The following is a 283,129-nucleotide window of genomic DNA, read 5'->3' as shown; positions in this document are numbered from 1 at the left end:
ATGCGCTAAAGGAGGCAATGGCTCCGCTTGGGTGTCCGCAGCTGGCTAGTACTTAGCATCGCACTCACGGCTGCTTCAGGCGAGGATGCTAGCCTCTCCCGCGTTTTCCTGCTACTGAAGAGAACAGGATTGGCGCGCTTACCCTGTTGTTGGCGCGGGGTCTGGGTCTGAGCCGAAATCCTCTGAGGTGCAGCCTACTGTCTTTCACTCCGGGAAATTGCCAGGCTGCCAGAGGCTGCCTGAACTAGATTTGTAATTTGCAATGAGGGGCCTCGCTTTGTCCCTTTCTCGTCTGCCCCTTCGTTTATATTCTTTGAGTTTCGTGTCAAGACAGATCTGTCACCTCGCACGACTCAAAATTGGTGACAGTTAATAACTTCAAGACATACATGCTCGTGCATAAACAGGGGATGGGTGGGTGGGGGTGTCTTGCTTTTCCTGTCATCCTAACTTGCACTCTAGAATCTTCCTAAATATTGTATTGTTTCGCTCCATTCAAAAACTATCAAATGGCTACCGACTTAGGAACGCAGTATCTTAGAGTTAGGTTTGCAGCTAGCTGTTCAGGGGCTGTAACATCAGACCTTAAGTCCCAGAAGGCACAGTGGAGGATGGAGTGGAAGCTGGAGAAAGATAAAGAGGCGACATCCTAAGCGGGTGAGAGTGACAAGGAAACCTCGGAGGAACATCCAAAAGGTGGAAGTGAATGAGGAAGCACCGAGTCTATGGACCAGCTCTGAAATCCACTGAGGCGGCTAACCCACTTACCACATGCCATTCTGTCAGACTGCCTTTACACGGCTAAGCTTGGTCTGACAGGCAGCGTTGGGAAAGCTCCAGGACCCTTAAGACTCTCCTCTAAACGCTGTTGTGAATAATACTAAAGCAACAGGAGTACGTTTACATCAGAAATGGATTTTTCATTTTCTTTTTTAATGCTATCTCGTTTAATTACTCAATAATCTTTAGAAAAATTATTATTCAATAAAGGATGCTCACATCCGTTCAGAGCTCACTGTTTTCAATGCAAACCTGCTGAGTTTTATTCTGTCAGCGTCTCACCTCTGCTTCTAGATTTTTCAAGCCCACCTGGAATTCGCAGGCCAATAGTACTGGGGTATTAATTCTCCTAGCCTTCAAAGCAATGACTGACTGGAGCTTACATGGAAATACCCAGGCTCTCTTTACACATCCTGGGAAGTAACTCTGGGGTGTCCTTTAAGCTCCAGTTTCCGACTGTGGTATCCTCTTGGTTAAGCACCATTTCCTGGCTTCTTTCCCTGTATCTCTTCCCAGCTTCTTTCTGATATGTGCTGGAAATAGCTCTCAAATAAATTATGTCCACTCTAAATTTTGCCTCAGCATCTTCTGAGCAATTGAGAATAAGTCCTGACTTATAAAATTTGAGAACTGAGATTTAGAAGGAGGAGGGGGAGCTTGTTTAAGCAACACAATAAATGGCAGAATCGCAATGAAAAATCCATTTAGCTCTCTATTCTTTTTAGACCTCTGAACTTTCAGGGGGCCGGGGGGAGACCATCTTCAGTATAGCTGGAATGCAGCAAAATCCACACAGAGAGAAGAGAGCTTGCTGGCCCAGCAGCCAGAATCAAATGCCAAAGAGGGTATCGAGTAAGCCCGCAGATAATTTCACTCATCACCTACCCTCTGACTGGTCTTTGGAGGCACCTTCACTAATGCCATCAGAGGCACAGATGAGCTGTTCCACATCACATAGGCACGGATTGATTAGTGCCAGTGTTTCAAGCTACAGGGTTGGGTGATTTGTTACACAATAATAAATAACTGAAAATCATTTACTGTGGTACAGACCCGCTGTTTCAGTTTAGATAAGCCATAACTACACATCCCTGGGCAGTAACGAATTAGCAAACCACAATGAATGTTCGCATGATATTACAGAGTGCCAGCGGTTTCCACACTGAGAGCCTTGTATATGGGAGCTTATTTTGTCTTCACACCAGGATAGATCACAAGTTGGACTGTAGGTAAATAGAAGCTTACAACAGCACAGCCCTGTAGAACTTCACCTATGTTTACATTCTGTACAATTTATTAATTTGTTCCTAGAGTCTTCTGCCCAACTAAATGGTAAATGGAATACATCTCATTCTGTGATCGCTTCTGTAACACTTCTATGCTTATAAAAACAAAAATCTACTTGACTAAGCCGCCATTGGGTTTAGGAGCCAGAATAGAAATAATTTTTACTACTACATGGACAAAGTTGCTTAAAAACCACACTTCCAGGCTGGAGAGATGGCTCAGTGGTGAAGAGCACTGACTCTTCTTCCAAAGGTCCTGAGTTCAATTCCCAGCAACCACATGCTGGCTCACACCATCTGCAATGTGATCTGACGCCCTCTTCTGGTTTGTCTGAAGACAACTACAGTACACTAATATACATAAAGTAAATCTTAAAAATATATTTAAAAACACACACACACTTCCACACACAGCCTACTATTTCTCATCTTCTCTCCTCAAGTCTTCAGGGATCTCAGGGCTCTTTTTTTCTGCCTCAGTCTGGAACTATTCTGCTTGAGTTTTAGCGTGAGTTTCTATGTCCTCAAGCCCTTACAATGACTACTCACAACTTTGGGCAGATTCTGTATAACTTTTTATCACTTTTGTGTAAATGATCCTGTACCCAATGAAGGCAGGTCCAGAGTGTGCAAATGACACTTTGCATCCAAAGAAGTTTCTTGTGATAAGACAGATTTCCATGACAATAAGAAGACAAACATTTTACTGTATTCTCAAAGCTTAGCAAGTTAATAAAATACAACTTCAGTAGAATTATTACTTAATCAATTAATTGAGAAGCACAAAGGAAAGATGAATCAGTAAAACTTAAAGCTTCAAAATCATTGATTCAAACGTCAGCATACATCAAATCCCCTTGAAGAGCGGGCTGGTAAGATGGCTCAGCAAGTAAAGGAGCTGGGCAGGGAAGTCTGGCAGCCTGAGTCTAATCTCTGGAACCCATATAAGCCCATATAAAGGTGGAAGGAGAGAACTAGCTCCACAATACTGTCCTCTGACTTCCACATGCATGTTGAACACACACACAAACACACACACACACACACACACACAGAGAGAGAGAGAGAGAGAGAGAGAGAGAGAGAGAGACTGTTTAAAATTTGCCTGAACAGTTTATTAAAAAAATAAAACAAAACAAAACAAAAAAAAACCCAGGCTATCTCATATCCAAAATTTCTTCAATATGTTGGACGGGAGGGGCTGAGATTTTGTATTTCTAATAATTTCCCAGGAGATATTGATGTTTCTGGCCTATGGACTATGCTTTTAGAAGTGCTAAAAGTGCTGGGCGGTGGTGGCGCATGCCTTTAATCCCAGCACTTGGGAGGCAGAGGCAGGTGGATTTCTGAGTTCGAGGCCAGCCTGGTCTACAGAGTGAGTTCCAGGACAGCTGGGGCTATACAGAGAAACCCTGTCTCAAAAACAAAACAAAACAGAAGAAGACGTGCTAAAAGAAAAAAAAGGACCAATCAGTTTCAGTTATCTTAAAATTTTCTAACCTACACTTAACTGAGGTTGTGAGAGTGAGTTGAGAAAAAAGGGAAGAACAGATGTTCGAAGAAACAGTGGGCAACAGCTTACGATTTTGATTAAATACGTGAATCTAAGAAGCTCAACCAATCCCAAGTAGACCACCCTCAGAGCTATGTATCAAGATGCAACATCATCAAACTATGAAAAGACAAAGAACCTTCTAAGTGGCTAGAGAGAGGAAGCTTATGGCTTACAGGCCATCTTGGTCGAAACAAACAGCTGGTGTCTCATGAGGAACCATCAAGACCAAACACAAACTGGAAAACTTCCAAAAGTGACAAGAGGGAAAAATCTGTCAATAAAATGTATATTCAGGGCTGGAGACATGCTCAGCGGTTAAGAGCACGGACTGCTCTTCCAGAGGATGCAGGTTTGATTTCCAACACCTGCATGGCAGCTCATAACCATCTGTACATAACTCCAGTTCCTGGGGATCTGACACCCTCTTCTGACTTCAGGGAGCACCAGGCATGCAAGAGATGCATAGACACACATGCAGACAAAAGACCCATACACAAAATAAACCTAAATGGAAAAAATTATATCCAACAAAATTACTACAAAACAAAGTAGCCAATCAAGCTTGTCACCAGGAGGGCCACACTACCTGAAATCAGAGTCCTCCGGGCTGAAATGAGAGAATAGTAGATGATACTTCAGACCAGATGACAGAAAAGCATATGTAATGCCAATGGCATTCGTGTATTTTTGCTTGCAATTTTGGTTTTTTTCCTAATCATACTCGAAAGACAACTGCAGAAGACAATAGTTATGAATCTCCATTGATAGACATACAATGAATAAAGCTGTGGTTTATCATAACAACAGCAGAGAGAAGAAGAAGAAAATGGTAGAAGTAAAGCTTTCTCTATGTGATGGTTGTCAACTTGACTGCAATGAACTAAAACCCCAAAACAGACTGTGCAGCTGTAAGGAATTTCTGCTTAGTTTGCAGTGAGCTGATCTCCTTCTAAAATGGATCTTTAAAGTAGAAAAACACTTCTTTAATCCAGATCTTTAATCTGTATATAATCTGGACCACACCTTCTCCTGGAAGCCTAATATAAGGGCATGAAAGGAGGAAGATTTTGCTATTTGCCTACTTGCTCTAACCTTGCTAGCAAGCCCGTTCCTTCACCAGCATTAGAGCCTACTTCTTCAGGATCCCAGAGTCTACTGAAGACCAGCTGCAATATCCAGTCTCACGGACTGAGCCACTGCTGAATCTTGGACTTTCCATTCATAGGCTGCCATTGCTGGGTTAGCTGTACTACAGCCTGTAAATCATACAAAACAAAACAAAACAAAAAACCTTTCTACGTAGAGAAAGTTTTATTCTATAAGTTCAGTTATTCTCTGGAACTCTGACTAATATGCTATACTCGTGAAATTAAGTTACAATTAATTTGAAATAGATTGTTACGATTTGTTCCTGTTTATTTCAAGTGCAACCACTAAGAAAATAACTCAAAAAAAGTGTACAGTAAGATAAATGCCAAAAGAATTAAAATGATAGAATGTATGTAAATCCATGTAACACAATTAGATATTAATGTAAGAATTGAGGGGGAGACTAAGAGATATACAGATAACACATAACCAAAGGACACACGTGGCTTTCTATTGAGTAATTGTGCTAAACAAAAATGCATTGATGAAGATGGCTCAGTGGGTAAAGCTATTATGGGGTAAGGGTTGAGGATCTGAGTTCCAATCCCCAGAGCATACATTAAGCTGGGCACGATTGCATGTGTCTGTTTTCCAGAACTCCTACAGTGAAGACAGGCAATTCCCCAGAAGCTCACTAGTGCAGAATGGCAAGCAACAAAAAGATCCTGTCTCAAGCAAGGAAGAAGGCAAAGATTGAGACCCATGGTTGACCTCTGACCTCCACACACATGTTGTGGCATGCACTTGTCTACACTTACACAAATTCATAGAACTCTCTACTTAAATGTAGAGACTTACAGAATAAGACAAGTAATCTACCCAGGCCTAGGTTTCCATGATTAGATTAGATATGTAAAGATTAAAGATCAACACATCAAAAAGATATAACAATGTATATATGAACATACCACAGAGCTCTAAAATGTATGAAACAAAAGGGGTTTTGTTAGAAAAACAAAGAGACTGTTGTATCCAGAAGCTTCTATTCTCTATATCAAATAAGAAAATAAAAGTTAATTTGGTAATTCTTTTTTTTTTAAGCCTACAGAACCTGGTATTCCTAGGGGGTCTCCCATCCAAGTACTAACCAGGCTCGACCCTGCTCAGCTTCCAAGATCAGACAAGATCGGCTGCATTCAGGGTGGTATGGCCATAGACAATTTGGTAATTCTTACCTATAATTCCAACACTCAGGAGGCAGAGACAAGAGGATCACCATGAGTTCAAGGTCATCTTGAGCTACACAGTGAATTTGAGGCTGGCCTGGTCTACTAAAATATAGAAGACTTGAAGAATACACTAAACCAAGCAGAACCAACAGATGCATGTGAATATAGAATGTCTCACACAACTGTGATGAAATAGGGCTGGTGGAATTGTCTAGTGATGGAGCACTGAGCATGCTCTGGTTTTTATCCTATGGGGAAAATGCATTTACAACACATAGATAATGTGTGTATGTGTGTGTGTGTGTGTGTGTGTGTGTGTGTGTGTGTGTGTATGTCTGTTTATTCCTCTTAATACCTGGAATATTATCCAAGATAAACCTGCTATGGATCAATAACCAATTTTCAATAATGTAAAAAATAAAGAAGTCTCTCCTACACAAAGTATCTTTTCTGATAACGATTGTGGTGTTTTGAATGAAGATGGCCTTTATGGTCTCATAGGGAGTGGCACTATTAGTAGGTGTGGTCTTATTGGAGGAATTGTGTCACCAGGAGTAGGCTTTAAGGCTTCAAATGCTCAAGTCATGCTCACTGTCACTCTGCCTGCTGCCTGCAGACTCAGATGTAGAACTCTCAGTTACCTCTCCAGCATCATGTCTACCTGTGCGCTGCCATGCTTCCTGCCATGGTAATGGACTAATTATCTGAACTATAAGCTGGACCCAATTAAATGAGGTGGTCATGATGTCTCTTCACGGCAATAACAATACTTAGACAGTAATAAACTGAAATTAGAAATCGAAAGCAAAAGAAAATTTAAAAAGCTCACCAACCATATACTTTTAAACAACCAATCAGTCAGAAAAGAAATTATGATAGAAATTAGAAAATACTTTGAGATAGATGTGAACTAAAACAACCTAATAAGGGGTATTCCGTATAATAACTTTTTTTTTTTTTAAAAAAAAAATGAGGTCTTGACACATCTGCAGTGTTGATGAATCTAGAAAACCTTAGGCAAAAGGAAAAAAGCAAGATAGAAAAGACCACAAGATTTATGATTTCATTTATAGGAAATATATAGAACAGAACAAATATTATGTATGGTTCATGCCTGTCAAGCAAGCACTCAGGAGGCTGAAAACTGCCTGGGCTATATAATAACACCACCTCTCACAATAAAATCACACTATAGTGTATGAGATGGAGCAGAAGTACTCAGAGAGTTGACATGCAGAATTGCCTACATCTACTAAATGACATGACCTACTATGTAACATTAAGAAACCATAAGCACTGGCAGGGATACAAAGTAACTAGAACTCAGGCAACCTTGCAGGGACTGTAAAATATTGTGGCCGCTGTAGAAATCAGTCTGTATTTCTTTAAGAAGTTAAACACAGCAAAATGAGGTGGTGCCTGCCTTTAATCCCAGGATTTAGGGACAGAGGCAGGTGGATCTCTGAGAATTCAAAGTCTGGTTCTATGTAACAAGCTCCAGGACACGTAAGCACCGCATAATAGACTTTGTCAAAAACACAAAGCACAGCAAAGCAAAACAAAACAGCAGAATACAGTGGCATATGAGTATCATCGAGCACTTACGAGACTGAGGCAGAAGGATCAGCCTGAGATGCAGTGTGAGACACTGTCTCAAAGAGCTAAGGGCTGAGTCTTAGCTCAGTGGAAGAGCAACTATGAGGGATGTGCGAGGCCCTGGGTTCAGTCTCAAACACTACACACATCATTTGTCAAAACCAAAATGTGAAAGTAACTCAAATGTCCATCACCTAGTGAACAGGCAGGGGGCATGTTCCATATAATGATAAAGAAATGAGGTCTTGCCACATCTGCAGGATCGATAAATCTAGAAAACCTTAGGCAAAGGGGAAGGGGGAGCAAGATAGAAAAGGCCACAAGATTTTGATTCCATTTATAGGAAATGTACAAAAACAGAACAAACACATGGAAAGAAAATCAAGCAGCAGTAGTTCCCAGGGGGTAAAAGTTGAGAGAGATGGGAAGAGTGAAGTTGGTTCTGGGGTGTCAGAACTGCTCAGGAATTAAGAAAGTCATAATTGTTACAGAACACCGGGAATATACATTTTTAAAGAACACAACTGTGCACTTTGAAATCATAAAAGCTGGGAATTTTATGTTATGTGGCTTTTATCTCAATAAAGTGCGTAATTAGTGGGTTAGAAATTAATAAAACCATGGAAAGAACAGTCTAGTAGGAGAAACATGAGAAATGCCAGCGCCATTTGCTAGCTAAGTCAGTAAGCCCTGAAGTGTGTCAGCGTTGCTGTGGGGAGTGTTTGTTTCATCTCCAGAAGTTGCTACACTTGGCATTGCCACAGACAGTGTGGACTCTGCAAGTATTTATGTGCTGTTGAGTCACATTTATTAGGTCATGTCTATTATGACAAGGATGAAAAGAAAAAGAACAGCTCTTCTTGTAAGTGGCCTGACCCCATCTGTGAAGCTGGTGCTCACTATTCTCTTGACCCAGAAAACCTTACAAAAATCGTACGAATAAAGAGGTTCAAAGACTGGTGTCCACTTTAAGAACACCCATAAAACTGCTCAACCCATAAAGCGTGTATATAACCGAAAAGCCACCAACTATCTGAAAGGGTTTTTGTTGTTTGTTTTTTTCTGAGACAGAGTTTTTCCATGTAATGCTCACTCTGTATACCAGGCAGGCCTCATTTGCCTGCCTCTGCAGTACGAGTGTTTGCCAACACATGTGCCTTCGGAGGCCAGAAGAGGGCAATGGGCTGTCACGTGGGTGAGGGGAACAGAACTCTGGAGGGGCAGTCAGAGCCCTTAACTGCTGAGTCAGCTTTGCAGTCCTGAGAGATGTCATTTTAAAGAAGCAATCTGTGCTGGCAATGTGATGGTAGACTTGGTAGGCGTGCCAGCGCCAAACTGTGGAGCTAGACAGAGGGCTAGTGACCAAAAAGAGTGCTGAATTTTTTTCTGTAAATGCTTTAAAACGTAGAGAATAGTGCTGAGCTTAAGAGTTTAGATAATGATTCTCTAGTCTTTGACTCTATCACCTAAGATGCATTACTGAACTTACAGAGCTCATGGCTGGATTAATTCAGGGCATGAGCCACACTGAGATGATTCTCACTGAATAAGAACAAATTGTTCCAAAGCCAGAAGAGGAGGTTTCACAGAAGGAAAATTGCTACATGTCCTTCAGATCAGGAGGATCTGATCCATTGCAGGGGATTGAAGGAGCGATCTGCTACTGCACTTGTCCATGGGCATAGCTGGAGAGATGGCTCGGTGGTTTAAGAGGGCTCATTGCTCTTGCAGAAGATCTATGTTTGGTTGCCAGAACCCAAGTGGCATACAACTGCTTGTAACTCCAGCTCTAGGGGATCCAGTGCTCTCTTCCAGTTTTCCATAGGCACCCACACACATGTGGTATACACTCACACATACGAATAAATTTGAAAGAGAAGAAATTGTCTACAGTTCTACTATTATACAGAGCCATTTTTTCTGAAACATCTCTTTATTAGATCACAAATCAGAAGTACAACACAATTTAAATATTTGTGAATTGCTTTGATAAGGGATCCAACATATCTAGAGTATGACTAATTTGTATTCATACAACCAAAGTCATTCATCAGACCTTATCCTAACAGATGACATTATTTCTTGATTGAACATAGTTCAAATCTCCTAGGTGTGGTGGCTCACACTTGTAATCTCAGATTTGGGGAGGCTGAGATAGGAGGATTGCTGTGAGTTCAAAGCCAGGACAGTCTATAGGAAGAGGTATAGGTTATAGAACACTCAAGAAGCAGAGGTAAGTGGGTCTGTGTGTTTGAGGCCAACCTGGTCTACATAGAGAGTTCCAAACCAGCAGAATACATTGTAAGACCCTATCTTGAAAAGAAAAAAAAAGAAAAGAGAAAAGGAAGAAAAAAGAAACAAGAGGAAAAAGAAAAGAAAGAAGAGAAAAGAGAAAGAGAAGAAAAAAGAATGACTAGAGAACCAGGTGGTCCAGCTACCACAGACCTTTCCCACTCTCCTGGTTCCCTAAGGCAGATACCCCTTGCAGGCCATGTCTTCCAGAAGACCAGGTAGGTTGCCCACCCATGGACTTTCTTCACTCTCTTAGTCTCCCCACTCCCGTATATTGCCAATCCCTCCTCCCTTGCTCCTCATCGACATATTCCAGCCCCCAACTCAGGGGAAAACACTCTGTTGAACCAAAGGCCACACCAGCCACCAGAACTTCAGGTAGGCTGCCCACCCACAGACTTCATCCACTCTCTCGGTGTCCTTCCCCAATACTATCCCCAATCCCCCTCCCTCTTCATTGCCATGTACCAGCCTCCAACTTGCACAGACTCCCGTGCTGGATCAGAGCCCACACAGGCCACCAGAACTCCAACCCCCAATTTGGGCAGAGAACCCTGCTCAACATGATACCATGCCTGCCACCAGCTGAAGTCCAGTCTTCAACTCAGGTGGAGACCCCTTGCTCAACCATAGGCCACACAGGCCAATAGACCAAAGAGGAAACAAAAACCAAGAAACAAAACACCTGTCCAACAAAGACAAACCCACAAATCAGCACCTAGACCTGTAATTACCCCAAACCCAGATACCTAAACACCAGTGTCAGAACATAACCAGCAACAGCCAGGGCAATATGTCACTACCAGAGCCCAGCTATCAGATGACAGCCAGCCCTGAATATTCCAACACAGCTGAAGCACAAGAAAAAGAAGATGATAGAGGGTTTTAAAGACGTTAGTGAAGTCCTTAAAGAAATCCGGGAAAAGACAAAAAAAATAGAAGGAAACGAGGAAATTCTTTAAAGAAAGCCAAGAAAAAAAAGAAAAAGAAACAGTTGAATAAACTGATGAACAAATAGAACTATCCAAAACCTAAAAATGGAACTAGAAACAATAAAGAAAACACACCCTGAGGGAATTCTATGTAAGTTAGCAGGAACTTACTTACATAGAAGTTGACAGCATCACCAACAGAATACAAGAAATGGAAGAGAGAATCTTGGGTGTTGGAGACACAATAGAAGAAATAGATACATCAGTCAAAGAAAATGTTTAATCTAAAATATTTCTGACAAAAACCATATAGGAAATCTGAGGCACTATAAAAAGACCAAAGCTAAGAATAATAGAAATAGATGAAGAATGAAAATTCCCACTCAAAGGCCTAGAGAATGTTTTCAACAAAATCATAGAAGAAAAGTTTCCTAACCTAAAGAAGGAGATGTCTATAAAGATACAAGAAGCCAACAAAATACCAAATAGATGGGACCAGAAAAGAAAGTCTCCTCACCACATATTAATCAAAACACTAAACATAAGGAACAAAGAAAGAATATTGAAACCTGAAAGAGAAAACGAGCTAATAACACATAAAGGCAGACCTATCAGAATTACACCCAACTTTCCAATGGAGTCTCTAAAAGCCAGAAGGCTACTGAGACTACAGATGTCAGCCCAAACTACTATATCCAGCAACACTTTCAATCACAATCAATGGAGAAAACAGGATATTTCCTGATAAAGTCATGGAATATGATAAAGTCAATTTTAAACAATATATATCTACAAATTATAGAAGACACTAGAAAGAAAATTCCAATCTAAAGAGGTTAACTATACCCATAAAAACACAGGTAAAAAAAAAATCTCACACTAGTAAAACGAGATTGGAATCACATCTGTATGGTATGCATGCACACACACAGAGATACACACACACACACACACACACACACACACACACACACACACCACCACCACCACCACCACCACCACCACCATAATAAGAATTAGCAATTATTGATCATTGATATCTCTGAATATCGATGGGCTCAATTCCCGAATAAAGAGACACAGACTAACACAATGGATGTAAAAAGAGAATCTACCCTTCAGCTACATTAAAGAAACACACCTTAGCATCAAGGGAAGACTTTACCTCAGAGTAAAAAACAAATCAGGAAAGATAGGGAAGGGCACTACATACTCGTTAAAGGAAAAAAAATCTGCTGAGATGACATTTTAATTCTTAATATCTATGCCCTAAAATCAGAAACAAAAAGGAAGAAATAACAACAGACACTAAGGAAATCCAAAGAATTATTATGTCATACTCTAAAAACTTGTATTCCACAAAATAGGAAATTGACACTTATCAAAGTCAAATCCAGATCAAATAAACAACTTAAATAGACATGGAAGATGTCATGGAACAGAAACTTTGGTGGGCAAGTGAGCTTCCTAGAGATGACCCACCATTTTGTAATCAGTGGATGTATCCCAAAGAGGCACAGCCCAGGGCAGGAGGGGAGGGTTCATCTCTGGATTGCTTCTTGCTGCTGGTGTGCCTTCTTATGTTTGTCATCACCCTAGTCCTCCTGTGTGTGCATGGTATGAATGGGCATAGGGAGACCCTCACTGCCTATGGTGTGGTGTGATTGCTTCATGAGAGATAGCCCACCGTATCAGGCAATTTTCCTGAAGATCAATATGAAGATGAACTTTCCTAAAATAATACTGCTTAGGTGAATTAGTGGTTTTACAGAATTCCTGATTTGATTTAAATAATTTTAGGAAGTTAGTATAGCTGATAAGAAAGATTAAGGAGATGGTTTAAGTTGTTTTACCAGGAAAATATAAGAAAGGTAAAACTAACAGTAAGCTGTGCCCCTTTTTGGAGAGTAGTGAGTGTTACACAGTTTAAAAAGGCGTACGGTGAGCTTTCATGCATTACAGGCATGGAATTGTACTTGGAAGAGAAAGCATGCTTGGAACAAGTTAATGATGAAAGAAATCATTGATTCTAGGTTGGGTCTGAATTCCTCGATCTTGTGACCTAGGGATGTGGTTCCAGGTTTTAGTGTGTACTATGAAAAGACAGGGTTATGAACAAAGAGTAAAAAAATTCTATTATGAGTATAAGAATAGAGAGTAGATAATTAGCCAGATTAGCTCAGTAAGACATCAAAATTAAGATGTAAGGGAAACACTCTGTTTCTTGGTAAATACAAATTGTCATCAGCTAAACATAGAGAAAAACTTGCTACTGTAGACTTGGCTTGCTTAAACTTTGTTAATCAATGACAAAATTATTTCTTTTGAGGTTATGGTGAATTTGTAGACAGGTAAATTTGTAGACAGTAAATGTTCAGTTAGGTATGAGTTTCAAAAGAAGAATATATAATCAGTAATCTTGTTGTAATTTCCTCTTGTGTAATGAATTAAGCTGTTTGGAAGAATATGTTTGTGTGGTGAGTGTTAAGGTCTAGGAAAAATATTAATGCCTAGATGACATGTTAAGACCTAGGTAAAACATTAAGGTCTATGTAAAATGTTTAGGCCTAGGTAACCATTACCTACTTAGCCTGCCATTATAAGGAAACTTTCTTTCTTTCTTTTTTTTTTCTTTTCCGAGACAGGGTTTCTCTGTATAGCCCTAGCTATCCTGGAACTCTGTAGACCAGGCTGACCTCAAACTCAGAAATCTTCCTGCCTCTGCCTCCCAAGTGCTGGGATTAAAGGCGTGTGCCACCACTGCCCGATGGAAACTTTCTTACGTTTCTACTATCACTAGGAAACTTTCTCATGCCCAAGGTGATTACATATTCTGCTCTGTTCTGTGTTCTTGGAAATTAATCTGATTGAAGACAGTAGAACTGCTATGCATAGTTGCCCACAATAAGCCTGGACCCAAACCAATCCCCCAGTGGCACTTCCTTCACCTGTGTATAAGCTTTTATGGTATTTGCTTTTATAATCTGCATCTGGGATGGACCCCAACATAAGCAATGTAAGACACTATTTGGAACATGACTTCCATTTGAGTAGGGGTCAAGGGAAGTTTAAGTTCTCAAGACCTCCCTAACTGACATTCTAATTGGCGAAAGAGATTTACTTGCAACTGACACTCTGGTTGCAAGTTAAGACAAGTCCTATCCTGATTAACAGGTTTAGACATAACTGTTAGACAAGGCAAGTCCCCTGCCACACTTAAATACCCCAGTCAATGGGAACAGGATAAATGTACATCAAAGACATGATCCAAAGGAAAGCCCCCTATCCATAAGTCCTGATTGGTGAAATAACTTGGCACAAATGTTTGTAGATCTCAGGCTTAAAAAGTCCTGTTGGCCCTTAACTCTGGGTTATGGTTCAGCTTCTGAGCCTGAATCGTGTCCCTGATCAATCTGTCTTGAGGTGTGGTATTCAATAAACCATCCCTATTTGACTGAGGTGGGTGTCTGAGTGGTTTGTTTGGCAATTCACAAACCCCAACAGTGGTTGTTTTTAGAGAATGTGTAAGTTGTGACTATGAGGTAATCTTTTTTTTCTCACAAGGAGAATCTTTGTCACCAGGCAGTGGTGGTGCATGCCTTTAATCCCAGCACTTGAGAGGCAGAGGCAGGCAGATTTTTGAGTTCGAGGCCAGCCTGGTCTACAGAGTGAGTTCCAGGACAGCCAGGGCTACACAGAAAAACCCTGACTTAAAACAAAACAAAACAAAACAAAAAACAGAGAGAGAGAGAGAGAGAGAGAGAGAGAGAGAGAGAGAGAGAGAGAATTTTTGTCTTAGGTGGTTTAAAAAGGCTAAGAGAAAGAACAAAGATGTTGGAGCCTGTTGGAGCCTGTTAGAGCTTGCTTCATCCACCAAGTGTGTGTGTGTGGCTACTTTACATTAATCACCGACCCCACGTCCCCTCCCTGGATCACTGAACATACTGCTGGAGCTGACCCCTGACCTCTGACCTAGACCTATAGCCCCTAAGAAAATAGAAGTGGTCATTAAAAGTTCCTCAACCAAAAACTCCCAGGGCCAGATGGATTTAGTGCAGAATTTTACTAGACTTTTGAAGAAGAGCTAACGCTAATACTACTCAAATTATTCCACAAAATAAATACAAAAGGAACATTGCCAAATTTATTTTATGAGGCTATAGTCACCTTGATACCCAAACCACACAAAGATTCAACCAAGGAAGAGAATTGCAGACCAATTTTCCTTATGAACATAGATGCAAAAATACTTGATAAAATATTTACAAACAAAATCCAAGAACACATCAAAATGATCATCTATCATGATCAAGTAGGCTTCAACACAGAGATACAAGGAAGGTTCAACATATAAAAATCAGTCAATGTAATCCACATTTAAAAAAAAAACTAAAGAAAAACACATGATTATCTCATTACATGCCAAAAAAAAAAAAAAAAGCCTTTGATAAAATCCAACACCCCTTCATGATAAAAGTCTTAGTGAGATTAGGGATACAAGTGACATACCTAAACACAATAAAAGCAATATAGAGCAAGCCTATAGCAACATTAAACAAAATGAAGAGAAATTCAAAGCAATTCAACTAAAATCAGGAACAAAACAGGGCTGCCCACTCTCTCCATATCTATTTAATATAGTACTTGAAATTCTAACTAAAGCAATAAGACAACTGAAGGAGAGCAAGGGAGTACATGTTAGAAAGGAAGAAGTCCAAGTATCATTATTTGCAGATGATATGTTGTGCAGATGACATTAGCAACCCCAAAATTCTACCAAGTAATTCCTACAGTTAATAAACACATTCAGTGATGTGGCTGGATACAAGATTAGCTAAAAAAAAAAAAAAAAAAAAAAAAAAATCAGTAGCCCTCCTATAGACAAATACAAATGGAGTTGACTGAGAAAGAAATCAGGGAAACAACACCATTCACAATAGCCACAAATAATATAAAATATCTTGGGACAACCCTAACCAAACAAGTGAAAGACTAATATGACAAAAACCTCAAGTAGTTGAAGGAAGAAATTGAAGAAGATATCAAAAGATGGAAAGATCTCTCATGTTCATGGATTGGTAAAATTAACATAGTAAAAATGGCCATCCTATCAAACCAGTCTACAGATTCAAGACAATCCCCATCAAAATTCCAACACAATTCTTTACAGACCTTGAAGGGACAATACTCAATTTTATATGGAAAAACAAAAAACTCAGGATAGCTAAACCAATTTTAAACAATAAGAAAATTTTGAGGAATCACCATCCCTGATATCAAGCTGTAGTACAGAGCAACAGTAATAAAAACCTCATGGTATTGGGACAAAAAAACAGATAGATTGCTCAATTGGATTGAATCAAAGACCCAGACATAAATTTACACACCTATTGACACCTGAATTTTTATATAATGAAGTGAGAAATACACACTAGAAAAAAGAAAGCATCTTCAACAAATGGTATTGGTCTAACTGGACAGCTAGAACAATCCATACTTACCACCCTGTATAAAACTCAAGCCCAAGTGGATCAAAGACCCCTGAACCTGAAAGGAGAGAGAGTGGGGAGTAGCCTTGAATGTCTCTTGAGGTGACAGGAAGACAACTCCCTAAACAGAACACTGATACTGCAGGCCCTAAGATAGATAATAAATAAACGGGACCTCATGAAACTGAAAGCTTCTGTAAGGCAAAGGACCTTGTCAATAGGACAAAACCAACAGAATAGGAAAATATATCAAGAAAGTAGACATTAACAAACTAAATAATCCAACTTAAAAAACGAGGTGCAGACTAAAGAGAAAATTCTCACTAGATAAATCTCAAATGGTTGAGAAACACTTAAAGAAATGTTCAACATCCTTAACCATCAGGGAAATGCAAATCAAAATGACTCTGGGATTCCATATTATACTCCTGTCAGAATAACAGAGAGAAAAAACACAAGTGTTAGCTCAGGCTGCTGAGGATGTAGAGCAAGGGGAACACTCCACCATTGCTGATGGGAGCTCAAACTTGCATAGCCACGATGGAAATCAATATGGTGGTTCCTCAGAAAACTGGGACTCGGTCTACCTCAAGACCCATCTATACTATTGGGCATACTCCATCCTACCACAAGGACACTTGCTCAACTATGTTTATAGTGGTTTTATTCATAATAGCCGGGAAACAGAAACCACCTAGATGTCCTTCAACTGAAGAGTGGATAAAGAAAATGTGGTAGTACTCAGTGGTTAGAAAAAATGGATGGAACTGGAAAAAATAATCTTGAGAGAGTTGATTGACAGCTTCAGAATGACAAACATGATATGTACTCATAAGTGGATATTAGCTGTTAAGTAAAGAATAATCCCACTACAATCCACACACCAGAGAGGCTAAGTAGCAAGGAAGGCTTGGGGGAGGGGAGGTGGGGACGGGTGTGCATGAATCTCTCTCAAGGGGAAATAGAATAGATTTTGCAGGCCAACTGAGAGAAGATAGGAGTGGGAACAGGAGGGAGAAGGAATGGACAAAGGGTAAGAGTATGGGGAGAGATGACCAGAAGAGAGGGACATTTAGAGAGTGATGTGGAAACCTAATTCAGTGGATACTTTCTGGAATATATGAGGGTGACCCTAGTAAGGACTTCTAGTAATAGCAGATATGGAGCCTGAATTGGCCCTCTTCTATAACAAGGCAAGGTTTCCAGTGATGGGACTAGAACACCAACCTAGCCACAAAACCCTTGACCTGTCCTGCCTGCAAGATGTGCTGGGGCAATGGAGGCTCAGAGCTTATGGGAGTGGCCAACCAACAACTGGTCTAACTGGAGGGCCCACACCAGGAGAGGGAGACACTGCCTTGAGATCCAGGAACTGGAAGCTGGATGGCTCAGAGACCTAGGGTAGAACCAAACACTACTGACAAAAAAAGTTAATAAAATGATTCCTGTTATTCTGCTATGCACATTGACCAGTGCCTAGCCCAGTCGTCATCAGAGAAGCTTCCTCCAGCAGTTGATGGGACTGGATGCAGAGACCCACAGCAGAGCTCAGGGATTCCACAGAGGAGTGGGAAGAAGGAGCCAGAGGGTTTTGAGGTCACCAGGAGAATACAACCCACAGAATCAACTACACAAGGCTCATTGGGGCATACAGAGACTGAAGCAACAGTCATGGAGCCTGCATGGGTGTACGCTAGGTCCTCTGCATACATGCTACAGTTGTTTAGCTTGGAGGTTTTGTGGGACTCCTAACAGTGGGAGTGGGGGTGTCTCTAACTGTTTCGCCAACTTGCTTTTGGTCATAGTTTTTTTTTTTTTAAGACTTATTTATTTTATTTATACCAGTACACTACAGCTGTCTTCAGACACACCAGAAGAGGGCATTGGATCCCATTGCAGATGGCTGTGAGCCATCATGTAGTTGCTGGGGATTGAACTCAGGACCTCTAGAAGAGCAGTCAGTGCTCTTAACCTTTGAGCCATCTCTCCAAGACCCAGGTCATAATGTTTTATCACAGCAATGGTAACCCTAACTAGAACAATAATCAACTCAAGACAGCACCCCTCATGTTCTATGTTTTATACATTTTTTAAAAAAGTATTTACAATCGTCTGGGAACAGGGATTGGTTGTTTCTGTAGCAAAGATGTCTAATCAGGGGCTCCATTCTCCCTTCTTCCTGTACTTGTATGATCTGAGTAGGCAGTTGGCCATGGGTCTTTTCTGTGCATCTTTCTTTCTGAATGCAGGCTAGAGAGGCATCCCATGTCTGAACACAGCTTCATGGGACAGAGCAAAACCACAAAGAGTTTGTAAAACTGGGCAAGCTTCTGCCAAGCAGTGGTGGCGCACACCTTTAATCCCAGCACTTGGGAGGCAGAGGCAGGCGGATTTCTGAGTTTGAGGCCAGCCTGGTCTACAGAGGGAGTTCCAGGACAGCCAGGACTACACAGAGAAACCCTGTCTCAAAAAAACAAAAAAAAAAAACAAAAAAAAAAAAACCAAAAAAACAAAAACAAAAACAAAAACAAAAACAAAAACAAAACAAAACAAAAGCCTGGGCAAGCTTCTACTCATAAACTAAAACAAATCTAAAAATAAATAAATAAATAAAAAACCTTAGCCCATCCATGACACATGGATTCTTATTAGTTTCCACCTTTGAAATTTGCCTTTTCCTAGTCATAAATATTTATAGTTTAGACTACCTTACCCAGGGATTATAACTTCTGTCCACTAAATAAAATAATGTCGAAATTACTTGAGAGAACAAAGAACAAATTGTTCCAAAGCCCAATGAAACGTTTTGAAAGTTCTATTCATAAGGTTTTTTTTTTATCAAAAAATATTTCTTATGTGTTTGAGTGTATGCCTGCATCTCAGTATGAACATCATATGCATAGCTGGTAATCAAGAAAATCAGAAAAGGGTGTTGGACTCCTGGAACTGAAGTTACAGGGAGTTATTTGTAGTCCACTAAGTGAATTCTGGCAATCAAACCTGGGTCCTCTGGAAGAATATCAAGTGCTGTTACTGCTGTGCCGTCCCTCCAGACTCTGTCAGAGGAGAGATAGATAGATAGATAGATAGATAGATAGATAGATAGATAGATAGATAGATAGATCATATAGATCATATTATTGGTATATTCTTTTTATTTAACCATTAAAATTAGATTTTATTTATTTAAATTTTTGCTGCCCAAATGATTGTGTGACAGTGATGATTAATCTTGCTTGTCAGCTTGCTACACCTGGAATCAACCTTAGGGGTCCAAAAATTGCTGAAGGAAGACCTCAGACACAGATATTAAATATGTAAAGACAAAGACCATTCATTTAGCAGAAAGAACCAGCATGGGGGGGGGTGTCAACCATTTTCTTGAAATGGCATCCCCAGACAAAGGCACACAGACCTTTTTTTATAGGGAACCATGGGAACTCTCTAGAAGGATTCAGTAATCTAAACTTTCATTGGTGGGTGATATAGGGCTGTCCAGCAAATGGCCCATCCTGAAATACGATATTTCCCCATTTTTGTGATTATCCCTAGGCTGTTCTTGGAGAAAGGGTTTTATGATCATGTTCTGGATTTGATGGTCTGTCCCTGGAGCTATGGCCTTCTTTTGAAATCAAATGTGGTCCTTAAATGGAGACAAATGGGGTCCTTAAATGGGGACAATGGGGTTTATGTTGTCCTTTCACAACTAAAACCCAAGCAGCTGGGTGTTGGGAGCCAACTTTTGGCAGAAAGCCTTTGCAGCCATCTCGAGCCATATACCCTGATAGAGACTTGTTTTTCAACAACCTACAACAGCTGAGCACACTCTGACAAGCATCTAGTTTATTCCACATAGCTTGTTTTGTTGTTTAGTGACCTCAGCTGCATGGTGCACGTGGTAAAATGTCTTCACTTGTGTTCTCCTGCTTGTGCTTATAAATACCCAGGATTTCCTTGTAAGAGAGTCAAGAGGAGGTGTGAATATAGTCTATGGGAGACAGTAAAAGAGACTTGACTACAGATCCTCTGGCTTGTCTCTATTCTTCGTTGTCTCTTCCCCTTCTTCCCCCACTCTCTCTCTCTTGCTAGCAGCAGAGCAGTCCGGGACATTCTGATCCCCAGTGTGGAGCAGATCGGTCCCCAACATTTTGGCTTCCAAGTGTGGGGCAGGGCGGGTCTCAACATTTTGGCACCCAAAGTTTGGCTCCAGCATGGGTCTCAACATTTTGGCGCTCAACAAGAAGCAGCAAGAACGAGAGATCCAGTAAGGGACATTACTGGAAGAAGGGTCGACTGAAAATTCAGAAGGTGATCACGATCTGCCGCCTCAAAAAAGGTAAGTCATGATAATGAAAATGGGGCAAGAAATAAGTCAGCCTGAGCTCAACTCTCTGTGTTTGTTTTGTTGTTTGCTGCTCATGTGTGTTAATTGTCTGCTTTTGTTTCATTGTTTGAATGCTGTCTTTCATGTTCAAAATAAAAAGAAACGTATATATCCGAAATTAGAATCCAAAATACAACCAAAGGTTGATGACAATTTGTCAGAGCCAGATTGTGCCGACCTAGAGAAAGAGACAGTCAAATATTATGACCCTGAATGGCCCTCTTCCCAAAGCCCCTCTCCCAGGGCACCTCCACCTCCAGAGGCTCCCACTGTGGAGACAGTGGTTGTAGATCCCAGAAAGGAGTTACAGGACAAAATTTCTATTCTTAAACAACTAATAGGGTTAGAAGAAGAGTATCAGGACTTAATTAATCAGCTACAAAAATTAAGGACAGGGAAGATGTCTCGAGAGGCCAACTGTGAAAATCCCCCAATTCCTTTCGTTCCTCAACTCAGAGTCCAAAGGCAGCCCCTATCCTTTAGCTTTAGTTCAGCTGCAGATCAGCCAGAGGAGGGAGACACTAAGGCTTTCCCTGTATCAGAGACCAGAGACGCTCAAGGGGTTGCTTGGAGACATCACAGAGGGTTTAATTTTCAAATTATTAAAGATTTAAAAAATGCAGTATCACATTATGGTGCCACTGCTCCCTTTACTCTTGCAATTTTAGAGTCTGCCGCAGAGGAGTGGCTGACTCCTAGTGATTGGAATACATTAGTGAGAGCAGTTCTTATCGGTGGTGACTATCTTATTTGGAAATCAAAGTATCATGAGGATTGTAAAGAGACAGCTAGGAGAAACACTCAGGCAGGCAATGGTTGGTCCTTTGATGCCTTAGTAGGAGAAGGGCAATATGCTTCTAGTGATAACCAGATGCAATATGACCCAGGCTTATTTGCTCAAATTCAAAATGCAGCCATGAAGGCTTGGCGTAAACTCCCGGTAAAGGGAGACCCTGGCACATCTTTAACAGCAGTCAGGCAAGGGCCTGATGAACGATTTTCTGACTTTGTTCATCGATTAATGACAACAGCAGGGAGGATTTTTGGTAATGCAGAGGCAGGTGTAGATTATGTGAAACAACTTGCATATGAAAATGCCAATCCTGCCTGCCAAGCGAACATTAGACCCTACAGGAAAAAGACAGACCTTACAGGGTATATCAGACTCTGTTCTGACATAGGTACCTCCTACCAACAGGGCTTAGCTATGGCAGCTGCCATGCAAGGACAATCTTTTTTAAGATTTTAAGGCAAGTAGAGACAAAAAGGCCTGTTTTAAATGTGGCAAGCCTAGACACTTTGCAAGAGATTGCAAGGTAGAAAATAAGTTTTATATTTTCTTATTTTTAAAACACTAAACTAACTCCTACTGCAGTTTGTTTTTTTTTTTTTTTGGCAAACTGCACCTATATCATGGGTTCATCTTCCCTCATCCCCTAAGAAGTTTCTTTATCCATACTATGCAGCTGTAGCAGATATGATTATGTTAGGCAGAGATAACAGTCAAAAATACTTTGGAAAAGATCCTGATGTCATAGTACAACCCTATACAAGGTATCGAGTTGATTGGCTTATGCAGAGTTCTGAAGTTTGGCCTATTGCATGTGCCTCATTTGGTGGTCAGATAATTATTATCCACCAGATAAATTGGTTCAGTTTTGTAATCATCATGCATTTGTTTTTCCATCTCGTACTGCACATGCACCTATCAAGAAAGCATTGCTAGTTTTCACTGATGGTTCCTCATCAGGAACAGCTGCTTATGCCTTTAAAGATCAAGTAATCTCCTTTGCTACATCATCTGTGTCAGCTCAATTGGTTGAATTACATGCTGTTATTGCTGTGTTTCAAGCATTTCCAAATCAAACCATTAATATTTACACAGATAGCTCATATATAGCTCAGTCTATCCCTTTGTTAGAAACTGCTGCACAAATAAAGCATTCTCAGAAGCAGCTGATTTGTTTTTACAGTGTGAACAATTTTGAGGAGAAAGTGTAAATTCTTTATAGGACACCTGAGAGCCCACACTGGGCTACCAGGTCCTCTCTCTGAAGGAAACACCAAGGCAGACCTAGCTACTCGTGTAGCTGCAGTGACTTTATCATATTTGCCATATAATTTGGATCAGGCCATAAAGGCTCATGAGTTACATCACCTTAATTCTAAAACTTTAAAGGTTATGTTTAAAATTACCAGAAAACAAGCTAGACAAATTGTCAAACAATGTCAATCATGTGTTAAACTTTTACCAGTTCCTCATTTGGGCGTAAATCCAGAGGGACTGATACCAAACAGTCTCTGGCAAATGGATGTTATTCATTATAATGAATTTGGAAAGCAAAAATATATACATGTATGTGTAGATACATACAGTAGTTTCATTTATGCGACATTACAAACTGGAGAAGCAAGCAACCATGTGATCACTCATATGCTTGATGCAATTGCTGTATTGGGTGTGCCTAAACAGATAAAAACTGACAATGGCCCAGGTTATACAAGCTCCAGTTTCCACCAATTTTGTGAAAAATTGGGAATACTACATAAAAAGGGTATTCCATATAATCCACAGGGCCAAGGTATGGTAGAAAGGGCACATCAAACCATTAAATGTCAATTTGAAAAAATTTTAAAAAGGGGAATGGTATCCTACCAAGGGATCCCCCGAAATATCCTTCATCATGCACTCTTTATTTTAAATTTTTTAACTTTGGATTCTGAAGGAAAATTTGCTGCAGATAGATCCTGGCATCCTGATACCAAAAAGAATTTTGCAACAGTCCTCTGGAAAGACCCATTAACTGGAACCTGGAATGGGCCAGATCCGGTGCTTATCTGGGGAAGAGGTTCTGTCTGCATATATTCCCAAACTGCAGATGCTGCACATTGGCTGCCAGAGAGACTGATTAAACAAATAGACAACAATAACAAATCCAGGGAGGAGAAACCCCCTGAGAAGCGTATTTTTTCTTTGCAGGAAATATGAAGGAAACATGAAGATGCTTCACAATTGCCTTCAAACTGGAACACATCAATGAGCAAACCTGACTTGGGAAGTTCTCAACGCTGAAGGAGACATCACCACCCACATCTCCAGGATGGCTCTATTGGACTCTTGATTCCCTGACTTATGATTTAGTGGGGTATATTTTTTAAACCCACTACCACAGCTGTTATAGTTGTTTTTGGGGTTTGAGATTGACTGAGCAGGGACAGGGAATTTCCTTACTTGTTTTGTTAAGATCAAAGCTATGATCAGTTCTGTATTTCTGTGTGTTGCCCTTAAAAAAGAGTGTTGCTTTTATACTGACTATTTAGGCATTAAGTCTCTTGTCTCTCGGGTTGATGCTGTTCAACAAACTGATGGCTTTTGTATGGCAACAGATAGATGCTATTCAAATGAAACCCATACAGGTCTGATATTACAGGCTGGAAGTAGGGGACTCTGAAACCTCTGTCATCAAGACTGACGAGGATTAACCCCTAACTTATGCACTAAGCCAGATAGTCAATGATGGGTAAGAGAACTGGTCTTGTGTATTATATATTCAGATGCTGGTTTTTGTGCCCAGACATCTGTCTACAGTATGGATAACGGCATAGCCAAGCAGCTCTGGTCTCAAGGTTATGTAAGAGTTGTTTTCCATCATGTCTGATTGGTTAATTAGGAACTCATCAGCCTATGACTGGCCAAGAGAGGGCAGTAGAGATGGGACATCATCGATCGAATCCCAGTGAGAGGGTCCCAGGTAGAGAGAGAGGAACAGAGAGAAAGAAAGGTATGGTGAGATCACATGGAGATACCAGGAGAATTTGCCATGAGGTTTCCTTGAAGGAGCACAGACATGTAGCAGAGCAAGCAGGAGCAAGCCTCAGATGACAAGCAACAGGGCATTTAGCTGAATATTAACAACTTAGAGGGTTAGAATAACTCAGAATCTGCCCAGCATAGTGCCAGCAGCTTGTTAATAAAAACACCAGGTCTCTGTGTCTTTTATTTGGGAACTATGTGGGGTAAAGGAGTAGAAACACTCTGCAGATATCTGGGAGCAAACAGGGGCATAGAAATCCCCACCAAATACTCCAATGGGCAAACTCATGTATCCTGCTGCTGAGGCATTCCTTTGTTGGTATCAGAACCTATTTCTTTGGGATTCCAACATATACTAAAGACCAGCTGAAAACTCCAGCCTTGAGAACAGAACAACTATCACATCCCTAGCCTTTCTGTCAACTAACAACCATTGTTGGATTAGCTGGACGCCCTGGAACTGGCTGGCCTATAGGTCACTATAGGTCTATAGGTCACTATGGCCTATAGGTCCATTTAGCAAATTCATATATATATATATATATATATATATATATATATATATATATATATATACATATAGATTCACCCCATTAGTTCTAGTCCTCTAGAGATCCCTGACTAAGACAGTGGCCATGTGTTCAGTTTTTTTGTTTGTTTTGGATTGTTTTGACCTATAAAATATGAGCAGAAGTTACCTATGTCACTTGCAGACTGGAAAACTTTCCTTCTGCTAGGATAACCAGTATTTTCTGGTTAGAAGCTGCTTCATTAGCTTAGGTCCTGGAGTAAAACCCACCCTCGTGCAGCAAACAGTTCACATATGGACATAGAAGCAGGGTGAGAGATGAATCGTGGCTGTTTCTAGCTGCAGGGATGCGGGAGTTGCACTGCCTAGCCCAGTGGTTCTTAACCTGTGGGTTGAGATCCATTTGGGGGTCAAATGACCCTTTCACAGGGGTTACCTGAGACCATCTGAAGACAGATATTTACATCACAAATCATAACAGTTAGAAAAAAGTTGTAATAGTGAGGTAGCAAGTAATTTTATGGTGGTGGGGGGCGGATCACCGTAACAGGAGGAAGTGTTTTAAATGGTCACCGAATTAGGAAGGTTGAGAACCACAGGCCTAGCCTGACAGAGTCCTTAATGTAGCTCTATATTATGGAGACCTGAGACCTCAGTATAGTTGAAGACACTGGAAAACTGCTACTGTGAAGTAAGCCAGAGGCATCGGCCAGGTCTCCACTCTGTAATTGAAAGAACAACATGCAACCTGGAAGCCCAGCATTGAGGAGCTGAGGCATGAGGATCAAGAATTCAAGGCCAACTGGGACCACATAATAAGACCTTGTCTAAAAATAAAGGAGGGAAGAAAGGAAGGAAGAGAGGGAGGGAAGGCAGAAAGGAGGGACTGTAGGCTTCATCCCCTTGGGGCCTGTATCCCTGGCTAGGAGTGGCAAATGAATGAAGAAACGACATACACACAAATAGTGAAGCTGAGATCAGGTGGGGTTCTTTAAGGCTACCCCTACAGCCAAACCTGGATGGGTCTGGGTATCTATGGGTTCAGCATAGGGGGCGGGGCTAACTTGTCTCTGAAGGAGGTATCTGCAGGTGAGCAGTCTTAGTGCCCAAACATCCAGGAGCAGGAAGCCACACTTGCTAGTCTGCACACACTGATCAATCGTTCATAAGCTCTTATTTGACCCCCTGAGGAAAGCTGTTCCTGGAGCTGGACCCTTATAGGTAATGGCATTGCCAGTTTCGCACAGGCCAGTTGGCCTTGAGATTCTCAATAGGCTGTGCCCATCTCACATTACCCACTCACTCAAGACTTCTCCTACCCGGGACTTCTTCCACTCCGTGCAACATTAATGGCAGTCTACGGTTTTATTACTAATTATCAATGGAATCGTCCTTATTCAGACTTGTAGATGTTAGGAAAGACTTAATCCCCATATTCTATCCAAATTTAAGCTCCTCTCTATGTATCACCAGACTGTGGTCTTCCAAGTTCCTTTCGTAGCCTCAGTGGATATATAACAGGGCCTCCGACCTTATTAGCACAATGATTCCACAATGGAAGTGCCATTCCGGCTGTAAAACCCAGCATGTAGACAGCACCACCTGCTAATCCATCAAAGTCCATAGTTACAGCAAAGTCTCTAAATGTTGCGTTTTGGCTTCTGTAGTTTCAATTCTGGCTAACTGTTCCTGTTAACCGAAGTATGTCAACCCAGGACACGGCTTTTGTGCTTAAAAGCTCACCCTGAGTAAGGTTGGGGGCTAAATTGGGATCCTGAACACCCGGCGTAGTCACCAGCTGGCTAATAAAGCTTTCTATTAGCAGTCTTCACTGGTAAACACTCCACAGCACTCCCGGAGGTCCCAATGACATCCCAGAGACCAGACCACCCCGGCTCTCAGGGGCCCTTTGGAGTGAGGAAGAGTTTGATAGTCAGGGGATTCCCAGAGGACATACAATCAGAGATGTTCCAGGTCCCAGGATTTCCTTTGATAAATCACTGCTGAAAGAATACTGCAGAGGCCTCTGACACCTCCAACCCAAGAGGAAAAAAATTAAAAAATCATCTGGTCTGTCATTTCCAGAGGTAAGTCTGGTTAAGTCGCTGTTTGGGGTACATAGGAGAGGTCAGAAATGGCTGCTGATCCTGTGTCCCAGATCCATGTAAGATGTCATGGATTCCTCTGTCTGTTCGGGTGTATGAGTGTGTGGTGTCCATCCCTGGTTCCTGGTTGTCTTTACTGCGCACGTGTGTGTGTGTGTGTGTGTGTGTGTGTGTGTGTGTGTGTGTGTGTATGTGTGTGTCTTTCTATGTGTTTTTGTCAGTTTTATTTCTCTGTATTGACCAGTAGCTTTCTTTGGTGTGAGACCCTCCTCCCACCTGGCTTAAAACCTGTGCCCCCTTCTAATTCCTTTTAGCTCTGCCAGATCACCTGGAGTAACCAAAAAAAAACAACCAAAAAACCCACTCTACCTGTCCTACTCCAGGAGCCTCTTGTTTTGTTGCTCGACTGCTGTTCATGCTCAAGGCTGGTCCCTGAGTGTGAGGTGGGAGGGGCCTCTCATCCAGGCTTCCTGCCATCTAAGCAGAATGCTCAAAGGGGACGGGAGCCGCTTCCCCAGCTGAGCGTTGCCTCTGCTCTGCTTCACTCCTGCTGTAAGCATCCCCGGCAAAGGGAAAAAGTCCCCTGGGCTGCACCCGAAGGGAAAGAGAATGTTCCGCTCCTTTCTCTTTCGTGATCCGTGTCTCCTTTTAAACCAATAATCTGTAAAACCCACCATTCTCTGAAAAGGGCTGGCTTGAAGAGACAGGCGTCCTAGTGCCCTGCCAGTCACCCTGGAATGTGCCTCTCCTGCCTATGAAGAAACCTAGGACCTCTGATTCCCATGAGCCTGATTCAACTTCCACTCAAGCCCTAGAATTTCTAGATTTCTCAAAACATTTTCATCTCCTTGTCCATGAAACAGAAGACAAAGGGGGTTTTAAACCAAACTTTGGGGCCATGGAAACTCCGTGTGACAAACCTATCTAAGCTATTGGACCCTGTAGCTACAGGATGCCCTACCTATCTAAACTGTGGTGGCTATTGCTAGTTTAATGAAGAAAAGCAAAAAAAGTTAACTCTGGGTCAAGATCTTATCCATACAGCACCCCACAACATGGTTGAGGTCACCCCCCTCCGAGGAACACCTATCTGTCTAATGACTGTAACCCAGCACCAGACCCTACTCCTGGCCCACTCTTGAGTATGGTTTGAGAAACTCCCTGTCATAAATTGATCTACCCTCTTGCCTGTGACACAGTTGTTCATCCATGACTGTCAGGAGATGAAAGATGAAACCAGGTACCCGGGAGCTGCAATAGTTACTTTAGTGGAAACTATTTGGGCCCATGCCAGGTACCTTAGTCCAGAGTGCAGAACTGATTGACCTGACCCAGGCTCTCAATGGGGAAAAGGAAAGTCCACCAGAATATACACAGGCCATCAGACTATTGGGCATGTCCATGGTATGATTTGTAGAGAAAGAGGGTTTCTCACTGTTGGGGAAAAGGTATTAAAAAATCTTGGCTTGCCAGGCAGTAGTGGCACATGCCTTTAAACTTAGCACTTGGGAAGTAAAGGGAGATAGATTTCTGTGAGTTCAAAGCCTAGTCTGCAAAGTGAGTTCCAGGACTGCCAGGGCTGTTACACAGAGAAACCCTGTCTCAAACAAACAAACAACAAACAGAAAAATCTTGCTTGGTCCTCCTAGAGGCCATCTGGCTTCCCCTACAAATTGCTGTCCTCTACTGCTGGGCTTCTGACCTGGCCACACAAGGAACAGCCCTAGGCCCAGTGGGGCCTGTTGATATCCTGATAATACACCATGACCTGGTACTTCCTGAGACTCCATGATAAAGGAAAAAAAATGGATAGCTCAAACCCATAGGTTGATGGAGGACACCAGAGGGTAAGACCATTCTCCCAGAAACAACAGGCAAAACTGTTGGAAACTGACCTTCACCAGACTATTCATCTGGGGTCCAAAATCTTTCTGTGTTGTTTGGACCAAGGTATGTTATACCTAGACTGGACAGTCTAGTGTCTCAGCCAGATGTCAGGTTTGTGCTCAAGAAATCTCAAAAAACAGAGCCAAAAATGAAAACACAGACTTAATCCATCAAAGTCCATCAAAATCCAAGTCAAAGTTGTGGGAAATTCTCTACATGTACTAACCTTGCTTTTTGGCTTCTATAGTTCTGCTTCTGGCTGTTCTTGTTACCTGAAGTGTGTCAATCCAGAATATGATTTTTGTGCTTAAAATCCACCCTGAACATCCAGTATAGTCTCTAGCCAGCTAATAAGGACTTTCTTTTTTTATTAATCATTTTATTCATTTACATTTCAAATGATAGCCCCCTTCCCCATTACCCCTCCACAACCGATCCATTCCATCCTTCCTCAGCCCCTCCCTTTTGCCTCATGGGGGTGCTTCTCTGCCCACTTACCCACTCCTGCCTCACATTTCCCTATGCTGGGGCATCAAGCCTCCACAGGACCAAGGACCTCCCCTCCCATTGAAGTCAGATAAGGCCATCCTCTACTACATATGTGGCTGGAGCCATGGGTTCCTCCATGTGTCCTCTTTGGTTGGTGGTTTAGTCCCTGGGAGCTCTGGGTGGTCCAGTTAGTTATTGTTCTTCCTAAGGGGGTTGCAAACCTCTTCAGCTCCTTTAGTCCTTCCCCTAACTCTTCCATGGGGTGGGGCGGCAGGGCTGGAGAGATGGCTCAGCTGTTAAAGGCTAGGCTCACAATCAAAGATATAATAAAGACTTTCGTTGGCTTACAACCATGTCTGAGCATTCTTCTCTGGGGGATACTCCACCACAGATAGGAAGTTGGTATCAGATAGACCAGTGTGTTCCATTCTTTACATATCAAATCTATGCCCTCCTTTCTCTTATTTCGGTATTGGTTATCTGAGTAAATCTAATCTCTCCTTTTGCAAAACAGTCTACCTTTTTCCTCCGTGAAATATTATAATCCCTCGGAGAAATTATTTCCAGATCAGACTCTTTCACAGTCGCCCTCTCTGGTACCAGTTATTCCCTGTGCTCTTCCACCACCTTCCAACTTCACTGTTTTCCAAGCAGGATTTGGTAGACTGGAATCCTTAACACAGCAATGCAGAGATCATAAAAAGCCCCTTTGATGTAACGGTCCTCTATATGATCGAAACCACATCCGGAAGAAAGGCTAACAGTTAGCCCTGGGCCTGAAACAACAACAGAGGAAAACTCCCCAAAGTGCTCTCTTAGGGAGGGAGTATTGGACAACGGGCTGGTTTGTTGGATAATGTCAGCTGGGTAATTTTTGGGACCAAGGCTATCTGAAGGACAGACAGCTGCAGTGAATTCCAAGAAATCTTAAAACATGTGTTTGTTTGGGGTAAGGGGTAAGATTTCTAGAAACATTTGGTAATTTCTGTGCTTACACGTGTTTCAGTACTTGCCCAAAGATATTCACTCAGAACTACACAACAAAGTGAGTTTAGTTTCTGAAGTATTCCATTGACATATGCCATCCTAGAAGATTACTTAGACTTGGGATGGTTTGGCACACCTGTGAGGCTGGGGGATTACCACAAATCCAAGGATATGTTAAACTGTACAGTAAGTATCAGGCTAACCAGAGCTACACAGCAAAAGCCTGTCAGAGAGAGAGAGAGAGAGAGAGAGAGAGAGAGAGAGAGAGAGAGAGAATATGAGAATTTGGGAAACACAAGCCAGTTGTGGTAGCACATGTCTTTAATCCCAATACTGGCAGAGGCAGAGGCAGAGGCAGAGGCAGAGGCAGAGGCAGAGGCAGAGGCAGAGGCAGAGGCAGAGGCAGAGGCAGAGGCAGAGGCAGAGGCAGAGGCAGAGGCAGAGGCAGAGGCAGAGGCAGAGGCAGAGGCAGAGGCAGAGGCAGAGGCAGAGGCAGAGGCAGAGGCAGAGGCAGAGGCAGAGGCAGAGGCAGAGGCAGAGGCAGAGGCAGAGGCAGAGGCAGAGGCAGAGGCAGAGGCAGAGGCAGAGGCAGGGAGGCAGAGAGAGAGAGGAGGCAGAGAGAGAGAGGAGGCAGAGAGAGAGAGGAGGCAGAGAGAGAGGAGGCAGAGAGAGAGAGGAGGCAGAGAGAGAGAGAGAGGAGGCAGAGAGAGAGAGGAGGCAGAGAGAGAGGAGGCAGAGAGAGAGAGAGAGGAGGCAGAGAGAGAGGAGGCAGAGAGAGAGAGGAGGCAGAGAGAGAGAGAGGAGGCAGAGAGAGAGAGGAGGCAGAGAGAGAGGAGGCAGAGAGAGAGAGGAGGCAGAGAGAGAGAGGAGGCAGAGAGAGGAGGTAGAGAGAGAGAGGCGGCAGAGAGAGAGGCGGCAGAGAGAGAGAGGCAGAGAGAGGAGGCAGAGAGGCAGAGAGAGAGAGGCAGAGAGAGAGAGGCAGAGAGAGAGAGAGGCAGAGAGAGGAGGCAGAGAGAGAGAGGAGGCAGAGAGAGAGGCGGAGAGAGAGAGGCAGAGAGAGAGAGGCAGAGAGAGAGAGGCAGAGAGGGAGGCAGAGAGGCAAAGGCAGGATCTCTATGAATTCGAGGCCCCTCTGGTGTATATAACGGTTGTAGGCCAGGATTAGCTACATAGTAGACCCTATCTCAAGAGAACAACAACTTTTTTTAAAAAAAAGTAGATAAAGGGGAGGGAGGAGCATTTCCAGCACTCATTCAAGATGGCAGCGGCCACCAGCACCCACGAAGCTTCAGGGCCACTCCAAGGAGCCTGATAGACCCACAGGTGCTTCAAAGGGAGTTGTAGCACTGGAGGATGAGCCTGCAAGTACACAATATCTCCAGAACGACTTTTAAAAAAGGCAGGTCTTATGGGAAGATGTTTTTAAAACGTGGTTTCATAGGGTTAGGAAAAAAAGATGGCAGAACGGAGTGGTAGGGAGAAGCAGATCTAGAGATGCAGAAGTAACAGAAGGAACAAGGAATAGGGCTGGTCCTCAGGCCCCGCCCACTAGGCCAGGGCTGCCACTCAGGGGCAGCAGCTGGTGCCACTCTGCCTGCTAACCCTGCTGTGGGGATCCAGGGCTACCTCGCTGCCCTTGTGTTGCAGGTACGATGGTTCTGCCCAGGGTACTGACAGGGTAGCTAGTGCCGAGGGCAGGGTGGTGTACAGCAGCCTGGATTTTGCACAGGTCCCACCGCCAGACATACTGTCCAACTGCACTGACTCTGAACAACAAGATTACCTGAAATGAATGGTTCATTTTCTGGATTAAGTCTCCTTGAAAGACTTCTGTGGTCCATGCCACCTCCAGAGGCCATGTTGATGTCTATAATTCTTCCTGCTGCAGCAAGCCATGTTGATGTCTATGGTCCATGCTGCTGCGGGAGACCAGGTCCACGTCTGTGATCCAAGCTGCCCCCTGAAAACATGTGGAAGTCCCATGATCTATATAGCCACGGGATGCTATGGGCAATAAAGCTTTCTCTGCTGTGGTATCAATGACTGTAGATTCCTAACCAAGAATGAGAGACATTGAAGGCTTCTTTGACAACCTCTTCCCCCCACCCCCCCACCCCAAAAAAGAAACAGACTAGACCGGAAGCTATTGAAGAGAATCCTTAAAGACTGTGATAAAATCAACTTAAACAAATCAGTAGCCTTCCTCTACTCGAAAGATAAACAGGCTGAGAAAGAAATTAGGGAAATGACACCCTTCACAATAGTCACAAGTACCTTGTAAAATACCTTGGTGTGAATCTAACCAAGCAAGTGAAAGATTTATATGACAAGAACTTCAAGTCTCTGAAGAAAGAAATCAAAGCTCTCAGAAGATGGAAAGGTCTCCCATGCTCATGGATTGGCAGGATTAATATAGTAAAAATGGCCATCTTGCTGAAAGCAATCTACAGATTCAGTGCAATCCCCATTAAAATCCCAACTCAATTCTTCACAGAGTTAGAAAGAGAAATTCTCAAATTCATTTGGAATACCAAAAAACCAGGATAGCAAAAACTATTCTCAACAATAAAAGAACTTCTAAAGGAATCACCATCCCTGACCTCAAGCTGTACTACAGAGCAATAGTGATAAAAACTGCATGGCATTGGTACAGAGACAGGCAGGAAGATCAATGGAATAGAATTGAAGAAATGAACCCACATACCTACGGTCACTTGATCTTTGACAAAGGAGCTAAAACTGTCCAGTGGAAACAGGACAGCATTTTAAACAAATGGTGCTGGTTCAACTGAAGGACAACATGTAGACGAATGCAAATAGATCCATTCTTATCCCTTTGTACAAAGCTCAAGTCCAAGTGGATAAAGGACCTTCACATAAAACCAGAAACACTGAAACTAACAGAAGAGAAGGTGGGGAAGACCCTGGAATACCTGGGCACAGGGGAAAAGTTTCTGAACAGAACACCAATGGCTTATGCTTTAAGATCAAAAATTGACAAATGGGACCTCATAAAATTGCAAAGTTTCTGTAAGGCAAAGGGCACTGTCAATAGGACAAAACAGCAACCAACAGATTGGGAAAAGATCTTTACCAATCCCACATCTGATAGAGGGCTAATATCCAATATATACAAAGAACTCAAGAAATTAGACTCCAGACAACCAAATAACCCTATTAAAAATGGGGTACAGAGCTAAAAAAAGAATTCTCAATGGAGGAAACTCGAATGGCCGACAAGCACCTAAAGAAATGTTCAGCATACTTAGTCATCAGGGAAATGCAAATCAAAACAACCCTGAGATTCCACCTCATACCAGTCAGAATGGCTAAGATCAAAGACTCAGGTGATAGCAGATGTTGGCAAGGATGTGGAGAAAGAGGAACACTCCTTCATTGTTGGTGGGATTGCAAGCTGGTGTCACCCACCACTCTGGAAATCAGTTTGGCGGTTCCTCAGAAAATTGGACATACCATTACCTGAGGACCCAGCTATACCACTCCTGGGCATATACCCAGAAGATACTCCAACATATAACAAGGACATATGCTCTACTATGTTCATAGCAGCCTTATTTATAATAGCCAGAAGCTGGAAAGAACCCAGATGCCCTTCAACAGAGGAATGGATACAAAAAATGTGGTACATTTACACAATGGAGTTACTCGGCTATTAGAAACAATGAATTCAAGAAATTCTTAGGCAAATGGATGGAACTAGAAAATATCATCCTGAGTGAGGTAACCCACTCACAAAAGAACACACATGGTATGCACTCACTGATAATTGGATATTAGCCCCAAAGCTCCCAATACCCAAGATACAACTCACAGACCTCATGAAGCTCATGAAGAAGGAAGACCAAGTATGGGTGCTTCAGTCCTTCTTAGAAGGAATAACAAAATACTCATGAGAGCAAATATGGAGAGAAAGCGGGGGGACAGAAACTGAAGGAGAGGCTGTCTGGAGACTGTCTCACCTGGGTATCCTTCCCTTGTGCAGTCACCAAAGGTAGACAATGATGTGGATGCCAGGAAGTGCATGCTGACAGGAGCCTGATATAGCTGTCTCCTTAGAGGTCTGCCAGAGCCTGACGTACACAGAGGTGGGTGCTCACAGCTAACTATTGAACTGATCATGGGGTTCCCAATGGAGGAGTTAGAGAGAAGATTGAAGAAGCTGAAAGGGTTTGCGGCCTATGGGGAGAGCAATAATACCAACCAACTAGAGCTCCCAGGGTCTAAACCACCAGCCTGGGAGCACATAGGGAGGTTACCCATGGCTCCAGCTGTATATGTAGGGGAGGATGGCCTTGTCAGGCATAGGTGGGAGAGGAAGTCCTTGGTCTAGTGAAGGCTGGATGCCCCAGTGTGGGGGAATTCTTGAGTGGGGAGGTGGGAGTGGGCTGATGGGTAGTGGGGGCACATCCTCATAGAAGCAGGAGGAGGAGGGATGGAATAGGGGGTTCCTGGGTGGGGGGAAATGGGGCAAGGGGATAACATCTGAAATGTAAATAAAATATCCAATTAAAAAAAAAGACTGTGATAAAGATGTTGAGGTGTAGCAGCTCCAGGGGTGGGGGTAGGGAGGTTCTTTAAAGGGCTGGCCACTGGGAGCTTGATAATATTCTCTCTCTCTCTCTCTCTCTCTCTCTCTCTCTCTCTCTCTCTCTCTCTATATATATATATATATATATATATATATATATATATATATATATATATCACAAATTGGAAAAAATAGAAAACTGGGGGGTGGAGGGGAAAGGTAAAAAAAAATTTTTTTTTTAGTTTTTTCGAGACAGGGTTTCTCTGTGTAGCCCTGGATGTCCTGGAACTCACTCTGTAGACCAGGCTGGCCTCAAACCCAGAAATCTGCCTGCCTCTGCCTCCTGAGTGCTGGTATTAAAGGCGTGTGCCACCACTGACTGGCAAGAGTAAAAAATTTAACACGGCAATACTTCCTATATGCATACCCTATTAATGATCATAGCTAATTTAAAAATGTATAATTCAGAACTCCTTTGGCTAGGTCCTTACACTTTGTTTAGCAGGCTTTAGAATTTTGAGAGCTTTAGGGCCCTTCTTTCTGGTAGACTCGTGGGACTCATTTCAACTTGTTCATCTTTGAACAAGGACATTGGAACTGAGACGCTTGATCATGGAGTGCCTTACAAACTGTCAAGAGTGTTCCCACTTCCCGTCTTTCAGGGGTCCACATGGAACACCTGAGTCACCTCAAACTCCAAGTGTCTGAAAATGGAGCTCATCCTCCCCTCAGATGTGAGGTTCCTCCTTGATGCACCATCTTTATCAGAGAAGAGACAACGTTTTCTCTGGTTTACCAAACTTAATCATGTTCAAGAGGATGGAAGTTCGGGGGCAGAATGAAGGGGTGGGTGGCTTGGGGCTGAGTGCCCCTTAGGGTGTATGAGGCCCTACATTCAACCTCCAGCAACAGACACAAAGGATAAAAAACACAGGACATTCTGTGGATTTTTCTTTGAAATGTTCTCTATTCCATCCCAGCCTGACTTCTAGAATTTCATGCCAACTGGAGAATGGTCAATAAAGGGAGACCAAAATCAGTGTTCTTCAGCCTCCCCACCCATTCTTTTCTCTAATATGGTCCTCATTGCTTGGTGACACCAATGGAAATTATATATATATATATATATATATATATATATATATATATATATATATATATATATTCTATTCACTTCTATTCACTGTTGGATATGGTGGCACACCCCTTTAATCCTAGCACTTGGGGCAGAGGTGAGAGAATCTTTGTGAGTTCAAGACCAGCCTGGTCTACATAATAGAGCTCCAGGATGGCCCCGGACTACATAAAGAGATCCTGTCTCAAAAATCCAAATGAAAAAACAAAACCAAACCAAAAAACTCAAGCCTGTTTACTTACCTATTCTTGTAGGCCAGAGGGCAAACAGCCAAGAGTCCTTGTCCCACCACCGGGGCAGTCAGAGAACAAGATGAAGAATCACACTAAGATAAATATGTAAGACCTGACGGTCTGGAGCAGAGCACTGGGGTAGGAATCCTAGGGAGTATCTACTTTGACTACTGGGTGAGCGGCAGTTTGGAAAAGGCAGAGAGACCGCTTGGCGAGCAGCAGAAAAAGGCTGTTCCAACTCTCTGGGCAGCAGCTTGGACTTTGTGGAAGGGGAAAGGAGGTCATGGAGAAGACAGAGCTGTGAAGCAGCCATGAGTGGACTGGCTGATGGACTGAATGACAAGTGGGAGGGGCTGAGCTGGAGACCACACCCAGTTTCTAGTAAACAGTTTGAGCAAAGGGCAGTGCCAGTTACTGAGATAAGGAAGACAGAACGGAAGTGGAACTGAAGAACAGAAACCAAGGACTCCATCGTTGTACCTTATAAGGAAGGGGATGTCAGGAGGCTCCAAGGTGAGCCTTCTTCCCATTAGGCCATGGTCTCTCAGAGTCTCATGTGATAGCATCTGAGGCCTACAGCTAAGACCACTGGCTTGGCTGTAACTGCCTAATTAACGGACCACCAATACCTTAGAAATGGACCTTTATTTATGTATGATTGTGTTCTTGGTTCTGCTAAAAACAAACAAAGTGTATGAGCTCTTTCCACACAGGACAGGGATTTGGTATTCTGGTAGGCATTCTAGTTGGAATTCTAGTAGTCTGTATTCCTAGATCCTGGTCACTTCAGAACAAACTATATCTACCACCTTTGAGGCAAGAGTTGTGTTTTTGTGTCAATGCTACGAAAATTGGAGAAAATAGCAGCCAGGCACTGATGTGATACAGTTCCGCTTCATTCTGGTTCCATCCACTGTTCCCGTCACATGTTCACAGCACCAGTTCAGAATCACACACTACATGGGGTTGACGTTCATCCTTAGTTCATCCTTAGTTCATCCAATCTGGAAAAGTCCTTAACTTTGCTGTCGCTGTCGTTGTCTTTCATGATCTTGATCATTTTGAGACCACAGTTTGGTATTTTCTCATGATTAGACTCATGTGCTCTATCTTTCCGTGGCTGAACTACTAAAGAAGCAACCATGTTCTCACGGACCACTGAGCTTTGCACTTCAGTGACATCATTAAGGTGGCATCTGCCAGGCTTCTTGATTGTAAATCACTTTTTCCTTTTGTAATAAATACGCATTTGGTAACAATGAACAATGAATGATACTGGAAATCAAAACGCCTCTGTATTTCCTCAGATCACTTCATATAAATGTGGATGGTGAATTACAAAATCGCTTCCGTTGCTGTTCAGAGTGCCCAGCTTTGGCCAGTAGGAATAGCTGTGGCTAGTTTAGGCATCCTTCATCCTTCTCTCTGTACTTGCTGGCACAAGGTTTTCCAGGTTCATTTTTATTTTATTTTACTTAAGGTACTGGTGATTTATTTATTTTTCTTTATTTTTACAATGCTAAGCTTGAACCAAGGGCTTCATGCATGCTTGTCAAGCTTTCTCCCCTGAACTATATCCCTGGCTCTTGTTTTATTTCTCTACTTATTTAAGATTTATTTATTTAATATATGAGTGTTCTGTCTGCATGTACACTGACATGCCAGAGGAGGGCATCAGATTCCATTACAAACTGTCCTGAGCTGGGAATGGTTGCTGGGAACTGAACTCAGGACCTCTGGAAGAGCAACCAGTGCACTTAACCACTGAGCCATCTCTCCAACCCCTGTTTTATTTTTCACTTTGAGAAAGGTCTCCTCCTATCGTCCTGGAAAACCTTAAACTTGCAATCCTGCCTTGGTGCCGAGGAGCCTGGCCCAGCTACTTTTCTTAGTCTCACACTCAGCCATTCCTCCAACCTAAGGGATCTTGGTCCTTTTAATGATTCTGTTTAGAAACCAGAACGCAGCACTGTTGATCTCCCTCCCCGCCCCTCAAGTGCAGAAGATGCGGACTACGTGGACGTGACCATGTAATGACGTGGGCATTCCTCTAGATTTGTTACACACATGCACATTGTACCTGATGCTTCTCAGCTCAACCCCATGCAGCTTTCCGTACAGTTTTCTCTCTAGTTGCACGTTAACTCTTCAGGAATGAGAAGCTTTGTGTCCAGTAACCCAAACACATCTGTATGCACAGTCTTAAAGAAGGCTTCCTCTCTTCACTTAGACAGCAAAGCCCCACATCAGACTGCTTCTCTGTGCAGATACCCTAATCCCACTTGGGCTCTGGTGCTCATACCAGACTCCTCCAAACCAGACACCCCCCTACAAGTCAGTTTGGGTCACACTGGCTTCTGGCTGCCTGTTTTGCTTGACCCCTATCTAACTGTACATCAGGTTATTCAAGGAAGAAAAAGAGAAACTGTATCCACTCTTTTGTTATTTTAAATTGTTTAATTCAAAACTCAGCATGCAAGAAATTGAGTAAGGGTCTCCCTAATTTGGGGGTCTTCAGTATGTATGTATGAATGTATGTATGCATGCATGCATGTATTTTTGAGACAAGGTTTCTTTGTGTAGCCTTAGCTGTCCTGGAACTCAGGCTGGCCTTGAACTCATAAAGATCCATCTGCCCTTGCTTCCCAAGTGCTGGAATTAAAGGCATGCACCACCACTGCCCAGCCATTACAAGCATTTAATTTAGTAGATTCTCTCCTTCCCCTCCGGTCCCCTCCCTGCTCTCCTCTCTTCTTTCCCCTGAACTTTATGCTACTTATGGCTCTCCCTTAAAAGCACCCCCCCACACACCCCCTCAGTCTCTTTTAAACGCCCCTGTGGATTTATTACTGGCCATGCAAAACTTGATAGTTATTTCTTCCATGTGTGACCCCTAAACTGTGTGACCCCCTTGGACTGTGCCCTCGTGTACACGGGATCTGTGCTGTAGACTCCTTGCTTCCTCCTTCAAGCCCCCCATCTCTCTGCTTTGGGCTTGGAGCCTTGAAAAGACTGCAAGTGCCTCAGGACGGTTCCTCCTTCAGGGCCCCTGGCTGAAGTTCTGCTTGCAGAAGAAAACAGTTCAGCTGGGGCCTTGGCCTTGCCTGATAGTTGGCTGTTGGCTCAGGCCAGCCCTATCAGTCACTTGCACGCAGATGCCCTTTGGGGGAAGGGGAAGAGGCGTTGGCTATGGGCCCCAGCCTTTAACTGTGGGCTGACGTTCCACATCTCAAAAGACGACAGCCAAGACAACCCTTCAGACAGCTTTGTGAGGGAAATGATTTTAAAAGGTTAGTCCAATTAAACGCCCATAAAGGAAATAGTAGATGACTAACAGAAATTACAGGCTAACGGCACTCTTACTGAAATGGCAGATTCATTTGTGTCTTTGAGTAATTTCACAACACACAGTGCTTGCTCACCAGAGAATGAAAGCTAAGACAATTAGAAATGTCCATCCAGGCCCTTCATTGTCACGTTGCTTCCCCTGGCTTCTCTCATTCAAAGCACGCCTTCAGAAACCAACTTACTTATACAAGTGAGAGTTACAGACAAAATAAGTACGGAAAAATATAATTCAATCGAGCTGCGTTTGAGGCTTGAATTTCCAGTAAAATAGTTCCTGGGACTGCATTTACGTCGTCTCAGCGCCACCTGCTGGTAGGTGGAATCTTAGCAACTGAATTTCATTGGTCGGGCACTACCACGTGGGTAGGGTGGGGGCGGGGCAGCTCATGTCACCCATTCATTCTGAACGCAGACAAATGTGTTGGTGAAGTATCAGGCATTGTCCTCAGTGAAAGAAATACCATCACTGCCTTGCCTAGCGTGGTGCTTCTTAAACTAGGCACAAGTTGGAATCATCCTGGGATGAAATTCAGACTTTTAGCCTTTTAGTAGAATAGGTCCTGAGAGCCTGTATTTTAAACAGAATGTCTAGCTCAGCAGTTCTCAACTTGTGGGTCGCGGCCCCTTTGGGGATATTTCACAGGGGTTGCCTAAAACTATGAGAACACACAGATATGTACATTACGATTCATAATAGTAGCAAAAATACAGTTGTGAAGTAGCGACAAAATAATTTTATTGTTGGAGGTCATCACAACATGAGGAACTATATTGAAGGGTCACAACTTTAGGAAGGGGAGAACCACTTATCTTGGTGATTCCGGAAGTCCTTGAGGGACAGTTTGAGGGAAAAGTAAATAGAAAAGCTGAAAAATCTGTAAAAGCAACAGAGCCTAGGTTCCACTGCATCGGCGGGTAGCACGAGGAGCCACAGCCAAGGAGCCACAGCTGAGGAGCCTCAGCCGAGCACAGTGTGCACAGACACACACTAGCAGTTTTCTTGTCCAAAAACAAAGGATCAGGAAAACCAGACAACTCTGTCTTCAGAGCACCGGGATTGTAGACAGTTTTTACACAATTTTTACCAAAATTCCACAGGCAGCTAGACCTTAGGAAAAGAAGCGTCAGGGTCCTGAGGTGGGGTAAGGTAAGGGCAGAGAGTGAGGAGCAGGCAGATCTAAGGCATGAAGGAGCCTCTGACAGTAGCAGTCAGTGATGGGTATGTGGGCCAGGGACAGAGTGAGGGGCCTCAGCTCCGTGGCAGGAGATCTGGCTTGGGTGATAAAACAGAGCACAGTGGATGGGGCACGGCAGCAGCGGGAGAGGAGGACAGCAGAAGGAGAAGAAAGAGGAGAAGGGGGAGGAGGAGGAAGAGGAGAGGAAGAGGAGGAGGAGGAGGGGAAGGGGAGAGGGAGGAGGAGGAGAGGAAGAGGAGGGGGAGGAGGGGGAGGGGAGAGGGAGGAGGGGGAAGGGAGGAGGAAGAGAAGGAGGAGAAAGAGGAGGAGGAGAGGAAGAAGAGGAGGAGGGGAGAAGGAGGGAGAGGAGGAGGGAAACACAAAAGGGAAAATGAAAACGCACAATGTTCCTTTATATTTACCACTGTTGTCCTGTGTCACCGACTGTGTGATCTGTTTTTCCTTTCACCCATCTGTGTTTTGGTTGGCTGGTCTGTGGAATGTCAGTGTAACACCATCTCCCTCAGGGGTGCTGTGTCAGATGAGCTCATTTATTCAAGTATGTTTTTAAGGTGCCTAGCACAGACTACTCAATAAACGTTAGTTACCATTCCACAGCTTCATATACTATTTATAATAAATAAGGCACACTTATAAATTATGAATAGTTAGACATAGTGCGATGATTATGTAACTATATGCTACATTTTATAACATGTAACTATAGTCCCTATTCTAATAATACATTATTTGTAATGCCATCCGTTGTCATTTCACTAGAGGTACATGTTCCGATGCCGATATTTTACTCCAGTGTGTTTTGAACTCTTGCGTCCATGGTCCTCTCCCAAGCCTTGCCCGAGAACAGCCAGGACATCTTCCTCTGTTCAGTCCATGGATGCTGTTGACCAGTGTCACGTTAGTGGAGGCGACATGAGATGAGGCTTTGGGGATGCCAAGGAAACTCGGCCAGCTCACTGTTGCTCATGACAAGTATAAGTGTTGTCCTTGTCTCTGGGTCTAGACTCAAGAAGACTTTGAGGCAGACTCACATGGACCTGCTCTCAATATAGACGGGGCCCTACCTTCGCATAGACTTGTCAGCCAGGAAACAGATGGGTTCATTGTGGGCCACTGAGGCAAGAGTCACTCTGCCGAGCGCTGTTGCCACTTGCTGGAGCTGGGTGTTCAGACCCACAAACACAGATGAGAGCTTAGAGCCAGGGTAAACATCTAGGACATCTAGATAGGAGATGGGGCCCTCTCCAAGTCAGAGGAAAGGAGCTTCCTGAAGAAAGGCAGCTAACATGTGACGAGACCTCCAAAAGGCTCTCACTTAGGTCCTCTGTATTCCTAAGGTTCTCAACCTACCCAGTGCTGCAACTCTTTAATAAAGTTCCTCATGCTGTGGTGACCCCCAACCATAAAAGTATTTTGTTACTTCATAACTGTAATTTTGCTACCCTTGTGAATCATAATACAAACATCTGACATGCAGGATATCATCTATCTAACATGCAACCCCCAAAAGGGTGGAGACCCACAGGTTGAGAAGCACTGGCTAAGGGAATATAGGCATGAGAACAGGTCCAGCTCTGCCCAGCCAAAAATCCCAGAGCAGTTGTAGGCAGCTCACAGGTTTGGTTTTGATTACTAGTGTAAGATGGGGGCAGGGGATGAGTATGATGTGGGTGTCGTTGCCGTGTTTTTAACTCTGGCTGCAGATGAGCTCTGGGCTCCCATTGGTTGGGCCCTGGGTTGACTTGGTTTTGAATATAAGAAGCAGGTCTAAGTCCTGCTCAGCATCCTTCTACCCCGTGGGTCCTGGGGGTTGAACCCAGGTCATCAGTACTGGCAGCATCTCCATCTACTGAGCCATCCCTGGCCTTCTAAGTCCTTTTGTTTCCTATTGGTTTAGCATTCCTGGGAATGAACAGGGCTCTCCCACTGAGCCCCAGCCCAGCCCGTTGTTTTGTATGACATCACTCCCTGCCCGAATCTGATCTAATCAGGTCCCTGGAATTCCTTTTATGTCTGTGTGACTTTCTCCACAGATGTATGTTCTTGGCTGCTATTTGGAATCATAAACAGACTTCTGGATGTCCACTCTTGGAGAAATTTGTCACTCCCTTCTTCTGACATTGATACGAAATACAGTTCTTGCCACAAATGGGATAGTTTATTCTGGAACCAAATATGAGTGATCACAGCCCAGGAACATGGATCTAAGCAGACCAGAAAGATAAAGCCCACTGCAAAGGGCCACATGAGATGAATTAATTATGGAACAAAGTCATAAGTCAAGGCAGTTAGCAAATGCATGCGTGGAGACAACAGGTAAGCAGGCTACGGCAAAGCAGGGAAGCTTTGTTATAGGTCGCAGATGTGCTCTGATAACATCCTAACTTCTGGATTGGTGGAAACTAGTGGTCTGGTAAGAATACATCCTGGGTCAGACACGGGGGGGGGGGGGGGGGGGAGTACCTGGCTTTCAAAAGGACTGAAAATAGCCCAAGGTATTTTGCTTCAGTCTGTAACATTCTTTGTGTGTGTGAGGATGTATAGATTAGTGTACGTGTGTGTGTGTGTGTGTGTGTGTGTGTGTGTGCGTGTGTGTAGGCATGCCCTTGTGGGTACACAGAGGCCAGATGGGGATGTCAGGTGACTTCCTTATTTGCTCTCTGCCTTAAGCCCTTAAAACAAAGGAATCTAAACCTAGAACCCTCTGGTTTTCACTAGGCTGGCTGGACAGCAGGCCCTAGGATCAACCTGTCTCCACACTCCACCCCCACCTCCTCAGTGCTGGGGTTGCAGGTGCCCATACCTGGCTTTTCACGTGGGTGCTGGGGATCTGAACTCAGGTCCTCGGATTTGCATATCTGGTGCTCTTACTCACGAACACATCTCCCCAGTGCCTGGTCATCAACAGATTCACTCTCCAAGATCATGATGTTCAGTCATTAGCTTTCTAGGGTCTTTAACATAGGTGTGGCTGTCAGTTCTTCTTTTGGCTTGACTTCTTTAAGTATACAGGGTGTACACAGTTGTACAGGGCTATTTCTCACCTATTTTTCACATGTTATATAAATAGATCACTCACAGTCATCCATGATTAATAGATTTGGGGATTCCTCCTCCCAAGTCTCCCATTGTCTCAAGCATTGTTCATTGAATGGCTTTAAAGATGTTTTCGTGAGTGTGTGTGTGTGTGTGTGTGTGTGAGTGTGTGTGTGTGTGTGTGTGTGTGTGAGTGTGTGTGTGTGTGTGTGTGAGTGTGTGTGTGTGTGTGTGAGTGTGTGTGTGAGTGTGTGTGTGTGTGTGTGAGTGTGTGTGTGTGTGTGTGTGAGTGTGTGTGTGTGTGTGTGTGTGTGTGTGTTGTTGTTGTTGTTGTTGTTGTTGTTTTGCCAAGATTTTTTTTCTTTCAGAGACAAGGGACTCTCTATGTAGCCCAGGCTAGTCTTGAACTCTCAATCTTCTTGCTTCAGTCACAAAGTGCTGGTTGTAAACTTGTACCAAGGTGCTGAGTTTACTAGAATATCTTTGAGATGAGAGTCCTAGAAATGGGATTTTTGAATTAACAGATAAGTATCTATGAAATCTCGCTAAATGCTGTCAAATCTCCCTCTCTGTGTATTGTACCGTTTCTCATTTCTGTTAATAAAATATGAGCACCTGCTCTCCACTGCATTCTCTACACATGGCGTCCTTCACTTCCAGGTCTGGGCTAACCTGGTGTAATTCACTATCAGCGGGGCCAGGTCTTAGGCCGAGCCTCAGCACCACACTCCTGCTTTCTGTAGCCTGGGCAGTTGTGTCCAGAGGCCTCTCTCCTCCCAGTCTCAAAATGAGCCGATTCAAAACAGAGCCACAGTTTATTAAAAGAACCGCCCCCCTCACTCCGAAGCCCCAATCATCCTAGAGAAAAAAATCTAAGGCTTTGTACAGGCTAGGCATGCATTCCACCTCTGAGTTACAGACCCAACCCTAAAAGAGATTTTAAAATATAGACTAAAACGTGTGTGTGTGTGTGTGTGTGTGTGTGTGTGTGTGTGTGTGTGTGTGTGTGTGTAGAGGTTAACAGAAAGTTCAGAGAAAGAAACAGACACACCCAAGAGTGTGGGCGTTTCTTTCTCAAAGGAGTCATTGTCTTGACTAACTGCTATATATGTGTAGGAGTTTGGTGATTAAAAAGAGTTAATGTGTGGGGGTGGGGTGCACGCATACCGAAGTGTGTGTGGAGGTCAGAGTCCAACGTGTGGGAGTTGGTTCTCTTTTCCCACCATGCGGATTCCCGGGATCAAACTCGGGTCTTCAGACTACATGAGAAGCCCCCTCATCTGCTGAGCCATTTCATTGGCCAGATTTGGATGCCTTTTGATATTGTCTTTAAGGTGTCACTAAAGAATTTTAATAAGACCACAGGGTTGTTCCCGGGATGCTGTGGAAAGGGTTGCAGCTGGTGAGGTAAAAGCCTGGAAGTCCAGATGCTTTCACTGCGACATTAATTGTCTGGCCTGTGAGCGTTCCAGGAAATATTTGTGAGGAAAAGGGGGCTTTTTTTCCCCCCCTGCAGTTCGCACAGGCTCATGCTTTACAAGCGGTTCATGGCTATTTCAATGATCTCACTTGAAAGTACTTTTAAATACAAGAAGTAGTACGTTTCGATTGGCAGCCTTCAACGGACACGTGAACGGTGTGGAATTCTTGATTCTCAGCTGCTGAGAGGTTTGACAAGGCTCTACAGTCAGGGTTTATTTTCTTCCCATGTCCCTGTAATTCCCCATTTTTCTACCCTTACTCAACTACAATTTTAGTTGGGCATTTATTTCATTATGAACGCAGCTGACCATCGTTTTAAAATATTTATTTTTATTGTTTTTACTTATGCCCATAGAGGAGTGTGTGCGCAAGAGTACAGGTTACCCTTGGAGTCCAGAAGAGGGCGCTACAGTCTGTAGAGTTGGAATTTCGGGTATGCAACGTGGGTGCTCAGAAACCGACTGGGATCCTCTGGAAGAGCAGCCAGTGCTCTTAACCATTGAGCCATCTAGGTCCGTATCTGTGTATATGGAACTCCATATATACACATATATAAGCTTATTTTACCTTTCATTTTTTTCTTTCCCTCCCTTCTTTCCTTCATTTCTTTCGTTGTAATTGAACATTGCTTTAAACCTCTATTATTATTATTATTATTATTATTATTATTATTATTATTATTTTGTAAATGGATCTGTTGCCTGCAGATAAGTCTGTGGACCTTGTGTATACAGTGCCAAGGAACCCAGAAGAGAGCTTTAGGTCCTCTGGGACTGGATTTAGATGGTTGTCAGCCACCATGTGGGTGCTGAGAGCCTGGGTCCTCTTTCTCTGGAAAAGCAGCCAGTGCTTTTAACCACAGAGGTTATCTTTTCCAGCTGCAACCCTTGAGCTTTTGATCCTCTTTACTTCCGGGCGCCACCAAGCTCAGTTTTCATGTGGCACTGGGGATTGAACCCAGTGCTTCATGCACCGTAGGTAAGCTCTCTGACAACTGACCTACCCTCACCCCGTACCCCCAAGAAATCATTTTCTCCTCCTTCCTCCATTCCTCTCTTCCCTCCCTCCCTCCCTTCCTCCCGCTCTGTCTGTCTGTCTGTCTGTCTGATTGTTGGCTTGTCTCTTTCTTCCCCTTCTCCTCCTCTTCCTCTTCTCTTCCTTTAGACTGTAGATGGCGGCTTGTCTCTCTGGCCTGTTTTCCACAGCTGCTTTCCCTTTTCTTTCCATCTTTAAAAGCCCTGTTTAGAGACATCGGCAGCAGTGTGTTGGACCCGGGCTGCTGGAGTACGAGGACTGCTTTTACATTTTCAGAAACGTTGTTCCAGCTTCCAGCTCGTGTAGCACTGGTAGAGTGGGTGTCCAGTTACAGTTGGCTGCGCTGGGACTATTTACTCCATGGAAGTTGGAAATATAAACTGACCCTACCAAGACCATGCTCCTGGATATTTAACCCCTTTTCCATAACATAATTTGGAAATTTTTCCTCCAGATTTTCATGTCTTTTGACTTTGCTCATGATGTGTTTTGTTATATAAAAATTATATTGTTTTGTTGGTTTTTATACTTCAAATTTTGACTATTTCCCCCATCCCTAGAAATTTTCTTAAGAATTTTATCCCATTATCTTTTCTTATTTATGTAATTTTATTTCTTAAAAAAAAATTAAGGGGTCTCAGAAGATAGCTCAGTTAGCAAACACTGTGTAAGCATGAGGACCTGAGTTCAAATCCTGGTACCCACATAAAAAACTGGGCATACCTACCTGCCTGCTGTAATCCTGGAGCTACGGCAGGTACAGACGTAAGTATTGCTAGAGCTTGCTGGGAGCCAGCCTGGCTCCGAGTTCAGTATGTGACCCTTTCTCAAAGGGCTATGTTTGACACCTAATGCCCTCTTCCTCACATGTTCCTGTGTGTGCAGAAGCACCTGCACACACATATACATACACACAATCACATACATATACACACACTGACACACACATACACACACAGAGACACATATATACACACACAGACACATATATACACACACAGACACATACATGTGTGTGTGTGTATAAATACTGTGGTGGTTTGAATATGCTTGGCCCACAGGGAGTGATACTATTAGGAGGTGTGGCCTTGTTGGAGGAAGTGTGTCACTGTGGGAGTGGGCTTTGGAGGTCTCCTCCTATGTTCAGGCTACACCCATTGTGGAAGAAAGCTTCCTGCTAACTGCCCGAGGATGCCAGTCTTCTCCTGGCTGCCTTCCAATCAAGATGCAGAACTCTCAGCTCCATCCCCAGCGCCATGTCTGCTTGGACTTGTCTGGATGCTGCCATGCTTCCTTCCATGATGACAATGGACTGAACCTCTGAACCTGTAAGCCAGCCCTGATTAAATGTTGTCCCTTATGAGAGTTGCCTTGGTCATGGTGTCTCTTAACAGCAATGAAAGCCCTAACTAAGACAGACACGCATATATGTACATACTCCCACATATACATGCGAAGACACACACATGCACACATGTACACAAACACACACAGAGACACACAAATATACTCTACACCCATACATATATACCCATGCATGCACACACAGACACACACATACAATTAAGGAACTGAGCATTTAACTTTGTGGTAGAATACTTGCCTAATGTGCAAGCTCCTGGACTCAGTCACCAGTTACCCACCCACCCCCAAGACACACACACACACACACACACACACACACACACACGCACCCCAAGAGAATTCTTGTATAGAATGCTTGCCAAGTATGTGAACAACATTGGATTCAATTCCCAGCACAGCCAACAAATACAACAGAACAACAAAAAAGAACAAATATATGGTCTTTGATTCACTGGAATTCATCTTATAATGGAGAATGAGATAAGACTACTTCTTTAGCTGAGTGGTGGTGCGCATGCCTTTAGTCCCAGAACCCAGGAGACAGACGAAGGTAGATCTCTGAGTTTAAGGGCATCCTGGTCTACAGAGTCCAGGGCTATGCAGAGAAACCCTGTCTTAAAAAAGAAAACAATCCTCCTCCACCCAAAAAAACAAAACAAAAAGACCGCTTCTTTCTGTTAGCTGCCCCTTCACCCAAGGTTTATTAAGGCCTTTCCTTCCACTGATATGAAATATTGCTGCCATTATCACATATCACATATCTAGATTAAATTAATTTTGAATTTCCTATGCCTTTCATGTGTGTTGACTGTTTGTCCCAGCAAAAACTCATGGCAAGTTTTTTCTTTTCTTTTTTCTTTTCTTTTTTTTTTTTTGAAAAAAGATTTCCCTATATAGTCCTGGCTGTCCTGGAACTCAAAGAGATCTGCTTGCCTCTGCCTCTTAAGTATTGGGACTAAAGGTGTGTGCTATCATTTAATTTTATTTTGAGACAAGATCTTGCCATGTAGTACAGGCTCACTGCAGGTTGTCCTGTGTCAGCCTCTCTGCTGGGATTACAGGCTTTGGGAAAGGAGACTCCAAAGCTGCTGGGCGCTGGAGACTCCGCTCTCCAGGATGCTCCGCTCTCCAGGATGCTCTTGCTGCCTTTATAAAGTCCTCTGAGTAGGTGTTCTCCACCCGAGTCAGTGTTCTCCATGGTCCCTTTGCACTTCACCGCTACCACCTTACCCTTCCACTATCTGCCTCATGCACTTTGATCTTGGATTCCCCAGCCTCTAGAGCTGGGGGCCACCAAATTATTTGAATCACAGCAGCCCGGTTTCAGATTCTGTGTGACAGAGGCACGAAATAGACTAAGGTGAACAGAGGTACCACGGAGCGGACACACGCTGCGTGGAACTGGATAGTGGAGGTTGGGCTGTTTCGGCGAACACTAGGAAAAGCCTGTTGTGCTGTAATGGTCGTGAGGAGACCTGGGTAGAAGAGGAGGGTGTCGGGGACTTCTACTCTTCTTGGAGATTCCTTAAGTGATTGTGACCAGAACATAAGTGGAAATACAGACAGGAGACGCTGCTTGGAGAGGCACCACCCATTGAGGTATACCGTAAACTGAAGGATGCACCATCTTTTTATCGAGTGATCTTGGCTAAGTTGCATCTCTGTCCCAGGGATCTGCCAAAAGAGCCATCTGAGCGTGTTGTTCAGGAAGCTGTGTAACTTTTTTTTTTTTTTTTTTTTTTTGTTTTGTTTTGTTTTTTTTTTTTTTTTTGTTTTTTCGAGACAGGGTTTCTCTGTGTAGTCCTGGCTGTCCTGGAACTCACTTTGTAGACCAGGCTGGCCTCAAACTCAGAAATCCACCTGCCTCTGCCTCCCAAGTGCTGGGATTAAAGGCGTGGGCCACCACTGCCCGGCCGTGTGTAACTTTTTTTTAACCTCGTAGAGTAAAACAGAAGAAAATAAAAGCGATTTACATATGGAATTTGTTTATTTATTTATTTATTTATTGTTTTTCATGACAGGGTTTCCCTGCATAGCCCTTGCTGTCCTGGAACTTCCTTTCTAGGCCAGGTTGCACTCAGACTCAGAAATCTACCTACTTCTGCCTCCTGAGTGCTGGGATTAAAGACATGGGGCCACCATCGTTGGGGTGGAGTGTGTCTTTTAATAAAAGGCAGGCCAGCTGTTGCCTATCTGTGGGATATGTTCTAGCTGCGCTGCTTGTCTGGCCTCAGTGGGAGAGGATGCACCTAGCCTCACAGTGACTTGATGTGCCAGGGTGAGGGGTGATATGTGAGGACTCCATCCACCCTTTCAGAGGAGAAGGGGAAGAGAGAGAGGAGGAAGGATTGTGTGTGGGGGGGGGAAGGGTGATGGGGAGGAGGGACAGTGAGTGGGATGTAAAGTGAGTAAGTAAGAATAATAAATAAAGTCAGAAAAAATAAAATAAAATAGAATAAATAAAATGAAGAGGCAGACCATAGAGATGTGGTAAACTACCAGCCTAGTCATGTGAAGAATGGAAAATTAAACTTAAAAGCAAAGTGGGGCCGGGGAGTGAGCAAGAGCTCTAGCAAGGCTAGGAGGAGGCCATTGCTCAGCTCCCCTGCATTGGGAGAATGACCACCCTCAACACACAGTGGCACAGAGGTGAGCAGAGCTCTGCCCAGCACAGGTTCACCAGACCAGGCTCCTGTGGGCAGAATGGCTGGCTCTCTGGCCAAGGCAGTGTCACGATTCTGCTCTGGGTCCCCTGGACCAGCTGAGGCTCATGTAGCCCTAGCCGCAACTGAGGACGTGCACACGTGCACACGGCAAACCTCTGTGGCCACTTGGTGCCAATCCTGCCGGCTCAAAGGTTGCAAACGATGTGGAGACAGAGCTTCCTCACCTACATTTCAAAGGTCAGAGGACAGTGAGACTCGATTCTCTCCTCCACCGTGGGGGTCTCAGGGATTGAACTCAGCCTGTCAAACCTGGCTGAGCCTTTACCTGCTGAGCCACCTTCCCGCCCCACCCCCGAAAAGTGTTTCAAAAGAAGTCAGCATGGAAAAGAGTCAGATTTAGTAAGCAATGGTAGTATGCACTTTAAATTTAAGCATGAACATTTAGAGAGAAATGATCGTCTTAAGTATGTGTATGCATCGCCGGGCGGTGGTGGCCCACGCCTTTAATCCCAGCCCTTGGGAGGCAGAGGCAGGTGGATTTCTGAGTTCGAGACCAGCCTGGTCTACAGAGTGAGTTCCAGGACAGCCCCGGCTTTACAGAGAAACCCTGTCTCGAAAAACCACAAAAAAAAAAAAAAAAAAAAAAAAAAAAAAAGTATGTGTATGTGTGTATCTGAGCATATGTATATGGTCGTCTTAAGTATGTGTATGCATATGTGTGTATCTGAGCGTATGTATATGATCTTGTGGCTTTGGAAGTGACATTGTTCAAAGGATGTAATTTACAACCAATGTATAACCAGGTTCAAAGATTAAGCGGTATTAAAACTTAGTAAAGTTTTTAAATTAAGGTAGAAAATGAACTGGCTTCTGTCCTTTTTATCTTAAAGAATGTTCTCATTTAAATGCAATCCTGAGGGGGTGGACTTTCAGGTTTAAGGACCAGAGGGGAGTGCAGATAAAGTTAAGCTCAAAGGTCACGGAATACTCTTGGCCTTAAGCAACCAACGTCGGTGCATTTGTTTTTCTGAACTTTCTTGTTGGGAATATCTCCAACAAGAGTAAAACCTGTGGCTGTCTCTGAGGCAATCTTCCCAACTTTCTCAGTTGTGTTGTGGTTCTTGACTCTTAGCCAGTGAGAAATATAGACCAGATTTTGGAGCCAGGAGCTTTGGGCCCTTCTCATGTCTCCAGAATTCCTTCTGTCTTTCCAGCTTGCCTCAGCATCTCAGCTCTACTAGGAGAACTCTTAGTGGAATTGTGGAATTAGACTCCCTCTGAGACCCTAGAACTACAGAACCACCAATGGGAAAGACTGCCTAGTGGAGCCAGTCCTGACTCCAGCCCAAGAGAGATGTGTGGACTGTACCCCAAAGAGCTGTCCAGAGCCTCCATGTGCTGCTGTCCTCACGGTGGGGCAGTGAGACCTAGAGCCAAAGATTAGTTTTAGGCCTTGAGATCTCCTGTGGCTTGCTCTTCTGGGGATTATTTGGGATCTGTTAATTCTTTCTTGTTTTCTGTCTTTCCCTTTTTAAATGAGAATGACTCATCTCTGTCTTAACACTGATTTTTGAAAGCATGTAGCTTGTCTGATTTCACAGGTTCAAAGCTGGAGGGAACGTCGAAGTTGAAATGAATTAAGGCTTTTGATGCTACTTAGGTGGGATGAATGTGTTTTGTATCTGAGGCAAACGAGAGTTTTCAGAAGGGTGCAGAATGCACAGAAGGCGTTCCATGGTTTGAAGGGTTCTGCCTATAGAACTCACATTGAAATTTAATTGCCACTGTGATGGTACTGGATATTGGTTCGGCTATAGGACTCCACTCTCTAGGTGAATTTAAAGTCTTAATAAAAAGCAGTTGGTATGTGAGTTGTCAGTCCTACTACTGGAGTAAGGCATAAGAGGAAGGCCTATGCTAGATGCTGGCATTTTGCTTTTGAAGCTCCTAACCTCCAGATTTGTGAGACAACAAATTTCTTCTCATTATAAATTATCTTGTTTCAAGCAGTATGTTATAGCCACACAAAATAGGGTCAGGCGTGCCAGCACTACCTTATATTATAGAATTTTTAATGTTTTCATAACCCCTTTTCATTTTTATGTTTTAGTGATTGCCTAGTATATTTTTTTACTTATTTATCCTTACAAATAAACATTATAATAAAATCTCTTATTACTTAGGCTCCTCTTCTGTTGCTTTTGCAAATGTAAAATATTAGATCTTGGACTTTTGGGTTTCACCTCCTCTGTTCTATTCCCTACTTTGATCTGTATTCTTTGCCCCTCGAATCCCTGGAATTCTGATTCTATCAATTCCATCCTCAGGGAAGTCCATCCTCAAAGACAGCATTTTCTATCTGTAATTTTGAGCGTCTCTCACTGTGTGTGTGTCCATGGACATGTGTGTGCAGGTACTCGATGGAACCCGAGGACAGCCTCAGGTGCCATTTATCAGTTACTGTCTATCTCACTGTTGAGACAGGAGCTCAGGAAGTAGCCAGGCTGGCTGACTAGCAAGCTCTAGGGACTCACCTGCCTCTACTCGCCCAAAGGTGAGATTCTGAGCATGCGCCGTTGTGCTTTTTTGTTTTGTTTTTAAGAGTATTTTAAGCCAGGTGGTGGTGGCACACACCTTTAATTCCAGCACTTGGGAAGCAGATGCAGGCAGATTTCTGAGTTCAAGGGCAGCCTGGTCCACTGAATAAGTTCCAGGACAGCCAGGGCTACACAGAGAAACTGTCTCTAAAAAGGGGGTGCAGGGAGAGTATTTTACATTTGTGCTTTGACACTGTTACAGAAGTTTACAGTGAATCCTGGATGTATCCAAGAACAACTAACTTCCGTTTCCCACCTCTCCAGGCTCCTACCACGAACATGTCCCCTTCCTGCTTTCATAGCCCCTACAGACTCCAGGTAATGCCTGAATGTACCTGGGTGTTGGGCCGTTCACCAGAATAGGAATAGCAACCTACTAGAAAGTCCCCTGTCCACCTTCTACCTCCCCCATATGCACTCCTTCCCCCAGCTGCCATCAACTGTTAATAGTTTCTTAGCTGGGGTTGAGGCTCATGGCCCCTCCTCTCAGCTCTTGGCAGCATGTTGACTGGCTTAATCTTGTGCAGGTCTTATGCAGATAAGCACAGCGCTGTGAGTTCGTGGGTTCAATGGTCATTTCGTGTCCAGAGGACAGCATTTCCTAGCACTCCTCCCCTCCCTCCAGCTCTGTGTGCTTTCCTTCCCCTCGTCCATGCTGTTCCTGGAGCCTTGAGGCCGTTGATAGAGATGTCATAGTTAGAGATGAGCCCCCAACACACCTTTTCCCAGAACTTTTAAGTAGTTATGCATGTTGGCATGGACTGCTGCCCACTGCACAAAGAAACTTATTTGACCAATGTTGAGAGTACCATCAATCTATGAGTACAAGCGTATCTAGAAGGCAGTTTGATAACCTGCCCAAATACCAAACGAGCGGCTTCCCCAAGCAGGGATAACCTCCTTAGCCCTGGGCTTTTGACCAGATTTATAGTACCAGGCATGAATCCCCACCTGTAGAGTTAGTCTCAAAATCAAACATGGAATAGTTGGTTACTCCCATAGCAAATAGTTCCGTATCGTCCCTCGGGCACATCTTGATTGGCAGGATCTCACTACATAGTCTGGCTGGCCTAGAACTCACAGAAATCTGCCTGCCTCTGTCTCCCAAGTGCTGGGATTAAAGACGGGTATTGTCACATCTGGCTACCCAGTTCTCACGACCTGAGCTGCTGTACTGTCACTCGCATTAACACTTAAAAGCAGCACGATCGTTTTTTTTTTTTTTTTCTTTTGTCACAGTATGTTTGGGAAGGATTCGGCTGGATGGCTTTAACTAGAGGTGGCTTGTGTATCACTCTCTCTTTGTGGCTTCTCCATGTGGGCTAGGCTTTCTTACACGGCTGTGTCCCGGGGTAGTCAGATTTCTTATGCAGCTACTGCAGGTTTCTAAATCGAGTGTTGCAGCCAACAGTCAAAAAAAACTGAAGCTGTTTCATCTTTCAGGGCCTATCCTTAGAAGTCATAGTATCATTTACACCATACTCAGCTCATTGGAACAGTCACATGAGCCTACCCAGGCCAGAGGTTGAGGGAACACAGACTGGCATCTTCAGTGGGGAAGTGACAGAAACGGCACACGGGAAGAGCATGGGGTTTCTGAATTGGGTGCGAGCCGAGGCCATCTTTAGACAATCCCACTTGACCCCAGTGACTGATAAGGCCCTGTGGGATGTGGACTCTTGCTACCTCCCACACACTCCGGGTTATCTCCTCACTTGTTTGCTCCAGAGGTGTGACTTCCAGACTGCTTTCCAAGCCTTCTCTCCTCAGTGCCCTTTCTCTGGATCTTTCCATTCTGTCTCCAGAACGTTCTTCCTCTGGTTATCTAGCCGGCTTGTTCTTGACCTCAAAATGCTGACGTGTGTGACAATACCTCCTATTCTCTTTACATAACAGCACCAGCTTTATCCTAACCCCACGTCTCTGCTCCTTCTATATTTTTCTGTGGCACCTCTGAACACCCGCCATTCTGTGTATTTTTATGTTTGTGTCTCTTTTCCCCAGTGGAACGTTAGCACAAGGGAACAAGCAATGTATTTCCTTTGTCCAGGTTTGTGTGCTTGTCTGTTGTGTTGCTCGGAATCAAATCCAGGCCCTCATCCTCACTAGATAAAGACTCTATCACCAAGTTACATTTGCAGCCCCCGTTTTAGGGTTGTAATGACTCTCTTTGGCCAACAATCACCAAGGGCCTGAGATTTGCCAACAGCAACATCAGAGGTCTTGGAGATAAATCCTCTCTAGGTTGTGGTTGGAGAAGACGGTAGTTCCAATCAATATCTTTGCTGTAGCATTTTATAAGACCCTGAGCCAGAGGCTCCTAGCTGAGTTGTGCCTGTGTCTGTATTCCTGGTGGATGCTAACTATGGGATAATAGCTATCATTGTTTTAAGTTGTTAAGTTTTGGGATAATTGGTTAAGTTGTAATAGGTAACTAAGAGTCTTTGAGCAAGATAATTTTATTACTGGTTTTTTATGAAGTGTAGACACACACACACACACACACACTCACACAGGCTTGGCCATGGGACTCACTTTGGCCAATGAGGTGTCACAAGAGTCAGGCAGGAAGAGGTAAGAAGTATTTACATATCAACACACTCCCCTCCAGGAACCCAGGCACCATAGGTCTGCAGATCAGGAGACTGAAGAGCAGATGGACAAACACCCACTTCTCCAGTCTGTTCCAGCCACCCAGCCCAGTAAGCCATGAGGAACCAGAAGTTAAATCACACTGTGCTAAGCCAACAAAGGCTTGGCTGCTTCTCCTGCAATAGGTACCAGATACAACCTCTTCTTCCAGGGTTCTTTTGTCGTTTCCCAACTCCAGAGCTAGTCAGGGCTCCCCAGACACTGACTAGCACTGGAGTTCTGTCTAGCCTTCCTGCTCGCTCACAAAGTGCACACACACAGATTTCTAGAACGAGTATATTCATTTCCCAGGCCTTGCTGTAACAAACAGCCAGGGATATCAAGCTTAAAGGGAAGGAAGGGATGATTTATCTTATAGTTTGGGAAACTTTGAGCCAAAAGCAAAGTATTAGCAGGGTTGGGGGTTCTCGTAAGGCCTCTAAGAGAGGGCAGTGTCTTGTCTTTCTCTAGGCATCTGGTGTTGCCACTGCTCTTTGGTATTCCTTGGCGTGCAGCCCTTGAACTCCAGTGTTTGGCTGTTGCCACACACTATTTATGTCTTCAAAGCACATCTGGTAAATGACTGATCACCCCAACGTGATCTCCCTAACTATTCCCGTAACAGCTCTTCTCTAAATAAGGCCACACTCTGAGGCATCAAGACCTAGTACCAGCCACACCGCCACATTTTTAGGGAGACAGTCCAACCTATAATAACCACATACCTATAATCCCTGATCCACTCTGTACATTCTAGGGACTTGAAATATTCTGGAATTTAATGTGACAAAACAGTACTCCTTGGTGTCTCATCAACAGACATTTATTGAATGCCTACTACACAGAGGACACTCGTCTGAGCTTTCTTCAATACAAATGGATCTGTATAAAAACATTTGGCCATAGGTAGGTCAGGCACCCTTGCTAGACTAAAATTCAAATTAACTTTGCATTCCAGCATTATCAATAGTATAAGTTAAACAGGAAAACAAAGAGTCACATAAATAAATACCTGTGTGTGTCGAAATGACTGCCCTGAGCTCAGTTGCCAGGAGACTGTCCCAGTTTGGCAGCCTCTTACTCCTCTGTAATCAACAGCTTTGAGCGAAGCCGAAGCTGGCAAGCTCCTGTGGGCCTGTTAAAGTGACCACACACTGCTTCCTCCCACCCTAAATCTCTAACTACCTTACATTTTATATATTCATGTGTTTGTGTCTGTCTTCTCTCCCCAGTAGAACGTTAACTCCAAGAGAACAAGCAATATATCTTTCTGTTCAGGTTTGTGTGTTTGCTTGTTGTGGTGTTGGGAGGGGATCCTTAGCTGCTCCCCCCAACCCCATAATCGAAATTTCCAAAGATTTATTTTCAAGGCTGAAACCACAAATGTTCCCGACTTTGGAGACTAGAAATGCTTTTCTCCACCACCAGGTTTTCTGGTTCTGGTGTTGCATAACCTGTTCTTGCCCAGACCTTGCCATTCTTGTGTTTACTCTTTTCTTTTCCTTTCCTCAGGGTACTCTCATGTTCTCTTCCTAACTCCACACACAGGCATTGACTGTGTAATTTACTTATTTACTCCTTCTTCTGCAGGAATAACAACGTGAGAGCCGCTCATTTGCTTTTTTAAGTACAGGGCTGTCTGCCTCACCTTGCCAGGAGACCATGTCTTCTCTCTGAGCAAGCAAAGCTCCCTTGCCACCCTTCCCCCAATCCGGAAATAATTTTTACTTGGAAACTGCAAGTAGTTTTGAACCAGTCATTTGGTTGCCTCTGAGGGGCACACATGGTGTTTCCTTTAGAGACACTTTTCTGTTTTCCCCGTGCCCAGCACAAAGAAACCATATCACACGGACAGTGGGCAACGCTCACTGAACACTTTTCCCTAGTTGGTCATGTACAGGCCTCACACACCTTTCGACTCCACACTAATCTCCTGCACCTATTTTACAGATAAAATACAACTCAATCGTTTCTCTTCTGCTTCTGTTCCTATGTCACTCCCCCTCTGTATTTCATTCTGTTTTCAGAGCCAATGCCAGGCCTTCACGGTTCCCTCCCACATCTTCTGTTTAGTTGTTTGTTTTTCCAAGACAGGATTTCACTGTGTAGCCCTAGCTGTCCTGGAACTCACTCTGTAGACCAGGCTGGCCAGGAATCCAGAGATCTGCCTGCCTCTACCTGGGTGCTGGGATTAAAGGTCTGTATCACCACTGCCCGCTGGTTTGTTATTGTTTTTATTGACAGCACTGCTTCAAAAGGCCTTACTCATTTGCTTCCACCACCGGATAGACAAACAAGCAAGAAAACAAACCACCCAGCAGCAGAAACTCGGGTCTGTTCAGCATAGCCTTCTCGGAGGCCTCGAAGAACAGTGGCACACAATAGGCACTGGATGACTCTTCCTGAACTGAATGCATTTCTGAAGGAGCTAGTGTGTTTGACCCCTGCCGAAGTTCAAGTTGACAGTGGCAGCTACCTTTGGTTCTGAAAGTGCATTCCAGGAAATGAGACACATACTTCACTTGATGAAAACTTCAGTGACAAGGGTTCAAGGTCACCCCTGGAGGAGAAGGAAATGGAGTGAAAAGGGAGAGGGGAAGAAGGTCAAGGGAGGATTGGCTTGAAAAGGTAGGTGGGCATCTGGTGAACCAGGGGAGCAGAGGGGGACACAAAATGAGGCACCCTGCTTCCTGTTGGGTCTGAGCAGGACAAAGCCTGGCTCTTAGAAAAGACTAAGGGCGAAAAAAGATCAACACAGGAAAAAAAAAAATCCAGCCATTCAGAGAAGCCCGCGGGAGACTAGAGGTAAAAGGGGGTTGCTCAGAGGTTGTCCACTGGGGAAAATGCAGACGGGTGAAGCCTGCAGGCTGGGACCAGGCAGCACAGGGCATGAGGGTCTGGGGATGCCAAGAGGCGCGGGGTGGAGCCCAAGGGAGTGGGGTGCAGGGGCGTGGAGGGGCGGTGCAGCAGCCGGCGGGGCCGTCGTTCACTTCCGGGAGAGCCGGGCGCCCTGGCCACCGCCCGCTTGCAGCTGCCAGCCCTCCAGGGCCGCGGAGCCTGCGAGCACACCAGGCCAGGCCGCAGTCCGGCGTCTGAGCAGCTCGGGCCACCGCCTGCCACCATGGGGGCGTCCGGGCGGCTGCTGCGTGCCGTGATCATGGGGGCCCCGGGCTCCGGCAAGGGCACTGTGTCGTCACGCATCACCAAACATTTCGAGCTGAAGCACCTCTCCAGCGGGGACCTGCTCCGCCAGAATATGCTGCAGGGCACAGGTGGGAGCTGAGACCGAGGGCTGGCGGCGTGCGATTGTCCCGGCGGGGTTTTGCGGGCTGGGATCGAGGGTCCTGCGACGTGGGTGCAGTGCTCCCCGATCTCGCCTGGGGAAAGAGCCGCTGCACCCCGAAACCTGTGGCCTCTGTGGGCAGCTTCGGGTAGATTGAGGGGTGTGGGGAAGGGACTAGGAAAGGAAGTTCAAAGACTGAAGGAAAGCCCTTGGCTTTGTTTTGAGCTCACTTGACACTGCTGGCAGCTGTTGTGGGTGTCCAGCCCGGGGATCTGTGCCTGCCTTTCCACGTGTCCTTGTATGCAGAAAGCAGGCTTTGGCTCTGCCTTAGTTCCCCCCCCCGCCCCCCACCCCGTACATGGTAAGCTCCGTGGGATCTTTAAGTCTGACCTTTCTCTCTGCAAGGTCAAGTATTATTTATTTTCATTGCAGTCACAAAGTTGTCTTAGGTTTTGATGCCTCCAGACATTTCTTAGGCACTAAAGTTATCCTTGTATTGGTTACATAAATGATTGCTGTGTTTCTCCTGCCAAATTCTTCTAACTCAGCACAAAAAAAATCTAGTCAACAAACTATACTTTACAACGGGTGGGTTTGTGGTAAGTTCTATTTTAAGAAAAGCCTTTTAAAATTTATTTTTTGAGATAGTGTCATTCGATGTAACCAAGGATAACTTTAACTTAAATTCGACATCCTCCTGTCTCAGCCTCCCTAGTGAGTGCTGGGATTACAGGCTCCAGCCAACTAACAGCTGTAAACTATTTTTAAAAAGCTTACACCAGATGTGTCTCCACAATAGTGTTGACCTTCGGTTACAAACTAGTGCCTATTTTGAAATTCGTTTGAAGTTTATTTACACAGAAATAATACCTGTTTAAGGTTTAAAAAAAAGAAGAAGAAGAAGAAGACGACGACAGAGGTAAAGGTCGAGAAGGGAAACAGAAACGCATAAAACAAAAAGCAGTTTTCCCTTAGTCCCTACCTCAGCCGGTTCCTCAGAGAGAAACAATGTATTTCCTTCCGGAAATGTCTTTTTGTAAAGCACTTTTGTACCGCCTCAGTGTATCAAGTTACCATATATTTACTCTACCTATATCCGGGTTTTCGCACTCAGCCAGTCATCCCATATGGAGACAGATGTTCATTGAACTGTTTACCATGTGTCTGCTGAATCTTTCCCTATTTATTTACCTGCCCACTCCTTCCTGGTGGGTGTATAGCTAATTTCTAGGAAAGTGTGGTTTTGTCCTTGTTGTTTTTGTTTTGTTTTCGTTAGTTTAAAAGACACTGATATTCAAATAGGGTGGGGGGGGGAAATCAACCCACTGCTTTCAGTTTCTTCGCTGGATCCTCTGCATCCCTGGAGCATGTTTTCATTCTCTTCTAATGTTGACCTTAAGAAATAATAAAGATTGCAGTTAATTAAACTTTATCAAAAGGTTAAGTTGTTTGACTCTTGCTAAATGTTCTTAGTGCAACAGATTACAATGTTACTTACTGCAAACAGTCCCAAGTTCTGAAGACTGCCTGGTTCATTTGCTGCTATCCAAAGGACAGAAGGAGTCTTTAGGGGTGACCCGCATACCGACTCAGAGCTGGCCTGACTGTGGGTAGCAAAGAATGCTCGTTGACAGGAAAACACAGGACATTTGAAAAGAATAAATGAAAGGGTATTTAAATAAATTTCTGAAAATGAAGAAACAATGCTCCTTGCAGGGTGACTACTACCTGAAACTTGGAAAGAGACTAGAGAGACCAAGGAGAGGAACACACAAAGTTGTTCAGCTGCCCACTCAGCAGTTTTAACTGGCAGTTCTTTTTTATGACATAGAAAGACAAATACCACAAACTTTAAAGATTCATTGTTGGAAGCAGGTTTTAACAGGTTTTAACAGGGTCTCACACAGTTGCTCTGGCTAGTCTTGAATTTGTAGCAATCCTCCTGCCTCAATTTCATCAGTGTTGGAATTGCAGATCTGTCAGTCCCTGCTAGGAGAACTAAGGTTCATGAGAGAAGTCTTTACAGGTCAAAGTTCAAGGTACACACAGGCAGCTGGGTCTTTGTTCAGCTGGAAAAAGTTACAGATCTCAGAGAGAAGCCCTAGCCAGGCCCCTTGGGATGGTTTCCGCTGAGCCTGGCTCTTCTAGTTGATACTTGAAATCCAGAACTAGCAGGTCCTGGTTCGGGGTCACTTGTTCTTCAAAGAAGTATGGACAAGAACAAAAACAAAGCCTGGGAGGCGTCACGAGATTGTTCCCACAGATGTTATGGTTTATTGTGTAGAGCAGTCTTTACTAAGTGGTATCTGGAAGGTCCTGTGCAGGTCCTTTGCAAATTTATATTGGGAATGTAGCCTATATTCTCTCTATATATTGAGAATATAGTCTCAATAAATAATTGTGAATGGATTAAATATTTCCCACATAATCAAGCAAAGGAAATATAATCTTAAAAGAAAAAAAAAAGCAAAAAACTGAAAACAAAATCCAAAAAAAGTGCTTCATGTTTTCTCATACTAAATCACAAGGAAGGGAGGAATGAAGGAATGAACAGAGGAATGATCAAAGGAGAGAAGGAAGGAAGGAGAAAACAGAAAGGGAACTGACATCCTGCATTAACTGGCCTCACCAGGAGACACAATCGATTAACCCTTTGGTGCTCTCTCCTTCCCCTCTTTGTTGCATTTGTGTGCAGTTGTGCAATTGTTATTAGGTGCTTTTTGTTCTCATGTGTTGTGAGCATGCTTATATATCGTCTCAGATTTCATTTCACCAAGATCGCAAAATGGATTTAAACTTTGCCCCCCTTATCGACTTATTCCATTTTTCCAGTGCCAGAAACTGAATCTCAAGCTTTGTGCATGCTACTCAAGCTGCCTCTCCAGGCCCTGTTTACTGGAGACTTGTGTTCTCAACCATTCTTTGCTATAATAAATAGTGCTGTGCATCCAGAGAGCTGGCAGCGACTTTGCTTATTTTCTTTTGAGTAAATTCCAGGGGTGGAATTTCTAGGAAGGACCCATCATTTCATAAAAGTGCTCTTTATCACCCTGACAGAGTTTGGAATGTGTTTGGTGGCCGTGGTGACAGGCTCCATTCCTTCCAGCAGTAATCATGTCACCGGTTCCTACGTTGACTTAAAATGCAAGATGTGAAGAGTATTTGTTAAGACAAAAAGTCTATATGAGAAAAACAGTCACCTCAGAAGAGATGATAATGACTCTGGAAACACCAGTTGCCCTGTTGACAGCAGCAGACCTGGAGACCTTAGACTACCAACCAAGACTGGGCCGTCAAACGGCTACAGTCCGAGACTTAAATGGTTACTGTAATCCTCTTATTCCTTTCATGAGAACACTGAGTTCCACAGAGGTTGAAGAAGTCCCTCAGTGATGAACACCCTTTGTGTACCCCCCCAGGCAGCACGTATCCTGATGTGGACACGATACAGAATAATTAGTAAGGCTTAGACAATGAGGAGAGTCAAGTCATGAACTGCCCCTCTCATATACACACAAAACACAATGGAAATAAACTTCGTTTTCTGAGGTAGCAGGGTGGAAACCCAGGCCCTGAGAGGCAATTGTATATTTTTTCCACAGTTCAGGACTTCCCAAATTGAGGTTCATGGTGTAATTTTAGGTCGATTTTTAAAATTTTATTTCAAAGTGTATTTGCAGACAAAACAAAAAACTTGTTATTTTATGAACATTTTAGCTTGTTTATTTAAAAGGCGTGTTGCTTAAGGGAGACAGCAATGCATCTGTGGCAGACGTAGGAAGTTGAGCATGTGAGCAGTGGAGTCTGGTCTGGCTTCTTGATGGGTGCTTCACCTGCAATGCCAGACTGGAGGTCCAACCATTTAAATCTTGGGCTCCCAAGTGTCCATCTGGCCAAGTATCATTGTGTAGACCCATGAAGCATAGGTGTGGAGAACTATCTCAGATTGAGGGTAGAATAGGTTATTTTTATCAAGGTAATTTGTAATAGTCAATACATTTACATGGTTTGGAATTTAAAAAAAAATATCTAAATGAATATTTAGCCATGAGAGCCTTGTAAAATATTTCATGCACATGCCAGGCAGTGGTGGTACATGCTTTTAATTCTCGAACTTGTGAGGCAGAGGCAGTTGGATCTCAGTAAGTCTGAGGTCAGCCTGGTCTACAGAGCAAGTTCCAGGACAACCAAGACTACACAGAGAGACCTCACCTTAAAAAACCAAAATAAATAAATTAAAGTAAATTATTTCATGCACATATGACTTGATGCTAATCTGTCTTCCCTTAGTAGGATGGTTCTCACCCTGTGTGGGTGAAGATCCCTTGGGGGAAGTTGAGTGACCCTTTCACAGGGGTCTCCTAAGACCATTGGGAAAGACAGATACATTACAGTTCATAACAGTAGCACAATTATAGTAATGGAGAATCAACAAAAATAATTTTATGGTTGGGGTCAGCATGACATGAGGAACTGTATTCAGGTGTCATAATGCTAGGAAAGCCACTGCCTGTGTGTGATCTGTAAGTGGTAGCGCGGGGCCATAATGTGCAGAACCTCAGCAGCACATGTTCCCGGAGTGCACTTCATTTCTCTCCAGTGTTGCCTTGTTGAGATGACTCATGTAACTTCAACATTTAATGTGTATTTAAAATCCAGTGCACTTAGTATGTCACTGAGTTGGGTAACTGTTACCATAACAGATTTTAGAACATTTTTATTACCCACAAAAGAAACCTCATATGTATGAGACACTCCCATCCCCACCCACCCCACCCAAGCCTCTGGCAACACCGCTGCATGTTTCAATCCCACATTCTGGACATGTCCCAGGAATGAAATGATAGTCTGTGCGTTTTTTTTTCCCTCTAGCTTTTTTCACTTAGCATAGTAATATTTATTTACTTCTAGCATGTTCTTAGGGCTGTTTGGGGAAGGCGAGGGAGGAGAGATTTGAGGCGTGGCCTCTTACCTCCAAGTATGTGTGTGTGTATGTGCGCCACACTAAGTATGTGGAGGTCAGAAGGAAACTTGGTGTGGGAGGATTGTCTCCCTCTGTCATGTAGGTCCAATCAGTTGTAATGGTCAATTGTAAGCATCTTTGATCCTGAGCGGTGTCTGCTATTTTCAGAGTGTCTCACTGTGTAGCCCAGGCAGATGTGACCTCCTGGGCTCAGGTGACTCTCTTACCTCGGCCTCCTGGGTAGCCGAAATAGCAGAATTGTTTTTGGAGCCTAGATCCAAGATCAAGGCTCTGGAAGAGTTGGTTCCTGACGAGGCTTGCCTTTCTGGCAGGTAACCAGCCACCTTCTTTCTTTCTCCTCAAATGGCCTTTCTTTTGTGCTCAGGCACTCCCACTGTCTCCTTGGAGTTTACAGTTTAGTCAGATTGAGGCCCCACCCTATGACCCCATTCAACCTTAATTACCCTCCTAAAGGTAAATACAGTCTATGAATATAGTGACACATTAGGGGTTAGGTTAGTGTTTCAGTATATGGACTCGGGACAGAACTAGCTCAGTCCATAGCAGAATGTAGACCTGTGGCTTCAGAAGAGGGAGAGGGGGAGACAGAGATAGAGAGAGGAGCTTGTGAAATATGGAAGCCTAAAGAACTTTTGGTTACCTAGGAAGTCTTACCTAGGATGTCTTACCATAAGAGTCTGTGGTGGTTTGAATATGCTTGCCCCGGGGAGTGGCATTATTAGGTGTTACCTTATAGGAGAAGGTGTGGCCTTGTTGGAGGAAGTGTGTCACTGTGGGGGTGGGCTTTGAGACCCTCCTTCTAGCCACATGGGAGACAGTCTTTTCCTGTTGGCTTTCAGAACAAGATGTAGAACTCTTAGCTCCTCCAACACCATGATGGATAATAATGCCTTGATGATAATGGACTGAACCAATGAACCTGCAAGCCAGCCCCAATTAAATGTCCTTTATCAGAGTTGTCTTGGTCATAGTTTCACTTCACAGCAATGGAAATCCTGAGACAGAGTCCTTTAAAATAATGTCTATTTTCATTGCTATAATCAAAGACTAGACACTGAATAATTCATATATAAAAAACTGAAGTTTATACATATATGAAGTTTATATATATATATGAAGTGCACAGTTATTGGGTTTGGAAGTCCTGCCATCTTGTGGGCTATACCTGGGTCTGTGCTGTGTTATATCTTGCAGACAAGTGGGTACATGAAGAAGAGAGAAACCACAATAAGCAGTCACCTAGAACTCATCTAACATCATGAATCTCTTTATGAGGGTGGGGTAAGGACCCAAACCTCTCAAAGGTTCTACCAACTCTCAACATTGTTTCTCTGGGCACCAGATTTCATAACAAGTTTTGCCTCATGAAAGTCTGGCCACCCAACACATATTTATATCTTTTGTTTTGTTTATTCTGGACAAACCACATGGCTATGAATCAGACTGTCTATCAAAAGAAGGAGCAAGGGAATCGTGCAGAGGTTAGGAGGGCCAGAGTTAGGCTCCTGTTAAGGGGTATGCCTGGAGGTAAATGGGGTAATCGAGAAGGGAAGAAGTAAGATGAAGACAGACCACGTGGATCATGTGCATGCTAGGCAAGCGTTCGCCACTGCCAGACCTGTGGAACTGGGCTGAAATTCTGTCCTGAAGCACAGCAAGAAGGAAATAGGAGACAGATAGGTCTGGAAAAAGAAGCCGTCCAAGCTGTATCATCCTTGAAGGGAGAGGACATTTAGTAGCTGGAGGGAGGGATGATAGCCCAGGAAGATTTTTGTGTTTGTTATTTTTTTAAAAAAAAAAACAAATGTAATACTCATGAAATATTCAATACTTGGAAGTATAATAACTATGTAGGGGTATGGTGAGACTTAAAGGAACATTCATGGGCCTGGAGAGATGGCTCAGCTAGTAAGAGCACTACTGCTTTACCAGAGGACCAGGTTTGATTCCCAGCACCACTTGGCAGCTCATAACTATCTGTGACTCCAGTTCCAGGGCTTCTGAGGCCCTCTTTTGGCCTTTTTGGGAACCAGATATGCACATAGCACCCAGACATACATGCAGAAAAAACACCCATACACATAATTTTTTTAAAAAGTAGTCAAAAGAGACAAACGAGGTCTACATATATTATGTACATGGAACTTTCCAAAAGTTATTTTATTTAGTAACTATAAAATTTTATTTTTTTTATTCGTGTGTGTGTGTGTGTGTGTGTGTGTGTGTGTGTGTGTACACATGTGAATGTAATTCTCCTGGAGGCCAGAAGAGGGCACTGAATCCCCTGGAGTTACAAGGTTTTTGTTGTTTGTTTGTTTTGTTTTTTGCCACTCAGTGTGGGTGCTGGGAACTGAACTCAGGAACTCTGAAAGAGCAGCAAAGTGCTCTGAATAGCAGATCCACAAATCAAGCACCCTGCACCCCACCTCCCCCCGACCCTCAACGTTACTTTAATGAGTTTGGAGAACACTCTCAGAAACCATGTCCTTTCCTGGACATTGTTTTGTAAACTTGATGGTATGCTTGTCAAATGGCAGCTGGTACAGTAATGAAAAACTCTTGGTTAAAATTCATAGTGTAGGCATCATCTACCTTTTTCTTTGGGATGGGGCCTCTCACTGGCCTGGAGTGAGATCTCCTGCCAAGTGAGGTGGGCTCTCTGGCCAGCAAATCCCAAGACCCACCTGCTTCTGCTGTCTCCCTTCTGTATCCCAAACTCACACCACCACAGCAGCTTCGGCTTTATGCGAATCCTGGGGACTGAACTGGGGTTTTCTTGCTTTTGAGGCAAGTGCTTACTGACTGAGCTACCACCCTCATTAGCCCTGTAGGTTTTTTTCCTACCAAAAGATTTTAGAAGCTGTAGGAAAATATGTAAACATTTGTTTATATAGTTGTATATACATTATATGATGAAAAATAGCCTTACTTTTGTAAAAAAAAATTTTTTTTTGAGACAGGATCTCTTGTAGCATGGGTGGGCTGAGATCTCTGTGTAGCTGAGGATGGTCCTGAACTTCTGATGCTCCTGCTTCCACTAACCCAATGCTGGGATTACAGGCTTGTTCACCCACCATGGTCAGTCATGCTGGAGAGCTACCCCAAGGCTTCTTTCATGCTAAGCCAACACTTTTAACACTCAGCTAAATCTACGCTCTTACCTCTTCCTGCTTCTTAGGTCTTTTGATGTTTTTGTATTTTTTTGGGACAAGGTCTTTCTGTGTGTCTGTGTCTGCCTAGAACTCACCATGTATTTGAGGTTGGCCTCAAGCTTGCAGAAATCCTCCCGCCTTGGCCTTCTGACTGCACCATTCCCATTTTGGTTTTGTTGTTCTTTTGGGATGAGATCTCATTATATAGCTCTAGATAGTCTAGGACTTGCAGACCACGTGGGTATTAAACATGGGGTAATCCCACTGATTTGGGTCCTTTGTAGCACAACCTGGCCTCAAACCCATTTATGTACCCAGGGCTGGCTTTGAACTCCTCATCCTCCCTCCCTCACCTGCTGGTATTGCATGTTCATCATAACCTCTGCTTGTAGCAAAAAACAAACAAACAAACAAAAAGCTGTTGATAACACACTTTCCCATGGACCCAACTTCCAGAAGCATCCTATAGACAACTATTTCCTGAGATCTGACATGGGATACAGTAAACACACTTAGTGGCTTTTCCTTCTGTTGTAGAAATTGGTGTGTTGGCCAAGACTTTCATTGACCAAGGAAAGCTCATCCCAGATGACGTCATGACTCGGCTGGCCCTTCATGAGCTGAAAAACCTTACCCAGTGTAGCTGGCTGTTGGATGGTAAGAGCAGTGCCCTGAGCATCTCTGTAGCTGACGCAATGAGTGCTGGTAGGAGAATGTGCAGTCAATCACCTATGAGTCTATCTTTAAATTTTAATTAGTTAACTGATCAACTTATTTTGAGACAAGGTATTATGTATCCCATGTCGGCCTTCAATTTACTGTGGAGCTAAGGATGAACTGCAACTTTTGATTCTCTGGTCTCTGCCTCCCAGGTGCTAGGATTACAGGAAGGGGTGGCCAAGCTTGTTTATGTGGTGTTGTGATTCCGTGGAGCTGCCTGCATGCTAGCTAGGCAGGCACACTACCCACCGAGCTATACTCAAGCCTGTGTTTGAGCAGGTTGCTTCCTTTTCTGATAGGAAATATGGATACATGGGCCAACATTTTATTCTCAGGTTTAATAAGGCCTTCTCTGTGAGATGCTGGGAGTTAGATGCTTCCTTGGTGGTAGAAAGCCTATGTGAGTCTGTTTAGCTGAAGGAATGAGGTCCTTGCAGGTTGAGTATAGACATTGCCAGGACAGGGAAGTGGCAAACTTTCCAAGAGACTAGCCCATGGCCATCAGGGGAGTATATCTGGGGACTGGGCCAAAGACAGGGCACGGGGGGAAGGGCCTGGAATGTGGAATAGTTGTTTTTTATTTCTTCATTGTTGTACTGGAACAATGCCTTTTCCTTTAGAGAAACTGAAGCGGATGAAATGTATAAGAGAAGCACCCTGGGAGCGCTCAGTGATCACACCCTTCTACAGCACTGCTTTTAATTACCTCTGTTTAGCTCAAACAAGCATTTTCCAAAGTAATGAAAACACATGAATAGATAAACTTCCCTTCACTATTAGATGTAAGTTTTGATCTCCCTACCAAGTAATATTTAATATTGTTTTTCTTTATTATGTTAGGTTTTTTTTTTTTTTTTTTTTTTTTTTTTTTTTTTTTTTTTTTTTTTGCTGGTGTGACAAATACTTCAGAGAGACAACTGGAAAGTGGAATGATTTATTTGGGCTCCTGGCTCCAGAGTTTTCAGTCCATGTGACACACAGTGCGTTGTCTCTGGGCCTTGTCGAGAGTGTGACTGAGTCGAAGCTGCTTTCTTGGTGGTGTCCAGGGAGCTCTGATGAAACAAGAAGCAGCTAGGGACAGCACCCTTCCAAGGCACGCCCCCAGTGACTTCCAAGCAGGTCCTACCTCTCACACTGACAGCACCTATAGATTAATTCATGAATGGAGTCACAGCCATCTCTTAATGACTAGATCTGCTAACTGGGGACCATGACATACATCAACACATAAGCTTTTGGGAAATAAAACTTATTATCTCAACTGTAGCATACACACACAGAGAGCTACTTACTGTGATGGCTATTTTTGCACGTCAACTTGACTACATCTGGAATTAACCAACACCCACGAAGCTGGGTCAGGCCTACAACTGTATAGCTAGACTTATAACAAGACTTAAGGCTAAGCAGGCTCCTGGAGATAAAAAGTGTAGTCTGTGAGGAAGTACACCACACTACCAAATAGCTTAATGAACTTGTTAATTAATTCAAGCAGAATTCTGAGGAATATGTGTGGGAGTGGGAATGGATTTTAAGGGTGTGGGATAATGGTAAAAGTAACATAAAACTGGAGCAGGCTGAGTTTATTGACTTGGACCCTCTGAGTAGTGATTCTAGGTTAAATATGGAAGTTTGCGTAGTTGAAAGGGGTGTCAACATTTATTGGAATGATTGGCTGGAGCATTTCTCCAAAGATAGCTTACTACAAAGAAGCTAGAGGTGTCTTTGGCCTAGTGTCAATGAGTAGACTTTTAAGGCTCGGGGAAATTAGAAGGCTAGAGTGGGTACACTGTGTAAAACCTAATCCTCCACAAGGCCCAGAAGACATGCCTTTCACTAATCCTATAATATGCAAACTGGTGAGAGGGGCACCAGGACATTTGAAGAGCTCTGTTGTCGCCCTTTTCCTTGTGCCAGACCTTAGGGCTGGAGATGCTGCCGATAAGTCGTATAAATACAGTGCAATAGGTTTAACTGGAACCCAGAGTAAGAGGGGTCGGGCGGCGGCACTGAGTGGTCAATAGCAAGGTGACTGTAGTTATTATGATGGGCAGCACAGGCAAAGCGATGTCCGTAATGGCTGATCCTTTAGGATCAGCACATGCAAAGTGATTTTTATGGCGGCATGACTCATATGGACCTTTGGTGCTGGCAAATCAATCATGGGGTATGAAATAGATAAGACACCTACGGCATTTTTGCTTGATCTGTATAACTGGAAACATTCTCAAACCAGTAAGAAAGGCTACACTGGATGATGGTAAAAGATTGGAATCTTGGACCATGAACCAGTTTCCAGACTTGAGCCAGTAAGCAGACCCAGAGCCCCCTGTTCCCACCTGTGGACTGAGGAATAAATGCTATGGTTGGAAAGGGTAAATGGAAGGCTTAGAGTTGCCTCTACCAGGGAAAATAGTGACTCAAAAACAGTAACACATCCCTGAAGGAATGCAGAAATTAGTGCCACCATCAAGGACTAAAAAGGTGCAGGGGTGGTGGTCCCCGTCACATGTCCCTTTAACTCTCCTATCTGGTTACTGCAGAAGACAGATTATGGAGAATGATGGCTATCAAAAACTAAATCAAGTAATGACTCCAGTTGCAGCTGTTGTACCAGATGTGGTATCCTCACTTAAGAGACTGTGCTAGGGTTTCTATTGCTTCCAGGAAACACCATGGTCAAAAAGAAAGTTGGGCAGGAGAGGGTTTATTCAGCTTACACTTCTATATCAATGTTCATCACCAAAGGCAGTCCAGACAGGGACTCAAGCAGGGCAGGAACCTTGAGGCCAGAGCTGATGCAGAGGCCATGGTGTGGGGGGTGCTGTTTACTAGCCTGCTTTCCTTGGCTTGTTCAGTCTTTCCTATAGAACCAGGACCACCTGCCAGGGATGGCCCAGCCCATCCATCACTGATCACTAATTAAGAAAATGCCCTTACAGCTGGATCTCAAGAAGGCATTTCCTCACCTGTGGCTCCTTCTTCTTTGATGAATCGAGTTTGTGTAAGCTGACACAAAACCACACATTTCTTGGTATATGGTATGCAGCTCCTGATCTAGCAGATGTGTTTTTTTTTTTTTTTTTTTTTTTTTTTTTTTTTCTTTGCACCCATTTGTAAGGACCACCAGGAGAAATCTGCTTTCCTTTGCGAGGCCAGTCGTTTATCTTTATAGTTTTACCTCAAGGACAGATTAGCTCTGCAGCCATATGTCATAACTTAGTTTGAAGGGATCTTGATTGTATGTCCTATCCACAAAATATCACTATTGGTTCACGACAGCATGCTGATTAGACCCAATGAGTAGCAGGTAGCAACCACTGTAACAATAACTTTTATTTGCCTGATAATTGTTGTCTCCGAAGGCTTACTGCCTCTGTCTGCTAACCTAGTCCTAGTTTTGTTAGCGACTTGCCTCTGTACAATCTAATGTAGGCCTAGAGTGTTTTCAGCCTCTGAGCCTTACTGCTGAATAAGCTCACCCCTTTCTTGTTTTTTTCTGATCTCTGGCTGGCTGGTTCAACTAGGCTATTCTGTCTCAGAACTCCTCTCCACACTAACTGATTCCGTCTGGCTTCTCTGGGCTTCTTCTGAATTGCTCTGCTTGGCCTCATACTAACTTCCGAAATCTAATCTTCTGGCTCATCACTCTCTGGCTCATTCTGTCTTCACCCTGTCTCTGTAAAACTCTCTGGGTAAAACTGCCTCCTCCTTTTTCTTTCTTTCTCTCTCTCTCTGCATTGCTCTCTTAAACAGCTTCTCTTTCCACCCCTCACTCCCCTCTCATTGGGCAAATCCTATCTTTGACTCATTCTGTCAAATCTTTCTCTGATTTGTCACTTTTTCTGCCACTCAACTAGACATTACTTTCAAACAAGGGTGTTTCCCTCTACAAATTAACTTTACCTTCATTGTTTGGAGTTAGTGCATACTAAGGGTGTGTGTGTGTATTCCAGCCAGAAGGACTAAAGGTGTGTGCTAAGGGCTAAGCCACACTACAATTAGAAACGGTTTTGGTTATTCTTTTTTAAATAACAATTTTAGTGTTTAGTGTGATAAAATACTCTACAACTTTGGACTAGTTGGTAGCATATATATATACATATCAGAGGATGGGGAATAAACCAACCAGTGAAATCCTTAGGAGTCCAGTGGGGTGGGGCATGCAGAGATATCCCTTCTGAGGTGGAAGATAAGTTATTATACCTGGCCCTTCCCACCACCAAGAAAGAAGCGCAACGTTTAGTGGGCCTATTTGGATTCCGGAGACAGCACGATCCTCACTTGGGTGTGTTACTCTGGCCCATTTACCAAGTGACTTGGAAGCTGCTAGCTTTGAGTGGGGCCTAGAACAGGAGAAGGTTCTTCAACAGGTCCAGGCTGCTGTGTAGTCTGTTCTACCATTTGGACCTGGTGGTACTTGAGGTGTTGGTGGCAGATAGGGATGCTGTTTGGAGCTTTGGCAGGCTCAATATTTGAATCACAGAAGAGACCTTTGGGATTTTGGAGCCAGGCTCTACCACCATCTCAGATAACTCTTCTCCCTTTGAGAGAGAGCTTTTGGCCTATTTGTGCCTTAGTGTGAACTAAACATTTGCCAGTAGGCCACCAAGTCACCATGTGGCCTGAGCTGCCTGCCCAGCATGAGCTGGGTGTTATCTGACTCACCAGGTCATAAAGTAGGACATGCACAGCAGTAATCCATTATCAAATGGAAGTGATTTATATGTCATCTGGCCCAAGCAGGTCCTGAAGGCACAACCAAGTTAAACGAAGACGTTGCCCAAATGCCTATGGTTTCTACTCCCATCACACGCTGTCTGCTGCTAAGCATGCGCCTGCTGCTTCATGGGGTGTGCCCTATGGTTGCTTGACTAAGGAAGAAAAGACTAGTGCCTGGCTTACCGATGGTTCTGCACATTATAGAGGCAGAACTGGACACTTTATATACTCGAGAAACGGACAGCTGCAGCATTACAACCCTTTTCTGGGACTACCCTAAAAGAAACTGGTGAAGGGAAATTTCCACAGTGGGCACAACTTAGGGCAGTACACATGGTCATACATTTTGTTTGGAAGGTGTAGCTAACTGTGTGCTTGTTTACTGATTTATGGGCTGTAGCCAATAGATTGGCTGAATGGTCCCAGACTTGGAAAAAGCATGATTGGGAAATGATGAGAAAGACATCTGGGGAAGAAGTACGTAGATACTGCAAATGGATGAAGGCTGTGAAGATATTGTGTCCCATGCAAATGCTCAAAAGGTGACTTCAGTAGAGGAATTCAATAATCAAATGGATAAGATGACTCATTCTGTGGACAGTCAGCCTCTTTCCCCAGCCACCCGTCATTGTTCAATGGGCACATGAACAAAGTGGCCATGGTGGCCGAGATGGGGGTTATGCTTGGTCTCAACAACATGGACTTCCACTCACCAAAGCTGATCTGGCTACAGTTGCTACTGAATGCCAGCATGGTCTCTGCGAACAGCAGAGACCAACACTGATCCCCAGATATGGCACCATTCCCAGGGTTGACTAGACAGCTACCTGGTGGCAGGTTGACTACACTGGGTCACTTCCTCTGTGGAAAGGACAATGAAAACATTGTTCTTCCAGGAGTGTACTTATTCTGGTTATGGATTTGCCTTTCCTGCACGTAATGCTTCTACTACCAAAACTACTATCCAAGGACAGATAGAATCTCTTATCCACCATCATGGTATTCCACACGGTATAGCTTCTGACCAAGGAACTCACTTCACAGCCAGAGAAGTGCAACTGTGGGCCCACAATCATGGAATCCATGTTTCCCACCATCCTGAAGCAACTAGGAGGATAGAAAAATGGAATGGCCTTTTGAAGACACAACAGTGCCAATTAGGTGGCAGCAGCTTAGATGTCTGAGCAGGGTTCTCTAGAAGGCAGTATATGCTTTGAATCAGGGTCCAATACGTGGTGCGCTTTTCTCCCATAGCCAGGATCCACAGCTCCAAGGAATCAAGGGAATAGTTCCACTGTCGCCCCTAGTGGCTCACTAGGAAAATTTTTGCTTCCTGTTCCCATGATCTTAAATTCACCTGGCCTAGAAGATTTGGTTCCAGAAGGGGGAGTGCTCCTACCAGGAGCCACAAGTCTTCCATTTAACTGGAAGCTCAGATTTCCCCCTGGCCACTTCAGGTTTCTGACGCCTTTAAACCAACAGGCTAGGCTAAAGAACAGTGTTAGGAGGGGTGATAGATCCAGATTACCATGGGGAAACTGGATTGCTTCTCCACAATGGAGGTAAGAAAGATGACGTTTGGCGTGCAGGAGATCCTTTAGGGGTCTCTTGGTACTACCATGTCTTGTGATGAAAGCCAAGGGGAAACTCCAACAATCTAATCCAGGCAGGATGACAAAGGGCACAGACCCATCAGAAATGAAGTAAGGGTCACTCCTCTGGGAAAAGAGCCAAGACCTGCTGAGGTGCTTGCTGAGGGAGGAAATTGAGTGGGTGACAGAGGAAGGTAGTAAATATACCAGCTAAAGCTACACACCAGTTACAGAAATGATTACAACTGACATGAATGCTTCCATAACATTTTATTAAGAATGTTCTTGTACAGATTTGTTTTCTTTCCTCCATTTTTATCATGCAACAGCAATCAAGAGATTAACACTGGCTATATTTAAGTTTTGAGATAACTAAAAGAATGTCCCTTAAAGGGCATTTGCCACCTGTTCTAAATTTATAATGTGTTTGCAGCAGTGTGAGGGATAGTTATATCATGTTAATTATGACCATGGGGAAACTGGATTGCTTAAATATATAATGTGTTTGTGATTATATGTGGGATAGTTATGTTTAGGTATTATTATGACCTGGTTATTGTCTTCATTTGGAAATTAAACATGACATACAATTGAGAAAGGGTGGACTTGTGATGGCTGTTCTTGGTTGTCAGCTTGACAACGACATCTGGAATTAAATAAAACCCAAGTGGCTGGGTACACCTGCAAGGGATTTTATTTCCTTACTTCATTTGAAGTGTGAAGACCCTCTTTTAATCCAGATCTTTTGAGGTGGAAAGAACCACCTTTCATCTGGGCCATACCTTCTGCTGGCAACCTATATAAGACATGGGAGAGGGAAACCTCCTCTCTCTCTTGCCTGCTTGCCCTGGCTCTCCCACTGGCAAGTCCATTCCTTCACTGGCATTAGAGCCTAGCTGGCATATACTGAGGACTACCTGAGACATCTAGCTTCGTGAACTGAACAACTATTGAATTACTGGATCTCCAATGGATTGACTACCTGGACCACAGCCTATAAGTCATTCATACACACACACACACACACACCCTCTGTCATTGCCCATTGGGCACATGAACAAAGTGGCCATGGTGGCAGAGACTGAGATAAGACTCAGTAACATGTACTTTAGCTCACCAAAGCTGACCTGGCTACAGCGTAGGTTGAACCTGGGTTTTTAACGTTTGGAATGATGGTGTAAAAGAATATTTCTTTTCTTGTCACAGGGTATTTTGATTCAGTCTTTAATCTCAATGGATGTTTTGTTCTGAGTTATTGAAGATAAACATTTTTTTAAAAAATTATGTAGAGTGCTTTGCCTGAACCTCTGTATGTGTACCACATGTGTGTGACACCCTTAGAGGCTAGAAAGGACATCCGACCAAGCTCCTGGAAGTGGAGTTACTGGTGGCTGTGGATGCTATGTGGGTGACAGGAACCAAAACCAGGACCTCTGCAGGAGCAGCAGTATGAACACTGTAACAAGAATTGGGTCAATAGAGAGGCATTTCTGTTATGCTTTTTTTTTTAGTGCAAACCCCTTGGTTACAAGTGTAGGTGTTAGGTTAGACAGCTTGTGTTCACATTTCACTGTCCCTGAACAGCTATCTGAGCTACAGAAGGCATTTGCTGTTGCTCTGCCTCCTCTCCTCATTTATAAATGAGGATAATAACAGCCTGTCTTATGGTTATTGGGGCGGTTGAAAGAAACAGTCCCTGTAAAACATGTATTGTTCAGATTTTGGCATATGAAAGCATTCTGTGGATTGATGATATTCTACTATTCTCATAAAGCATATTAAAATTGTTTCTCTCGGATGACTTATTTCATTACAAAATTTATAGTAGGTGCTTGTTTTTTCCCCCTAACTTGGGGCTATGTAAAAGTTACAGGTTGAACCTCTTGCCATTACTTTTCTTTTGGAGGCTATTTCCCCTCCATCCAGGTTTCTTGTTATTTTATTACATTATAAGGTCTAAGTTGTGAACAAAGTTTCGCATGTTTGTTAGCAAGATATGTTTTTAGCTCCAACAAATCATTTCAAGTGCATTTTAACCTTTATCACTTTTGAAAAAATATGTATTATTTCCATCAGTTTTAGCTTTTCCGTGTGTTCTGGACACAATGTCCCCAGTCATAACATTGCAAAGTAAAAAAACTGGGATCAGAATACTATTTCAAATTCACCCACGTACTTGGAAATTCAGTAATCAAATATAGTTGCTTTTCTATTTTTGAACCACATTGTTTAAACTATGTTAGCTGCACTGGCTCAGGATCCTATTTCTCCAATGCCCCAGACCACATGTTTTCTATCAGGGTTTTTGTACTTTGGGTTGCACAGACTTTACCAGCTGAGCATTCCTTAACGCCCTAAATCCTAGATCCCAAATCAGGCACTTTGTGACGTTATTGAATCTAGATTTCTGGATTAGGGATGCTCAGACTGTAGAAATTGTTTTGCATGTTGCCTGGTACTTTGCTGTCATATTCTGAACACAGCCTCCTGGGGGTTTGAGTGCAGCTGACATTGTCCTCCTGATTCATCCATCCTCTTCTGTTTGTTTTCTTTTTAAAGATAGGATTTTCCTGTGCAGCTCTACTTAGCTTAGAACTCACAATGGAGACCAGGCTGGCCTCAAACTCAGAAATTAGTCTGCATCTCTACCTCCCAAGTGCTGCAGATAAAGGGGTGAGCCACCATTCCTGCCTTATTTAGTGTGCTTGTGTGAACTCACCATGTGTGTGCAGGTTGTTGGAGGCCTGAAGGTGTCAGATCCCTCGGAGCTGGAGTTACAGGTGGTTGTGAGCCACTGGATTGAGGGTACTTTGTGTTTGGGTGGTTTTGTTATTTTAGAGAACCAAGTGTAGTGACTCACACTGGTTCATCTCAGATGTGCTTTTAGGAGTGTTGTGCTTGCCTGTTATGCACGCGTACTATGTGCGTCCCTGGTGCCCCGGGAGGCCAAAAGGTAAAATCAGATCCCTCCAACTAGAGTTATGATGGCTTTGAGCTGCCACATGGGGGCCAGGGACTGAACCTGGGTCCTATGCAAGAGCGGCAAGTGCCTTAAATCACTGAGCCATCTCTCTAGCTCATTTGTCTTTGAGACAGTCTCATGTAGTCCTGACTGGTCCTTAACTAACCCCATTAGTGTGTAGCCAAAGCTTTGAACTCTGGGACCTCTTGTCTCCACTTCCCATGCAATGGGATTACAGGTGTGCCATCAACCCTGACTGGAGTTTAGTTTGGCTGGGAAGCATGAAGATTCTAGTTAGAAGGTGGGCAAACAGTCTTCCCTTACTCCTCTACTCAGGCTTCCAACTCTTTCAACTGAGGCTTTCCAACCCTGGGAGGGCAACGTGCTGTTTATACACAAATATGGTCACATGCACTCTCAGAATGTTTGAGCAAATATCTGAGCACTCTACAACCCAGTCAGGTAGACACCAAATTTGATTTCGGTTATATTACAGCTCTGGTCAATATGCCTGGTATCATTCCTTGGGTTCAATTTGCCTAACACGTTTTCTTTCTTGCCTTCCCGTCCCCTCTCTCCTCCCCTCATATAAAGGATTTCCAAGGACACTTCCACAGGCAGAAGCCCTGGATAGAGTTTATCAGATAGACACAGTGATAAATCTCAACGTGCCCTTTGAGGTCATTAAACAACGCCTTACTGCTCGCTGGATACATCCTGCCAGCGGTCGAGTATACAACATTGAATTCAACCCTCCCAAGACTGTGGTGAGTAACTCCAGCGACATCCACCCTAACAGGCAAAGTTCTGTGAACTTGTCATCCTGTCTGACCAAGACTACTGCTAGGGTATTGTCTCCTGAAGCTTGGTAGTAAAGTTGTGATCCTGCTCTGACAGGTCTGTTAGTCATTCAGAAGTGCTATGGTTGAAATATGAAATGGCCCCTGGCAGCTCAATGTATTGTCTGCTTGGTCTCCAGATGGTGACAGTGTTTGATGTGGAACACAACTGGAAAAAGTGTGTCACTGGGACCCCTGCAGCTTATGCATGATCCTTGGTCCCTTCCCCCACTGGGCTTTTTGTGCATGCTGTGATAAAAAGCCCACCCATCCACCCTCCTGCACCCACTCCAACCATGATTCATGAGCCCAAGCAGCCAAGATTTGGAAACTCTGAAACCATGTGCCCAAATAAATAGTTGCTCCCCTCCTAGTTGTGTTTCTCAGGTATTAGTTGCAGCAATGAGAAACCTAACACAGAAAAAATGCATTTATTATTTTATTGTGCCAGAGTATGAGTGAAGGGCAAAGCAGTAGAGATTGGCAACACTGGCTCACAGTTGGAATTTCTAGCACCTCCAATACCCCATGTCTGGGAGCCAACCCTTGAGGACTTGGGCCTGCAGGGGAAGGAGGGGCTTCCAGATCCAAACCATGCAGCACTATGCAAGACCCTGGAGTCTTGCAGCTGCCAAGATCTGCCTTTAGTTTGGATCCTGTTTACTCAAACATTAGCATGTGTTTGTGATTGGTGATTGCACACGGAAGCTATCTGCTTAAATAAATACGGTATTTATTCTGAGCTGACATTCTGCTGGCTGCTTAGGGCATTGATGACCTGACGGGGGAACCTCTGATTCAGCGCGAGGACGACAAACCAGAGACAGTGATCAAGAGACTAAAGGCGTATGAAGCCCAGACTGAGCCAGTCCTGCAGTATTACCAGTGAGTTTTTGCTTTTCTCAGCTTGCACGATCAAGGTTTGGATTTTCCATACTTTAGCTGAAATACTAAGCTACCAGAGGACCTGATCCCAGCTGGCTTAAGCAATAAGGAAATTTCTAGGCTTCTGTAAAGAAAAGAAGACCAGAAAATAGGCAGGGCTTCTGTCTCCTAGGTTCACCTGCTTTTGTGTATTTTGTCTTCCTTCTTCCTGCATGGTTGCAGTTCTTGCCAGAAAGGCTGCTCCTCTTTCATGAAGGGCTGAGTACATAATTGTTTTAGTAAGTAAACATAATTGTACTCACTGGTAGGGGAACCTCATACTTACTGTTGTAGGCCCGGGCTACTGCCAGTCCCAGCATCAGTCGTGGGGCTGGGGAGGGTGACTTCGGACTAGTCCACAGCCAAGACTCGGAGGCTCCTCACCCACATCCTGCCATGTAGTGGATGGCCTGGACCCAGTGCTGGAGCACTAAGTACAGTGGTGCCCACCAAGTGTGCCAAGAGAGGACACTTAAGCATAGAATTCCAAATGGCAGCCAAGCCTCAGGATCACGTAATGTGGTCAAACATCTTTGAAAGCTCACTTACATTTTTAGCTGCTCTTCAAGGAAATCTGTATTTTAGAGGATATGACAACTATTAGAGCTGATACCTGACTCAGGCCAAGCAGCAGTCTGGTCTCCTCAGCCCTTCCTTCTTCCAGGGGTGTGTGGAATTCCAGGGGATTTGCTTTCACTGTATCCTGCTAATAACGATCCAGGGGCAAGGCAGTACCTGCTGTTGCAATTCAAGCATAGATGCAGAGTCAGAAAGCCCAGGTTCAAACCCTAGCTTAATATCTAATTAACATGGCCTTCGCCTCTTGCTTAACCTCTGTCTGGTTTCTCTTTCATGAAATGTGGGTGAGGTTGGAGGCTTGAAAGTGAGTTAGTATGTGTTAACTCCTAAAACTGTCCCGGACGCACAGTACACACCAGACATACATTAGCTGTTCTTGTGGTGGCCATTACTGCTTCATTAGGATAAGCAGGAACATTCGAAGCCAGCCTCTGAACGGTCCTGATACTTTCAATAGTTTATTTCTCGAGGGTGAGGTTACAAGAGTTGCCAATTCCCTTTCTACAGCAGCCATTACTTTGTGTTTGTGTGTCGAGTCTGCCTCTGAAGACTGACAGCTCTATGACCCTGCAAGGCTTCTCATCTCTGTGCCACTGGTTCCTTCCTTACAGTCAGTCGGTATATAGCATATTGCTTTATAGAACTAGTAGGGGCTGCTCAGGAAAAGCTTGAAGAATCCTCAGCTACTGAATCAATGGTGGGTACTCTTCTGGCACTGTGCTAGGCCCTTGTCCATGCAGACAATCAGACTCAGTTCCTAAGAGCCTCCAAGAAACTCACTTTGTATGGAGAATGGGGAGAACTGGACAGACAAGATTTATCATGCAGTGAGATAGAGCATGTGTTGATTCTCATCAGAAACCACTCATGGCTTAAGCAAATAGTGCTGGGGTGGAGAGGCTGGCCCAGCACTACTGTTAAAGCTCAGCCCTTTCAGGTCCATTTCCTGTGTTGGCTTCAGTCACCAGAGGTTTCAATGTCTTCTGATTTTAGCTCAGCTCCTGCCAGCTCAGTTAACTGAAAAGACATTCTGCCCCACCCCTCACCCCCAGCTAAAGTTATGGGGCTGATGGTGATTAGCTCCAGCCATGCACTGTTGAGAGGGCATGGGAACAATCTCACTAGAACCTTATGTACTGAGTGTGGTCAGCTTGATTGTTACACAGGACACAAAACAGAGAATGCTTTGTGTCTGGGCACATAAACACTACCACCAAGGGACTGGGACAGGCGGAAGTGCCCGTAGGGATTAGTTCTGTCAAAATGTGACAAGTTGGGAAAAGCTATAAACCAGCGACTGGGGAGCGTGCACAGGGGTGGGGTGTCTTTTTGGGCTTCTGCCACTTCTTGCCATAAATTCAAGCTTTTCTGCCTAAGATCCCATACATAGACTTACCTCTGGGCTTACATGAAAATGGGAAGAGCCTTAAAAAGAAGCTAGTAATAGCCAGTATTGTTCTTTTAAAAAGCTTACAGTAGTTGCCCTATTCTTTGCAGCCATGGAATGTTCATCTGTTTGGAGACATGATGTTCTTACTCTTTGGAAGACTAACTTTTGTAGCTGGTTCCATTTCATTACAGAGAAATTATAATGGGCAGTGTTCACTTGGTGCAACTCAGGAGTGAACAGTTCGGCAATGCTGCACTCCTGGTACCACATAGCTCAGTGCTGAAGTGTCTCTCAGAGGCTTTCTTGTTCAAAGCTTGCTCTCCACAAAGCTCTACCTGCTGGTGAATTTAGACACTAAAGGACTTCCACTATGCAAATATCACCTTTGTAATTTTTCTCTGTAGCAGATGCTAGTTTACTTAGAAAGCAGCTGCTATTATTTAACCACACAAATGTTATGAGGTGCCAATAAAGGGGCGGGCCCTTTTGTCCCAGTGAGAAAGGCTGCAGAGTTGTCATAGCCTGTTTCTGGAAAGTAGTAAACCAAGTGTTATATGCCCCATGGGTGACTTGCAAACCAGCGTGCACACCCAAGAAATTGGTGTGGGTTAGGAAGAGTTCAGAACCTTAACCAAGGTGGTTCTGTGTGGTTTGAGAAGCAAATCCCAGGATTCTGAGGGCCACACTTCATCTGTCCCTCTACTGAACACTGGAACAAAATATTCAACCATTGGTCTGTTTAGTGACAAGCCAGACAACCCGTAAGGATAAACAGAGAACCCTGACAGAAGAAAGAGGTCAGGAAGGTAGAATAGCAGAGAAAGGGGAGCTTGGTCAAAGGTAGGATAATGACTGTTAAGAGACTTCTGTGGACAAAGCAAAGCCAAGGTGATATTCTGGTGGCTGATGGCCCTGTTTTGAACCTGCCAATCTGGGGATTGAGGCTGAGTATCTGCCTAGAAGACATATGTATCTGCAAGGAGGAGCAACAACAAATCTCAATATGACAGCTGACATCCTTTTAAAGAGCCCCTTTCTTTATGCCAGAGGGCAGAATATGAACTGATTTTGCAATTTCCAGCCAAGTTTCTTCCCCCTGGATCAGAGACCTAAACACATAGGAATTCTAAACTCACATGAACTTTACAAACTGTTTTTGAAAAAGTGCATTAGGCACATTCAGACCTGTGTAATCTACCTATTTTTGTTTTTCATCTTTAGGAAAAAGGGGGTATTGGAAACATTCTCCGGAACAGAAACCAACAAGATCTGGCCCCACGTATACTCCTTTCTACAGATGAAAGTTCCAGAAACTATCCCAAAAGCCTCTGTTACTCCTTGAGGAAGGCAGCAATTGGCAGGATGAAGCAGGGCCTCCTCTCCTCCTCGCCTCTGTATTTCGAAGTTCTTTTCCTAAGACTTCTCTAAAAATTATGATTTACTCCTAATGGCTGTGCCAAATGAGTCGGATACTAGGCCTGATCTGTTAAAATAGCTTCATGTGTTTAATCTAGGATCTAGCTGTCTTCTGTGGATGTGCAATTCGAAAACATCAGAGATGTTCAAACAAACTCAGAGCACAATTAAAGGAGCAGCTGGTAATCATCTAACCTGTTCAGTTAGTCAAAGTGGTTGATCACATTTTCATGTGTTTCTGGAAAGGTTCAAAAAAATTAGGTATCACTTGAGGCAGATAAATATCTCATTAGAGGCTTTTGCATAAATCAATGCCCACTGCAACCCAGAAAGATGTTTTCTAGTCCAAGGGGACGTGGTATTATAAGATACTGTCTATAGACAGAAAAAAAGCTGTCTTTAGAAAGCAAGCAACGGGCTTTACAGATGTTGCTAGATGCAAACTCACTGCTGCCTTTACAGGAAAAGCCAGGGCACAGGGCCACCATGCTGTGTCCTCTACTTATTCAATCTGCTATGAAAATGCAGCCACTGGCACTTAGGGACAAGTGACTTGGATATGGATTGTTTTTTCAAACATGCATGGACTGAGGTATATGATTTATGTTAACTGACTTAGGTTCTAGGAGAACATCAGCAACTGACAATGGAATTAAGCCCTAAGTTCTCACATGCCACTCAGGTTGAGGACCATGTTTTAGGACCTACCTGTCAGTTTCCCTCTTTGAGCGAGATGGACTGTCTCTCTTGATGAGCAAGATAGTAAACAGAAGACTAAAGACAACATCCATGGGCGTTTGCCACTGTGGAGTAGGCATGTCAGGGACGGTCCCTTGACAGAAAGACCAGTCAACTAACCAAGAGGTGTAGTAATCGAAGATTTGCATGGTGGGTTCAAAGGTACTGTAAAGAGCTTCCTTAAGGACATTTATACCTGTGTTGAAGTTCTAAACTCAAGCTCCTCTTGTCTCACTCTCTCTCAAATGCTGGCATCACTGTGTGCTACCACTGCCTGCCCTACTTTAAAGGGAAACAACTCTGCTGGTAGCATCAAAGCAGCCCTGTCTTCTACCTACAGCACTGGGATCCAATCAGGCCTGTATGCTGGGCAAGCATCCTACACTGTGCTGTCTCCAGCCCTTTTTGTTGTTGCTGCTGGTTCTGGTGGTGGTTCAGTTCTGTGTAGCCCTGGCTGGCTTGAGACTATTACATCATCCACACTGGCCTCACATCCATGGCCTCTTGTTTTAGTCTCTCCAGTGCTTATACTACAGGTGAATACCACTAAACCACCCCTGAGAACCCATTTTAAAATGGCAGTCACTTTAGATTCCTTAGTGGGACAAGGACCTGCCCTTACATTTTGTGGCCTGAAGGGACAAAATAGGAGAAGTTCAATTAAAAAGACATTTCCACCTTTCAGGAAGATGTTCTCTTATTTTACTTGGTGCTAAATCAAAGAATCAAGCCCCTGTTCGAGTCTGAAATTCTGGCCTACCTTATTTCAGACACTCAAAGTACAAATGCCAACAAATGCTTCCTTCTTATGTATTTGGGAGTGGGAAGGAATCTCTGATGTTTAAATTTCACTGATCTTCCAAAATGGACTAGGCCTTAGGATTACAATGAACATCTTGTCATTTGTCAATGTTTCTCTACTGCCTTATCTGGATGTTGATAACCACTTTCTAAGAACTGTTGTGAATTACCTAAACCTAGGAATGATCAGCAGGTGACATCAGCACTGTGCTGTTGCCCTTTGTCCCCAACAAAGGACCCTAAACCCCCTTCCCGTCTGCTCCCACCATGTCTCTCTGGCTTCTTTCTAATAAATGGTCTTCAAACAGTACCCAGGCTGTTTGCATTTTGATCTTCATCTCCGGCTTTAGAAACATAGTCAAAAGGCTTTCAAGACACTGTTATAAGATATGGAGGTTAAAGAGGGTTAGAGAACATGAAGTAACAAACTTTTTCCCCCTGTGACCAGATCAACCAAGATTTTCCATTTGGGAAACTTGTATGGCTTCTTTTCTATTGAAACAAACAAAAGGAAACTTGTCTTCTGCTGCTGGATAGGCTGGTGTCAGACACTGACTAAGAAGATCCTTTCTGGGGCTGGAGAGGTGGGTCAGCAGGAAGAGCCTTTCTACCAGAGGACCTGGGTTTGATTCCCAGCACACATAACGACAGCTCATAACTATCTGTATCTCTAGTTCCAGAAAATCCAATGTGCCTTTGAATCCATGGGCACCATGCACAAACACACACGCAGGCAAAATACCCATACACACAAAATTAAAAAAAAAAAACATCATTACTGAATACATTTTGCTAAGAAGCAGAATGCTGTGACAGCCAGTGAGAGAGCTTTATTTTTGTGTCCCATGGAATATTCGTGGGCTGAAGGCTCTGAGCAAGAGCACTGTTGGTTTCTCATTGACAAAATCCTCCATTCATAACTACAGCTTGGATTCAATTTTATTTTATTTTAAATAATTAAAATAGTCTAGCTGGGCATTAATAAAAGCCAGGAAGGTTTCTGAATCTCTAGCATTCTCCTAACATTTTTTTGAAAAAAAGATTTTATGTTTATGTGCACATGTATGGGTACCTGCAGAGGCTATAGAAGGCATTGGGTCTCCTGGAATTGGAATTATAGGAGCTTGTAAACCATCAGCCATGGGTGCTGGACACTGAGCTCTGGCCCACTGCTAAAGCAGCAAGTGCTCTTAACCTATGAGCCATCTCTCCAGCCCCCTGTTTTTTCAATACTTTTTAAAAGATTTATTTATATATTTTATGTATGAGTGCTCTATCTGCATGTGTACCTGCACACCAGAAGAGAGCATCAGATCCCATTATATATGGTTGTGAGCCACCATGTGGTAGCTGGGAACTGAACTCAGGACCTCTGGGAGAGCAGCCAGAGTTTTTTTTAACCATTTTTAACCACTGAGCCATCTGTCCAGCCCATAGCTCACACTTTTTACAGCTCCTTAAAGACCATGAGTTTTTCTGTATACAGCACCAAGTAGTATCATGCCAAGTATAGACTGGCCAGCTTCATGCTTTCCCACAGGAGTCCATATATCTGAAGAGTAACATGAAAAACCAAGTGAAAGATGCAAGGACTTCAAAAATAATCTTCTACCTTTAGAAATGATTAGTTTTCAAGGCCTATGAGAATATTTTCACTTTTGTTAATGATGATAGGCAATCTATACTCAAAATTTATTTCTCTTTGTAATTCCCCATTAAGTGACACTATAAGCAAATCAGTACCATATAGATCAGCTTCTTGGACAACCTATAAATAGTACAAAACACCCATTACAGAGGGAAACAGAATGCTGCAGGATTTAAGGGTCTTCTTGCTGAAATGTGAATGGTATGCTGGAAAAATGGAAATGAAAACCCAATCCAGACAAGCACCAATTTAAGAACTGAAATGTGACTCACTGTGAGAATAGTAAACTGACTTTACTTTTCTCTGAAAATAACCCAGGGTTAAGCTGAGAATACCTTGCTGACATTTCCACTGTAAGGAACACCACTTATTAACAGAGATGTGTGCTCTTTGGGGAAGCATGTTAATTTACTTTAAAAAAATTTTTAAAGTAAAAAAAAAACTTCAAATATTCATATGTGTATATATATGGTCTATACATATATGAGGGTTGGATGAAACTTGAGGAAGTTGGTTTTCTCTTTCCATCATTCCATCATTTAGGTCCCAGAGATTGTCAGGCTTGGTAGCAAACACCTTCACCAAGTGAGCCATCTCAACAACCCTTACTCACTTTTAAAATAGTATGAATGCTAGTCAAAAAAAAAAAAAAAAAAGCCTAATGTTTCTGAAGAGAAATTAAAGGCTATTATAAGCTCCTTTGGCAAAAATTTTGAAAGAACCATAGATGGTGTAATTAAAAGCGAATCTCAGAGTAATAATTCTAACCAGCATTTTCTCCACGACCATTCAATGGAATGGCAGCTCACAGGATGCATGGAGTTACAGCATCCTAGTCTTTCTGTCTCTCTCCTAAGACAGAGTTTCATCTAGGCAGAAGGCTGGCGGGGAAACTTGCTATGTAGCTGAGGGAAACTATGAGCTTCTAACCCTCCTGTCTTCCCATCCCCAGCACTAAGGCCACAGGTATGTGCCACCATGCCCAGTTTATGTGGTGCTGAGGATGCAATCAACAACTCACTGAATCTTAGGCAAGAGCTCTACCAACTGAACCGTATCTAAGTCCTCAGCTATTTCATTAAAATAAAGCAACACTCTTTGGGGGCTGGAAAGATGGCTCAGCAGTCAAGAGCACTGACTGCTCTTCTAAAATGTCCTCAGTTCAACTCCCAGCAACCACATGGTGGCTCACAACCATCTGTAATGGGATCCAATGCCCTTTTCCGGTGTGTCTGAAGACAACTACAGTGTACTCAGATAAATAAAGTAAATTAAAAATTAAAAAAAAAACCAAAACAGTCTTTGTTAAATACTTTGATGTCAACTATTTTTCATTGATTAACTGATGAGTTTGAATTTCTCATAGATTAGGGAAAAGAGATGAAATTTATTCTTGCTGGAGATAGCTAGCTCAATACTAAAAGAACATTTTCAAAATCAAGGAAATAGAAGGACTCCAATAGACTGTCATTTCATTTTGAGACTCTCTCTCTAGTAGCTCTGTGTGTCCTTGAACTCAGAGAGATATACCTGCCTCTGCCTCCCAAGTGCTGGGATTAAAGCCATGCGCTACCACACACAGCCTAATATATTATCACCTTAATCCTAAAGTCCTGCCAATGATTAAGTTACCATCCTTAAGTGCAAATTATGACATCCATTAGTGGTTCCTTTGGTAAAAAAGTTCCAGCCAAGCATTAAAAAGTTTCTTAAATCAATTCTCATCTTGGAAAACAAAACCAAAATAAACTTTAAAATTATACACTCAGTTTGCTAATACTTCTGTTGTTGTTGTTTTAGCCATTAAGAGCTTTAAATTATAGAAGACAAAAATGAAAGCCACAGCCATTTGGGTGACCATAGACAAGTCATGGGCAGAAGTGAAGTCTGAGTGGAAAGTGGTCAGTCAAGTGCTACTTCTGTGAAATCAGGGATTTATTTTGTTCTATTCTATCCATTTGGTATCAAGAGGGAAACAGACAGCATGCTCCAGAAAAGAAGAAAAAGAGAGAGAGAGAAAAAATAAAACAAATATATTCCATGACTAGGTCACTGATTAAAAAGAAACTTACAAGCCAGTGAGCACTGCCATACAAATTAGTCAGACATTTTATTATAGAGTATATATATATATTTATATCAAAAGCACAAAAAGACTTTTATTCTGGGAACTAGGAAGATTGTGACATTACAGGAGTATGATTCAGCAATTCCAGTCCATTTCCACAGTATTAGGTGCCCCATCGGCTGAAAAGGACACGGAGGTGGAGGTCACAGCTCTGAACTCTCCATGGCCACTTACCATGATTTCCTTACTCACACTGAGGTCTGCATTCCCAAAGCCCAGGTACCCATCTTCCAAAGATTTGCTACAAATTGAAGTAGGTACTGAGCCAAAGATTACACTCAAAAAGAACCAAAGCTGGTGCTCCTGTATGCTGGAAGATTAATCCTCAAATAATAAGGATATCATAATTGGCACTGTCATCTAATTCTAAATAAAAGAATCATCAAACATCCTGGTGGATCTGCAATGAATTACACAGGAAGAAGTAAAACTCAGAAGCATCCTCTAGTAACTGAGCTAGAAGCGAGTAGCAGATAGAGTGAGACCCATCACCGCCACTGAAGGAGACTGTTAGCTAATTCTTAGGCATGGCTGCAGCTCAGCTCTACATTTCTCAAGGCTTCACCACATCAAACAGTAATTGTGATGTAACAAGGACCTTACTCTTCCTGTCTGTTCTCACAGGCTGTTACTATTCTAAACTTACTCCCTGAGAGGTCCCAGACTATGTCAAGTAAATTAGGGTAAGCTTGCATTTTCTCTTCTTGGAAAAACAGAACACTGTATCGTTTTCTACACTCACTACCCTCCTTAATATTTAAACAGTCATCAGGACAAAGTCGACTTCTGAACAGTTTTGAGACTACTGGGGATAAATGTAATGTTTTTAATATCAAATTTATACTAGTCAAGGAGTTAACTGGTGGTGCCGAAAATACAAATTAAATATCTTAAACCAGCAATTTGTGCCATCCGGCTTACTTAACAGGAAAGCAGCTTATCACTACTCATTTATTGCTTTTAATGTGATGAATACCAGATCTGACAGCTGAACTTTGCAGTGGGACACAGCGTACTCTTATCTTTAATTCTTTCTGCGAAGTAGGACATGTATATATCCATGTAAAAAAGACTGTGCAGCAGATGTCTTCTCAACCAGTCTTGTAAACATTGCATTGTGCAGATTTTCATACTTTGATTCCAAAAATAAGAACAGTTAAAGGCAAATTTAGTAACTGAGGGGTGGGGGCGAATCCGTCCAGTGTGACTTCCTGCAACATATGGTTACCACTCCTCCCTTCAGAAACAAAACAACAACAACAAAAACCCTAGCAGCACATAAAAAAAGTTGCAAAACATTTCAGTACTCTTTCCCTCCCATCAAAACCGAACAAAAATAAAGTGCAGCACCCATAAAAGTGTCAAGAAAATAGCCAGGCTCTTCCTTTCTTGTAACAAACTAGTCCTTGGGCTCAGCACTCTAGCTGAGTCACACAGTGTCCATCATTCTGTCGTCATCTTCTTTGTGTACCACTGAGTCTACACTGCACAGAGGGGCAGGGGTACAACACTGAAGAGAATCTGGATTCTGGGGGAGAGAGAAAGAAAGGCAGACAGGGAACAACACTTGAAAAGCAGCTTCACACCACACATGCAACTGCGCACATGGCTTCACCTTCTAGTCCTCTGCAGCATAGCAAATTAGAAAAGAAAGTGGATTTTTGGAGTCCACAGACTTAAACCTGAAGAACTAAAGATAGGATGTTATTCTTTCTCCAAAGAGATGTGATTAAAAACAGAGTACATATACATGACCAGAAATGATAAAGGGGGTACCCTTTAACACTTTCAACAAAACTATAATTTTAATTCTTTAACCATACAAGGTTAAATTTCCTCATAAGCACTGTATTTAATAAATATGCCTTTAGGAGGCTGGAGAGATGACACAGCAGTTAAGATTAATGGTTGCCCTTCCAGAGGACCAGGGTTTAGTTCCCAGTATAGACACAGCAGCGCACAAACATCTGAAACTCCAGTTCCAGGAGATCTGACTGCCTCATCTGGCCTCTCTGGGCACTGTATGCATATGACACACAGACAGAGATTTAGGCAAAATACTCATACACATAAAATTTTAAAACTACATTTGTTAAAATACAGTTTTTAGCCAGCAGTGTATTCTTAAGATTACTATCTAATTACAAGAGTTAAGTACTATCAATGTAAAACATTGAGATAAAAATCCACCTGAATAAAATAAACTAAAGGAAAATCAGATTTTATTTTCTAAAACTAATAGATAACATAAAATATTGTCCAATTAACACAAAATTAAAGGCACTCTTTTTAAATTTTCCATAGAAAGGAGTTTAAGATTTTAAAACCCAAGACGTTAGGTGGCAATGTCCTTCCTTTGAAGTGATTTTTTTTCTACTCAGTTATTCTGAACATTTTCCAGCAACTTGGGCTTTTTTTTTTTTTTTTTTTTTTAATTAGTGAGCAAAGTTTCTTCTTCCCCTTTGAGATGTGCACTTACTCTGTAGCCCAGGCTGGCCTTTAGTTTGAGCTCCTGCTGCCCGATCTCCCAAGTGCTGGGATCACAAAAGTAAGTGGAAACAGAGGTCTTAAATGGCTCATCTCACAGAGAAACTTTGTTTTTGTCTTAATCCTAATAAAGTGCAATACTTTCCAGTCAAAATACAATGGCTCTCTCCTGTAATTCAGCAGTCTAGGAGGATCAAGAGTTCAAGGCCAACCTTGATTACAACAGTCAAACTTGCCAAAAAAGAACAAAACAAACAAAAACTAAAGGGAGAAAAACCCTACAACACTTTGTGGTTTCTTTAGTAAAAGGCAAAAGCTAGGTAGAATCTGATTGTTTCCAAGAGTCCTTTTTATTTTGCTTAAATGTTTCTATTTAGTATTATTCAAGGAAGAAAATAAATTCAAAGCCAGGGCAGAGAATAAACATGAAGCAGCTGCTCCTTTTATTCAAGAAGCCACTGCTGAGTCCTGTCAAGGCTAAGGATAGTAGTATGGTGTGTTTCAGAGGACTCTTCACTATAAAAAAAAAACCTAAAATCAAGACTGTTAGCTAGGCCGGGCAGTGGTGGCGCACGCCTTTAATCCCAGCACTTGGGAGGCAGAGGCAGGCGGATTTCTGAGTTCGAGGCCAGCCTGGTCTACAGAGTGAGTTCCAGGACAGCCAGGGCTACACAGAGAAACCCTATCTTGAAAAACCAAAAAAGAAAAAGAGGGAAAAAAAAAAAAAAAAAAGAGTGTTAGCTAAATTCTAAGCTTTATAGAACAAACTTGTTATATTACTCTACTTCCATGAAGTATTGCTAAGTCCTTTTTCTTGACTCCCATTTTAGATTCCATGGTCCTCTTCAAGACCAAACTTATAATAACTCTATCATGACAGAATTCTGAATATCAATACTGGCTGAAAAGACTCTCCAGAGTTCCCTGACCCACCAGTCATGGACAGACTTGGAAAACCAAAAGGAATCAGCATCTTTGCCCTAACTGATGCTGAAACCGCACTGACTGCCACGTGTCCATCAGCACCCTCAGCACTTTCCTGGTCCCAGTGTGCAGTTCTCCCTTAAAAGCACCTGATTACTTGTCATGTGACTCATAAGACTCAAGAGTGGGGAAGGACAGTCAAAACTAGAGTATCAGCCCCATCACTTACTGTGTTGGCTTTAGGCAAAGTAATTTAACCTCATGATTTTCAATTTACTTATCTGAAAATATGGATTAATATAATCATAGCATTTTTAAAAGGATTAGATGATACACATCAACATATTATATAACTCATAAAGTGATATAAAAATGGTATACCATTATTGTAGGAACATTGTTTTCAGACCTCAGAACTGTCATCTTAGTCCTCAGGTGGCCTCTCTTTCTCCCCGCTGCCTTCATCCAGTCACGATTTTATGTGACTAGAAAGAGTCCTGAATAGCACACACCTCCCTTGAGGCTGTCTAGATCAGGAAGCTTAAATTCTCACCCCGTAGGGAACAACTGGTCTATTATCCTTAATTATAAAGAGTAACCATAATAGAAATAATGCAAATGACAAAATTCTATGACTCCAGCCTTCTCTACCACAAATGGCAATGGAGGCCTGGCCACTGGTGTCAGCTGTTAACTTACTTCTCTCTAACCATCTTCTTGATAATACAGGTTGCTTCTATTTTAATGTGTATATGTTCTCATTTTATGTAAAGAACCAATGACATCCTATAAGTCTCTTTTTCCTCTGCATGTGTATCAGGTGACTAATTTTAGGTTTATTTACTGCTTTCAACATCATCATAAAACTCCCTTGGAAAAACTGCTTTCTCATGTGCTCCTTCAATACTGTACTTAAATGATGTTAAAGAACTGACTGGGGGCTGAGAAGATGGCTAAGCAGTTTAGAGCACTCGCTGCTCTTGCAGAGGTCTAGGATTAAATTCCTAGTACCCACATGGTGGCTCACAACCATTTGTAAGGAACAGGTCTAGGGGATCTAAAGCCCTCTTCTGGCCTCTGTGGGCACCAGGTACGCATGTGGTGTACACACATACATGCAGGTAAAATATTTCCATACATATAAAGCAAATCTTAAAAAATTAAAAATAAAGAAGAAACCTGGCAGGCATTCTTCAAAGGATTATTCCTGATGTGTCTAATTAAAGGAGAATGCTAGTATTTATTTAAAGCCAGAATGTAGATATTTATATCCTTAAAAGTGTTTTTGGCTGAGTTAAATGTGCTCAGCTGCATTCCTTACTAATTTATATACTATATTAGGTTAAAGGTTAATGTAAATCTAATAACTGTTTTAAAAACATGTTACTAAAATGGTAAAATTATAGTCACCTAAGGTCGAGAAATTGAAAATCTCATCTTTTTACCATTTTATGAGGCTTAAAGAAAAATACAGGACTCTCCTCATATTGTCTTCTGAATGACACTTTCCATGTCCCAGTGTAGACAACAGAATAAACTGGCTAAAGGTGGTCTTAAAATCTTGGAGCCTGGAAATGAGAGATAGCTGGGTTCTATTAAACTGCTACTTCTAAAGACACAACGGGCAGGGTCTGTCTGAAGCATCTTACAGTTCTAAAGCAACTCTAGGGGTTGGCTCCCTCTTCCCTTCACTGACTTCTTTTTCTCATGCTAGTAGCAGAGTTTTTAATCTTGATCTTGCAGCAGATTCTGAAGAGGTTAAAATAGCTGCCAACACTGTAACTACTACTAACTGGATAGATAAGACACAAAAAGGTCAACTTACCAAGGTATTAATTACAAAACTGCCATGCAATAGATCCCTTTAGCTACCACTCACATGGCCAGCCTCAGACTAAACCAACTGCCAACAGTGCTGTTTACTGAGAATGAGATGTTTATGGGAAGCCACCTCCAGTTTTTAATTGAGATGACCAATAGGTAGTGACACTTGACCTAAAGACTCATCCTTTCCACATTAAAATGAGAGAATTTGGTGTGTCTAAGAAATAGAAGAGACTAAATGCCAAAGCATGAAATAAGACTAAGGGTTATCAATCAATCAATCAATCAATCAACTAATTTTGAGATGAGGTCTTTCCATGTAGCCCTACCTAGCCTAGAGCTCACTACAGAGATTAGGCTGGCCTCAAACTCAGAGATTCATCTGCCTCTGCCATGTCCAACACTTATTTTTTGAGGCGAGAAAATTATGTGGTCACAAAATATTATGCACCAGTGGTCCTAAGGAACAAAATTATTTGACTACATTTATGAAATGAGTATTCCCCTTCCAGCTTACCTGTGATAAGGATTCTAAGGAGCCTATGCATCCAACACCAGAATGGGGAACATGATTCTGAACTGTCACAGGTTGAAAGCTTTGTGATTGAGCATAAAGTCTTACTCTTGACTTGAAAGCTTCAAGTTCATTTTTGAATGCTTCAAAATAACCTTCTTCCTCTGCCTAGAACATGAAAACAAACAGAATGTTTCTGGACTAGTAAACCCCAGAGTCAACTCTGAAAAGCACATAGCAGAGCTGGAACAGAGACAGTAAAGAATCATCAAAGTGCAGGAGCCAGCCGTCTCCTCGAAGAGCAGCACACACTGTTTCTTTTACAGGAACACTAACAACAGTTGGTCAGCTTCATGTTTCTTTCTTCTTCAATAAAATCAACTAATAGGAAACAACACTCCATATACATACACAGAAAATAGGAGTGCCCTGGTGGTACAGTTAATAAGACCACTTAGGAGGCGAAGGCAGGAGGAAAGCCAAGTTCAAGGTCTAGTAGGCTACACAGTGAATTTACAAAGAACAAACGGTGACTTATGAGACCCTATCTCAGAATAAAAAGTTAAAACTGGAACACACCACAGTGGTTGGGCGCTTGCTTGGCAGCACAAGGCCCTCGGCTCAGTCCCTAGCATTGCAAACCAACTGCATCAGCCTCTCATGTTCGCTCCAGTCTCACTTAACCAGGGAAGGGGAGCAGCATCTCCATCTAGTACATCTCAGGCCTTTTTAGATTCTCTTTGTAAATGTTATAAAAAACAAACTCAGCATTCAAGTTCATTATTGTCTCTTCAGTGCCCTAGCTAAACAAGTGTTTTTGTGGCATCTGGAAACAAGTATGATAACTTAGGCTGAGGAAGGGACTCTGCATCCAGTGATGCAGGAGTCTTCAGTTCTCCATGAAAAGCCCCTCTCTACTGACAGAGGCCTCTTTTTATAGACATGTCTTCTACATGTAACCGGTGTACATCATGACTGCTCACTCTCTCAACCCTAAGGCCTACAGGATTAAATCCAGAGAGATGTGACTGTTCAATGAAGTAACCTACAATGCAGAAGGATTTAATAAGCTAACCCTTCCAAAACACTTTAAACATGACAGAAACACCCGAAAACATTACTGCTTACTTTTTAATACTAAAACTGTTTAGGTTAAAGACTTTAGTCATTTTCAGTGGTTTTATCAAAGATAATATTAAAATGTCCCATTACCAAATTAAGTATCAGTTTAAACACATCCATCAAGGTATCACCAAAAGGTGTACTTTTTACTACTTCTATGAATCAAGTAAAAATTTAGTTAGCATAAGCCTAGCTAAAATTCTAACTCAGTCATTTGTTCATTAAAAGTCTTCCTAAAACTGTAGGATCAGACGACTACACCTTCAAAGAGGTTAGCACATTTAAGGTAACTGTCTTTTTACATTTAAAAGTAAAATTGGGTGTTTTTTTTTTTTTTTTTTTTTTGGTCTGTTTCCAAATAGGAAATATTTATTACAGAGTATCATAAAAAGTGAAAATAATTCTATACTCAAGAATAATCAAAGTTAAACTTCTGGTATATTTCCTTTTAACTTCTAGTTACATATGTTAAAATGTGCAAAAAATATGTATATGCAGTTCATTGAGCAAAAAAATGCCACTGTGTACCCAGAGAAGTCAGGATTCAGACTATCAGCAGGACTACAGAAAGCAGCTCCCAAGAATTCTTCTCTCCCTGGGTCTTACTCGTACCTTTGTTTTACTTTTCCTCAAACACGTAGCTCTCAAAAACATACTGTTTAGTTCTGCCTTTATAAATGCTTCATAAAATATAAAATAGCTAAACTACCAGCTTTATAAAACAGATCTTTAAAATTGATACTGGCTATACAACTAGCTTGTCCATTGTTTTTTCATCTATAATGATGACTGTATTAATGAATATACCACAATTTATTTAGGGTTAGGTTGCTATCATGAACAAATCTATAACAAAGCAGTGAGAACAGAGATAGGAGTTGCTCTGGGACATCTGCACTCTAAAAATTCATGTGTGCAATCATTTCTTTATGTAGGTTACATCGGTCAATTTTTACTGTATTCAAAATTTTATAAAAGTCCCAGGAACAAATCTATTCAACGTTGCCACTAGCAGTGTACTTTTATTTTACACTACTGTGTTTCTAGAGCTAAACGTGAGTACTTAAGACTCCAAAAGTGACCCGTAAAGTCCAAGAATGTGACAAGTCTGGGCAATAGTGACACATACTCTGAAGCATGAAGACCTGAGTTTGGATCCTCAGTTCCATGTAAAATCACAGCACAATGGCACACAACTGTAACCCCAGCACTGAGAAGGGGGAAAGCCAGACACAAGCAGATCCTGGGGACTTGCTGGCCTACCAGCTTAGCCAAAATGGTGAGCTCTTCAAGTTCACTGAGAGGCCCTGTCTTGGAAAATGGGATGGAGCATGATAAAGGAAGATACTCACTGTCAACTTCTGGCTTCCACACTGGATATATAAGTAAATCTGTACACGCAATACATAATAGTTAAAAGACAAAAACTGTTTTTTAAAGCACACTCTCTCCTTGCAAAGGCAGGAACAGTGATATCTGTTTTTCATCTCCACAAGAGAAGATAACAGGTTCTTCCATCTGATTCAGCATCATTACACTCATCTCATGAGTGGATGAGAGTCAGCGTAGCCACTGATAGCACTGCAGTACTATGGAGATCACTGTTCCTGAGGCCTCCTGACTATCAGGGCTCCTGAGTACATGCTGAGAACATGCTCTCTGTACATTCCTCACAGTGGTGTTGCTACCCAGATGTGCACTTGCTTAGTCCACTACAAGTGCTTCCAAAGGGTCGCTCTAATGTGGGCTTCAACTAGCACAGCTCAAGTCTCATTGCTTTGCTGCTTTGCCTTTTAGGAAACTTAATTATTAGTGATTCAGAAAACACAAAACCAGTGATCTTTCTGTACATATCTAGTTTCTTATGTTTATATCAACATGCATCTCTTGTTTTAAACTTGTAACACAAACTTTTTCTTAGATTATTAAGAATGTTCCATAGATATATATCAGCCACATACTATTCCAAGAACCAGTGCTTTCTGGACGTCATCCTGTGAATGTGAAGTACTGGCTGCTTGCTGGCTTCCCTCTCCTCCCTGTCCCACCTCCTCTGCTGTCTCTCAACAGGATCTCACTACTGTAGCCCAGGCGGAGCTGATCTCAGAATGCAACTCATAATCTACTCTCCTCATTTCTACAGGTTTTTCATTAAAAAAATTGTTTTTTCTTCTGTTTGTTTTGTTTTGTGAGACAGGGTTTCTGTGTGTAGCCCTAGCTGTCCTGGAACTCCCTCTGTAAATCAGATTGGCCTTGAACTCAGAGACCCACCTCTCTCTGCCTCCCAAGTGATGGAATTAAAGGCATGGCCACTGTTGCTGCTGCTACCATCACCCAGCTACAAATCTGGTTTCTTAAACAGTGAGTTATACATGTGGAGGACGCTGTGTCTGTTTTGCTCAACACTGCATCCTAACAACTGAAACTGCTTTATGTTAGTAAACAGTCCCTATACATTAAATGGGAAAATGACGAAGTACTCAAAACAGTCGCATTAATTCGAATGGGTTTCAATTTAAATATATGGTCTAGTGTAGCCTCTTACTTTTTAAGTGCCAATCAGCATGAAAATTTCAATACTATTGTGGTGACTTGGATAGGTATGGCTCCATGCACTCAAGTGTTTGAATGTTTGGTCCATAGGGAGTGGCACTATTAGGAGACGTGGCCTTGTTGGAGGAAATGTGTCACTGTGGGGGTGGGTGCTTTGAGGTATCCTATGCTCAAGGTATACCAGTGGTACACAGTCTTCTACTGCTGCCTGCAGATCAAGATGTAGAACTCTTAGCTCCTCCAAAACCATGTCTGCCTGCATGATGCCATGTTTCCCAACATGATGATAATAGACAAAACTTCTAAACTGTAAGCCAGATCTAATTAAATGTCTTCTTTTATAGAAGTTGCTGTGATCACGGGCCTCTCTTCACAGCAAAGAAAACCCTAACTAATACAACTGCGTTGTATTATAAATACTAACCTATACTATGTAATCTCTATAGTAGCTTACATATACTACGTAAGTACTAGCACTGGACCTCTCCTTTCACTAGAAAACCTACGGCATTTAGCAGCCTAAACAGCCTCCTGATGTGCCCAGAACAAGGCTCAGCTACAGCCCAACTTAGTCATTTAACAATACAAACTTACTACTTACTTTGGCTTTCTGGAAAAACAAACGAAAACAGCCTCTTGGATCCACATTACAGTTTTTGGCCATTTCCATAATAAACTGCATCACAACAGCTTGATGTGCTATCTGTTCCATTAGAGCGCCTTTCTGAAAAAGACACGCACCAAAGTTAAAGAAGACACTCTGGAAAGAGACTGAATTGGTACTGATGCAAAGTTTGAATTTTTAGAGTACTTTTAATTTTATTCTCTTTACTGTTAAGTAAAATATTCTATGAACATAATGTGAACATCTTACTGCTATTACATGGACCAGAATAACTACATACTTTTGGCTGTGTTCCTATTGTGATTGCTTTTTGAAAAGTTTAAACTCTGACTTTCTAACTAGTAAACAGGAGAGGAATGATTCCAGCCAGAGAACAGGGTGGTCAGAAGCAGCAAAGTGAGCGTGCTGGGAAGCAGCACAGTCCCTGCAGGGAGCTCCAAGGTTGGAAACAAACAATCAAACTTTATAATTCCTTCTAAAAACTTCCCTCCTTTCATTAAAAGTAAATAATGTAAGAAAATACAATAAAAATTAGAATTCTATTAAGGTTTCCAGACATTCAAGGTTCATACAATACCTGCTCGGCTTCTAGGTGAAAACACCATAAAATAAGATATTTAGCAGTTTCTTCACATACAAGGTATGGGTGGTCAGACAAAAATCTCTGACTATCATCCCATCGACTCAACATACCTGTAAAAAAGAATTGAATCACAAATGTCAAATATTTCCTTTCTTCCAGTGAAGCAAGAAATGGATTTTAAATGTTACTCTTTAGAGACAATTCACAGTTCCAGACCAGTGTGATACATGGCAGGGCAAGCTGAGAGAGCTGAACTTCCTAAAGCAATGGCCAGCAAGATTCACTTCAGAGAATTAGTTGGGCTTAAGGAGAGTGTCCAGTTGAAGTCTCCTGCTTAGAGGAATACCCAAAGTCCACACACATTGAGATACTTGATCTTCCCTTAAGGTTAAAGCTAGTACCATTACCTTAAGGCTAAATCAGAACCATTTACTAAGAGAACAGGATGGTTTTTATTAAAAAGATGAGTAAAAATCTCTGCTATTGCCTGACTGTGGCAAAGACTGCACACACAAGGGCTGTCTGGGCTATACAGCCCGGTCAAGGACAGCCTGAGTAACTTTGCAAGAGCCATTTCAAAAACAAAACAAAAACAAACAAAAAGATTGGGGCATGGTTCAGTGATAAAGTATTTGCTTATTATGCATGAGGCCCGAGGCCCAATCTCCAGTATAAAAATTTTAAAAAGCATGATTTCAAGAAACTATACTTGGCAAATGTAAGGGCTTACTAAAAATTCAGAATACTATATTATTTCTAATTTATATTTTAAAGTGTCCAAGATATAGTAAAATTTACCATTTCAGGAAATTTTATCAACTGGGAAACGGTAAGTCAGTACTGCTATCACGGATACGCTGGTTATTTTAGTCATGCTAGCCATTTACTAATGCTGTTAGTTCAGCTGTACAGGAAACAAGTATTCTTTAAAAACTAGGTGAACATATTTGAAAGGCTGCCATTTTATTTCAAGATATTAAGTGAATCCAAATACTACCAAGAAGTACATCTGCATCTTTACCTAATTTAGCAAAGTCAGTATGACCAAGTCATACGGCACCTGCAATGTGCTGTTCAGGGTTATCCTTGTATGTACTGAGTATCACAATGCCAAAAGCTCCAGGCTGTAGAGTTACACGTAGCAGCAAACAGTACGGATGTTATTAAACCCTCATGGACGTTTCCCAGGACTGTCCTGAGAGTATGACAATAAAACTTTGCTTTCAACACAAAATGAATTCCTACATACTAAATTTCACATGCGAATATGTGATCAAAACCAGACAAATAGCTTACTTGAGAATACACAGCAACATGTGGGAACCAATTGAAAATGCACTATGTGTAGAAAAGGGTTGTAGGCAATTTCAGCATTTTTTTTTTAATTAAGAAAAAAATCCCAAGGAGGACTGAGTTTCCCTATATAACACAACAGTCCTCAATCTTTAAACTTCTCCAGCTTCTGCTCCCAGCGCCAGGATTATAAGTGTGCACCATAGTTTTCTGACAATTGGGTCATTTAAGATTTTGAGACACAGAATGATTATGCAAATTTATTTTAAACTACTTCCCAGGAAATTAATGAATGCTGAAAGCCAGACTGATAAAAGCACAATCTTCCTTTCTGATACTGAAAGACATTGAGTGACTCCTATGCACAGCCTTGGCCCACCCCCTTTCCCTATGCTCTCACTCAAGAAGGTCCCTTGGAACCCAGGCTGGTTTTCCTCTCTCTCTCCATTGCTGGGATTATCGGCCCTTGGGCCAACAGGCCTGATTTACAGAGTGTGAGAGATGAATCCTAGGGCTCCATGCGTACCTGTCAAGAACTCTACCTAATGAGCTACGGAGCGAGTGAGTCCCTTTGCTGGCTTGCTTACACTTCTAAGGAGGCAATCCCTTCTATTTTTATCTACAATCATCTATTTACCTCAACATGGCAGCATTATGTGAATGAACAAAATCCTGTCCATTTGGATACTGATTAAAGATAATATGAAAAAGATAAGTAACACTTGTTAACAGCCACAGAGGTGAAATTACATGCTTAAGTTTTTATCTTTTTAATAACTAAGACTTTAACACTTGAGACTGGACAGGGGTTGTATCTAAGTAAATTAGATCTCAAATTAGTATGAAATTGAGAAGTAGTCCATACAGGTCTTCAGAGAAACAATGTGGGATTTTATAGGAAAATATTTTAAAAGAATCCACAGTTATAGGAGTAGAACGTATCTGAAATTACCATTACTTTGAAATCTGTAAACAGAGTAGCATAATCAAGGCAGACAGGCAGGGTACCAGACTCTAGAACTAAGCAGCCTGGGTCTGAACCTCAGCTTCAGCTTGGGCAAGTCCCTCCATATACATCTGAATCCTCCTCCACAGAGCAAGGCTAAAACAGTCCCCAACAAGAAGCATTGTTATGAATTAAAGACATTAATTCATATAAAGCACTTAGAACAGTGCTTCACATAGTAAATGCTTGCTAGCAGGTATTAACACAATAGTGAATAATTCACTCATACAGCAATCTTATTAAGACAATCTTCTGGTTAATAAGCCAGCCACTCAAACTACTGACCAATTCCTCTGAATGCTTAGAATAGCTTACTTTGACAAATTAAAATAATGTAATATTCCAAACCATGTGTCTTTCTGGTAGACATCTAAATGTCATCAATTCTCAATAGTCTACTTGATTTTTAAAACTGCTCCCAGTACACATGGTTTGCATTATGTTTACAGAATACATTTGACATTTTATACCACCTACTGTAACTCCACCTGCTACTGCTGTAAGCTGTCAGGTCCTTGGGAAGACTGTGTCTAGTTTTACTTGCTGAGCCCTGTACTTCCCGTGTTTCCCATCATCTATCACCAGACAACCACGGCTACAAACAAAGTCACGTGAGTTAAAACCAAAGCCATCCTTCTCTGTCACCTTAAGATGCTTCTGAGATTTCAGGTTACCCCATCAAGTATTTTACAAACTTCTCTGAAGTTCAGTGGTTATACATACATACAACATATTTTTTAATATTAAGCAATCCCAAAATTGTTAGAATAAGACCTTAAATATTTTTTCAGGTAATAGAAATGAAGTATATTTGTTGTATAGAATTTGGAAAGTTCAATTTAAAAAATTATGCAATTTTATCACAGAGACAATTTAATTCCTATAATACATATAATTTTCAGTTCATTTTACTTTATTCAAGTACTTCATAGCTTTTTTAAAAAATGGTTAAAAAGCACTTGGCTTTAGAAGGCAACGAAGGTGTTACAAGTGACAAAGAAAACAGCTCCTGTGCAAATGTTTATAGTGCTTGATAAAGTGTTCAGTGACCATCCTACACAGACTCAGAAAACGCTGAATCGAAGCCAAATATGGCCGAAGGGGAAAATGACCGTGCACTCAAATACCACTGCATGATTCAAAAAGCAGCTCTGAGGTCCACAAAGACAATGATATTAAAGATACAAACAACTGTAGGAACTACTTAAGAGTAAATACATGAGCTCTGTGTCTAAATCACCATTTTGTACTTCTAAAGCACAAGTCAACTAATAAACACAAATGTAAAGGAAAATCAGATTTCAATCACCCATGACACTGCAGTAGTGGACCATTTACCATAAACTGGTAAATTTCATCCAAGTGTTAGAGTAAAGACAGGAAAAAGAGTCATCAATAGTCTAATGGAGAGTTGGGAAGAACTCTGAAGAACACAGGTACGATCAGACGCTGGTGTGAGGTCCCTGCAGCCTACACTGAAGTTCCCATTCACCAGGGCCTCCTTTTCAGGAGATGAGAATGGAATCCAAGTCTGGAAAGCTTCACTTGGAAGCTTTGATTACAGCTGCCATTACAGATTCATGCTTAAGGACTTCATCAATATATCTCATCAGTTTGGCAAATACTTTACTAATAAGCACATACTAGCAGAAGTATGTGCTTTCTCCAAAAGTGGCTAACATCAAACCCTCAGACTCTTATCTCAGACCACTATCAACTGTGTTATCACTTTGTAAACATACATTTGATATCTCATCATCCCATGTAACTGGAAATGAGTCCACTCTATGTTGACGAAACTTGGCGAGCAGAAGTAGCAGGTACCCCAAGATGCCTATTTATATAATACACACGTCAGAGAGTGGGAAGTAAAATACATGAAAAGTTTGGCAGCCTGCGGAACATTTCTGTGGATCCAATGTGCTGCAGCAAGTAGGGGATCTCCTCCAAAGTGAAAAGCCCATGTACATTTCCACTAAGAAACAGGCACAGTGTGAGTCTGGGAGTGGCTAAAGTCTGGTTGGATTTGAAGACAGCAAGGGTCTGTTTAGTATGACAAGATGAGATGCTGGAAGCTCACAACATGCAATGGTAAAGCAAGCGCTTATAGATCATCTGGGATGTCAAGGCAGCCTTTTCTCCTGGCCATCTTATTAAACGCACAATAGTTTAATGAACTAAGGGGTTATGATGAACATAGGTTTGAGATTATGCACAGACTCAAGAGCATGGATTCTTTTCATCAAGGATGTTTCCGTAGCCTAGTCTAGAAAAAAAAAGCTGAAACTTCAATATGACACTATTCTACAAAATTAATTATTCCTCCACCAAATACCAGCTAGAGTATATTGTATATTGGTCCAATTTCTTCTTGGAAGGATCAATAACCCCTCACAGGAACAAGCCCATTCTAGAGCTGAAAGTGGTCATCTCTCCTTACCATGTTTCTACCAGTAACACATTTCTTTGATCTACTAGATGAATTGGTTAGTGTACATATTTTTTACTTATTTTGTGTCAAGATAAATGATAAATACGAACTCATGACATTCATTAGTCTTACCATGGAATACTCAGAAACTCAATTTTACACAGTGAGAAAAGAGCCTACTAATGTAGACTCAATCTTAGTATCAAGGTGGATTAAAACAACTTGTGAAGTTGGGATGTTTTTGCACACAGAATTGTCATTTAACCAAAGCACTCATTCTACAACGAAAGAAGGTACTGTTTCTCACATACTAGGTGGCACGGCTCCAAAACAACTGGCACACAGAATGCCAGGTGGGCAAAACAAAACCAAAACACAACAGCACTAGCGACACTCTTCTATCCAATGTTATGTGTGTCTAGAAAGAAGTACCGGCAGACGGCACATCACTTTCCTGCAGTAGACACATGGGTCTTGGTAGCAAGGACTAGGTAGGAATGGCAACTGACAACACAGGACTCATTGGCTAATTACTGTTTCTATCCCTTCTGTCCTTCCTGGTTTAAAGATTTTAATATCTACCCAAAAGAGGGCTGCTTATTCCTTTTATTTCCATATATGAAACGACACAATGATATATAGAGAAATGTGAACTTGGGTGTTTAGCTCTTCAGGTACGAGTCTCTGTTGTTGTTGTTTTGGTTTGGCTATTTGTGACAGAGTGTCATAGTCCAGGCTAACCCTGAACTTGTGATCTCCCAGCTTCAGCCTCTTCAGTGCTGGAATTACAAGCATGTGTCAACATGCCCAGCTTTCCTTGGGTACTATTCTTGAGTTAAATGTACAATTTCTCCTTTTGAAGCAAAAATACTTTGAGGGAGCACAAATGGAAAAAGGTTTCAACATGCCACTGATTAACAAAACATAAACAAGAACCGTGTCTATTCATTCACACAGTAGTTGAATGAAAAAGTATGAACCTTAACTCCTCACAGTTCTAAGCAGCATTTTCAATCCCACCGTATCATACTGCTTGTGTCTCAGAATACACCATGCAGATATTTTCTGACTTTGCATTTCTCACACTGTTGCCTAATCTTTATAGAAAATCCTGAAAATATGCCCCTCCTATACAAACGTAGACATTACCTCCTCTAGGAATCCTTCACGTAAATCAAGTTCATCCCTCGTCACCCCTAGAAACAGCCAGTTCTGGGGTCAGAAAGATGGTTTAGTCATTAGGAGTGCTTTCTGCTTTTCTAAAACCTGAGTTCAGATCCCAGCACCCACACTGGGTGGCTTACAACCACCCAGAACTCCAGCTGCAGGGGATCTGACACCAATCTTGTGGTCTCCATGGGCCCCCTATACATGTGGCATATACTTATATAGGCACAAACACATACATATAAAGATGTATCTTTACATCTTTGTATATACATTTCTGTTCTATTATCCAAGCAACATGTCAAGGAACTGTGAATTACATAGCATCATATGCAAACCTAAAAAAAGGCAAGTGAGCATCAGAGCTGGAGCAATGGCTTGGTGGACAAAGGCACCTGCTACCAAGGCTGATGACAGACATTCAATCCCTAGAACCCAAATGGTGAACAGAACTAACTCCAGCAAGCTGTATCTTGACCTTCACACATGTGTGTACCTGATCTCTCCCCACTGCACATGAAATAGATATATACATTTTTAAGCGAGTGCTAACCTTTTAATGTTTAAAAAAATATCAAAAAGAAAATCCCTTGCACAGTTAAGAAATACAAAGAAGTGATACTGACATACCAGCATTAACGAACTACTTCTCTTTTAACCTGAAAAGTCGGAACAGACTTGAAGACACTACCAGAAGCGCAACATAAGTTGTGTTGGCCACAAGTTTGGGGCCTCATTTTATAGGTTCATTGTTACACACATACCAATGATGTTTAACACAATAAAGAAGAAAACTTAAGTAGTGACTTACCAAAATGTCTGATTTTTTGCTCATATTTCTGCATAAATGATTGTGACTTATCTTCATCTTCTGTTTTTCTTTTATCTTGATTAATAAAACTCTGAAAAAATGTAGTGACTAAAATCAGTATTTTAACTAAATCTCTAAGGATTGAATGCTTAGCAATCTTTCCTATAGACCTGATACTATAAGAATACATCATTAAATTAATCTGCTAAACTCATCATTAAAAATTTAAACATTCTCATTTGGTAGTTTCATTAGTTTTATTTAAAAATACAAATTTAGACATCATACAGAAAAATATCTGAATGAATCTTTTTATTAACCAGATTACCCTATCAAAGACAAAGAATAGAAAGATTCTTTACATGTGTAATTTACATCTGCATAAATAAATACTTGCAACTGTAGCCTAATCTTTGGGTTTCTCAATTGAAGCAAACTCAGTAATCCAAGCACATAAGAGTCAAAGATATTCACTAAAAATTCTTTAAGAGGTAAAAAAAAATATGGCTTGATTGCATTTCTAAAAAAAAAAAAGTTCTCTTGGGAGGCTAGTTGAATCCTCCTTAAACTTCTAGTAAGAAAGAATTTGCATGTGGTAAGTCATAAAACAGACCAAGAAGTTTCTCATCTAAGCAGCAAAACACAACAGTTTTCCAAAGTATTCTCTGATACACTTATAAATTGATATTATCACTACCAAAACTGAAACAAATAAACTAGCTCCCTGCCAGCTTGTATTTCAAAATAAAAGCATCTTGTACTTTGTTACCTAGATCAATACTATCCTAGCTACAAATATATCTTAAATATTTTTACTAGTATTAGTAAAGCATTAAAAAGCAGAGATACAGATGAAGTTCATAATAGATTAAACATATCATTTAACATGAAAGAAAAACACACACAAAAATTAACAAAGTACTTCACTTTTGGTGTGTTTGGTATTGCATAATGGAATCTGGTGTATTTATTTTACAAGATTCAGGTATGTATCCCTGGGTATGGTACCACATGTCTGGGGGTTGGGGAGAGAAAGCAGAGTCTGACAGACAGATCTCCAAGTTTGAGGCCTGCCTGGACTATCTAAGAAAGTTCCAGATGGGCCAGGGCTACACAATGAGATCCCAAGTAAAAGAAATCAAACTAAAAACTGTCTTTAAAACAACAAAAAAAACCTATTAATTTGGCAGCAGTACTGTACTTTTTAAGAGACTCTACTCTCTAGATTATTAAAGGGCTGATTCAATGTTTCAATACTATTACTTAAAAGTCAAGACTGGCACCCAAATCAAGACAAGGGTGCCTGATCCCTTCACTCGTACTCAATATGGTGCTTGATGACTTATGCAAAGACAAAGAAGACACAAACAGGAAAGGAAGAAGTCAATGTGTTCTTATTCGTAATAATATAATTCTACAGGTCAGAGACCTCAATGACTGCACCACAAAATCTTTAATCTGATACACACTTTCAGCAAAGTGGTAAGATACAAAGCTAACATGAAGATATCAGTAGCTTATAAACTAACAACATGCTGAAAAATACGAAAAAAAAAAATCACATTCATGATTGCCTAAAGATCTTGAAATAAACTTAACTCTAGCAAGAAAGTAAAAAACATCTATAGTAAAAACCCTAAAATGCTGAATAAAGAAATAAAAAATAGAAAATACAAAGATCTCCATTGTTGATAGATAAGATTTAATATTGTAAAAATGGCTATGGTATCAAAGCCAATTACAGATACAATGTGATCTCCATCAAAATCCCAATGTGTTTCCTTCACAGAAAGCAGGAAGAAAAAAATTCAAATGGAAGCACAGAAGACCACAGATAGCCTGAACAAGCTCAGCTAAAAGACAATGCCAGAGGATCACTGTCCTTGACTTCAATTCAATTGTGTGAGAGAGCCACAGCTGACAAGGAGGGCAAAAATAAATTATTCATCAGAGAAAAGGAATCTTCTTCAAGTGGCAGTGGCCAATTGGACAGCCACACATAGAAGAATCTAGGTCTTTATCTCAACCAAATGCATCAAAGACCCCAATGGGAGACCTGAAACTCTGGTTTTACTAAAGGAGACAGTACAGAAAACACTTCAAGATAACAGCATAGGTAAAGACTCTGAAGAGAAGGGCTCCAGTTACTAAGAAATAACACCAGCAATTAACCAAAGAGACGTTACAGAAAGTCTCTACATAGCAAAAACAAAGAGATGGCCTACAAAATGAGATAAAAATCTCATTTTGAGCTGTACCTCAGAGGTCTAACACCTATTTTAAGATTAAACTGTTTTATTATATTTACTTGTTTGTTTAGTTTGCATGAATACAGATGTGTATGTGCTCTGTGTGTGTGTGTGTTTGTGTGTGTCTGTGAACATGCACGTTAGAACATAGAGTATGTGTGCTGGTCAGAAGATAATCTGCTAGAACTATGTCTTTTATTTAGGAGAAATGACAGAGGTTCTGCTTAGTCAACAAAATGATGGACTGGGTAGTATGTCTATCTTGCACCTTACTGACATAAATTGGTATAGTTATGCTCTAACTGTATTTTGAGAGAAAAGTTTTATTTTAACAGGAAGGGTGATATGTAGGAGGAGCTAAGGTGGGAGGAATAAGGAGAGGAGGGGGAGAAGGAGAGGAGAAGCTAGGTAATGAGAGAGAAAGAGGAGAGGGGGGCCAGACATGGAGGCAGATGTTCACATGTCTCCACCAGTCAAAGATAGTTGATATATCTAGGTTGGGTATTAGGTTACACTTCTGATTGATATTGAGCATTACCAAATTTATAAAGCCATTGGTTAACATTAAAAAAATTGTATAAAAGCAAAAAGGAGAAGGGGGTATGGGATAGGGTTTTTCTAGGGAGGGGAAATGGGGAAAGGAGATGGCATCTGAAATGTAAATAAAATATCCAATAAAAAAATTAAAAAAAAAAAAAAAAGATAATCTGCAAGTGTGTCTCCCTTCACCATGTGGTTCCTCAGGTCATTAGGCCTGGTGGCAAGCATATTTACCTGCTGAACCATCTCACTTACCCTAATATCTTTTACTATAGTACACAAAGAAGCAAAATACTAAATGATGAGAAATCAAACAAACCATTCAATAAATGGGCTAATGGAATGAGCAGACAATCATCAAAAACTAAATACAAATGGCCAATAAATATATGGGAAAATGTCTGATATAGCCATCCAAGAAATGCAAATCAAAACTGCACTGAAATTCCATTTTACCACAATCAGAACAGCAGTCACTACGAAAATAAATGCTCAAGGTTACAGACAAAAGGGCATATCTATACACTAACAGGAATGTAAGACAGCCCATCTACTATGAATGTTAGTATGTAGGTTTCTCAAGAAACTAAAAATAGAACCACCATATGTCCCAGCTATGTATACTACTCTTGGGTATTTACCTGAAAGACTGCCAGTTAACATATCAGAGACAGACATCAAAATTTGCTGCATCATCATTTTATTAGCTCTGGGACTAACGTGGATGCCCAACAACTGAATGATAAAGTAAAATTAAACACACACACACACACAGACACACACACACACGGATATGTTGTAGCCACAAAAAAGAATGAAGTTATGTGATTTACAGAAAAAAGATTTGTACCTGGATATAATCGTATTTCTATAGATGCACAAAGTCACTAAAGAACAGACAATATGAAAACATGTGAAACTAGGGGCACAAAGGCAACTAACAGGAAGGGAATGGGTGAGAAAAAGGAGCATGAAAGGGCACAGGGGCCAGGCATCTCAAAGTGCATTGTATACTTTGCACAAAAATGGCTTTATGTAATCTAATATGATAAAATTTAAGTTAAAAAAAAAAAGATTATCACCTGAGTTTACTAAACCCATGCTGGTAAATTGACGACTTTATTTACAAATTCAGTAACTACATGTGTTACAAAATCACTTGGCAGCATCAGGTAGTACTCACACCTCAGGTTCAGCACACAGGCCTGTGCTACACATCACCTTTTGAGCTGGGGTCTTCCTACCTGCCTCCCTCTTCCCAGCTACCGTATGTGCTGAAGGAAGCAAGGCTTAGAGATGTTGGCTGTTTAACAGGATTCTGGTGCTTTGCAACAGTTACTTTCAGACACTTCTGGTTTTCCTTCTTTGTTTTTATCTGCAGTGCTGGGAATGGAGCCCAGGGCCTCTTGCATGCTCCACCTCTGAGCCACATACCCAGGCCCCTTTAATCTTTCTTTATGGTCCGACAAAGATCATACCTTATTAAAAACATCCTTGCTAATGGCATCCATGTTCCAGAGACACATCCTCTCTCTCTGGACCAGAGCCTCCTCTTTCTGTCTCCATTCTTCTTCCCGCTGCCTCAGTTCTGACACCGCAGTCTGTGCTTTGGCATGTTCCTGATCCAAGGACTCAGAGTTATGCAGTGCTAAGCTGCCAAGTTTCTGCTGGGCTTCAGCAAGATTCCATTTGCACGCCACAGAGCTCTTTACAAATTCTTTCTGCTTTTGGCAAGCCAGCTCAATGCCATGGCTATACATCTAAATAGAAAGAACAACAACTGTATTAGTAAGCAATGAAGGCAGCAGCAATGACACAGCTTGTTGTTTTCCAACTCAACGGGTCTCTGTATGACGTTTTTGGTACACAGCATTTCTGTATTCTTTGTCTACAATTGCAGCTTACATCCATCGATTCAACTCTGAGCTTCTTTGTTCATCTATGCCCCTCCCTTGACAACTAATACCACAAAGGCTGGCAACTTTCAGTGGCTTGCAGAGCTGGCCCACAACAAACATCAGATGTGCAGGCTCCAGAATCCGTCACCAGAAGAAGGAAAGCAAAGCTTACATCCAGTTCATCAGTCATGGCTCTCCTTCCTGAAAACCACACCTTCAGAGCTTTAACCTGCAAGATCTTCCTGCAGTGAGCAACCTTCACTTCAAAGCAACCATTTATTGGCTCCTAGTTTCTTTGTGTCATCACAATCTGTGATGATATGAGAGCTCTTAACAAAAATGCTATTTAAATAGCATTTAATAACACAGGCACACCTTACCTCAATCCTAATCAAAACAGTGACAGTTAAATAGAGAAGTGCCAACTGATGACTGCTCTACTCAGGAGAAATTACTTTTAATATTACCCATGTAAATGCAATGGGTGTTTAATTCCTTATATTCCTTGTCTCAACAACAAAACTCGAAGGCATTTTGTTTTTTAGGATTTCTTGGTTAAATGTACAACTTCATACTACTTACTAAAAATCACTGTTCTTAATCTGTTCCCAGAACTGAATCGCTATTCAAGCCTTTATAAATTTACATCTCAACTGTAAAATATAATCCTACTTTTGGTTTTCATTACCCACTCTCTACTTGAGTGATCCTTCAAAGTAGGGGGCAGTCATGCTTTTTCCTAGAATCTGTAACTATAAAGTAAGGGATCCTTAGTTCCAGTAAGTTTTACTTACTGGCTTATTCTTCCCACCCTCAAGACCCTACTCTCCCTTTCATTGATAACATTCTGTCCTCCTAAGCCTTTTCTTATCCATTGTCTCCAAATCCAAGGTATACACATTGCTATATTGGAATATTTTTAACATTAATACATACTTATTTTCTCCCTGATTCCAGGCTTTGTAAGGAGTTAGAATTCGATAACTGTTAGAAGAATACACTAAATCTTTACTTCTTGAACAAACTGTTCTGAAATGGTAGTACACACGAGTTTTCTGGCACATTCAAGATTTCTCCTGGCTATCTGTGTACACTTGCCATTCTGTTTCCTTATTTAGGCGTCATTTGGATTTCAAGCCCAGATATCACCATGTCTCTAAATAACAAGTAAAAAATTGATTTTTACTTCTTGATACCCTAGAAAAATTATGAGGTTGGAGAGTTGGCTCAATGTTTGAGGTTGCTTGTTACTCTTGTAGAGGACCTGGGCTCTGTTTCCAGCACCCATATGGTGACTCACAAGGGTCTGTAACTCCAGGACATCCAACACCCTCGTTTTACCTTGGCAGGCATCAGGAATGCATGGGATGCACACACATGCATGCAACCAAAACTCTCATACATATAAAATAATAAAATGATTTTTAAAAGAATAATTATCAATGGTGTTACACACCTTTAATCCCAGCACTTGGGATGCAGAGGCAGACAGATCTCTGTGAGTCAGAGGTCAGCCCGGTCTACAGAGTAAGTTTCAGGACAGCCAAGCTACACAGAAAAACTTTTATCTGGGGGGGGTGGGGGGGGGGAGGGAGCCAGAAAAAGGAGAAAAATGAAGCTGTAAAACTTAATTTGTAAAAAACAAAGTTATACCAATAAAGGCAATTATTACAAGCAGGGTGCAGGATCTTGTCCTTTCTAACTATATAAAAGCAAATATTTCTCAAATCAAACCAATTACCAGAATTACTTATGTTTAAATTATTGTCCATAAACTACCTACCATATACCATTTGGTCATACTATCCAACATGCATCAAGATGACTGAGTATACTATTGGGTCTTTAAGAAAAAGAACCAACACAGGAAAGTGAGCCCACGTTAGGCATGCGCTGTCTGCTGAGCTGCACTCTGAGGCCATATCAAGTTTTATTTTAATCTGTGATCATATAAAAGTTCAAAAGGACATGATTTTAGTGAACAAAACTCTGCAAAGAAACTGTTATTGTTAAAGTCTACTGGAGCAACTTTACATCAAAAGTTCTCAAACAACCATCAACAGTATCCCAAGCACTGAGTGGCCAAGTGGACATGGACCCCACTCCTAACCAAGAATTAGTTTGCAATTGGTACCTGCTAGCAAGGGAAAATCACTAAGTACTACCACCCATCTCCAGGCCAGGCCGTACTATGCTGACAGTAGTTGGACAACACAGAATAAATTCTGGTGTGTGTGAACTTTTTGTTCCATTTTAGCATTTTAAATTATTTTTAAATTTTATTTATTTGGTCTTACTAGTTTTTTGCTTGTTTATTTTGATTTCACTTGGATAGTTTGTTTTAAAAGAGAGAGGGAGAACGTAAAGTGGGGTGGATAGAAAGGTGGGGAGGCTCTGAGAGGAGCTGGGAGAGTGGAAAACATGATGCAAATACATTATATCAACTTTTAATTTTAAAAAGATACAAGCTTTTTTTTTTTTTTTTAAAGTTCTCAACTTCTGGCTTGCCTTCTCACACATCACTTGTTACACTGAGATAGCGCGCTCTCTCTCTCTCTCTCTCTCTCTCTCTCTCTCTCTCTCTCGCTCTCGCTCTCTCTCTCTCTCATATTTAGTAAAAATTAAGCCAGTAATTTAAGATGGATTTTAAAAGTCTGTTGACTGATTAAACATTTTATTCTTTTTAAATACTCTAACCCCCCCAAAAAAGTCTTAAAGCTTGCAAGACATATAAGTACTATATGTTCTTAGAAGTAATGACTTTGCAAATTTTATCACCATTTAAAGGCCTGCTCATCCAAATAAAATTTTATAGTATTTTCTGGATAGGCAGTGCAAAAGTCAGCCAGAAAGAACACCGGACTGGGAGTCCTAAGTTCTAGTAGGGACTCTGCCACTATCTAACTAGATGATCCAGGGAGATCTCCTTTAATGAAGGAAATAAAAGCCTCTTTACCCACCCTCCCACCCCACCCCATCACCTAAACAAATGCACAGGTAAAATAAATTACTTTAAGATATTGGGTTTCTTGGATTACTTCTTTGAGTCGACCACAGTGCACTGAAATTGAGACGGTTTTCCCTTGCCTGTCCAAACTGACACCAGCAACTTGTTTTCTCCCTCTGTAATATATACGTATACACAGATGACACTAGTGATCTGTAATTAGTACGTGACTACTGACCCATCAACTCTCATTTTGCCTTACTTTCAACTATGACTAGCTGGATGACCGTAGTCTGTGGTTATCAAACAGCGTACTGTGTGTGAGCCCAATCAACTCAGCTGACTGGCATTAATGAACCACACCTGCCGGCAGGCAATTTAAACTGGTCATCTTTAAGAAAAGCTGTTATGACATTGGGCCAGTTTTGCAAAAACGCCTAGAAATCAGACACCTACAATCAATTTCATTGAAAAGATTAGTGTTTAATCTGTGCTTTTGAAATCTAGTTCTATACACACCCAGGTGAGAAGTCAGGAGAAGATGATGTACATAGCATAGCATCCCCATAAAAGCCTTAAGTGACACTTGACAATTTGAGGCAGGAAAGCTGGGTTGAAAAACACATGTAGTATCAGAAACTTCGAGTAGAAGTCTGAAACAAAAGCCAATTCTGTGGCTGTATGTTTTCACTGGCGACTGAGGCGGAATGAAACTATGAATACAGTGAGGGACCAATGATAGAAACGGAGGTGTGTTGCCAGTGTCAAAGACGAGGCTTACAGAATTTGCTGAGATGTCAGCGTGGGAAAGAGCACGTGAGATGTTTATGTCAGGACTCGGTGTACTATTATAGAAGTACAATCACTCTCTGTTCCTATCAACTGTGCACAAAGTAGCTGGCGCTCGTAATAAAGGCTCGGATGAAAGCACGCACAAGAGGACAAAGGGTCAATGTTATACAGCCTGGGCTGCCCCCAAAGCTCCACGCTGACACGAGAGAGGAGGAGGAGGAACCTCTTGCAAAGGTGAGGGGCAACCAGCCCAGGTGAAGGGGCAAGTGTGCGTGGACGTGGAGGTCGGGAATGCGCGCGTGGCCACCTCCTTTCTCGCGGAAGATGCTGCCAGAGCTGTGGCTTGGCATCAGGGCCCCCGCGATGCCCGCAGACATTTCCCATCCCCCGCCCCCGGCAAAACGCAGGCCGCTCTCACCTGGGCGCCGCCGTCCGGCACCGGAGAGTAGTGGGAAGAAGAAGGGGACACGTCTAAGTCACTCTCCTCCTCGGTCTCCCCGCCAGTCCTCGGGAAGCTCCAGGGGCCCGGTGGCGGCCACGGCTGCTCCATGTCCCACTGGCCCGGGGCCGACAACCGCCACCGCCAACGGCCCTGGCGTGAGTGGAACCTGCTGGGCGGAGCCAGCCGCCCCGCCGGCCACGGTCGTTACCCAGAATCCCTCTGCCACTGGCGAAGCTGATGCACTCCCGGAGCAGGCCTGGACTGTGCCGCCGGCGGACTGCGGAAGAAGAAGTAGCCGGCCAGAGCGTCATTTCCGGTGGGCGTGACAGGGCGTGGCTTGGTCTGGACCAAGAGGGAAAGTCTGGAGCTTAAGTCCAGGGAAGCCAACTAGGACTTCTGCGGGTTCGGATCCGGGCGGTCAAAGGCTGTTCTGACTTGGCCTCTTCTGTTTCAAAACTGCAGCTCCTTCGTGTACAGCAGTCGAGGGGGACCGTTTTAGGAAGCAGAGCCAACTTTCCTTTAACTTCAAATTACCCGCTACAAGACTGTTCTCCAAATCCTGGTACAGCAGAGGAGGACACTAAAAATAAAATACTGTGGAAAGCACGTTTGTGAAGAATTGAAACAAGTAGTAGACATATCAGAGAGCTTTCTGACTCTCGTTATCTTTTAGAATCGTGAAGGGCCGTGTGCTCATTAGCCCTTTTCTTTTTGAGACGAAATGACCCACTAGAGCCCGAGAACACATTTTAAGAGAAAAATCCAAAGACTGGAAATGTACCCTGGCGGTAAAGTGCTCACCTAACACAGGCAAGGCCCTAGTTTCAGTTGCTAGGACCAAGGAGTGAGAAACAGAGATATCTAGGAACTAGGAAAGTCTAACTTCACAACCTGCGTGTTTAACAATCAGGCTCGTTGTCTACTCACAATCAGATAAGACAAGGTAAGTATCAATCTTTCAACCTTTGATTGGCAAACTGTGGGGGTTGTGGGGAGGGGTTCCACAGGAGTAGGCTAGAGGACCACGTCAGTTTTCCTGCTCTGTCATTTTTCACAACAGTCCTTTGACACAAGGTTTCTCACTGAGCTTGGAAAACTGACCCCAAGCCTTCTGTCTCAGTCCACTTACAGAGCTAGGTGCAGGCTTGTTGGGGATTTGAACTAAGGTCTCATGCTTGCTCGGCTAGCATTCTTACCTACTGAGTCATCTGCCTTAGACCTGACTGGCAAACTCTAAAGGTTAGTTAATCCTAATGGTTGAGCAATACTTGAGAAAAACGCTGTGTAACATTTAAGGGAGAGGGATGACATGAGAGGCTTATATGCTTCAGTTCTGCTCTTTCATGACCAGGAAAATATACAACAGTATTTTTACAGCAGTATCCAAAGACGTATCTGCAAAGATGTTTTGGGGGTAGTAGAGGAAAGCTAAAACTAAATAAGTAGAAGCAATGGAAGAGTAGATCTCAGCGTGCTGATGTGGAAATATCTCGGAAATGAACTAGGTGTGGTGGTACAAGTCTGTAATCCTGGGAAAGACTGAGGCATGAGAATTATCATGTTCACCACCACCCTGGGCTACATAGATGGGGCACTGAGTTAAACCAAGTTGCAGAACTAGATTATGTAAAGTGAGAACTTTCAGTTTGTTTGTTTGTTTGTTTGTTTTACAGAGCAAGGCAGAGAAAGAACAAACTAGAAGATTAGGGCATATTGCCAGAGTTTGAGGCCAAGCAGAGCAAAAAAAGTCAGAGGTTTAGAGAGAAGTCAGATTGAATCAGTTAACTTGGCGAAGTGTTTGAGCCAGAACAACTGACTTGAACGAGCCAGCCACTGCTCAGAAAGAGCTAGAAAGAGTGAGCTTATTCAGCAGCAAGTCTCACCGGCTGAAAACATTCTCAGCCTAGATTAGACTCTGTGGAGGCTAGAAGCTTCCAGGACTAGGTCTATGTTAACAGATGGCAGTAAGCCTCAGAGATGACAATTATTCAGGAGAATAAAAGATACTTTTATAAAAATCTTGGAAGAGATAGAGGAGATGTAATAATTACTTCGGTGGCTAAGGCCAGGGATGGAAAATTCTGAGGGTCTTAATTTCCTATTTAGCCTTCCTGTATTGTGCTGATTGTTACAGGATATTTGATTATTGTTTATAGAAAACCTACTCGTTATAGATGCTGCCTTTTTCCGATGCAGTTAGGTGTGTCCTATATAGATACAATTTGATGTGCCACTAAAAGCCAATAGATAAGCAGGCTGAAGAATAAAAAGTTCCTGCCTACTTTAAGGCAAGTTGCTTGGAAGAGGTCTAGTGGTCTTTGCTCTATGACCCAATTTGCTCTATGACCTGAGGCAAAGTGGGCTGGGTGGCTTTGAGCTGCCCTGTCATAAAGATGAAGTGGTTCAGCCCCTACTCACTTGCCTTAGAGCCTCCCACCATGATGGTGCCATGGTTCAGCCCGCCAAAGTATAGAGGAGGAGCTAGAGACTTTTTAATTTTTTTTGTAGCAATTGGACCTTTTGCTCTCTCTTATGGCTTGGAAGAGCCTTCCTGAAAGAAACTCTGGGTAAGAGACAGGGATTCTCTCTTTGGACTTGTAAACCACAGAGAAGCAACTGGGAGGACGCAGGTGAAACAGTATTCTAGGAAAGAGAGCTAAGGAGCCCTCTTGGGTTTGGAGGAGCTCAAGAGAAAGGTAGACTAGCTCAGTAGAATGACACAGATAGAAAGAGACTTCTAAAGAGCCAGCAGGTTAGTTGTAGGATCAGGCTTGTAAATCGACATTTTGTTAAGAAAGTAAAGTCACTTCGCTGAGTTAGCAGATCTCTACCACAGGTTCCACTTTCTGTGTCTTTATGGATATAAATTATTAAGTAAATTTAAAAGGATGAATATTACAGCTGATAGAAGATTTTCCTACAAGTGTATAACTTTATAATCATAAATAAAAGTTGAAAAGCTTCTCATGCAACCCTTGTTGAGGTCAGGTATCAAATGTCAAGAAGGAAAGTGTAACAGGTCAGAGAAAATGAAAACACTTTATTTTCACTTCTTTATTTATTTGAAACCACAAAGTGCTTTGAGTGGTGCCTGGCTGTAACTTTAATTTTTTTCAAATCCTATTTTTAATGATGGCTCTTAAATGCTTTAACCTCCCTGGTAGCCCACCCACCCACCAGAGGTAGTAGAAAAGTAAGGATACGGGGGAGGTGGACCTGTTTAGAAAGGTCCTTTGGAGTGTAAGACTCTAGGGAGCAGAGCCTAAGTTTACTGGAGACCCCCTGAGAGAACCATGGGGACATGAGAGATCGCTGCAAAATACAAAAGGAATTTTATTCTGACTCATCAGGGTCACCTCACTCTCGCAGGAGGAAAGATTCTGAATTTCTGAAGCACACACCTTTTATACTTTACCACAGGCAGACTTTAGCAAGAGCAAAACTTGTCCAAACCTAACTGGACACTTCTTAGCCTTTAAACTTATTGGCCACACTCACTCAGGCAGTTACTTCTGGTGGGCTATGTTTATCTAGGGCTGTAGAGGACACAGCTGGTTACTAACCAGTACATCCTGCAGTTTTTCTCTGAATTTTTTTTTCACTTTCTCCCTGTTATCAGGAACAGCCTGACCATCAAGGTGGTCATGTCTTTTTAATTTGCCCTTTCCGTTCCCTTGGTTGTTATGGTGAATTTGTCAGGGTGGTCTCACAGGAGCAACTCCCATCTGTGTTATCTGGAAATCAGCAGTTTGGTTCACAGGTTAGCAGCAGCAGCTCGATCTGCTCAAAAACACTTCACGGATACACCAGCAGTCCAGTTTGGTAGAGTCTGCATAGCAAACACAAATCAGCAGTGGTGGCACTACCTAGCAGAGATAGCCAGGCCTCAGCCTTGCTTGAATCAGCAGGAGGGAGCCAGAGGAACATCAAGAGAAGTTCTTGGCTGTGCCTCTCTCTGGGAAGTGAAGATCAGCGAAGACTTGAGACCCACAAGCATTGCACAGCTGGCTCTAAAAGCAAGCCAAGCTCAGCCTCTGTCACTGTCCCTGGAGTCCTATTTATACCCTCCAAACATCACACATCCTCTATGGGTCTTGCCTCAGCACAGTGCATCTGTCTCAGCTTACATCACTCTGCCAGTCAACCCAAGTCCTCGGAAGTGACAAGAAACTGCAGCACACCATCAGAAGAAGTTTTTTGGTGCATTTCTCTCTATGAGTCCTGACAACTGCAGCTCAACTACGCAATGTAAGGTGGACCAATACATGCTTGTTAGCAAAGAATCCTTTATCACGTGTGCTTTCACGTGCTTATTTTAGCAGAACATCCTTTCACCTGTGTCTGCTTCAGCGAACCATTCCTTCACGAGTCTGCCTTAATCTTTCACCTGTGTCCACTTCAGGAAAACACTCCTTCAAGAGTTTGTTCCAGCAAAACACCATCCAGCCGACTTTCCAAAGAACCCTTAAGTTTCCACTTCATATCCCCCTTTCTGTTGTCCTTTACTCTAACATTAGCTGTCTATACACAATAGAAATAAGAATCATCACATTTTCAATAAATGGCTTATGTACAATGTAGTCTAACAAAAAACCTTATATTTCTATCAATATATAATGTCTATCAATATACAATAATTCAAACTAAATATGTATCAATATATAATAATTCAAACTAAATAGCTTGACTTTCTATCAATAAACAATAATTAAAGAAAAACTTAAAATTCTACTAATATGAGCTGGAGAGTTGGCTCAGTGGTTAAGAGCACCAACTGCTCTTCCAGAGGTCCTGAGTTCAATTCCCAGCAACCACATGGTGGCTCACAACCCTCTGTAATTGGATCTAATGCCCTCTTCTGGTATGTCTGAAGACAGCAACAGTGTATATATATATATATATATATATATATATATATATATATATATATATATATATATATTCTTTTTTAAAAATCTACTAATTTACAAAAATTAAACAAAAACCCTTAAATATCTATTGTTTTAGGGTTTCTGCTCCTGCACAAAGCATCATGACCAAGAAGCAAGTTGGGGAGGAAAGGGTTTATTCAGTTTACACTTCTTCATTGATGTTCATCACCAAAGGAAGTCAGGACTGGAACTCAAGCAGGTCAGGAAGCAGGAACTGATGCAGAGGCCATGGAGGGATGTTACTTACTGGCTTGCTTACCTGGCTTGCTTTCTTACAGTACTCAGGACTACCAGCCCAGGGATGGCATCACCCACAATTGGCCCTCCCACCCTTGATCACTTAATTGAGAAAAATGCCTTCTTACAGCTGGATCTCATGGAGGCATTTCCTCAAGGAAGGCTCCTTTCTCTGTGAGAACTACAGCTTGTATCAAATTGACACACAAAACCCAGCCAGTACCTCTATTAATATAGAATAAGCAAAAAACCTTATATTTCTATCAATAGAGAATACAATAATTAAAACAACCTACCACCCTAGATGATAACCGTAACACATCAAGCGACTGAAACAACCCACCCCAACTTAAGGGATTGGGGTGATGGCCTTCTTAGATATATTTGTTTCCTGATGAATTGGGGCAAAGAATTCCTGGTTTTGGACCCCAAGGGAAAAACATGGTTAGTCTGAAAACAAAAAAACAAACAAACAAACAAAAAACCCAAAAAAACTAGTTGTAGCATCTATTGCCCAGTCTCTGGGTTTATCCAGTCTCTGTATTGTCTGTTGTTTGGGCCCTAAGGAAAAAAATAAAAGGTCAGTCTGAGAAAAGCTAGCTGTAACATTTATTGCCCAATCTCTGTATTTATCCAGTCTCTATATCTCTTTGTGATTGATCACTTGGGCTAGCCCAAGTGCATACATTTTTTTTTTTTTTTGGAGATATCAGTAATTGAGACAGTCTGTGAATTATTCGGGCTATTTGCTTTGTGAAGACATCTATGTCTCAAGTGATAAGAGGGTTTCTTTGGTCAGATCTGATTTTTATAAGTTTTGTTGGTCCCATCTAATCTTTATAAGTTTTGTTAGTATCCATATTTTTTCATCCCCTGTAGATACATATGCATAACCATGTCCATGTCCCCATCTTGGTCTAGCTCCTCAAGTTTTTCGATAACCCATTGTCTATCAGTTGCTGTTGTTCCTTTTACACCAACATTAAGAAAATTGTGAGTTAACAAAGCATTATTTAACCTGTCCCTAGGGGTTTTTTAGTCTCCCTTTTTGTTTAATAAGCATCTCTTTTAATGTACGATTGGCTCTTTCTATAACTGCTTGTCCTGTGGAATTATGTGGTATACCATTAACATGCTTTATATTATAATATGCAAAAATGCTTCATCTTATTAGATGCATATATGGGATCATTGTCAGTTTTCATTTATTCAGGTATCTCCATAATTGTCGTTATTTCCAACAAATGTGTAATTATACAATCTGCCTTTTCAGATCTTAAAGCAGTTGCCCATTGAAATCATGAGAATGTGTCAGTGTTATGGTATATGTGCCTTTGCTTTCCAAATTCTGCAAAATGGAAAACATCCATCTGCCAGATGTCATTTCTTTTGGTACCCTAGGGTTCCTACCAGCAGGTAACAGAGTTTGGTTGTATAGAGAACATGTAGGACATTTTTAAAATTATTTCTTTGGCTTTCCAAGTGATGGAAAATTTTTTCTTTAAACCTTTCCCATGATGTTTCTCATGAAAATTTGAGGTTTCTAACATATTTCCTACTATTCATTTTTAAGGAATCATTTCCAAAAGAAATGATTTCATCATTTCCTTGAGCTAATGGACCAGGCAAAGTTATATGAGATGAAATATGAGTAATATATAATGGATAATTTCTACTTCTGATGACATTTGGTAATTGTATAAATAGCAAAGTTAATTCTGAGTTATTAGGTACAAATTCAGAAGTCTTTATGTGCAAAACAACTCTTTCTGCATATAAAGAATCAGTATGTTAAGAGGTTCAGGATAACCTAATAATACCATAAGGATAGCATACACTTCTGATGTTTTAACTGATTTATACAGACTTTTGACCACCTTGCTTATTTTGTCTGACTTATAACCTGCCACCCCGATCTTCTCTGCATCAGTATAAAATGTTGATGTCTCTGGAATTGGTGTTCTCTTTACTCTATGTGGAAGAATCCAATTAGCTCTTTTTATAAACTGCGTATGTTTGCTTTTTGGATATTTATTATTAATTTCTCCTAAGAAATTACTACAAGCTTTTTGCCATCCTCATTAATCGCCCATAGTGACATAACCTCAGCATTTATACAAGGTACCACAATTTCAGCTGGATCTGTTCCTGCCAGCTGACATAGTCTTATTCTACCTTTTATGATGAATTCAGAAATCTTTTCTAGATATGTCTTCAATTTTGTACTTTGTTTATGAGCTAAGAAAATCCATTCCATAATACTATCTTCCCTTTGCATAATGAGCCCAGTAGGAGAATGAGTTAAAGGTAAAATGACCAGAATATTATCAAGTTTAGGAACAATTCTATCCGTATATGCCTCTTGCAGTCTTTGCTCTACAAGAGTTAAACTTTTTCTGCTTCAGCTGTTAGACATCTCAGACTGCTTAAATTGGAATCTCCGTGTAATGTTTGAAACTAATTACTTAACTCATATGTACTTAATCCAATTGTAGGCCTCAGTTAATATCTCCCATTAATGTTTGAAAATCGTTAAGAGTTTGCAGTTGGTCCCCTACAGATCTGTACCTTTTGTGGTCAGATTTTTTGTTGACTGATTCTATAACCCAAGTAACTAAGTGAATCTCCTCTTTATATTTTTTTTCTGGAGCAGTCTGTAACCTCCATCATGGCAGTATTCTTTGTGTTACCTTAAACATATTCTCTAAAACATCTTTGTTAGAATCAGTCAATAGAATGTCATTCATATAATGATAAATGGTAGATCGAGGGAATTGCTTACAAATTATTTCTAATGGTTACTGCATGAAATGCTGACATAAAGTTGCACTATTTAACATTCCCTGTGGAAGTATCTTCCAGTGCTATCTCTTTAGTGGGTGGCTATCATTCAAAGTAGGTACTGAGAAAGCAAACCTTTCCCTGTCTTTCTCATGCAAGGGTGTTGAGTAAAAACAATCTTTCAAGTCAATTATTATTATAGGCCATGATTTTGATAACAAAGATGGTAAAGGAAGTCCAGGCTGTGAAGGACCCATTGGTTGAATTACCTTGTTAACTGCTCCTAAATCCATTATCACTCTCCATTTACCTGATTTCTTTTTTACAACAAACACAGGGCACTCTTCTATATGTTGAGCCTCCAGCTGCTCTTGGACCAGTTGTTCATTTTTCTTTTGTTATGGGCCACTGCTCTTGCCAAAGAGACTGGTTTGATAACCATTTTAGAGGCAAGGCTGTTGGTATCTCAGCAGTGGCCCCTTTTACAAATTTGGAAACTCAGTCCCTCTGAGGTCCTGTTTTTTGACCCCGGGCACAGCTTTCGATTGTTTGCTATCACCTGTGCCAATACCTTCCCCAGGATCTACCATATCACCCTAATTTCCTCATTTGCTGTTCCTGGAATTGCAGGAATATTAATTTGAGCACCCCATTGTTGTAAAAGATCCCTTCTCCATAAGTTTAGGGGTATGTCAGCCACATAAGGTCTCAACTTCCCTGTTTGCCCTTCTGGTCCCACACAGGTAATCCATTGGACACTTTGTCTTATTCCTGATAACTTACCAATTCCTATAAATTGTGTGTAAACCTTTTGAAGTGGCCAATCTGGATTCCAGGACTTTTGGAAAAGTGTACTAACATCAGCTCCTGTATTCACCAAACCTTCTATGTCCACACCATTCATTTGTACTATTAATTTGGGTCTCTGACCATTAACCATTGTTTGCCAGAACACAGGTTTTCCAGTACTCCCAAAAGCCCCTGTCCTTTCCACCTGAACAGCCTTGCCTTTGATGTGAGGAAACAGCAACAGTTGAGCAATTCTATCCCCTGCATCAATTTGCATCTCCTTTTTCACATACCCTATAACTTTTATTTCTTCCTTGCTTTTTTATTTCTTCCCCATCAACTATACCTGGATGCACAATAAATCCTTGAGAAGTTAATCCACTTCTTTTCTGACTGTTCCTCAAGGTAAGGGACCGCACACACCTGTGGTTAATTTGTAACATTCAACTTTTGGGGATAATGTCAGAGAGGTATCTGTAGCTAGATCCAAAGCCACACTTCCTTCTGTAGCATGCCTAAGATCAGAAATACCTAATTTTGGTTTTCTTGCCTGTTTGGTACCTCCTGACTGACCAAAGAAAAATGGTTGTATTGTTTGCTGCAGGGCCTCGAGCTGCCAGGCCCTTTGATTCATTTCCTGATGGCAAGAGGTTACCTCTTATACATCTCAGACCAGCAGTCCGTTGACCAGTGTTGGCCCTTTCCATAGTAGCTGCAATACCCTGGAAACCTTTGTGGTTCATAGGGACCAGAACTTGCTTGTTCTCTCCTACAATTACCGTATTCTCTAGAGTCAATGTACCTGTCATTTTGGGCTCTGAATCTTTTAGCCTTACAATTTCTTTGGAAATGACCAAATTCACAATTAAAACATCTAGTATTTTGATTCCTGATATATTTCTATCAATGACTGTCTGGTTTCAGGGTCCATTATGGCTCTCTTCACAGCTGAACTCAACCTCTGTAAGAATTCTGTGAAGGTTCTCCAGAACCCTGTATTATTTTAGTAAACGAGATAGATTTCTTCCTTAGGTTCTTCAACCAAATCCCAAGCTCTTAAAGCGGCAACAGGACATTGTTCAATTACACCACCATTAGATTGGTTTCGTCCTTCTAAGTCAGCATAATGCCCTTCACCAAGCGGCCCCAGCAAAACATCATCCAACTGACTTTCCAAAGAACCCTTAAGTTTCCACTTCACCTGGCAAAGAAACCAGCTTTCTGTCAAGACAGAGTTCACTGCTAAGACATTCTCCTTGACTTCCTTCTCTTCTTGTTGACCTCTAATGTTAGAAATCCTCAGATTTTGTGTGGGGGGAGGATTTCATCAATTACTGTAGCTTTCAATAACATCTGGATATTGACATTTCCCAAGCTGGAATCTAAGCCTTGACCTTAAACCCCATGCTTCAATCAGCCTCATATTGTGTATCTGTAGTGTGGACAGCATCATTTAAATGTATCATGCGCATTTAAAATTTGTACCTACCAAAATTAATCAATGGCTATTATATAATCTCCAAGTGTAACAAAAATGTCCTGCAATTCTCAAACACTGTTGGAGTTGGTTTGTTAAAATCTAGGTGTAAAACTGCCTCACCTATAATATTTGGTGATTGATATTTTTAAGCTCTATACGGCCAGCTCTTCCTTTGTTCTAACAATGCCATTGACTTTTGGTTGCCAAGTAGAAGGCTCAGCACCATATATGTGATTGACAGGGTGCCTTTTTTTGTGGTGCTGTTAGCGTGTTTCTCAGATGGCCATGCAGCTCAATGGTAGAGAACAAGGACTTAGGTTCTACCCCTGACACTGTGAAACAAAGCAAACCTAATGAAAACATGCTTACCCCCCACATCTCCGCTAAGAGCAGTTAAGTCTAGAGCAGTATTGCACACCAAAACACTGTTTGATGATGGGAACAGTCTCTGCACTGTCCATGTAATAGTCACTAGCCACGTGTGGTTACTGAGCAAGGGGAATGTGACTGGAGCAAGTGAGGAGCTAGACCTTATTATTATTTATTTTGCTTTAGCTAACTTAGTTATGTGTAGCCACTATATTAGACAATGCAGCACCAGTATCCTGATTGAACTCAGTTGTCAATTCTTTTCTGTCTAAATGCCTGCAGATTCATCCTGTGAGTCCTACAGGTAGGCAGTTACTACCTTAGTGATGTAATAAGAGCTGTGCAGTGGGTCCGTTTGATAGTAATAGCCTGATCCTTTTTGGGGAGTTCCCCCAAAGGATGCAGTTTTAGTCATTTTTAAGATATAAACTTCATGTTTACGGTTCATTAAAACCAAGGGAAGAGGCAGGTGCAGTTCATTTATTTATTCGTAGTAAAAGAAAGGTACAATTTCTTCTTGAAATATTAAACTATGCAAAAGCTGAAATGTTAAAGAGTGTTTTAAAGAAAGACGTTGGAAAAGGATAGACATAACATATAGTTTTTGTGTTTTGTTTTTCATATCTTAAGGCTGGGGTTGTGCACCCAAACAAACAAAATTAGTGTTCTAGAAACCCATCTTTGCTGAATTGGCACAAAGACCCTCTCCCGTGCTTTATGACACCAGCACTGAGTCACAGAGGCCCTGCGGTTCCTAGGTCCTGAGAAGCCCTGACCCCTTGGACAAAATTTTGTCCGCGTGGGGCTGATGGGGAAAGATGGAATTTCTTGGAACCATTCAGACAGCGAGTTATTGTGGCTCCAAGAAAGACTATGGCTTTCAGTGGCTGCCCTCTACTGGGCAGGACCCTATGGTACATGAGGGCCACCAACCCTTTCACCTGCCCTGGTGTCGCACTGCATGGAGGCCCAGAGTCTTATACAATATCGCTGCCACCCAGAAAAGCCCGGAAGATTGCGCAGGCGACCAGCGGCCGTCCACCACCCTGCCCTCGCTCCACCCTCCGCACTTCAGTCGCTATACCCAACGCGAATGGGACCGCTCCAATGATCTTCTGATGAGTGTTGCGGAGGCTTCGCGGCTCCGGGCCAGCCGGTTAACAGACGACTCCCTGCGGATCATGCAGGATAAGGACCAGCTGATACGCCAGATGCAAGAGGGAACCTCCCGGAACCTGTGCCAGAGGCTATCTGACATCCGCTTCTGGAAGTCCGGGTTGTGCCATGAGCGGGACATGCTTATGGCGGAAAACAACAGCATGAATACCCTTAAGAGGCGCTTGGAGCGCGCCGCTGAGGAGGTGAACTGTCCCCTGCAGCTGGCCTTGGACTGTCTGTACAATCAGGAAAGAAGGATCGGGATTGACTTGGTCCATGATAACATGGAAAAAAACTTTATTCGGGAAGCAGATTTACTAAAATGTTGCCAAGATCAGATGAGAAAATTAGCTAAACGAATTGATTTCCAGATGCAAGATAATCGAGATGCTCAACACGCCCTAGAGCAGGACATTGAGGACAAGAGCTCTGCACAGTCTATTGACGAGAGATGCTTAAACCTAAAAAACACATCCAACTTCATTAACTTCTTCCATGGCATGGAGAAGTTTGACGAAACGGTCTCCATTCCTGAAACTTGGGCCAAGTTCAGCAATAATAACATCAGACACGCTCAGAATATGCGGGCCAAGTCCAACCAGCTGCGGGAGGAGGCAGAGCACCTGTTTGAGACCTTGTCAAACCAGATGTGGAGGCAGTTCACCAACATCAACCTGGCCTACCCAGCTGCCCAACCTGAAGCTCTACAGGGATTTACCACAGTTCAGGCTCTTGGCAAACACCAAATACAACCCAGCAGCTGCAGACTAGTTTTCTAGGAAGGCAGACACCACTTGTGAACCAGCCGCTGTAGTTCAATCCTGAAGGAACCTCCACGCCTTTTCCTTTTTCTTTTTTTTTTATACTCAGTCACCTTTATTAGTTATGCCCCAGGTTATTTTTTAAAAATATTTCACACCATTAAAGCAATAGCATCACATTAATTAAATTCATGCATCCCAAATACATATGTCTTGATCTTTACAGGTGATAAAAAAATAACATCTCAATAAAAAATTTTTTCTTAGATGTCTTGCTTTGCTTTGATGTTCTCTTTAAGAGAATTATAATGAAACATCAATTCTTTTCGTTTTGTTTATGGGGGAAAGAGGAGGAGATAGCATCTCGTTGTATTTGTCACGACTCAGCCTTCTGGTGTTGTTCATGCTTACCAGAGGATAGTTCACTGGCAGAGAAGACAGCAGGGACCTAACAAATCAGGCCACAGAGTCCAGACATAAAGAAATGGATTTTAATAGGTGCTTCAAAGGTCTTTCAATAATTGATTATGGCATATAGTTGCCTTCAGAGCGACAACCAGCTCTAATAAGGTATCAATGTGATGGACTAGAGAAGGCCTCTCTCCTAACAGGTACTGTCAGATAACCCAGGTGGCCTCTCCACTTCACACACTTCACACAGGAACAAACTGGGTGTTAGCCCATCAAGCACTCAACTGTGGTCCTATAACCGGATGTGACTAACAATCCCCCCCCCCTTTTTTTTTAATGGACTGCTTCCTGAATTTGTGTGTCATCTTTGCACAGGGGCTATACTAATCTTCTCTGTATTGTTCCAATTTTAGTATATGTGCTAACAATCCTTTGAAACTCTGAAAAAAGGCAGCAGGCTTTCTTCTGGAACAGCACATCTGAATATGCAGGAAAGGTTGCCCACTATTTCAGGGGGTGTGACTCCTGAAACATCTGGGGACCACAGGCCACAATCCCCTGCCTTGGAAGTAGACATGGCAGACACATTTGAATGGCGTTTTTGTACCATGGAATATATAGTTGAAGAAGCGAGGGCTCATGAATTTCCCAATGTTTTCAGGCTTCTCTTTTCTATTCTTTCTGGTTTTTAAAAATTGGTTTAATTTGTTTTCTTTTTGATTCAGTAATGGAAATTGTGGGGGAAATAGCATTTAACAGCATCTAACATTTTTAAATGAAAAGCAAGATTCCCTTCAACTACTCTATCTGAGGCTCTTTCCAAAGGAATATATTATTAAGAGTCTCTCATGATCCACCCTCCCCACCGCCCCAGCAACACTCTAAGCATAATTATACACACTGTATTTTCTTTTTGAAATGGCAGTGTATTTAATTTATTTTCTGCACCACGCATTTATTTTCTTTTTAGAGATTGTTTACTGTTAAAATAGCTCTGCTTCATTTTTTTTAATGCTGTTTAATATCTGTCAGCTTTATTTGACTCTACCTAATGAACATTTGGTTCATTCCCATTAAAAAAATCATTTTAATGATCCAGCATGTGTCTTCGTGGTTTCTTTGTGAAAATATATCTACAGGATAAATTCCTAGCAGCAGAAATACTGAGCCAAGTTAAAATTTTTGAGAGACATTATTGAATCACTTCTAGGGAAGTTATATACTGTAAGCAGAATAATGATGCCAAAAGATGTCCATATCCTGCTCATAGAGACTGAAAGTAGGTTATCTTATATAATAAGGGGATATTCAGATTTCAGGTGAAAATGAAGTTAACTAACCAGCCTTAAAATAGGGAAATTATCTTGGATCCTTCGAGTGGTCCCAATGTGATCATAAAGGATTTATCTTATTTTTAAATTTGTGTGTGTGTGTGTGCATTTGAGTATGAGTGCAGGTACCAGCAGAGGCCAGAAATATCAGATCCTCTGGAGCATGATTTACAGGCCTCGGTGAGTCATCCAGCATAGGTGGTAGGAACCAAACATGTGTCCTCTGTGAGAGCAGTAATTGCTTTTAAACCTTACTCCAGCCCAATCATAAAGACCATAAGAAGTGAAGAACAGAGTCAAAAGCAGCATGAGCAAGACTTGATTTGGTATTGTTGGCTCTGAAGATGGTAGAAGGGAGCTTTGAGCCAAGGAGTAGCAGCAACCTTTCGAAGCTGGAAATGCAGAGAGCCAAACGGTGCCAAGGGCACTGCCCTCCTGCCACCTTCCTGGAACTAGCTCTCTAGACCAGGCTGGCCTGGAATTCACAGAGACCCAGCTGCTTCTGCCTCAGATTAAAGGTGTTCGCCACCATGCCCTGCTGATAATACATTTTTTTTTAAGGCTCCAAGAATACAGAAATTTGTTATAGTAGCCACAGAATACTCATACATTGAGTTTATTTCCATTCCCACCAATATGTGTTTCCTCACACCATTCCTTTTGTTCCTTAAAAATATGGTTTCTCTCCTCACATGACTGCTGTTTTTGTTATTTTAAAAAGAAGCATTTGTGATGTTGGGTTAATAATTCACTGTTTTAAGTTAAAAGGAACATCTCAATCATAAGGATATGTTTGTCACGTTCTTACTCCTGACTAACTTACTCTTTAGAAATTCCCATCTGGGGAATGCTTTTGTTTTCTCTTTTGTGACCAGGATGTGACCAGGATAGGTCATTTCTTCAGTGCTGGGGCTGAGCCCATCAAGTCACTCTGCGGAAGTACTCTGGGAATCAAAGCCACTCCCTGGGATCTGTTTATTGTCACAGAGACATACTGTCTTTAGGTCTCTGTTGTTGTAACAAAACACCACGAGCAAAATCAACATGGAGAGGAAAGTGTTTATTTGATCTTCCTTCTGACTCTAAGGTCACATCCTGTCACTAAGGTCAGTCAGAGCAGGAACTCCAGGCAGAACTGAAGCAGAAGCAATGGAGGAGCACTGCTTACTGACTTTCTCGGTTTGCTTTCTTAAACTCCAGACCACCTGCCCAGGATGGGCATCACGATGGATTTTATATCAATCGTTAATCAAGACAGGACCCCACAGGCTTGTTTGCAGTCCAGTCTTTCGAAGGAATTTTCTCAATTAAGTCTTTCCCAGTTATGTCTAGGTTTGTGTCAGGTTGATTTAAAAAAAAAAAAAAACCACCCAACCCAGTACAGGTACCTACATTGGAATGGATATGGACACCATGTGTGTATATATATATATGTATATGTATATGTATATATATACACACCATATATATATGTATACACACATATATATATATGTGTGTGTGTATATATATATATATATATATATATTTTTTTTTACTTTACTTGGTGGCATTCCCATCCTTGAGTGACTTTGCTTGGTCTCCAGCCAAGATGGCAGCATCATTGATTAAATGATCTGCAAGGTGGACTTGAGACATTATGAATGTAGCAACTTCCACTTTCTCTGTGGCCTGGGTAGCCTGTGTGAACTTGGATAATATGTTAATCAGGATTGGGAAGATCTAAAGAGACACCTGGTGGCATATGTAAACTTGTATACATATGGTAATCGGTATGTATACTGAGTATCACCTTGATAAAAGACATTGAGTTAAACAAAGGGTTATAAAAATACTACTTGGCCAGGTAAAGGAGAGAAAACACAGACAAAAAGAATGGCTAGGTAGTCCAAGGGAATTCAGAAGATTCAGGGCTCTGCTACCTTATCGAGGTGAGTCTGGTAATATCAAGAGTTAGGAGAGTCTAGTCATAACAAGAGGTAGAAAGACCAAAACTGGGTGTACAGATGGGACAGTTTCCAGGGACCAATAATCTCTGTGTTGTGGAGGCAGTGGGGTGACAGGGCCCTTGGACTCAGACATGACCATTGTGATAAGTTATGTAGCCTTGGGGAAAAGGCTGTAAAACACAGGTAACACTATTCTCAGAGAAGTACGGCTGCAATGAAACGACCATATGCAACACACCCACCTCTTTGCAGGTCTTCAGTTAGAATTGATTCTTCCCTTCTCTTTTACCTCTAGAAACTTAATTATCAATTTGTTTGGACACACTAGTATTATCATTGGTGCTCTCCTTGTGAAGATCATTGCAGGGCTTGTACCAGTCAACTGTCGTGACGAATCTGTGCTCTGGGCATCTAGACAGCCAGGAACCTATCTGTGTACGTCTTTGGGTACTGAGAGAGCACTAGGAACTGGGTATAGATGCAATGCTGTGTCCATCATCACACCAAGCTTTCCTTTACAGAGAAATAAACTGTAGCTACTGAAAGGAATGTCTTCAGCAGTATCTTCCTAGGGACATCTCCCTGTACCATTTCAACTACACAGATCCTCAACGTAAAGAAGGCATCAATAATAAATCACAAGATAATTTTTAAAATTCTATTTTGGGTCAGGGTCTCATGGAGTCCAGGCTGCCCCTCCAACTCATTAGATATTTGTGGTGGTTTGAATATGCTTGGCCCAGTGGCTAGCACTATTAGGAGGATCTCATTGTCCACTCCCACAGACACACATTTCCTCCAACAAGGCCAGCCCTACCTTCAACCACCACAATATTCTGGGCTAATTATGAATTTCTGACTCTGTTGCTTCTATCTTCCTAGTGCTAAGAGTGCAGACATGGATCAAAGACAGATTTTATATAGTTCTGATGAATCCTAGGCAAACACTATCAACTGAACCACATGGTCCAGCTCACATTTTTAAAGAATATTTATGTATTTACTTATTTCATTTTTTTGAGACATAGACCTTTCAGAAAATTTCTTTTTGTTTGGTTTTTTGCTTTTTTTTTTGTTTGTTTTTTTTTGTTTTGTTTTTTTTGAAACAGGGTTTCTCTGTGTAGTCCTGGCTATCCTGGAACTAACTCTGTAGACCAGGCTGGCCTCGAACTCAGAAATCCACCTGCCTCTGCCTCCCAAGTGCTGGGATTAAAGGTGTGCACCACCTGCCTAGCTTGCTTTTTTTTAAAGGAAATTTTTTATTGGCTAAAAACACCCACATTATCCTCCTGTCTGCTGTTTTTGTTGTTTGTTTGTTTGTTTTTGGTTCTTTTCGTTGTTGTTTTATAACATATAATGGGAAAATGTCATTTCTCTTGCTAGTTAAGAAGTCTTACTCTGCCTGATTTACAGTGTGACTGCTGTTTTGGCAAATACAGTAACTACCCCCTAGAGATGGTGCAATTCAACGCTTGCTTTAACTTACTAGGAAAGCTGAACAATGCAGGGAAGTGGAACGGACACTTTTTTCTAGACCTGAGATTCCTAACTTAAATCTCTTTAGAAATGACCTATTTATAGTTAGTACACTACTCAATTTATTGATGGTGAACATGTTTCCTGGGGCAAAGAAGAAGACAAGGCATTTAATAGGCAAGGGAGTCCCCTAGGGGACAAACAATTATGATTATGCTAAACAGGAATCCCACTGTCTGGGTGGGGCCCCGGGAGCCACTAAAACTGATTACACAACGACACTATGATCTCATTTCACCTTGGGGGATGGAAATTGTTAAACATTTGAACATAATAACTGGGGCCAGAAAGTGTCCAGAAAGAGACAGGACAAAACTCTTGGCATCTGCGGACACATTCCCAGGCGCTTAGACAGTCGCTGGGCCAGGCCACCACCAGAGAGGCTGAGAAGAGGTCTGGCTCCCAGCAGAGCATAACCGCGCCTGCGTCTCAGCCTCCAAGGAGTTCCAGAGGAGAAGGTTGAGCGTTTGAGTGTCCATGGCAACCGGACGCTTCCATCTTCTGAAAGCTTACACTCCAAAGCTTGTTGTGAGATACCCTTCCCAGTGGGAGGGACCTGGGCCGGGAGCATTGATGGGGGAACAAAGGGGAAGGGGTGGGGGTCAGGGAAGCTTCTGGAAAACACTTGCCTTGATGTAAACTAAGAAATAATTGGTTCAAGGCTCAGCACAAAAGGAGCTTTGCGGTGCCCAGGGAAGGATGCCTATGGAGGTGGTGGTGGAGCTCCAAATCCGGGAGGTAAGACACCTGCGAGCCAACCGCGTTAACCCGCGTTAAGTTCTCCTTTGCTTACTGCATACACACCTGCTTTGGGGACAGATCTGTCCTTCTGACCCTAAGATTTCACACATTTATTTCCCTTGGACCTCTTAGCCTTTAGTTCAGTATGTTTCATCTTTCACCTTTCTTTCCAAAACCAACATGGTTTTTGGCTTTTTTTAAAAAACAATTCCGACTTAGGTTCAAGCAGGATTTTCGTTTTAAAGATACTTTGTGAAAAAATTTAAAATTTTAAAAAAGTAATCAAAGAATATATAATTTTTAAAGCTCCACTTTTGATAGTGTCCCACCTCTATGAATCAAAGCTGTTTCCTTTAGCTTTGGACTGCTAATTTCAACAGGGTAATTGATCTAACAATAAACACTTTGTGATAAGGAGGATTTAACTCCTCCTTAAAAGAGGTGCAGGGGCACAGTGACTTTGCTATTTCCATTTGGGACTTAGCCGTTCCTTTTGCTTTGCTCTCCTGTCCTCCAAGACTGGCATGGGACTTGGCCTCCTGGTTAAAGAGGAGCTTAGGCCATAGTTACAAGTGGATGCTAACATGATACCTACCGAATGGAACTTGAACTAGATGATGCTATGCAATCAGTAAACCCTTAAGGTTTCACTGAGCATGTAGAAATGAAAGGAAAACAAAAGGGTCCTGGTTTTGGTTCCATTTTGCTGACAGTTCTCAGTTAGGCTGTATTAATTTTAAGTGTTCAGGATGAGGAAGGAACCCCCCAAGAAGCCAAGTGATCTCTCTTACAGCAAAGCAAAAATTAAAGATTTCACCTCATATCATTCAACATTACCAGTTAATTTATTTTGAAAAGGCATCCTTCATTGTACAAGTAATTAACAAAGAAATCAGTTTTTTACTCTAGAGAATTTAGGATTATTCATGAAGTCAGGTAAATTGATCTGATCTATATTTTTAAAGCCAGCAAACCGGGGTCCCAGCAAACAAAACATGAAATTTCAGAAGTGCAACTAGAAGTGGAAACTAGAAGATGGGCCCTCAGTTATCAGACTTGGGGACACTCTAAGAACAAACGTCACTTTCAAATGCCTGGCTAAATGTTATAATGAAAAGTGATCTTCAAAAGTTTAAACAACACACCCAGACCTCTTAGACCTCACAGCTTAGCAGATCTGATAAGGGAAGAGGTAGTCTGTGTTTAGGTTGTCGTGGGAATGTGGTAACTGTTTTGTTTATCAAAGGAGCTGTTCCTATTGGTGTCCCTGGTACCCACTCACAAAGGTCCTACTTCCTCCTACTGAGAACTGGCTTATCATTTCCCACAGTCCTTGAACATCAGACCATAGCCCACAGTCCTTTCTATTTATAAACGCCAGAACAACTGGCCATTGAGATCCTCCGTTCCACCGGCGATTTAAAGGCTTTCTTTCCAGACACAGCAGCACTTACAGATTTAATGAACATAACCTCTTTGGTCTTTCTAGGTCAGACAATAATCAGAGTCTACCATGTTATCTGGTCATCTTTGGTCTTAGGAGTGGGAGAGGCACCGTGAATGAACAGCTTTCAATGTAAACAGAAATTTAAGAGTTATACCTAACGCTCACCTTGGGCAATAGGCTCTCCTGAAAAGTTTCAAGTTAAGTCCTGTACCTAAAATATGCTGGACACAGCACAGTGGGATTGGTAGGGAGAGGAGCATACAGTCACCCTTGTGGTACACACAGGAACCCTATGTAGGCGCACTGGAAAGAACCACATCACTCTTCTATTTTTTTTACTTAATAGAGGATCATTTGCTCTATTCAGTAGAGATGACAGACAGCACGGCTTCACTTCCTGCCCCTGGCCTACTTCCTGGTCTGCCTACTTCTCCCCAACAGCTCAGCTTCTTGCCCCCTGATAGGCTACTTGTGAATGGGGTTAGGAATGAAGCAGCAGTCTCATACTTACATTTCTGTGGGGGCCTTAGACAAGCCCACCTTTTGAGTATGTCGTCTTTGACATCTTGGTTTGTTCTATGAGTGCTAAAAGATAATATTAAAGAGTAGTGGAAAGAGAATATCTAAAGACCGTTTGAGAGGTACAGGGAGAAGAAAGGGAAGTACTCCCTGGAACCTCTTACTACCAAGTCCACGAAGGTGGGAGAGCTTAAGGAAGCAGAAGGGAAAAGCTCCAATTATGGCAACAGATGTTCAGAGAGTAAACTGGGGGGAAAAATGTCTTAAACTTTTAAAATATTGTTTAAAAATCTATCACAGGTAAAGGGCTGGGAATAGCACATGGTTTATCTAGATAATGGCTCTTAAAATTCAATTTACAAATAACATTGGCTGTTTTTTTGGGGGGGTGCAATTACTCATTAACACTATTCTGTCAACTTTAAGTAAATAGCATTCACATAGTCAGCTTGATTTCTTTGCGTTTGTCTTAGTGATAAATAGCTGTCGAATACATACACAATAGACTTTGTTTCTCTAGTATGGCCCGTGTTCAGTAATAGCCAGCATGTGCTCCGGTCTAGGAAACTTGTCAAGACAGTGGGATCCCAGATTTCCCAAAGGCCGCCTAAAATGTCTGAGGGGCAACTGGATGGCTCTGGCTTAGGTCAGAATCCTCGAATGTGGAATCCTTCAGACCTCGTGGTGCCAACAATCAATGAGATGGTGTCACTGTTGATTCCACAGTACAAAAAGAACTGGAACATTGTGGGGTGACAGCCAGCAATAATCCACAATGCTGTACTGCATGTAGCCCAGAAAAAAGCCAAAAGCCACATCGGTGACGTTGTGCCGCCCAAGCATGACCCTGGAGAGACCCAAGACAAAGGCCCACAGGACCACCAGCACCCTGAGTGGAATGGCCAGTACCAGGTGGTTCAGGATGAACCGCGACACCAGGGCGGCCCTCGTGGCATGGCCCGAGGGAAAGGAGTACTTGTCCACCGAGAGGGTGAAAAACATGTCCATCTGATTGTGCGCGGGTCGGCGCCTGCGGACCAGCCCTTTAATCACAGCCACCAGCAGCAGGTCCAACAGCAGGGCGAAGAGCAGGTTCATCAGTACTTCGCGTCCGGCCCAGCTGTCGCTTCTAAGCAGGCAGTAGAGGGTGCCGAGCAACCAGGGGATGCCGTGCCCTGAGATCTCCAGCAGCTTCATCAGGGGCCGCACGCTGCCCCAGGTCGAGCTCTCCCCAGCACACACCCCCAGCTTCTTGGACAGCCACAGGTCGATGGCCAGCAGGGAGCGCAGGGCGATGCCCAGGAAGGACGGGTTCAAGTTCATGCGGGCGTCCTCCGGCGGCGGGGCCGGGGCTGCCTGTGCAGATCCCCCGGGGGCCAGCGGGAAGGAGCCGCGCCGGTGCACCGGGCTGTCGGACGCGCGCAGGCGGGCGCTGGCGGGATCCGCGCCCGCGCGGCAGTTCAGCAGCGATTGGAACTCGAACCTGCCGCCGCCGCCGCCGTGGGCCGGGCTGCCCGGGACGCTGCTTCCGCCCGAGGAGCTCAGCGGCCGTCCCTCGATGGTCCTCCGGGGGCTCGGCATCACGGCGGGCGGCCGGTCCCGGGGACCCGGCAAGACCGGAGACAGGCTTCCCGGCCCGTCAGCCTCTTCCGCTTCCGCACTGCCATCCGGGAGGGCGGGCCGAGAAGTCGCAGAGCACGATTGTGACACCTGGCGGAGACGTGGGAGGGAACCGGGATGAGCCAGCTCGAGGAGAGGTGGGAGGATGGAGAAGCTGGGAAGTGCAGGTGAAGGACAAAGTGAGGGTGTCACTACAGAGCTGTGGGAGGTTAGGATAAACAGCCCCGCTGCACAAAAAACAATCCCTGATTGCCTTCTTTTTCTTTTTAAGATTTCTTGCCCGGGAGTGTTCCTGCCGGACAAGGAAGTTGTTTACCTTGGAGTCTACCTTCTGAATCAGTACCTGGAGACAGACTGCTTTCCCTCTGTGTTCCCTATTGTGATACAACAGAGCATGAGATTTGAAAAGGTGATTTTGACCTCTCAGTGGGTTTTCTGTCTGAAACCAGTTTAATAGTCATAAAGAATAGCGGGTTTGTACATGGGTTTTTTTTTTTTTTTTTTTCTTTCCCTTTTTTAACACAGTGTAAAAAGTACAAGAGGCCTTGAGGCAAAAACCACAGTTTGGAAGTCTTGCTTTTTGTTATGCAGGCCTGAGCCAAGTTCTGTCAATTGAGTGCTAAGTACCCCGTGGATGCTTTCTATTCTTGGAACTCCCATGGCATTTTTTAACTGGAGCAGAGAGCGTTTCTGAATGTTCTTGGAGGTGTTAGAGACAGTTGCATTGCATTTATGAAAGGGGCTATTAATAAACTGCAGACCTTAAGAAAAACTTTCTTAAGCTCAGAAAAATAACTTAAAACTATAACCAAGTCAGCTGTACCTGGTAATTGAAAGCCTATAACTGCACAAGAAAGCTGTTCCTTTTTTTTTTTTTTTTTTTTTTTGAGTTTCCTTAAGTCATGTTCGTGTTATATAACAATAGTAGTAAGAGCTAGATTCCATTCCAATGAGTGCAATCATGATTTAAAAACTTGTAAAAAAAAAAAAACCCAAAACAAAATAGCAACAACAACGAAACACTGGACAGGGCTTCCCACTTCAGTACAGTGTAGACTATTCAATACTCTGCAATTATGGACAATACCCTAAGGCTTTGGTTTTTGGATTTGGGGTGAAATTGGAGTAATCTTTAGTAAGCCTAATGGTTTTGCCCAGTGTCCCCTAAGGTGGAATTTTGGGGCAGAGGGAAGACTGTATCACATCGATTCTAAAGTCTGGAAGATGCTTTCCAGAAACCCACCTATCTCTTTCAACCCAAGGACGAGAGAAAAGGTGAACACTGTGGCATTTTTTAAAATTGCAGCCTATTCATTTGAAAACGAAATCAATCTGGTTGGGGAAAAGTAAATGGTTAATATCCTGGAAAATACAGTCAGGACCCAGATGATTCTACTGGCCATATGTGGGTGATGGACATGGTGTGAAGTAGGTGCTGAAAATGAGGGGTTCCCCACCCCCAACATTTTCCCCTCTCATCAGTTGCTGGCCCTGTACAAGACTTCTAAGACAGAATTGTAAGAAAGCAGAAAGATACAAAAATGTGCAAACAGGGCATGATACATCCATGAATACCTTGGAACTTAACCTAATCCTGCCCTCCTCTGCTTTTGAAAAGGAGAATGTCCGAGACTCACACGTTCCATGTTTCTCTCCTGCTGGGTGGAAAAGCCTGAGATTACTCCTCAAACTTACCGTGGGACCATTTTGTTTTTTTCTTTTTCTAAAACATAAGGTTGTTTAGGCTCATATTCTAGTTTCTTCTAGTTCCAGGTTTCTGGTGATCTGTTCCATTCTTTAGCTGAAAAAAAAAAAAACAAACAAACAAACAAAAAAAAAAACGCGTGAAGCACATAGCAAGAACATTTTCTTTCCCCAGAAGCCCTTTGCAGGGCTTAGATTTGAATAACTTAAAAGCATTTGGGCAAACAGATTCCTCATAAAAATTTATGAGCCGTTGTATTTGATTAGACTAAGCTGACCATTTGCTCCCCAAGATCACCCTTGAGAAAACCCTTATGTGTAGATATGTTAGATTCTTAGAGCTGACATGCAGAAGTAACCCAGGAGCAGCAAACTTACTGTCTCACAGTACTGGAGACTGGATGTCAAAGAATGTTGGTGGGGACCATGCTACTTCCTGAGGCATGATAGAAGCTAGTTCTTTGGTTTATATCACTGGTTCTCAACCTGTGAGTTGTGACCCCTTGGGAAAGTTTGAGTCTTTCACCGGCGTCTCCTAAGACCATTGAAAAAACATAGATTATGCTGTTGTGATTCATAATAGCAGCAGAATTGCAATTATGGAGTAGAAATGAAAATAATTTTGTGGCTGCAGAGTCACCACAATATGAGGAGCTCTTTTAATGGGTTGCAGCATTAGGAAGGCTGAGAAACACTGCTTTATAGCATCGCAACTCCAGTATGTACCGTTTAACCATTTATTCTCCATAGCACACGGAATTCAAAGCATTCTGAGCATTAGCCAGAGAAGCTCCAGTTCTTTAAGGCAAAAAAAAGATATGTGTGAACTGTAAAACAAAAGCAGACACTTCATTGATCAGAATGTCAGGTGCCCTTGCTAGGTTTGTTATCTATGCTGGCTCTGTCTACTCTAACCAAGTAATTACATTTGCTTTCTCTGGGTTGCATGTCAGAATAGAAAACTTTATGCCTGATTTGTCCCTTTGAGCTCTGTATGGTTCCTGAATTTTTTTTCCTGCTCAAGTGCACTCATAAATGTATTTTAGTTTATTTTTTAACTTTAAAAACATGGAATTTTATGCTTAAATACTCACTTAAAAAAAAGACATCAGTCATGTGTTAAATGCCCAACCTGTTCCAGTAGGACCTCATTCAAAGTTTAACTAAGCATATTTGTATTGATCCTATTTGGAAATCAGATCATATTCTGAGAGACTAGGGTTCGATGTCAACCTGTGAGTTTTGACAGGGACACAATCCACCTGATGACAGTGTGAAATGGAAGGGTGTGATTATTGAAATAGTTGAGGAAAAAAAATGTTACCTGTATTTACTTAGTAAACACTACCCAATTTTGCCCTCAAAGGAGACCTGGCTTTAAGATCTCAAGCAGAATTTGAACCATGCCTAACTTTAAACATTGTTTAAATTAGAAGTTTAAAGGTTAAAGGTGCTACTGAGAAGAACAGCTGAAAACCTTTTGCTTTCAGAAGGTCCTGTTCTTTGTCAGCGATGGCTCAGAACCTTTTATTTCAAGAACAAAACCTGCAGATCTGACAATGTTTAAGGTGATATAGTAATGTTTTTCTTGCATTCGATGATAGAAGTCACTCCCAACACCACTTGTCTTTGGTGTTACATATGGGTAAAATCTGTTTGTCTTCCTGTTTAGCATAACCAGTTGTGTGGACAGAAGAGTCATCATCTAGCTACCACTTGAAGTGTACCTACTGTATGCAGAATGTTTTTCTATGCATTCAAGACCCACATTGATGCAAGACGTGTTTGCTTGTGGAGCAGGTCAAACTGATGGCATTTTAAGCATGTGATAGATTCAGCTAACTCAAATTTCTTTGCACTTAATCATTCTGAAAATTTTAATTCATCCATATAACAGCCATTTGTTGTACTTTTACCACATGCTTCTTAAAAATGTTCCTTTTGAATGCTAAAATATCACATGGCTTGATTTTTATATATGCTAATTCCATGACAGAACATAGAGTATGGTTTCTAGAAATACCTTTTGGTAAAACTTTGAACATTTCTTTTCCCTGTTTTTCTCTGTAGGTATTTGAAGAGGCAATAGATCCCGGAGCTGTTGCAGAACTTTTAGAAAGTAGGTACTTGGGAGAAAAAAAAAAAAAAAAGACTCCTATGTACAGAATTCTGCTGCTACTGAAGTGAGACGTTTGTGTTTGATCGATATTTAAACTTAGGGAAATTCTATGGTGAAATTTAGTTCATGTTTTATTGTTTGTGTTGCTTGATTAATTTTTAGGGACATAATCTTGCTACGTAGTTTAGGCTGGCCTTGAACTCTCTCCTCCTGCCTCTACTGTCAGGATACTGGGATTATATAGGCAGATGTCATCACATCAACCTTTGAAAATGTTAATTTATAATAATAAAATAATAATAACATTATTAATCATAAATATTTCTTATTTTAAAAATAAAAATAAATAAAATGATAATTATTGTTGTGTGCCTATGAATATGGGTATGAGTGTACAGCGTATGCTTGAGACAGAGGGCAATGTTGGGGAATTGGTTCCCTCCTTCTGTTTTGAGTTCTTGAGCTAGAACTTGGGTCCTTGGGCTTGCATGACTTTACCCCTGAGTCATCTCACCACCTACCTGAACCACTATCTTAAATTGCTATAAACATTCTTCTTAATACAGATGCAAAACCAGATGTGGTGGCACAGGACTCTTAACTTCAGTTCTTAGAAGGCAGAGACAAGAGGAGTTCAAGATTAACCTTGATAATCTAGCTAGTTTGAGGCTAACTTGAGGCTAGCTTGAGGCTAGCATGAGGCTAACATGAGGCTAGCTTGAGGCTAGCTTGGGCTACATGAGACACTGTCTTTAAAAACAAAAGACAATAAAATTTTGTAGTATAGACATGATTTTTCTGGATGACATTATTCTGTTTGGTTATTATAAACATTAAACTGGATGTTGTTGCAACAATCAATTAGATCATTTGATTAGAACATTTTCAATGTTCTAATCAAACAAAAAGAAATTTTATACCTGTTAACAGTTATTACTAATACTCTTCTTACTGTTCTATTGAATGCAAATGCCAGTCTATCCCAGAGCCCAGGCTAGCCTCTAACTCCTCTCTCTGTCTCCTGAGTGCTGAGGTTGCAGGCGTGTACCACCATGCCCAGTAAGCAGACATGTGCTTATTTTGCATATCTTACATGCAGGAGACTGTATAGTCTATGCTTCTCTATGATTGGTTGCTTTCCCTTAGCATAATGTTTTAAAGTTCATTTATATTATAGAATTTGCCAATACCCCACTCTCTAACATTCCATATATGACTTTATCACATGTGGTCTTTCCAGTCATCAATTAATGGATACATGGGTTGCTTCTGCTCTGTAGACTACAGTGAATAATGATGTTGTGAATATTTGTATTTTCCATATAAGTTTTTATATTGAACTGTGTTCTCAATTCTCTTGGATACACTCATGCACACATACATGTATACATATATACAAACATATACAAACACTCTTGTAAGTAGTACTGCTGGGTCACAGTAACTTACAATATGTGTAATAACGTTGTAAGCCTCCTGCACTACTTACAATAGCTGCTGAATCATTGGACCAGCAGTGTTGCAGGTTTCATTCTTTTCCCTGTTCTGGCCAATCCTTGTTTCTTTCACTCATTTTGATTGGTTGAAGCCTTGGGGCATGAAGTACTTTCTTACCATTGTTTTGCATGCCTCTAATAGCTAATGGGGTTGAGTGTACTTTGGAGAAATCACTATTCATATTTTCTTCTTACTTTTTAATTGGATTGTCTGTCTCTAAAACAGAGTTATACGTTTTCTTTATAAAGAATCCCAAGACTTTTAAATGAAAGAAAATACCTAATATTTGTCTGTGTCTGACTTTCACTTAACGTGGTGATAGTCTACAGTTACACCAATTTTCTACTGCTAATAACTTACATTTATTCTTCTTTATGTCTATGTGGTGGTTTGAATAAGAACAGTACCATAGGCTTATATATTTGAATGGATACTTGTCCCCCTGTTCTGGCACAAGGATTTAGCAGTGTGACTTTATTGATAAGATATGTTACTGGGGGATGGGCTTTGTGATTTCAAAAGTCCATGACATTGTCAGTATCTCCTGATCAAGATGGGAGCTCTCAGCCACTGTTCCAGCACCAAACCTGCTGGCCTGCCTGCTGCCTGCTACCATGCTCTCTGCCGTGATGGTCATGGACTCTAACTCTCTGCCACTGTAAGCCACAGATTAAACATTTTCTTTTATAAGTTGCCTTGGTCATGGTGTCTTATCACAGCAATGGAAAAGTAACCAAGACAGTAAGAATAAATCTCTACTGTGTATACAGTGTGTATACAGTGTGTACAGTGTGTCTTTGTCTGTTGAGGATTAGCTGGGCTGATTCTCTTGTCTTGACTGTTGTGAATAGCACTGCAGTAAACATGAGTATTTTGGTGTAGGTATTTTGGTGTAGGTATATTGCCTTGAGTTCTTTGGGTATATACCAAAAAGTGAGATAGCTGGGTCATATGATCCTTTTCAGTTCTTTTTTCGAAATCTCTATATTGAATGGACTAATTCACATTCCCACCAGTAATGTTTAATGGTCCTCCCTTTCCCAGATTTTTACCAACATTTGTTATTTCCTTGATATCTCGTTTGACTGGTGTGAGAGGGAATCTTTATGTAGTTTTAAATTTGTGTTCTCTTTATGCCTAAGGATGGTGAACATTTTCATTTTTATGAGACTAAATTTCATATAGGTCAGGCTGACTTCAAACTCACTGTGTAGTTGGCAACGGCCTTGACTCCTGATTTGCCTGTCTCCAGCTCCTAAGTGCTGGGTTGCAGGCCTGTGCCGTTACACCTGCCATTTCTCATGTGCTTATTTGCTAATCTGGGTTTCGTCTTTTAACTATCGTGTACCCCTTTCATTAGCTCACTTGTTGCTTGGGTTGTTTGATTTTTGGTGTTAAGTTTTAGGAGTTCTTTATACATTCTTGATATTAATCCTTTGCCAGATATATAGCAGGTGAAGACTTCTCTTCAGTTCTTTTTTTTTTTTTAAGATTAATATGGATATGAGTATACCACCATTGCTCTCTGCAGACACACCGTTAGAGGACAGCAGACCCCATTACAGATGGTTGTGAGCCACCATGTGGTTGCTGGGAATTGAACTCAGGACCTCTGGAGGAGCACTCAGTGCTCTTAACCGATGAGCCATCTCTCTAGCCAGTCTCTTCAGTTCTTTAGCTCTTTTCCATTTTCCCTTTCTATGCAAAAGACTTAATTTCAGGTGATCACTTCTGTTCAGTTCTTGGTATCACTTCTTGAGCTGTTGGCATTGTTTCCAGAAACTTTTTGCCTTTCCTTGTATGTTAAAGTGTTTCCCCTTATGGGCTCACTTCATATTAAGATCTTTGGTCTCTTTCTAATTGTTTTTTTTGTACAGGGCAAGAGGTAAGGATGGACTCTCAGTGGTTCTCTAGTTTCGCCAGCACCATTTGTTAAAGAAGTTGTCTTCCCCAGTATGTATTCTGGTTTCTGGACACTCCATTCTACTGTATTGTTTGACATGATCCTTTCTGTCAGTACTGTGTTGGTTTTGTTACTGTAGCTCTGTGATATGACTTGAATCAGGCATTGTGATAGTCCCAGCAGTGTGCTTTTTGCTTGGGATTGTTTTAGTTAGTGTGTGTGTTTGTGTGTGTGTTTGTGTGTGTTTGTTTGTGAGATATGAGTGTGAGTACACATGTAGAAGTCATTTCAGGAGTAGATATCTCTTGCTTCTGGGGGTTCTGAAGATTTTACTCACATCATCAGGCTTGAGTGACACATTCTTTATCTTGCTGAGTCATCCATCCCTCCTGGCCAAAATTTAAGTCTCAGTCTTGTCTTTACAGATGTTTTAGACAGCATCTTTAAAAATATTTTAATCTGAAGGAACATTGTAATATATATTAATATATATTTATGTCACATTTGTATAGTCAAATGGCATGCTTTTTAGGCAAGCTAAACTTTTGTATTGATTAATACTAGCACTTGGGTTTCAAGCTTTAAAATGAAAAGTATATTGCTATTATAGTACTTTATGAATATACATACTTTTATTTATGTGTGTCTATGTGCCCTATGTGTGCATAGGTGTCCACAAAGGCTGGAGAGGGGATCAGATTCTCTGGAGCTGGAGTTAGCTGCCTGACATGGGAGCTAAGAAGAAAACTTGTATCCCTTGCAAGAGCAATGTGTTCTCTTGACCCAGCCATTTCTCCAGCCCCTAACATACCTTTAAGAGCAAAATATTATATACTTTTCATGAAGCAAAATGCAAATTTTGTAGCTCACTCATCTTTGCTACACTCCCCCACTTTAACAAAACGTGTTTCATTGTTGCTACATTTTAAATTATACTTGTTCTGTGGTGTCCTTGTGAAAATGGTTCTAGTACCTCCTCACATACAGAGTATACAGGTGCTCAAGGACCATAAGTAAAATGATATAGAATTTGTTTATAACCTATGTGTGAGTGTCTGTGTGTCTGTGTGTGTACATCCCATATAATTTGGATTATCTGTATATTACATACTGTAAATTTTGTAGGAAGTTATTATTCTGCATTGTTTAGAGAATAATGAGATCAGAATATGTATGTTAATAAAGATACAATTACTTTTTAAATGTTTTCTGTTTGTAGGTAGCTGAAAGATCATTGTAGAATCTCCATTTAGGGAATCTGTGACTACAGAGGGCCAACAATACTGTTATTACCAGTAGTATAAATGAGATATGGCGGTTTTAATTTAGCATTTAATTCTCTGAAATAGTAAAATTAAATATTAAAATCTCATTTTCTTCTTTCTTAGGCTTCCTAACCAGGTTTGAATTAGTACAGCTAGTGTCTCCAGGTAATATGCTAACAAACTTAACTTCTAAACTAACCATTTCATTTTGAAAGAATGAATGGGGGACAGGTTTTCAGTTTTCTTTATGACTGAATCATTTCTAATGGCATACTTATCCAGCAGAGTAGAGCGTGCCTGCTTCTCCTGCTTTGGCTAAGCAGGGCATTATCATTCATTTGAATTTATGACTTTTGGGATGTATATTAATTTGTTTAGAAATGTTTTATTATATTATGACTGCTTATATTTAGATATGGTATGTCAATTGTGGGGTTTTTTTTTTTTTTTGGTTTTTTGTTTATTTGTTTGTTTGTTTTTTTACGATAGCTTTTCTCTGTTTAGCCCTTGCTGCCCCGGAACTCAATCTGTAGACCAGGTTGTCCTTGAACTCAGAGATTTGCCTGCCTCTGCCTCCCCAGTGCTGGGTGTGTGTGCCATCACTGCTCAGCTTCCTCACTGTTTTTGATTGCTTGCAGAATGAGGTTTGGATGCAAGCATTTCCCTTTGCTATAAATTTATATTTATTCAAGTCTTTAATCAATTATGATCAATACCTATGTATCTCTTTCATTGCACCATATAGATATTTTCTCAAGTGAACATTCTTTTTTCCTGAGAGTTACTGAGAAGAGAGTGGTGAGCTGGATAGAAGTCTCAGCTAAAGGGGGAGGACTGAGTAGAGGCTTTCCATGAAGGTTGTGATTTATAATTGGATATTCCTAGGGTAGGCCAGGGGGCTAGGAGTGGGGTGTAGAGCTAGCCATCTGCTTCTTGTTTGTTTGTTTGCAAAGGTAGCCCTGTAAACAGATAAGAACTCTACACTCCTAAGAATATAGGGATGAGCCCTTGAATTATTACAGTGTGAATCTAGCAACAGACACTTGGATATTACAGTGTGAATTAGTGATAGGCACTTGAATATTAAGGTTTGAATCTATACATAGATGCTCGAATATTGTGGTGTGAATGTGGGGATAAGTGCTGTGAACACGCATACAGATGTTCTAGTTTGAACCTAGGTGCAGCCATTCAGACATGACAGTGTGAATTTAGAGGAGTCCTTGCATGTGTGGGTTGAATATGGGAACACATGGACATGCAAGTGTTACTCTGTGAATCTAGGTGTCCCTAGCTTCACACGATTTTAGTGTTATGGTGTCAACCTAGGGATAAACAGGCACTTAGATACCAGTGTCTACAGATTATGGTGTGTATCTAGATACAGATACTTGAATAATGTAGTATGAGGCTATCTGTTCAAGAATTACTTGTTTTGGTAGATAATACAGAGCAATGCCTCCTACCTGCTAGTCAGAAATACTTACTGAATGATTTTTTTTTAACCAAAATTAAAAAAAAAAAAAAAAAGGGGACAGGCTAAAACCAGGTCATTGAGTTTTTTTCCATAATTTTTTTCTTGTTTGACCCAATTTTATGTTTAAACATATAACCCCGTGAATTGGCAAGTTACATTTTATGTTACTAGAATAGGGTCATGTTTATTTTGGTATTGCTTAATTTTTGTACTAATTAAAAAATACCCAATATCTAAATATTGAAAAAATTTCAACTAACAAATGATTATATAGATTAAAAGTAACTAGAACCCACTCATTAACAATTCCTGATAGGTACTTTATGACAGTTTACTGTGTATTGTTTTAGACTTTTAAAAACACACTTAGTATGTAATGGATTGGCATATGTACCTAGTGCTAAGGTAACACAGACATGCTATATACAATTATCTATACTATTCATAGGACACTGTGAATAGTATAGATAATTGTATATAGTACTTACTGTCTAGAATTTTATGTGTTTTTGGACCATTACATTTTTTTAGTCAAGCCTAGGCTGGCTTTGAACCCATGATCCTCCTGTCTGATCCTGTTGAGTGCTGGGATGTATGTGTTTTCCACGTGACACAGATATCTACCCGTGAGGTTATAAGAATAGTTGTTTGACTAGTCGAGCTGGCAGCATGCATACCATTTATAATGCACAAGTTAGTCCCATGCAGCATGGGAGCCTTATTGGGCTTGCTTTATGTTCACAGCCTTCCGGTTTCAGATTGCGAGTGTAGTGACACCCAGTCTCAATTGCTGAAAAGAACAGTTTCACTCAGCGTCAGAGGCTGTGCAGATAAATAAGTTAATTACACCAACGTGGCACGTGGCGGCAGCAGTGGTCTTTGGTATTAACTGAGTAAATGTAATTTGCATAAAGTCAAGTGTAGGGTCAAGTGCAGGGTCATATGGACCATGCTGGTTCTTGGAGACTGGTTCTTTTACCAGCTGGCCATTACTTTGTTTTGCTATAGATAGTATATTCTTGTTTGACAGTTTTCACAGCATCTGCAGATACACACAGGGCTGTGACCATCAAGTTAGGGACACGGTAGCCATGCTCAGAGCTGCGTGGAGCTTACTTTGGTGAATAATGAGAGTCAGTGACTTCACTCCCAGAAAATGAAGACCCCTCTGGTTGTTCAGTTTACAAAGGTGTGAAAAAGTGAGACACCGGGGGCAGTGTGACACTGTGCGACTGTGAGCTTGGTGCTTTCTTTTTATTAATCTCCCCAGGCTTAAGCTTTAATACTGTCTCTTTACCAAGTCCAGCTCAATTGTTCACCGCAGTTAGTAACGGCCATTAGAAGACAGTAAGAGTTTATGCAGACTTAGCTTTGAATGCCTACTTATCCCTGTGGCATCATGACAGGTATGCTAAACTCTTTCAAGGAGAATCAGTGAGGTACTCTATCTAGAAGCAAGCATGGTGACAACTGTATTATGCTCTAGAAACACAAGGTAGCCTTCAAACTGATGTAGTTGCTAGAATTTTCTTTTCTTTTCTTTTCTTTTCTTTTCTTTCTTTCTTTGTTTCTTTCTTTCTTTCTTTTTTTTTTTTTTTTTTGTTTTTCGAGACAGGGTTTCTCTGTGTAGCCCTGGCTGTCCTGGAACTCACTCTGTAGACCAGGCTGGCCTCGAACTCAGAAATCCGCCTGCCTCTGCCTCCCAAGTGCTGGGATTAAAGGCATGCGCCACCACCGCCCAGTTTAGAATTTTCTTTTCTTATAGTCCTTTTTTTTTTTTTTTTTTTTTTTGGTGAGGGGGGGAAATGTTTACCGAAGTCTCAATGATGTCATTGTCTGTGGCATCAGCTGATTGAGAATGCTGAGTGCTTTCAGCCACTTTACTTGACCTGTGAGATTCGGCAGTCTGAGCATGCTCATTATTTATTACCCAGGCTCTGTCACATCGCATCATGTGCTGACATTTTCACACTGGCTGCTGATTGGGTTACTGAAAAAAAAGATCAAACTTGGAAGACAGTTTTAAGATACTTTGGAGCTGCCCGGTGGTCGTGGCGCACGCCTTTAATCCCAGCACTTGGGAGGCAGAGGCAGGTGGATCTCTGAGTTTGAGGCCAGCCTGGTCTACTGAGTGAGTTCCAGGACAGCCAAGGCTACACAGAGAAACCCTGTCTCAACCCCCCCCCCCAAAAAAAAAAAAAACCAAAAAGAAAAAAAAAAGACACTTTGTTTGGAGCCTTCTGATTTTCTAATTGGTTAAACTAATTCCCATTTCAGTATTATTTTAATTACTTTTCTGTGATAAAGTCTCTAACAGAAGGAACCCAGGAAAGAATGGCTTATTGGGGCTTATATTCAAGGTAATAGTCTATCACTAGGGAGACGTCACAGGGTTAGCTCCACTCTAGTCAACTTGATATCCAAATACTTTTGCAAAGAGGTTTATTTGTTTATATATTATATGATTATGAGTGCTTTATCTGCAGGTATGTCCGTACAACAGAAGAAGGCATCAGACCTCATTATAGATGGTTGTGAGCCACCATGTGGTTGTTGGGAAATTGAACTCAGGACCTCTAGAAGAGCAGAGCAACCAGTTCCCTTAACTACTGAGCTATCTCTCTAGTCCTCCAAACACATCACTTTAAAAATTTTATTATTTTTATTTATGTGCGTGTGTGTATCTTTGTGAATATATGCTACGGATGTGTGGGTACCTGTGAAGGCCAGAAGATCCTCTTATCCTTTGGAGCGGGAGTTATAGGCAGTTGTGAGACTCTTGACACAAGTTCTGGGAACTAAAATAGAATCCTCTGGAAAAGTAGGAAGCCATCTTAATCACAGAGTCTCTCCAAACTCGTTATAACATGTCTCTTTGAATCACAATCTTGCGTCCCTTCTCTCCAAAGCCTCAAGTTCATCTCCCAACACAAACACAATCTGCTGTCAAATGTTTCTTTTGTCCTTAACAGTCCAAATGCTGTCTGAGACTCAAGGCAATCTCCTAACTATGAGTCCTTATAAAATAAAAAAACAAGCTGTGCAGTTCCAACATAGGATGGCCCCAAATTATCATCCCCATCCCAGAAGTGGAGGAATCAGAGTCTGGGGAGGATGATCAAAGACAGCATGGAGAACATCAAGCCCTGCAGCTCCATGTCCAGCATCAGGGCTCATAATGAAACTGACTGCTCCGCAGGGCTTAGATACCCATCCCTCCAGATACGCAACCTGTATTACATTCACTTCTTCTGTTTATTTGATTCTACTCCATGCCCACAACCACCCTTGGTTTGGTAGATGCCTTGCACTCACGGCCTCTCCAGCATCTTGGGGTTTGCATTAGAACCTAGTCTTCACATTTTCAGCTTCACCTCCACAGCCTGACACAGTGGCCTCTTATGGCTGCCTTGTAAGGGACTCTGACCCTGCCACACCTTTACTGGACTCAGCTGTTCTCCGAAACTATGGAGCAGGATTTCATGACACTGTCAATCTTGCATCTTTCATGACTCAACATCCAGTAGCATGTGGATGACATTTCCGAGTACCACTGCCAGCTCAAGGTGAAGCATGCCCCCCTTGGACTATAGCTATGTCAACTTAGATGTGATGACCTGGGAAACACTTCCCTAGCCAGGTGCCTTCAAGGAGAAGGGGACCATTTTTATTTTTTACTTCAGGCTTTCTTCCTTCAATTACATTTGAACCTTCATAAGACAAATCTTCCAAGGGGTGGAGTTTTGAGCTTAGGGTACCCTTCCTGTTGTTCCTGTGCAGTGCGGGAAGTTTCTCCTCAGTGACAATCATCCCTTTACGGATTACAAGGGCTTTCTCCCCAACAACCCAATCTTCTTCTGTCTTGACATTTCCTCCACAAAATTGATTAGCCTTTTACTTTTAAATTAAAATTCACTCAAGTTCTCAGGGTAAGCCCAGAGTGAAACTAGCCTTGCTCAGATTATCACATGAGTGGCCATCTTTCAGCTCCTGATAGAAGCCTTGTTGCTGTCTGAAACTTCATGGGTTGGGCCTTCACTGTTTGCCTTTCTTTTAGCATTTTTGGCTTCAAAGCTTTCACCAGAATGATCCTTTAGGTTATGCTTATTGTATCAAAGAGTTTCTTTCTTTCTTTCTTTCTTTCTTTTTTTTTTTTTTTTTTTTTTTGTTTTTTTCGAGACAGGGTTTCTCTGTGTAGCCCTGGCTGTCCTGGAACTCACTCTGTAGACCAGGCTGGCCTCGAACTCAGAAATCCGCCTGCCTCTGCCTCCTAAGTGCTGGGATTAAAGGCGTGTGCCACCACCACCAAGAGTTTCTAGTCAAAGATTCCAAACTCTTCTACAAACTAGTTTTAAAAACCCAAGAGCCACATAATCAGTTTATGGTAGCAACCATCCCACTCTGGGTACCGATATTCTGTCTTAGTTGCTTTTTTTGTTTCTTTGATAAAATACCCAGACAAAAGCAACCTGAGGAAGGAAGGGTCTATTTGGCTCATAGTTGAGGGTACAGTCTATCATATCTCAAGGACGTGTTTTCTCAATGGAGGGTCCCTCCTCTGAGGTGACTATAGATTGTGTCAACTTGATGTAAGCTAGTTGGCACGCCATCTGAGCATCTGTTTTCTTAAACTTGAGGGGTGTAGACGACATACACTTATGCCCTTTATTCTTTCATTCTAGCATGGGAAGAGTTGGCCTACTATGAAAAAAACACCCGCGATTTCCTATTCCCTGAGCCCAAGCTGACATCCTCGCACCTTGGCATGCAGAGGGAGATACTCATGAGGACGGCTCTTTGGTTTCCAGTGAGTGACCTTTCCACAGGGGCTTCTACAGGAAGAAAAGTTCTTGGAGAGTGAACATTTCATTCCTGACAGGGTTGGCCTTGGGCAGGTAGCTTTTCTTGCTTAGTTTCTTTGGTTCTGTTTTTATCCATGGTCAGATGCCCAGCTCACAACACTAAACTATACTGATTTCTACTCTTGATCTAAGAGATGAGAGTTTTATTATCTAACAAAGCTGTATCTTTCACCTATCCTGTTGTCACATGATGTCCTAGAAAGTTTCTCTTTCACTACTATATATTTGCAAGTTGACAGAAAAATCTGTTTGGTCATAGTTGTTATCACTAATTAGAGTAGCGACAGCAATAATATTATTTTACATTTGTTTTATGCCTTCAATCTTCTACACATTTTTTTAGAGGGTTTCTTTGTGTAGCCTTGGCTGTCCTGGAACTAGCTCTGTAGACTAGGCTGGCCTCGAACTCACAGAGATCCACTTGCCACTGACTGCCGAGTACTGGGATTAAAAGTATGCACCACCATCTCCAGGTAACCTTCTACATTTTTTAGTCACTCTCTTCCTAACAATCTCAAATTAGCCAAGGCTGATACTCTGTTCCCTTTATCAGAGGAGAACTCTTAGAGGCTGGAATCATTGGGGAACCATGCGTGGTGCAGCAGATAATCAACTGATAATCTGTTTGGAGGCATTTATCCGAACCCAAATTCAACACATTCATTTTGATTCTTTGAAGCAACCACTTTTAAAATGGATTTTTATGTCTCTTGGATGACATCCACTTAAAGGGCCACATCTTTGGGAATTATAAGAAGCACGGTTACTACTTAAGCTTTCTGCTTCTGTACTATGCATTGCTATTATTTAGTGAGATGTCACTGTCCTCAATCTTTCCCAGTACTGTTTAGACTGTGTAATCGGAAGAACCTCAATTCCTGCAATGCTTCTGATGACTGATACTCTAAACATAGATAGTCATCAAACCTTGTCCTAATCAGAATTCCAAATGCTGTAACTTTAAGCCTTTCCTGTTATCTTTCAGGGTCCGGAAAATTTTCTGGAAAGTACTTTTTTTTTTCCTTTCTCCAGCATTATCTTCATGTATGACCTAAGCCTGGGCTTCCTGTGAGGCACTTACCTTTATTGCTTCAAGTTATTGACATGTTGCCCTTCAGAATGTCACAGGGACTAAAAGTTCAGGGGAACCAGCCTGAGGAAACTCTTAGATCAACTTTGTTTTCCTCAAATTCCCAGTTAAATAAAAGCCACCTTCAAAATCAAAACAAGGAGAAACACTTATTTTTGTCCCCACGTGTCATGTGGTGAGTGCCCTGGGCACTAATAGAAAGACAAACCTGTAAGAAGTTGTATTTGTAGTTATTTGTGAATGAAGATGTTTTACCAGCTTTAAAATGCATCGGAATGCCCTCGTGCACCAGATGAAAAAAATATCAGTTCCTGTAACTGGCTTTATCAAACTCTACCAACAATTTGTAAGAAAAACAATAGATAGAAATGATTCAGCTCCTCTGAATCAAATAACAAATCAAAATGGAAGCCATTAAAGCTTCAGGAGCAGCTGATGCTCACTGCTGGTGCGTGCTGAGCTCACAGCATGGCATATCTTGTTCTGTCACTGTCATCCAGGAAGGGACTGCTGTCTCCTCCCCCATCAAGTGGAGGGGAATATGCTGTACATCGGGAATGTACCCGGGCTCACAGAGCCGGTGGGTGGCAGAGCAGGAATTCTTATGCTTCAGCTTTCTGTTCTTAGCTGCAAACATGATGCTAATTCTCCTAGATGTTTGCAGTGCACTCTTCCTGGTTGTTATTACTACTATAGAAAATGAGGGTGAATGAATTGTCTAGTCGGGCAAACCATCCACCTGCTCACTCTCTCTTATCAGTTCAGTAACAATTAGATTTTTCTCTTTCTTTTTTTTCCTTTCCTCCTTTTTTTTTTTTCTTTTCTTTTTGGTTTTTAGAGACATGGTTTCCCTGTGTAGTCCTGGCTGTCCTAGAATTCGATCAATAGCCTGGTGGGTCTTGAAGTCACAGACGCTCCTGCCTCTACCTCCTGAGTGCTAGGACTAAAGGGGTGTCCCACCTCCACCCAGCTTCCCCCACCCCCCTGTATTTCTATACATTGTTGTTTTATTTCATTTTAAATCTCATCAGTCATTTAGATGATAAAGCACCATACCGAAGTAGACATCTACTAGTTAAGATTTGGCCTGATGATCTAGGCAGTGGTGGTGCACGCCTTTAATCCTAGCACTTGGGAGGCAGAGGCAGAGGCAGAGGCAGAGGCAGTTGGATTTCTGAGTTTGAGGCCAGCCTGGTCTACAGAATGAGTTCCAGGACAGGCAGGACTATACAGAGAAACCCTGTTTCGAAAAACAAAAACAAAAACAAAAAAACAAAGAAGACTAGGCCTGATGAATATAAATGGTTTATATAAGTTTGCCAAGACAAGTAGATAGGGAAGAAGATCCTCTACCTGCCCCCCTCTTTACTAATTTTTTTTTATGATCCCATATTTTAGATAGAGTAGCTAATATCATAGACACTGTTACCAGATGCCTCCTGGGACCAGCTCTGCCACTGCCAGCCTGTGTCCGAGATCACTTTTGTCCAAGTGAAAATTGTATTAGGATCCACTTCACAAGGTTGTGTTAGGAGTATGTGTGTATTCCAAGTTAGGAGTATGCTTCATTGACTTAAACCTCAGCTTAATATAGAGTATACATTACGTAGGTGTTTAACCCAGTGGTTCTCACCCTTCCTAATGCTGTGTCCCTTTAGTACAGTTCTTCATTTTGTGGTGACCCCTCAACCATAAGATTATTTTATTGCTCCTTCATAATGGCAGTTTTGCTACTGTTATCAATCACTATATAAATACTCGACCCCTTAACCCACAAGTTGAGAGCCCCTGGTTTAGTACTTGTTTTAAAAAATGTATTCTGTGTATACAGACTACGGGACACTTGGGTTCTTGGCGGGTTTCCGGTGCAGATGAGATGGGCAAGCGAATTGTTTCCAGTAATTTTATTTGCTTCTCTTTATGCTGCCTTGTTTTTAGGGCATTGCTCCCAAACTAGAGTTTTCTACAAGGACAGCCATCCTAGAATGTGTGTTCCCGTGTAAAAACAGATTTTTTTCTGTAAGTATAATCAAGAGGGCTATGACAGAAATGACAGGAGCTCCCCCCACCCCCCAACCTCCACCCCAATTTAAAGACTGTTAATCTGAAGTCAGCTTGCTAAGTTGAAATGAAACGAAACATATAAATAAACTGGGCAGTTTGTGCTCGGTTTGGTTTCTGTGTTCAGACCATTTGCTTAGACCGCCACATTAGAGTGTGTTTGCTGTGTGTTCAGAACAGAGATGTTCAACTGGAGGCTCATGGGTAAATGATGGTATTTACCCATCATTTTACCATATCAGAATATGATATGATTTACCATATCAGAATATGAGATCACTAGCCTTCCCCACCCTGCACATCACAGATATGGGGAAGACAGAACGGCTGGGGGAATCAAAAGGAGCCAGACAGAGTTCTTGTTCTGAGTAAAAAGGTGGGATTTTCAGCGAAGATACTTATTGATTCACTGTGACAGCTAGCTTTACTTTTTAAAACCATTTTAAGCTGGTCGGGGTGATGCATCCCTATGATCCCAGCACTCGGGAAGAAGCTGAGGTGGGAACTTGCTTATAGGTTGAAGGGCAAGTATGGGCTACACGGTGAGACCCTGATTCTAAACAGCCTCCGTAAGCTATTAGAAATGCTTTCATTGCTGTACACACAGCAATGCTTAGTTCCTTTTTTTTTTTTTTTGGTTTTTTCAAGACAGGGTTTCTCTGTATAGTCCTGGCTGTCCTGGAACTCACTCTGTAGACCAGGCTGGCCTCGAACTCAGAAATCCGCCTGCCTCTGCCTCCCAAGTGCTGGGATTAAAGGCGTGCGCCACCACCGCCCGGCTGCTTAGTTCCTTTTAAGTGAGATGAATGGACCCATGTGTATACATATGCCTCCTGTGTTTCTCCATGTCTGTAATCTGCTTGAGCTTGAAGGATGTTGGTGTGTATCTGCTGTTTTCAAATTTTCCCCTAATACAAATAAGCCTCCCTGTTATTATTTAAAACATGTGATTTTAGTCAGTTATCCATACTGATTATGTTAAGCTAACTGGTAGATTAATTAGAGAAATACCCATCTTTAAAGATTTGTTTTATAAATTTGAGGCACTCTTCTTAGTTTTTAAATGTTCAATTAATTACAGTTATAGTCTTGACTGAATTATCTTTTTTTTATTCAATCAAAAGAATATTTTTGGCTACAGGTACAGCTCATGGGTAGAGTGCCTTCTAAACATACCCAAGGCCTTAGGCTTGATTCCCAGCACTGGAGGAACACAATGAGGCAGAACAACAAATCTTTGTTTGTTTTCTGCTCTCAGGATGAAAGGTGTACATTGCAAAGGTCTTTCTCACATGGACAAAGAGTCCAGGCAAATAACAGGAAAAAGAAGCCAAAGGAGAAAAATTCTGACCAACTCCCCAAAGGCACAGAGTCCCAGGAACCCTCCCCTCAACGCCTCCATCTCCATCGGCCGACTCAGCGGAACCATGGAAAAAGCTTCAAGTTCCCAGGAGAAAGGAAGCCTCCGTTTGTGGTTAGACATGTGAGCTGAAAGTAATTTTTTTTTTTCAGAGTAAATTCCTGCATGAGGATGTGCAGAAGAGTGGGAGAAAGAATTGTTGAGCCGTGCAAACAAGTGGGCAGTAGTAACTGAAGAGGGAATTCAGATGAATAATAACTGTCATTAAATTATGTTCACTTTCCAGTATTATTTTTTAGGAAATGTCTATAAAGGCATTTCAGAGAGAACTTGCTCAGTAACTGTCAATCAGATCATCTTTAAATTTCCACCATTATTAATAGAGTGTGATGTCTGTAGATGATAGCTCACCATTATTCAGAAGAGTGTGAGCTGCCAGGAATTGGAGATGTCCGTCCAAGGCTGGCCGGTAAAGTGCATCATTTCAAACTGAAACTCTATTATTTATAAGAAACACTTTTCTCTTTCTCAATGAGATCGGTGCTCAGTAGCCAAATGTTGAGCGGGGACAGGATTTCAGCACGGGAAGGTGGGAAGGAAGCAGTGACAGGCTTCACTCAGAAACTCTGAGCCTCAGTCGCCAGAAACAGTGGGCATCACTCACTAGTCTTTGTTGTCTTGAAAAATTGTTTTGAATTACTATATTATAAAATAGAGACATCCAAGATGAATTTACACATTGGCTCATCAGTGTAATAAAAAAAGAATATCTAAAGTTAGGTGTGGTGATGTGCCCTTTCAATCCCTGCACTTGGCAGGCTGAGGCAGGAGGATTACCGTGAGTTTGAGACTATGGCCTGGGCTATATCGTATGTCCAGGAAAATTTGAGCTACTAAGTTACACACACACACACACACACACACACACACACACACACACACACACTCACAAGCACACACTCACAAACATACACATAGCAGCCACAAATCATTAATTTGATTCATTTTCTTCGTTTTTGTACACATAGCCTTTATGTTTTCCACGAAGCTGTAATTATACTGTTATATAGAAATATTCAAGCTAATATTTTTTATTCTTTGTGATCTCCACCCCAAATTCCAGCTAGTAACTGTCTTCAGAATATTAGCAATTGATAAAATGCTAAATTAATATCTTGACTTAAAGATCACTAGAAATGATGACTGTGTATCTGACAGAGGCCTTGAGTTGGGGTTAGTCTTGGTCAAGACTGATGCTGATGAGATGGTTGTATGTAGTTTGCTTGTAGGTAGATTGAGCTTTCTGGGTAGAAAATAGGGACTGGCTACAATATTAACTATTATCTACAAATAAGAACTAGTCATAAACACAAAAATATTTTATGGCTGGTTTCTTTATGGTGGTCTTGGTAAAGATGCCTAGCAAAATGTAGCAATCTGTCCTTAAACATGGCCCCATAAGCAGTATTGATAGCTTGCATTTCTTTGACAATGTAGCTTATTCTATTCCATATAAATGATTATAAAATGCAGTCCCTGGCACTGTGGGTTAATTAATCTTAAAAGAAAATTGGCTAGATTTCTTAGGGAGTGAAAAGTTGACATTTTCGTTATTTGACAATTCATCACACTTCTTTGTGTGTTTAGCCTGTTTGTAGGTCATTTAACCTACTTGATTACCTAGAGACATTAAAACTTAGAGAGCTTGTGTCTGAAGAGGGGGCTCAGCAGGTAAGATCATGGGCAGGTGGTCCTGAGGATCCAGGTTCAGTTCCCAGCACCCACACAGCAGCTCTGTTTATACGTCCAGTTCCAGAGCATCTGATACCCTCTTCTGGCTTCTTTGGGCACCAACACACATGTAGTACATGGACATACATGCAAACAAAACACACACCTTTAAAAATTTAAATGAGAAAACTTCAATCTATTTCTTGACATACAATACAAATTAGCATTGTAGCCTGCCTCACTGAAAAAAAAAATTTCAAAGTCTAGCTTTATGCTGCAGAAGAATCTCCTTTTCGAGTATTTTGATCTGCTTTCACAGATTGTGTCTACCAATTCTGTTTTTAGGAAAGTGTGGTCTGTTGCTTTAAGTAAGAGAGTAGTTAGTGCTATTGTGCTTTAAAAGAATCTAGACATCGGACCCGAAGGGAATCTGGTCAGTCTCTTGATTTCTGGAATGCTCTGCTGTCCAATTCAAAGAATTCCAAGCTGGATTGGTAGCTCACACCTGTAGTCGTAACTCACAGGAGGCAGAAGCTTTGGGCTCTGTGTTTTCATCATCACCAGTTATAAGAACATACCTTGTGTCAATTCCAGTTCTCTATGCTCACAGTTAACACACACTCTCATATCTAGCCTCAGTGGAGATGGTGGATAGTTTCCTCTGTGGAGTAAACATAACATACCTGGAGACTGTGATTTAGGTTATTTCCCAAGATTCTCTTTGTCCGAGGTTGAAAGGCATCATGGGTAATAAGGTGATCCAAGCGACAATGGATGAGAAAACTTACAGGTCTCCTTCACTTTCAGGTGGACAGTGGAAACCCCTTTGGTGAAAATAATTTGGAGGACCGTTCACAGAAGTCCAGAAGAAAACCTAAGTTTATAAACTTGGATCTTTCAAAGAAAAGAGGTACTTGAGTTCTTTGTTACCAACATTTACCCAATGAACACCACTGTATTCCACTAAGCCTTTTTTGCTCTGAGGAACTTCAGGTTACACTGTAAACTGTGGGCTTGCTTCTCAAGGTCTCTCTAGCTGTGGCGTTCCCCTGAGGCAGAAGAACTAAGAAGCAGTTTGTTTTCAAGTTGTCCTGGGTACTTGAAGGGGGGGACCAAGCTGGAGGATGTGACTAACCACACATGGCTACAGCCTCTGGCTAGGCTGGCAAAGCCGACAGCAGCTTGTCCTCCTGTAAACTCTGCACAAGCAGCCCTGACAGTTAGCAAATATGTTGTTTGTTTTGCTGGGGGTTTTTTGTTTGTTTGTTTTTTGATGGTGGTCATGACACTTGCTGACCAGATCCTATGTTAGTGAGGAGGAAGCCAACTCTCTGAAGCGGTTAGGCTAAGGTAGCTAGCTGTCTTCAGTGCTGTGGATTTCAGGACCGTATGCATTTGTAAATGATACTGGGGGCTTTAAAGAGCTCTGGTCGATGTGGATGATGACTGTCCACATTTAGCATGTTCGAAATTGAAACCGAGTAATTGCAAAATATAATACACCAGCAGAGAAGTCGCTAACCATTAGACTAGTAATGTTATGACATGCCCCCATTACAACAGTCATGTTATGATGTGTTGTGGTGGCTTTTGTTAGACTATGGGAGAATGAGACCGAGGGGAATAAATCATGTCTTAGTGTAATTATGAATGCAAGCTTTAATTGGGAGGTTTCGTAAAAGGTCCTGAAGTGATCCCTGTCCCCCATTGAGGTTTCTGGACTATACAATTAATTAACAGGGACTAGAATGTGTGAGTCTGTCCCTAGTGAAGGTCATAGCAGCTTGCCCGGAGTTCTAAGTCTAGACAGGGCTAGCGATGGTCCCCTTTGTTACCATCTTGATAGGACTGAGTTACAATGTCCTCACACTGGAGTTCCTTGTGTTTGGCTTAATGGACCTGTAAGGGACTGCAGAGGGTTTTATGCTAATTCAGGCCAGTGTTCTGAGAGCAAAGTGACTGATCACAGTTAAGCACAGACAGAATGTGAGGCTGAGAGGGGAAAGTGCTTCATCACATCTGAGATTTAATTTAGGCCCTGCCATTGAAGGTCACTGGTGCAGCCTGTAAAAGCGGTGCCATCTTCCCTGTCACACTGAGTGCAAGCAGCAGCAAATGTCCCTTCCTAGGAGTGAAGGTCAAGCTTGATGCCAGCTTGCATCTGATGGTGCCCGTATACCATGCTTGTCTTGGTCTTTGCCTGGCAGGAGAGGAAGTTTGCAGAGGTCACAGTGTGACTACAAGTCACACATCAATCTGTTGGCAGAGCTACAACCTGCAGATTCAGATCTCTGGAATTACATCCTGGAATCCCGTGTTTTGTCAAGCTATCCCTGTGTTTAGGCCACCTCCAGGCCAGTGGGAGAAGAAAGCCATGCCTCCAAACTGCAGGTCTTGATACTGTGTTGGTGTGGGGCCTGAGTCCTTTTCTTACAGGCTTCTGGGTGGTCCTCACGCTGTTGGGTTATGGATTGCCCTTTGAGAAACAAGGGGTCAAAAGCAGATCAGATGCTGATGCACTTCTAAACTCACCGTGCAGAGGGGTGCCCAAGGGGTTCCTATGCCTCAGGATAGTTTTGTACCTATACCTGTAAGGGACTTTGCTGATTCCTTGCCCAGCTTAGGGTTGGGGGAGGGGCGGTTCAGGACCATGTGCATACACAGAGATGCCTGTCCTCAGGTAGGCAACATGTCAGGCTTTAAAAAGCTCTTCTTATGTCTTTCATATTACAACTGCTGCTGTAAGGTGAACCAGGGTCCAAAGAATGTTTTGTCACTAAACCTGGGAGGGGGGCAGGAAACCATCCACTTGCTTTTCGTTTTTCTCCATGTGTATTATTAATAGAATTGAAAAAGAATTTATTACTGCAATATTTGGCTTTGTTTTGGAACTAGGGTTTCATAACGTTAGGTCATTACTTTAGTTTCTAATCATCCTTTCCACTCACTGGTGTGAGGTCTGTGTATGTCTCATGGACATTTAGGGTAATGACAGTGATTTATGGTTTAGGTGCATTGTGCTTCTCATGTATCCATTGTCTCGACTTTATATTCACGTTCACCCTTGCACACGTATCCTCAAGAGCCAAAACCCAACAAGGATTCATGAGGCTGAGCACAGGAACTTTGTTAGACCCATATTGCCTTCTTCAAAGCTTTGCGTATCTGGGCAAATATGCTTTCTTTCTTTAAGGCCACTGTGTAAGGCTCTCAAACTTCTGACCCATGACCTGTTTGTCCCCCAACCCCTTTCCAGCTGTACTGTCACTGAAAGTACAACTTGACTGTGGACCCCAGGAAGACAGAGAAAGGTCTTATAGACTCACAGTACCCGAGGGAGACTCAGTTGTATCTTGGAATTTACAAGAGAGCACTTTAGTTCTTTTGTCGTTCATTTATGGTCTAAACACTCGTTTCTGCTATGGGATGAATGTGTCGGCAGTTTTATGGCTAACTGGTAATGACAAGTTCCTCACCCTATTCCTCTTTCTTCTAGCATCGTCTCTTGACAGCCTGGAGGCAAACATAAAGGTACGTTTATCGGCAGCATCTGCAGATGGTTCCTTTCCAGCATCTGTGTTAGGCCCCATGCAGTCGGTGGGGAGCGTGTGTCCCTAGCTGTGATGCTCACCTTAGGGCAACGTAGCTGATGTAGCTGCACTGTCTGCTTCACCATGGGGTTCACTTGCTTGCTCCCCTTCTTCCATCTGTGGGATCCATTACCAAGGAAGTGTTTATATAGAGTGATTCTTACTTTATCACCAGTCACTCATGTTACCTTTCTCCAACCAGATACCTCTCTACAGTGAGGTGGTAATAAACGTGGCCTCAGGCTTAAGCCGTTTGCTGAGCTGAAAGCTTGTGTGGTACACACTGAAAGAAATGCATGTGGAAGAAATTAAGTATATGCTGCATTGCAGATGTTCAGCACACACATACTTTGTCTAAAAATCAGATCTTTCCCAGAACCAACGAGTCTGTGTCTTCAAAAATCAAAGTTCCAAGTGTGAATTCAGTTTTGCCTTTTAAACATGCAGAGCCTTTGGCTGTGTTGTGTACCCCTGGCCTGGACTCCTGATCCTTCTGGACTACCACCCCTTTTTATTTACAGGAGGTCCCGGGCCATGTATTGTTAACTTACCTCAGTTTCTCTTCCTTGTCCTAGCCTGCTCCTAGCTATTATTATTAGGCAAATCAAACCCCAAACTATAAGTGAAGGATAATGCACATTGTCACTCAGGTTATCAGAGAGCCAGATGAGCGGATCGTCTTAAAGAGTCAGCCATCGCCACCATTAGAGTCAAGTGAGCCCAGAAAGCCCTTGCTCAGTCACCAAGGGGATGTCGATTTCCATCCCGAAACTTCAGTTACCACCTCCCAGATCACCAGACCTTCTAGTCATCCGGATCCGCCTCTTCTCCAAGAAAGGTCAGCAGCCAGTACCTATCAATCCTTACCTGAAGAATCTTGGGCTCTGTCAGGAAGAAAACCTGACTACTCTCTCAGTTGGTTTTGCTGGAGTATTCAGTTAGTGAATGTGACCATCCCTTTTCAAATCTGCATAAAACATACCATTAGCCTCTTCTCTTTCCTTGGGAAAAAGTGTTTGAGGATACCTGGTGGAGGCTTAGTGGTGTAGCTCAAGGATAGAGTATTTGTCTAGCCTTCATGAGACCCTAGGTTCAGTCCTCAGTGCTGTCAAAAATAAAGTCAAACTGAACTGGTACCGCAAACAGCAGCAGCAGAAACAACAACAACAGAAAGAAAAGGAAAAAGGAAAGGAAAGGGAGAAAGGGAGAAAGGGAGGAAGGGGGAAAGGGGGAATGGGAAAAAGGGGAAGGGAAAAAGGGAAAGGAAAGGAAAAGAAAAGAAAAACAGGCTAGAGAGATGGCCCAGTGGATAAAAGTACACACTTGATGCACAGCATGAAAACCTGAGTTCAGAACCCTAGCACCCATAGAAAAATGACAGATATGGCCCCACTGGTGGAGGTGGGTTGGGTTGAAGACAGAAACTAGCCCACTAAACAAACAAACAAACAAATGAACTTCAGATTCAGTGAGAGAGCCTGTCTCAAAAGGAATAAGGTAAAGCGTGATAGAGGACACCCAACATCTTCCTTCCTTTGTTGCACACACTGACATGTACACACACACTCACATGCACACACATACTCACATGCACACATGCACTCACATGCACACACATACTCACATGCACACACACTCTCATGTACACACGCACTCTCATATACACATACTCTCTCATGTACACACACACTCACATGCACACACACTCTCATGTACACACACACTCTCATGTACACACATACTCACATGCACACACACACTCAGATGTACATACATACTCTCATGTACACACACACTCTCATGTACACACACACTCACATGCACACACATACTCACACGCACACACTCATGCACACACACACTCACATGCACACACACATGTACACACACTCTCATGTACACACACACTCACATGCATACACACACTCACATGCACACACACTCACATGCACACACACATACACCCATACACACACATGCACACACAAACTCCAAACACAAAACAAAATCAGATGCTTGGTATAAACATTCTTCAAAACTAACAATATTTATCTACCCATTGTCTTCTGTCATAGATTTTAAAACTGAAGTTTTTAGTTTTACAATATGAAAGCGTTCACTAGACATTTTAGAAGCCATACACCAACAGAAAGGAGTCTGGGAAATAATCTGTGGTCCACCAGTCAACAATAAACGCTGTTAATATGCATATTTAATTTGCATAGGCATAGTTTTTTGGTTTGTTTACATGATTGCAAGTAGTGAAAACATTTGCATATGACTCTGTCTAGAGAGCTGAAGCAGGGATCTATATTTGCCAACCAGCATCTCGAATATGATAACTATACATTTAGCTTGCCTGATTCTGCCAGAATTAACCAAAGCCCTATGTTTTGGGTAGATTGACATTCAGGCAGACCAGCAGAGGGGTTAGTTACCTTCATTCCATGGAAAGGGCCCTGAAAAAAAATCAGACAGCTGCTTTGAAAGAAACATATGCAGGTCAGCTCTTCTCTGAATTGTTAGTGATGAACATTAGACATTCCCTTCCCCAGAAACACAATTGCTACACACAGAGACCCACATTAAATGGTCCCTAAATGGCCCTTGAAATTTAATAGAAGTTATACTTGAGTTTAAGGTTGTATAAGAAAGTAGCAATCAACTTTTTAGTACTATTTTTAGAAATGATAACACAGCTATATTAAAATGTTAAACTATTTAAGGAGATTAGATCAAACATTTTAATAAGCTAATAATCTATGGTCAATTTTTGATTATTCACTGTATTGGCAAGTGGTATAGAAGATGTGAAAATGCTAGGTTTGCCAGGCTCAGGTGGTCAGAGAGCCACAGTTATCCCTGTCCACAGCCTAGGTCTCTTCCCCTTCTGGTTTGTGCTTTTCCAAGGTTGACAATGAGGGGGCATTGTTCAGCATTCAGAGACCAAGAGCATAGGGAGGACCTCGAGATGTGGGCTCTGGTGACACTTGTCTCTTAAATGATGTGTGATCTCTGCAGTATTCTACCTTTAAACCTGTTTCATCGTGAAGATGACTTTGATGATCAGAGGCCCATTTGCCTCCAGCCACAGTTCCTCTGCTGCAGGAACTGGCATAGCCAAGGCTCCGTGTGTGCTTTGTTTAGATATAACCTCTAACTCCTAGAATTAGTACAACAGGATTTTCTGATGCTAAAATACATACAAACTTCTTGGGAAGCTATTTGCAATGATCACGACACATCTCTACTTTCTAAGGGCTCACAAACAAGACAGGAAGGTTGACATAACCCCATCCTGCTTAACATGACACAGGTGATGGTGTGCTCTCAAAAGTAGTCCAAAAGCAAAGGGGCACAGAGCAGATGGAAGTTAAGTTCCAAGGAGAGCAGAGGGACCCTGCTGCTTCTGAACGTGTCAGATGGCATCTGCATTTATGTATCCATTCAACTCCCCTTAGCTGAGCGTCTTCATGTAACTGTCCAGCTGATCCTCATGTTTACTGAGTCAAACAGAATTGATTGGATCGGACATTGAGTGTGAGAGTGTTAAGACTGATAACCTGTTTACCACGCCTGGCATGCAGACTAACTTAACATCTAACACGTGTCTCCTATTCTCTGACAACTTGCAACATAGCACAGAGTAGAAATATATGTGCATACTCATGTACACACAGAGACACATAGGTGCACACATGCATGCACACACACAGTGATTTCAACAAAGCAGAAATTTCCAGATACTTTTGGATAATACATGAGGAGAATGGCTTTTTCATGTGGGCCCTGAACAAGATTGGTTCCTGGTTGAGTCAGTGGAGGGTGGGGGATGGGAGGTAAGAAGACATCCGTTTTGTCAGCTTCCATCAATACGGTGAGTTTGTGGGGAACTGTTGGGTCCTAGCGTCCAGGATCTGAGGATAACTGTGGAGGTACAGTGGGGACTTAAAAGGCAGAAGAGGGTTCCAGAATGTTCAGTCAGTGGAGGCAGGGCAGGGAGCATAGGAAGGTAAGAAGGCACTCAGCCATCTCAGATGAGGCAGCAAATTCAGTGTCCCTGGTCATTCTAAACAGGTGACTTTGGAGCTAACTGGACTATGCTTATGACAATGACAAAGAATTGTGACCACAGAAAGGCCATCATCCAGTTGGGTTATGGCTGTCTTGGCTTGATTTCCCAAGGTCCTGCATTGTGGAAAAGCCCTGATCCTAGGGTATGCCAAGTTAGTTGGTCACCTTTCCACTAGAGGAGTGGCCTTAAATGCTGTCTTTTAAAGAAACTGTTTTCACATTGCAACATATGTTGACAAGGATATAGGGGGAGGATCCCTGCATTCACTGATGGCTGTGCCTTTCATGTGCTTGGGGGAGCTTCCACCGCCCCCTTGTTGTCAAGCTTAGCCGGTCACAGAGTCAGATGTCTGGAACCCTGGTGACTACAGTACCTTGGCCCAAGGGCATTTTAAGGTTTTTAAGATAACAAAGAACTGGATTTCATCATGACATTTTCATATATATATTGTTCTTCTTGTACCAGACTCCCCCCTCCCCTACACTCATCTATCTCCTTGCCAGTTCCCTTCTGTATCCTGCAACAACCCTCATGCTCTCATGTCACATGTTCCTCACTACCTTCCTCCCAGCAGCCACCCCAAGCTCTCTTTCTATCCTGGTTAGTGTTATCATTGCTGGATGAAACACCAAGACCAAAGCAGCTTGGGGAGGGAAGGGTTGATTTGGCTTACACTTCGTCACTGCTCATCAGTGAAAGAAGTCAGGACAGGAACTCAAACAGTGCAGGAACATGGAGGCAGGAGCTGATGCAGAGGCCATAGAGAGGTGCTGCTTACTGGCTTGCTCCCCTGCCTGCTTGGTTGGTTGCTTGGTTGCTTCCTTCCTTCGTTCTTTCCTTTGTTCCTTCCTTCCTTCCTTCCTTCCTTCCTTCCTTCCTTCCTTCCTTCCAATCCCATACCTCCTACAGTACCTTATAACTTACTTGTTTCTGTGGTTACTCATGCTACACACTCACATCTGGACATTGGGAGCTAGGAGCCTCTGATAAGAGAGAATGTGTATATGCCTTTCTGGGTCTGGGCTACCTCTCTGAATATAATCTTTTCTGCCATCCATTTACCTGAAAATGCCATGATTTCACTTTTTTTTTTTTCATTCCAACCAAACAGTATTCCATGGTATATGTGTACCACATTTCCCTTATTCCTTCATCTCTTGCTACTGTGAATGGGGTGGAAATACACATTGCTGGGCAAGTGTCCCTGGAGTGGGATGCCAAGTCCTTTGAGCCTATTCCAAGGAGTGGTATTTCTGGGCCATATGATAGACGGAATTGTAGGTTTTTCAGCACAAGATTTAATGGGAGATGTACAAAGCCTTTTGAATACCAAAGTGAAGAATGAAGTCTTAAAGGAAAGGGACAGCCCTGCTTCCCGTCTCCCCGCTCTGCAGCATGTCACCTGCCTTCACCACACGTTTCTGATGAGGAGAATCATAGAGGAGGTGGGGTGGCTTGGCACTAATCCTTATATGCAACCATAGCATTTTCAAGGCCTGTGTGTCCAGCTGGTGACTGTTTTTAAAGATGTGCTGTATTTCTCATAAGATTCTTGGGGAGGGCAGAAAGTATGTCTATAATGTTTTCTGAAACACAGCCGTGCATTGAGGGTACAGGCCCTTGCTGCATGTTGTTTTCCTGGGTCAGCAGTAGATGTATGGACTCAGTCCTACTCTGGGCCTCATGTTCTTAGGGACCTCTGAGCATGCCTACTCCAGAGAGGGGTGTGAAGGGAGAATGATGAGAGTGAACTACACACAGGCAGAGATGCCCGGGGTCATTAGCATAGGGGACCCACCAGCTACTCCAGGCTTCTAGAGTCTGCTGATGGACAGTTGTCTGGCTGTTCTCGATGTCCTTGTGAATATCCTAAATTCTCCTGCTGTTTGAGAGCGTGAGAACAAGCATTCATAGAGAGAAGGATTTTACCTGAATTGCTAAAATTCTTTGAACACCTTTAAGGAACTCGTGTCTGTACTTTTTCATCATCAGATTTCTGTGGGCGCCTTTAGCTTCATGACCTCAGAATTTAGGATTTAGTACCTAAATCCTATGAATGAATGAATTCACTACTCAAACAATATCAATTCTTAAAGATTCATTTCATGGGCCCCGAGTGTATGCATGCACACTGTGGAGGGCAGCAGTGGATCCCCTGGCACTGGATTGAAGATGGTTGTGAGGCAGGTGTACGTGCTGGGAATTGAACCTAGGTCCTCAGTAAGAGCAGTACATGCTTTTAACTAGGAATCCCTCCTTTAGCTCCTCAAACAATACTTTTAAACCCCACCATGGTATTCTTTTTTTTTTTTTTTTTGTTGTTGTTGTTGTTTTTTGTTTTTTTTCTTTTTATTCTTTTCTTTTTTTATATTTTATTTACATTTAAGATGCCATCCCCTTTCCACATTTCCCCTCCCTAGAACACCCCTGTCCCATGCCCCCCCTTTCCTTTTTGCTTTTATACTATTTTTTAAAAATGTTAATCAAAGGATTTATAAGTTTAGTAATGCTCAATCAGAAGCGTAACCCAATACCCAACCTAGATATAAAAACTATCTTTGACTGGTGGAGACATGTGAACATCGGCCTCCATGCCCCCTCTCTCTCTCTCTCTCATCACCTAGCTTCTCCTCTTCTTCATCTTCTCTCCTTGTTCCATCTCTTCCTCTCAGTACTCCTTCCCACTTAGCTCCTCCTACATATCACTCTTCCTGTTAAAGTAGAACTTTTCTCTCAAAATACAATTAGAGCATACTTATTCCTAATTGTACCAGTGAGGTACAAGATAGTCCTAATATCCAGTACATCATTCTGTTGACTAACCAGAACCTCTGTCATCTCTTCTAACTAAAACACTTACTTTTGATCCTGGCTTTTTGGCTTTAGAATGAATGTCAGCTGAAAACCATCTACTCAGATCTTTTCTCTCAAAGTAAATAGCCAGGATTGGTTATGAGACTATAGGTCTTCAACCCCATCAGAAATCCAGAATGACTGAGTTAACTGAAGTTACACCATGGTATTCAATACCTATTGTGAGCTGAAAAACCCACTGTGGTATTCAATACCTACTGTGAGCTAAAATGAGTGTTATTTTTGTCTTTTTTGAGACAGGGTTCTGCTGTATAGCCCTGGCTAGCCTCAAACTCATGATCCTTCCAACTCAGTCTCCTCAGGGCTAGGATTACACACTTACGTTGAGATGAGATATTAACCAGATATTAACCAGAGTCTCAGCCTGGGTTTCAGTCTAAGGGACACATTAACCAGCAGGGGCCAGTGTCCACTGTCAGAAGTGTTATGAAATGAACAATACAGGTCAGCTGGCCTCTATAGGTGTGGGCTCAGCTCCAGAAGGACTCCTGGAGAAATCAGCAATGGAGTTCATTCGAGGTGAGTGGTTGGGTAGGAAGGCCTCAGTATTCTGCACAGAGGAGTCTGGGAATCGGTAGCAGGGAGAAAGCACACTGTGTAAGAAGCTGGGAGACATTATCAGGTTCCTGCTTAGGTTTGGGCTCTGAGTGGCCAAATGGTGATGAGATGTAGAACAAAGTCTTTGTGGCAGAAGACAATTGAGAGTAAGTCTTTAAAACACAATTTGAGGGTAAAGAAGCAGGGTTTGCTCATTAGTGAATTCCCTAAGAACTAATGAAGTCCAAAGAAGAGCTGGTCATAGGCAGGCACCAAGCACAGCACGTTGTTGCTGTGTTGTTGCTGGTATTCCCACTTTCCTCACATGTAGGTGTGATGCGGGCATTAAAATGATAGGTGTGCCGTTTTAGTTTTCGGTTAAGTTTCAACCCATATTTTTAAGTGCTTTAGGTCAGTATCCTTTTTCGTAGCTACATAATGCTCCATTCCATTTACTCTGTTGGGCAGGTTCCAGCCTTCTTCTCAGTCCACGTGGCAGAAGATCCATGAAAGGGTACACAGCCTTCTGATATCCCACCAAGCCCACCCAAAGGTTAGGTGTTCTGGAGAAACTAGCTCCTTGATGATAAATGTGGGAACTAGAATTTGAAGTGCAGTGAGGGAAGTGGATATTAGTGAAATAACCATAGAGATAATATGAGGTTGTGACCCTCACCTGGGAGAGAACATGGTGGCACAAGCCTGACCATGGGTATCTGTGTGGTTGGGAGCTTGGGCAGGCTCCCAGAGGAAGAGACAGAGGAGATTGATGTGAGCACAGTACCCATTGGCAGAGGTCCTGGGAGCAGTCCAATGGACCATGTGTGCTCTCATCCTCTGTCCCAACACACAGAGGGAAGCACTTGTGTGAGAGCCGCCTATGGAGGGCCAGGATCTAGAAGAGACGGCTTCTAGCATTTAATATTGGGGCTATTGATGTTTTCTGTGATCTTAGGGAGCATTTCTGACCCCATGGTAGATGTGCCCAGGACTCACTGTTTCCTGCAGACACACAGCTTGGTGATCTTGAGCTGAATTTAAAGGCATCCCTGTGAAGTGTCAAAAGAGCCCTCAGCTGCTAGCACTGACCATGCCACACAGTCCAGCCTATACCCGACTGTCAAGGTGACACTTGTCAGTGGCATTGGTCATGATGCCCACAGGAGTGGCCAGTTTCTGTTCTTCTTCGCTGAAGAGCTCTGGCTTAATCATATTTCCCAACCTAAAGAAAATTCATCTCCTTAAGATGGGAAGAGGGAAGGAAATGCACACACATGCACACACATATGCATGCACACATGCATGCACACACACACACAACCCCATTTGTAGGGCACATAGAAGCTGAACACCAAAGACCCGTATGTCTGGGTGTTACCGATCTTCATTACGTCTTGGGTAATGCAATTGCTGGATATGTTTTGTCATAGGAAGACTTTATCTCTGAAACAAATTCTATCCATGAAAGACCAAGCTACCCTCTGAAGAAACACTTACTGCGTGAGCAGAGATATTTTTAACTACTATCTCATGTAAGTAAGCAGCTTAAGTACTTGTTTGTTACTGTGGTTTGCTAAAAGCAGTTTCCATCTCCTGCTGTCACTGAAGTAGCTAGGAAGTGTGGAGGAGGTTGAGAGGAACCCTGAGAACACCCCCACACCCTAACCCTGCTCAGTGGAACACTGATAGCAGCGGCCTGCCAGTTTTCACGTTCCTTGGCCCACACCTCCCTCCCTCTTTATGTAGGAGACCTTTGGGCTCCTTGACCACAGCCTCTGCCTTGGGTCTCCACATGCCACCTGGACTACCACTTCCTGACTTACACGAGCCCCTTCAATTTGTCCTTAGTTCTATGTCTCTCTGTGACTCTCTCTGCTATTGTAACACACACTCTTTAGCACTCTGCATGTTTCTTTATGAAGTAGACACAATGTATTATGGTTTATATTGGTCTTTTATAGGAGAAGGAAACCCAGCATTTGCTCGGTATAGGGAAAGCCACGCACTGGGCTTCCATCCTGAGCAAGGCCCTGCTTTCCCATGCTAACCCCACTACTGTCCTTACTTCTGTTGAGCCTCCAGAGTAGTCGTTACCAAGTGCACTTGTATGTGAGTGTTGAAGGCGGTGCTGAGGCAGGTTGAATGCTGAAGTATGGCACGGTATGTGGCCATAGGCTGGTACTCATCACTTCTTATTCTCTTAGTTTCCCTTCTTAATCCGTGCCCCGAATGATAACTGTGCTTTCTTCAAAAGTGGCATGCTTGCCTGTGAGTTGCTAGTTGGATTTCTGTGGATGGGACTGAGGCTGAGGAGCTTGGGTTCTGCTCTCATGGTGGCAGCTCTCCCCTCTTCCTTTTGTGTTTCTGACATAGGGTCAAGAGCTGGCCAAGTGCATCCCATGAACTGAACAAATCACTGTTTAATCTCTGACACCAGCCCATGAGAGATGGTACTTTTACTAAGTTCTGCTTTTGAAGGTAGTGAGACCAGATGCCTTGCTCAAAGCCACATGGTTAGTCAATGGCGTAGCCCACAGCAGGGCCAAGACTACAATTGATAGGACTCCTTGTTGCATAGTAGACCTGAGGTCATGCTCCAAATCACCATGTTCTTTTGCCTCCCTAAGACTAGGTATGACAGAAGAACACAGAGGAGTAGGTGCACGTGTAAATGGCAACCCTTTGGCACCCAGGCAGTAGGTGGCTCCTGCCTTTAAATGTTTCCCCCAGGAGTGATCATGCTATATCTTGTGGCCATCAGAAAGGAGTAGGCCTTTTTAAGCAATGATGAAGAATGAGATGACCTGTTAGATTTCTCCCCCAAGTCAGGCTCCCTAAAGTCTGGCTGGAGGGTCATTTATGCTTCAGGACATAAACAGCCTTGCCCTGGGGCTGGCAAAGATCTCTGCCTTCAGTACAGAGGAAGGAGGACATCTTGATAATTGCCCATCCCGTAGGCTCTACTTTAGAACGTTCTGCTTGGAAGATTAAAGGGTGGATTCTGGGCCACTTAATCTCTTGTTGCAAGACTCTCTATGCTTTTATTAAGTTGTTACATGGTACAGAGCACACATAATCACCAAATGCCAAATTCCTCCAGTTTCTACATGGATAAAATCAAGTTACATAAAGCTGTTATCTGAACACTGATATGAGGTGAGGGTCTAGGGAGGAAGTATAATAGACTCCCCCTCACCCCCTCTGCCCTAATAGACTCCCACCCCTCTTACTCCTCCCCATTGCCAAGTCTATTTTGGAAAATGGGTTCCTTTCATAACAGGAATTCCCATATAAGGTTTGGAAGATGCTTCTAGGCCTTTCCCAGAAGTACCTGTTCTTCCTGTGATTACTGTTGCTTCTTGGATCCTGGATCCCTGGTGAGACAAGGATCTCAAAGGGCAGAACTAGGGAAGGGTCTCCAGACAAAAAAGGAAGAACACCAAGCATGGCAGAGCACTCAGAAGCAAACTGAACATTCCTTATGAGTGACCCAGGAAACCTGGGGAGAAACTGAAGAGGCAAGGTCAGGGATCTGTGAGAGGAGAGCTGGAGCTGACTCTGTGGCCTAGGGAGACAGAGACCAGACACAGCAGAGCATCCTCAGTTCCTCCTATGTGCCCCTGCTCCTCGTCCCTGAGGATTCCTATGACAGACTCAGTCCTCCCTCCTCTCGTGGTCCACATCCACTCCTACACTGTGGTCAGCACACCCTGTGCAGGCTTCCCTGTGGTCAGTTTCCCAGAAAACTAGAAATGGAAAAAGATTCCTAGTCACAAACTAGCAAGAAACTTTTAACCCAAAGGATTCCCATTGACTGTCCAGGCAGGGGCGGAACGGAGAGGAGACAGTTAGAAGGAGGTGTAAGATATTGATGTCACTTTATCTGATGTGTCAGGACATGGAGCTCGGGACATAGGTGGATTATCTCTGCTATACTTTAAAATGAGAAACTTTTCTACCAAATAAATATGTCCCCTTGAACAAAGAGAAGAATCTCATAACCTCCCCAGATCCCTCAGGTAACCCAGGTCCCTGTGTTTTGGCTCTTAGTAAGCTAATGATCACGTCTAATGTCATGTATGAGAGTCCTCTATGGGAGTGGGCTTCAAAGACTGTCTATGATGGTCCCAGTCCCCCAGGCAAGTGCCAGGCCCTCATTCTCTGTGCATGAGGGTGCAGGTGTGTGTGTCCATCTGTCCATCCACATATCACATACATCAGCTTCAGTCTGAATGCCTGCAGTCTCTTCATCTGCTCCCAGATTTCATCTGGAGGTGACCCTCAGCAGGAAGGAGCAAGATCCGGCCTCACTGTTATGCTTCTAAATAGATGGAGGTCAAAGACCTCAAGTCAGAATTTCCTCAGACAGGGGAAAATTGTAGCCTCTTGCTGTTTGCTCTCTTTCCCAGACAGCAAGAAAGGAGAAAGGTTAAGTTGAGTTGAAGTGCTGGTTTCTGGTCCTGGCGTAGCCCAGAGCCCCAGCTCCCAAGACAGCAATGGCCATAGGGTTTAATCTCACCTACCCTAGAGAGTCCTTTATATCCACGACCACCACAGCTGAAAGCAAACCAACCCTATCTGACAGAGCCCAAGCTTCATCAGTTGGCATTTTCCATCTGGATCTGGGCCCCAGTACCTGAGGGACCAGCCATTTGATGGTTTGTGGGGGACTGATATATGGATGGGGGGATGATGATGGAATGATATGTAGTCTGTCTTCATCCTGTAAGCCCATGGCAGCATCCGACAGACCACACAGGCTGGTGACTGTGCACGTAAGGTGTGCAGCAGCAAATTCCTAGGCTACAGGCCACAAAGAGCCTTAGGTTCACCTTGGGGGCTCTGAGAAGGTACTCATACCTATGGCTCTATTTGGCAACAGTTTAACCCCAGTGGTGCCCATCACTGGGAATGGCACAGCGCATTGCTCTGTAGGAGATTATGTGCACTTTTAAGATGGATATGTCTACAGCAGACTTCAGCTTTGTGAGGGATCATGAGGAATTCTCAGGGCAGTGGATTGGGGTGATTGACATTCCCACTTAATGACCTCCAGCAGGTTTGGGCACATTTGCTGTGAACTGAGGACTTCATTAACTGCACCCATAGCATGGGGAGGGAGATGCTTTCAGTGCCACGGCTCTGCTATTATACAAAGAGGTCAGATGCTTTCCCTTATTCACAGGGGAAGGGGCTCAGACAACAGGCAATCCCAAGGCTGAGCTGGATCGAAGCTTAGGATAGTTTATTTCTCTCCCTGGCAGCGCCAACTACTCGCCTTTTCCTCAATGCCACATGTAGATGAATTTCACAGGGGAGCATGAATGAAGGATGAAGAGTTCACTCATCAAGACACTGACACGAGAACAGCATCTGCTGTTGTCTGGGTTGACTTACTGGTGCCTAGCCCTTGTTAATTCAAACCTTATACTCGGTCTTTTGTGCCCAAGGTAAGAATTGTTGATTAAATTCTGTCTGGGGCTCTAATTTGCTTGTCACCTGGAGAATTTGTGTCTTCCGTTGTGTTTATTTTGAGCATGAAAAATAGAAAAAACATAATAGAAGTATATCAGGGGCTTTTCCATTTGCAAATCATTTTTAAAAATTGTAACAAACATTAAAAATTAAAAAAATTGTAACAAAAATGTTTTATGTGAGACAGGGAGATTGATTATTTTGGGAGATAACCTGATAAGTCAACTGGGGAAAGGACCATCAACTTGGCTTTTTCTTTTTGATAAATCTGATTTTGTGTTTAATCTTTCATGTTAAGCTCAAATGGCATCAAGTCCCTTATTAAATCCCAAGAAAAAGAGTATTATCATCTGAAGAGTTCAGATCTCATTTTAACACTTAATTTTCTAAGATGAATTTGCAGGAGGGATTAATTTCTGTAGTTTAAACCATTTCCTCTCCCTGTCTCCCCTTGATAAATTCTTAATAAATATAAATCAGAAACAGAATCTTCTGCAAGCATTTTTTTTCCTAAGAGAAGTGCTTTAAGTAAAGAGATCCGAGGAGCGTGCCACCCAGGCAGGCTTCCTGTTCACTGAGGAGCCTTTATGAAATGATGCCACCTGAGGGCGCAAGAAGAGGAAGGGAGAAGCTGGGATCAGCCATGGGCATGCTGCCTTCCTTCCATCCCATCATGACTTCTGCATCCTCCCCTGCCTTGTTCTCTGCAGTAGGAATGTTTGTATCTCCTTGAATTCCTAACTTGAAAGTTGATACCATTAGATGGAGCTTGGGAGTGTATGGTGGTGGTGGTGGTGGGGGGGGGCGTGGATGAGTCACAAGAAGAGAGTCCCATGGGAGAGGCTGTGAAATAGGTCCTGGGACCGTTGACCCTCCTAACACACGAGGGCACACTTAGTGAGGGAAACCAAGCTAAGGCCTTTACCAGATTCCAAATTTGCCAGCATCTTCACTTTGGACTTCCTGGTCTCCAGACCTGTGAGAGACAAATTTCTTTTGTTTATAAGTTAGCTAGTTTAGTTTTCTTTTACACAATACGTTAAAAATCCTTTTAGTTTTTATAAGAGGCAGCAAGAACCAGGTTTGTTGTTTGTTTGTTTTCTGCAGAAATTGGTTTTCAAAAGTACATTGAGAATTAAATAAATAGTAAAACAAACTAACAAAAATAATCCTAAAACAAACTAAAACAAAAGTCATTTACTCTTCTCTTAGAATTTTAGCCTTTATTTTATTTAGTGCATTCCACCCTTGGAGGCAGAGTATACGCCTAACTTACATGTACTTATAAATGTTCACAGTTTGTTATTTTGATGTGAATTTTAAGTAGCCATCAAAAATAAAAGCTACTACTGTGGTGGTACAGTTCTCAGAAGAGGGCCACCTACATGAGCAGCAGAAGCAAGTCAGTCCTAATGAGTCTGCCTCTAATTTCAGTTGAAAAAAAAAGGCAGACACATTCAGTATTGATTTTCTAAAACATCTTATTTTTATTTTTCCTAATTATGTATGTGTGGATTCGTGTACATGAGAGCAGGTGCTTGCAGGGGTCATCCCCCTGTGGCCGGAGGATCTGGCAGGTGTAAGCTGCTGAACATGGGTGTTAGGAACTGAACTGGGGTCTTCTATGAGAGCAGTAAGTGTTCCTAACTGCTTGTCCATCTCTCCAGCCTCTGGTTTTCCTTTTTGGGAGCTAGAGGGGGAAGGTTTTGGGCATGACTTAATTTAATAAGACAATAAATGCTCATTTTTATATGACACACTTTTTTTGTTTTTGGTTTTTTCCTCAATTATTTTCCTTTCTCATCTTCTGATCTGATAATTTCATTGTTTAAATTATTTCATTTCTTGAGGAACTGTTTAAGTTTTGAGGCGCCCTTACAGAGGCAAGGATTGGTGCTCAGGTATCTCGCTTGTGGAGTCTTTGATAGCACATATCATTTTGTGATGGTTGGGGGTTTGGTTTCCTATAGGGAGAGCTGTGTCATTGTGGTGGCTTAAATAAGAATGGCCCCATAGGCTCAGATATTTGAAGGTTTAGTCACCAGGGAATAGGTGTTATTTGAAAAGATTAGAAGGATTAGTAGGTGTGGCCTTGTTGGAGGAAGTGTATCACTTGGGGGGGGGGTGGGCTTTGAGGTTTCAAAAGCCCATGCTAAGTCCAATGTTTCCTCTCGGCCTGTGAGTCAGATTGTAGCTCTCAACTACTGCCCCATTGCCCCAGCTCATGATGTGCTGCTGTCCCCACCGTGATGATGATGGACTAAACCTCTAAAGCTGTAAGCCAGCCCCCAACTAAATACTTTTATAAGAGTTGCCTTGGTGATGGTGTCTCTTCACAGCAGTAGAACAATGACTAGGACAATCATTGAATATAATGAAAGAGTTTCTACCTAGCCTGTTTCGGTTTATAATGCCTTTCTTGACTTTCACGGTGGCAGATCTGACAAATCCGGACTATATTTTACAAGTGCATCTCACGGTGTTTGAGTTTTCCTAGGAGCCTGGAACAGCATCCTTTTTGAACCTGGGCCTTCTAAGAATAGCCTCTATATGGCAACACTATCTTTCTCTACTCACCTAACTGGCTGAAGCCTACAGGATTTGAATTATACAAGATTTTTAAAAAGGAGGTCATGAAGGATAATGTCTGACCTAAAGTGTTTTTAGGTGCTAACTTGAGAAGCTTGATGTGTTACCTATGTGAAGTCAGCCTAGTCTGGATGTTGGGGCCCTTCTCAGTGTGTCTATGCCCCAACCCAGGCTCCTTTAAAGAGACTTGCTGTGGTCCAAACAGGGCTTGCCTTCAGCCCATGCTGTTCCCCACAAATCTGCTAGCCCTGCAGATGAAACCATTCTTTTTCTTGATTAGGGCACTTATTCTACCACCACTTGGGTCTTGGAGGGACCTCTTCTCCTTTGTCCTGCTGATAGTGAGAACGGTGACTTCTGTTTCCTTGGTCTGGGACTCTTCTTCCCTCCACCCTGGGTCTGGATGTCGCAAATTATGGTGGTCAAGTTACTTTGTCAGAAGGAAGAAGCTGTGCTTGGTTTAACCTTCAGAAGTAGGGAACTGGGACCAAACAAGTTGACATGTTGGCCCAATGGGTCCTTTTCAGGACAGAGCCTCTTCAGCAGAGTGAGTGGTTTCAGTGCTAGAGATTTCCACTTGAGATGCTGGAGAACCTGGTGGCCAGGTCCACTTTGTCCAGATTTGAGACCTAACACCACACCCTCTCCCTATCCCTTGTCTTTATTTTTAAACCGCTCTACAGCTCATAGTCAGAATCAGCCCTCCTTATATATGCAGAAAAATCCTGCTTGGGCAGTCACACTCTGTGATTTTATGGTCACCACAGCTTTGTCTTCTCTTTAAGGCTGGGCCAGCCATAATAATCAGCACAACATATGTGCTGTCTGGTTTGCTTTACATGGCTGAGGAGTGTGTTTCTTATCATCTTGTCAGTATGCAGCACCAAGGATTCCCATGGATGCCCCTGAAATAGTGATCAGGATTCCAGAGCTTGCTGGCTCCAAGACACACGTAGGTTAAGGACTTTCAGACAAAGACAAAGAAGGACGAGGATGTAGCTCAGTGGCAGAGTACCTGCCCCACAAGCTCAAGACTTGAGTTCTAAGCCCAGCACTGCACTTGAAGAGAGGGAAGGAAGACATCTGGCAAAGTAGAGACCTTGCTCTAAGTTGAGAGAGTTGGATCTGCAGAATAATCTGTAGAGTAGAAGGGTGGGTGGTTATTAGGCCTTTGGTTGCGAAGGATGGAGGGTTTTTTGAATCAGGCAGGGTGTGTCATTGTATGGAGTAGCCTGGATAGGTGTGGAAGGGGCCAGAAAAAGGACAACTTTAGGGTAATTGGAGAACCATGTCTTTCAGAGACCTTATTATCTGCCATAGGGTAGTGGGTAGGTTCTGAATACCATAAAGGTAGAGATGAAGGTTGTGTGTTCCCCTTTGCAGGCCCCTTAGCTGTTCTCTTGCATTCCTCTGCTTAGCTTCTCTGTTTTCCCTGAGCCTTCGTCCAGAACTTTTCATGAGCATTTCAACCCAGCTGTGAAGACTAAGCCCCTGGTTTTCGACCCAGGCTCTGCCATCAAAGGCGCGGGCCTTAAACATATAATATAACCTTGTCACGTCTCAGTGTCCTTCTCTATGAAATGGAGGCTGCGATACTATCTGCCTCATGATGTTGAAATGAAGACGACTCATTTTCAAAGCACGTTAAATCAGTGTCCGGCACAGAAGTAGAACCCTTCAGGTATTAGCCACTATTGTCTCCATCTCTTGTAATCATTTAAGGAAAACATCGTTGCCCCTCATTTTCTTGCTAAGGACATGAAGGCTTAGAAAACCAAATGTCAGAACCAGTTTTCAAATTCTTGTCTGTCTTGTTTCCAAACCACAAGGTTTATTTGTTGTTTTCTTACTTCTTGGTTGGTTGTCACAGGAGTCTTGTTGACCCCAAGGCTAGGATTCCTGGAGATCCACCTGAGGGCTAAAAAAACCTCATCATTAACTCCCCGTTTATCTCAAGTGACAGGCTAACTCAGTCTAAGAAGGAGGTTAGCCAACTCTTGTGTCAACAAGAGGCACTCTTGTTATTTCCTGGCCTTGAAATGTTGTATTTGTAAGTTCTCTTCCCCGCAACCCCCCCCCCCCCAGCAAAATAACCCTCCCCGTTCCTTTTCCTTCAGGAACTGACACTTAGATCCAGGTTTTGAACAGAGATAAAGATCACACCTGTTTCAGTGGAATGACTTCCAGGAACAGAATGTGAGCAGTAGGTGCTGTGGGTGGAAGTGCTTGACTCATTGTGGAAACAAGTCATGTAAGATCATCTGACTTTGTGTAAGGGAAGTTCAACCCCGGGCATCTGATGTCATCCTTTGTGCGCTGGGTCGTGTACTACCCTATCCCTGATCAACCTTCTTCCACAGCCTTGTGTGGATCCACCACTTTCTATTTACTATGTGTAATCAGGTTCCAACTCTGTGCTCAGTGGAGGACTGGATCCTGTGGGGAGGGAGAGGTCATGTTAGGGTACAAGATATGACCTGTCCCCTATTAGAGTTTCTATCCTTACTAGTGAATAAGATGTCCGAAGTGTGGCTCTCAGAAGGCATTGGAAGCTTAGACTTGATGGATAGATTTGTGATTGTCAGCCACAGTGGGATTTGAGATAGTGGTGGCTGGGAAACTGGAGATAGATGGACCATGCATGTGCATGTAACCCTTCTCCAGTCTCACATGAGATGTTCAGATTCTCCAAACCCAAATCTAAAACTACAGAAGTCTACACTGCTATGTGGAGCTGTACTTAGTCTATAAAATAATGATATGGATTTAAGTGAGGCCTATAGAACTCAAATTATTTTTTAGCCAAGTCTCATATTAACTTAATAAAACAAGGTAATATCTGGCCATGTGACAAAAATGTTGTTATTTCTGTATGGCCCTAGAATCTTTCCTGGGGAGGACCAGTGATTTCCTTGGGTGTTAAAGAATAGGAAGAACAAAGTGGACAGAAATTTGGGAGAAGTGAGCATTTGGAGAGAGGACATTGGGCTGTGTAGGGAAGACGATTATCCCCTGGGGCATCTTCTAAAGTGTCTTTGGTATTAGCCTTGGGCTTACTTGTGCCATGGACACTGAGGTTTAGGGGTGAGAGAGTGAGGTCTTTCTGATGATGGGGCTCCAGAGTAGGGAAGTGCCTGGTCAGGCATGGAGGTGGGAGGAAATCACAAGGCAACTTATCTTAATGGTGTTTCAAAGTGTATGCGTGTGTGGTGGGGGCCAGGATCCCATTCCTTTAAGGAGGCAGCGGGACCGGTGACCTTGGCTGAGTTGTAAGGCAAATACAAAATATGTAATAAGAGCAAAGCACTGGCCAAGAGGACAGTCACCTTGTAGGTAGAGCTCAGGACACAGCTCCTTCATTTTCAGCGTCTGTGTTTTCTGTGAGTCAAGATGAACTCAGAGACTAGAAGGTCACATAAAGTCTTTTGGGAAAGGATTTTTTTTTTTTAATAGTCTCTTTTTAGCAGGGGAACTAGAATAGGAAATACTCGGAATACTTGGTAGAGGGGGAGGGGTTACTGAATGGCACAACAGGGATTGTCATGCACCGAAGACTTTGTTTATCTTTCTGAATCTCATTCTCATTAGGAAGGTTTCACTGTTGTAAATAGGATTTAGAGGATTATTAACACACAAGTTGTTTACTCAAGGATTAGTGGGAAGAGGAAATGCAGGAATATTCAGCTTCCATTATTGTCTAAAGAGCAAAATCCATAGCAACTTCAGAGTCAACATGGTCCACTCAGGGGTTCCCTCACTGCAACACAGAGAGAGGGACTCAGATGATTGAACTAACCTCTGTAAACATGCTTACAACTCAGATCTTAGGTCCAGAGTCAGGAAGAACTATTACCACCACCCTAAGATAAAGGGGGCATAATGGTTATGTTCTGAAAATACTACACTCAGTTCAGGAGAGACTTCTGAAAAAGGTTCCAAGGTTGGTGTGGAGTCAGTTTAGTTTACAAGCCCAAAAGAAGTTGGAAATGGGATCTGGAGTGGTCAGGGTAGGAGACATAAGGGGCCACCAAAACGACAGCCTGCTGTTACATGGTGTGACCATATACTATAATCCTCTGTATAGAGTGATGGTTATGACAACGGATGGCTTTCTGGTGGGATGCACATAGAACAGAACGATACAAGGCAGGTTTACTCATCCCTCAGTATTCAAAGGGCCTATGTGCATTTAACAGAAGCAGAAAGAAACAGGAAGGCTACTTGGGAAAGTGTCAGGAAATACAGAGGGACAGGGAACTAGAATATAGGCCAATCAAAGGAGCTGAGTACAGCAAAAGACAGAATACTGGTGACTGGGGAAATGCCTGTTTGGACTTCACAAACAGGGCACTGGTTATCATGGAAGCTTGAAAGAGCTACTGCAGGGGATGGGAGGGGGGAGAGATAGATGGAGAGGGAGGGGAAAGAGGGAGATAGGGAGAGAGAAAGAGAGGGGGAGAAGGGAGGGGAGAAGGGAAGGGAGAGAGAAGATAGGGGAGAGGGAAGGGGAGAAAGAGAAGGAAGAGGAGAGGAGAAGAGAGAAGAAGAGAGGAGAGGAAAGGAGAGGAGAAGAGAGGAGAGGAGAATCTGCCTGCCTGCCGACAGATAGCCCTTCTGGAAAAAGTGGGCTCTGATTGAAGTACTTGGAGGAGACTTGGGTGGAGAGGGCTATGATACTGAGGATATCAAATCAGCCATAAAGAGGGGAAAGGTCAAGCCACTGGGTGAAAGGAGGCTTATAGACATTTTAAATTATCTATTGCCAGAATGGGAAAATGGGGAAAGAGAATTTGTCTAAGTAAATTTGGCTGTAGCAAATTAAATGACATTAGAAAGCACAGACAACCTTGAAGAAGGATGCTGATATGCACCCACAGGAAAAGACTTGGAATCATGTATGTTTCCTAGCTGGGTGAACTTGAGCAAGTTCTTAACCCTGGAAGGCCAATTTCCTCATCTGGAAAACAGCAATGGGAGGAGAGAGTGTTTAAAAGAACAGATAGGATTATACATGTGAACTACGTGGCCCTGTGCCAGCACACGGTCAACACCCGGCGTTGTGGGGATCATATTCATTTATTTAAATCACTTATCAAGATTCTTGTCAGACCATAAGCTGTATTTACTGTGTATAGCTCCATGCGACTGTCTGTACAGTCAGTCACCTTTGTCTAGCACAACCTTCCCTCCCTCCTTGATGCTAAAGACTTCCTTAGCAAAATTTTAAGTATTGCAATGCAGTATTTTTAATTACAGGCATTATGCTGCAAAGTCGATCTTTACAATGATTCTTAAGTGTTTCAAAATGTTCAGGCCACCCTAGACTTGAGTTAAAGTGAAGCACCAGCACCCTGACCTTTTCTGCCTGGCAGTGCCCAGTGAAGAATGTTGGCCCTGGAACTGAATTACTGTGTCTCTACCTCTGTTCCTTATGTGACCCTGGGAAAGTGTCTTAACCTTGTGTGCCAGGTTGTATTTGGGAGGTGGGGTCATGGTTGGGGGGATGGTGGGCGTGTCTTATATCACTGAAAAGGATTACAAAGGTAAGAAGGTACTGGAGTTGTGTGCTCACAGGTTGTGTCTTCTGTGGTTTCTTACCAAAAATTTACTAAATGCAGAATACCAGTACCCATGTACATAATCTTAGTGCTCTGCCAAGATTGTGGAGGTCACACTATTTCCCATGGTGACTCTAAAAACAGAGCTGGATTTTTAATAACCCAGAGAGCTTACAAAAATTAAAGTCACCTGTCAACAGGTAATGACACTCTTCATTTGGGAGATGGCTAAGCTCAGGGGTGGGCTTCTGCTCAGTTCCACCAGCTATTCCAAACTTTGTTCTAAATCACTGTGTTGTTGAGAATGTCTCCACCCTGCAGTCAAGACTCCTCCTGTGTTCCTGTGGCCAGAGACCAACTGGCATTTCTATGCTGCCTTTCCTCAGTGGGACCAGGAAATGTCAGGACACAAGTTAGTCCTGTTCTGGAGACCCTGCTGGTAACTGGGGTGCTTAGGCAGGAACATGTCATCTCTCTCACCGGCATCCAAATCCTGCCACTTGTAATTGGTAGTCCTATTTCAGAGGGTAAGACTGGCCCTTCAGTGAACCAAGTCATCACACTATTGAGATTCTGCTGACTTGAATGATAGCAATTTCTAGCAAATCCTATTTTCATTTCAGCCACAAAATAAGATCCCAATTGTCCATAATGGCCTGGCCTTTCAGTCTTGTAATCCTCACTGGTGAGTAGAAAGACTCAATGTGTCTCCCTCAAGTCCTGACTTTTTCATTCTCCGGGTGACAAAACATTTCCAAGACAATCTTCTCTGGTTTTAAAGCCAATGGTCTCAGAGAGGTGCTAGCACTAGCCCACAATTCACCTTCTCATACCTACCCAGGTAAATGAAAGAACAGACAAGAGGAAGAAAGATAAGGGGAGAAAGAGTGTGGGAGATGTTTATTGAGAAGGAAATGGAACATGTCCTCTTGAGTTAACAGCACAGTGTGTTAAGTGGCTGGTTACACAGATGACCCCAGTGATCTTGTGAACAGCTCTGCCAATTCACTGCCACTACTGAGAACCATCTGATAAGGGGACAGAACTGTCCATTCCTAAATAAAGTATTCACTCAACTCAAATTCAGATTTACTTCCTATAAAGAATACAGATATTTCTACTTCAATGTCTGGAGTCATGGGTCACTGTGATGGTCAGTCTGTAGCTTTCAGGTGGACGTGGCCAACACTGGCCATTTGTTTACCTCCCTGCTATCTTTGGCACAGTTTCTGGCTTCTTTAATATAGAAGCATGGGTTTAAGATGACTTAAGGGCACTATAGAAACACACTGTTATAAACTTGTCTCCATGTTAAGTACAAGTTTTTGTTGGGTTTTATTTACAGGACCAGGACAGAAGCATAGACTTTTAATAAGCCATCTTCAGAAATTAACAGGAGAAAGACAGGCAGAGGATTCTAAGCCACAAGGCTGAGATTCTCAGAACAGTCCTCTCCAGAGGACTTAAGCATTTCCCCTGAACCGCTGGTACCAGTAGCTTATGGCCTGGCTTTTATGCTTTTATTCTGTAAGAATACAGAATAGAGCTGGGCTTGGTGACACTTGCCTTTCAGGCCAGCAATAAGGAGGCAGAGGCAAGAGGATCTCTGTGAGTTTGAGGCCAGTCTAGTCTACATAGTGAGTTCCAGAATAGCTAGGGCTATGTAGAGAGACTCTGTTTCAAAAAACCAAAAAATTAAAAAAAAAACAACTGAAAGATAAAATAAAAAGACTATAGTATAAGAATAGCTTGGTCACCTTGCAATGAGGCTTATTCAATTTAGGCCACCCATTTTGAAACAGCTTAGGTGATGGCTTGCCACTGCTGGTTTGGCCCTGGGGAGCAGAGAAAACCAAGGGCAGAAAAGTGACAGCCTTGTAAAGTGGGTCTTGAAGTCTACTTGCAAATTGTGAAGCCTCTCTGAGCACATCCCGCCTTTCAGTGTTGTAAATGTACCTACTCCATGCTAACAGGAAGTCCCCACTCCAGGGAGCTCAACCCTAGATGTGGTACATGAATGGCTGGGCCATCTTAGAATTTCACCATAATATGTGTCTGCTTTAGGGCTTTAATCACAGTAACCCAGCAACTTGGTTTCTCATCCCAGAGTGCCTGACAGAGTTCTGGTGAGCTCCAAAGCACACCTAGGCTGGAACTATAGTTTTGATTCAAGTACAAGGAAAGCTGCTTATTTCACATTGATAGTTCATTACTGATCTCTGTCTTGCAAATTACATGAAAATAATAAATATACACACATATACATATAGTTCTATACCGAACACTGGCTAAACAGCTACCAGCATCTCAATACAGTACATTGAATAAAAAACCCTTTCCCTTCCCCACAACTATCTTTAAACTGTTATTGCAGAACTATGCTGATCCTTTTTGTTTTTGTTTTTGTTTTTTTCCAGAGTAGTTTGAGAGTGACTGGAGATGAGGTCAAAGTGGAAAATTTGGCACGTTAACCGGTGGGGCTTTTGAGATGCATTATAATCTATAAAAAGTAAGAAGTCAAAGGAAGTCCTGCCAATAGAAAGCCTGAGTAAAAATTTGTAGCCAATAATATTTTTTAAAAACCCCAAACACTGGTCTATGCATGAGAAAGCAATTCTCCTCCATATCTATGACCTAATCAACAGTTACTACTTCATATACTTCTAAGCTTTGTTTTATAGAATTAGAAAATCCAGATAATACAACTTTCTTAATTTCCTTTCAGTTCATCCCACCCCAAATCCCCAAACCCAGAGAACAAAGGCTATAAAGCCAAATATAGAAAATAATCTGGAGGTCTGTTTATCAAACTAAATGTACAGTTGACTCTTAAGTGTCCTTTTTGTTCCTTAATGTTGGAGTTTGCTAAGAGATGGCTCCTGTGGAGAGTCCTTCACAATCCCAGACATCAGAGGCCAGCCATCTAGAACTGTGAGGTCTGAGTGAAGGAGATGGTGTCAGATTTGTCTACTGCAAAGCCCCCATTGACATAAGACTTCTTGGTATCTGAGTCTTCACTATCGAGGATTGTGGGTTCCAAGGCAAAGGGGTTCACAATGTTGACTTCAGATGAAACATCCATCTGCTCCAGCTCCTTCTTTGAGAGCTTCTCCACGATACCCGTCCCAAATGCATCACCCAGAACGTTCACCATGGTCCTGAACCGGTCCCTGGGAAAGAGACAGGAGAGTCAGAATGGGCTCAGATTTCCTCTTCCTTCTCTGTCATATGGAGAAAGGAAAGGTTCTCATGTGCTCAGTTAAGCTATAAAGATGCGTCACTGGCCTGGAGCAGAAGGTGCTTCCTAAAGGGATGAATAAGAAAATGGGCCCCATTTGGTCCATGCTCCCAGTAAGTAGCAATGACATCTCGGTCTCCTGAAATCCCCTCCTTTCTTCCCAGATAAGAATGGTATCTCCAGATAGACACAGAGGGTTCTAAGGATGGCTCAGAACTCAGTAAGGTTTTGAGCTCAGACTTCTGTTTTATGGGTTTCCCAGGTGTAATGCCTGTGGTATAAGGAGTTCTCTCTTGACTAAGGTGAGAGAATCTCAGTATTTTGTTGAGGTTTGAATGGTGCCAAGTCTGTGGGCCTCAGGTGTATCCCTGGCGTACTCATTTCTTTACCAGTTAAGGTCACTCCATGGACAACCTGGCAGGGACATGGAAGAACAATGAGGTCCCCAAAACTACAGGCCAGCAGGGAAATGGATTCCTCCCTGATTCACCCTCCGTGTGTCTTAATCCCAGGCAGACTGGAGGGGAGGCCAATAGCAGGAAGGCCTATAGAGGATGTGTCCATTTTGATGCTGAGATTGGGTGAGGGACCTGAGAACATGGGCACACTTGTGGAGATGGTATTTAGGAAGCCAACGGCGGCTATAAATGCCAATGCGCATGCCCTCTCCAGGGACTACACTGGCCCAGCATCTTTGCATCCTATAGCTTGGACCTTTACTCATCTTGGGAACAAAAGTCACTGCTTCTAGGAAAGATCAGGGTTCAAGTCAGCCTGGTTTCTTCTTTTACTTGAAATGGCTGTTTCTTTGCAGTGATCACGGCTTTCACACCAGGCACATGCTTGGCACCTCCACAGCATGACCACGACCCAATCTTAGCTGCTGTTCATGAACCGTCCAACCCTGGTCTCTCTCTAATAGGAAATGAGGTTCAGTGTGGAGCTACACTTACTCGTATGGCCAGGCCTTGGAACGAGAAGGCAGATGTATAGACATGAGTATCAAAGATAAAGCCAGAGACCAGGCTGTTCCACTTTGAATTTTGGGTGTCAAGGAGGCATCTTCTCTCACAGATGTTCTGTATATGGGGTATATGTGTATAAGATAGGAGAACTTTCTGGGGATGAGAGGTTGGTTTGACTCATCACCATCATAACAATAGATTGCCTTCTGTTGAGCACGTACCGATTGCCAGCCGCACTTCTAGACACTTGGCTCATATGAGCCCATTTTGGTCCCTACAACAAGCTACTGAGGTAGGCAGTTTTTCCATCTCATAAATAATGCAATTGGGCCTCAGAGAAGTTAAGGAACATTCTCAAGATCCTAAACCTACTAAGATGCCAAATGAGGACTTAAACACAGGCATATGGTAAAACCTTTGCTCTTGTTACCAGCCCAGAAGATGCCAAAGATGCTTGGAAAAATGCACTGATTTTGAAGCATGCGGTTATGTTTATAAAGTTAACTCGGGACTGGGACATGTGGGGATAGGCTCACCCTGCTCCTTCACTCCACTGCTTCATGTCTAATATTGTCCCCCACCCAGCCCCTAGCCTTAAGTGTCACTAAGTATACCAGGAACCGATGGAATCCACTGACTTTTGAAACCCCCAGCTGAGGTTATGAAGAGTTAACTTTAAGCATGTTACCAGGCAGCTTTGCCAGAAGGAAATGAAAGCAGTAACAGACGGCTCATTAGGTAACTCGAGGAAGAAGGCAGGGCACAGCAGAGAGTCTGCATGGCTAGGAAGCTGCCCACCCCGCCAACCAAGGCAGGGGCATTTGTCCCAACTCACAGGAGCCAGTCAACAGCAATGATCAGGGTGACATCCTCAGCAGGCAGCCCCACAGCACTCAGCACGATCACCATGGTCACCAGGCCAGCCTGGGGCACACCAGCGGCTCCAATGCTAGCAGCCGTGGCTGTAATGCTGTAGCCAGAACACAATGGCAGGAGAGGGTTAGACATCCATTTCTCCCATCAAGGCCTCAGGTCTGACATAGGCTCCGGTGGCTGTTATTACTGTTATATGTTATATTCCCCTATTGCACAGTTAGAGCCCATTTGCTCAATAACCAGTTTTGGTGTGTGTGTGCCTGTGAGATCCACCCATCCATCCAATACGCAACACACACACACATACACACACACACGGACTGTAGGGGCTTAAGAGGAGCAGGATATCATGGCAGGAGGAGAGCATGTGGCAGACCACTCTAAACAAGGAAGACAGAACAGCAACAACCCCCAAAACCAAGGCAGTCATTCAGAGGGAGGGTAGGGATTTACCAATTTTTTAATACAAGATTTTCATACAAGGCTTTATCTACCCATCAAGTGCCTTCATAAGTGTCAGATCCCTCTCCCCTTCCTTCCTTCCTCTTCCAGTCTCAGCTGCTCGGTCATTTATAGAGCACCTAGCATGTGTCAGGAATTTCAGTTGTCTCGGGATGGTGAGCAGAGGAACGGCAGTGTGAATGGGCAAGGATGTCTGACGTGAAGGCAGAGGGATAAAGCGATGGTCATGTGGGTTTTACATAATGTCTGGCCATCACAAGACTCTCGTCTTCCCTAAGAACATCTGTTTGAGGCACTGAATTGAGAAATTGTGACACCGTCCAAGGTACAAGCATTCCTGACTGTTCCTTCAGGCCAGCAGATGTACTTTGTACAAGAGGAAGAGCGGTTTGGAACCTTGGGTAGGTAGCCAGAAGAACTTCATTACCAAGTCATTGACAAGATTCCTCCTGAGCTCACAGCATAGGGCATAGGGATGTTTCTCCTGGCATTATGCAGTTTCTTGCCAGCAGCATGTTTATTTTAATTGGGCCATTCTGGAGAAATCGAGGCTCACCATGCCCTGAAAACCGAATGGGAAGAGCAGGCAAGTACACCCACCGTGCTTTTGGGAGCTATAGCCTCACCTGCAGGGTAAAGTACCATTTTCAGATGCAGGTGAACTGAAAGGCAAAGGTGCAGAAACTGCTGATGTAAACTAGATGAAGCCCAGATCTCGCCACAGATACGTATACCTGTGGGTCCCAAAGGCCTCTGAATTCTCTAACAGGCTCTGCTGCCCATTCATCTGCCTAGTGCTGTCCTAGAGGCCGCTTAAGGGTCAAAGGTCAGCCAGCTGCTTTGCCTAGTATGTGTTCCTTTAGTGGCTATGGCTGCCAGTTTAGAGTGACTTAGTTCTGGGGTTGCACCAACATTACTAAAAGTTTCAGACTTACAGGATCCAGGGGAGCTGTCTTAAGTCCTTTTTGAAAAAAAAAATCCAACTTTATTTCAAAGATGGTTGAAAAAAAAATTAAACAATGTATCAAGGGGTTTTCTTTGTCAGAAGAGATCTGTGCCCAGGTGCTTTGATCCCCTTAGAAGCGTCAGCATGTGGTTAACCATGTCCTTACATGCTTGAGGCTGGGCTTCAGAACTCGTTCAGAGAAGACTCTGCTCTTGAACCTTGGACTTGTTCACAAAGCTGCTGTCATTTGACTGGCTTTGGTGTGACATTCAGAAAATTCCGTCTTCAGATAAGATGGAAACCTATTCATTGTTTAAACACATCCTCCCTCGGTACAGCTGAGTCTTCTAGTGCCCAGGCTCAGCAGGACTGGAGGGTGGGCTGTGAGGTAGCATGAACACAGGTTTTTGGAGTCATCTGGCTTATATTCCTGGCAGTTTGCTACTTCTTCAGCACGGTGCTTCTCCGAATCTCAACTCCTCGCCTGCATTTGAGGGGTTAGATGTCTGGACAGCTTTTATGCAGACAAAACCCTGAAAGGTCAGGATAGTACCTGTGCAGCAAACTCAGAACACACCACTTCTGCTGTTCTGATGCTGCTCTGAGCACAGCAGCCACCAACGGAACAACACTGTCTGAGAATACTGAGGGGCCAGGGGGTCGGACAACTCTCAGGTAAGCAAGCACACAGGGAAAACTGCTCTACATAGATCAATGTACTTTCCCATAAGCATTTAAGATGGCTGACATCCTTCTCCCTCTTTAAGGTAAAGTCTTGATGTTTTTCCTGCCAAAGGAAACTGTCTGGTGCTGATTTTCAAATAGGGGAGAGGAGACTCTAAAGGTGGGAACCAATCCTCTCTCTCTCTCTCTCTCTCTCTCTCTCTCTCTCTCTCTCTCTCTCTCTCCCCTCTTTAAATCTGAGTTACCCAATCCATTGCAACAGCCCAAACCAATCAATTCTGAGGGAGAAAGAGAACTTGTTCCACCGTCCAACATATGAAAGTTTTGGCTCTGCCAGGAAAACTCAGATTCTGGTCCTGGATCCTCTTTATTACTGGAGGAGTCTGTCTCTTTGTGTACTTTTGTGTGCTTTCAATAAAACCTGGATGAGTGCTGCCATCTTGCTTTTTCTTTTTACTCTTTAATCAGCAAAGGGGAGGCCTCTGTTCCTGCAACCCTAGTTAACCTGACCATGATGACATCAACACCTAATGTGAAAGTCTTAACATCCTAAGTTCTCCAAAATCTAAGACTAAAGTGACACTATGGATGGAAAAAATCCCACAGCTGGTCTCACATGACAGATCAAAGTTAAAATCTAACAACTCTACAAATACTTCATAAAACTATGGAGACTATGCATGAAGTATACTCGAAACATAAATGAAGCTCGCCCAGGTTCATCAGAAACTGACACTTGAACCTGAACTACGGTCCTGAGATCAACTAGAATCCTGGTGTGTCATATAAACAGTGTGCTGTTCCAGCAGAGCTGCTGTAGTCATGGGTCTGTTCTACATCCATGCTATCCGGTTCAGTGAGCCATTGGCCACACGGGGCTACTGGCTACTAATGGTGTCCTAGGACACGACTCCAATGGAACTCACCACCAATGTCATTTCTTCCACCTCCTCAGTCAATTTCAGCCTTCCTTTGATTGGAATTCTTTTTGGCATTAGACACCGGATCATTTTAATCTTTGAAAGCAAACCTCTCGTCCCCAGGTTTCCACGATGCCCCCACTTCCCTCCCTCCTGTTTTCTCCCTCCTCCTCCCCTTTCCTCCTCCATCTACCTCTAATAGGTTTCTGAGGTTTCTCCCTCAGTTCTCTCTCCTCTACAAATTGTTCCCAAATAATGTCACCCATTTCTCACATTTACTGGGGACTCAACTGTGTAGGCATCAGGACTTTATAAGCATTCTCTTAAGTCCAGACAGCGGCTGTTGGATTCACTAACTCTGAGGTATGCCCAGTGTATGTCTTCATTTAGGCCATTTGATGACTTACTGATGATCTTCTAGCTTGTGGTCCCTGCTCCATCCAAGCCTCCCACCACACTGCTAATCATCTTTAAAATACTTTTAAATACTCCCTACATACTTTAAAATGCAAATCTGTTCATGATATTATGATAATCTGGACTCTCAGGCTAGGTTCTGAGATATTTCTGCTGTTCTGAGTGCTCAGCTTTTGTCTTTCCTTGATGTTCCAATTCATCTAAGATTTACCTATACTTTTCCCTCCCCTAGGAATCTGTCCTTCCCTCTTCCCAGGTATGTATGATCCTTCCTTCATTGGGGTCCCCCATGACCCCCAATCAATTTTTTGTGAGAGTCCTGTCACAAATCCAGCATTTATTTGGGTATCCTGCCCACCAGGAACTCCCGTTAGAGCAAGGACCGGTCCTGGATTCAACCTTGAATCTTTGGTGTGGAAACTGTCTAGCACCTGTTAGCCACAATAGACTGAACAGAGATGCTTCAGCTACCCATCTCCTAAAGCAGGAATTGCATGTACCGTGAGTCTATCCCACGTCTTGGGCAGGGACTTACAGACCAATAGAACATTCCATCTCTGGGTGCTTCTTGGTTTCACCCCACAGATCATGTTCACCTGAGGCAGCCCAAGCAGTGATGTGATGAAAGCAATATTGTACCTCACCTGATGGTGATGATCTGCCCAATGCTCAGGTCCAAGCCATTCAGTTGTGCAATAAACACGGCTGCCACAGCTTCATAGAGCGCGGTGCCGTCCATGTTGATGGTGGCACCAACAGGCAGCACGAATCTTGTGATCCTCTTGTCCACCTTGTTCTTTTCTTCCGCGCAGCGAAATGTGACTGGCAGGGTTGCTGAACTGTGGGATGAAGAGAAAGGAATTTAGGTCTAAGAATGCCAGGTCTCAGTTTCTACCCCCAAAGATCCCCATTTTCCAAAAAGTGGGGGAAAAAAGTCCCCAAAGCATGCTGGTAATTAAGAAAATAATTTATTCTAATTTTATTTTATGTGTATGGGTATGTATGTTTTGTCTGAATGTATGCTTGGTGCCCACAGAGGCCCGAAGAGGGTGTTGGATTTCCAGGAACTGGAGTTACAGACAATCGTGAGCCACTATATGGGTACTGGGAATTGAACCTGGGTCCTTCCCAGCCCATATACTGGTACTTTTGGCCAGACCAGAAACAGAAGGTGCTCTGCCTACCACTGTGTCCCCCATGAGAGTCTTTCCTGGGTATCAGGTCATGGCAAGAGTGTAAGAAGTACTGAGAATGGTGGAGAAACACATTCAAGAAGATGGACAGAGAGAGTATAGACACCGTCTCTCAAAGGTGCCTATCTAAACCAGATGCTGTAGTTGTCTTCACCAAGTGATAAAAGATGGCAGACATTCCCAGACGCTCCTCCTCCTAGTTACCTGGATGAGATCATGAGCGCTGTCAGGAGAGCCTGCGCCATGCCCAAGGCAAAGCGGAAAGGGTTCTTCCGCACAACTATGAAATAGATCAGTGGCAGAACTACAAGGGAGTGGATTGCAAGCCTGCAAACGAGAGGGAAAGAGTCTCAATACCATGTCCTCACACTGATCCTGCTTTTCAGTCAGCTTTAGAAATCATGGTATCTTTAAACTCTTACAAAGACCCAATGAGACAGGGGCGTCTGACAGCAAACAGATGTCCCCATTCTACAGATGGGGGATGTCAAGGCTTGCTCAGCAGAGGAAACACCTTGTCAAAGTTATTAGCAAATTCTGAAGACAAATTTAGATCTCCAAGCTCACTGAGCGTCACATCATCTGCTCTGTCCCTGCAGTGCATTTCTGCACTGCGTGCAATGATTGCCTCTGCCACCTTCTATGGAAGTTTCAATCCTCCTTCAAACCTCAGAGAAATGTCCCATACCTTCCCTGGCTGAGCTGAGTCTCTCTTCAAGGTCTCATTTGTCCCCACCATGATACCTCATTATAGCTTTTCTCACAGGCCACCCGACCCCATCCTCTGGACCGTGCTCTTGAATGGCGTCTACTGCCTAAGAGGGAGGTCAGAGTTGCAGCAAGGAGAAACTTGTACTTTGCGACTGGCCCCAACTTCTTTATTATGCCTGTCCTCCCAGAGTGCTTCCCTTAGGCATCTACGGGTTGCCCCAAATGGGGCTGACTCCATGAGACTCTCTAGCAGATGCATGCACATGTAAGTAAGTGACAAGCTGGCCATTCAGTTAGACAATGAACAATGAATAGTGAGCTCTACAAAGAGGGGTCTTGAGAGTACGAGGAGAGTCCTCTTAGTGCAGAGACCCATGAGATTTTTCTCTACAATGTTTAGTTTCTGTTAGAAACATAAATAGAACAAAAGACAAGAACTCAATAGAACCTCATTAAAAATGGCTTATTATCCCAGACAGCCACATCACCACCCACCCACTCCACCCCTGGTATGGCCTGGCTCAGCAGCAGCTCCAGCGCGGGCCTAGTAGAAAGTAGACACTCTGCCTCTCTCATCTCTGTGGTCCCACAGTTCAACTCTGACCCACATACTGTTGGACCAGGCTGCTTCTGTATGGCTGGAAAGCTGTGGTTTTGGCACACCAGGTTAACAACTAATGCTGTGTTATGGGAAGTCCTCAGTATGGCGAGGTTCTGAGAGAGGAGTTGGTGGTTCAAGGTGAATGATTGGCCCATGGGAAGAAAACCAGTGTCATTTACTCATTCTCTTGCTCCATAGTTCTCGGCAGATAGAACCATCCTCGCCCTGCCTGGGTGTTTGGAGGCACCATTCAGAACTTATAGCATCTCTTCTTAAGGAGCCAACAGCTTGGCTGTAAGAAACGTGCAAGAGATTCAATTCAACCCTGGCACCTTTCCTGTTTGTTTTATGGCTTCTGAAAGGTCTCAGACACTTAACTAAACAGCCTGATTATTTCCCTAGCATCTGGACACCCTCCTGACACAAGGCACAGCAGTAGCTACCAGCTCAGCAAGAACCTCAGAACCAAACCCAGCCTTCCTACTCCTACTTAGGTGAGATCGAATTTATTTAGGTCCTTCTTAATTTCTTTCAGCCTTGGATTATGTGGGAGGTATTCTTGCCTGCTTGATTCATTTATATTCTTAAGGAAGTAAGGGACAGGAGATAGCCCCAAGAGCCTACAAATGAGCTTTTCCTCCCGTTTTAAACACAACCAATGAAGTGTGTGGCAAAGCCTGGTCCAAGCTGTTCTGCCAGGAGCTGGCAATTAGCACAGTACAATCCACCTACGGTGCAGCTGTGAAAGGACAGCCAGCCTTGATGCTCTGCTCTCCTCCATGGGAGAAAGGCTACATCTAACTAGCTACACCCTGGCCTTTCTCCAGTAACCCCAATGTATCTGCAGGGAGTTCTGTTTCTTCTCTCGAGTCAGACATACCCACTCAGGACAGTGGCCATGTAAAGGCCCAGCTTGCGGAAGATTTCCCAGTCTTCAACTTCTATGATCTTCCCAGCAATTAGGAACAAAATGCCAATCGGCATGTAGCTAGAAAGCAAGCACAAGAAAGGTGCAATTCGGTCATCAGAGGTTTTCTCAGACAGGTTGCTAGAGAGGGAACCAGCCAGTGTGAGCATGCTCAGTGTGCATGTGCTCTCCACTGGAAGGACCACAGGCTATAATCAGGAAGCCAGGAACTCAGCTTTGAGTCCAGCATTCCCCAAATTAAGGGGGTGTTGGTAAGAATGTGTGCTACAGAAGCACGCATACAGTGCGTGCACGCGCGCGCGCGCACACACACACACACACACACACACACACACACACACACACATTGGACGTTCTATTTCTTCATTTCACATGTGCAAAATCTTTCCAGCCATGATCATCTTGCTTCTCAGGTGTCATCGAAGAGGTTATAGTAACTGCACAGTGTGGTCACACAGGCTCATACAGTGGCACTCTATTTAGCTACGCCCTATGCTGGGGAAGTATTTTACATGCATCATTTCACTTAATGCTCTTCCTCTAGCCCTGGGCTAGGTTTTATTATCCTTTCCTTACAGATGATGGAGCTGAGGTTTTAATGAAATTAAATGACTTCCTTGGCTGTCACCACTGGATATTTTCCTGTCAATTTCGACTACTTAGATTATAAAATGAGCTAGGGGAAGAAGTCTCTCAGGAAAGCTGAACTTTCAGGCATCTCACAGGAGGACAGACAGGCAGTATATCTGGATGCCAGAAGGCAGCTTTCTCATCCAGATGTGGTCAAACCTAGGCTAGAACAGTTGTGATATTTTCAATTTTGTTTCTACCTAGGGCCTAAGAAGAAGCACTTAGTGTTCAGATACTCCAGGAACTTTTGGAAATCCCTACTGACAGGAAGGCTGGGTAGCTGCAGGTTACTCTCCAGACCTCTGAGGCAAGAGACAATGGCTGACAGACTTTTAGGTCTAGACTAATTCCTGAGGAGGTTGTAAAATCAGCTAATACTTCCTTTTTTTTTTTTTTTTTTTTTTTTTTTTGGGGGGGTTTTTTTTTTTTTTTTTTTTGTTTTTCGAGACAGGGTTTCTCTGTGTAGGCTGTCCTGGAACTCACTCTGTAGACCAGGCTGGCCTCGAACTCAGAAATCCGCCTGCCTCTGCCTCCCAAGTGCTGGGATTAAAGGCGTGCGCCACCACCGCCCAGCAGTACTTCCAATTTTGATTTTAAATGTCTGCCTTTTTTAGGAAGGACCCGCTTAGGAGCATAAGCCTCCTCTTCCCATTTCTGAGAAGGCATTATCAGGGAGAACAACATGGCATCAAACAGTGCTGCTCACCACATGATGATCTGAACAATTTTCATGGTGGCGTCACTCAACGCATTGAAGAAATCCACCAGAATCTGCCCCTTTTCTCCCATTTTTCCAATGACAAGTCCAAAGACCAGGCAGAAGATAATCAAGCCCAGGACATTGATGCCATCTGAGTACAGACCCACGATCTTGTATTCCTTTGTCTTGTTCTGTGGATCAAACCCAAGGAAATCATGATGGGAATTAGAGTTCTGAGAAGAGACCTAAGAAGTAAAATGACAGCGAAGGAAGTCTGCATGTGACTCGCTTTGCTCCCCACCAGTGAGGTTTATGGGGCTTTGTCATCTTAAGAAGCTCATCTGTGAACATGTCTTCCAAAAAATTCCAATGCTGCGGTGTCACACCTTTTTATAAAGTTTATAATTGGGGCATTTTTCATGGCTAACTACTAGCTACATTTGAAGACTTCTTTTTAAAAAGATAGAAATTAATAATGCAAGAACTACACAGTGTTTACCAGCATGAACATTCAAAGAACATTATACCATCTGTTCCTTCCTGATAACAAAGCCTAGAGACATTCATCGCTGCCTTGGATCTGATGTGACCAACGGGATTTTAAAGAGATGAAATCTAGCCAGACATCTGATAGTATGAATCATTTCATCACTTCATTCTGAGCAAAAAATAGCATGAGATTTACTAAGGGATAACATAATTTGTGTAGGATAGGCTGGGTCTATAAAGAATTATGCTGACGAGCCAGTGGGGTACCAGTCATTTCTTATTTATGACAGAAAAAAAAGTTTATGGAACAGCTAGAATGTTCTAACTGCACAGGGTATGGTGTAAGGTCTTAACATGTAGCTGGAGAGACAGGATGGGCTAGGAGAAACCTGAGCCAATACTGAGATTGTAGGTGATCAACTCATAGCCACACAATGAGTGATAAGTGTTGCATAGATTCTAGGACATGAATGTCTGTGAGGTTAGAGAAAACTAGATGAGGGGTAGGTACCCATGAGACAAAGCATGTTCAAGAAAGATGCATGCCAAGGACAGAGGATGCACTGGGCCTCTGAAACCTGCGTCAGTGAGTCTTTCTTATCCTTTATGGCCCTCAAATGCTCCCAAAGCACCATGGTCTCTTTGATGATAGCATTCATCACTCTTTGCCTGAGGACAGATATCTGTCTTCTACTGTTCTACTTCCAATATGCAGCAGCAACTCCAATATGGAGGGTGCTCAGAGTGGATTGGATAGAGGAGAGCCCCTCACCCTGGGAGACAAGCTGCAAAAACAGAGGACCCATGGCTATAGTTGGGAGAAATTAAGGGTTTGGGTTTTTTTCAGTAGGAAGCAGGGAGCCAATGATGGCCTATTGAATTTAAGTTATTTTTTTCACTTTTTTTGTTATTGGTGTGTGTGTACATGTGTGTGTGTGTGTGTGTGTGTGTGTGTGTGTGTGTAAGAGAGAGAGAGAGCATGTGTGTGTGTGTGTGTGTGTGAGAGAGAGAGAGAGAGAGAGTGTGTGAGTGTGTTGTGTATTTGGGGATGCCCATGGAGGACAGAAGAGGGTATCAGATCTCCTGGAACTAGAGTACAGATAGTCGTGGGCTACCCAGCATGGGTGCTGAGAATCGAACTCAGATTCTCTTGAAAAGCAGCAAGTGTTTCTAACCCACTGAGCAATCTCTCCAGGTCCCTATTTATTTACTTGCCATAACCTCTTGAGTGCCAGGATTACAAGCATGCACCATCAACCCAGGTTTAATTTAAACTAAGTTGACTGAATAGTCTCTCGATAAATCAATCATTCAATGTCTCCCTCCATGTCTCTCTTCTCCCTTTCTCACCCCACTTTCCCTCCCCTTCAAACCCAGAACAAATATTTCCTCTTAGCCCATTCAGAAGTCTACCGTGGGCCTACTACAAAGTGCCACTTCAGGTCCACGAATGTGATTCTCCAATTTCACAATGAGAAATCTCCATAGCTCTCAAAGCCTATGGATCCTGCTCTGAATGGAGATGACTGGCCGGCCGCTGTGTTTCTTATACAGCAGAGCATTCGTGAGTTCATTGAAGAAATACTGGTGGCGCTCGACCCCCATTTAGAGAAGCAGTATGCTACGGAGCACACATGCTGTGAGGCTCTTCTGAAGTCCAAGATGGTCTGGACTCAGAATCACTTACAGGCAAGGAACCATGGGCCTGTATTCTGTGTTGATAGCCTTGTGAATATCAGGCAGTCCCCAAGGTACCCAAGTGTATGGAGTGGCTAAGGCACAGTGACGAGGCTCGTCATTTTCAATGTTCTTTATTCCTGTTACTCTTGTTCCATACAGTTCCCATGAACACCATGTTAGTTCTCCATGGAGAAGTACACAAGCCTTGTCACATTGTTCATATCAAACATATCAAGCATGACATTGCTTAATGTGTACTTCTATCTAGAGAAGTCTGGTTTTCTATGCATCGTTGATTCACTAGCATGGAATTCATAGCTAGCAGGACTACACCATGCCTGAATAAATATTTTTTAACACATATATTTTTTCAGCAAAGTACATCACAGTGTTCTTGTACTTAGAAACATGAAGGAGCATTTAGTTACTATGCTTCTGTCCATTTTATATAGTAAAGTCACAAGTAGCCAATAAATATATGGAAAATGTATAATATCCTTCGCCATCAGGGAAATACAAATTAAAAGTCCACTGAGATTCTATCCAAACTCAGTCATCATGGGTATTGTTAAGAAAACGAGCACCAGCAAGGGTCCAGATGTGATCTAGCAATACCACTCCAAGGTACACACTCATGCCCACAGCTCAGAGACACCTACACAGTCCTGTGTACCACAGCACTAGCCACACAGCGAAGACATGCATGGCTTAGGTGCCCACTGATGGGTGAATGACACATAGAAAATGTGGTATATATCCACAGTGAAGGCTGATTCATCCGTCAGGATGAGTGAGAGTCTATCATTTGCAGGATTAAAAAAAAGGTTATAGCTGGAACTGAAGCATGATAGGCCAGATTCATAAATAGTGCATGTTTTTTTTTTATACATGGACTCCAGATAGAAAAGCCTATAGGGCTGGGTCTTAGCTTAGTGGTAGAGAGTCACACACATATGCAAATATGTATATGAATGTAGATGGGTTCTTAGGGAGGGCAGAACAGAGAAGATAATAGGGGTGACTCTGAGTCAAGTGCATGAGAGTGTGAGAGGGCCCATAACGTCAGCCATTATTATCCGAGAGAGAGAGAGAGAGAGAGAGAGAGAGAGAGGGAGAGGGAGAGGGAGAGGGAGAGGGAGAGGGAGAGGGAGAGAGGGAGAGAGGGAGAGAGGGAGAGAGGGAGAGAGGGAGAGAGGGAGAGAGGGAGAGAGGGAGAGAGGGAGAGAGGGGGAGAGGGAGAGAGGGAGAGAGGGAGAGAGGGAGAGAGAGAGGGAGAGAGGGAGAGAGGGAGAGAGAGAGGGAGAGAGGGAGAGAGGGAGAGAGGGAGAGAGGGAGAGAGGGAGGGAGAGAGGGAGAGAGGGAGAGAGAGGGAGGGAGGGAGGGAGGGAGGGAGGGAGGGAGGGGAGAGGGAGAGAGGGAGAGGGAGAGAGAGAGAGAGAGAGAGAGAGAGAGAGAGAGAGAGAGAGAGAGAGAGAGAACGAGAATGCAGGGGAAATGGCTCAAGGGTAGAGCACTTGCCTGGCATACAGGAGGCCCAAGGATCAATCCCCAGTACCCCTCACCACCCACCCACATACATACATAAAGAGCAAAGGAAAGAGACCCTCAGTGCAGCACAGGACAACATAAAATAAACAAAAATAGAAAACCAAATCATCAAGAAAATGCACAAAAGGAAATTTAGAGTGGAATGGAACATAGACCAATGTGGATGTCTGTTTATTGAATGAAATCCCAAATGGAAAGGTGTATTCTAGCCTCGTTCAACCTCAGCTTGGAACTGAGATGCTGTGGATGGCTCCGTTTTGTGCCTCTCCTGAGGGACTGTGAAAGATTACACATGTTGATTTTAGGGCTGCAGTCATGTTTGGAGAAAGGGTAAACTCAGAAGTGTGGATTCTGTGTCTCATGAAGACTGACCATTCATGACCATCTTTCTTTCCTGCCATTGAAGACTGGCACATACATGCTGGGGAGGGGTGTGGGTGATAGATGGTACCTCAGACATTGTTGTCGTGGCTATGGTGACGGGCCCCTCTGTCGTGTTTCCCCCAGGATCACTGACAGGCTTCACTTCTTCACGCTTGGTTTTGTACTGCACACAGGAGAAAAACAAAGGCACACAAAGTAAAATGGAGATTCCTTTTTCAGCATCCAAGGCTACACCACATGGATGTTATTTTAGCCAAATAACTGTCACCCCAAGGGTTCTACTGATGTTGCTTCTAGTTTTTGAGGATCCTTCCCAGAAGGCACTGGGACTAAAATTGGGATCTAAAAATCCAACCCCCAGACTCCCTCAACTGCCATTCAGTAACACTGGAATGTTCTCACCCTCTCATGGAAGGGGAAGTGGATGGAGAAATACTGTGAAGGGAAGATTCCTGTCAATCATTTTTGTTTTTTAGACTGACTGTTTTTAATCTGGAAAAATAACCTTAGCGCTTTGATTAAAATAGTCAAGATGACTAATACATTCCGAGAAAGGTGTAACTGGGCGGTTGTGCCCAAATCAACAGTTCCTCCAGGCTATGAAGCGAGAGAGAGAGAGAGAAAGAGAGAGAGAGAGAGTTCTGTCAAAGCTCTCCCTTCGTCCCTGTTTGGTTCTGTAAGGCTTTAATCATGGTGGATTGAGAAAAAGCTACTATATTATGATACTAGAAAGAAATGTCCCCCCCACAGAATCTCTGCCAATTCTGAACCCTACAAGTGGCTACTGTGGCTGAACTGCAAAGGCACCTCTTAAATAGAGGTGGCTCTGTTTCTGGTGGGGGTTGTGGAGAGCAACGTAATTGCCATTTTTATCGGTTATATATAGAGGTCTCTGTCCATGTAATTTATGCAAATGAATACAGCAGTTTGTGATCGACTCAGCTGTTTTAAGGAGCCCGGATAAACAGAAAAGGGATTCTAATGGAGTGAAGACAAACAGTCACGAGAAGAAGCGTCTGATACGCCCATGCCTTTGCTGTAGAGCACCAGCACTGAGCGTCTATGGTAAAGGAAAAGACCCGGTTCTGGGTGGGCTGGCCACCATGTTAGACATCAATGGTCACCAAGAGAGGGACGGGAAGACGAGATGGAGAGCTCTCCCGTCCACTGCTTCACATACGCAGGGAGCCCACATTCCTTACAAATACAACACGGCTCTCCAAAATACAAGTAAATTAAACAGAACATGGTGGCTGACTCTGTTTGAGGGAGAATATTAGGTGAGAAAGAAGTACTGTCACGGCGTGCATTTCGCTACAGTGCAAAAGGCAGGAGACAACTGAAACCCCATTGTTCACGGTGTACTCTATGCTGTTGGTTTGGATGGGCTACTTCCATTTTTTTGTGTCATAGCTGAAAATGAAATCACAGTGGGTCATAGGAACAAAGGAGCAACTCAAGACCATTGATGAAGCCATTGATGTTACCTGCTGAAAACAGGCTTGGACCAGGTTCTCAGGGAACATGTTCCTGTTGGAGACACAGAAAACAGGCTTATATCAGGGAAGCATGCTTTGTGTTGTTAAGTTCTGTATGTCAATAGGATTGAGACTAACATAGCGTGGGTACTCTGTTTTCTCTTCTGGCTTCTGCTTTGCAGAGTACCCTTGCATTAAGACTGATCTCTTTCTTCCTGAGTCCTTCCTAGTCAACCATCATTTAACAGAAGTCTCTCCTTGTCAGCTCCACTTATCAGACTCCGTGATACCCTAGCTGTTCTTGGGAAATGCAGCACAGGCAGATGGACACTCACAGTTGAGACAATTACTCGATTTTCTGTATCCTTCCAGTTTCGTAACAGGCTGTTGTATTTGTCCTTAATCCTTAATTCCACTTGTCATTCTAACATAATTAAATATGTGGACCGATAAAATACCAGTGTGAAAAAAAAGTGTGAATCCTATAAATAACTAAATTACATGCCTTGGAGACTCAAGAACCCCAAGGGACCACATTTATCTGCTGATGAGTTAGGTACGGGAGCACAGTTGAAATATAAAGAAGAAAACTAAATATGTAAGTACTTTGTTGGCTGTCTTGGCAATTCCTCATGTTTTGGTTCCTCCACTCTATGGAAATGGAACCTAGTGATTCTAGTGCATTTATAAGTCAGCAAATTCTGAAGAAGTAATGTGAGACTACAGTGGACTGTCATGAGTAGAGATAACCATGGTCCTGTGTTGCCAAACTGCCCAATACGTACATATCTTGTAACGGTATTACATTTGTTTTTGCTTGAATTGATACTTTCAATTTACTAATTGTTTGACTACTTTAGAAAAGAGGGTTTCTCTGTACAAGAAAAGCATACATTTCTCCAAGTTAACTTTGGAACTGACCACCCAGTTCTGCCCTGTAGCAAGGGCATTTCCTGCAGCTCTGTCCATGCCAAGTCCTACACTGAATCCTGTTTTATCCATTACTCTCTGAACCATGCTTGGCAAGTAGAAAGTCCTGGCTATGTATTACTTATGGCAAAATGAGATACATGATAATTTACAAATTATTAAATATTGGATTGGGGGTGGTGGTTAAGTAGGTATAAAGCGCTTGTTGTACATGTGTAAGGATCTGAGTTCAAATCCCCAAGAACTCATGTAAAACTGGGCACGGTCATCATTATTTATAACCTCAGTGCTTATATGGTAAAAATGGAGGCAGATACAGGAGAGTCTCCAGAAGCTCAAGAGCCAGCTACCCTGGCATACACATCACAGGGCCAACCAAAAGATGCTATCTCAAATAAGGCTGAAGGACTAACAGCTGAAGTTGTCTTCTGACCTCCACATATGTACACTATATATACATTCATTTAACACCCATTTACAAATGTTAAAATATCAAAGCAGTAAATCACTCATGGGGCCTCATGCAACTATACAGATGGTGCATCCAGGAAGCCACCCACTGGCAAGACTCACCTGATCAGGTCCAACATAGCATCTACAGTGCTGACTTCAGGGGTGTTGCCCGTCCTGTTGATGTCATTCACTTTCTGAGTGGCACCAGGCTTGATGCTCACAACTAACACAATACCTGTAACCAAGAACAGTAGTCACAGAGAATTAAAACCTTTCAGGGTATCCGGTGTCCCTAGGTGCCCTTTGGAGAACCAGTTGACAAGGTGGTGCAGGCAACCCTGTGTTATGGAAGGCCCAAGTTCCAAACAAGATGCTAAGTCTTAATTACTACCTTATCCCCACCTCACTGCAGTGAGAAAGTGATGTATCAAAGAAGTCTTCTAGCTTTTCCTTTTAATAAAGGAGTGACACCCTAGAATTGCTTCTGGAAACATCAGGTAAAGGGATCAGTCTTTCCCTATTCTTCAACCTATGAAATCAGCCACAGGGGATTTGAAATAAAGGCACTTCATTTGTTTAATGCCTTTCTGTTCTTTTTTTATTCAATATTTTATTTATTTTCATTTCAGATGCCATCCCCCTTCCTCATTCCCCCCACTCATTAATCCCCTATCCCATCCCTCCTCCTCCTCTTTTGCCTTTATACTGTTTAAATTACATGCAAGTATTAAGGTCAGTTCTAGGTTGAGGAACTAGCAATACAATAGATGCAAATAGTCCAGGAACAAGGAAGACAACAAATCCAGATAATCAAGGAATATGCACAATAACCAGAGTCCCATGATCACTCCTGTGATCACTATTTCTAAGGGCTTATCAGGATGATCAAAATATCTGCACCTACTTCCCTGTCCTAGCCCAAAGTCATTTTCATGCCTGAAGCCTAATTCTTTGTTCTAGCTTAAGATCTAGATTCCTGCCTGAAATTTCTTCTTTGTTCTAGCCTAGGATTTAGATTTCTGCCTGAAATTACTACTTTGTTTCATCCCAATGTCAGATTCCTGTCTGCAGTCCATTTCCTTGTCCTTGGCCTATGTCAGATTCCTTCCAAGCAGCCCATTTCCTTGTCCTTGGCCAATGACAGATTCCTGCCAGGCAGCCCCAAAAGCTCTCCACATCTCCCCCTTTTTACTGCATAAACCAGACTGAGCCTGTCTTAAGTCATTCTGACAAGAAAGCCTTCCTTACCCATCGTGGAATATGCATTATCATAAGCAATGCACTTTATCTTAGGTTGGTAAAGCTCTGTGCAGAATCTTACCCATCCTTGGCTTGCCAGCCTGTTAAATTAATAACTCTGTCTGGGGGTCTATTTTTAGTTTCAAGTCATGTACTTTGGCTGCCAGCCTGTTGATATAGTTAGAGACAAGCTTTAATATGATGGGCAGGAATAAGAGTATTCCCAGGGCAAGAAGGGCTAGCATGATCAAGCTATCTGCAGATAAGAGTCACATGAAAAAAAAAAAGCCTTCTGTAGACAGGCCTTGACTATCTGGAAAGCTCTCACAAGAGGTGAAATCACATATGAAGGGAGTTTAGGGAGGGATGGCTGATCTTATTGCTGGGAAATGTCCACATGTTACAGCACCTGAGCACACAACTGGAGACTACGTTAGCACTGAGCTCCCATCTCTTGGGGTGTACAAGCAGCAGTGGGGAGTTATAGAAGAGATTTGGGTACCAGAGAGGGCTTGACTGGAGGGGAGCAAAGAAGAGAAAGCATCCTCGAGCTCTTTTTCACTCCTCCAGGAGGAGGTGATGCCAATGGAAGGGGGTCAGATCTTAGGATATAGACAGGCCAGCCTTCTGCTGCTGGGTCTTCTCATCAGCAGTGAGGGTATGAATAATCATGGTCTCCCAATATGTATCATCTTGCTTTCTTTTTGCTATTTCCCCTTTATGTCTGTCTTCCCCAGGGATCTTTGAGAAATGGCTTTGGTTTACAGCAGGGTTCAGCTTCCCACTCCCCAACCTTTGGCTGAGTAGCTCTAAAACTGCCCCACAGCCAACCACATATCAGTTCATTAAAGTGGAGTGCAGGGGTCAAGCTGGCTGCAGTATCTGGGAACCCTTCTCTCCTTTCTCCTCATTCTGGGGATCCTTTTTAAAATGTTGCACAAGTTACAAAGGCTGGACCAAGTTTTAACACAAAACCATACTAACAATGATGGGAGCAGCCTGTTCTCTTATTAGCACCCCTTATTCTACCTGCAAAGGATGCCAGTGGTTAGCTTTCAGTACTGTGAAATGCAACGAAGTCCAGCCTTTCTGGAACTGCCTTCTAATTATATTCTACTACTTTAGGTTAATTATTTGGCTTAAGATAATATAAACTCTTGGCCTTACTTCTTTCTACTTAATGATACCAATAGAGCACAGAAATGTCATTTTCTCTCCATTTCTTACCAGAGAATTTGACATCCAGGACTATGGTCAAAATTCTGTTGGTATTGCATTTCAGTCCCATAAAGGGTATTAGGCAGACTCAAAGGCAGAAAAGGCCCAGGATAATTTGACAGTATTACTTTCTGGCTAAAAGAAAATGTTGCACAATTTAAGAAGCCCAATTACTTTGTGAACACAAAGTTACAGTTACAAAGAGGAACAAGGAGTCAGAAATAAGTATCACCTAGGATCACAGCAATGATGGTGGTGGAGAAATAATACAGTACGGCACGCAGACCAATCTTTCCAGACACGTTGGAATCCAGTGCGGCGACACCTGAAAGGAGATGAGAGATAGATCAAGTCAGTTACAGTAAAATGGCAGATTTCCAGCACTAGGGACTCAAAGAAAGAGCTGGCATCTTCTCTTCAGCTACGAGATGCATTTCACAAGATGCAACTTATTAGATGCAGCCAACACTTCACAATTACAAGTGAAGGATTCAGAAGTGGGAGCCCAGTGGGGCACAAACTCCCTACCCAGCTTATTTCCATGGCCTCTGGTTTTCTTGGGGTTGGTCATAAGAAAGAATCCCCTTCTACAAGAGATGTATGAACTTTGTCAAGATCTTTACATAATATCACATAAGATCAAAGTTAAACCTCCTTTGCTTAATGTCTTCTGACCTCCACATATGCACACTCATGGTATTAAGGAACCATTTATCTTGAGCAAAGTTAATTATCTTATTGTTCACTGACACTCATGTACATCACAGTTGCGTTCATCTCTGTCTTTTCTATGAGGAGGCTCAAGATGAAAAGATAACATCTATCTTTGGTTATTAAGGTACTAGATATTGATCACCCACCCCTGCCCACAAACATTTCATCTCACTAGCTATAGTTAACATTCTAGTAAATTTTCTTCCAATTTTTCTTCTCAAAGTTTTGTAACATAGGCAATTTTATAGTCAACTAAAAGAATGGTCTTCACTGTTACATACTTACCCTAAGGATAATTTTAATGGATACATGATTGTCTGACATATGGCTGGACTATAATGTATTTTATTGGTCATTGATGGATCTTTAGATTGTCTCTGAACCTAATACAATAATAAACCATGGTAATTTATTATCCACCCTTCCAAGCATATTTTCCACTTCTCTTTCATGATTTCCAAATTGTTCCTAGGTGGACAAATGTATTATCCATGTCTGCTACTGTAAGGTATTTAAAAAATCTGACTGAAAGGATACAATGATTTTTATAGCACTGGAAAGTTAAGAGACTTAATGGACACATTGTTAGATCTGCTTTCAACCAGTCTTAGTTACCCTTGAAATAACCAAATATTGCCTAGTCTTAAAGAGGTTTGTCTGAAAGGATGGCTGTATTGAAAGTCCAAGGCAGCAGCCATCTTTGTTAGAAGTACATGCGAGTAGAGCCAATTGGTGTTCTCTAGCTGAGTTTCTGGGAGGGAGATGGGGCAGATTGAGAAACTTTCCAGCAAGCTGTCATTTAGAGGTTTCAATTTCTACCCTGCCTGATTTCCAAGCTGAGAATCCTATTTTAAGCCGAAGGAACACCATAGAAAGTGATTTTGAATTTTTGCATGCGTCCTCCCGCAGCTGTGTGCAAAGCCTAGTGTTCAGGGCAGCAGGAGAAGGGAAGAGGTTATCACAGGGTGACTTCAAAGGGAAGGCACTGGAGCTGAAAGGCAGCAGGAGGCACAGGCTGCTTTCATAGGCACTCCTCACACCATGAGAGGCCTGTCTAGCTTCTTAAGTGCCAGAAAGATTGTGTGCCACATATTTCCTGATGTATCTGATGTACAGGAAAACTCTACAAGGATGTCATTGCTGTTGAGATGACAGCATTTCTCATTCTAACTACTGTTTTTTTTTAAACTTTTTATTGACTCTTTGTAATTTCACATCTTGTACCTTGATCCCACTCATCTGTATCATCCCCTTCATATCTGCCTTCCACCTGTGCAACCTCCCCCCAGAAGAAACAAATAAAATAATAAAACAAACTGTACTGGCTGGTTTTGTGTGTCAACTTGACACAAACTGGAGATATCACAGAGAAAGGAGCCTCCCTTGAGGAAATACCTCCATTCTCAATTAGTGATCAAATGGGGGCAGGTCCAGCCTATTTTGGGTGGTGCCATCCCTGGGCTGGTGGTCCTGAATTCTATAAGAAAGCAAGCTGAGGAAGCCAAGGGAAGCAAGCCAGTATGCAGCATCCCTCCATGGCTTCTGCATCAGCTCCTGCCTCCAAGTTCCTATCCTGGGTGAGTTCCTATCCTGACTTCCTTTGGTGATGAACAGCAATGTGGAAGTGTAAGCTGAATAAACCCTTTCCTCCCCAACTTGCTTCTTGGTCATGATGTTTTGTGCAGAAATAGAAACCCTGGCTAAGACACAAACCAACCAACCAACCACCACCACTACCACCACCACCAACAACAACAACAAAAGCCATCTTGCCATGGAAGCTACAGTGTATCACACAGTATAGCCTTTTGTCCACACAACTTTACATACAGATGTTCATTTCAATGAGTCACTGGTTTGATTTGAGGCCTCTGACTTCTGCTACAACCATCAGTACTGGATCCTCACCAGGACTTCTTTCTTAATCCTGTTGTTACACTGTGTCATGAAGATCCTGCAGCTTTGGATCTGCAGAACTGGCCCCTTCATGTGCTCTAGAAGTTCATAGATGGGATAGTTGTGGGAGTGGGCAAACTCAGAGCCCTCGATCTGGCCCTGGGTGGAAGCTGAGTTGATCAGCCCACCAGCTGTCCTGCACCAGGTGTCACTAGGACCAGCTCTCCCATTTTGACCAGATAAGGGGCAAGGTCAATTCTCTTGCTCTCCAGTGCCTACAGCACCAGGGCCAGCTCTATTATGCTGCCCAGGTGAGGTGCAGGGCCCACTCTTCCGAGTGCTGCAGCTAGTGAGGAGTGGGGCCAGCTCACCTGCCTGGTGCAAGAAGGCTGAGAAGGCACTAAATACTGTTCTTTAATTAATCTGTGGACTGCCCATCTGGAAGGTGGTATTTGGAGAGAAAGTCTCTGGCCTCTTCAGCACCCACCCAAGATATTGTTAAGGGTCCATTTACCCACCTCCAGGGCAAGACAACAATCCTCATATTCTAGAAGTCTAGTCTAGTCTAGTCACATTTTGTGTAGAAAAATAGGTGTCCTGAGGAGAACTTATTTCCTGACAGTAAGGTAATCAAAAGCAGCAGTTGCAACAGTAAAAAAAAACCAACCAAAACACCCAAGATAGCTGAAGGCCACAATTTTGAACAATTTTTGTCTTTAGCATTTGTACTTTACAGAAGTTTCAATGATGTCCTGTCTTAAGCTTTGTTGTGAATAAGGGATTGAGTTAATTATCACCAGGAAACTTCCCCGCTCCCCCCCCCCCGCCCCCCGCTCCTCCCAAATTGTGCTGTGCTTAAATACGCCTAAAATAAACTACTCTGGACTCTCGAAGTTTGAACCAACGTCAGCTACTGAGTTGTACTGAACCAGGTTTCCTTCGTGCCCGCCTTGGATCACCACTCTGCTGGCTGAGGTCTTTGGAAAGACCTCCCCAAATGGGGCCATCTCATTTCTGGTCCCTCCCCTTTTCTCTCTGTTTCTGCTTCCAAGGAGATGAACTACCTCTCACCACCATGAGTTCAGCGCCTCAGCTTGGACTTCAGGACTCAGCTGGTGACAAAGGGCTTTTTAATAATGGGATTCTTGGTAGAAATATCTTAGCCAGACACATCCCGGAATAGCTGCAGCACTCTCTTGTGTCTACCCTTAGGAGGCTTTGGTTCCCATTCCTCTCATAGGCCTCAGCCATTGTTTCCCAGTCAGCCAAAGACTAACCATCAAACTTTTCTATATGGTTTATTCTCTACCATTCTAACATAAAAAGGGGAGGATGTCACAGCCCCCAAACTCAGGCTTTTGGAAAACTTACAATGAGTCATTGGGGGTGGGGGGGACTTGGTGACTACTCTGGATAGACAGAAGGGACATAGGGAAAACAACTATGTCTTCAAAACTATTATAGAAACAAAGACAGAACTTAGTGATTATGAAATGTCTATCTGAATAATATAAATTCTTCACATCTGTAGAAGATGATGGTGGTGGCAACAGACACACTGTCTTGAGCAATTGAAAGATAGAAAAATTTAAGTTGACCCCCTGAACCCTATCCTTAAAGCAAAGACATAAAACCTGTAAGTCAAACACTGTGGCGTCTCAGTCCCAGGAAATTAGCTGACCATTCGTACCGATGGCCCTAACTAAACAGCCCTGAGACAATTGGTACCAGGATGCCATAAGCTTGAGATAAGCCTGACCCATTTGAACTGAAGCTCATGATAAATAGTGTGAAGCTAGTCCGAAATAGCCATCCATCTTAAGAATTTGAGATCAAATGTATCGATGACCTAGTGACCTGTTCCCTCTCCTTCCTCCTTCCCTAACTCCACCTGGTTTGTGAATTCTTCCTATATAAGCTATAAGAACTCGTTGCTGGGTGCTGACTTCCTCTACCCCTGCATGGGTTACAAGTGAAGGATGCCCTAGCATGCTAGTTTTGAGTAAACCTCTTGCTATTGCATCAACCCGTGTTTCTCATGAGTGGTTGTACGTCAGCATTAAAGGTGAGCATTATTAACCCATTTTTATAGAGGATAAAACTTTGGCTCAGATGTGCTAAGCAGCATGCCACCATGCTATGGAAGTATGTGGTGAGCTAGGATTCCAACTCCAGTTTGACCCTAAAGGCCACGTTCTTATGCACCATGACACATCAACTCCTTCCATGTGCTATAAAATTCCAAACCAGCATGTAAATACAATGTTGAAATTGCATTTACGTTATCCACTGAAGTAGCCTCAAGCTACATCTGGCTATAGAGCACTTGACAGGTGTCTAAGTGACTGAAGCATTGAATTAGAATTTTACCTAATTGAAATTAACCTCAATTTAAATAACCATATGTGACTGATGACCATCACATATACAGACAGCACAGTTCAATCTCTACACATTACCAGACTGTTGAGCATTAAGTGGGCACTCAGCCATGTCCAGGGAACAAACTTCAGCGTAACTCCATCAAGGAAACTCCTTGAAGCCTCTCCTTGCCATCACAGGGGCAGTGGACAATAAGCTACATTCTTTTGCATCCAGGCTCCCTACTACTTCAAATCCTGAGCCCCTTTCTTCCCTAGATCGGCAGTACAGTAAATAAAATTCTCTGTGAATGCTTGTACTTTGAGCTTTCCACGTGACAGGAAGAGCCATACTGTTATAGGCTATCCCTAGCTACCCACAGCTTGCTCCCAAGGTCCACTGGGTGAGCAATGCAGAGGTGAGTGGGCAGGCTCCTCAGAAAGGTCCTACACAAAGTGTCCTGGTTCAGTTCCCAGAGCAGCCAATGAAAATAAAAAAGCCCATGAAAGATCATGTTTAGCCACTTGGTGTCCCTCAACTTGGTTTTCTTCATTATTGTGCACCCAGTTCGTCAGAGTCATTCAGACATTAGTTTTGTCATTCTTAACCCCATGGAATTTATTTACTTACTATAGCTTAGACAGGCTAGCTAGGTCTGTGGCAGGTTAGAAGGTTCTCCATACTACTTAATAATGAGATGCTTCATGATGTCCTGGAGCAGAGCCCTCATAAAAGCTAGAGGTGTCACTAGGCAAAGGACACCAGGACAGACATGATAGAACTGGATCAAAGACAAGCCTATGGTAGGATCACTTTTCACGGCCAGAGACAGTTCTGAGGCCATGGCCTAGAAACAGGCATAGAACTCAAGGTTGTCCTTAGAAGGGAAGGGCACCTGCTGGCTCTTTATTTTAGGAAAAAAGCCATTTTCTTTATTTGCCTCAGGAGGAGGCTGTGAGGAGTGAGCTGGGGACACTGGCCTCCAGCCATCGGGCAATAATCATCTGAACTTTTTATATCAACACTACAAAGGAAGCAGGGTGGGCTAAACAATAGCAGGCTTTAAAAATAAACACCCAAGGCAAGCGACTCCTCAGAGTCTCTGACTAAGCGGCCACCCACCTAAGAATGAAGTTTTCGTGACAGTCTCTGTACCTTAGAGTCAAGGTGTCAGGATGAACGAGATCTCTCTGTTGCCAGGCATTTGCTAGAGCTGCAGGGTTCTGAATGGACACAAGTCAGTGTTACACAGGAGTTAGCCCACTATGTGGGTGAGTCTAACTCTGTCACCAGTGGAGAGGCCAGTTGAAATGAGCATGGGTTTTGCGCCCAAACTCGATTTACTCAACATAGTGCGCTTTAAAAGCCTGAATCTCCTTCAAATTGATAACGAGGAACAAACAGACCAACATCGATTTGCACAGCCTGTGAGGATTAGAACTGGTGTCTTCAACTGTGGCATCAGTGGTGGGTGACGTGTCTCTGGGTGACATAACACACTTCATAGACATCCTCACATCTGTTTCCCCCCCTCCATCCTTCACTACACAATCATTAAATATACCCTTTAAAACATTAAGAATTTCACACTGCAGTATAATCTCCCAGTGGCACTGAAGATAAAATAGTAAATCCCTACCCTGGAAGGTGAGACCCCACAGGCATCTCTTCAGCATGTGTGTACGCAGGACGAAGTACATCCCTCCCTCAGCCTCTCTCTATCAGGCCAAATTCCTCAAGACTTCTGCTCATTGCCCCCCCTCCCCACCCCCAGCTGCTTCTCCTCACTCCTCATCTGGCTTTTGCGTCCTTCCCTTGGGGTCCTTCTCTGATCTCCAAGTGTCTATGGCACCCTGTGCCTATTGTGTTTCACTTAAAAATAAAAACAAATAGACTCACTAACATTTGACTTTTTCACTAGGCTATAAGCCCCATAAAGTTTCTCAATCTCTCTCTCCTCCTCATTTCTCTCTAAACATGTACACACATATACACATACATGTGCATGTTTTAGAGAGTGATAATTTAATATTTTTATGTGTGGTTGTCTAGCCCAGCCTTCTGCGAAGCAGAATGTTCTACAATGGAATTCATCAGTTCCAGGTGCTGCCCTGAGATTTAAGTGATCTTGGGAAAATGGTTTAATCTTGTTCCAACTTCTGGTTTCCTTATCTCTACAGATGGAGATAAGCCCCGCCTACTTTACTACTTCTTAGGGTTGCAACAAAGAGTAAACAAACGTTGCCATTTTTAAAACAGTGAAACAATTTTTCTATTCTCTAGGGAAAACAAGGCTGGAAGACGTCACATTTTTGTTAATCTAGGTCATGGGAGATCACATCTGTCAGGATGAAAATTCTGGGATGGGAAAAGGTGGAGGGAGCATTTAGAATGTACATGCGTCACCTGTGGCATCTATATTTCCTAAAGACACTCATACAAAAAACTCCCTTAGAAAGGGTTGCGACATAACTTCATTATTCTGCAAAGTTAATAAAATAAACTTGTCCTTAGATGGCATTAAAGAACAGTCACTCTGCAGCCCGTGCCGTCTGGTCCATGTTTGATGGCTCAAAGCCTATCAGGAAACAGGGAGTGGGGCCAGGGAGATGGTTCAATGGCTAAAGGGCTTGCTATGCAAGCCAAAGGGCTGGAGTTCGGATCCTTCACACCCACAAGAAAAGCTAGGTGTGACGGTACAAGTCTATAACACAGAATCATGTAGGGAAGATAGGAGGATAGCGGGATCTTGCTGGTCAGACAGTCCAGATGAAATGGGAAGTTTCAGGTTCCGTTGTGGACTCTGTCTCCAAAACCACAGATGTAAAATGATAGAGGTGAACACCTAATACTGTACTGACCTGTGGACTCCCCATATGTATTAGTGCATGTGCACATGGGTGTGTGTGTGTGTGTGTGTGTGTGTGTGTGTACTCACACAGTGCACGGTTTTTCAGCAAGATTAGTGCTGTTTGAGTTTTTTCAGCATCACAGAATATTAATGGCGTTGGTGGTTGGGGCCAGCTGTTCAGAAGACCCCACAAGCTCTTCTCAAGGCTTATCATTGAATGAATGCTTTCAGCACAGTATAGAGGATTTGAAAAACTCAACTGTTCTCTCCCAGTCCACACAAATGCTTTTACAGCAACAGTTAGCACACAGCTCAGTGAGATGATTTTTGTTTTGTAACACAACTGCATTTGCCCCTCTTTGCAGCTCCAAATTCTATACAGTTGGCAGCAGAGGCTTCTAATAGAATTTGTTATGTGCTGGTGAATGTTCCAAGCAGTGGGCAGAGTCTTTTACTATTAGTTTCATTTCTTGAATGACAGACAGCCTTCCTGCCTTCACATGTGGTTAACTGAACCCTAATACTGACCATTGTAACTTCTGGCCAATTCACAGATCTTCTAGAAACCCCTGACAGTTAACAAAAAGCACCAGGACACAGATTTTTTCAATTGAGCACCAGCGACATATCTAAGGTTTCAGAGTGAATGGCAGAATCCATGTTGAGAGCCAGGCAGTGTAGCTCCGACGTCTGACTCTCCTGTTAATCCACGAGGAGTTTGTTCCAAGTGTGCATTTACAGAGACTAGTGCATGTGGAAGTCACTGCTGGAACTCTCTCCCTGATTCCGCAGGCTTGTTGAGGACCTTGGTGAATTATATGAAGTCTTATGTGCATTTTCTCACTTAACTCCTCCCTCCCCTACGCTTCTAGAATGCTGGTTGAAGTCTTACCTCTATCCTGAGTAACTATAGCTTTTTGAGTTCCCTTCTGTATGAATTCCCTTCCCTTCTCTCCTGATTTCTAGCCTTCCTTCACGGTCCCTTCTAATACTGCCTCTACTGCCGTATTCCCACAAAGCATTTTGATATCCTCTTTTCCATTAGGCTAGGCCTTAAACTTTATATATTGTGGATATACCACAGAGCCTGGCTCACTGAAAACAGAGTGAGTTAGTAGTCTCCTAGGTCCATACTTTGAGAACATTGGAGAGACTCTACAGTATTACACCCTCCTTTGCAAGGGTTTCTTATATAGTCACACTTATATAGCACTGGATCCTCATAGCACAGAAGGCCTGGCCACTTGTGCTTGATACTCTGGGGCTGAGCATCTTAGGAAGAGACTGACGAGGGGCCATTTATCTGCCACTTTTCATTTTGTTACTGTGCAAGCAGCACACTCATGGAAAGGCTACGGCTTTTATAGGATATGTCCCTTTCCTTGTGGGAAAAGCATTATAGGACTCAAACTAATATAGTAATTCCTCTGGCTTCAAAGCTATGTCCTTGATGAGCTCTGAGAGGTTTAGGTCATCTTTATGAAGCTGCCCAGGCTTATTGCCAAGTTCCCAACCAAGGGCAGAAGAGGGAAAGGGAGACATTTAAAATGCTGGTAGAGCCCACTGGCTCTGGGTGTTATTCGTGGACTTTAGTGTGCTGCTGCATCTTTGCCTTCTCCAACACAGGGCTTTCTTTCAGTCTCCAAACCACCGTGAAACAGTGATTTCATTAAAAGCTGAGTGGAGGAAACTATTGAAGCTCCAGGGAAAGCACACGCTTGCTTTCTTCCTGGTGTTCTCATTCATCTCTCAGCCACCTGTGTTTACAAGCAGAGGCTTCTAGTGAATACCAAGTTGTACAACTAAGTGGCACATGCATCTTCAAGTCTTCTTGTCAGCATGGATACCCACACCTGGCTAGCGGAAGACTTTGGTTCCATGAACAGAAATGGCTCGAATTGACCCTCTTACAAGTGTATTTCTTTTCTCATTAGGTTTCATACAGCTGGAGTTAACACTTGGAGACTAAGGCGGAACAAAACCTGTCTGAAGAAGGTGCCTGACTTGCCATGCATGCCTCTGTGTGCTGGTGGCATTTTCAGGAAAGGAGCGGTCTTCCCTGATCTGAGGGAAGAAACAGCCATACAAACCAACATTGATCTGATTCATGCGGGACTGGACATTCTCTAGGATCTACTGGCTGGATAGCCAGCAACCCAGCAGGTACTAAGGTTAAGTACTTCGATGGGGCTCAAAAAATGACCAACCCTTCAAGGTACCAAAGGAGGCCTTCTCTAAGGTGGATAGTCCCCAGTGACACACATTACAGGAAGAGGGCACACTTCCTGGGACAGGAAGTCTGTGAGGTGATGAAGTCATTCCTTATTTGAATCAGAAGTTGTGTGTTAGGCTGTTGGAATGCTTTCATATGGAGGCAAAAGTTTCACCATCTTGGAGGCAGGTTAAGAAGAAGGAAGCCCTGTTGAGGAGCACAGACACTAAATAGCCCTTTCTGGGAGTGGCTGGGTACTGGGGTCTCGGCTGCTTCTGGTTACACCTAAGTCCTTGGCAATGCTCTGTCCTTATCCACTCTATGGAGAATTGTTGAGCCCCTTGATTGGATGGGGGAGTGGAGGGGAACCTTGTTGGGATCAGTGTGTGGTGGCAGCCATAGCAGACAGCAGGGGGTGCAGCTGAGCCGAAGGGAAGGGAGCACAGCTAAGACCTGGGTGGCAGCTAAGAACATCCAGGAAGCTGTGCCTTGGAACCTCAGAGTAGGACAGGAAGGGCTGATCTTTTCTTGTGCTGGTGGAGGGAGGCTCCAGTCATCAGACTTAATGTATCGAAGAGATGTAACCCACATATAAGCTTGTGGGTATTGGAAGCCTGTTCCTGAATCATAATTCTCAGGCAGGTTCATCATTTCTCCCCCAACTTTTCTGCTGGTTTGACAGAATTTGGCTTAGGAACTTTCAAAGGGTCTAAGCACACATCTTCACCGTGGCGGGAGGGTACTCTTCCTTCAGGATTTAAAAATCATGGTAAGACTTTCTGCTTTTTATGCCTCCCAGTCTCTGAAAATGGCCATCACTATACCATGGCTCCCTTTTTCATTCTAAGGCAAATTTGAGCTCTTATGTCAGTTCATCTCTACATGGTTTCATATGCATTTAGATGATAAGGGCATTCTGTGTATATACCTGTGTATCGTTACCACTTCTTGACTAAATGGTTAGTTTACAATCACCCCATATCATGTAGTATCAAGCCTAAATTCAAATTTCCCTGATAAGTATGCTTTCCTAACCACAAGAAAGGATGCTTGATGTTTAAAAAAGTAGCTATTAAATAATGCATTTTCATTCCACAGAGACTTTGATGGGCAGATTAGCTTTTGTTTTGTTTCAGTTGTTTTTTTCTTTAGGAGGCTCACTCTATTAGTCTGGGGTTAGAACTGATTCAACCCCACTCCCAACTCCCAGCTTCCCTGACACTACCACCTGTTGCCTTCTCTCTCTCTCTCTCTCTCTCTCTCTCTCTCTCTCTCTCTCTCTCTCTCTGTGTGTGTGTTCCTAGCAGGAATAGATTACAGTATGGCCCCAGGGATGCACTCAGGACTTTCGTGAGAAGGTCAGCATGCTAGGGTGAAACTAGTATTACCCTGTCAGGGAAAAGAGCTGAGGCAGAGAAGTAAGCAGAGGAACAGCAGAGGCAAAGTTTGAAGCACACAGGAAAGAGCTAGTCCACTCTCAGGTCTCTTCTTAAACTACAGAAAATACAAAACAAGACAAAGGAACATCTCAAAAACAATACACATTCCCCTCAAAAATGTGAAGAAGGCACAATGGGTTAGATTTTATTTCTATTCTCATTGAAAGACTGTTAATCTTTGTGTTGTGGGTCAACTTTTTAAAATGCAAATACAATGTAATGAAGTCAGGACTGTCACAATGTCTTTTGTGTTATGTGACTTGTTTCATTCTTTTGTTCTGTGTCAAACTGGAAACTGTTCTCACAGGCCATTCGGTATGTATCCAAACAGGCCTTTAACAGTTGCAACATGCTATCTTGCCCATGTAACATACATTCACACTGTTTCTCATCATTATGAATCTCTTATACCTGAGTCTTGGAACAGGTCTCTGTGAATATAGTCTGTCAAGAATTACCAGATGGAAATGTCAGAACACATTCCCTGCTGCCTCCCAGAGTGCTTCTAGGTTGATATGGTAACAGAAAAGGTATATATGAGTCTGCTTTCCCACGTTCCTGCCAACACTCTCCCCACTGACCTGACAATTAGAAACACAAACGTGGCATCGCCCTCTCAGGCCTGTTTCTGCTCCTGTCTTTCAAATCTTTGATACTTCATTGTTTCACATCAAAGGATTGAGGAGTGAGTTTGCTCCTGGCTGATGGTGAAGGGAAAGTGGAAAGATACAGGCCAGAGCTATGTCATACAGTTGGGACAGAGCTGGGTTACTGATGGAATCCAAGAGTAAATTATTTCCCTACATAATTTGCAAGGCCAGGCTACACACAAAATTCCCAGAGTGTAAATAATTGATGAGTTGTTTACTGATAAGAGTGACACTTTCCAAACACTATTATAGAAGTAGTATATTCATATATATTTTTTACCTTTTCTTCTAAACCTTGGCTTACTATATGAATTTTGGATTTGCTATTTATTCTGGATTGGCCTTTTTTACACACACATACATATATTAAGATTTATTTATTTTTTATGTATATAAGTACACTGTTGCTGTCTTCAGAAACACCAGAAGAGGGTTTCTTAAGATCCCATTACAGATGGTTGTGAGCCACCATATGGTTGCTGGGAATTGAACTCAGGACCTTTGGAAGAGCAGTCAGTGCTCTTAACTGCTGAGCCATCTCTCCAGCTCCAGATATATATTTTTTTAACTTCCCACATAAACCAAAAGAATCAAACATGTTACTCATCACATGGCTTATAAGCTTTGTATAGATGCATGCAAAATATATATCTTGATATATATATATATCAAGAAGCCCAAAACTTCATATTGTCTAAGAGTACAAGATTCAATTTAAGAATCTTTGATAGGGAGAAAAATCTAAGTTCTAACTGCAGTGCTTACAGGGGCCAGGCAGAATGTTGATGGCTTTGGTGTCCTCAAATGCATTTGTGCCAGCTAAATTGAATAGCTATCTCTTGCTCCAAGACTTGATGTGGGGAAACATGAGCCCAGTGTTTGCAGATTTAATTTTTTTTAATGCTAGAAATATGGCTATTTATAAGAACTCTTCCAAACTTTAAATGCTTTCAATAATTTGAATAAGCAAACATTATATGAGACAAACAATGGGTCTTCTGCTCCCCAACCCCTCGGGCTATTAGGCTTAAAAGAAACTGGTAATTTTAAACATAATTAAACCCATAAATAAAAGTAAGTAATGTTCTCTATAGGTTTCTAATAAGCCAAGAACACCAAGACCACTTAGAATGGTCCCTTGGGCTCTGGTCTGACTGGATCTTTGCACTTTGCGAATAGGCAAATGTGACAGCCTTTCAAAAATGTGCTGAAGACAGCAAATTCTGACACCCCCACTGCCACCTCTAATATCAGGGACTCAACAGACTGAGCCTTTGCCATAACAGTGTAGAAGAGAGTTCTGGAAGGAGGACTTGTCGAAACTCCTAATTGTATAGTTACATAAAACCTTTCCCTTTCAAGCCCATAACACTAGAGAGGAATATCATGCCACATTTTACCAAGTGTCATAATTAAAGTCAGTGTAAAAAGCACAGAATGCACAGAGCTGCATACCAACACCACATACATGGCATTAAAAAAAAAAAAAAAGTTAATCTCCGCATAAGAATAATTGTTGCTGTTTGAAGGAACTCTGCAGTATCATGATTTGAAAGCAAAATGAAAAAAAAATAATCCAAATCCAACTGTATTATAAATGCAGATTTTAAAGTACTAGTCTTCCAGACTAGGATGCGAACCCCAGTGAAAGCTTGCCCACAGCTCTTGGCAGCTGACACCATGGCAGGTTTGCAGGGCATGTCTGTAGCTAATGCTGAGCTCTGTGGAGGAGTGGAAGTGGGTGAGGAGCCAGGAGGAGAGGCACCCTCAGGGTAGCTGCACAGAGGTTAGTGGGCAGGAGAGCTGGAGCTGGGAACCAAAAGAGCCAGCTACTGAAAATATGATCAAAATTGACAACCGCATTTTTCCTGAAGACACAAGCTGACATTTCCATGGCCAAATATGCGTTTCTCCCCTTCTGTGTCCTAGATAGAGTTTTATTCATAATACATTTAAAAACAGGCATCACATGTTGGATAAATGTAGGTTTGAGCCAGTGGTGCCAGAGGGACAGCGGCACCTTGAAGCAATGCCACTCTGAGAATCCCACCACACTTCAGGTCAAGGAAATGTGCATTGCAAATGAGGGCTCTGCGCATGTGTGTGTGCGCACATGCCTATATGATGCATTTAATGCATTTTGATTTTTCCATAATCAGTAAAGAACAACCCAGGTTCTCACGCACTCCTTGAATAATCAGAAACCACAAGGTACCTGTGATCATGCTGGATATAATCAGTGGCAAAATGACGAGCTTCAGCATCCTCATCAGAATTTCTCCAGGAAAAGCAAAGTAGAATTTATCCAGATTTGAGAGGTCACTGTGTCCTCGAACCAAGACTCCTATGACAATTCCTAAGAAAAACGGGGAAGGGAAATGTTTTTAGTTCTCTTGCATATAATTTGATAGAAAAGTACTACAGGGTGCAAATTTCAAAGGCAAGAAAAGCTGCTTAGACCATCTCTCTCAAACCTATAAAGTTTAGACTCACTGAATCCAAAAGATAATGAATACAAAGCATACATTAAAAATATAAAAAAAAATATTCTTCACATGGAGGATTTCGTTTTCATTTCCTCTCCAGTTCGCGCTAGTGTAATGACATCATCAAAGGCTACCATGGGAAAGAAAAGATTCATCATCAAACCTCTTGCCCTCCTTGCCTCTGTTTTCTCCCCCTCCCTTTTCCTTTGTAGTACTGAACAGTAGGTCCAGGTGTCGTGCATGCTTAGTAAGTGCAGAAGTCGCGCAAGCTCAGTAGGTCCAGGTGTCGCGCATGCTCAGTAAGTGCAGAAGTCGCGCAAGCTCAGTAGGTACAGGTGTCGCGCATGCTCAGTGAGTGTACTAACACTAAGCCACACCCACAGTTCCCATACTCATTATCTTTTGCAAACCACTTTAACTCTTCTCACAGATCACTTAATACTTTATCCATAGGAAAGACCCTATACATATTTTACAGTTCATGTATATTTGCCTCTTTCTCAAACATGCTTTTTATAAAAAAAATTTTGGGGTCTGGAGGGATGGTTCAGTGGTTAAGAATGTTTGCTACTCTTGCAGAAGACCCAGGTTTTGTTCTCAACACACATATGGAGTGTGGCGGATAGCCCTAGCCTCTTGTTGTCATGGTAACTCCACTCCTGGGAGGGGCTGCAAAGGAGGAGTGAATCTTGTAAACCTTCTGTCCAATCAAATTTGTTAAATAAAGGCTACAGCCAGTGATTGGGCAGTAGAAGAGGAGTGGGAGGAGCCGGAGGCAGGAAAAGAGGAAGACCAGGAGAACCAGGGAGAGAGGGCGGCACGGAGTTGGCAGTTGGTCGAAGCTAGAGGGCAGTTGGTGGAGAGAGAGAAGACGAAGAAGACCTAGGAAACCGCAAGTTGTTAAGAGCTCTCATAGCCTGGGGAATAGTGTAGTTTAATGGTAAATCTGCCCAATCTAGGCATGCAGCATTCATTTGATACTTATTGACTTGTGTCTTTATTCTATGGACTCCCCATGGGCAAGAGATTTACCGCAACAATGGAGTGTCTCTCAACCACCTGAATCTCCAGTTTTGAGGGATCTGACTTCATTTTATCTCCTCAGACATTTGCGTGTACATGGTGCATGCTTTCACACACACACACACACACACACACACACACATGTTGGGAGCCGACTTTAGTAGAAAGTGGCTAGATCAACTTTGCAGCCATCTGGAACCATATACCCTGACGAAAGATTTGGTTTTCAATAGCCTACAACAGCTGAAGCACACTCTGATATCCCACATATTTTGTGTTGCTGTTTACTGCCCCCAGCTGCAAGGTGCACGTGGTAGCCACGCCTGCAAGGCATGCAGTTCACGTGCTGTCCACGTGCTATCCAGGCCATACATGCCTGTAAGATGCACGTGCTATCCAAGCCTGCAAGGCGCACGGTGTACGTGCTGTCCACTATAGATGCCTGTAAGGATTACGTCATATCCACACCTACAAGGCACGTGGCAAACGCCTATAAATACCTTAGAATTCCCTTCAATAAACGAGACTTGATCAGAATCTCTGTCTTGTCTCCATTCTTCGCGTCTCTTCCCCTTTATCCCCACTCTCTCTCTCGCTAGACCCTGACCCTTGGACCGGAACAGCAGCTTGGGCCAAGACACAGTGGCCGCCAAGCGTGGAGCGGAGCAGGCTGAAACATTTTGGCCCACAAAGCCAGGCAGTACGGGCCGGGACACACACACACACATAAATAAATGTTTTAAAAGATAAATTTTTATAATAAGTTCATTTCCGTTTGTGCAGCTTTTATAATTTTAATGGGAAAAATAGCTTTTGCTTGTTTTTTAAGACAAGGTCTCTCTGCGAATTCCAGCTAGCTTCAACCTTGCCAACTTCCCGCCTTAGTGCTGAGACTATAGATGTGTACCCTCACGTCTAACTAATTCACTATTACTCTGACAGGTACCATGTTTTGAAGTTTAATGCTTTTCATTATTCTTGTTATTTATAAGAAACGGCATGCTTAAATCTATAAAATTAAGAGTATATTTTAAAAGAATTGGATTTTTGTTTCTAATTATGTGTGCATATCTGTGTGTGTGTGTGTGTGTGTGTGTGTGTGTGTGTGTGTGAATGTTGCACACACGAGTGCAGTGTCTGTAGAGACCAAAAGAGGGCACCAGATCTCCAAGAGCTAGAGTTACAGGCTGTTGTGAGCTGCTCCATGTGGGTGCTGAGAATTGAACTCAGGTCCTCTGGAAGAGCAATAAATGCCCTTAACTTCTGGGCCATCTCCCTAGTCTTAAGAGTTCTTTTATGAAGTTTCTGATCTTAATTTCCTTATATTCTGAGCTTTGTAATTATGTAAACACAGAGACATGGTCATTCTTAAGAAATCTTCCGATCCCCCAGGGTAAACACAGAGAGAATCTCATGAATCTGCTCTACTTTAGGAGCCAATCATAAGCCCAGGTAGTAGCCTGAGTTTCCATCTGAACTTCTCTTAATCAGGGTTCCTATGTTCTTCTCTTTGGGTTCAATTAGTTTGATAAAACAGATTACAAAATTGAAGCAAACATTAAGGATATTCCAAAGCACAGGGATGAATGGCCAGGGGATTTGATACACAGTCCCACGAATGGGAGAAGGGTACAGAACTTCCTTGTCTTGTGGCACACTACTTCCCCAAACCACAATTTGTTCATTTATCTGGAAGTGTCAAAACCTAACCCTTTTACGAAAGCTTCATTATACAGACATGACTGACGACATTATTGACTATTGCTTTATCAACCTGTCCCCCTCCCTAGGAATGAATGCCCTGAATCACAAGGTTGGTTGGTTCCCCAGGCAACTAAATGCATCCTCTGGCTAGGAAGGCTCCTCATTAATCTCATTAATCCAAGGATTTATGTGTGTCCAGCAGCCCTGGGCCCCTACCTTGTATGCTAAAGTTTTAGTAACCTACATGATGAATCTCAGTCTTAAAATATTGCATGGAAAACTCCAGAAATAAATCATAGGTTAGTTATAAATAATTTAAATGAAGAAAAAGAAACAAGCAATGTTATAGATTCTTTGAAATCTTGCCTTAAGCCGTCTATGTGAAAACCATCAGTTGTATGGAGGCCCAATTTAACAACGACTTTGATTGCTAAGACTCATAAAACATTAAGACTTATCTTGTTCCAAATACTTCAAATAATATCTATCTGCTCTGCCTTTCTCTTCTCTCAACATACACATACCTACTTTAAAATCAAGAGATAAATGAGCTGGGTGATTTTCATCTCTTTCTTCCTGTGTCATCTTGATGAATGTCATGAGTGACAGGGGGAAAAAAAAGACTAAATCACAGGGAGATTCAAGGAAGATATCACTGAATATGCAAATCCAGGAACTCAAATAGCTCAGGAAAACTCAGAGTCATTTGGCCCAGTTAGTCACCACAAGGCAATGAAAGAGGAATTATAGGAGCAAGCTTCATTCAAATGCAAGTGTCCATTCTTCACCCACTTCCAGTCCACATGGATGAACACCACAAGATACGTTTTGAAGTACCGTAACCTTAGCTAAACTTTATTCTTCGGCGTATTCTACCTATGCACATATTTCCCAAATTCTAGCTAAAGTTGCTGGCAGCTAATGGCTGGGCAGGAGACAAAGGCGGGACTTTAGGATTCACAGACAAGGGGATGGAGGCAGAAGCAGGATCACCATGCTGGAAAAAGAAAAATATCCAGGCTTGAGAGGCTACAGAAGACAGAATACCAATCATGTAAGAGCTGGGGAAGAGAGGCCCCAGGGCCCCGCCTCTAACACCTGATTGGCCTAGGGTAACAAAGCTAAAATACAGATTTTAGTAAGTAGTGACTCAAGAGTATTGGAGGGGAGGTTAACAATGTAGATGTTTGAGAGTGGCCCAACCATTGAGCTGATTAAGACATATTAAATACAAGACTACATGTGTAGGTCTTTCATTCGAGAACTCAGAACATTGGGGCAGGTAGCAAGGAAATGCTCACGGCCACTGGATGATTTGAGAGGTCATATTGTTCAATGCTACATAAAGCAGAAGAACTGTATTGTCAGTCCAATGTAGTTCATATGCTAAAACCTAGTGTTAGAAACTCATGAATAGTTAAGACACTAAAAATTCGAAAATATTTTTAAATAAATTTAAAAAGCATGGCATCTTCATTTCTGGCTTTGTATGAATTGCCCAGGTTCAGCTTTTGTAGAAACCGTCAAGTTGCTTTGGATAAATTTAGGGCTTTTATGGAAAAGGAATCTTGGTATATAAAAACACTCCAAACCAATAACAACAGCAGCTGCAGAAGTGCTCCACGGAGGAGCAGCAGACCATGCCTGCTCAATCTTCACACTTACCTTATCAATGAAGAACTATGCCTGCAAGCATCTCTACCCAAGGTGAGCTGTAGGCTGTCAAGGAAAAACTGCATTATTTCTACAGGTTTTCATGGGAGAAACAATTCTCTGCACTGCCTAGCATTCAGTTAACTCAGTCTGATTCCAGAAGAAGGTTGATTTTGGTAAGGATCTAATAGGTCTCTCTGCAGCAGAGGCTTGAACGCTGTAAACTTGTAGAGTAAGAAGTGGTCTCCTTCTGACGCCACTGAGGGTTAAATAGTATCTTAATGTCTTCCCGACAAGAGAGGCGATTCTGAACCACATGTCACCATTGAGTCTGTGTCATTGCCATAGCAAGTGGTTTAAGCTTTGCTTTCATTGCTTTGAAACGTAGTGATCCATTCAGACCACCAACCAAATCAGTGATCTTAAATCTTCACTGTCATCTGGACTGGATTTAAAATTATATACAAGACACACCTTTGGTTTGTCTGTGACAGTTTCTCCAGACAGGATGCTGGGTAGGGAGGACATTATCTTTTGGTCTGAGGTCCCATATTGAACAAATAGGGGGAAAGGCTGAACTCCACATTTCTCCTCTCTGGCTTCCTCATTATGAACACAATGAGACCAAACACCTCACACCTCTGCCTCAGCTGCAAGCCCTTCAACCACCGAGACCTCTGCTCCACCATAGACTGTATCTTCAAACCGTAAGTTAAAGCAAACCTTTTCTCCCTTGATTTCTTTTGTCGGGCACTTTGCCATTATGAGAAAGGTAACTTACACAAGTGTTTTGATAATTCAGTTACCCAGACTTCTGATTATTTACAATATCCCATTGCCCGCCAGATCAAATATTACTATTTTTCATCCTATGCCACTTGAGAGCAAGAGAAGTGGGCCCTCTTCTTTGCAATGCTCCCTTTCCTGTCTTTTCCCCTCCCCAAATTTCCTTCTACCAGACCCCCCTCCCAAATTCTGTGAATAAGAATTCCTGGAAAGAAACTGTCTACAAATACAGATGGATTAACGCTCCAGTGATGTGGAGAGACAGTGTTAGTCCCAAAGATGCGAGGAGAAAGACCACCGACCAAATCATTATGACCAAATTAATTAAATCAAGCAATTAATTAAAGCAAGCTTTTAAAAATTCATGGGCATGGGTTGTCCCTCCCTAAAAGCAGGGTTCAAGAGATCAGGATTGGACATGAAGAAGACAAGGCTTTTATAGCTCAGGAGTAAGGGATTTCACAATGGGGGATTTGGCTGGCAAAATAGGTGGGGTTACAGGAGCAGAACATAAGCATAGCAAGTTAGTCATAAGGACCTCTTGAAACGGAGACAGGATTGCAAGGTGGTCATAATGACCTTTTGAAACAAAGACATGAGTGCCATTTCTGGAAGATGCAATACAGAATCATTTTTGCTTATAGTTATAGGTGGCATAGTCCAATCCTCGAGAAACAGGTTTAATCATAAACAGGAACGAACCTAGTTTGTCTTTTACTATAAAACAGCATTTACGCCTAAGATGGAAACAGGCTGGTTCATCAATAGGGCAGTTGCAGGTCAAAATATTTTGATTTATTAGCACTGGGCTTTTGTCTCTGACAAAAAAAGCCCCCTCAAAAGCCTACTTCTACACTTCCTGCTGCTTTCTGCTGTGGCCTAGCCAAGCCTGTAGTTTAGGAATTTTGAGTGCCTCATGAGAAACCCAAGACAAGACAGAAGCACTTGTTCCCCTAGACCTCAAAAGGTGGAGGAAACACCACACAACACAGAAACCCAACAAACCCACCTCATTCCTGAATCACAGGAACTGTAGAATCAGACTTCACCTTTGGTCTTTTGTGTTATTAAGCCTTTCTTAATTAACACTTTAAAGAAATCGAGATATATAAATTTGCTACATTTTTTTCAAAACTTAATGCACCTACATTCTATGTAATTGTGTCCTTTGTGTCTATAACTGCTTTCATATGTTGCTTGTGTTAAACCAATTTTTTAAAAAACAGACCACTTCAGTTCTCCTTAAGAAATTAATTTTTGCTATATGCTAAAATTGTTATATGCTAAAATCAATTTTTGACTTGTCCAATTAAAATTCACATCTATGAATTGCAAGTTGGGTAGTTTTCCTATGTGACACATGCACCATTTAAAAGTCACTCCCACAAACATAATGGTCCTTTTTCTCTTATTCTCTCTGTTCCTGATCTATCAAAATCTCTCTCTCTCTCTCTCTCTCTCTCTCTCTCTCTCTCTCTCTCTCTCTCTCTCATGTCTATACTCTGAGATGGCCTTTCACTCTCCCCAACCCCCTCAGTAAACCTCTTGTATAAGATCAGTTGCATGGTCCGATCTCTTAGCAGCACCTGGGTACCTTCTCTGACTAATCCTAACATACTCTAAACACCTTAAGACCTATTAAAATATCCTTGGGTATATTAAATGTTTCATAAAAACATAAAATGCTAATCATTTCTATAAAACAGCATTCATTAGTCATAAGATTTAATTAAGCTATAAAATGTAAAGTTACATATACAGATTTTAATAAAGATTTAAATATTGTGCATATTATAATTTGTATAATGGCTAACAAAAATCATAATTCTTTTTCAAAATATTTGTAATAGAAAACAAGTATAATGTTTTATTTATCAAAGCTGGACTATTTGTAAATTGATGGATATGTCACTAAAGATCTTTTGTTAAAGGCCTTTTCAAGAAGCAGATTATAGGAAATACAATCCCAGTAAATGATAACATTTAAAATATTGGTTTATAAACTCTACCTTATTTAGGATTACACACATGTGATTGTGGTTTTGTTGTTGTCGTCTTTTATAATGTATATAGTACCAAATTTGTTTATAAATAAATGTTTATGTTAACTTGACACAGCTTCCTTTTGGCTCTGTGTCCAAATCCTGGCCTCATTTCCTTTTGATCTATGTTATACCTGCTGCCTGTCCCTCATGTATAACAAGGGTCATAATGACTGTCAACTTTAGAAAGTCATTGGTAGGATAAAAACAAGACCATACATAATGAATGAAAAGTAATGTAACCGATTCAAAAGTACCCGGCTCTCGTACTAAACAGAGGTGACTGATATCAGCTTTTGTGGGCTATGCATGGCCCTGAGATGTTTTTCTCACGAGACTTTCAAAGTTATGGCTCTGACAGGTGTCATGGTCACCAACCTCAAGAGCAACAGAACCAGGGCTGAGAGAAGTTAACAGAAGGTATTTTCAGTGTGTCTAAATTTACAAGGTCCTTCCCTTAATCTATTCCAATTAACCGAGCTGAGCAGCTTGTACTTCAGGCCCTTAAATTTAAAAAAAAAAAAAAAAAAAAAAAAAGGCCAGAATTGAAATTAGGGCACATAAAAGATCAATGGAGTTCACTGAGTGTGACATCATACCTCTGGCTGTCCTTGAAATACAATTATCAGGGTCAGAAGAGGATTCATGTGATGCGGTTTTTTTGGTGTCTTCTGAAATATTTTTCTTTGTGGTTCAATGACCTAACTAAATCCCGTCAGTGTTTACTCCGCACAGCGATCTGTTTCAGGCTCCAGTCCGTGAGGACCAATTACAGATGTAGACCAGTAGAGTGGGGTTCTTAAGAAACTATGCACAAACCTGACAGGACTTCATGCCAGTTGACCGAGATTACTTTTACTCACCCAGCAATTAAGAGAGCCTACAGTCAGAATTAAGATCTCACCAAGGGTAAACCACTCGTCCAAATCCAGGGAAGTTAGGGCAAGTGAAGAGGACTGATTCAGAAGGTATCCATTGGACCATGTGAAGCACACAGAAGGAAGGAAAACAGAGCATAAATCTATGTACAGGCACGAAGTCTTAAGTTCATATTCTAGCACCCCACAAAAAGCTGGGTGTGGCCATGTGAGCCTGCAATGCCTGTGCAGTGGTCCATCCTAGTTTCAGATTCAGTGAGAGACCTTGTTTCAAGGGACCATGGTAGAAAGTGATAGAGCAAGACACCTGACGCCCTCCTCAGCCTCTGGGCATCATCATCATCATCATCATCACACACACACACACACACACACACACACACACCAGAAAAAGTCTATTGCTCAAACTTTGATGTGCATATACATCACCCAGGGATCTTGTCAAAAGGCAGGTGCAAATTTGATAGGATCAAGGCAGGAGTAGCAGAGATATAGAGGAGAGAAAAGCAGAGTAGCCTAGCAGGAACACACATATGGACTTCCTTGCCACTACCGATCTACACTGGCAGACCAGAAGGATCCTGCTGCAGGCTTCAAGCCAGGGGACAGTGAATAAGGCAAACAGGCTGGCTAGTCCCTCTGTAAAGGTCCTGAATAAGGGAGTATCTTTGCCCACTCTTCCCCTGTCCTCACCTTCCTTCATGAGCTGCAGTATGTCTTTCCCTATTGTGTCTCTGTGTGGGGCTCCAGGCTTTTCTGTGTGACACAGTGTTGACATGAGAGTAGAACACAGATGACAGAAAGGTTGGCTACAGTTAGCCACCTCAATGCTTCTGGTCACACCTCCCACAGTAAAGTTCATCTGGACAAGAACTGTCCTATACACATTCTTCCTAGCAGTTCTAAAGTGGAAACTTAAAGTCTCCCTCTTATCCTTGCCTAAAAGTATGATAGACAATGTGGATCCGGCTTGACTTACAGCAACCATCTTGAATTGTACCCACTGTGAAGTTTCTTGGAGACTCAGTTCTGTTATGTGATGTTTTTCTGCGAACTGTCTTATGAGAGGATGTTTTTGCTGAAAGCAGACATGTGGTGTTTTTCTGGAAGCAGCCTGAAAAAAGGGCATGTGATGTTTTGCTAGAACAGACACTTCATGAACACATGAAGTTTAGAAAGGCTATAAATATAACCTAACAGACAGCAGCCGATGCTGGGTGGTATTGGTTCGCCTTGCCATTCATTCTTTGCTGGTCATCATTTGTCATAACTTCATAGAGATAAATACACCAAAGAACTGGTGGTGTTCCAGTGGCTTCTTGTTGCTTTCACACTTCCAGGAACGTGGCCATTGGCAGAACCTCGAGGTTCCTTCTGGATCAACCCACAGTTGTTGATTCGTGAATGGTGTTTGCGAGTGGATCAAGCTGCCTCTGCTGATTTAGGTGAACCAAACTGCTGATATCTTGACAGCGAAGATTGGATTTGCTCCAAAGAACTATTTCTAAACAGGTCCACATCCTCCTTTTCTCTATTTCTCTGGTGGGTAGTGGGTAGAAGAGAGGTTAAAGCATTTAAGAACCTACTTATTAAAAGTAGGTTTTGAAAAATCTAAGCCTGATGTCCCTGAGTCATCCTGGTTAGTTTTGCTTTCAGAATTCTCTACCACACTGCAAATAACAAAGCCATTCATGTGGTATGTGGAGTTTTACACCAGACTCTGGAGTTACAGTACCAGGAATGTTTCTGACTTCACCAGCAGTAACTTAAGATAATTCACCAACATTCAGCTTGGGTGAAGCCACTTTACAACTTAAGTCACAGGGATCTCTTCCTCCTGTTCCCATGACTAAGTTTTTGTCAGTGAGTCTCCAGCGAACTGCACTGTGCAATCCTGACTCTACCAGTCTTTTCTTTGTTCTCATGGCACCTGTGGCTGGATCTCACACCAGGGCCAGGTTTTGCCAGACTTGGAACCCATAAGCTTCTGCCATGGCATGTATGTTCAGCATAGATACCACCTTCTACTTTGAGGGGGCTGCAGCCTTCCTCAAAGCGGTGGTGGGAAGGATGGGTGCAAGACTTCCACACTGAATCCTTCTACAAATGCAGATCTCCCCTCTTGCCCTAATTTCTATTTTCAAGCATGACTTTTATTGGTCTTTCAAAAATTTAACACGTAAAGACACGGTAGGACTTGGCTTTACATGGTAGCAAAATTACATTCTGAAAAGTTTTATATTTTTAACTGATTCAACAAAGGCAGATATGCAAATAATGTACCTGATAAAGGTTTAGTGGTGGAAAAAAAAAAAACCTCTTTTAAGTTTTTTTTTTTTTAACTCTTAAGTCAAAAATAAAAAGACAACCTCATTTCTCTGAGGCCTGCAGCAGCTGCTCCAGTCACAAGGATGGGTAGCAGCTAGTAGCCTACAGGGCTCTGGAATAGCCTCAGTCCCAATTTTTTTTCTCAGTAGACAGGAAAGCCAGTGATAAAGTTTAATTTGGCAATGGAATAGAAGGACGACCCGGTAGATGGCTACATGAACGTGCAGCTTGCAAATACCAAAGGACACATAGGTGGGCACTGTTTGGCATCTGAGTAGAGTTTTAATAAGGTGTAATAATGATTTATGCCAGAGGCATTGCAGAAGACTAGGAAATGAGAAAACAGGGCCACATGTCAGGGGTTTTAAACATATATAGAAATCTGGTCATGATGGTACACACCTTTGATCCCAGCATTTGAGAGGTAGGGGCAGGGCCTCTGAGTTCAAGGTCTACAAAGTGAGTTCTAGAATTATACAGGGCTATACAGAGAAACACACACGTACACACACACACATACACAAATAAAGATTTGGGGTTTTGTTTCTTAAAGAAGATAACCCACTTTAAAATGGGAAAAGATTTTGAATTGGTATTTCTCCATATAACATATATAATTACCAGTAGGTACATGAAAAGTCATGATTAATTATGAGTAAATCAAAATCACAAGATATTGTTTCATGCTCATTAGGTGGCTCATATTAAAACAACAAACCCAAAATTAGTAAATGTGTATGGATGTGGGAAAGCACTGTGGGTAGGAAAGCAGAACTGTGCAGATCCCTCGGAACACTGGCATTCTTCCAAAAAGTTCATCATAGTCACCATCTAACTTGTCAGGTCCACTCCTACATGTCTAAGATGTATACCCAAAAAACAAAAGACACCTCCACACAGAATCCCACAGCAAATGTTCACAACAATAGTAGTAACAATAGCTGGAAAGTGAAAGCAATTTAAATGTCCGTTGGCTTCTAAACAAAGTAAGGCATGTCTCCACAGGGGAATGCTATTCCGTATAAGAAGCTATAAAGCACTGACTGTCATGCACTCCAGCCTGTCTGAATCCTGAAGACCTTAAACTAAGAAGGAAGGCAAACACACAACACTATTACTATGTGACTTTTTCAATGTAAAATATCCAGAACAGACAAACCACAGAGACAGACGGTACAACGCTCATTGCCATGAGGACTGGCACTGACGACAGACACAGCTTTTCTTTTGAGAGCATGACTGGAAATAAAAAAATTTGATAATGGTGGTGGAGGTCCTAAATAAACCATATACATTGAAAGAATCCATTATATACATAAGTGGTAAGTTTTGTGAATTACATTCAATTAAAGGACACACACTCGCACACGCACACACTCACACACAAGTAAATAAAGCAAACTGATTACAATGGGAAGAAGCAAAGCAGATACTAATGTCTGAGTGGGATCCATTTACATTTTCATTGCTTAACAATCCGATGGCTTTTCCTGGGGTGGGGGGAAGGGCAGCGACATAAGGAGGCTTGTTTATTCTTCTCACCATCATATTAACAGCATGAAGATTACCAAAGCTGTGCCATTTTGCTCCACTTGGTAGGATGTATGAGAGCTTTTCAGACCTGAAAGCCTCACCATCTGGAAATAATAGTTTGAAACCCCGATTGAAGCCAGACACGTTTATTAACAGCTTAAAGGAGACTCATCCATTTAAGAAAAGTGGTTACAGATTGTGGTTCATAACCTGCCAGGGTAGTGTTAAAAACTACCCTGTAAAGTATACATTTTCACTTATAGAGTATCAAAGTGAATCAAACCAAACAATATACATCCATGATAATTGTAAGGAAAATGTTAACTGTAAAGCACTGGATGTCTGGGAACTGTGAAAACAAACGGCTTGAATTCAAATCATGGGTCCGAGATGGCGGCCCATGTTCTACTGAGATGGCTTTTCAGACTGCTCTCGTTCTGTGTTCTGCTCTGTTCTAGACAGCTTTTTCTTGCTATTCTAAACATTCTCTGATCAAGAGAGATCTTAATCAGAGAATTAAGATCTCTGCTAGTAAAACTTCTAAAAGCTCTCTGGGTAGCTCATGGGTTTTCTGACCAAAGTCAGAAAAGCTGCTATAAAAAAATATTCCTGGATCTTCTGACAAAGTCAGAAATACTGTTAGAAAAATTCTAAAAGCAATTCTTCTGTAGAGTGAAAAATTATAAAGGCCATTTTATGAAATATGTGTAGATTTTTCGCCTTACAGAACGTGGAACTGGAAATAAGATTTCAGGCCTTCACATTCCAGGTGAAGGACACTTGCTGGATTACATTCCTCAAGCCTCGCCCAAGGCAGGAAGAAGACATTCCTAATTACAGATAAAGATGCTACCACCTAAGTGGGACTATAGCCCTAAAGCTGGAAAAAGTAAAGATAGTAATCTGAAATGGCAGGATAGGGCACAATGGCATGGTAAAAACCACATTTTTGAGAAGAATGCAGGGCGATTTCCACATGACACTAATCATTTAGAGTGAGTACCTCTGAATTGTTCCACTGTTTTCATCTTTGACAACCCCTCACCCCCCTTCCCACTCCCCTGGTTTATGGTTTTCCCTTTAAAACCCTCCAAGGACTGGCTGAGGAGGTCAGACCTTGACTCCAGCGCGAGTACCTGGTCAGACCACTGGCTGCCAGCTCTTTCCCTAATAAACCTCTGCTGATTGCATCCAGGTATGGTTTCTTGTGATCTTTGGGTGGCCGCAATGTCCTGAGGCTTGAGGAAGGGTCTCCAGAGTTTGGAGCTCTTCACTTCGATTTTCCAATTAAAGTCAGAAACCCACTTCATCCCTTATTTCTTGCAAAGGACTTATTGGTTCCAGGAGTTATTGGTTCCTCGACCAGAATCCTCTCCTTCAGTTTCTAGTAGTACGGCAGTAAGCTACTTAATCTTGGTGGGCTGTAGCATCCTTAACCAGGTGCTACAGCATCCTTCCCAGTTAAAGGGACCTTGCCACCTGGCCACTGTGAGCAATAAATGACACACTGAAGGCAAGACTCAGCCCAGGGGAGGACTCAGTCAGTGTTTGCTATGATTGAATGGTGACAGAAAGCAACAACAACAGCAAGAGTAGACAGGACAGCACTTCCACAATACTGTCTTTCCTGGTGCAGTAAAGGGCCTTGGGGGCTTTTACCAGCCTTACACCTGCCTGCCTTGGGTCGAGGCTATGCCAAGTTGCAGCTTCCCACCTCAGGTCAAGGTTAGGCCATGTTCCATTCTCCACCCACAGGAACATTCTTGAGTAAAAAAAATTCTCAAAATGTACTGACTGATAGTTACTTGACCCTCTGGAAAGTCCCAGGTAGAGTTCCAATTTGTGTCATGCTTGCTAGCCAATAGATTTAAAGGTCAATATGCTTAGCCAATAAGTTTGAACTGTAACCTTGTTGATGTAACCTGTGTCCCTAAAAAAGTATAAAAACTGCTTATAATAGCCATTTGGGGTGGCCTTCTCATCCCTCACCTAGAGGGACTGAGTGAGGGTTGACCCGACTAGCCAGAAAATAAATCCCTTGCTTTTGCATCGATCTGCATCTCAGTGTCTCACTTGGGGGCACCTTGAAGTAAGTACCAGTGACTGAGGGTCAGGGTCAAATACAACAAATACAATCAGCCAATGGGAAGAGGATTCCAGAATCTGGGTCTTGATTCCATTTCTATCACTTAGCTTTGTCATTAATCCTTCTGCTTTTGGATGCTTTCAACTGAAAACCTCAACAAAGTTATTCAGGAAAGATGGGAACGGAAGGAGAAAATGCACATAAGAAGCACTTTGCAGTCAATGTTGTCCTCTATTCATATCTCAGAACATACAAATCTTTTATGCCTATTCCTACTTCCCAGAAAACCGTTCAAATTTTAGAGATATTTTGGGTGTAAATTCTGAGACCTAAAGACACCATCTCAGTGGACAGCAGAACAAAATTTTCCATTGAGAGGAGGAAGAAACTCAGCTTCGGCTTATTTCAGCTCGGCTCACAATGGTCTTGAGACTAACAGGCATTCGTGGAGGGAACAGGCAAAAAGATGCCGAATACCCCAAGGCACGCAGTTAAGGCAGGTGAACATGGTATAAGGCAGACACACACAAGCAGGCCCAACCTCTACTAAATTTGTATTTCCCGGCTTTGGGCAGAAGGTAAATGACAGCCTCCTGTATCTTCATCATGTCACAGGCCAGGAAGGAATGACACCTGACCCTAAGATGGGCTGAGCACTAGACATTGACAAGAAGTCAGAAACCTCCCCTTCTGTGTCTTCCCTGTCACATTTATCCTTCTCTTCAGGGAAAGCATAAACCCATTCTGAAGGGAAGCAGAATGACCCGGCAGCCCCTGATGGCTCCTCCATCTAAAAAAGCCACAGATATGACATTTAAAAGGGACTGAGGTCCACTCCACTGTAGACTCTAAGCAAACAAAGATGTCTAGAGATGGCTGCCACAGAGACAGTGCCTGTGTCACAGCAGAACCTTCTCATTGCTTCAGGAAATGACACTTCCTTGGTCATCTCTTTTTGACCCCGGCAGTGAGCTGAGTCTCTTTTCTACGTACACAGGATAGCATGCAAGCCTCTTGGTTCTCTTTCCCAACCTTGGTCCATGGCACTGGGCCCTTTCCCATTGCACCCTCTGATCACCACGTCAGCTGCTTAGAAACTCAATGTGTATGTGTGTTTGAAAAGCCTTACCAACCTCTTCGTGAGAGTTATAGTATCCAAATCGAAACATTTCCTCCTAAAAAGAGGAGGGAGGTTAATAAAATTCAGGAAGCTAGCCAGGTGGCGATGGCGCACACCTTTACTGCCAGAGCTTTGGAGGCATAGACAGGCAGATCTCTGAATTTGAGTCCAACCTTGTCTACAGAGGGAATTCCAGGACAGCCAGGGCTACACAAAGAAAACCTGTCCAGTACAACAACAATTAGTTAGTTAATTAAAAACACTCAGGAAGCTAAAGAAATTTATGAGGCCCAAGAAGACCACAAAATTTACAGAGGTTTAGGAAGCTTGGCATGTACCCAATTCACAAGGGCCCTCAGGTTTATGTAAGCAATAAACAATTAGTAGGAAAAAGCAGACTCTTTACCACAGCTGTCCGTAAGTTGCTCAGGGAACTTCAGGGATGTGGCTTTTGTTCTCAATGATGGCTTTGTCTCTTTGAGTATATCACATAGATGGAATCATATAGACTATAATTTGCTTATTCATTTTCTCACTGAAAGATAGTGCAGTAATCTTTGATTTTGAGTAATTAGGATTACAACTGGCTGTCATCATTTTTGTACCAGTTTGGATATGACTATACTATATTTCTTTCTATAGGGTCTGTATCCAAGATTGGGATTTGGGGCATAGTATGAGCAAGTTTAAGTTTATAAGAACCCACTGGGCCGGTCAGTGGTGGCACACGCCTTTAATCCCAGCACTTGGGAGGCAGAGGCAGGCAGATTTTCTAAGTTCGAGGCCAGCCTGGTCTACAGAGTGAGTTCCAGGACAGCCAGGGCTACACAGAGAAACCCTGTCTCAAAAAACTAAAAAAAAAAAAAAGAGTGGAAAAAAGAACCCACTGAAGTGCTTTCAGAGTGCCCGTAGCAATATGGAGTTCTGCCTGCTTGTCTTCCTCACCAACACTTGGTGCTTTGTGTTTTATACTAGACATTCTACTAGGTATTTGGTGGGACCTTAAGGTTGTAATTTTTCATTTTCCTGGTGGATCTGATGCTAAGCATCTTTTTATGGCTTTATTTGCCTTCATTACATGCTCTACTCAGAAGTTGGGTAGCTTGTTTGCTTACTATTGCATTTAAAAGTTCTTTATATATATTCTGGATATAAGTGCAGATGCATTGGATAGGTGACCGGCAGCCATTGTTGCCCACTCTGTAGTTTTTTGCTCATTTTCATGTCTTTCACCAAGAAAACCTTTTATTGTTTATGAAGTGAAACTTTATCCTTTGGTGTTTAAGTCTCTTTGTGAAACTGCTATGAACATTTTTCTCCTATGTTTTTCCTTAACATTTTATATTTTGTTCTTGTTCTTTATATCAGTGATCCATTTTGACTTAGTGGGCTATTAGTTTACTAGTATTATTACAAAATGTAATTTTTGGGTCAAGAGTCTTCATTTTGGACCTATAATGTCCAGTTATTCTAGTATCACCTATTGAAAAGAATATTCTTTCTTCCTTGAATACACCTTTGTCAAGTATCAGCTGGGCACATTTTTGTGAGTTTATTTCTGGAATCACTTTTCTGCTTTATTGATCTGTGTCTGCCCTTTCATTATTGTTATACTGGTTTAACTGTGTTAGAATAACAGTATGATCCCCCCAAATTTTCTTCCTATTTTCCAAAATTAATTTAGGTCTCATTCCTTTGATTTTGGCATAAATATTAGCCCCACTTTATCTGATCTGTCTGAGAAAAGTCCTAGTGATGTTTTGATGAAAATTGTATTAAGTCAGTTATAGAAGAACTGACACCTCTACTGTTTGAGTCATCTAGCCCACAAGTGAGTGTGGATCTCCTTGCAGATTCCTTGACTTCTTTCATCAATGCTTTGTATTGTTCAACCTAATGGTCATGATTCCACAAAAGAAATCATATTAGCAGCATGGTATTTGTTTGTTTGTTTGTTTGTTTGTTTTTTCGAGACAGGGTTTCTCTGTATAGCCCTGGCTGTCCTGGAACTCACTCTGCAGACCAGGCTAGCCTCGAACTCAGAAATCTGCCTGTCTCTGCCTCCCAAGTGCTGGGATCAAAGGCATGCGCCACCACTGCCCAGCTAGCATGGTATTTTTAACATGTGGAATTTTCTAGAGTCATCTGTGTGTCTAATGTTTTGCTTTGGGGAGATAATCTATATATCTAAAACTTTCTGTATCTAGTTGTGTATTATTATAATATAGAAATATTTTTTATTTGTATTGTGGCCTTACAACCAGCAAACTTGCTAAAAATACTTCATGATTTTTTTTTGAGACTTCCTCCATAGAAAACTGTGCAATCTATGAGTAAGGACTACCTGCCTGCCTGTCTTTGGCTCTATCTATGTCTCTGTCTCCCTCTCATGTGTGTGTGTGTGTCTGTCTATCTGTCTATGCCTTGCATTTCTTTTTCCTGTCCTATTGTACTGTCTAAGGTTTCCACTGAGATGCTGAATAGATGTGGAAATATTTATCTTGTCTTATTCTTATTCCTAGGAGGAAGGCATTTGTACTTTCCACAAAAGTCATATTACTACTATAGTATTTTTTATTGTGTAGATTTTTTTTTTCTAGCTATGACATTTTTTAACATGTGGAATTTTTCAGAGTTAAACTTACATTGTGGTCACTGCTTACTTTTTCTCCTCCTCTGATATGATTTAAATGTTTTTGTTCCTGCAAATTGGGTGTGTTGAAAAGCTAATCACCAATGTGATCACGTAGCAGTGAGGCCTTTGAAAGGTGGTGAAGTCACTGGAGCAGATACTCACAAATGTGATTAGGGTCCTTCCGAGGAAGGCTATCTGTACCTTTGCTAAGTCCTTCTTGGCCATAGGGAGTGACATGGTTCTTGCTCCTAGAAGAGAGCCAGCAGGGTGTGGGCCTCCAAGAGTGTTGATGGTTGCTGTGGGCATAGGGCATGTTTGTATAATAATGTACATATTTTAATATTCCTCCCTTGAGGGATGTCTTCTCTGACAAGGTTAATGATTTCATGATAATCAGAGAGAGCACTAGTCTGGCAAGGGAGTAGCTAATGTCTCAGCAAAATGGTAGAATGCTGTGACCTTCAGGACCGCCCTTAAGGCTGTGGGAGAGAATGTTGAAAACATGAATTCAAAAAATATATAATTTCTTAACTATGCAAAATAAAAGAATGCAATATAAAATATATAAGGAGCTTCCCAGATCTAAAGGAACAAAGGCAGCTGCACTATAAATCAGCTTGTCAGAAAGACACTAAGGAAGGAGATAAAGAAATTTAGGGAGTGGTGATCACAGGTCACAATGAAGAGGAACTTTGGAACACTTGTCCCCACCCCACCCCCCAAGATGGGAGAGGCTGATTAACATTTCTCCATAAGAGGACAGTTGCTGGATTAAGAGTCAGAGGAGGAAGAGAGAGGCTGATTAACATTCCTCAGACAACTCCTCAGAACCTGCAGGTGGAAGGGAACCCACCTGCAGGTTCACATGCTACAGGATAAACCAACCCTTGCCACCTACAGACAAGGGAGGTCCTTGCCACCTCATTCTCTAGAGACCAATCAGTTTAAAAAGTCACACCGTTCTGCCAATCACATTGTGCCTAATGGATGCTGCCCTAAAGACGGTATAAAAGTTCACTGAATGAGTGGCACAGGTCGCCTCTCCTTTTGGGATGCAGGGTGGCCCCAGCATGCTGGAACATTGAAATTCCTCTTGCATTTTGCAGGGAAATCTCGTCTCTGAGTGGTTCACTCAGGGGGTCTCTGGTAAACTAAGATTCTGCTCGCTAGAGTCTTATGTTTGGTGCATGGGCCAGGAAGGAATTGTCCTCCTGTGACCTGAGGGCAGTAGATTGGAGCTAGATTTGTTTATGCTTACAAAAGTAGGTAGCTTCCAACAGAGGGGGTTAGGTCCAGGCCCAGGTGTGGTAGGAATGGTAATTTCAGGGTAGGGTCCCACCCAGTTGTCTTATTGTCTGTGCTTATACTTGCTGTCTCTTTCTAAGAATCAAAGGTCCGGGGTCAAGGGATGCTCACTCATGGGATAATCAAAAGGGAGTCTTGGGTAATGACTGAATTGATGTGTAAATAAAAAGCTGGGCTTTTGATCTGCAAGAGATGAGCTATCCAGAGACAGCAAGAGAACGCTGTCTTGAGCAGAGCAGAACACAGAGAGCAATCTGAAAAGCTGTCTCGAGCATAACATAGCTTGGACCTAGGATTTGACTTCAAGTAGTTTGTTTCACCACTCCCAGACCTCCCTTCTCTCAGGAATCCCTCTCCACTGGCTGGTCCATGGCATACATTCTACCATAAAAGAACATAACAGAAAGTGCCACTGATAAACTAGAAAATGAGTTCATCGCCAGATATCAAATATCTAGTTTCTAGAACTATGAGGGACAAATTTGTCTATGTTACTTAGTTTATGACATACTTGTTATTATAGACTGACTGTTTTATGATATGGTCTCTCAAACTTTGATATGGCTTCTGCCTAAATTTAGTCAAGTTCAAACTACATTCTACCAAAGTTTTAACATCCTACCCAAACTCTTGCACCTTTACCTTTAACTCCCCCTCCCCATTCTGAGGAGTTAAAGAGATAGTCCCTATGAAACAATTAAACCATCAGACTGAGCACTCAAGAACAAATCCATTCATGGATTAGGGAGTTAATGAGTTATCTTGAGAGTGGATTTATTATTATAAACATGCTTGGATCTGTCTCTTATGTGCACCCTTCTAGTCATGGGATGCCAATGCTACCTTGAGATTCTGCAGAAATTTCCAATAAATAAGACCAGTCTTGTGGAAGAAACTTCTAAACCTTGAAATTTGCAGTCTTCAGGACAATAGCCAGCATGAAGCTTTATTTACTAATCACCTAGTCTCTGGAAAGCAGATTAAGATACGATTAAAACAGCTAAACAGTAACTTCAATGGCTTTTCTGACATTATGAATTCAGTAGAAGTTAACTTACAGGTGTTCACTAATCATTGCCAGGCAGTAGTCTAAGTACAAGGTACATGAAAGTCAAGATGTTTGTTGACGTTACCATTCAGTATCTATGGTATTTGGCTATTAATATTAGACCTCTCAGTTTTCTTATTCACCAATAGCAAACTACATGAAAAATGAATTAGGGGAAAAATTCATTTACAATAGCCTAAAAAAAAAAAATCTAGGACACCAGACACAATGGAACATGTCTTTAATCCCAGCACTCGGGAGGCAGAAGCAGGAGGAGTTCCAGGCCAGGTCTACATAGTGAGATCCAGGATAACCAGGACTACACAGAGATACCCTGTCTCGAGACAAACAAACAAACAAATCTAGAAATAAAATTAACCAAGAAGATGAAAAACTTCTATGGTAAAACCTAAAACACTGAAGAAAGAAGTCAAAGAAGACACTAAAAATGGAAAGAACTCCCATGTTTGTGATTTGGCACATTTAATATCATAAAAATGTCTATATGACTGAATGATGCACAGATTCAACACAATCCCTATAAAACTCTAATGTCATTGTACAGAAGACCATGAAGAGTTAACCCATGGCAAAAAGAACCCTGCAGGAGGATTCACAATGCCTGATTCCAGTCACATAACAGAGCCACAGTGACGTGGCTGACATGGTAGTGGCTCAAACCAGATCTGTAGACCAATGGTATGGGGAACTCAGGAATAAACTTAACACAGTTACAACCACAGGACTCCTGACAAAAGTTTCAAAGAACGTGTTGGAGAAAAGACAGCTTTTTTAGTAAATAGTGTGGGGGAAGCTGGCTATCAACTAAATCTAGAAATCTATCTCTTACCCTGTACAAAAGTCAATTCAAAATGGATCAAAAATCTCAATGTAAGACCTGGAACTTTGGAACTATGAGAGGAAAATATAGGGGAAACTCTTCAAGACACAGCACCAGGAAGGATTTTCTGAAAAGGACGCTAAGAGCTAAGGAGATAATAAAAAACAGTTGGCCATCAGAGCACACCACATTAAAAAGCTTCTGCAGAGCAAAAGCAGCAACAATTACCACAGTAAAGACAGAGAGTAAAGAACAAAAGAAAGATTTAACCTGATAGAGAATACTTAGCACTCAAAATAATTAGATATCAAAAATCCAAACAATATAATCAAGAAATGGGCAAATGAGTTGAATACATCTCAAAAGAAATACATATGGCTAATAAACATATGGAAAAATGACACCTATATGTAAACATGCCACAGTGAAACCCAGACAGAAAACAAACCTGTATACTGTTGCTGGGAATGTAAATTGGTGCAGCCACTCAGGAAACCAATATAAGGCCTTGCAAAAAAGCTGAAAATGGGGCAACCTCATGATCTGGGGCACCACTCCTTGGTCTATACCTGAAGGAATCAAACTTAACTTCACCCTCGATAATCATGACATCATTCCCGACGGTCATACTATGGAATTGACCAAGGTGCCTCTCAGTGAATGAATGGACATGCTGTATGTATACACACAGTATATTGCCTGTTTTCTTTCATATGTAGAATCTAGACAAAAAAACAAAGCAAAGACATGTAGGTGAACAGTAAATACCAGGGAAGAGGAAAGGAACCAGAGGAGGAGGGAATAGTAGGGGTGAATGTGGGCAAAGTAGACTATGTGTGTGTACTAAATTGTGAAATAAAGTCCGCTATCTTATATAATTAATGTATAACGTGAAAAGGAGAGTGTAAGACAACAGCAGCAACAACAATGGCACCTCCTAACTCTCCATCAGCTCCAGGTGCACCAGCCCCACAGCTACTGGAGAAGTTTGGGGAAGAGGGCGGGGTGGAGAAGTGACTGAGTCTGGCCAAGCAAATCATCATAGTCCTTTTGTCTCAGGGCTTAGTCAAGGAATGAGTCTATTACCTCATTACAGTTGAAGGAGCCTCAAGGGAGTGTTGTTTGAACCTACAGGGACCAGAATCTTTCTCTTACTTGTGCAGAAATGGGAAAAGAAATCACCAAATATTGGGAACTAGCTTGCTAACCAGGGAAGTCTTGTGCTCACTGAAAACAACACAGGGATTCAAAGATGCCCTGATGATGAGTGAGGAAAGAACAGGTCCAGCTGTGTCCCTGGATGGGTTTGAGTCCTGGGATACAGCTATGCCTGAAGCTAGGAACTACATTTTTGGATGCCTAAGTTATAAGAGCCATAAATTCTCTCACTGACTTAAACCTGTTGGAGCTGGATCTCCTGGCACTTCCAATTAAGACTCCTAAATTACAAGTGAGAAGCAAGGGAGATGGTGTCTCGGTGTCTTTTGTACTCTGAATAACTCCTTTGCCCAAACACACATGCCCTAGTTGCAATAATGAGAGGCTGGTGATGTGGGTTCAAGGCCTTTTAGATATGGGGCCAAGAGGAGTGTGGGGCAGGTCAAGGGAAGGAAAGTGGCCATGTTGGTATTGAGTTACATTAGTATGGAAGCCACTCCTTACGGTGGCCATTAGCGACAGCCACTAATTATCATCAGTATTAAGGAAATAATTTCCTGGCCCATTCATGGATCTTTTCTTTCCAGTGCTTATTTCTTTTTGATAATAGTATCCTGAAAAATGCTTCAGTGTGGCATCTACTGCCTCTTGCTTCTGTGTGGCTTAGTTTCCACTTGCCTTAGTCTCAGTCTCTGCCCCTCTTTGTCCTGCTCTGTGTTTGCTGGCCAATGATGCCATGCATGGTTCCTTGCCCTCTGGTTTGGCCGGATTAGTCAAGGAACAATACAAGCTGTAGATCTTCGGTGGAACCAGGAATTGGTATTTATTTTCTCCTTTCTTTCCTTCCTTGCTAGGGTTCTGGCAGAAGCTTTATTTCTTGAGGACTGTAAAAGCCTTGTTATTTGGTGGTCCCTCTGCCATAGCCTTAGCCCATCTAAGACAATGGTTACCACTGCCCGTTCAGGTCCTAGGAGATTATAGCATGCCACAGCTGTTGGTCCCTGGGCCCTCCCATGCCTTCCTAGTTCCTTATCCATGTCTAACTCTATAATAGCCCTGTGATGAGATGCTGTCTGAGTAAATATGACATCAACTTCTTGCCAACTGATGCAGCCCTCCTGTCCCTCCCAACCTCACTCCAACCTCACTCTACATGTTTTTTGTTTGGTTGGTTTTTTAAGATTTTATTTATTTATTTTACATATATGAGTACACTGTAGTTGTCTTCAGGCAAGCCAGAAGAGGGCAGCAGATGGTTGTGAGCCACCATGTGGTTGCTGGGAATTGAACTCAGGACCTCTGGAAGAACAATCAGTGCTCTTAACCACTGAGCCATTTCTCCAGCCCCTCACTCTACATGTTTGCAGCCACCACAAACTCCCTGTTGTCTCTTAAAGAGGCTCTGCAGAGTCCTGCTTCCAGCCCTTGTTCACAAAGATGCTCCTCTTTGGAAAATCTTTATTCTATGGTTGCCTAAAGGCATCTTCCCATTCCTTCTTAAACTACCACCTTCTCCATGAAGCCTGTCCCAGACCTGCCCATGAGCTGCAGAGTCTCACTGAGTCTTATTTTGCATCAGTTACCCCCTCTGAACAGTCTCTGTCTCTGTCCCAAACTGGAGACCGAAGCACTGTGTGCCCAGCCCTGTACTCCACTGCCCAGCATTGAGCCTCACACTATAGGTCTCTGCCATCTGCTACACTGGATTGAACCAGGATGCCTTAGACAATAGCTTCTTAATGCGGGTACCCAGGCAGCCATTTCTTCCTTCACCTTGTGCTCATCAAACCTGAGCATGACAAAAGGAAACCAGGAAGAAACCATTAGATGAAAGCTGGGCCACAGGAACAAGCATGGGTAAAAACTCTGCCATTTTCCCATGACCATCATACTCGGAGGTGTCTCTTAAATGTGACCTGCATGGTAGTCTTGACTCATGGGCTGGTTTGCCCCTGACTCTGTTGTTGGGGGGCATGAAGTTCAGGGCCTGGTTCCTACACCTGGTGGCTTCTCCTGGGTTTCTGAAGACCCCGGAAACTCTCCTGTATTCAAGTGAATATGGAACTGGCTTGGAAAAGTCAACTAATAGCAATCCAGTCTCCAGAGGGAGCACCTGGCTCAGAGGCCTGGCTTGTGGTGAATGAATGGCTCTCCCTCCCACACTCAAGCATATCAGTGCTACAGGTGCACGGTTAGGTTAGTTCCTGAGAGTTTATTCATGACCTGAACCGTGGATTCCAAACTTGTGCATTTCCTGGGTGACTCTACTCCATTCCTCTGTTCTTAGAGTGGTCTGTTTTGCTCACCTCGAGGGCAAGCCTAACAATGTGTTGTGCACATTCTGATAAAATACCTTCCTTCATCTACCTCTATTCTATTCTATTCTATTCTATTCTATTCTATTCTATTCTCTATTTAGCAGACATTTAGTCTCTAATTACACCTGTAAGGTTTCAAGAAGCTCTGGAGTCCCCTGCTCTAAGGGCACAGCTTTTCCTCAAGGGTAAGGAACAGGAGTTCCTGGGTCAGATGTCTACAGCAGCTCGTTTCACAATCTTCAGGAAAACAGCTTGGCTCATTACATAATCTTATGAGGCCTTCTCTCTGCCTGTAAATAAAACCTAACTCCTGTCTCCTACTGGAATGTTTACTTAGGAGGATTGGCTTCAGGGAAAGGGGGTGACCAGTCAGCTTGGACTTTCTAGAACTGCCACAATTCTGGGATTTCCCACTCTGATGGATTTCAGTCTGAGTCTGGGTATCTGGGGCTCCCCAATCCTTAGCCCGATCTTACCTCTGCTCACGACCTTGTACCACTTTGAACTCTGTTCTCCATGATGATCTAGATCTGAGCAGCCAGCTGGCCAACTGTATAGCCACACTCCTGTGTGAAGCTGGAATCCTATTCTCCACTCCCACCAGGAGCCCAGAAACCTTTATTTTCAAGTGAGTTAAGATGTACTTTAAGCACTTTGTAGTATTTTCTAAAGTCAAGAAGGTCCCCCCTTCCTCTCTCTCCTTCCCTCCCCCATTGAAAGGCTAGATGAGGAATCTATCTGTAAATACCCTGTAATCCTCACTGGAATAATGGCATGAACAGGCCAGTTTAAATGGTGACCTGTCAACCCTTTTCCTTAGCACACAGGGCCCTGAGCAAGACCCAAGTGACTGTAAAAGTCAGAAATGAAAGCTGCTTAAGTAACTCCAGAGTTCTAGACATGGGGTGTAGTCAGTCACATGGCTACTGACTTAAGAGGTTAAAAAGAACAACCAGTCCCAATAATCATGACCACTCTAAACAATGAAAAAAAAAAAGAAAAAAAAAAAAAAGCAAGCGAAGTGGGGATTCCTGGAAAATGTTAATGTTCAAATGCAAGTAACAACGTTCCTGAGGAAATACGGATACGCTTTGCAGGTTCTGAAGTTCCGGAACTGGCATTCTGTCTCCAAACTCCATCACTCCAAAGAATTCAAAATCTTTGAAAGTCCAGTGAGATTTCAAGAATTCTCTGGGTATAAGAAACAAATCCATTAGGAGTGGCAGTACAGGCCTTTAATCCCAGCAATGTGAGGGGGAGACAGGTAGATTTCTGTGAGTTCAAGGCCGTTCCTGGACTCCACAGTGAGTTCCAAGACAGTCAAGGCTACACAGTGAGACCCTATCTCAAAAAATAAAGCTTCCCCTCCTCACAAAACAAACCAAAAACAAAAACAAACAAAATGAAGTAAAAAACAAAACCCAGAAAGAAATCCAGAGAGGAAGCAGAAGCGGAGCCTTTTTGATAATAACTTTACCAACAAACAAAATAAAACGAAACTGATCTTCAGAGTCTTAAACACAGTGACTCACCCTTCCTAATGCTATGACCCTTTAATACAATTCCTCAGGTTGTGATGACCCCAACCATAAAATTATTTTATGAAGTCATAACTGTAATTTTGCTACTTATATATTGTAATGTAAATATCTGATATGCAGGATATTTGACTCACAGGCTGAGAAATGCAGCTTTAATGCCTAAGTCTAGTGTTCCAACTAACAGTTCGCTCAAGGTCATCTGTAACACGAAGCACAGATCAGCAAATTAACCTATTATCATAGGAGCTATCTCCAGAATGAGAGAAAGCAGAAGAGGCCAAGAAGAGGAAGGATTCTCAGGAGGGGAACCTGGAAGTAAATTCACTCTAAGGTGTAGCAGGAACAACCAAACCTTGTCACTCTTTAAAAGGCTCTGTGCATTGGCAGCTGCTGCAGCTCAAAGTTGAAAACCAATTATTGGAAGTCAGAGAATAATCCACTGTTCTCCAGAAACCCGACTAGTTCCTGTTCTCTCTGATTTCACCTCTCTCTCTCTCTCTCTCTCTCTCCCTCCCTCCCTCTCTCTCTCTCTCTCTCTCTCTCTCTCTCTCTCTCTCTCTCTCTCTCTCTCTGTGTGTGTGTGTGCGCGCGCGCGCCACACTGACATGCACTCTTGACACCATGATTCCCAAGCTCAAGGTGCAGCAGAGGTCTTTATTACTGAGTGCCATCATGGCCCCAGAATCCTTGAAATGCTGCTGTAGACTGCTCAGGATGGATCATGCTGAGCTCTGGCCACAGTGGCTGTGGAGCTCTCAACAATCCAGCCTCCCCCCACCCCCACCTTCGAGTTCAGACCTAGAAAGGATCAATGAGATGGACTCACTAAGAGCTTACATGTTTTTCTCATTGATAAGGAAGGTTTTTTTGTAATGCACCAAAAACCTTTTTTGGGTGTCTCTTATGAAACAGATGCAAGACTACACGTCACCTGAATGACAGCATCCTTAGCTCCTCAGCGGACAGAGGTGAGAAATGTAACAGTTATCTATTGCAATGAGCTGAATATGGTCTGTCCCTTCTGAAACTCATTGTTATGGCAGTAGTGTTAGGAGAAGGGGAGAAGGGGAGAGGGATCACATTATAAAGAGTGATTAGGTCACTAAAAGAAGACTAAGCTCTTTCTCCGTGTGTGGATTCTCACTCTCTTAGCCGGATCTATTACTGCAGGAACAGGCTCTAACGCTCGGAGGCTATTCCCTCTTCTTCAGTGGTCCCCAACCTTCCTAATGCTGCAACCCCTTCATACAGTTCCTCAGGTTGTAGTGACCCCCAACCACAAAATTATTTTTATTGCTACTTCATAACTGTATTTTTGCTACTATTATGAATCATAGTATAACTAGCTGATATGATATGCAGATGGCCTTAGGTGACCCCCATGGAAAGGTCGTTTGACCCCCCCCCCCAAGGCAGTCTCAACCTAAGGGTTGAGAACCACTGCTCTTTCATTTTTCAGACATATCTGCTTCTGCTTTTCTTTCTTTCTTTCTTTTTTTTTTTTTTCTGCTTTTCTACCATAAGCTGGCATGCACCTCATGGACCTGTACACTTGGACTTCTCAGTTTCCAGAGATTTTTGCTCAAATAAACTTTATTTTTTTTTTACCCAATTTTGGATTTTTTTTTTCTTTTTTTTCTTTTTGTGACAGCAACTAAGAACAGAAACCCTGCCCCACCTTCACGGCCACTGCAGCTGTGGCTCTGCTAAGACCCCCACCCCCCATTCCAGTTCTTCAAACTCAAGGAATGTTGGGCATCCTTCTAGCCCCACCTTTCCAGGCTCATGTGAGTGACACCTGTATGTGCATTGCCACCGACAGGCTGAGGCAATAGACCTCAGGTGTCTGACTCTGCATCTCTAGCCGTAAAATCCATTCCTGTTCAATTGAAATTGCTTTCCTTGTTGGCTGCTAAAGGAATTGATTTTCCTAGCCACAGTCTACACTTTTCATCCCATATGCCAATTCTGTTTGATTACCAGTGGCTGCCTGGAACACAGTTTTAAGGTATCCAAGGAAAAGGTGTTGTCATCTTAGTGACATCTGCCACAGGGTAGGCTAGGGATTGATGCTGTGAACGCTGATTAGTTATGAATATAAATTAGTGGCTATAAGGGTATATATATATAAAGAAAGGAGATGGCTTCACAAACTGGATTTTCCCTCAACTTACTAACCACACCGGTGGCAAAAGAAATCCCCGGTAAATATTAGTATCATTTTGGTCAACAAGGAAGGAGAAACCTCTGAAAGTCTCACGACACCAGGAATCCTACCTGAAACACACAAGGTGACTGTCTTAGTCAGGGTTTCTATTCCTGCACAAAACATCATGACCAAGAAGCAAGTTGGGGAGGAAAGGGTTTATTCAGCTTACACTTCCACATTGCTGTTCATCATCAAAGGAAGTTAGGAACTCACACAGGGCTGGAACCTGGAGGCAGGAGCGGAGGCAGAGGCCATGGAGGGGTACTGGTTAATGGATTACTTCCCCTGGATTGCTCAGCTTGCTTTTTTTTTTTTTTTTTTTTTTTTTTTTTGGTTTTTTGAGACAGGGTTTATCTGTGTATCCCTGGCTGTCCTGGAACTCGCTCTGTAGACCAGGCTGACCTTGACACTCAGCTTGCTTTCTTATAGAACCCAGGACTACCAGCCCAGGGATGGCACCACCCACATCGGGCTAGGCCTTCCCCCCCTTTGATCACTAATTGAGAAAATGCCTTTCAGCTGGATCTCATAGAGGCATTTCCTCAAGGGAGGCTCCTTTCTCTGTGATAACTCCAGCTTGTGTCAAGCTGACACACAAAACCAGCCAGTACAGTGGCTAAGCAGCCCAGAAAACAAGTGTATAAGACATGCATACAAACTGAGCAAAATCGTCCGTTTTCAAAGAGGGTGGAGAGTGTAGGTCAGGCTTCCTGCAGATGGACATCTCAGGTGAGGGTACCTTTGGTCATTGTTGGCTTAGAGCTTTGCTAAATTATAAGTAACTACATAACTTCAGGCAGTAGCACAGTAGTAGAAAAATAGACTCACCTAAGCTCTCTCCCCTGAGGACTTTCCCCTAACTGAATGTGCGCTATAGTATTAAGCACCTGAACACTGAGCCCAGATGATTCTCCCAGCACAGTTATAAGAACAAACACACCGTGGGCCATCTCTGGGGTGGTTTTCTAGCTCCACTCTCAAGGCCACCATTTTACCCCCAACATGCAGGTCAAGATCACAAGAAGATGATGTCAAGACCCTTCCTGGATACATAGAGTTCTGTGATGAACACCATCATGCCTCCGAATCTGGGGACTTGGGAGTAAGAAGGGGCTTTGGAGCCATGGCCTCAGGCTAATCAGAGGTCTGGTGGAGGGCCTTATTCTTCCATGCTGGTTCTGGTGAAACTGAGGTACACTGATTGTTCCCAACTGGGCTGAGTAGAACCCTTTGGGACAAGCTGCGTGAAGCATCTGTAAGCTGGGACAAAGGTCTACTCCTTGGGGTGTTCAGGAGTGTCTGAGGAAAGATGGATCCTATTCGAGGGAATGGGAAGGCAGTGGGCAGGTCCTCTGTGAGTCAATGGGGACTGCATTTCTGGAAAGGAGTGAGTCACAGAAACACTTCCTTTCCAACAACAGAGGTGTCACTGTTGAGTGTGCTCACAACAGAGCACTCTCTGTGGCACTTCAGGCCCTCCCCTCAGCAAGCTGAAATGAGCGCTCTCCTTCTATGGCTACTCGCCTGGCTAAACTCGGGGCTCTGGAGGAAATTCTGGGGTCATGGTAACCATCTCCAGTGCTGTCTCCGATTAGATGCACTTTCAACATGCAAAACACAGAAGGCCATTTTAAGCGTTTACTGCTTTAACAGATAGCACTGCAGGGAGTTAAACTGTCACTGGATGACATCTGCATGCTTGAATCCCCACAGCTGAAGTGGCCCTAGGTCTCCGGTGACACAAGGGAAGATTTGCAGCTCCTTAGGCTTCTCTGGCACCCAGCCAGCCTGCTGCTACTCTCTAGGACAGTTATTTCCAGTCTCAGCTCTGTTAAAGGTAATCACAATTTCTCACAAGTAATTAATATGGAACACTTTATCTGTACGAGCTGAAGTGCATGTGTGTACATATTCTCTCTCTCTCTCTCTCTCTCTCTCTCTCTCTCTCTCTCTCTCCATAGCTCATTCCTAATCCCACTTCTTGCATCTCTTGCATTTTCCCTAGGCTTTTCGCCCACTGTACTATTCTTTGAGTATCAGCATGCACTGAATTAACATGCAGAATTTTCTATATAACATGTTTTCACTTGGAGCTTCTTCTATTTATAATGCCCAGTGCTCAAAATTTTGAAAGGTGGGTAACTTTGATTCTATAGTTGTGTTAAGTTAAAATAAAATTAAAAAAAAAAAAAACCAAACTAACAACAAACCACTGTGTTTTAGCTTAAACAGCATTTAACAAGATATTTAATATATGTCAACCGTTGGCAATTTATACTCAAAGCATTCTCAAAAGGCAGCCATTAAGATTGGACTGGGAATAAGAATGGGAATTGGTGGGGGGCATCTCTAGGACTAGCTGGAGACCTGGGACAGGGGAGTCTAGGGGGGTGACCCTAGCTGAGATTCCTAACAGCAGGGCATATAAAGACTGAACTGGCCACATCCTGTAGCCAGGCAGGACTTCCAGTGGAGGGAGGAGGACATCAACCCACCCACAAAACCTTCAACCCAAAATTTGTCCCACCTACAAGATGTGCAGGGATAAAGATGGAGCAGAGACTGAAGGGATGGCCAACCAATGACTGGCTCAACTTGAGGCCTACCCATGAGAAACAGCCAACCCCTGACACTATTAATGACACTCTGCTACACTGCAGTCAGGAACCTAGCATAACTATCTCCTGAGAGGCTTCATCCAACAGCAGATGGAAACAGACCTACAGCCAAACATCAGGCAGAGCTGGGGGAGTCTTTTGGAAGAGTTGGGGGTAGAAGTGAGTGAGCTAGAGGGGTCAAGGACACCACATAAAGACCTACAGTGTCTACTAACCTGAACACATGGGGGCTCATAGAGATTGAACCACTAACCAAAGATCATGCAGGGGCTGAACCCAGGTTCCTTACACATCTGTAGCAGATGTGCAGCTTGGTGTTCACATAGGTCCCCTAACAAGTAGAGGGGAGACTTTCTGATTCTGAGGCCTGCCATTGGGCTCCTCCCCCCCCCCCCCCCCCCCCCACTAACTGGACTGCCTGGTTGTGCCTCAGTGGGAAAGGATGGGCTTAGTCCTGCTGGGTCTAGATGTCTCAGGGCAGTGTGCAGTGTGGTACCCAACGGGGGTCTTCTCCTTCTCTAAGGAGATGGGGAGGGGGATTTGTAAGAGTAAGATTGGGAGGAGAGGAGGAAGGGGGATTGCAATCAGGTTGTAAAGTGAATAAATAAATAAATTAAGTAAGTAAGTAAAAAAAATTAAAAAGATATATATATGTGCAGAATCTGTACATTGTTTTTGGCAACAGTAATTTCCGCTGAATTAATTATTCTAATCTATATGCATGGAAGGTCTTCCCATCTTCATTGAAGAGATCTCCCACCTCCTTGGTGAGGTATATTCTTAGGCTTTTAAAGAAGCTGTTGTGAATGGGATTTCCTCCCTGAATTGTTCTTGCCAAGTTCACTATTGGTGTATAGAGATGCTACAGATTTTGATTGTTATTTGTTTAAGCTTGACTTTTGAATTATTCTGTTTTGGTCAAAGTGTTTCTTAGTTCTAAGCATTTCTGGGGGTCTTTAGGGTGTTTTAGGTGTAGGGGCTCATCATCTGTAAGTATGACAATATGACTTAATTTCACATTTGTTACCTCTTTATTCCTACCTCTTGTCTGATTGTTCTAGATAAGACTTTGAATGCTAAACTGAAAGTAGAGAGTAGGCATCCTTGTTCCATTTCAGATTTAAAGCAGATGCTCATTCCCCCATTTGGTATAATGCTGGGTACCAGTTTGTTGTAGTAGCTTTCATTATATTGCTGTATGTTCCTTTGGCTCCTAGGTTTTCAGGGTTTTTATTATGAAGGGAAGCTGAAGTTTGTCAAAGGTTTTTCTGCATCAATTGAAATGATCATGTAATTTCTGTCCTTAAGTATTTCTGTACTATTACATGCACTGTTTTTGTACATGTTAGACAATTTCTAATCCTTGGGATGAAGCCAGTGTGGTTAGGGTGTATGATCTTATTATGTTCTTGAATTTGCTTTTCAAGATCCTTCCCCTGGATTTGTATTTCTGTTCATTGTGTGGGGAAACTGGTTTGTAGTTTCTTCTGTTTTCTGGTTTACCATAAAGGAGCGGGCTTTGTAGAAAGGGTATGGTAGTGTCTTTCCCCTTCTATTTTATGGGGGGCCATTTGAGGTCTAAACCCCAATTTTCTAGTTTCAACTCTTCAATATGTGGAACTTAGATGAAATCTCTTGGGTACCTACGTGAGCAGATACTGAGGATAGATGAGGACAGATGCTAGACAGATAAATCCCCGGAAGGGAAAACATAAACAGTACTTCATTTGCTCATCAAAGTGCATGTACCTGCACTTAGTCATGAACAAAGTCATCAAAGTGCATGTACCTGCACTTAGCCATGTACAAAGTCATCAAAGTGCATGTACCTGCACTTAGCCATGTACAAAGTCATCAAAGTGCATGTACCTGCACTTAGTCAAGTACAAAGTCATCAAAGTGCATGTACCTGCACTTAGCCATGTACGGCATCAACAAGACAGATGAAACCAATATACCACCAACTTCAAAGCTTCCAGAAAATGACACAAACCCATTTTAATAATCATTATTTTCATAATTTATATCTTTGGCAAGCTCTGGATTAAATATATTATTATAACTAAAATATACTTCTAAACCAGTAAGTTTGTTTTCTCCAGAAATACATAAACAGAAGGGGTCCTATTCTTCATTACAAGTTCAAATCCTTAAAAAATACTATAAATCTTTTATTACATATGAGAGATTATGCCTTTTTTGGTTTTTCTTACATCAAATTATCTACTTATGTCACAGAAATGAGTTATTTTGCAGAACTAAGGTCTTTCCATCACTTTAAAGAAAGATCAGATGATATTTTTATTTTCTGAGTTGGAATATTCTGTGTTTCAGGAACACTTTAAACTAGAGATATATCAAGGCCAGATGCACATGTTTATTAGACCTGACTACTGCTGGGATCATCTGACACTGACATAGAACATTACCCTGGTGATAGTCTCACGTACAACTAGTATTACTGCCTCTAAGTCACAGAACAGTTGATGAGGCATCAACATCATTTCCTCTACCTGTAGTACTTCCCAGGACAACCTTAGCATCCCACACAGGAGTTCCTCTGGCTCCCAGCAGTAAACTGAGAGGTGAATACATGGCCAAGGAGCTGAAGGTTCTTAAAACTAGAAGGATCCTCAGAGGTTTCCTAATCCAGGGACAATGATGTTGTCTACCTACTGCTGTGTCCTTGGCAGACATCAATAATCAACTTCAGAACTTCTAATTCTTTCTCAACAAACACTGCATTAGGTAAGACAATCTACTACCTATAAATGAATTAGCATGTGAAATCTTTTTTGCTTTTTTATTCAGATACAAACTAAAGGCCCCCAAAGTATATCAGATATAATTTTTCTTTATGTGGAGTTTTAAGAGTCAGTTGCATTATTTTATGGTCTCATTCTATATGGGGGTTCCTTTTAGTATTATGGGAGCATCCTCCAGGGGTCTGTAATCTAGTTTTAAGAGAGAAAAATGAGTGTGCTTGATGTATATGCAGACTAATTACATGTTAAACTGAGTTATTTACGTGAATCAGAGGAGCAGACAGAAATAACTTTATGGAAGAAGTGGAACCTGGTATAAACTTTGTGCTCATTTATTCATTTAACAAACAAGGATCATGTCTGTGGGTCCCAATACTCTGGGTCGTAAGTGACTCAACAATTCAACAAATGTACAGAGCCTACAAATCAATGAGACCATGCAGTGGGCACTGAGAGAATCCTCCACCAGGGCCTGTGGTTGATGGGGTGGCAGAATAACTAGAAGATAGTAACAAGTACCTGGCAGGCACAGGCTTTGTACATGGGGAGGAAAGTCTAGATAGAGGCAGAGTCTGCTCAGCCAACCACCTGGGTTGTAATCAAAGTTCTGCCATTGACCAGCAACCTTGGGCAAGTTTCCTGTCAGTGCCTCAGTTTCCTGAAAATACACTTGCTGGAAAAATGAAATGAGTTGGAGCACAGTTAGCACTTACGATAGTGTGTGTCTGAAGGAGACATTAGGCCTTAGACCTCCTCAAAGGCTAAACAGGGAGAATGGCACTTTGCTTTGTATCTCTCAGAAGGAGCATCACTCAAAGGAAGGTGTGCCGAGTTACATGCTGAAGAATGAGGCTGTGGGGTGATGCAGACAGTGCAGGCAGTGTGGGGTGATGCAGTGTTCAGGATGCTGTGCTGGAAAGATGGCCTCTCCATCCTCGGGTAGCAGCATCCTATAGGCTATTTTAAGGCCCAAAATGATACAATCTGCTCTGCCGCTAAGCAAGGTCACTTTGACAGCCATCTCAACTCTACTCATATCGGAGGCTTCAACAGTGGTCTCCACGTGGACAGGTTTGTGTCTAATGACTTAACTAATAACTAACTAGACTAGTCATTAGTCTCTGGACCCTACAAATAGCATCCACGACAGTATGATTCAAATTAGCTCAGAATCTGGAGAGGAGTGAGAGCCAGCCAGGCTCTGCCACCAGAAAAGGCAGATCCAGAGGGAATACAAACATACAGCTCTGTGCCCTGCTCAGGACAAGCCGTCACCACGTCCCTCTACCCTGTGGGCAAGCATTCAGCTCTCATGGGCCTTGTCCAACCCAGCATAATTCATACGTGTTTTCTCTTCATATTCTCATTCTCTCCCTCTCCCCCTCCTTTTCCTCTCTCCTTCTCTTCCACCTTCCCTCTCTCATCTCTACTCTTAAGATGGCTTCTTTTGGACTTAAAGCAGACTCAAAACCCCACAAAACAAAATGAAACAAGAAATCGCTTTCTGGTTCTAACAGGAACCCTCACTTTCTCCCATCCCTCTCACACTCCAATGCCTCCAAAGAAAGCCTCATGAGGTTACCTGCCCTCCTCCACTCTCAACACTGCTGAACATCCTCACCTATGCCTAGCACTGTTCAGTTCTTAGCTCTTCCGGTTTCTGATGCATATCCCCTGTCTGCACTCCTCAGCTCTGGCTCTTCTCCCTGTGCAAATGGGCTCATCTGTACCCAAGACTTTAATCTCTCCCTGAACCTGATGTGATCCACCTAGTACCCCGCCCCACACACAGCCTGTCTCCAGATTCACTTGTCCACTGCTTGCCGCTGCCTAGCTTCACTTAAAGGCCCCTGGAGGCTCTTCCTCCTCAGCATTTCCAGATCGTATCTCTTGCCGAAGCTCTTAATCCTGCTAGAGATAGTCAGTTCTCACTTGGACCAAATTCCACCAGGCCTTACTGGATTAACTGGATGGCCCTCATTCCCTTTCTCTTCCAACAGCAAGCTGCCTGGATGAGGCTGTCCTTGCTTGGACATGAACCTGGCTCACCCCGTCACCCTGTCCTGTTCTTCTCTCTGTCTTGACCTTCTAGCCCACCCCACCCCACCCTGCTATGCATTTGAGGATTCAGGGTGTCCGAGATATCTGTGCAACTTGTTTCCTACCTGGCCTCAAACTCACTATGTAGACCAGGCTGTCCTCACAGAGAACCACCTGCCTCTGCCTCCTAAGTGGTGGGATTAAAGGTGTGCCACCATGACGGGCAGGTACTCTCGTAAATCCTGCTGTACCAAGGCCAGTGAGACAAAGAGCTGGGTGTGGAATCACGTGAGTTGTGGCTGATTCCTATCCTCAGGGCTGTCAAAGAATTGCCAGAAAATGGAACAACTAAATGCAAAGGCCACCTCCAAATGACCACTGCCAGGCATACCCAGAGCCACCCAAGGCAGGAGACGCAAGACTGGATAAGACTGGGATTATCTGGACTTGGAGGAATCAGCCCAGAGTTTGTACAATAGAGGATTGCTTCCTCAGAGCTTCATAGAAACTGCATTACAGTGAACAAGTTTGACAGCTCCATGGGACGGGCAGTATCTGTGGCCTTTTCTGAGAGTCCCCAAGCTGGCCATTGTAGATTTCTCCACACAAAGCCTGGAGGAGAGATGATACTTCCTTTTGTGAGTAGAATGAAGAATCCACAAGTCTCTCTCCAATACTATATATACCCTTCCCTAATCTCATGGCTGAATTCTCACACATAGCAATTCTGCTTGGACATAACTCCCACTAGGAACCAGCAGTTCTTCCTGTTGACTTTCTGCCTGTTAAGCGGGTTGAGAATTAGTCTGTAGGATATAAAACCAAGTCACCAGCTCTTCCTGTTGTCTCTTCTAAAGGTGGAGAATATTACAGAGATGGGCATTGGCTTTGATAATGAAGCTTGCCATCAGAACCCTTGAGTCACCGTGGACTTTGAATTATAGACTAGGCAGTAGGCAGAACAGAGATTCAAATCCCAAATAAGATATTCATTTTCTCCTATTTAAATTCACATTTTCTCCAATTCCATTTACTGGATGCCTGTTGTATGCCAGCCACAAGCTGGGTACTTCCGCGGTATGTTAATCAACTCTGGTCACAAGTGTCCCCAGTTTTTAAGAAGGAACTGAGGGCTCCGAAGACTAGGCGCTGTGTCTGTCCAGATAGCAGTACCAGAATTCAAGTCCAGGGCTCCTGACTAAGTACTGTGCTTATTCTCTTGCACTGTGAGATCAGGGAATGTCTACCAGAGTTACAGTGAACCCAATCAAAATGATCCTCTCAGGCAAAAATATTATTTTCAGAATTTTGTTGGATTTCACAGAAATTATCAAAGACAGTTACCTATTTAGTTCCAACCTGGAACATAAGAATTTGTCAAACATTTATCTCAAAGCATCTCCTTGGCCATTAAAACCCAAGTTAGCACCACATATCTAATGAAAGTGGTCTTTAATTGTACTTGCCCTCACAAGCTATATCTCAGAAACTCAGAGGCTTTAAGCACACACATATACACACACACACACTTTTCTGAAACAGTCTCATATAGCTCAGGCTAGCCTCAAACTCACTATGTAGTTGAGGCTGACCTTGAACTCATGATCTTCCTGCTTCTACAAACTGACCTGTACCACCTGGCCTGCCTGTGGGGGTGGGGCAGGAGGGGTGGGGTGGGGAGACAGCTTTGCTCTTAGTTTCACTAACCAAAATATTTTACATAGTCATAGCTGCTAACTTATTTTGGGGGCCAAATATTTCTATGGATATAGTCAGAAGATTTCACTAAGGAACTATCTGTTTTAACATTTTTGGTTTGGGTTGGTTTTTTTCCCTTTTTAATGTCTACGTGGGAAAAAAAAAAAAAAACAAACTCCTAAAAGAAGGTTCTGTGAGAGCTCTGGTAATTTTGCTTGATCAGTCATAGTAGTTGTAGAAAAACTGACCATTCACAACCCAGAAAGGGCTAACGGATACCTAGGACAAGTGGCTGAGATTCCATTGCTTGTTAAACAGGATAGCCAGTGTAGTCTGCGCAAAGGCAGGTACAAATGTTCACTCAGAGCAAAGGTTCTGGGAGTGGCAGAGAAGAGGACCCCAGCAAGTGCCTGCTTGAGCACCCTGATGGTATTCTAAGCAGGAGACTTCTCATACCAGATGGAACCATGCCCGAGTCTGCCCCGTGCTCCTCGGAAGGAACAAGGGACTGATTGGTATGACCTCAGCAAGGCATTAGCAATTTTAAATGGTGAATTTATGGCTCAAATCGAATACCAGAATCAAGTTCCTGCAGCTTCCCCACACTAAAACCGGGGAAAGAGGTCCACCTGAGACCACAGGTCATGGCTGCAAAGTAAGAGGAAACAAACCCTTTCTTGGCCTGAGGATTTTGCTTATGCAACTGGTCCAAAGGCCAGTGAGTAACTGGTAGGCTTCCTTTCCAGAGCAGGCTCTGGTGAACTGGTATGTGAATTGTAGGGTACAACACTCATGCCAGCTGCTGGTGGAAAGCACTCAGTGACCAAGTGGGATCTCTGCAGTACCCAGGGCTGCAGACACTCCAAACCGGGAAGGAGCCACAAGCTTTGGTCACCTCCAAGGCTTTCAAAAACAGATTTAAAAATAAATTCTGCATTCATCATTGGGAAAACAAACAAAGCCAAGTCTTCCAAACCATTCAATCTCTTGGTAGGAGCTGTTATTTAAATGAGGTGATGAGTGATAAACCTTTCCCCAAAATGCCCTAAACCACTTGGCACTGGGGAAAGTGAACACCAGTGGGTTCTTCTACACTCCTTTCTTCCCACAAACATCCTTTGTTAATGCGATTCAGGGTGTTATTTATTTACCAGAAGCCCGACTTCCCTTTGCATAAGGTTCTGGAGGAGCCCATATGACCCCGAGGATTCCATTAACTTCCGAAGGCATTTTAGTTTTTGGCGGGGATGACCTTGGAGGGGAGCAGGCAACACTAAGTAAGTATTCCCAGACTCAAGAGCAAGGTGCGATGCCCAGGGAGGAGAAGGGGCTGCCCCATCGTCCCCTTTCCATCAGTGGCAGCTGCAATTTTCAGATAGAGGGTGGAGCCTGCCTAGGAATCCACTTTCCCTCAAGGTGCACCTGCCCTTACCTGTTGGACGGCCCCATCTGGGGTGTGAAGACCCACAGGGTTCCCACCCTACAGTACATTGTCTAGTTCAAGTTAGACAACCTGGCCAGAAAATGAGATCCTAAACCTCTGAGCAATGGCCCAGACATCCACTAGTCCTGGCCCAGTGGTATGTCAGGCATGGGCTGCTTAAATACACGCGAGTGTGAAAAAAAATAAAAGCGGCTTCTATTATTTTGAATAGAAAAACCGTGGTGAGCAGGTAGCCCAGGAGGAAGAAGGGGGCTGGGTCCTCTTAGCGCTGATTCCCTGTGGCCTCTGTGAGCCACAACTGCTGGCTCAGAAATCAGGTATGAATCTGACTGGAGAGGTATCCTATAAGAAGGTACCCACCCCTGCTCCATCCCGCAGGCCCAGATGTCTCTTTAAATCCGATGGAGAACAGTAATTCATGCAGTCGTGGTCGGGCACGAAGGTGATGGTGGTGGTGTGTGCGTGTGGTGAGAACAGTTAAGGATGAAGATCAAATTAAACCCTGCTTAACCCCGCTTGTTTTCAAAGGACCCCTGTCCACCTTTCAAGCCCCCTCTGATCGTTTTGGAGAAAGCAGAGACAGCAGCTCGCAGAGCACCAATGGGGGGGGGGGGCGCTAAGAACATTGTTCCCCCGCGTGAAACCAAAGCGCTCGGGTTGATTCTGAGCTTGGGGACCCAGTCCCGGGGAACGCGGGCAGCGCGCTCCACGCCGAGCCCACCCGGTCCGGCACGCGGCCTGGCCTCGGGCACGCGCCTAGTGCCCCGGGCGCGACTCACCTAATACCACGGCGGCCACGGTGGAGAGCAGCAGCCAGTGATTCCGCAGGAAGCGGCGCCAATCGCATCCCGAATTCGTGGGTTTCCCCATGGTGGGCACTGGCGTTTGCGAGGAGTCGGGAAGCGTGGCAGATTCAGGATGCAGGGCACCGTGGAGACACAGCGCACGGGCCGCTGTCAGAGCTGCCACTGCCGCTGGGGACCGAGCACGGTGGTTTTGCGTGGCGGGCACGCCCGGCTCCTCCCGCCGCCGCTCGCTGCAGCACCGGGGCCAACCAGCGAGGACGAGGGCGGAGCGTCCCGGCGGGGTGGCGCGCGTGGGGCGATCAGGTACCCCTGGGCTCCCGGTGGAGCCTTCCCACCGGAGGAGCTTCTGACCGTCTGTGATTCCACACCAGTCTCCTTGGAGACACACAGCCCTGACCGGGTGCGAAGGGATTTAATATGGGACTCTTTCTGCCTTGGGCCTCAGGCCTCAGGCCTCAGAGTCACAAGAAGGGACACACAGTGTGACTTCAGAGCAGCTTTGGGGATGTTTTTTTCCATGTGATCTCTGATATCCCCCACCTCCCGGGATTATTTAATTCTCTGATTTGAGGGTCAGACAGGATCTGCCAGGACCCAGGCTTGATTGTACACCTTGTGTGTGGGCGTGGTCATCTCTTGCACAACTTAACAAATGCACCCCTAGGGACTTGCCTTATGGCCATTACTGGGTAATTAGAGCTAAAAACCAGGCCTGGCTGGTGTGGGAAGGTGGGCGGGCCCATTCTATCCCCAAGGCCAAATACCTTACTGGGTGTAGTTGGAGAATCTGGGTTAGTGTGGCCACGCACACTTCGATAACTGAATTTCTTATTCTGTTTTTACTCTTGCTTAAGCAGACTCTTACCTTGCCTGCCCATAGCATATATATCACTATCTTAACTAAGTGAGCCCCATACCATTTTAGCATTATGGGGTTTACTCTTTAGTTGGCCGTGAGGGGACTCTCCTTGTCCAGATTACTTGACCGCTAGAATCCCCCAATTAGAGCCTCATTCTATTGATTCAAAGTGATTTTTTTAAAAACCCTTCAAAAGACAGTGGATTAAGCTTTATTAACGATGCACATTATACTATGAATGATCTCAGCTCCTTCTCAGGAGTTAAACTCTCAAAAGAAAATAAAAAGTTAGGAGAGAGAGAACTCAAGATTACTGGTTTCTCGGGGTAGAGCTGGAAATAAAAATTACTGAGGAGGGCAAACTATCAAGAAAAAGATTCACTCTACAGGAAGGAGGAGGAGAAAAAGAAGGAGGAGGGGAGGAGACAGAAGGAGTCAAACAGGAGGAGGAGAGAAGAGGGGAGGAGACAGAGAAGAAGGAAGGGAGGAGGAGGAGGAGAAGAAGAAGGAAGAGGAGGAGGAGGAGGAGGAGGAGGAGGAGGAGGAGGAGGAGGAGGAGGAGGAGAAGGAGAAGGAGAAGGAGAAGGAGAAGGAGAAGGAGAAGGAGAAGGAGAAGGAGAAGGAGAAGGAGAAGGAGAAGGAGCCCCAAAATGAAAATGGAACTTCGTGCAGCCATATGCAGTCTACAAAAAGAAAACTAAGGGAGTCCCTTGGTACCATGGGGTAATAAAAATAATGTTTACAACTGTATGTGTAATCTGATCATGTGTTTGTAAAAATAAATCTATAAAATCTAGGCATGTACTTAGAGAAGACTCAACAAAGTACATGGGCATTCGATAGTGGTGTGCCATGTTTTTATGTTTTCTCTTCCAAGTGTCCTGTGAGTTGGGAGTGTCTGCCATAGCTGTGCTCCAGTGTACTCCACTGTGTTTATAAAACGACCTTGCCCTGGAGGTAGGAAGCAGGTGAGGGAGCAGAGATGGACCTTGTCTGCCTCATAGCCTTTGCTTCTGTAGGAGAGGAACTTAACTTTCAATCCCTGCTCCGCCCACTACCAAGGTGACCTTGAAGCAGTTCCTTAGTGCTGAAGTTTCAGTTGATCTGTGACTTAGGTGCTCCTGGGGTTTTGTGGAGGCTGTGAGAGTCAACCAAGATGCTTGCCCCACCTTCATCTGTCTGGTGGTGGGCAAGCCTAGACACAAGGGAGTTAAGAACTGTGCACAAGTTCTCTCTTGAGAGGATGGGGAAGAGGAAGAGGAGGAGGAGGAGGAGGAGGAGGAGGAGGAGGAGGAGGAGGAGGAGGAGGAGGAGGAGGAGGAGGAGGAGGAGGAGAAAGAAATGAGAAGCTCCCCTCCATATCTGGTCACTGAACTAATTCTTCCTCTATGGGGATGTGGAGGGGAGAGGCACACAGCTCTGATGGGGAAGATGCTCTTGAGTCACTGGTTTGCTTGATTCAAGGTCTTTAAGGATCCATCCTCTCCATTTGCAAATGACACTTAGGGACCTTAATGAGCTATGCTCAAGCCAACAACAAACCCATTTTTATGAAAGCAGGGGTGTAAATTCCTGAATTCACTATTGCTGTGACTAGCATCTCATACTTTGAGATTTCTCAGCCTAACAAGAAAGATATGATTGGGGCAAGCAACACCCTGCAGAGTTGGAGGCTGTCGTGTGCAGTTCCTATTACCCCCACTTTAAGCTCCAGGCAGACCTAGCTACCAGCCCTGCCCTGCCCAGGTTCCCTCGGATCTGTGGACGAAAGACACACACACACACACACACACACACACACACACACACACACACACACACTAGCTTATTTTTGATATGCTTTCTCTCAATGGCCAGGCTCCTCCAATACCCCTTTGGCTATCTTGCCCCTCCTTTCACTCCCAGCTCAACACCCTAAATCTTCCCTCAACTTTAGTTGCTCAATTACCTTTAGTCCTAGCTCAGCACCCTAAATCTGCCCTCAGCTCACCTGCACCTCCAATCTCCAGCCTGCCACCCCTGGCCCAGTCTGGGAAGCAGCCAGTGGCCACTTCACCCTAGATCTCTCGTGGCTGGTGGCTCTCCCTCCAAAACATGGCAAATCTTTTTTCCTCTCCTGTGTCTGATAGACTGTCTGCCTGCTGGAATCTGGAAATTCTGTCTATTCTGCCCAGCTCATTGGCTGCTAACATCTTTATTGATTGATCAAGAACCAATTGGGGAACAGGACTTTAACTGTTCACCTAAAGATTCCCAATCAAAGTATCAGAACCACCTACAGGAGGTTCCGTGTGTGTGTGTGTGTGTGTGTGTGTGTGTGTGTGTGTGTGTGTGTGTATACACACACATGTGCTCTCTCTCTCTCTCTCTCTCTCTCTCTCTCTCTCTCTCTTTCTCTTTCTCTCTCCCTCTTCATCTCTATCTCTATCTCTCTTACCTTTGTATCTCAAGATAGTTACGGACATAAATGATGTCAGATAGGATGAGAGTTAAGGGCCATGTCCCTTGAGGGCAACACATTTGTGCCTGGAAGATGAAGTTCACTTTCCTGTCATAAGAACCTGAAATCAAGGAGAAAGAAGTGCTAGAGAATTTTTGTTGTTGTTGTTTGTTTGTTTGTTTTGTTTGTTTTTCTACAATAAATGTGAACACCTTCCATTTTTTTCCTAAGTCCTTCATACTTTATCCAGAGAAACGCTTGGCTGATTTTCATCAATAAGTTTCTCTCACATAATGGTACCCCCTCCTTCTTCTAAGAAACTGGTGTTCCCTATTGTTACTGTTTCGTTTTTCATGTTGACTCAAGGGATATCTAGTTAGTGATTAAAGAAAAGAGACTTTGACTTTGTCATACACAATTAAGCAGCAGGTGACAGCCCAATCTTTTGTATAACTCGGATAGAAATGAAAAAGACACCCAGAAACCAAAGGCCAGCTCTCGCTGGCTAACATTTTTGGGAGTGACTTGATGGCCACAGTTCCCCATCATAAGGGAGACATGGTTGCATGATTTCACACAGCCGTGATAGAGGAGGCCACAAGGCCAGTGCCTTCAGCTTCTCAGGTGACCTCTCATGACTGTGACTGTAAGCCCTGAGGACACCACCAGTGTGCCAGATGACCTTTGACACAGGCTCTTCTTTATCTTGATCTTGAGTTATCTCGAGATTACATATCCAAGATATTAGCCGCCACAGAAATTGTTCTTCGGTGTTTTTGCAAAGTTGAATCAGCTAGAATAAGCTTATCATCATTACATGCCCTTCAAATCTGGGCTTCAACAGGCTTTATTGCGTACTGGGGAAAACTGAAGAACAATTTAATTTTATCAAGCGTATACAAACCATCATGTAGGAGATGAAAACAAAACATTTAAATTTGCTTTATACAAGATGTGTGACTTTGAGCAACTTACTTAACCTTCTTTATCTTCTGCTTCCTGCTCTTAAGACACCATATAGCTGTGCATGACATCTGTCTATCTACCTATCATCTATCCATCATATTTTTCTACATGTCTATCTATCCTCTATTTATCTACCTCTCAAGCATCTGTCTTCATTATCTATCACATATATATCATGTATCTATCCATCATATATCCATTATCATATATATATCCATTATCCATCCAGCTAGAAAACACTATGATTTTCTTTCTTGAAGAAGAGTATGTAATTTTTAATATATTTTATCAGAACTTCTTGACCAGTTTTGAGTTTCTGTCTTCACTAAGGACTGCTGTTGGAAGCTTTTCTGAGCAGAGGTGACGACAGCACTAACCTGTGGGCACCCACATAGCTATTTAGTTGTTGACAGACACATGATATCTGTGTTGAAAAACAACAGCAGAACTTGTGGTAGTGCCTAGGACCTCCCAGCGTGGCTTCTGCCTGGATTTACAGTAACAGGGATGAATTCCTCTTCCATGGAGCAGGCACCAAATCAGAGAACGGTTGCTGTAAGCAAGCCTAGTAGATTTCATTAGCTAAGACATGAAAGTGGAGGGGAAATAACTGGAAAGAGGAAGGAGATTAGTGTTAATGGAGTATAAGAGGAACAAGAGATGGTTATGGGAGCATAAATTCAATATGAATACATTATGTAATGTGTGAAAAAGTCATATTGGAATAAATATAACTCATATATGGTAAGAAAAACAGTTTTAAAAAACTGCTTGCTGGGTGGTGGTGGCGCACGCCTTTAATCCCAGCACTTGGGAGGCAGAGGCAGGCAGATTTCTGAGTTTGAGGCCAGTCTGGTCTACAGAGTGAGTTGCAGATCAGCCAAGGCTACACAGAGAAACCCTGTCTCGAAAAACCAAAAAAAAAAAAAAAAAAAACCTGCTTATATTTTTCACCTTAACCAAAACCTGTGAAAGTGTCTTTTATTTTCCTGATGTAATTGTCATCTCAGAGGTTTAGTGCCTCTGTCTGCTAACCTAGGACTAGTCCTGGAAGCTTTGTACAGACATTCTAGGCCTAGAAAGTTTTCAGCCTCTGAGACTTTCTGCTGAAAAAAAAAAAATCACCCTTTATAGTTCTTTCTGAACTTTGGCTGGCTGGTTCAACTCCACTATCTGGCTCAAACTCCTCTCCACACTAACTGATTCAAGTTGGTCTCTCTCAGCTGCTAACTGTTGCTCTGCTTGTTCTTATACTAACTTCGGCAATGTCTTCTGGCTCCTTCTCATTCTCTGGTTCTTTCTGTCTTCACCCATGTCTAGTTTGTTCTCTCTTCAACTTTGTTCTCTATAAAATTCTCCCAGTAAAACGTCCTCCCTTTCTCTGTACTGCTCTCTCTTGTCACATCTTAAGTCTCCTCTCTGTTCTCATGAGAGTTGGGGCTATCCTATTCTGTCAGATCTTTCTCTGATTCATCACTTTGTCTGCCTCTCAATTAGCCATCACTTTCAAACATGGATTCTTCCTTCTACAAACTAATTTTATCTTCATTGTTTGGGATTAAAGATGTGTACTAAGGGTAAGTCTGTATTCCAGCCAGAGTAGGTAAGTTGCTGGATTAAAATCCCTCTACAAAACCCTACAGCCTTTTCTCCCTAAATAACAACAACAAGAACAAAATAAAACCTACCAATCAAAGATATGAGCAAAAGCTGCTTAACCCAGGTTGGTGGAATGAGCTTAACTCAGACAATTGAGCAAAAGGCTCAGTTGGAGAGGTCTGTTGATAGCAGAGTGTCAAGCAAAGAATGGCAACATTGTAGCAGAATATTGCCTTAAGAGAGATGGCAACACTGTAGCAGAATCATGCCTTATACACACTGGTGTGCATCCTAGTGCTAAAGGCTGAGGTGGGAAGATCTTAAATTTGAGTACTTGACTAGCAGGACTGTGTCTCTTAAAAATAAGAATATCAAGTTACATGGTGTGGCATAGGAAATACTATTTTGGTACACACAGATTCAAGACTATGAATGTTTGTTTATTTGTTTGTTTGTTTTTGAGACAGTGTCTTGAGTAGTACAGGCTGGCCTCCGACTCACTATGTATCCAAGGATGACTCTGAACTCCTCATTCTTCCACCCTCACCAGGTACTGGTACCGGTGTGTGCCACCACGGTTGTTATAAGGCAATGCTTTGAAATGTCAAAAATAAGTTATAAAATTGGGCAGGGTGTCTTAAAAAATGAGGATCCAGTCACTTACCACTCATAAGTGACATGTGTACAGCACAACTCTAGTGACACATACAAGACTTGTGACTGCTCATTGTGATGTGTTTCTCTCCTGCCCTCTCCAAGCACATGCTTCTTGCCCAGCAGGCTGAGATCTTCACATATTTCGGGGAATCAGAGTTTGCTACAGAAGTATTCGAAACAAGTACCCCATATGCAGGATTGCTAATGGAAACCAGTGTTATTATTAGCAGGGTCATGCACGTTCTTTTGTTTTCTCACTATTAGCCTCCCCAAAAGCCTCATCTAGAAAATCTGTGCCACTGAATTCTCAATATGCCCTAGCAAGTGAGAGAGACACAGGGGATGAGAAAAACAAAACAAAACAAAACAAAACAACAACAACAACAACAACAACAACAACAACTCACCACAAATGACCCAGTAGAAAGAAGAAAAGGGGAAAGGATAGAGACTTTATCCAGGAAGACTCTGTGTATTAGAGAAAAGAGAATGACTCCTTGTACCCCCATTTTCTAATGCTGGGGTCTGGAATTGCCACTCAAGCCATAAAAAACACTGATCTCGGCTAAGCAAGAATAGTTTATTGAATATGCACCTTAATACTGGGTGTCCAGAACCACAGGAAGGAAAACCTAATTGTGGCACCCAATCTGTCCGCAGGGCAGGCTTTTTATATGAAAAACCAGGTTCAAAAGTTCGACGGCAAGCAGTGAAGTGGTACAGCATTTCTGGCTAACTAGACAAAGTATCATCAGCTGATTGGTCCTGAGTGAGGTAAGAGGGATGGTGGACAGGTGGTGAACAGAGGAGCTTCAGGACACTGAGATAACAGGGTAGAAGTGATTTAACCATAACTTTTTGGCTTATTAGTAACATTACGTGGTGTCAGCTAAAGTAATAGCTGTGAACTTAATTTCACCTTATAAGCAAAAGGAAGACTGAATACAAAATGGCTACAGTTACGTTACATTTGCGTTAAAAGGAGCAGGCCTCAATAATCCCTAGGAAGCTTCCTGCTGGCTACTCTTTCCAATTCCACGTGCACTCATCAAAGTTTAGCCAACCAGGGTAGTGAAGCTAAGAACAGTCTGGAGACTTCAGTTCCCAGTTATCCTCTTCTTGATGCCTGCATGTTGGCCTAGGAGTCTCCAGGAACTGATAGCAGGACACAGTGATAACTCAGAGTCTGGGAGAATCTGTGTGCACTGCCTCTGTGCAGACCCTTTCAGTCTTGTTCCCAGCCCTGGCTGGGGGTGAGACTCTGGGTCCTAACCAGAGGACACTACAAAACACACTCACACAGCCACAGGTTCCAGCCCCGCTACAGGGCAAGTCGGCCAGAGCCATGGAGGATGACCAAATGGCAGTCAGACTCTTAATAAGTCCATACTTACATACTTCCACTTATCAGTAGTTTTTGTCATACTTCATTTTTTGACGTAAGCCCTTATGTGTCACAAACTGTCCTGGAACTCACTAAAGATGACCTTGAACTCCTGCCTACCCCTCCCAAGGGCTGAGATTACAAGTGTGTGCCGCCATACCTGGCTTGTTAATTTTTCAAAATGTCTTTTACGCTGCAACCGATCTTGGTCTCATCTGCATGGTAAAGGGACTGGGTTTGCTGTCCTACACAGTTCCCCACGTTCAGGATTGCTGTTGCATGGTGACAGCCTACTTGATTCTCTGTCTTCTCTGTTTTTCTTTCTTTCTTTCTTTCTTTCCTTCTTCTTCTTCTTCTTCTTCTTCTTCTTCTTCTTCTTCTTCTTCTTCTTCTTCTTCTTCTTCTTCTTCTTCTTCTTTGTTTGTTTTGTTTTTCAAGACAGGGTTTCTCTGTGTAGTCCTGGCTGTCCTGGAACTCACTCTGTAGACCAGGCTGGCCTCCAACTCAGAAATCCTTCTGCCTCTGCCTCCCAAGTGCTGGGATTAAAGGTGTGCACCACCACTGCCCAGCTTTCTCTGTTTTTCTAAGCAAGTAAGTTAGAAGTTTGATATTCAGCAACCTGCAGTTCAACAAATGAACCCTGATGTCAGCTGGTTCACCTGGGATGTGTTCCTTCATGAATTTTTCCCATTTGTTTGAGCATCTTTGGTGATGATTGAGACCATTCAACCTAACTCATTCTCATTCATTATTCCTTTGTGCATGGTACCAAGTATTTACATGTGACTTTTTTTTTTTTTTTTTTTTTTTTTTGAGGCATGGACTCACTACATGGTGCAACTGGCCTCTTATTAGACATCTTAACCCCTCAGCCTCCCGAGTGAGTGTTGGGATTTCAGTCATGTGCTACCTCACTTGGGTTCTTTCATTCACTCTGAATATATTTTCTGGAATCAACTCTTTGGTCATCCTGAAGTAGATTTCCTGCAGAAGTGGTGGGACGGGCTGGTTTTTCTCAATGATGGATGGATGCATTGGTAGCTTTGGATAGAGACTGCTGAGGCCTTTTAAATGTACCATTGTGAGCATGTGGACTTGGTGTGTTGTAGGCAGATGAACATGTTCCACTCACATGCTCAAGTTGTCCCATGTTTAGCCAACAGAAGCTCTCTTCTTTTACTCCCTGAGTTAAACAAACATTTGCCTACAACTGCACTCTTACTGACAGGGCTCTTTCTGACCAGACTGCCCTTTATTCCTGACATTTTCAGGAGAGGGGGGACCTCCTGTGTCTCCATCCCCAGTGCTGGAAACACAGATAGACATTGCCTGGGTTTTTTATGAGGCTGTGGGGGTACTTGAACTTGCATCCTCCTACTTACGTAGCAAGCACTTTAGCCACTGAGGTAGCCCCTCTTCCCCAAAGTTTTTGTTTTTATTAAGCTACATTAGTTTTAGTGAATCTTGGTTTCCTGGTGGTCTCTGTGGCTCCAAGACCTACGCCACAAGGGGATGCACAAAGTGCTGTGTTTAGGCTTCATGTGACACAATTCTATGTAATCATGTCCTCAGACTCATAGCCTTCTATTTGTTTTAAAAGTTTAGAAATTCATTTCTAAATACTCAGTAGACACTTTAAATAACATTTATTTATTTATTTATTTATTTATTTATTTATTTATTTATTTATAGGGGGGGACATATGCATGCCACTGTGTACATGTGGAAGCCAGAAGCAAGAGTCCTCTCCTTCCGCCATGAGGGACCTGGGATAGAGCTCCGGCAGTCAGGCTTGCTTACCCAGCCTTTAGCCACTAAGTCATCTTGTAGGCCCTCAGTAATTTTTAAATTATGTAAAAAGAAATGGTAACGACATTAAAACCATTCACATAGCTCAGTCAAAACTTTGGAGAAGACAGAGTTTTCCTTCTTGAGTGTGTTTTCTGAGACCTTCTGTCCCAGGGCAGACTGTGATTATCCATTATCAGGACATAAGCACCTGGTTTGTCCTGTTGCTCTGTCTTAGAAAACACAAACACTTCCATTCACATTCCCCACATTTGTCTTACTCAGGTGGCATTTAACCAGCCCTGTCCTGTGCTTGGCTTTTCTTCATCAAACAATAAGGCTTAGTGCTCACTCGGTGAAGGAAGAGCTCTTCCTTGGGCCCTTTTTGTCTGCCTAGCACTGCTCTGTGCAGACATTGTTCTGTAAATCTCTTCCTCATTCCTTCCCAGGATTGCAGCATCCCACGGTGTGTGGCTGTTCATGAGGTTTATTTAACACTCTCCCTGATGATGGATTTTGGGCTCCCTTCCAGTATTTTGCTCTTAGGAACAATAATCACAAGGAGTGGCTTGCACCCAGCCCAGTTCAGTGCTGCTGTGGTCCAAATGCTTACCAGCAAGTCCTCCGGGGGAAAAAAAGAAAAGAAAAAAAGAAAAAGAGAAAGGCAGGAAGGAGAAAATAGATTGAGAAATGGCCCCGCTATGTGGGCTCTGCTAAATTCCCCATTAACTGTTTGTTTTGTGGCCAGCCTCAAGTCAGCAGCAGCAACTGGTGGGATGTGGTGTCAGGAAGAGATGTCCAGTCTCCGCGTTTTTCCAGCCATTTCCTGGGAAGACAGGGCTGATGGAAGTCATCTTAGGAGCATGCAAACCATAGAAGATAGCAAAGACAATCAGGAGAGGTTAGTTTGAGTCTTTATAATATTGTTTAAATATAATTATTTAGCTTAACTTTATATAATTTTATTTACATGTGTGTGCATGTACGTATGTGTCTACATACTGGAGGCCATGGTTCGATGTCCTGTGTCATCCTCAAATACACTCCACCTTGCTTTTCTTGTTTTGTTTTGTGTTTGGGATGGGGTTTCTTGAAGACCCTGGAGCTCGACTATTTGGCTAGGTGGGCTGAGCAGCGAGCCCCTCAGATTCTCCCGTCTCTACTTCCTCAGTACTAGCGCTACAAACATGTGTTATTATGCTTACCTTACTTGGCTCTCATGACTTGGTTTAAGCCAACATATCATTTTATCTGTACCTGTTTTAATATCTGGGCAGGATGTTCTTCTTTTTGCCTAGGTTAGCTAGCACTGGCATCATTTGAATAGCTGTGAATACACAGGTTTCATTTTTTTATCTGAGGAAAAGAAGTTTAAAGGCAGACAGCCTAGGGTCAGCAGGGGAGCTTTCTACTAGCAGCCCTGGGTTTCTTTCTTTCTTTCTTTCTCTCTCTCTCTCTCTTTCTTTCTTTCTTTCTTTCTTTCTTTCTTTCTTTCTTTCTTTCTTTCTTTCATCCATCCGTCCTGCCTTCCTTTCTGCTCTACAACTAAGGTCAGCAGCCATGTGGTTCAAAGTGGATGACAGGGTACCAGACATCATGTCCACAAGCCAGAACACAGGAATGAAAAAGTGGGACTGGCTGCAGTGCCCAGGTAAATTTTCTGTCTGTCAAGATATTTCTTGGAGACCCATAGGACATTCTGCTTATAACTGACTAGACACCACAGTGATGAGGCCAGTCTTCGATAAGGAATGAAGTCAACCATACATGCTTCCTCAAATAAAATCAGGGCTATTATTGGTTGATTTTTTTTTTTTTTTTTTGCTAAGAAATGAAAAAAATGGTATTGCATGGGAAATGAGCAGACTGCATCCTTCTGTGTAACGTTTCAAGTTCGCCCCCCCAGAATGCCGAAGCTGTTCACACACCGTCCTCCAACCCACTGCATCATTACTTCCAAAGTGGCCTTGCACACAAGATCACATAAAGATCTCAGGCTAGTATGTTGTGTACACACCAGGCTACCATGTTCCAATTCCCTCGTATCTATGCATACACATACCACAAGATCTGTATTTCATCTCATGTCCTCCTCTTCCTCTTCCTCTTCCTCCTCCTCTTCCTCCTCCTTCTTCTTCTCCTTCTTCTTCTTCCTCTCTTTAGGTTTTATTGAGACAGGATTTCTCTATTTAGCCCTGGCTGTCCTGGAACTCACTCTGCAGACCAGGCTGGCCTCCAACTCAGAAATCCACCTGCCTCTGCCTCCCAAGTGCTGGGATTAAAGACGTGCGCCACCATTGCCTGGCTTCTCATGTCTTTCTTGCTTCTCTTACAGCTTTAAAGTGGATAGTGAGAAAGCAAACTGAGCTTCGTAAGCTCACAACACAGTGTTACTGTGAAAAGTGAAGAAACAAGATGCATGAGAGATTAAAAATCATGACATGTTCTCCTGCCTATGTCTCTTCCTCTCTCGTCTTTTACCTCCCCCTTCTTTCTTTCATCTTTTCTTCCTTCCTCTAATCAAATGTAAGGAGGAGGCTGGGGAAGGTGGGATGGAAACATCTCTCTTGGCTGGATCAATGAGACGTGCTCATTACCGAATGTTTTCTGCAGTCCAAGCTGGTGATGATATCTTGATGGGGGTTGGACTTCCTGTTCTAGGCACATGGCCAGAATGACCCTTTAGCTACACTCCTATTTCCCTACTTACTACTATCCTTGGATCTGGCTTCTTTCATTCCATAGTATATATGTATAATTTATCCATGTTGTTTTTATACATCAGGAGTTTCTATTTATATAAATAGGCTGCAATTTATTTTCCCTTACATGGTGACAGACTCTTGGACTATTCTGTGGTATCTGCTAACTTTTATAATTGGGTATGCCCAAACAATCTTTCGCATGCCTTTGCTGTACACATGTGCTGGGTATATGGCCACCTGTGGAAGCGCTGAGCCATAGGACATACATTCACCCATTTTAGAAGCTTTCAGACAGCTTTCCAAAGGGACCGTGCTTCCCAACATCCAGAACTCCCCAGTTCTACATCTTCTCTACATCTTCATCAGTGCTTTCTATAAGGTTGAGATTTTGGGACATGTCTTGTAAACACTCATTTGAGAACAAAGGACCCCACTCACATTTACTGAGTTGCTGGTCAGGTATCATTATCAACTGGCAGCTGTGTACTGAAGCCTTGTCTGTGAGAACCACCTTTACAGGGAGGGTGGTTCTGCATGCCTCGGGCAGCCCCGTGCTGATTCATCTGTGGTGTCGGTGAGGATGTCATTGGCTGAGATGACCATTCGGTGGTGATGGTGTAATAGAACTTGATGGATCGTGGCATCTATTGTTACTCCATCTGCTGTGCTTTTTGGCAGAAAAAAAATGAGACTTTGGTAGCAGAATTATCCCCTTTGATTCATGGCATCCTCAAAGCTCTAAATCCCTCCTCAAGAGAATTTCTGGATATCAAAACAAAACTACAAACTTGAAGGCATCAGTTCATATGTACTCTCCAGGACCTGACCTAGTTCTGTATTCTCAGATTTTAGATTAACTGGGGGAGGGGTTGATCAGTTAGTAAACCACTTTAGTATACATGTAAGGACCTGAGTTCTGTCTCTAACACCCATGTAAGATGCTGGCCATGGTGGCATATACGCGTAATCCCAAGGCTAGGAAGAGAGACATGAGACTCTCTGGGACCCCTTGGTCAGCAATCTAGTCTAATCAGTGAGTTCCAAATCAGAAGAGGAGCCCTGTCTCAAACATTCCTGAGAATGTCAGGACTGAGAATGACAGTATTCCTGAGAGTGTCACCTGTGGTTCTCCTCCATCCTCCATATGCATGCATACATGTGGACGTACAGATGTGCGTACACATCCTCTCATCCATGCATCCATGCACACATAACATACGTTTATATAAAAAAAATTAGCTGGGCCATTGTGGTTGGGAAATGATGGCGTTTTATGGTGATTTTATTGTCCATTTCCCAAGAGCTCTGAGGCTGAGCTTGCTCCACACGGAACGGGCATTTGGACACCTTGACTAACTGTCCCCGTCCACCCCCACTTCTTTCAGTCCCACCTATTGTTCTCTTACTGTGACTTTATTACATCTTCGTATTTACAGTTCCTTTTCTTCCACTGGTTTGCCTTTTAGTCTTCTAATTATTTCTACAGATTTTCAGAATTAAATATTATGATAATAAATATTTTCCAATTTAAGTTTGGAGAGCCAAGGATTTTGCTTAAGAAGCACTTGCCTACTACAACGACATGGATATGTTATATGCCTTATTCTGGAAGCTGTATTTCTTTCTCTGATTTTGGTTTAAAACCCATTGAATCCATTTTTCTCTGTGTAGAGACACAAGGAATCTAGCAACAAGTTAAGAAAGAAAAATGGGCATTGTTCTCATAGTTAGGTGGTGGCAGTCAGTTCTGTTTCATTGATCTATTTCTGTGTCTTTCCCAGTTCCCACTCAAAACCATTATTATAAATCAGTTACTAGCTAGGCAGTGGTGGCGCACACCTTTAATAAGTACTTAGGAGGCAGAAGCAGGTGCATCTCTCAGTTCGAGGCCAGCCTGGTCTACAGAGTGAGTTTTAGAACAGCCAGGGCTAACCAGAAAAACCCTGTGTCAAAAGAAAAAAAAGACCAAAATAATACTAATACTAAAATACCAATACTAAGTCAGTTATTACAGCTTGAGAGCTTGGATCTTACAAATCCATTTCCTCAAATCGTCCTACTTAGTAACAGTCCTCTGAATTTCCACATTCGCTATAAACGACTTTCAGATTTTCAAGGAAAGATTTTCTATGGTTTTGCTTGAGAATGATTTGAATCTGTAGGTGAACTTGGCAGGGAAACAGCATCATTAGCGTGTGTGGGTTTTGTTTTCTAATACACTATCCTTATATCTTTCTTTATTCATATTTTCCTTGGTTGTATACATAATATTTTGTGGTTTCTGTGTAAAGGTTCTGTGAATCTCTTCTGACAACTTTTTCCTCCTGGTATTTGGTGTGCTTTGATAGTTTGATGCAGTTCAATGCAAATGGTATAGTTTCAGAAATCTTAAGACATTAATTTTACATGTATGGATGTTTTGTCTACATGTATGTATCTTATCGAGGGCTTTGGATACCTGGAACTGGAATTATGGGCCATTGAGAGCCATCCTGTGGGTGCTGAGAATTGAACCCAGGTTCTCTACAAGAACAATTAGTGCTCTTAACCAATGAGCCATCTCTCCAGCTGCAAGACAAAATAAACCCTTTCCTCTGTAAGTTGCATTTATCACAGCAATGCAGACCCTGCTTAAGACATATTGCAAGTATTATATCTGTTATAATGTTACAGAATTGTATTTTCTCATTATCATGTTTCCTGCTTTAGAATCAGAGGAATTATGGCCTCAAATAAGTGGGTGTTTTCTCCTTCTTTATTTTTCAGAAAAAAAAAAACATTTGTACAGGACCTGTATGGTTTTCTTAAATATCTGTCTGTATTCATCAGTGAAGTCATCCAGACATGAAGTTTCTTTGTGAAATTTGTTTATGAATTTATATATTTGTTTGTTTGATACAGTGTCTTCTTGTGTAGCCCAGGGTGGACTTGAAGTTACTCCACAGCCTAAACTTGCCTCAAACTCACAATCCTCCTAACCCAGCCTTCTAACCACTGGGATTCTAGGGATGTACTGTCATGCTTGGCACTGAATCTAATTTCTTTTATTGGTATTGGTAATTTGAGTTTTCTGTTTCTTCTTAAATCAACTTTTGGAATTCATATTTTACTGGATTTATTCATTTCATCTAAGCTGTCAATCTGGTATACAGTTGTTCATAAGAGCAGTAATGTCTCAATGTCTTCTAATCCCACAATAAGGCCTCTGTTCTGCTCCCAGCATGGTGTAGATGCTGGTGTCATAGTAACTGGCTTTGAAAGCAGCAGAAACTTTAACCTTCCAGCTCTTAATTTATAAGGCTCGGAAGCTACCCAGGAGGACTCATCTTGGATGCTAAGGAATTCCTAGGTCTGAGACTTTTTATTGGTGAGTAATACTTCTATTATAACCTGAGCAGGTACTATAACTTAGATAAGTTTTAGTCTCCTTGTCTGGAAATTAAGGAAAACAATATCTTAAATCAAAGTGTTTCCATAAGAACTAAGTAATTCAAAATGAAATTGCTTCATGAACTATGACAATTTTTTTTATAAACACAGTCCAGTTTGTGTTTATTTTCTTTGCAGGAAGAAATCACTATATATATATATATATCAACATTTTATACATCAGCAGATACAGTTCTCATACACTGACTCCAAAATCAACATGTACTATATTCCCAAGTCATTGATGAGCTCTGGATTAATCAAGATCATATGATTTACTTTTATTATCATTATTCATACCAAAATGCATTCATCACTGTATGCAAATTTCCTGGCATCTCACAGGATTAGCCCACTCTTGCAGAACTAAAAAAAAAAAAAAATATATGATTAACAATCTGAAAAGGATGGGGAATTCCCCAAGACTTGTCTTATCCAGGAAGCCGAAGGGGAAATGCCCTGACTCTGACAATTCAATAGTCAGGGTGCACAGAATTTGTAAATAGTTTCCTTAGAGATGTGTCACTGGAGTTTGCCAAATCTTACCAGGTGGCCACACCCCTGTGACCTGATACAACTTTGTTCAGAGGAATTAAGTATTACAGGTGACAGGTCTGGACCTTGTCTTCACCCTCTTTCTGGCCTTTCCTTGTCCATACATGCATATCTTTCACATTTAAATTCACATGTAAGGTTTATTCAGATTTGATCAGGGTTTCCTAGCCTTGGTATTTGGCATAGAACCATCCTAAGTGTTTGCCACATGTATGTGCTCCAGTTAAGTTCTTTGGCTAAGATTGTCTTTTGATTCCTTTTCTTTTACTTAAAGGAATGCATCCTAGGACAAACAGTATTACCACCAAAAATCAACAAGGTCCTTCAAGATCATAGTAAAAATAAAGAGTGACAATGAAATAATGTTACTAATTGCTTCCCAGAGACTGTTTCCAACTGAAGAGGCAGAGGCAGAGGTCTGCTCTTTATCGCCATGAAAAGTAGTTAGAAATGTGTCACAGCTTACATAAGCTGAATTGTCTTTAACATAACAAACCTCCTACAGAAATGGAAAAGTGGGTGATCTCTTCACTATGTGGTTTCATGTTGCTTAAAGATGTGTCCCATATCACATAAATGGATCTCTTGGGCTTCACTTTGAGATATGCTGGGTCACGTCCAGGGCCTCCTTCATCTTGCAACATCTACATTGTTCCGATTGCCTCCTACAGTGTTCTCTGTTTGCCTCCTCCAAGTGTTTATACCTTTCCCATCAGTTCTCACTCACACAGTGTTCTTGAGCTGCAATGACCTACTGATGCCATCTCCTCTCTAATGTGGGGGAAAAAACGTGGGAAATTTATGTAGAAACAGTAATAGGAAAAACTGAAAAGCAGGAAGTGGTTGGTCGTGCAGCCTTCCTGCCCAACAGCATTTCTAAGCATCTTCTCACTTTCATTTGCTTTGCCTTCCCTTGTGTTAAGGTAGGCACATTCTCCCAAAGCACCTGGCATCAGCACCATTCCAGCATTCTTGAAGGGAAGATGTCCTGTTGATCTATCCTGTCTCTTTAAAGACCCACAGAGAGAGTGGGACAGGGCAGTTATGAAAGGTTGCCACTGAGGCCATTTGAATGTGGTCTCTAGATCCCATAAGGGTATTTAGAGGAATGTTAATTGCTTAACATTAATAATGGATTATGTAAGAAAATGCCCTTGTTTTCTGTTTTTTGGGTTTTTTTTTTTTTAATGAAGTACAGACTAACTTAAAGGAGATTTCTGTCTGCATCTTACTATCAAATGGTTTAGAATAACAACAGGTAGGTAGATCATGACAGGTAAATAGAGAGACACAATCGAAAGACAAGTTGTAAAGAATTTAACATTTCCATTTGGGTGAAGAATCCATGCTGACTTTTACACATTTCTTAAATTTCTTCTTTCTTCCCTTTCTCCTCCTCTTCCTCCTTTTCTACTGTAGCCTAGAGCTGGTCTTAAATTCTCAGTAATTACTCTGCCTGAGCCTCATGTGTGCTGAGATTATAGGTGTGAGCCAACATGCTTGGCTCTTGTATTTTTCTGCAAGTCTGTAAATTTTTAGAATAATATGTTCTAGAAATCTGCTCTATACTATAAATAAAAAGGAATCCATTATTATAGTTTTACAGCCTTGGTTTATTCTACACCCACAACCCTCAGGAAGTCCTTAAGAGCTGAAGGAAGAGAGTGGGTGCCATGCTTTCAATGTGTACCCCAAAGTGCATGTGTTAGAAACTTAATTCTTCTTGATTTGGTTTGGGTTTTTTTGTTTGTTTTGTTTTGTTTTATTTTTGTGGTAAGGTCTCACCGTGTAGCTCTGGCTGCCCTGGAATTCACTATGTAGACCAGGCTGGCCTTGAACTCACAGAGACCCACCTGTCTCTGCCTCCAGAGTTCTGGGATTAAAAGTATGTGCTACCATGTCCAGCAAAAACTTAATTCTTAAAGCAATTGTATTAAAGTCTGAGACCTTCTAAAATGTGTTTAGGTCACAAGGGTTTGCTTCCTTGAGTGGATTAATGCTGGTATTTCAGGAGTGGGTTCCAATTAAAAGAAAGTCTCCTGTTGTCTCCTTTCTTTTCATATGTTTACAGCAAGGAGCCGGGCAGTAGTGGTGCACGCCTTTAATCCCAGCACTTGGGAGGCAGAGACAGGTGGATCTCTGAGTTCAAGGCCAGCCTGGTCTACAGAGTGAGTTCCAGGACAGCCAGGGCTACACAGAGAAACCCTGTCTCAAACAAACAAACAAACAAACAAACAAGAGAATGATTACAGCAAGGAATCTTTTGTCAAATACTTTATTAGCCTTCTCTGTCTCTAAAACCATACAAAATAAGAAAAAGAAATGTATAGATCACCTCAATGATGGTAAGGCATAGAATTATCTTGATTTACAGTTGTGATGGCTAATCTTGGTTGCCACATTGGCTGTATCTGTAAGACATGAAAACCCAAGTTCCTGGGCTTTCCTATGAAGAGAAATTTTCTTAATCAAATTATTCAAATCAGAAAGAGCTATTCTAATTCTGGGCCATGCTCTCTGATAGCAGCCCAGACCAAAGGACATGGAAGAAGGAATCATTACTTTTTACCTGCTTGCCCTCACTCTCACTGGCAAGTTCATCTATACTGCTGCTGAGGCATCCCGTCACCAGAACACACCTCTTTGGGATTTCAGTGTAGACTGAAGGTCAACAGCTGTCCAGGAAACCTCCAGGACTCAAACACCAGGTTGGGACTGCAGAGACATCTAGTTTCATGGACTGAATAACTTGAATGACTACTGCATTCTCAGTAGATTCTCCCCATCCTGAGACAGTTATTATTGGACTATCTTGTATATCAACCTAATAAACCCTACACACACACACACACACACACACACCAGCTCTCTAAGACTGCACAAACAGGGAAATGAATCACTCCTTAAAGTAAAGTAAGATGCTGTACCATAAAAGAAATACAGGTTTCTGGCCAGACACAAATCCACCCTGATCTAAATTCTTAACCATCTGAGCAAGGCAGTGTGCAGTGTGTTACAGATGCCTCACCATTCAGACCCCCTAACCTCACCTCACTTAGGACTAACTAGAGTCACTCTAGTATTCAAATCTTACCTGAGTTGTCAGCTGACTCTTTATCTTTAATACTGTCTACCTGCACCCCTCCCAAAATATGCCTTTCAACGGAATCCCTTCAAAGACTAGCCAACACAAAATAAATTGGCATCCACTGAAAGAGAGCTTTTAAGAAATTATGCTGACTCAGTGAAAAAATGAAGATATGCAGAACAGCTTACTTTATTGCAGAAGTTTTCAGGTTACTGAATAGTTCAAATTCAAGGGGTTCTATTGTAACAACCCTGGTCCAACCAAAATAGATTGTACGGTCTCTGAAGTACAATTGACAGAATTACACTATAATTGGAAGAACCATGGACAGCGCCCGGGCCTACATAAACTCTTACCATCTGAAAGAGGAAGAAACCTTTGCAATAGTATGTGAAAACTACTAATTCTGTAGACAAGTAAAATCAATCTTCCCCCAAAGGTTGTGTATGATTCCCCCCCCCCCCAGGTTACAGAGAACTGAAACACAATGTAAGTGTGTTTGTCCAAGTAGGGGTGTGTTTGTCTTCTCTGTTTCCCAGCTCATTAGGATAGCCCATGAGAGAAGAGAAATGAACAATTCAGGGGACAGATGTTGCTATTTTCCCTTCCAAACCTGTGCATCCTTTTACCATGGCAAATGTATCTCCATCTCTCATCTGAAGAGCTAGATTTCCCATCCACACCACAAGGAACACGTCCTGACTCCTCTAGCAGTTGTTACAGCTTGCTTTCTATTGCTCTGATTTTTTTTTTTCTTAAATTGACTAAAAACAAGTTGGGGAGAAAAAGGTTTATTTGGCTTACAGGTCTGGCATATAGTAGAGTCAAACAGAAACTCAGGGCAGGAACCTGGATGCAGGAACTGAAGCAGAGACTATAGAGGAACATTGCTTATTGGCTTGTTTCCCATGGCTTGTTCAAACTGCTGGTCTTCAGATCCCAGGTCCTCATGTAACACAGGACCACCTGCCTGAGGTGTCACAATCTATTATGAGCTTGGCCCTCCCACATGAGTCATTAATTAAGAAAATACCCCCATGGACTTGCCTACAGGCTAGTCTGAGGAAGGAATTTTCTCAGTTAAAGTTCTGTCTTCCCAGATGATCCCAGTTAGGATCGAGTTGACAAAAACTAACCAGCAAAGCAATCAATATTAATCACCACAAGAGGGCATGAATAACAGCTGGAAAAAATTACTTAAAGAATTTATTTCAATACTCATCTTAAGAGATGATGAGGCCTGGACTAGGTGGTGAAGTTGGTGAGAAGCGATCGGATATTGACTGTTTTGAAGGCAGTCAATATACGTTCAAGTCCTGTATAGAGAGGAAACACAATCAAAGATAGAGGGAGAGAGAGGATGCAAGAGCTCCAAAGCCTGAGCTCTCAAGCTCTCCACACTTGGAGTTAGGAATTTGGGGACAAACTTGCAAATGAGCATGAGAAGGAACATCTAGTAAACAAGAGAATGGAGAGAAGGGAGAACATGAAACAGGAAATGATCAGACACCACCGGAAATCAAGTTTGAAGGTTGGCACTGGACATGACCATCGGGCCACCGGTGACTGGAGCAGAAGCCAGTGGAATGACAAAGATCAGATCCACACAACAATGATGAAGGCTTGTACCACTGACTTCTCAGTTCCATTTTTAAAAATTAGTTATTGTTAGTTTTAAAGGTGTGTGTGTGTGTGTGTGTGTGTGTGTGTGTGTGAATGTTTTGCCGACATGAATATACCTTAAGCATGTAGTATCCTCAGAAGAGGTGACAGATCCCCCACCCCCAGAACTGATGTTAGAAATGGTTGTGTGCTGCCATGTTGTTTAGGGATTGAACCCAGCTCCCAAGGGCAGGCAGCCAATGATATTAACCTCTGAGCCATTTCTCTAGCCCATAGGTCCACTTCTAAAACTCCCAAGACAGAGTCTGGTTAACCTGGTCCAGGCCAGGTATTTTAGATGAAACAGTTATGCTCTTGGGAAAAGGTCACATGATGACCCAGAGACAGACTCAACACCAGTGTAGGACTTCCAAAGGCCACATGAGAACTCAGGCATTAGATGAAACAGCTATGGTCTTGGGAAAGGGTCACATGATGAGTCAGAGACAGATTCAACATCAGTGTGGGACTTCCAAAGGCCACACGAGAACATGGGCATTGCCTAGTAGGTCTGTATGGATGGAGAAGAAAGACAGTTCTTGGAGATGATGAAGCCATTCTCGTAGCTATGTGTGGAAAGTTTCCAGGAGGCATGATCTTCCATATGTTGGGTCTATAACTTAATCTTCAATTGTAAGGAAACACAAGTTTCACAGAACTGGCGTCAGATTAGATGAAGAGAACATGGCCAGTGAACTCTGCTTGCTCTGACTTCAATAGGAGGTCAATGAGTTACTATGAGAACCATAAAAGTTTCTAGCATATTTCCAAGATGGCAGTCCACACATGCAGGGCCCTTCTCCAGCACTGTGCCTCGTGCTCCAGGAGGAAGCTCCAGACATGTGTACAAAAACAAGTAGAGGTGGATCGCCTGGGTAGTGCAAGAACAATATGGTTTCCCTCCAAGCTGATATTTCAGAAGTGCTAGAAAGCACTCCCTTAGTAGTTTTCAAAACATAGCAGAAAAATATATTCCAGGAGGAGCTCAAAAGCAACAGCCAGACAAGGCTCTGAAGTACAATAAAAATTATTGCCAAGGAGGGAGAGGGGCAGGGCGAATAAAAAGCCTCCTGTGATTTTTCTTCTTCTTCTGATACCTCCACTCCATGGGGATTTGTCTTTATTCCCTCATTCTGGTCTGACAAAGTATCTCATCCAAAATGCTTTTAAATAAAAAGAGATCTTAAGGATCCACAGGCTCGAATGAGTCCGATTACTCACAGGCTGCACGTTACATACTTAAGGAGGCTTAGTAATTCTTTGATACAAATGAGTTCCATCTGAAGAAAAGCCTGAGGGAATTCTGTCCCTAACTACACAGCACAGAGAAGACTTAAGAGCCTGGAGTCGGAGATGCCCTGTCTTAGAGTTCTGCAAGGGAGTATCTAAGAAGTCTCGGGACACAATTATGCCACTCTCTCTTTATTTGATACTTTTCAGCTATATTTGAAATTAACTTATAAAAGTGTATGTATGTGTTATGTACAGTATGCTTTAAAGTATGTATACATCATGGAATGGTTACACCTAACAAATGTATTGCCTCCCAGGTACCATTTTTGTGAGGAGAACCCTCAATATCTACACTCTTAGCAATTTTTAGGGCTACAGTATGTTGTCACTATCTACAGCCACAATGCCACAGATCTCCTGATCTTAATGGTATTTATTTCTCTTCCTATCCCTTTCAAATGGCCACACAAATTAAGATGCTGAAGGTTTGGCACCTCCCGGTATGTTGAGCTGGTATCAGGCTAGACTTTATGCTTACTTGTATTTACTTTATAATCATGATTGCTTGTATTTGAGCCTCTGATACTGCTGAAATGAAGATAAGTTCCCGTGATGTTTCTCTTTTGAGTATAAATTCTTGCACAAGGGCTACATCATACATGATGGTGCTTTAGAATGACTTATTGCTATGCTTCACTATCATGTGCCTGGGTAGTTCAGTATTCCCTCCGTGCCCTTGGCAATGGAAGAAGCAGTTATATTTACTAGAAGATGCTGTGTACCCCGGTCCTCCCCAGCATCTATGGCTGAGTGGAGCTATAGGATGGGCTTTAGGGAACAAACTATAAATGAGGATAGCTTAGAACTTACAAGTGGATGTGAACTCTCTGGATCCTTGATCCTCAAGAAACCAAAGGGAAGATAGCTGTTAGCAATCTCTGACCTTAAAGGATGAAAAACTTAAATAGGTGTTTTGAGCTATGAAATTAGAGATTTGACTTGCTGCCATATAGCTTAGTGAGTCTGGACCTCAGCATCCAGTATCCTCCCCATTACTTTCTTTCTGAGATGTTAGACAGAAGGGCCATTTGTCTCTACAACTAAGAAATCCTAAGTTCATACAGCATTGTTAGTATAACCATCCTTCAACTGGCTTCCTTGTTGTTTGTATCCTTTGCCCACTCCAACCTCACTGTCAGGATTCTGCAAACGTCGTCCAACTCGTGATGGATCATTTACTTCATTATTCACAGACATGAACTTGATTCTTACCCTCACCCATTGGCTTTATCTTCTTTATCACCTCACTCTAGAAATCCACTGATCTCTATTTGTTCAGAACAGTCTATGCTTTGTGCTTTGAGGATCTGGCCATCTACCCTTTCTATCGGGAGAGTTACTTCCTTATTTCTGCAATATCTGGCCCATCTGAAATGCTAGCTGAGTTTTTCTTTAGCCTTTTAAGTGCCTTGCTATTCTGTTTAAACCTGTTGGCACACATTTCTTTTAGTTTTAACCTTTGTCTACTTGGTTGTCTTTTCTATGAAAGCTTTTTGGGAGAAACGACGAAGTTGCACTTGTCTTTAGACTCCTCAACGTTAACATCAGTAGCTCAGAGCCTTATCTGGAATCAAAAGCATTAAAGGCTTTTGTTGAGTATGGCTTCTATCTAACCATATGGCCACAAAACTTTATTAATCCTTCTGGTATGTACAATAGGTTCAGGTCAGTGCACAGAGGCAGGTGAGGTATTATACAAAGAGGGAGACTGGGGAAAATGTCTGTTTATATGCCAGCTCCTTCACATAATCACTTAACAATGGCAAGCCTCATTTTTCCACTACAGGTTAGGGCTAACTATCTGTAACTTTCAACTATTAGGCACAGGGTATTATGGGTACCAAGGGCAAAACCATCAACTCCCCCTATCAACTCAGAGATCAGGAAAACTGAACTGTTGATGTGACTGAAGATTCATCTCTTGGTAAAAGTCTAATTTTATTTGTTGCAGTTATTTCTAAAATTCAAGATATATTTAAACATTTATTAGAACTGGTGAGATGGCTCAGAAGATAATAGCACCTGCTGCAGAAGTATGGTGACCCATGTTCAATCCCTGGAACCCATATGGAAAAGTCAAAGGCAGGGGCGCACATCTGTAATTACAGCATTCCTGTGGAGAGAGATGGAGAGATGGGAAATGGAGACAGAATTGCTGAGAAGCTCACAGGGCAGATAACATGAAGAATTAAGAACA

The 283,129-nt window shown here is 42.7% G+C and overlaps 5 protein-coding genes, 1 long non-coding RNA gene, 1 other non-coding gene and 2 pseudogenes across 43 annotated transcripts; 3 read left to right on the top strand and 6 right to left on the bottom strand.

The window, feature by feature from the left end:
- Positions 1-5,809: 5,809 nt before the first annotated feature.
- Positions 5,810-5,928, bottom strand: LOC117699365 (5S ribosomal RNA; annotated as a pseudogene).
- A 23,467-nt stretch (positions 5,929-29,395) lies between these two features.
- On the bottom strand, positions 29,396-36,677 carry LOC143435590 (uncharacterized). The gene is made up of 3 exons (XR_013106067.1): positions 36,370-36,677; positions 32,227-32,403; positions 29,396-30,232 (listed from the first exon to the last, which is right to left on the bottom strand). It is a non-coding gene; the product is annotated as an uncharacterized LOC143435590 (long non-coding RNA).
- A 21,126-nt stretch (positions 36,678-57,803) lies between these two features.
- On the top strand, positions 57,804-84,128 carry Ak3 (adenylate kinase 3). 3 transcript variants are annotated; one of them, XM_076918972.1, is made up of 5 exons: positions 57,804-57,913; positions 67,673-67,792; positions 77,726-77,898; positions 78,737-78,855; positions 82,085-84,128. In XM_076918972.1, exons 2-5 carry the CDS (start codon positions 67,732-67,734, stop codon positions 82,203-82,205), a joined length of 474 nt encoding a protein of 157 aa, XP_076775087.1. In that variant the 5' UTR covers positions 57,804-57,913; positions 67,673-67,731; the 3' UTR covers positions 82,206-84,128. The 3 variants fall into 3 exon arrangements, with proteins under 3 accessions (XP_076775087.1, XP_076775085.1, XP_034340262.1); XM_034484371.2 differs by lacking the exon at positions 57,804-57,913 and adding an exon at positions 58,695-58,988; XM_076918970.1 differs by lacking the exons at positions 57,804-57,913; positions 67,673-67,792 and adding an exon at positions 58,693-58,988.
- Positions 78,735-114,063, bottom strand: Cdc37l1 (cell division cycle 37 like 1, HSP90 cochaperone). Of its 3 annotated transcripts, none has more exons than XM_034484365.2 (7): positions 113,779-114,063; positions 109,202-109,483; positions 104,935-105,025; positions 98,221-98,336; positions 97,620-97,742; positions 93,347-93,511; positions 78,735-81,572 (listed from the first exon to the last, which is right to left on the bottom strand). In XM_034484365.2, the coding sequence occupies exons 1-7, from the start codon at positions 113,908-113,910 to the stop codon at positions 81,483-81,485; spliced, it is 999 nt and encodes a 332-aa protein (XP_034340256.1). In that variant the 5' UTR covers positions 113,911-114,063; the 3' UTR covers positions 78,735-81,482. The 3 variants fall into 3 exon arrangements, with proteins under 3 accessions (XP_034340256.1, XP_034340246.1, XP_034340252.1); XM_034484355.2 differs by lacking the exon at positions 78,735-81,572 and adding an exon at positions 87,553-89,122 and having other exon boundaries at positions 113,779-113,951; XM_034484361.2 differs by lacking the exon at positions 78,735-81,572 and adding an exon at positions 89,976-92,573.
- Positions 114,064-114,171: 108 nt separating this feature from the next.
- On the top strand, positions 114,172-127,816 carry LOC117694088 (tektin-5 pseudogene; annotated as a pseudogene). Its single transcript, XR_013106061.1, has 2 exons — positions 114,172-114,745; positions 125,020-127,816. The product of XR_013106061.1 is annotated as a tektin-5 pseudogene (transcript).
- LOC117699423 (U6 spliceosomal RNA) lies at positions 127,050-127,160 on the bottom strand. Its single transcript, XR_004605178.1, has one exon. It is a non-coding gene; the product is annotated as a U6 spliceosomal RNA (small nuclear RNA).
- A 3,918-nt stretch (positions 127,817-131,734) lies between the features above and the next one.
- Positions 131,735-194,951, top strand: Spata6l (spermatogenesis associated 6 like). 32 transcript variants are annotated; one of them, XR_013106033.1, is made up of 16 exons: positions 132,114-132,273; positions 136,134-136,271; positions 139,637-139,685; positions 144,474-144,515; positions 150,510-150,634; positions 153,718-153,798; positions 155,099-155,323; positions 157,739-157,841; positions 160,428-160,462; positions 161,172-161,359; positions 168,476-168,560; positions 169,438-169,539; positions 173,272-173,457; positions 188,884-188,960; positions 189,269-190,393; positions 193,045-193,134. XR_013106033.1 is itself a non-coding variant. In XM_076918883.1 (14 exons), the coding sequence occupies exons 2-13, from the start codon at positions 132,235-132,237 to the stop codon at positions 169,525-169,527; spliced, it is 1,200 nt and encodes a 399-aa protein (XP_076774998.1). In that variant the 5' UTR covers positions 131,735-132,063; positions 132,197-132,234; the 3' UTR covers positions 169,528-169,539; positions 173,272-173,970. The 32 variants fall into 32 exon arrangements, 10 of the variants coding, with proteins under 10 accessions (XP_076774998.1, XP_076775035.1, XP_076775002.1 ...); XR_013106028.1 differs by having other exon boundaries at positions 189,269-190,638; positions 193,045-193,101; XR_013106031.1 differs by lacking the exon at positions 193,045-193,134 and adding an exon at positions 190,499-190,914 and having other exon boundaries at positions 190,370-190,393.
- Positions 133,098-135,926, bottom strand: Plpp6 (phospholipid phosphatase 6). The gene has a single exon (XM_034499144.1). It carries the CDS (start codon positions 135,821-135,823, stop codon positions 134,951-134,953), a length of 873 nt encoding a protein of 290 aa, XP_034355035.1. The 5' UTR covers positions 135,824-135,926; the 3' UTR covers positions 133,098-134,950.
- Slc1a1 (solute carrier family 1 member 1) lies at positions 182,503-258,731 on the bottom strand. The gene is made up of 12 exons (XM_034499115.2): positions 258,481-258,731; positions 218,658-218,798; positions 204,552-204,644; positions 201,983-202,097; positions 200,489-200,531; positions 199,069-199,164; positions 194,907-195,091; positions 193,523-193,630; positions 191,535-191,657; positions 190,782-190,976; positions 186,668-186,802; positions 182,503-184,799 (listed from the first exon to the last, which is right to left on the bottom strand). The coding sequence occupies exons 1-12, from the start codon at positions 258,569-258,571 to the stop codon at positions 184,553-184,555; spliced, it is 1,572 nt and encodes a 523-aa protein (XP_034355006.1). The 5' UTR covers positions 258,572-258,731; the 3' UTR covers positions 182,503-184,552.
- Positions 258,732-283,129: the final 24,398 nt, after the last annotated feature.

Source organism: Arvicanthis niloticus, chromosome 1, assembly GCF_011762505.2.
Source record: "Arvicanthis niloticus isolate mArvNil1 chromosome 1, mArvNil1.pat.X, whole genome shotgun sequence".
In the NCBI taxonomy this organism is placed as follows: Eukaryota; Metazoa; Chordata; class Mammalia; order Rodentia; family Muridae; genus Arvicanthis; species Arvicanthis niloticus.
This window is presented reverse-complemented; position numbering and strand designations above follow the sequence as displayed.

Bases quoted from the DNA above. Each gene is read 5' to 3' on its own strand.
- Spata6l (XM_076918887.1), top strand. From the start codon at position 132,235: ATGCCTATGGAGGTGGTGGTGGAGCTCCAAATCCGGGAG. The intron at 139,686-144,473 runs GTAGGTACTTGG...CTTCTTTCTTAG, and splicing joins TGTTGCAGAACTTTTAGAAA to GCTTCCTAACCAGGTTTGAA. The intron at 153,799-155,098 runs GTAAGTATAATC...TTCTGCTCTCAG, and splicing joins GTAAAAACAGATTTTTTTCT to GATGAAAGGTGTACATTGCA.
- Ak3 (XM_034484371.2), top strand. From the start codon at position 58,838: ATGGGGGCGTCCGGGCGGCTGCTGCGTGCCGTGATCATGGGGGCCCCG. The intron at 58,989-67,672 runs GTGGGAGCTGAG...CTTCTGTTGTAG, and splicing joins GAATATGCTGCAGGGCACAG to AAATTGGTGTGTTGGCCAAG. The intron at 77,899-78,736 runs GTGAGTAACTCC...CTGGCTGCTTAG, and splicing joins TCAACCCTCCCAAGACTGTG to GGCATTGATGACCTGACGGG.
- Slc1a1 (XM_034499115.2), bottom strand. From the start codon at position 258,571: ATGGGGAAACCCACGAATTCGGGATGCGATTGGCGCCGCTTCCTGCGG. The intron at 202,098-204,551 runs GTGATACTTATT...TCTTGGTTACAG, and splicing joins CATCATTGCTGTGATCCTAG to GTATTGTGTTAGTTGTGAGC. The intron at 193,631-194,906 runs GTGAGCAGCACT...CTTGCTTTCTAG, and splicing joins ATTGTTCAGATCATCATGTG to CTACATGCCGATTGGCATTT.
- Plpp6 (XM_034499144.1), bottom strand. From the start codon at position 135,823: ATGCCGAGCCCCCGGAGGACCATCGAGGGACGGCCGCTGAGCTCCTCG.
- Cdc37l1 (XM_034484355.2), bottom strand. From the start codon at position 113,910: ATGGAGCAGCCGTGGCCGCCACCGGGCCCCTGGAGCTTCCCGAGGACT. The intron at 98,337-104,934 runs GTAAGTCACTAC...TCTTTTTTACAG, and splicing joins GCAAAAAATCAGACATTTTG to GTATGTTGAGTCGATGGGAT. The intron at 93,512-97,619 runs GTAAGTAGTAAG...TTCATGTTCTAG, and splicing joins TGTTTTTCCAGAAAGCCAAA to GCAGAGGAAGAAGGTTATTT.